The sequence below is a fragment of the Lacerta agilis genome, chromosome 7, assembly GCF_009819535.1.
Source record: "Lacerta agilis isolate rLacAgi1 chromosome 7, rLacAgi1.pri, whole genome shotgun sequence".
Lineage (NCBI taxonomy): Eukaryota > Metazoa > Chordata > Lepidosauria > Squamata > Lacertidae > Lacerta > Lacerta agilis.
Genome location: NC_046318.1, coordinates 85,975,105 through 86,253,058, shown reverse-complemented (window position 1 = coordinate 86,253,058; position 277,954 = coordinate 85,975,105). Strand labels below are relative to the sequence as shown.

At 53.9% G+C, this 277,954-nt stretch overlaps 7 protein-coding genes and 1 non-coding gene across 36 annotated transcripts in view; 4 read left to right on the top strand and 4 right to left on the bottom strand.

Annotated features, from left to right (window-relative positions):
* Positions 1 to 37,886, bottom strand: part of LOC117050373 (microtubule-actin cross-linking factor 1, isoforms 1/2/3/5-like) — a 39,158-nt gene extending 1,272 nt beyond the window's left edge. Inside the window, exons 1-36 of one of the 2 annotated variants that reach the window (XM_033156013.1) lie at positions 37,678 to 37,886; positions 33,562 to 33,633; positions 33,225 to 33,386; positions 30,363 to 30,529; positions 26,107 to 26,266; positions 24,662 to 24,746; positions 24,008 to 24,258; positions 23,523 to 23,642; positions 22,665 to 22,772; positions 22,005 to 22,223; positions 21,710 to 21,913; positions 20,580 to 20,799; positions 20,025 to 20,251; positions 19,638 to 19,760; positions 17,095 to 17,196; positions 16,505 to 16,606; positions 15,532 to 15,687; positions 15,038 to 15,193; positions 14,744 to 14,941; positions 14,258 to 14,386; positions 13,393 to 13,563; positions 12,367 to 12,522; positions 12,031 to 12,237; positions 11,725 to 11,844; positions 8,680 to 8,849; positions 7,843 to 8,002; positions 7,497 to 7,700; positions 6,451 to 6,576; positions 5,607 to 5,750; positions 4,854 to 5,042; positions 3,945 to 4,065; positions 3,440 to 3,609; positions 2,801 to 2,963; positions 1,781 to 1,935; positions 1,439 to 1,513; positions 934 to 1,051 (exon numbers count right to left, since the gene is read on the bottom strand). In XM_033156013.1, the coding sequence (XP_033011904.1) occupies positions 934 to 1,051; positions 1,439 to 1,513; positions 1,781 to 1,935; positions 2,801 to 2,963; positions 3,440 to 3,609; positions 3,945 to 4,065; positions 4,854 to 5,042; positions 5,607 to 5,750; positions 6,451 to 6,576; positions 7,497 to 7,700; positions 7,843 to 8,002; positions 8,680 to 8,849; positions 11,725 to 11,844; positions 12,031 to 12,237; positions 12,367 to 12,522; positions 13,393 to 13,563; positions 14,258 to 14,386; positions 14,744 to 14,941; positions 15,038 to 15,193; positions 15,532 to 15,687; positions 16,505 to 16,606; positions 17,095 to 17,196; positions 19,638 to 19,760; positions 20,025 to 20,251; positions 20,580 to 20,799; positions 21,710 to 21,913; positions 22,005 to 22,223; positions 22,665 to 22,772; positions 23,523 to 23,642; positions 24,008 to 24,258; positions 24,662 to 24,746; positions 26,107 to 26,266; positions 30,363 to 30,529; positions 33,225 to 33,386; positions 33,562 to 33,633; positions 37,678 to 37,683 (5,416 nt within the window). In that variant the 5' untranslated portion in view covers positions 37,684 to 37,886. The remainder of the gene's footprint in view (positions 1 to 933; positions 1,052 to 1,438; positions 1,514 to 1,780; positions 1,936 to 2,800; positions 2,964 to 3,439; positions 3,610 to 3,944; positions 4,066 to 4,853; positions 5,043 to 5,606; positions 5,751 to 6,450; positions 6,577 to 7,496; positions 7,701 to 7,842; positions 8,003 to 8,679; positions 8,850 to 11,724; positions 11,845 to 12,030; positions 12,238 to 12,366; positions 12,523 to 13,392; positions 13,564 to 14,257; positions 14,387 to 14,743; positions 14,942 to 15,037; positions 15,194 to 15,531; positions 15,688 to 16,504; positions 16,607 to 17,094; positions 17,197 to 19,637; positions 19,761 to 20,024; positions 20,252 to 20,579; positions 20,800 to 21,709; positions 21,914 to 22,004; positions 22,224 to 22,664; positions 22,773 to 23,522; positions 23,643 to 24,007; positions 24,259 to 24,661; positions 24,747 to 26,106; positions 26,267 to 30,362; positions 30,530 to 33,224; positions 33,387 to 33,561; positions 33,634 to 37,677) is intronic. The other variant, XM_033156014.1, reaches the window with a different exon arrangement.
* Positions 37,887 to 56,061: 18,175 nt separating this feature from the next.
* Positions 56,062 to 168,260, bottom strand: PLEC (plectin). Of its 25 annotated transcripts, XM_033155986.1 has the most exons (37): positions 168,075 to 168,260; positions 165,818 to 165,858; positions 165,214 to 165,315; positions 151,647 to 151,848; positions 90,949 to 91,010; positions 89,853 to 89,867; positions 89,200 to 89,289; positions 87,855 to 87,890; positions 86,703 to 86,780; positions 86,486 to 86,578; positions 84,224 to 84,390; positions 81,783 to 81,898; positions 81,511 to 81,617; positions 81,303 to 81,422; positions 80,110 to 80,205; positions 79,335 to 79,462; positions 78,742 to 78,835; positions 78,496 to 78,650; positions 77,764 to 78,073; positions 77,129 to 77,206; positions 75,826 to 75,987; positions 75,616 to 75,720; positions 75,178 to 75,273; positions 74,816 to 74,941; positions 73,712 to 73,864; positions 73,460 to 73,614; positions 72,750 to 72,876; positions 72,435 to 72,618; positions 71,745 to 71,902; positions 71,409 to 71,587; positions 70,368 to 70,506; positions 69,920 to 70,276; positions 69,552 to 69,635; positions 69,336 to 69,440; positions 68,427 to 68,525; positions 63,464 to 66,844; positions 56,062 to 62,593 (listed from the first exon to the last, which is right to left on the bottom strand). In XM_033155986.1, the coding sequence occupies exons 1-37, from the start codon at positions 168,220 to 168,222 to the stop codon at positions 56,234 to 56,236; spliced, it is 14,208 nt and encodes a 4,735-aa protein (XP_033011877.1). In that variant the 5' UTR covers positions 168,223 to 168,260; the 3' UTR covers positions 56,062 to 56,233. The 25 variants fall into 25 exon arrangements, with proteins under 25 accessions (XP_033011877.1, XP_033011879.1, XP_033011878.1 ...); XM_033155988.1 differs by lacking the exon at positions 87,855 to 87,890; XM_033155987.1 differs by lacking the exon at positions 89,853 to 89,867.
* On the bottom strand, positions 103,805 to 103,911 carry LOC117050521. Its single transcript, XR_004427094.1, has one exon. It is a non-coding gene; the product is annotated as a U6 spliceosomal RNA (small nuclear RNA).
* LOC117050404 (transmembrane protein 258) lies at positions 144,986 to 145,408 on the top strand. Its single transcript, XM_033156057.1, has one exon. The coding sequence runs from the start codon at positions 145,020 to 145,022 to the stop codon at positions 145,236 to 145,238; it is 219 nt and encodes a 72-aa protein (XP_033011948.1). The 5' UTR covers positions 144,986 to 145,019; the 3' UTR covers positions 145,239 to 145,408.
* Positions 168,261 to 179,041: 10,781 nt separating the features above from the next.
* On the bottom strand, positions 179,042 to 192,738 carry PARP10 (poly(ADP-ribose) polymerase family member 10). The gene is made up of 10 exons (XM_033156020.1): positions 192,574 to 192,738; positions 190,709 to 190,954; positions 190,336 to 190,581; positions 186,678 to 187,531; positions 184,947 to 185,159; positions 184,107 to 184,227; positions 182,688 to 183,602; positions 182,230 to 182,369; positions 180,911 to 181,085; positions 179,042 to 179,383 (listed from the first exon to the last, which is right to left on the bottom strand). Exons 1-10 carry the CDS (start codon positions 192,728 to 192,730, stop codon positions 179,082 to 179,084), a joined length of 3,369 nt encoding a protein of 1,122 aa, XP_033011911.1. The 5' UTR covers positions 192,731 to 192,738; the 3' UTR covers positions 179,042 to 179,081.
* A 3,285-nt stretch (positions 192,739 to 196,023) lies between these two features.
* Positions 196,024 to 224,047, top strand: GRINA (glutamate ionotropic receptor NMDA type subunit associated protein 1). Of its 2 annotated transcripts, XM_033156040.1 has the most exons (8): positions 196,024 to 196,082; positions 218,994 to 219,343; positions 219,637 to 219,696; positions 219,871 to 219,983; positions 221,205 to 221,405; positions 221,585 to 221,713; positions 222,210 to 222,353; positions 222,892 to 224,047. In XM_033156040.1, exons 2-8 carry the CDS (start codon positions 219,022 to 219,024, stop codon positions 223,039 to 223,041), a joined length of 1,119 nt encoding a protein of 372 aa, XP_033011931.1. In that variant the 5' UTR covers positions 196,024 to 196,082; positions 218,994 to 219,021; the 3' UTR covers positions 223,042 to 224,047. The 2 variants fall into 2 exon arrangements, with proteins under 2 accessions (XP_033011931.1, XP_033011932.1); XM_033156041.1 differs by lacking the exon at positions 219,637 to 219,696 and having other exon boundaries at positions 196,026 to 196,082.
* A 17,308-nt stretch (positions 224,048 to 241,355) lies between these two features.
* LOC117050399 (speriolin-like) lies at positions 241,356 to 250,230 on the top strand. Of its 2 annotated transcripts, XM_033156050.1 has the most exons (4): positions 241,356 to 241,598; positions 242,908 to 242,980; positions 245,056 to 245,189; positions 249,838 to 250,230. In XM_033156050.1, exons 2-4 carry the CDS (start codon positions 242,917 to 242,919, stop codon positions 250,165 to 250,167), a joined length of 528 nt encoding a protein of 175 aa, XP_033011941.1. In that variant the 5' UTR covers positions 241,356 to 241,598; positions 242,908 to 242,916; the 3' UTR covers positions 250,168 to 250,230. The 2 variants fall into 2 exon arrangements, with proteins under 2 accessions (XP_033011941.1, XP_033011940.1); XM_033156049.1 differs by lacking the exon at positions 242,908 to 242,980.
* A 5,659-nt stretch (positions 250,231 to 255,889) lies between these two features.
* On the top strand, positions 255,890 to 269,445 carry LOC117050402 (speriolin-like). Of its 2 annotated transcripts, none has more exons than XM_033156053.1 (3): positions 255,890 to 256,031; positions 266,243 to 266,382; positions 269,054 to 269,445. In XM_033156053.1, exons 1-3 carry the CDS (start codon positions 255,956 to 255,958, stop codon positions 269,381 to 269,383), a joined length of 546 nt encoding a protein of 181 aa, XP_033011944.1. In that variant the 5' UTR covers positions 255,890 to 255,955; the 3' UTR covers positions 269,384 to 269,445. The 2 variants fall into 2 exon arrangements, with proteins under 2 accessions (XP_033011944.1, XP_033011945.1); XM_033156054.1 differs by having other exon boundaries at positions 255,946 to 256,035.
* Positions 269,446 to 277,954: the final 8,509 nt, after the last annotated feature.

Genomic DNA, 277,954 nt, shown 5'->3' with positions numbered 1-277,954 from the left:
AGCCAAATCACAAATGCATGTTTTGGCAGACAAGCCCAGGGTGAGCACACAGAGGATTCTTGGACTTCCTAGAGAGGACCCTCTGTGTGGTCACTTCTTGCCTCCTCTGGGTGGAAATTCTGTAACAAAGGAGATAATCTTTTATACTTCCTGCTGCCTTTGAGTAGACTCTCTCTCCGTCATGCTTCCAAACTGACCAGATGTGTGTCTGGGGGCTCTGGGCACCCACAGCCTATATCAAAGGCAACTTTTGTATTTTGTACCTGAGAAGTTTTCTTTCCTGTATTGTATATGCTGCCTGCATTGAAATGTAAGTAAACCTTTGTTTATCTTACTAAAAAACGTGGTTCATTCTCTGCAACTGAGGTGAAGAGCGGGAGGCCAGGAGACCACAAATAAAAGGGATAAAAAGGGATTGCTTAGTAAGATGCCGAATTTATAAGTGTTTTATGTTGCTAAAAAGGCTTGGCAGCGCCCAGTGTGGTATAGTGGTTAAGAGCGGTAGTCTCGTAATCTGGTGAACCGGGTTCGCGTCTCCGCTCTTCCACATGCAGCTGCTGGGTGACCTTGGGCTAGTCACACTTCTCTGAAGTCTCTCAGCCCCACTCACCTCACAGAGGAAGGGGAAGGAGAATGTGAGCCGCTTTGAGACTCCTTCGGGTAGCGATAAAGCGGGATATCAAATCCAAACTCCACTCCACTCCTACTTTTTGTGTGTCGTCCACACAAATGGATTTACATTTTAATCAACACAATCTGTTTCCCACATACCTCCCCTGCCTCCTGCTGGCCCACAGAGGGAGCAGTGGGAAAAGCAGAGCCCCCTATCCCCCCCCCCCAACTGAGCCTGCCTAAAAGGCCCAGGAGGTGTCCTGGGGCAGCCTCTGCCCATGGAAGAAATGTCCCCCCCCCACGCCACCCCCAGCCCCTCACCTCTGCAAGGGTCGTTCTTCACCAGGAACTCATCCAGGGCGATCCAGCCTCCGCCCACACGCACCATCAGGGTGCTCCGCAGGATGCGGACCATGCGCAGCTGCTGTGACTCCCCAAACTGCAATTGGGGGGAGGGAGCAGTGAGCTAGAGGTGCTAGAGGAGAGAAAGCCCCCTCTCCTTGAAGGAGGGGTTGTGCCTGCCAGGGACACAAGAGACCCCTGGGGGGGGGGTTCCCTTCTGACAAGTGTTCCAGCTTTCTGCCCCACCATATCAACCCCGACCATCTGAGTCCCTCTGCCTGGCTGCTCCCAGGCCTGGCGTGACTTTGCTGAAGGGCTTCCTGGTGGGCGCCAACTCCTCTGGGCGATGGATTGAGCCACAGAACCCCAGGGGCCTTCTAGTCCAGCCCCCTGCAATGCACAGTTAGCCCCTCCTCTCCAGAAGCCTTGCAGGCCCCTGTCCAGGCCGGGTGGGGGGCGAGGGGGCTCCTGGCCAAGCACTTACTCTGTACCGGTTGGCACTGATCTGCTCCACCTGGAAACGCTTCTCACAGTTGCACTGAGCCACCTGCCTGTTCACCTGGAAAACAAATGGAAGCAGTGGGGGGGGGAGGGGGTCTTCTCAGAGAAGGAGGAGGTGAGGGTCAAGGGCTGGCTGGGGGGACAGGCCTAAGGGCAGGCCAAGTGGGGGGGGGTTTGCCTCTGCCTCCCTGGCCGGGGGACACCCAACCACCTGCCCTCTGGTAAGACTCCTCTTTGCAACGTCATCTGACAGTTGCATCTTCATGCTTTTTTGTAACTGAGTGGCGGGTGCTGCTTCCGAGGCCAGTATCTCTCTGGGCCGTACCTCGTCCTGGATCTGGTCCGCATCAGCTGCCCTGCGCAGGATGTCCCGACTGGGGTGCAGAGCACTCACAAACTCGTAGTAGTCAATGAAGCCATCCCTGTTCAGGTCAAAGATGCCGGCCACAGCGCTCATCTCCAGCGGGTTGGTGGGGAATTCTGGCGAGGGAAAGAGAGGGCGGGGCTGGGGGCTGGCCGGGCACTTGGGCCCCACTTGCCACACGGCGAGCCCCACAAACCAGGGAACTGAGCCTGGAATGTGGACGGCGGCACCGGGGGCTAAGGTAGGAGGTGGATCAGAAAGAGCAGCTGCTGCCAGAGAGGAGGGGTCTCCTCTCCACATCCCCCTACTAGTCCTGCCATGTCCCCAAGTGTGCCGAGTTGGGGGTCTGGCAAAGTGAATGGTCCCAAAGCAGCTGGGGGTCAGGAACCAGAGTCAGGTGAAGGTCAGCAATAAAAGCTACCAGTGCAGTTAACTCTTTATTCCAAGGAACCAAAACAGCTGAGGCCCAGTGATGCCAGCAAGTGTTCCCAGTAGGTCTTGCCTCAATAAGGCAGTTGCAAGGACTGAAGGCCCCCGCCTTGCCACAGCTGCCTAAGTCCCCTCCTCTCCAGGGTTTGTTTCAAGGAAGGGGAGACTGTGGCAGCTCTCCTCCTCTGCCCTTTCCATTTCTCTGCATGTTCTGGGAGACCAGCAGGGAGGGGAGCTGGTCGCAGCAGCAGGGAGAGACCGCCTGGACTCTTCAGCAGCCGGTCTCCCCTCTGTCTCCTGCCTCTGAGTCTGGACTGCCCTCTGCCACAGCCTCTTCCTGCTCACTCAACCCTGTTGCCTCTTCAGCTTCCAACGCCGCCTCCTCCTCCCAGTCTGCTCCCTCTGACCAGGCATCGTCGTCCCAACCAATCCCCGGGCTCTGAGCCTTCTTCCCCTCGCACCACTCCTCGGCATCCAGCCAGACCATGACACTGGGGAGGTGTTGCCCCCCACTCCTGCCCCTTCCCGGGCACCTGGCACTGCTGCACTCACTAGAGGAGAGGACGCTCTCGATGAACTCCTGCTGGGTGATGCGCCCATCCTGGTCCCGGTCAATGCCCCGGAAGATGTCCAGGATGCGAGATTTCATCTGGCTAATCCACTGCATGTACCGCTTTCGCCAGACCGAGAAGTCAAAGTGGGCAAACTCCTCCAGCTGAGAGAGAAAGATGGGGTTGCTGGGACGGGGCCAGGCTCCCCCTGCTTCCCAGCCATGCCATGCATCCATGGGAAGGAGGAGGGGGGGGCAGCAGCAGAGGATGGGCCTGGCTGCAGCTGGATCCAGTCCAAAGGGGCCCATCTCACACAGCTCCTGCTTCTTCCCACAGCAACCAACCAGCTTCCCCACACACACCACGAGGGACCCACAAGCAGCTGCCCAACCCAGGTGGGGTCAGGAGGGCGGGAGGTGGAGGCCTCTCACCCCGCAAGGGCTTAAGGTTCAAGGTGCCAGAGGAACTCCCTCATTTCTCCAGGGGTTCAGTCCTGCAGGAGCCCACCTCATTGGAGGGCATCCCTCAGACATCCGTCCTACTCAAGCCCCACCCTTGGCTGCTTCTTTCTCTCCCAGCCACGCAGAGCCGGGACCGTGGGCTCCCCACTGCCCCTCATTCCAGTGCCCCCACCCCTTACCTCTCGCTGGCGCTGCTGGGCATTCTGGAGCCGGTACTGGCGGTCGAGGGCCAAGAGCCACAGCTGCTGCCAGCGCTGCACCAGCTGGGCCAGGAGAGGGCTCTGGGGCGCCAGGTCCTCGAGGGGTACAGGCCGAGCCCTGGGAGAGAGCTTCCTGGCGCTGCGCCGCCCTGCAAGAGAGGAGGAGTGTGCCTGGCTGTGGAGCAGTGGGCAATGGAGGTGCTCAGAAGAGTCCCCACTCAGCCCCCAGCCCAGCCCCCAAATTCTCTTCCTCTCTCTCTTCCGTCACTAGAACTCAGTGGGGACGTCCAGTGGAGCTGAGTGTTGGAAGACTCAGGGCAGGTAAAAGGAAGGACTTATTCACACTGATCAGCGTCAAACTGTGGAACTCCATCCTGCAGGAAGCAGCAATGGTCACTAACGTGGATGCCTTTAAAAGAGCACTGGGCAATTTTGTGGAGGAGGCAGCATGCAAGCCTCTTGGCTTTGAGGGAGGGGCACTTACGGGAAGGCAGCTTGCGGGAGCCAGGGGCGACCCCCCCGGCCTCAGGGGCTGTCTTGCGCTTGCAGCTCTTGGTGACCCTCTCCACATCTGGCTGCTTGTGGGTCAGCTCCTCCATGAACACCTGGGGGGGGGAGAATGAGAGAGGGGAGGGAAAGGGCAGCTGCTCCTCCCTGCAAGGTGGGCCAAGGTGGGGCCACAGGGAAGCTGGTTCCACATGCAGCTGCCTCAGTTCTTTGTGTCTCACTCCTGCAGGAGTGGGGGTGGATGGTGGGAAAATCTACAGTCCAAATGACAATTACGTTTGCTAGATGCGCCTGTAAAGGGCTTAAGACTCACAGAGTTCTTGTATTCCTAGAGAAGACAGGTCTGTGTGACATCACACCCCCTACACTCTGTGGCAGGAAATGGGACAAAGGATTTCTGTCTTTTCTGCTTCCTCTTTGCCTCAGTCTCCCTCTTCCTTCAAGCCAGCGATGTGAGCATGCTCAGAGCCCACGCTCCCTTTTGGAAACTGATTTTGCATTTTGTACCTAAGACGTATTTTACCTGTGTCCTACTTTAAAGTATTTGCTGCCTGCATTGAAATGTAAGTAAACCTTTTTGTTTGTACTAAAATGTGTGGGTCATTCTTCGCAATGGAGACAGAGGGGAAAGGTAGACAGACCACAAATATATTGGGATAAAAGGTATAATCGACTAATTCCTAGCTTCCAGGAAGTGGCAAACGAGTTTTTACTCTGCCAAAAAAGGGCTTCACAGCCTGTTCACTCTCATACTTCTCACCCACACATGGGACAGGAGGTTTAAATTTTGATCTGCTGGTTTAATCATCATTCCATCTCCCTCAGGGATTCCCAGCCAGTGATGCCCACAGGCATCCAAGGCACAAAGTCAAGGTGGGCTAGTTACCCCGTGCTGGGCGCTGAGCTCCTCCAGCTGCTCCGCATCTTCTGGGAGGGGCTCCTCGTCCCGCAGGCTCAAGGCCTCCTCAGCGGCCGTGATCCAGTCCATGAGCCGCGCCACTTCCTCCCGCTCCGTGGCCAGAGAGGCCGCCTGCACCTGCAGCCGCTCCTCCTGCTGCTGGGCCCAGCTCAGCACCTGCAGGACACAGAGGGGCTGGCGCCAGGGGGTTACAGGGCAGGAGAGGTCTCCCTGCTCCTCTTGCCAGGAGGGGGACTGGCACTCAGCCTGGGCCTGCCTCCCTTAGCCTCACCTCTTCTCCCCTGCTGGTCCCACAAGAGTAGGAGGTGGCACAGCTCAAGCCAGGCCCCCTTTTAGGGAGGTTTTGAAGAGACACCCCTGCCCCTCCAACAGCTGGGACTGGTTGCATGTCCGTAGCACCAAGGCTGAGTGTGGAGGCTGCCATCCCTCCTCTACCCTTATCTCATTCAATCATTCATTGCTTTTGTCTCCCACCTTTTTCTCCCAGGAGCAGAAGGTGAAATACATGGTTCTCCCACCCCACCCCACATTTAATCCCCACAATGGCCCTGTGAGGTTGGTAAGGGTGAGAGAGGTATGAATTGTCCCCCAAGGTCACACCCAGTGACAGCTTAATGACCAAGTGGGAGAATTTGAACCCTGGTCTCTCCCAGGTCCTAGTCTGACATCACATTGGCTGGCACACCCCATCTGCCCTCGCCCTGCATGCGCCACCCTCACCTCCTCATAGCGACTCCTGGCGACGGTGACCCACGACCGGATGGTGATGACAGAGTCCGGGTGGGAGGTGCTGAGAATCTCATCCCCCAGGGAGCTGATGCACTCCAGCTGCAGTTGCTGACACTGGAGGCTCTGCCTCAGATCCTGCAAGCGGAGTGGAGGGGCACTCAGCGCCATCTAGCCAGGGGGTGGATGCACAGGCTCCTCCTCTGGGCACGGTGGGCCTGTTTCTGTGGGAGGCTCTGGAGCCAAATCACAGATTGAATAATGGCTGGATAGTCACAAACAGGGAACTCTATGCTGTCAACTCCTCTAAGCCTTTGTAGTGGGAAGGAGAACAATGGAAACTTCATCTTTGCTTCCTCCTGTCACTACACGTTCTTTTTCCTACCCGCAACGGGGGAAGACGTTTCTTTGCTCTCTCCATTTTGAACCAGACTAGTTTTTTGTTGCATTTAAGGATTATTGCCTGCCACATTTTCATCACTGTATTTGTAGAATCCTGGCAAGACTTTGATGTGAGTAAATGCAATTTCTTATTTATTAAACAGTCTGAGATTTCTTCGTTAAGAGGGAAACATAAAACAGGGAGAAAATAATCCAAATCTGCCTAAAGCATCCTTGGGTAACATAATTGTTCTAGAAGGTTATGCGGCCTTGTCCCAACAGCTTCTAGAGATAAACTGTGCACGGATAGTGCTGAAATAGATGTTGGCTTTCTCAAGAGGAAGGATTATTAGTAATAAATATCCCCTCCTATTCATCTAATTCCATCCAACAATCTCAAGGCCCAAGGAAAAGGGGTGGGGAAGGGGCTGCCTTCCCTCCCCCAAAGGCTGCCCACCTGGAGCTGGCTCTGGCACTCCTGCACAGCGGCCTCCTCTGACGGGAGGGCACCAAACTTGATGGACTTCTCCAGCTCAGTCAGGCAGCCCAGGAAGGAGTTCACTAGGGCATGGAACTCCTCGGCCTGGAAGGAACAAGAGGTTGGTGTCACAGCGGGGAGACCCATCTGGGCAGGGCTGGTGCAACCCACTCCTCCAGCCCCACCCAGCCACCATGCCTGCATGGTTTGTATCACTGCCAGAGGAGTGGGTGTCCCAGCAAAGGCAAGGGTGCATGGGGGTAGGTAGAGAAGCAACTGGGGAGCCATTGGGAGCAGCCAGAATGGTGACTGGCAGGGAAGGGTTCAGGGCGCTTTCCTTCCCCCCACTTTCCCAAAAGATCCAGGCCTGACCAGGGGGAGGACCCTGATGCTGCAGCTTCCTCCAGTCCCCCTCCAACAGTGGTTCCTCCCAAGCACTTTACATCCTGAGGGTCCTGAGCACCAATTCTCCCACAAAACCAATGTCCAGTTCATTCTCAACTGTAGCTTTGTTTTTCTCAAATTTCTGTGACAGCGTTTCTGCTTTATTTTGCCAACGAAAAACTCTTATCTGCCATGCAAGTGCCTACCAGCCTCTGAGACTCTGAGGATCCTGGCCCTCCCTGAGCTTTCAGCCATGGCTGGTCTGAATCAGGGGCCGGCCAGAGAGTGATTGGGCTGCTTGAGCAAGACTGAGCCCCAGGGAGGCAGAGACATCGCCTTACCCAGAATCCATTGCCAGGTCCCACAACGCCAAGCACTCCTCCCCCCCCCCCGCTCTTGAAAGGTGGCTAAGGGAGAGCAGCTCAGAGCAAACAGCCCACACCCTCCAGAGTAAGGGGGCTTGGTGTGGGCCCAGGTAACCTGCTCCTGACCTTGGGGAACAACCCAGCCCACGCCAAGCAGCCTGGGCCTGAGAGGAGAGACAGCAACCCAGGACCCACTTTGCCCATCTCCCGCCCACCTGCCATGGCTTCATGGCTCACCAAGGCCCCCCCTTGCCCCCCTCAGCTCGCCCCACTTGCCTGCCGCAGGGCAGCCTCCAGCCGGTCCTGCTTGGAGACGGAGAGCTGGCAGACGAGCTCCCAGCGGTGGCTGAGCTCTTCCACCTGGCTCTGGAGCCACTGGGAGTCTCCGGCGCCACCACTGCCGCCGCGCATCAGGTCCCGCAGGGAGCGCCTCAGCGCCTTGATGCAACTGGCTCTCTGGCCCAGCTCCTTCTGGAAGACCTGTGGGGGGAGGATGGGGCAGGCACATCCAGCAGCTGCACGCCCCAGGACACTGCAAGCCCACCACCCCACCAAGGGGGTCTAGGCACACCTGTGCCCCCAGCCCAAAGTGGATCAACTCCGCTGCAGACCCCCCACAGACCTTGTGCTTGTCCATGAGGGCACTGACCAGGTCCCTGTCCCCACCCACAGGGGTCTCCTCAGCCAGCTGGGGCTCAGCCCGGTACAGCCAGTCCATGAGGGTCTGCAGAGCATCTGTGAAGCGGCCTGAGAAGAGCAGACCTTCCTCCAGCTTGCGCTGCCTGAAAGAGAGAAAGGCGGCCCAAGGTCAAGGGGCCAGTGGGAAGGGGGTGGGCGGGGGGAGGCCCCCCTCACTGCTTTCCATGCAGAAGGCATCGGGTTTGATTTTCAAAGGGAGCAGCTCCACGTAGGGCTTGGAGAGACCCCAGCCTCAAAACCTGGAGAGCTATGGCGGCCTGCCAGCGCCAACCATACTGAGCTAGATGAACCAGTAATCTAACATGGGAGGTTTGATCAGCAGCCAAATCACAAATGCATGATGGCTGGAGATTCACAAAAAGGGGACTGTATGATGTCATAGCCTCTAAAGTTTGTGGTGGGAGAGGGAACAACAGAAAATTTAATCTTCCTGTCACAGCTCACTCTTCTTCTTACCTGCGATGGGGTAGGATGTCAGTAAGCTCTCCACCTCAGTGTACACATTTTGAATTGGACTGTGGACTTTTGTAACATAAGGATGATTGCTTGCCTGATTTTCATCACAGAATGCGTTGAACCCTGGCAAGACTTTTGATGTGAGTAAACCTTGTGTTTTCTTGTTTACTAAACCGTGTGATAGTGATTTCTTTGTTCAGAGGGAAACATAAAACAAGGAGAAGATAATCCAAGTCTGCCTAAAGCATCCTTGGACATCCAAATTGTTCCAAAGCCCCACCTCCGCACCCAACTGCACACCCACCTCTCAGCCGCCCGGCCACAGATGGCCTCCCACCGGCCCCTCAGCTCCCCCAGCATCTCCTCCAGGGTTTGGGTGTCGTCAGGCAGCAGGGCCTTCTCCCGGAGGAGGCGCCCACTCCGCAAGGTGGCCTCATAGACCGGGCGCTTGGCACGCAGTCCCTTCTGGAACTCCTGCAGGGTGGGGCAAGAGAGGGCAAAGGGCCCAGTCAGGAGAGCAGGGAGGGGCACAGAGCACACCCCTCCACGGAAAAGACCCCTTGTTGCTCCTGGAAATGCCAGTGGGAAGGAGAGTAGCTTCACGAGTGCACTCCTACGAGGTAGGCCACAACTGCTCCCAAGGACCGTTGGGGCCCAAGGTGGGTTTTGACATGAGTCGGGCCAGGCTCCCTTCCCGCTCCTGACTAGGCCTGGGCGATGTATCACTACAGACTGGGATGGTGGCTTCACTCAGCGGTGTATCTTGGGTGAAAGTGCCACCGCTCGATTCCCTCCAGTGGCTGCTGGTGGCAGAGGGCGCAATTCGGGTCAGTCGGGAGAAACCTCGGCTGCGAGGTTTCTCCATCGCTGTGGGGGAAGGGGGAGTCGCAACTGCGCTGCAACCCCCCAGAAAAACTCCAGGAAGGGCATCCTGGAGACGTGGGATCCGGCGGGCACCCAGTGCGCCTCCCCTACTCTCCGGTAAGCCCTAGTAAGGGCTGCCGAGAGCGAGCGGGGTAGAAGGCACGGGTGCTGTGGATCAAGCACTACCCCCGCAGCGAGATGTAGCAGCTGCTGACAGAAGGAGCGCTCAATTTCTCCAGAATTTGGACTGTATTTCGACTTTGTAAGTACTAATTTACTAAAAAGGATAAAGAACAATTAGGCTTGGGAAGGGACTTAAAAATGGAGGTCGGTCCCTGACAGTTGAAACAGAAAGAACAGTGCAACATTGTATCCGAGGCTGTTGTTAAAGTGTAAAAACAAAGAAGACTTCTGAAACTGTTCCCTCAAAAAAAAGGGGGGGTGGATTTTGGATTTATCTGGATTGAAATCTGTCTTTGAAAAAGCATTACTCTTTCTCTCCAGAGGTCTTGAAAGGTTTGGCAAGAACAAAGCAAAAATGGCTGCGGATGCAGCAAAATACAATTGTTTCAACTATAAAGTTGTTTTTTGACCTTGAATATGACTAAGGGAAAATGGTCGGTGGATTTTCAGGAAAAGACTTTGGAACTTTTGCAACAGATGGTAGAGAATGTGGAGCAGATGAAACAGGCTGTGAGATTTCCGAATTTAACTTTGCAGAACTGTGGACTGGAGATAAATATTGAAAGTATGGATGTGACAATACCAGTACTAATTGAGGACGAGAAAGTGGAAGAGGAAAAACCAGCCAGAGACTCCCTGCTAAAGAATGTTGATGTTGATGTTGATCCAAAAGGAATGTTTCAAAAAGAGGAAGATGATGGAAATGAAATAGACAATGGAAGCTTTATATTTCAGAAGAAAGAAGAAGAAGAAGAAGAAGAAGAAGAAGAAGAAGAAGAAGAAGAAGAAGAGTTTGGATTTGATATCCCGCTTTTCACTACCCTAAGGAGTCTCAAAGCGGCTAACATTCTCCTTTCCCTTCCTCCCCCACAACAAACACTCTGTGAGGTGAGTGGGGCTGAGAGACTTCAGAGAAGTGTGACTAGCCCAAGGTCACCCAGCAGCTGCATGTGGAGGAGCGGAGATGCGAACCCGGTTCCCCAGATTACGAGTCTGCCGCTCTTAACCACTACACCAAAGAAAAGAGGTGCAACCACTTTGGTTCATACTCTGTTATGAGAATGCCATGTGGAAGATTATTTTGCAAGAGACAAGATGAAAACAGAAGACAGCATGTTTTAACTTTTGGGTCCAGGTTTTTGGGAGGGTTAGAGTGGGTTAAAAAGGACATGTTTTTGATATTGTTCTCTCTATATGGTTTAGACGGCCGGACTTGGATGCTGGTGTAATGGAGAAATGTTAAGAATTATTAGCCAAAAATTTTGAGACCGGAGGGAGGGAAGAGGGTAGAAAAAAGAAAAATTTAGGTTTATAAAATTAGTTTGAATAGGAAAATTTGATAAGGGTTTTAGAAAGGTTCAGAAGTATTTAGAGGCTGAGGTTGAGTAAAAATTATTAGGAATTAAGTTTGATGTATGATTTTGTTTAAAAAGATAAGGGAAAAAATTATTGTGATGTAAAATTAGAATTGACTATGAATTTGAAAAACTGGTAATTAGGTTTGTTTATGAAATCAACAGGGCGGGATCTGAGGAAGTCAATCGACAATGAAATTGAGAAATGCAAGAATGTTTGGCCTAGGAGAAGGGCCAGGCTTAAGCAATGATTTCCTATATTTTAATTTGTTAAATTTGAAATGTATTAATATGTGCTCCTGTGAGAGGAGGGTTTGGATAATTGCTCCCTTTGGTGGGAGAGGGGGGAGTATGGAAAAATTTAACTGTCATGAAATGTGCTTAAAATTGTAAAAATCAATAAATTTTTGATAAAAAACAAAAAACAAATGCCTGATCCAGCAGACAATTATTGCGCTCTTGGTGTGGGGCAGCCATGATGCACAATGGGCACCCTGACCTAAATTTTGTGGCCACCCAGGTGGGGAGGAAGGGGAGAGGCAATGAGCGTCCGGCTGGGCAGCGAAGGGGGGGCAGCCCAACACCTGGGGGATCAAGCAGAGCTGGGGGGGGGGGCACAGCGATATGAGTGTGACTCGAAAGTGAGCCAAAAAGTCACAAAAAGGGGCAGAAGGTGGCAGGATGGGGGTAGAATAAGGTGTTTTCAGGCTTTTCCAATAATACTAAAAAATGGGTGTTCCAATTATATGAGATTTCATGCAAGTTCACAATGACCCAGAATGCAACCCCAGCACAGACGGCGAGCTGCCAGTAGTTGTGATTCCTGCATTGCAGGGGGTTGGACTAGATGACCCTTAGGGGTCGCTCCCAACTCTGTGATCAGGAAGATCCAGAGAAGCCTCCAAGACACACACACACACACACACACACACACACACACCGCTTACTTTGTGTTCCTCCAGGAGGCTCTTGATCTCTTCCTGGCTCAAGGCAGCATTGCTGGTCTCCTCCAGGTCAGGCTCCACCTCATCCAGCCAGTCCAGGAGCAGCTGCCAAGACTCGCTGAACTGAAGGCCAGAGCGGGGGGAGGGGGCTACGGTCAAGTCCCCCTCATGCACACACCCTCAGGAGCCCACCCTCCCACCCGCCTGCATCTCAGCAGCGTCAGGGCTGTGGCTTTTCCCCATGTGCCCACAACCGCCCCCCACACGAGAGAGGAGGCTCCCCAAAGGGCCCCCCCCCCCCCACCATACCTGCTTGGTGCGCTTGCGTGCCTCCTCTAGCTGGCCCCCCCTCTCGCCCACATGCTGTGCCACCTTGGCCAGCCGTTCCTTGGCGGTCAGCACCAGGCTGTGGATGAGGCCGCAGTCCTGCTTCCGGCTGAAGTCCTTCATGCGCCTGCCAACTGCCTCCAGGCCAGCCAGCTTCTCGCTCTGCGCCTGGGTCTCCTTGGCCAGGGCCTGCGGGAGGGAGAGGGGGAAAGTGGGGCAGCTGAGGCCCTTCGCCCAGAGGAGATGGTGCAGGTGCCTCCCACCCGGACTGCCCGCCACGGGGTCTCAGGCCACCGCAGCTGGGCAGCTCCAGCTCACCTTCTGCTCCTGGATTTGGCTGGTGACGGTTTCCAGGACATAGCTGGGTGGGGGCAGCCCCACCAGGGCCTCTTCTGTCCTCCCCACCCACTGCAGCAGCTCCTGGGCCGTGGAGTGGAACTCGGTGCTGACCGTCAGCCCTTCGCTGAGCTGCTCCTGGGGGCGAGGATTAGTTGCTTTCCGTAAGTTCTGCTCGACTCTATACTTTTACATGGTTTTTTGTGTATTGTGGCTTGCCGCTATCTACCTTAGGGATGGTGCGCCGTAGCTGTTGAGAGCGGGTTTCTGTTTAATTATTATTTGCTGCTATTTGGGGGAGTGAATGTAATTGTGTTCTAATGGATGCTGAATGTTACTTTATTTGATATACACTGTTTATTTTAAAGCCACATTTTTTATTATGACTTTCTTGCATTGGATCAGATTGTTACAGGACAAGTGATCTTTGTTGCATATTTTGTTGTTTTTTTCAGCTGGTAAACTGCCTCGTGTGTAGCAATGTATTATTTATCAAATTTCTATGCCACGCTTCAACCGAGGGTCACAGGGCAGTTTGCAATACAAAAACACAAAAATGCAACTACAGCAACAAACAAAAACAATACCCCGCCCGCAGTTCAAAAGGCCACAGACTGTTCAGTTAGAGACAGGCATGGGAGACTAGGAATGTTTTTGCCTGGCACCTAAAGATAGGCAATGAAGGTGCCAGGCGAGCCTCCCTGGGAGAGCATCCCACACGCGGGGGGCCACTGCCAAAAAGGCCCCTTCTCATGCTGCCACCCTCCAGACCTCAAGCAGAGGAACACACAAAGAGGGGCCTCAAAATGATGACTGCAGGGTCAGGATTGGCTCATGTGGGAAGAGGTGGTCCTTGAGGAACTGCGGTCTTGAGCCACTTAAAGCTTTAGAGGTCAAAACCAGCAAACTGAATTTGGTCCAATTTGAAAGGCAGCATACAAATTAAAAGAGGGTTGCAATGAAATCCAGGAGCCGACCAGCCCTGGGCCTCATCCCAGCACTACTCACCTTCCGCTCCTGCACCAGGCTGGCAACGCTGACCCACTTCTGCTCTAGGATGCTCAGGCTGTGCTCCATGCTGGAAGCCCGTGGAGGGTGGCTAGTGGCCAGCAGGCGCTGGAGCTGCTCCCGGACACTGTGGTATGTCTGCTGCTTGGACTCCATCTCTCGGCACAACTCCTGCCAGAAGGGAAGGGCAGATGTGAGGGGCTGGGCATGGGGGTGTGGGGTTGAGTATCTGCGGTGGCTCCTTTGCCTTCCTTCTGTCTCGGTGATTCAGGTGAAGCAGGAAGGAGGTGTCAAGTCTGGGTGGGGACTAAAAGGCCTTGCAAAGATGCTGCCAGTTAGTGCTGGCAGAAGTGAGCTGGATGGATCAGCAACCTGACTTTGCAGGAGGTATGAGGGTCCCCAAACACACACAGCCTATGTAGAAGCCAACTTTTGTATTATGAACCTAATAAGTTTTCTTATGCTGCCTGCATTGAAATGTAAGTAAACCTTTTTTGTCTATCTGACTAAAACATGTAATTCATTCTCTGCAACAGGGGTTAGGAGGAAGAGCAGGGCAGGAGACCACAAGTAAAAGGGATAAAAAGGTGCAACTGCCTTGTTCCTGTGAAATATATGTGTTTTACTCTGCTAAATAGGCTTTGCAGGCCACTTACTCTTTGTATTTCTCCCACACACCTGTAATAGGAGGTTTGTAATATACAGATTTAACTCTCAATCCATCTCCTACATAATGTTTGGTGTTTGGTTGTGTTTTTATATATGCTGTTAACCGTCCAGAGTGGCTGGGGAAACCCAGTCAGATAGGCAGAATATAAATAAATATAAATAAATATCAGTAGTAGTAGTAGCATTACAGACTCACCAGATGCGTTGCCAGCTTGTCCTTGGTGGTATCTGGGTGATCCCAGCCAGGCTTGGAGAAAAAGAGCTGGAGCTCCACGTGTTCCAGCCACCGGAGCAGCTCTGTGATCTCCAAGGTCAGATCCTGCACCTGCAGGCAGCAGAAGCCCCGAGCAAGCCAAGCTGAGCCCCTCAGATGGTGTTTCTCCCTCCACAGAGCCTGAGTCTTCCTTATTGGCAGAAGACTCCAAACCCCACTATGTGGCCCTTTGGAAAGGCAGAGTCCCAACAGGCCACTGATGGGCAGACTAGGGGTGGGTGGGTGGGTCTCCTTTCCCCTACGTCTCCCTTACTGGATTTGGGATGACACCCCCCCTGTAGAGGGTAGGTGATAGACCGCCATCACCACGTTTCCCCCCCAAAGCCCCCGTTCCTGGAGGGTGGGTGCAAAGACAGCTCTGGGCCGGACCAGAGGGGCTGCATCCCGCCCCCTGCCCTGCGGAACTACCTGGCTGAGGTTGTTCTCCAGCTCCAGCTGCCGGCTCTCCGTCTCGCTCAGGAGGAAGTCCCAGCGCTGGCCCAGCTGCTGGAGGCTGCCCTGGAGCCCCTCCACCGAGTCTCCTGCCCCAGAGAGCACCAGGGCCTCCCCGGCCTCTCTCACAGACTGGACGGTCCGGGTGCGAGAGATGACATCATTCCGCAGCACCTGCCCCGGGTGAAGAAGGCCTGCTCAGGGGGCTTCGCCTGGGAAGGTGCCACGGACCCCCGTTCCCTCCCTCGTTTCACCTGCCCCCCTCCTGACCTTGTGCTTTGCCAGCTCAATCTCACAGCTCTGCAGGTCCAGGCTGAGGGCAGTGGGGGTCTCCAGCTGCTCTGTGGTGCGAAGGAGCCACTGCAGGAGCTCCTCCAGCTGGTTCTGGAACTGACCCAGACCCAGGAGGGCGGCTTCCAGGCGATGCTGAGAAGGAGACGAGAGAGGGGCAGGACAGCCTCCATCAGGGGCAGAGGCTGGCCTGGGCTTGGCATAGGTTGCAGAGGGGAAAGAGCTACAGGTGGCTTGAGGAAGACAGCCAAGCTGCACACCAGAGAGAAAGGAAAGCCCCCCCCCCCCCCGCTGCCCACTATTCAATTTCTCAGACCCAGAACCAGAATACAGCCTGACCAAGCAAAGGGGCAACTCCACCCACAAGCCACAGGAGGTGTATCTCCTGAAAGGCTCTCTCAGGCCCTGGCGCAACACCCAACGGTCAGGGCCCCCCTAGTCCAGCCTTCACACTGGCCACCAGTCGTCCTCACCTGCCGCTTCACAATTTCCTCCTCCAGCCAGTTCCAGCGGTCGCGGAAGCTGCAGAGAGAGCTGGGCCCCCCCCTGATGTTGGCCCCCCTGGGGCTCACTGGGTGCCTCAGGCTTTCTACATCCACCTTGACCTGGTATAGCTCTCGCTTGAAATCCTGGGGGGGGGGGACAGAGCAATTTATTTATTTTTGCTCTCCTCCAGAGATCTCCATTTTGAACGGGACTATGAATATTTGTAACACTTAAGGCTTATTGCATGCCTGATTTTCACCACTGTATCTGATGAACCCTGGCAACGCGTTGATGTGAGTAAACATTGTATTTTCTTGTTTGCTTAACAGTCTGAGACTGGTTTCTTTGATAAGAGGGAAACGTAAAACAGGGAGATGATAATCCAAGTCTCCCTAAAGCATCCTTGTACATCATAATTGTTCTAGAAGGTGAGACAGCCTTGTCCTAATAGCTTCTAGAGATAAGTTGCACCTGGAAGGTGATTAATAATGCAGCTGAAATAGATATTTGCATTTTCACACAAGAAGAGGATGAGATGGTTGGACGGTGTTCTTGAAGCTACTAACATGAGTTTGGCCAAGCTGCGGGAGGCAGTGGGGGATAGGCGTGCCTGGCGTGCTCTGGTCCATGGGGTCACGAAGAGTCGGACACGACTGAATGACTGAACAACAACAACAACAACAACACTCATCTACATCCATTCAAGAGAACCATCCCAGGTGGTCCCATGGCACCTGCACAGCGCTTCTTCCGCAGCAGCATCAGGTGGGAAAGAGATGACTGGTCCAGGGATGGATTTTCCTTCTAGTCCTGAATCACTCTCTGGTTAAAAGGGGGAGCTCATGGAGTGCAGGGAGGGGTCCACTGCCTGCCCCACTGTACACCCTGCCCCATAGCTACAACCAAGAAGTCCAGAGCACACAGCCCACCCCTCCACTTCTTCTGAGCATCCCCTCTTACCTTGAGCTCTGAAAGCTGCAGCTTGATCAGGTCCAGGTCCCCCCCGACCAAAAACTCCTCTGCAATCCTCAACTCAGCCGCCTCCAGCCAGCTCAGGAGCCTCTAGGGAAGTGCGGAAAGGGGTGGGGGTCCCAAACTGGAATAAGGTCTGGCAGCTACAGCAGAGGCAGCAGTGTGTGTGTGTGAAAGTGCTCCAGGGCCAAGCAGAAGCTCCTCTGTGGGTGGCAGCACAATGGCTGAGTCACCCCCAGGACACCTGCCTGGGCCGGGGGGGGGGGGTGCTGCCTGCCAGAGACTGACTCTGGCTCAGTCTGTGGGAACAGCCCAGCCAGGGAGCCTGTTGACCTGACTCTTGACCCGGGGAGAAGCTTATGGGGTGAGGGCCAAAGCTTTTGCCACAAAGAAGGTATTTCAAAGATCAGCGGGGGGGCCAGGAATACTCTCCAGCTCACCCTCTGGCACGAAGAGGCTAAGGACCAACAGCCGCAGAAGCTCCCCATCAACCTCATTAAGGCTTTGGGTATTTTTGTCCCGGGGGTCCACCGCATGACCTGTCAGTGGGTGTGGGCCGAGTAAGAGACCCTCCTCACCTCCATGGTCTGCTGGTAGTTGAGTGAGGCCTGCAGCTGCTCCTCTAGGCGGGTCCGGCGTTCGCCCCACACCTTGCTCAGGCTGTTCCAAGAAGAGTAGAGCTGCACAGAGAGAGGAGTGAGAGAAATATGGGGGGGGGGGTTAAGCTGCAGGGTATTGGGAGGCCAGCCCCCGTAAGTTCTTTCACATTCGGTGGGCCAACATCACACACGGACCCCGTGCCAGGCTGGCACCCTGTGCCCAAATGCATCCCATAAACTGCTCCCACTTGTGTTTGTGTCCACTGTGTTTGCACCCCTGGGGCACAATATGCCCCCCATCCCCTGGGATTTGGTACAGAGGCGGCTGTAGATTTTACAGCCAAATGACAAATGCATGTTTTGGTAGACAAGCACAGGGTGAGTACACAGAGTTCTTAAACTTCCTAGAGAGGACCCACTGTGTGTGATGGGTTCTTTTGCCTCCTCTGGGTGGGAATTCCGTAACAAAGGAGTTAATTCCTTCCACTTCCCTCCACCTCTGAGGAGACTTTCTCTTTCTGCTAAGCAGACATGTGTCTGGGGGCTCCAGACACCCTTCTGTGAGACTATCATAGAATCATAGAGTTGGAAGAGACCACCAGGGCCATCCAGTCCAACCCCCTGCCAAGCAGGAAATACCATCAAAGCATTCCTGACAGATGGCTGTCAAGCCTCCTCTTAAAGACCTCCAAAGGAGGAGACTCCACCACACTCCTTGGCAGCAAATTCCACTGTCCATAGGCTCTCACTGTCAGGAAGTTCTTCCTAATGTTTAGGTGGAATCTTCTTTCTTGTAGTTTGAATCCATTGCCCCGTGTCCGCTTCTCTGGAGCAGCAGAAAACAACCTTTCACCCTCCTCTATATGACATCCTTTGATATATTTGAACATGGCTATCATATCACCCCTTAACCTTGGGCCCAGTCTTATTCAACATCTTCATCAATGACTTGGATGATGGGCTTGAGGGCATCCTGATCAAGTTTGCAGATGACACCAAATTAGGAGGGGTGGCTAATACCCCAGAGGACAGGATCACACTTCAAAATGACCTTAACAGATTAGAGAACTGGGCCAGAGCAAACAAGATGAATTTTAACAGGGAGAAATGCAAAGTACTACACTTGGGCAAAAAAAAAAATGAAAGGCACAAATACAGGATGGGTGACACCTGGCTTGAGAGCAGTACATGTGAAAAGGATCTAGGAGTCTTGGTAGACCACAAACTTGACATGAGTCAACAGTGTGATGCAGCAGCTAAAAAAGCCAATGCAATTCTGGGCTGCATCAATAGGAGTATAGCGTCTAGATCAAGGAAGGTAATAGTACCACTATATTCCGCTCTGGTCAGACCTCACCTGGAATACTGTGTCCAGTTCTGGGCACCACAGTTCAAGAAGGATACTGACAAGCTGGAACGTGTCCAGAAGAGGGCAACCAAAATGGTCAAAGGCTTGGAAACGATGCCTTATGAGGAACGGCTTAGGGAGCTGGGTATGTTTCCTGGTATTGATGTCAGGCTGACTGGGCGGTAATTGTTTGGGTCAACTTTCTTTTACAGGCAACTCCTCATTTACATGGGGGCTACGTTCCAAGGCACCACGCACTTACATGTGATTGCATATAATTGGAACACCCATCGGAACACCCACTGAAAAAGCCTGCAAACACCCCATTCCGCCCCTTTTTGTGACATTTTTTATGACGTTTGGGGATCACTTTTGGGTTCAGCGCAATGCACATATATGTGGTCATGCACATATTTGTGTAAATGGGGAGTTGCCTGTATTATAACTTGGAAGAGAAGTATTTTTCTGCATACTACTTTGCTGTATTTGCTGCCTGCATTGAAATGTAAGTAAAAAACATTCTAGTTACAGGTGGGTAGCCGTGTTGGTCTGCCATAGTCAAAACAAAATCGAAAATTCTTTCTAGTAGCACCTTAGAGACCAACTGAGTTTGTTCCTGGTATGAGCTTTCGTGTGCATGCACACTTCTTCAGATACACTCATTCTGTTTATCTTACTAAAAACACGTAGTTCATAACCTGCAATGGGGTTGAAGAGGGGAAGGACTGCAGACCATGAATAAAAGGGGATTCCTAATTCCTAAGTTTTAGTAAACTGTAAAACATATGACTGTTCTTACTTTGCTAAAAAGGCTTCAGAGCCCACTTACCTTTTGTATTTGTCCCACACATGTGGGATAGGAGATTTAAATTCTAATCTACAGATTTTATCCTCAATCCATCTCCTACAGTTGCCACCACATGTCCAGCTCAGCTTTGCTCTCTCATCCATCCAGGCTGCTCTTGGCAGCTCTTCTAGGATGCACAGGGTCAGTTCTTGCTGGAGGGAGCTGCCAGTCAGTGCATGCAACACAGAGGGAAATGGACCAGTGGGCTGGCTAAGGAAGAGGAAGCTTCCTATGTGCCTAGGCCAACACTGGGGAAATGGGGCTGCCCCCACACTACCTGTACCCTGTGGGGATTCCCTGCCTTAGATGGGCCCCTCCCCAGCTCACATCATCTAGGCTCTTGGTGACGTCTGGTTTGTCCAGATCTCCACAGGATGACATCAGCTCCATGCCCAGGACGCCCAAGGAGTCCAGCTCGCTCTGCAGGGAGTCGATCTCTTCTCGCAGGGCCTGGAGGGAGGAGGGGTAATGGGGTCAAGGTCCCACATCTGAAACCAGTCCCAGGAGGGCCTCCTCGCACACAGAAGCTGCCGCAGTGCAAAAGCTGAATCACTGCCGGTGGGAGCTGGGAGGCGGATGCAGGGCAAAGCCAAGGGGGCAGGTGGGCGGGGGCCACGGGGACCCCTCCCCTGTCTGCAGTTCCCAGGATCCCTCAGGGAGAAGGAGCCTGGTGGTGGCTGATGCACAGATGGTTGCTGAGCAATGTCCTGGTACCTGCATGGCCCCAAGCCTGGCCTGGATGGCCTTGGGGTCCGAGGCGGCCTCCTCTGGCTCCAGCACCACCTGCTGGATGTCTCCGAGGGTGGCAGAGAGGTCCGAGAAGCCCTGCCAGAAGCGGTCGGCCAGCACCAGCAGGCCCTGCAGCCAGTTCTCCCTCTCCTCGCTCTGCTCCCAAAGCGCCTTCCACTGTCTCAGCAGCTGCTCCACACGCTCCTGGATCCCTGTCCGCAGGAAGGGGGGAAGGCCAAAGGAGAGGGGTCCTGGGGGCGGCTCAGCAGGAAACCAGCCCCACCCCACCCCAAACAGGACAGGGACTCATGCCCTCTAGACCACCCAGATTTGTGACCCACGGGGATCCTGCCGTGCCCAGGGCAATGGCCTCTAAATGTGAGCAGTGGGTCTCTGGGGAGTAGGAAGGAGGAGACCCATAGGCTCTGGCTAGCCCCAAACCCCTCAAGACAGGCACAGTGGGGCCAGCTGCTTGGAAGAGGGGCTTCTGCGTCTTGAGTTCAGGGCTCCAGCTGGCGTTGGGGGAGGGGCCGTGCCTACCTCTGTTTCCGCTTGCCTGCATGGTGGCCAGCAATTCAGCCCCCTGCCCGCGGAGGGTCTCCAGAGCCACTCCCAGCTTCTCCAGCTCCGCCAGCCGGAGGCCGTTCTCCCGGATCTGCTCCCGGAGCCAGGCAGAGTCTCCCCGCACCGCAGGGGGGTCCCTCGTGCGGCTCTGCAGCCTCTCCAAGCTCTCCACCATCAGCTCCATCCGCTCAGACAGCTGCAAGCAGGGGCACAGCAGAGGGTTGGCCCAGGCCCACAGGCTGGCCTCCCCCTGACCCACCCAGAGTGGGTACTGGGCCCCCAAGTCTGGGCTGTACACAGCTGGAAGGGAGCCAGCAGCATCCAAGGCTCTGGAGAAACCGAGGCACGTGAGTTGGAGAGCCCCGCAGGAGTTGGAGCAACGCAGCACCTTCAGCCCCAGAGCACCTGTGGGTCTCCATGGGGGTCAAGAGAAGGCCTGTGGCCCTTATGGCTGAAAATGGGTCTGCCCTAAAGTCCCAACGGAAGCCATAGCATTGGCCTGCCTGTAGCAGCCCCAGCCAGCCTCTCTGGGGCTCATCCAGCCCAGACTAGAGATGCTGGTTGATGACATCTCCCTGCCATGAAGAGATGCCAGGCTGGCTCCCCCGTGGGGGGGGGGGGGTCCCTCCAAGCGCACCATGCAGGCAGAGGAAGGCGGTGAAGCCATCCAAGTCATCTCATGATTTGCCGCCCCAATAACTCACCAGTCCATTGACACTGGACTGAGATTGTGCCTAGTACATCTCACCCCATGGATTTGTTAGGGCATTCAGACTGGGACAGAGCAGGGTTCGAATCCTCCCACTTGGCCATGAAGCTGACTGGGTGGCCTTGGTTGAGTCTAGTTTGGTTTCAGCTTACACAACCCTGCAGGGCTTTTGTGGGGATAAAATGAAGAGGAGAACCATGTGCCCCACTGTGGACCCCTTGGGATGGAAAGGCAACAAACAAACAAACGAAAAACTTTCAGAACTCAATTTCCTGGGTCTGGCCGGAGATGAACGTTGCTGCTGTGTGAGGACAGAGGTGCCGGCCTGTCAGGGACAGCAGGGACTAAGTGACTGGCCCAGGTCTGTTCCCACCCCAGAGACCGTCTGGCTGCTCACCTGGCTGTATCGTGGGATGGCCTCCTCCAGCACAGCCGCTGCCTGGCGAACCCTTTCCCGGATGCTTCCGTACTGCTCCTCAGCCGCCTGCCAGCCCCGCTGGAAGGGGGCTGCCTCCTGTGGGCTGAGCTCAGCCAGCTGCCCCGACAGCCGTTGCAGCTTGGACATCAGGGGCTTGTGCTCTGCAATGGCCTCTCGGAGACCCTGTGCCGGGCCGGGAGAGAGAAGCGGTGAGGACAGAGGACCCTCGGCCCCCCCCACACCCCACACTCCAGCCTCCCCCGGCCCCCCTCACCTGCAGCAGCTCCTGGTGCTCCCGGAAGGCCTCGCAGCTGATGCCGTCGGGGGAGAACTGTCCCACTGCCCGCTGCGTCTCCTCCAGCCATGGGCACAGCTCCTCACGGGCCTCAGCGAACTGCGCCAGCAGAGACTGGGCACGCTCCAGGCGCAGGGTGCAGGCCAGGCTCTGGCGCAGGAGGTGCTCCGAGCGCTCCTGCAAGGGCCGGACCGAGGGCTGTGGGGCACACGAGGCATCAAAGGGGGTCAGATTGGACGACAGGGAGGGCAGCCCCACCAGTCCTTCTCAGATCAGGCTCTGCAGCCCTGTTGACAGGAGGGGAGGGGTGACAGGGACCTGCCAGCCTGAGGGTGCTGCTCTTGTGCCCCCGGGGGAAGGAAAAAAGGCCCCCACGTTCTCTCCACCCACCCCTGACCTAAGTGGACTTTGCAGGCCTCTTAGCCAGCCCTCTGTTTTTAAGCAAAGGGGCGAGTATCAAAAATTATTGGATTTTGGGTGCTCTAAAAGGATGCTCTGCAGGCAAACTGGAACCAACTCCCTTAATGGAATGGCGTTGGAAGGCCAGCAAAAGGGTTAGAGCCCCTCCACTGACACCCAGTGGCTGAAAGGGGTATTGCATGTCAAGAGAGCCTCCCCCCCCCACCCCACTGGCCTCACCTGGAGCTGCTGTTGCACTTCTGGGGGGCAGAGGCTGAGCAGTGGGTCAGCGATGGCCACCAGCCGTTCCACGAGGCCGTGGTGGTGCAAGATCTCCGCCGACAGGAGCTGGGAGGTGGGGAGCGTCACCATCAGGACTGGGCCTCCTGAGGCCCCTTTGCCAGGGCAGGTTTGCTCCTAGAGTGGCCCTGGGGAGAGCAAGCAGGGGGGTCCCTGGCCCCTGGCGCAGCTCCTGTGTGCAGGGCAGGCCTCTCCCTCCCCCTGCACCCCATGCTGCCCACTGCTGGTGAGACACCAAGCCCTGAGTGGCTGCTGCATGGGGGCGGAGGGCTTGGCTGTTAGACCCCTCCCCACCCCTGATTCTATAGTCAGCTGGGAACCACAGGGAGGAAGGGAAGGAGGGAGAGTCCAGGAGCAGGAGGAGGAGGAGGAGCCCAGTCCCTCCAGTGCCCCCCTGGCCTGCTCAGCTCCCAAGACCAGAGGCATTGTGGCAACACCATAATTCAGGGGGCTGGATGCGGCCCAATCGCCTTCTAAATCCGGCCCCCGGACAGTCCGGGAATCAGCATGTTTTTACATGAGTAGATTGTGTCCTTTTATTTAAAATGCATCTCTGGGTTATTTATGGGGCATAGGAATTCGTTCATATTTTTTTTCAAAATATAGTCCAGCCCCCCCACAAGGTCTGAGGGACAGTGGACCGGCCCCCTGCTGAAAAAGTTTGCTGCCCCTGCCATAGTTGCTGGCCTTGTGTAGAGGCACCTAAGGGTGCCCCTGCAGGACTGAGCTGCCCCAGGGCAGGGCTCCACCTGCGGCTCCCAGCCAACCCTCCCTCCCTCCCCTTCCCCAAACACCCACCTTCAGATTGGCCAGCTGCTGCTGGATGGCTTCCGCTTCCAGGTGCACCTGGCCCAGCTCCTCCAGGTGTGTGCTCAGGTGGGACACCTTGTCCATCTCGGAGCCCAACACCTGCTCAAACTGAGACAGAAGAGAGGGCCTTCGGGATGAGGGCACAGACAGACCACTCTGGGCAGGGACAGAGGGCAAGAAGACTCAAGGTGGTTCCCTTCTCTGCCCACAGTGGGGGTTTTCGCAGCCTAGAAGTCGCTGGGTGAGACATGTCCTTTTTCTTTTCCAGAAGTCCTTCTCCTCCTCCTCCAAGGAAGATCTGGCAGCTCAGCAGCAGAGAGTGAGAGGGCAAGTCAGGTGTCCCCTGGGGAAGCTCTCCTGGCCTGCCCCAAATACCCCGCCTTAAAGCAACAGGCCCTCTGTTTCTGTTGGGCAAGATGAGCCTTGGGGTCAACCCTGCAGTTCTAGGACTCCATCCCTGAAGTGCTCATTACCTTCTCTCTGTCTGTAGCACTGAGCTGGCGGGTCCCGTCATCGTCACCCCCCGGCTGGCCCCCCTGCGGCACCAGCTCCTTCTCTAAGCGCTCCAGCCAGAGGGCCAGATCCTCCTCGGTGGGGCCCAGCCGGCAGGAGGCCTCTAGGGTCTGCTCCAGGCGGTGCAGAATGGCAGCGTTGCTCTGGCCCACGAGGAGGAACCTCATCCGCAGGGAGTCCATCTTCTCCTGGGCCAGATGGGCTTCCTCTCCTGGGGGAGGACAGCAGCATCAGCTCATTCCCAGGAGCTCCAGCCCCAAGACCCCCCCCCCCAGAGAACCCAGGGCCCATTTCCAGGAACCTAATCCTGGAGGAGCCAAGACACCAGAGGAGCCATTGGGGCTGCTGGAGGAAAAGCGCTTCCTGCCCCAGGGCAGAGCAGGCCAAGAAGCTCGGCTGGTCTATTCTGATATCTGGCCTTTGATGCGGCCAGACTGGTGCGACCCACACTGGGAGGAGCACTGTTGGTGGGGGCCTTTCCTTCTGAAGCTGCCAGCCCCCCTCCAGCTGCCCTTGCCAGCCTGCCCTGCTTCCCCACAGGGTCATCTCTTGAGGGTGGGTGTTTCTGGGGAGCCCCAAAGTCACTGTCCCCCCTCCTGCTGTCCCCAACTTGCCTGCCACCATCTCCAGAAGCCGCTGCCCGTGCTCCAGAGCCCGTTCCAGGTCAGCCGTCTTGGACCGGATTTCCTCACAGATGTCCTGGAGGGAGACAGAAGCAGGCAGAATTGGTGCAAAGAGACCCCCCCTCCTTCACACGGAAACGCCCCCCTCCAGCTGAGGCGAAGAGGCGACTGAAGCAGCTCTGTGAGGTCTGGAGAGCCTCAGCTTCCAGGCCAGGATGGAGCACAACTCGCAGTGGGGCAGGTGGAAGGAGAGGGCTCAGGAACAGGGTGGGCATGAAGGGGGTGAGGAAGACACTCTTCCAGGGGTCAAGGGGGGGCTTCTGTCCCCCCTCACCACGCCTTCCTCCACCCCTCTTGCTGCTGCCCGGTTCCTTGCAGAAATGCTTCTGTGTCTGTTTGCAAAAGGGGAGTTTGTGGGTCTCCTTGAGACCTGGTCACTGACGTGCAGTCTGGGGGAAAGCCAGACCCCACTGCTTTGACGCAGACTGGCCTCCTTTTTGGATGATATAAATCTCCTCTCCGGACTCCTCATTGTGGCTGGGCTGTAGAGACACACCTTAAAATCTTGGTTGCAGGCTTTTGTTGTTGTTCAGTTGTTCAGTCGTGTCCGACTCTTTGTGACCCCATGGACCAGAGCACGCCAGGCACGCCTATCCTTCACTGCCTCCCGCAGTTTGGCCAAACTCATGTTGGTAGCTTCGAGAACACTGTCCAACCATCTCATCCTCTGTCGTCCCCTTCTCCTTGTGCCCTCCATCTTTCCCAACATCAGGGTCTTTTCTAGGGAGTCTTCTCTTCTGATGAGGTGGCCAAAGTACTGGAGCCTCAACTTCAGGATCTGTCCTTCTAGTGAGCACTCAGGGCTGATTTCTTTAAGAATGGATAGGTTTGATCTTCTTGGCTTCTCTATAATTTGTTTTTTATATTGAATATGCTTTGTGTATGGTTTGTGTAAACAGCCTCAGCCCAGTATACCAGAAGGAGTGTCTCAACCCCCATCGTTCTGCTTGGACACTGAGGTCTAGCTCTGAGGGGCTTCTGGCGGTTCCCTCCTTGCGAGAATTGAGGTTACAGGGAACGAGGCAGAGGGCCTTCTCGGTGGTGGCGCCCACCCTGTGGAACACCCTCCCATCAGATGTCAAGGAAATGAACAACTACCTGACTTTTAGAAGACATCTGAAGGCAGCCCTGTTTAGGGAAGTTTTTAAGGATTGGTGTTTTATCGCTTTATTATTATTATTATTATTATTATCATCATCATCATCATCATCATCATCATCATTGTTATTGTTATTAGTTTGTGTGGTTATGGGTTTGTCTGTCTATAGCTTTATGGTAAATCAATCAAAAAAAGAACCTGACTAGGATCTCCTTCCCTATGAGCCTCTTGTGGCTCTCGCTGAGGGCCGCCACCTCCCCCTCCCAGACCACCATACCTGGACTTGCTGGAGGGCTCCCTGTGCCTGGCTGAGGCTGCCGTTGGCTCTCCACAGCTCAGCCAGCTTCCGCTCCGTGGAGGCCAGCCAGTCCTGGAAAACATCGACAGACTCCTGGAAGGTGTGAGCTGCAGGAAGGATCTGCTCCAAGGAGCTGTGCCTGTTGGAAGAGAGTAGCAGCAGGGTTGGAAGTTTTTGACGGGCACAACCTCCAGCACCAGGCTCACCGGACCCAGGAAGACACACAGCCACTCAGCCCTGTGCAGAGGCTGCCTTTCAGCCACAACAGGCAGCAAGGAGCCATGAGGACTAGCGCCATGAAAAGGCAGGTCCAAGGCATATGGCAAGCAGTGGCCTGGCAAGTCTGGTGGATTGAGCTGCCTCTTCCTTGTGCTTCTGGCACCCAGAGAGCAGCTCACGGCAAGTGGCACAGAGAGAGGCAGCTTGTTGGAGCCACTTTGCAGAGAGAAAAGCTGCAGAAAGCCGCCGCCCCCCTCTGGGGAGGAGAAGGGAGCCAAATGCCTGGGCAGGAAGGGAACAGCAGTGTTCCCAGAAGGCCCCACAGGACACTTGGGGAAGATTTTTCTCCCCATACGGGCGTCCGTGGGGAGGCAGAAGCAGTGGCGTTCCTAGCCCCTTGGCTGCCCGGGGCGGGAAGCCAAGAGGCACCCCTGGGGGGCGGGGCATCGCGGCGTGTGCGTGCGTCATGACGTCATGACACACGCACGCACGGCGACGGCCTGGCATCCCGGGGGCGGGGCATCGCTGCGTGTGCGTCATGATGCACGCGCGGCGACGCCCCACCCCCGGGGTATGCCAGGCGGGGGCTTGGGGGCCTCGGTGGGCTGCAAAGAGCCCCGAAGCCGCTGCCATAGCGCAAAGGGGTGCCAGGCTGCGGCTTCGGGGCTCTTTGCAGCCCACCGAGGCTCCCGAAGCGGCGGCCCCGCCATCCCCGGGGGCGGGGCATCGCTGCGTGTGCGTCATGGCGCACGCACATGCGGCGACGCCCCCGCCCCCGAGGATGCTGGGCCGCTACTTCGGGAGCCTCGTCCGTGCAGCGCTGCTGCTCCCGGGGTGACGGAGGGAGCGGCGGCGCATGGGAGTGGTGGGAGGGGCCGCCGCTTGTCACCCCACGCGCCGCCGCTCCCTCCGTCACCCCGGGAGCAGCAGCACCGCACACACCCGCCTAGGGGCGGCACGAGGGGCGGCCCGCCCCCACTGCCCCCACCCTACGACGCCCCTGGGCAGAAGGTGCCAAGGACTTCTGAGATTTGGCTGAGGACAGGAAGGAAGAGCTCAGAGGTGAAGCTGCTTTGGATAAGAAGTTTAACTCCAGTCCGCTTCCCAGACAGAGAGGGGGGTGGGGTGGGGGCCTGAGCACCAGGGAAGAGCCCTCCCTCTCATCCATCTCTTTGCACAAGGAAGGGGTACTAGGCTTTGACTTCCAGCAAATGGTCCCCAGAGCTCCCTCATCCATTTGTCATGCAATTTTACACCCATATGGGGTGCATGTAGAGGAATGTGCCCCACACCAGGCTCACAAGACTCTCACAAGCAGGAAATCCTAGAGAGAAAAACTGAGGGCATGGTTAGCCCTTAGTTGACCTCAGAAACCCCTCTTGTCCCAAAGTAGGAAATCCTTTCTGAGCTTCCCCTCTGTGAAACTGTTACAGGTGGGTAGCCGTGTTGGTCTGCCATAGTCAAAACAAAATGAAATAAAAAATTATTTCCAGTAGCACCTTAGAGACCAACTAAGTTTGTTCTTGGTATGAGCTTTCGTGTGCATGCACACTTCTTCAGATACACTGAAACAGAAGTCACAAGACCCTTAAATATAGTGAGGGAGTGGGGAGGTCAGCTGATAGGTGTGGAAAACCTGTTGATGACTCTTAACGACTGCAATTGGTCTTGCAGGGAAAGGCAAGGGGTGAGATGTGAAACTGGTTTAACAAGTATTGATAAGTTTCCAAGCAAAGGAGCACATATCTTTGTGTGCGTGAAGCAGGTCTGTGTCAATGGATTCTGGAGTCAATGCTGGAAAACATGAACTCTGAGCAGGAACTGATTTACATATGCAACCCATTTTGTGATGTATCTGTGGTGTTTTGGGGGGTGGGCTTTCTGTAAAGGGGAGGCGGATACTTTCTGAGGTTTTAAAAGATGTTACACACCTTTGCTTCTCAACTCCCTTGCATTGGGGGGAGGGAGGGAGAGACTGTTTGCAAATGGACCAATAAAGAAAAGCCAACCTTGCGGATTTCCAGGAAAGGAAATGGCAGGTTGACTGTCTTTCTGTTTGCTCTCTGCTGACAGAAGATAATTATGTGGTGATGGATGATAATCAGAATGAAGTTCTGGCTATCAGATCCCTCTGCGATAAAGAGGGATTGAGGGAGTAACCGCAAATGCTCTGGTCAAGGCTGTTTTCTGATATTGGTGTTTGGGGACTGAGATGGGGGCTAAAATGAGTCAAGGTGAGTCGAGGAAACAACACTGCCCAAATGCCATGTAAGAACCCTTCATGGGTATAAGATCTGCACCCTCTCTTTGTAAAACATTTTTGGGACAAGATAATCTGTTAATTTAGAGAGATTTCACTGTCTGCTGATGAAATTTCACGACTGGAAAATTTGCAAGAGCTGCTTTCTGTCTTTAAGAAGAAGGGAAAGAAAACTGGTCAGTAAAGTGTCTAAAGCAGAGTGAAAAGCATGATTTATGGTTGGCAATAAAGATTAAACGAACAATGGAATTCCTCATGTGAAAAGTCTTTAATTCTTTTTCTTTTTTCCAAAATGAATGCTGCTGGGAAACTGAAAGTTTTCTCTGTGGGAAAATAATATTGTTGTGACTGTGATCTTAAGGTGGAAATCTTAAGGTAGAAACAGAACTTATAAAGAGGCTAAGTTGTTAATAACATGAAACGCATCCAGTGTGGCAAAGATACCTTTGGATATCCCAGTTACTGTTGGTATTGTTCAATAGTTGATGGCCAAACAATTAAAAATGATCAGATCAGCGTTTGATGAAAGGGGGAAAGAAATGAATCCGAGAGATATGAAGTGAAAAATGGAGATGGAGAATACCTATGAAAAGATGGCAGGACTGGATGATGATGAAACAAAATTGGAGAAAGCAGATGGTGAAATGGAAATGCCTTTTATACAAGGACTTGGAGGAGAAGGGAAGATAAAATGATCTGAATTTGGCATTGATGGAGCTCAGAAGGGAAAAAGCCTTCAGTCCTAGCTCTTCTTCAGTTCTAGCAGAGAGAAACCATTCTGAATACAATTTGGAGCGAATTCAGAGAATGATGCTACTAAATTAATAGTTCTCTCTGGAAAAAGGATAGGAAGAAAGGTAAATGGAAAATCCTAGAGGAGGAGAATGCTATGGTAAACACAACAGGAAATGGAAATTGAATATACTGAACTGGGCGTGAATTTAAGGATATGTAACAAGAAAAGAATTATTTCAGTATGTGATCCCAGTGGAGAGGCTTTATCAAGGGCAAGGATGGAATAATTTACTATTAATATGGAGTAATGTTGGTGGGAATTATTGGAGGTAAAGTTGATACTTAAAGAAAAAACGTAAGTTGATATTTACTACTACTAACAATAACTTGGGAATCCCTCTTTTTGGGGAAAAGGAAATGAATCATTTTTAAAAACCTGGACTTCAAAGAAATCTTGTTTAACTGAATGTTGTAATGTTATTTAATTTTATGTAACCAGCAGATGGAAAATCAGAACTCCTTGTTATCTTTCTTTATTGCTTTCTCTTTTTCCCTTTCCCTTTTCTTTTTTCTCTTTCCTTTCTTCTTTCTCTTTCCTTTCTTCTTCCTGCATCCTTCTCCCCCCCGCCCCCATAGCTGTTTTTGTTTCTGGTTTTAAAAAATTGCATTAGTTTTCTGTATCTTTCTGTATTATGAAAAGCTTTAATAAAAACCTTAATACAAAAAGGGAAAGCCAGCCTTGATTTCGACTATGCGGCCTTGCCTCTGTTTTTGTTCATTTCTCCGACTGACAAGGTGATGTGAGTGAGGGGAGAATTGCATCAATGCCCCCCTTTGTATAACACCTTGGATTGCCCCTGCTTTGCCCTTTCAAACTGCCCTCCCCATCAGACCCAGAACTGCTTTCCTGAACATCTCTCTCTCTTCCTTCAAATCTCTCCTCCAGGCTCACATTTTCTATGGTGCCTTTGGCACAACCCCTGAACAGCCACCAAGGGGCCCTCCTCCTCTAGGGACTCACCTGGCTTCTGCCGCCTGGATTAGCGCCTGCCACTTCTCCTGAAGGTTGGCAAGGCCTCCGTCCCTTCCGTGCCCGTCTGTGGTGCCAGGGGGCTCAGAGGGTGCCCGTCTCTCCTGCAGGAGGCCTTCCACATGGGACCTGCGCTCGTCCAGCAGGCGCCTTAGAAGCTGTTTGGGGTCAGAAGACGCAGAGGGTGATGCCAAGCTCCCCTCCTGGACACTCTCCAAGAGGCAAGGAAGGAGGAGAGGGAGGACAACCGAGTCTGGCACCGCCTTGGGTGCAGCAACACCCAACGCAGCTTCCTGGCAAAAGAAGCTGGCCTGCTCCACTCCGAGGGTCAGAAGGAACTTTTTCATTTAATAAGAACTCGGATCAGACCAAAGAAGACCCATGGAGCCAATTTCGTTTTGTTTCCAACAGCCCTTCTACATGGCCTGGTATTTAGGAGTAGACTGCCTCTGAACAGGAAGTTCCACCTGGCTTCCATGGGAAAGGCTGGTTCTGAGAAGAGATTCAGAGGCACCAGGGTGGTATATTTGGGGAAGAGGTTCTTGGCATCAGGAGCAGCGAGGGATAAAAGGCAGCAAGTGGAAAGAGGACGGAGAGACGTTTCTCTCCCTCTTGTGTAATACTTGACCTCAACGGGGTCACCCAATAAAACTGAATAGTGTGCAATTCAGGACGGACAAAAGAAAGTCCTCCTTCACACTCTGCACAGTAAAATGACTGAATCTGCTCCTTCAAGGTCCAATGATGGCATTAGAGGGCCCTAGCAGCTGACCCTGTGTGCCTTCTGGCATCCCTCTTTGGAGAACAGGTTTCCCCCTAACACTTATTTAATTCTGTCAATTATTTTGTGGTACAGCCCTTGTGCTTTTTAGTTAGCTCTTCCAACACTTTTAAGTGATAACTAATTATTAAATTGTACGTTCTAACCTCTCCAGCTTTATCACATAAGAAAAGTGGACCCCTCTCTCTGGCAGCTGCTGAGCTTTGCTTCTTGCAGTGAGAATACAGAGGGCAAGAGGGGTGCAGAGCCCCCCAGAAGACTTTGCCTGTGGGACCCCCTCCTCCTCTTTACAAGGCAGGCAGCGGCAGACCCCAAACTGGGCACAGGGACTGGGCAGCTCAGAGGCTGGTCATGCCATGCTGTCAAGTGTGGCTGCTCCCAGGATTGCCAAGTCAGATGTGGTAAGATGGTGCCTATTTCTCTGGAAGTGCCCAGGGAGGTGGACAGAGCCAGACACGCCTCCCTCTTCCCCAAACGCAGGGAAACAAGCTTCTACTTTTGCTGTTCATTTAACACAGAGAGACAAAGGCGTGTGGTCTACTTTCTATTCTCCCTCCACAGACCCAGAGGAAACTCTGAGGCCAATTTACAAAAGTGCCCTGCTTTTCACAGAGTCATAGAAATGCAGGATAGGAAGGGCCCCCCAAGGGTCCTCTATGCCAACCCCCAGAAACGCAGGGATCTTGGCTAAAGAATCCCTGACAGGAGGCCATCCAACCCCTGCTCAAAATTGTTACACCAGTGCCATCATAGCCACAACCCCCACCTTCACGTGCCACAGATTCACGTCCATAAAGGCATCTAGACGCATCTAATCCGCAAAGCACCACCCCCCACACACCACCCCCCAAACAATGCAGGGAACCCCCTAATAAACACCACACCTTGCAGAAATGTCAGATTTAAGGGGGCAAACTGTCATAACCCTCAATGTCAAAACTGATGCACCACAGCGCCCCCTCATGGCCAGGCTTAGGAAAGAGTAGGCAGTATCGCTTGTTTTATGAGTGGGACTGTTGGCTGGCCAATGTAACAACTTGCACAGCAGCATCAACTGACCCTGTTTGGCTAAGAAAATGAAATGCATTGTAAAAAGATATGTAAATGATTCATTCTGTTAAATAAACTTACTAAATCACACACTGCTGCCATAATCCCCGGAGAGTGAGATCGTTTAGGCAGGGACTGGACCCAGGAAGTGTCAAACAGGGTTTCTCCAAGACAATAACTGTCTCAGTGACAGAAACTGATAAGCTCCCTTGTGATGTTTGCCAGGCTGCCTGATGAATAGAAGGTGTCTCTTCTGCCAAGTCACCCAAACTGCCATTGGATTGGAACTTGCCAAAACTGAAATCTCAAGGCCAAATGTAAATTCTCACGCAGAATGTGCAAGACCTGTAATTCACAAAACGCCTGGGGGGACATGGTGTAATTTTGACCTGTTTGACCAGTTGTAACTCCTCCTAATTTTGTGATGCACCTTTGATGTTTTGTCCACGCTCCACTGGCATCTTAGGGGTGGGGTTGGTCACTGCTGGGAGAGCACCCTTTTGTTGGGGGGGGGGGAGTTCCTCCTTTCTTTGCTGTAAGAGAGGTTGAATCTCTGTCCCGACAAATAAACTATCCGAGGCACCAGACCTGCTTTGCTTTTGCTTTTTGCCTGCTTCTCTTCTCTCTCTTTTTCGTACGCTGACAGGGGAGCCAAGCATCCAGCAAAGTCCTGGGTTTCCCTGGGGTTTCCCCACAGAATTCAAGCAAGTGGCAACCAGGTTTTCTGCATGTTACTGTTTGCTCCGATTCAGGGGTTAAACGTGGGGAAAACAAACTGACAAACAAACAACCTCAGATCTGAGCCTAGAAAGTGAAGAATCAGGCAAGTGTGGATGAGCCTTCCGCCTTCTCCTTCAGGCTCAATTGTGCCCAGCTCCCTCCCTCCCTCCCTCCCTCCCTCCCTCCCTCCTCATGAGTCTGGGTTTCCAGGCCCATTATCATCTTGGGAACCCTCCTCGCTCCCCAAGGCCTGGCACCCCAAGGTGTGTGACAACACACATCCTGCCTGCGCAAGAGCTCACCTTTTGCTCCTGCAGCTGGGCCTTCACCACTTTGGCTTCAGAGGAAGGGGGCTTCTGGTTGGCCATGAGCTCCTCCATGTCGCTGACCCAAGTGAGAAGCTTCCTCAGAGTCACCTGGGCCTGCTCTGCGCCCCACACCTCTCCTAGGAAGGCAGCAGCTGCCTGGGGGGGGGAGGATGAGCTCAGTTAGCTCTGGAGCGAGCCCCAGTTCCAAAGCAAAAGCCTCCTGGGTCCTGGCACCTGGTGGGAGCATGACCCCACCCCACCTCCTCCTCATCCCCTCACCCTGCCCTAGAGCACGGCTGAGCAGGCTCTGCCTCCCTGCCCCGGCCCTTACCTTGCTGCTGTGGCTGCTCCACGGCTCCAGAGGGTCCCCCTGGCCAGCAGGCCAGCTCTGGCTGTTCTGGAGCTGCGGGAGAAAACCAGGCACAGGGCAGAGGTTTTGCACCCTCAAACTCAGGATGGAGGGAGGGGGGCTGCAGCAGCCTGCCCACTAACACACACACACACACACACACACACACACAGGAGCAGGAGGCTCAGCACAGCATGGGCATCCACTATCTCTGCTGCAGTGGGAAACCCCCAAACCCCCTTCCTTGCCCACTTGGCCCAGGTGGGAGGAGGAGTGGGCAGCTCTTCAGGGGAACCAGCACCACCACGTTTGCATGGGAAGGGGGGTCTCCCTCCACAGGAACTGCCTTGGTTGCCTGGCTCAGAGGGTGGCCTTCTGGATCCGCAGGGAAGGAGAGGAATCAGGCCTGGCAAATGCGTGGCGCCTGGGGTAGCTCTGCTGGGGCCCTGCCTGCGGAGGTGGATCCAGCCGCCTTCCTGCTGCTACAACAGACTGTCTTCCAGAGCCCCTACCCACCCAATGCCGCCCCCAGGCCAGGCACCCCAGGCAGCTTCTGACAACCTGAGCCTCCTCACCAAGAGCTTGGGAGAGGGCCCCAAACTGCATGTGCCTGGGGGGTGGGGGGTGGAGCAGAATAACAGGACAGTGGCATAGGAAGGGTGGGGCGTAGGGGGCGCTCTGCCCCGGGTTCCAGGGGAGGGGGGTGACACTCGCCGGCCCCTCCGCCACTGCCTGGCACTGGACGGGGCAGCCCCACGAGCCGCCACTCGCTCGCCGGCTCACTGCGGGAGCAGCAGTGCCAGCCCGGATGCATCCGGCCACTGAGCGAGAGGCAGCTCATGGGGCTGCCCGACCCGCCACTGGCTCGCAGCAGTGCTGGCCGGATCCACTACAAATGCCCGGAAATTCCGGGCATGCGCAGTGCACCCGACGCATCGTGACGCCCCGCCCCCAGGGCAGCGAAGAGGCTTCCTACACCGCTGGAACAGGGTGGCCAGAACCAATGCTGCCATCAGCTGGCCTTACTGCAGGGAGCAACATATTGGGCAGCAGAGCGACCGGATCCATCTCACCCCCACACTGAGCCGCTCATTTTCTACGATGGTAAAGAAAAGCTGTACATACATGATCTTATCTCCGTTATCCACACAACCACCTTGTAAGGCGGGCCAGCCTCATTCTATGAACGTAAGTCTGCATGATTAGGCCCCATCTAGCTCAGCATCCTGTTCTTGCAGTGGCCAACCAGATGCCCTGATGGGAAGCCAGCAAGCAGGATCTGAGTGCGAGAAACCTCTCTCCTCCAGCAACACGGATTCAGTAGCACTGGTGCCTCTCTGTGTGTCACAGATGCCCCCCCCCAAATTCCACCTGGGGCCAGAGTGGGATCCAGACTAGGGGCCTCCCAGTTTCCAGCCCACTTTCCCAGCCCCCCCCCCCCCGCAGTGCCAAAACGTGGAGTAGCAAAGGGAGTGAAAGCAATGCATGAGTATGTGGGGAGGAATAGGGGTGTCCTGGGCTCCCCCCGCCCTGTCTATTAACCTCTGGCAGGGCTCCTCCTGCGCACTCTGTGAGCACCTTGACCCGCCTGGTGATGATGGGCTCTTTGCTCTGGTCGCCCCCAGGGTACTCGGTCACCTCCACGATCTCAGTCACAACCGTCTCCGTCACCTCTGTCACCTCAGTCACCTCGGTGGTGGTGAGGGGCTTCCAGACCCAGCCGCTCCCATGTGCCAGCCCCCTGGGAGGACTCCAGGCAGCCCCCACAGCCGCTGCCGCCTCCAGCTGGGCCTTGAGGGGGTTGCTGCAGCTGAGAGCCCCCCCGTTTTGCACCTTGACGTCCATGTTGTTCTGCTTGGGGAGGGGGCTGCCCTGCTGGCTCTTGCTGGGGGCCCCCAGTGTTGCCACGCTCCAGCCATTCTCGATCACCCGGGGGCTGAGTGGAGGCTTCTCTGGGGGGGCCCCGTGGCCCCCTGCGTTGTTCCTCCTGGAGGGGCGCCCAGACGCCAGGCCCAGGTCCTTGAGGTAGGTGTCCTTCAGGAAGTCGTCCGGCTTCTGGCTTTTCTCCCCCAGGCAGCTGGGCCTGCCCCCCGCGTTGCCCATGGCCGGTGGCTGAGGAGACAGTGCTCAGAGCCCTTCCTGAAACAGAGGAGGAGGAGGAGGAGGAGGAGGAGGAGGAGGAGGAGGAGGAGGAGGAGGAGGAGCAAGAGAAGCCACCTTGCCTGCCCACGAGGGCACCCACAGCAGGCACCATGCCAATCATTTGGGGTTCCTTTTTCAGTCTGCAGAGCCACCCAGAAAGTCTTCCAGAATCTTCTTTCTCAGTTCTGCTCAATCTGTTGGCAAATTCCCATGTAGGAATAAGCCCCTCACCCATTCCCGTTCTCCAAGTATTTATTGAAGAATTAACCTTACAACTTATACAACTACAATTCTAAGGAAATTAAAGAAAAACTATGTACTGTACAGAGATTCATTCCTCCTCTATGCTCTCCAGCCATCTGGGCAGAGTAATGGCCAGACACACTATCTCTTTCACAGCCTGTCTAATAAAGTAGTCCGTTGCTAAGGAAACTCTGTTGCTAGGGAGAAAAGTTGTTGCTAGGGGCAAAAGTAGGCAAGCATCATTTCAAGTTTATTTTTAGACCCCGTTAAGAGCCAGGCCAGAAGTCCAAGCCCAGCAGCACCTCTGATACTGAAAGGAAGTGGGGACAATAGCTAGACCTCTCCCGTAGGATCAAATCCCACCAGAGGATTTTGGAAATACTTGCTTCAAACATTGTTGGGGTTGGAGTAGAGGACCCTTTGGGTCCCCTTCCAACTCTTCAGTTCTGTGATTCCACTACATTTACACCCAGACTTTCCTGCAAAGGAGCCCAGGGTATCAAATTTGCAAATGCTACAATACCACAAACAGATATTGCCTCCCTAATCTCTGGGAACCAGGAAACACTTGAGGGGATTAAGTGCTTATGTATTTGTATGAGCCCAGCCAGAAATTAAGCCCAGCATTTAGGAGGAGCCCAGAAGGTGTCAGCCACTCCTGGGCTTGCTGGGGAACAGGAACGTGGTCCTTGCTGGCGGGGAGCCCTCCTGCACCCTGGTGAGGGTCTCACGGAAGGTGGCTCCCACCCAAGGGGGTTGCACCCATTCCGCCTGCAGTCCTGCCCTCCTGGCTCAGGAGAGGCCTTGCCTCTGGGGTCCCAAAGAGAATAAAAGCCACAGGCCAGGAGGCTGAGCCTTAAGGGTGTTTGCCAAAAGCACCCAAGGGTGACTGGGGCTGAAACTCAGTCGCTCATATGGCCTGGGGTGGCAGGAGGCCCCAATGGAGGAGCTGCTCCACGGCAGCCGAGCCCTTAAGGGGGCCACTCTGAGCATCTCCTCTGTGGCACAGACCTCCCCAGAGCCTCCGCGGGTTGGGCAGGGCTAATGAGGGGGAAGCCAGCGAGACAGACGGGCCAGCAGCTGCTGCTAACGGCCGCCTTCTTGCTGGGACCCTCCGCTTAAACCTGGGCAAGCTGGAGCCCAGTGGAAGGAGAAGCCATCTGTCCTGACAAAACCCTCTGGAGGGGGACAGTCCAGGGACAAGCAGGGAGGCCGGGGGAGCCATCCATCAAGCGGCCCCAGACAGGTGGCTGCCCACAGCCCACCCATCACCCCCTGCCTGACAAGGCCATGCTGGGCCAGGAGGAGAGAGCGTCCTTGGCAGAGGTGCCACCTGGGGCCACCAGTCGCACACCTCCGGCCACCTGCCATTGGAGGAGCCCCCCCCCTCTGGCCATGCCAATGATGGGACCCCCTCTACCTGCTTCCTCCACTGGGGGAAAGGGGAGCAGAGTTGTGGGGGCTTGGTAGGACAAGGGGCAGGAGGGGGAGCCCACAGCTCCGCTCCCCCAAGCCTGCTCTTCTGCTGAGCCCACCCACCAGGTGCCACCAGCTCCTCACGTCCTCTGCCCTCCACCTTAAAAGCCCTGCTTCCACCATTTGGCCTCTTTCTGGCCTGGGCCCCAACTTTCCCGTCGTGTGTGAGTGGGGAGGGGCAAGAAGGGATGAGTGACAGGCTCTCAGGCTGCCCCGCCGCAGGGCTGGCGTGGTTACCTTCATGGCGTGGCACGAAAGCTCCCCGCAAGGCTGGCGGCAGGTCTGCCACGCGGTCGGTGGCGGGCCAAGGGCACGGCCGGCGGCTGCCTCCTCTTCTGCCTTCAGGGGCTCCTCGGCCGCTGCCCCCAGGACGGACGGAGAGGAGCCGTCGGAAGCCCCCGGTGGTGTGGGGACTTTGGCTGAAGTTCCATCTGGAGAGGAGAGCCGGGTGCTGCCGGTGTGTCTCGCCCGGGGTCCGGCGTGTCGGAGGCCTTCGCTAGAGCAGCTGCTGGAGGCCAGCTTGGTGGCGGACGCCCCGGCAGCGTGGAGCCCCCTTCGCCCCCTTCTCCCAGGGCTCTCCTGGTAGCTGTCACTCCAGGCCGGAGAAGAAGGATGGATGGGGGGGGAGGCCCTCCCAAGGAGAACTGGCACACGAGGAGGCAGAAGAAGGCACCTCCCAGGAAGCCCCGTGGATCTTGGCCCAGAACAGCCCACCAGCAGAAGCAGGTTGCCCTGGGGAAAGGGAGGCGAGCCCCTCTGGCTGCCTGGCTGCCGCAGAGACCCTCCCTCGCTGCCCCCCACCCTCTGCCCCGCTGACCCCCTCAGCACACTCAGGCTAATACAATAAGCCCTCTCGCATTAACTCTTTGCTCGCTGCAAGACAATTGCCGTTACTGGGGAAACGCAACAGGGCTCCCAACTATCCCGGGAGCCGGTGGGGGAGGGGGCAGGCGCCTTTGCCACGGAGGAGGAGGAAGAGGAGAGAGGAGCTTTTCCCAGAGGAACAGCCCCCCACCAGCAGGACCCCTCCCCCCCTCACTCAGGTCCAGCCACTGCCCTACCACAGCCCCAAGAGCCTGGGGGTGCTCAGGGGCCCAGGACAGCTGGTCCTCCGGGGGCCAACCTGGGACCCCTCCTGGCTTGTGGGCCTGAGGCTTGCTGCTTAACTCAGGGGCAAGTCAAGCAAAGTTGGGGGGAGAGAAAGAAGGAAGCCCCTCCATCCTCCAAAAGGAACCCCCTTCGCCTCAGAGGCCATCACTAGGCTGGCTTTGGAGCCCACAAGTGAAAGAGAAATTCTGTGTGAAACCCTCTGAAGAGCAGGAGGAAAGGGAGAGGTTGCTTCCGAGCTGGGGGTGGGGGGCTGTGGCTCTGACCTCCCCCGCGGTGCAGGTGGCATCAAAGCTCTGCTTCTGCCCTGGGTGCCAATGCCCCCCCATCCTGGAACCCGCTTTGGGGTGGAGGGAAGTCTCACTTCCCCCTTTCTGGTTGCCCCAGAGAGCCACAGGGAGGGAGGGAGGGTGGGTGCAGCAGGGGCTGGCATCATCACCCGGCATGCATGGGTGGGCAGCTGCCAGGCTCCTAGCGCTCTCATGGGGCCCACGGCTGGCATCTGCCCTGGGCCAGCTTTCCGTGTCCTCTATGGCACAGGGGCGGCTGGGTGTCGCTGCCGCTCTCATTCCCCACAAGGCTCTTGAGTGCCACTACTTTTGTGGGGGAGAAGTGTGGGATATTCAGATGGCAGGACTCCTGCCCACTCCACCAGCTTCTCCGAGGGCTGCACCGTGGCTGCGGCAGCTGCTGCCGCTGCTGCCCACCTCCACCAGGGAGGCCCACCTGTGGGCATGATGCCCCTTGGCCACCCATGGAAGTGGCTGCATGTGGTGCCCAGAGCCAGGGGAAGCGGAGGAGCAGGGATGCTGCGGGCACCTCCAAAGGAGCGTTGTTGGGTCTTGAGGGTCTCTCTGCACAGCCTCTCAGGTGCCCATGGCACAAGTCCCATCATGCCCAGAGGGTAAAGAACAAGCGCACACTTTGAAGGAAACGGGTCACTCTGCAAAGCAACTACCAGGCTGACGGGCCCTGGTTCTGTCCCCCCCCCCTCCACATTCTTGGTCTGGAATTCCCCCCCCCCCACCGCAATCAATATGACATACTGAAAGATACGCCAATAAAATGGCCCAAACAGGAGCCTCATTCAAGAGGCTGCCAGACCTTTTAAAAGCTGACCCAGAGCCCCCATTCGCCCCCTCCCAGACAGCTCAATCCCCCTCCCCCAGGCTGACCTGGCGCCCCCCTTGTGGCGCATCCAGAATGATTTGTGCTCAGGAGGGGAATCTCTGTGTCCTGAGACGGTTTGGCTTCTGCTGCGCTGCAGGGCAAGAGCGCCCCCTCCAGGCGGCAACGAGGAGAAGCAGCACAGCGCAAGCAACTCACAGCACGGAAAGGTCCATTTCCGCACGGCGGCTGCTTCCATGAAACGCTGCAAAATGCCCTTGCGAAAAGACACCCGCCTGGAGGGGCCACAGCAGCAATTGCAAAGGAGCTCAGTGCTGGGGAAACCCAGCCATAGCTGTCAACTTTTCCCTTTTTTAAAGGGAAATTCCCTTATTCCGAATAGGATTCCTCGCAAGAAAAGGGAAAAGTTGACAGCTATGAACCCAGCCAGATGGGAGGGGTATAATTATTAGATGATGATGATGGTGGTGGTGGTGATGTCCTGGAACTCTGTGCAGCTCACATGACTGATTCTGATCAAGGTAACATCTTCCAAGGACACTTCCCCGCCCCCCTCGCCAGGGAAGAAAGGGCCTCTTGCTAGCTCTGCAGATAAAACCAGAAGACAGAAGCAGCGCCCCCCCCCCCACAAAAAAGCGGTGCTCAAAGTGCCCACAGAGCAGCAGAGAGGAGTCCGCCTAGTCGTGGCTAGGGCAACCCAGTCAGATGGGTGGAGCACAAGTAGCAGTGGAAGACAGGAGTGCCTGGCTGCTCTGGTCCATGGGGTCACGAAGAGTTGGACACGACTAAACGACTAAACAACAAGAAAATAGTAGCAACAGACTCCGTCATTGGAGGTTTTAAAGCAGCTGTTGGCTGGGCACCTGTCCTGGAAGCTGTAGTTGAGATTCCTGCATTGCAGGGGGTGGGCTGGGTGACCCTGGGGGTCCCTTCCACCTCTATGATTCTATGATATTATTATCATAAAGGCCCTGCCTCTGTGTGCGTGCAGAGTGCATGGCACTGCATGGTTCAGCTGGTTAGAGCCTGGTGCTGATAATGCCAAGGTTGCCAGTTTGATCCCCGTAAGGGACAGCTGCATATTCCTGCCTTGCAGGGGGTTGGACTCTCCCAGCTCCATTTGGTTCTATAATTCTTTCTCCCTGGCCTGAGGGGTTTGGGGGTGCTGTGGGATGTGCCAGGGTCAGAGCCTGAGCTGAGGGTGGCCCTGCTCTCCCTGCTTGGACACACACACACACACACACACACACACACACACACACCCCGCCAGCCAGACCCCTCCCCTTTGGCAGAGAGGAGCCCCTAGCCCAGCCCCTTTGGCCACAGTCTGGCGCAGCCTCAGATCCTGGGAGCCGGGTGGTGGGCTCTCTCCGAGCCCCCCCTTTGTCCGGCATGAATGAGCCTTTCAGTTTGTGCCGTCAGGGGTGCGGAGGGAGCCCATGTGCCCAGCAGGAGCAGAACAAAAGGCAGCTGGGGGAAAACCCTTTCAGCAGCCTGGCAGCGGCTCAAGACGGAGGGCCTGGGCCTGCCTATGCGTGGGGTGTGTGTGCGCGCATGTGCAGCCAGGAGTGAACCGCCACACACTCCCGTTAACCCCTTGGACGCTGTGATGCTGCCCACACGGGGATACAAAAGGGGAGGCCAAAGGAAGGTGCCTGTGTGTTGCTGAGGCCTCTTTGCAAGGCCGGCGTGAGCCAGACTGTGTAAGGAAGGGTGAGGGCCTACAAGCGCCAGAGGGCATCATGTGCCACACGCCAAGTGGGAACACAGGCCAGGTCACGACATGAGCTCCACTCAATAAAACACTGGGGGCACGAAGTGACACATGGGCAGGTTCTCCCCCTGCCAAAAAATCCTACACTTGCAGTCCTCAGACACCTTGAGTTGCCCTTCCTTCAGTCGGCACAGGAATGTGAGCCACCAGGGCTGTGCCCTCCAGAGTCGGCACTTTGAACTTTCACCATGTTGGGCAGGACGAGGTGAGTCAGCCATGATCCAGCTCATTCCTGGCTGCAAAATGCACCTAAGCAGACGCCTCCTGTCCTTGCAGAAGGCAGGGGGGGCACCCAGTGGGGGGAGAGCTCATCGAGGAGATTCAGCATCTGGTTGGTCCCTGTGAGAACAGGAAGCTGGACTAGGTGGGCCTCTGGCCTGATCCTGGAGGCTCTTCTTAGGTTCTTAGGCATGTGACGGGGCAGAGGGGACGCCTTATGAAACTTAACTGCTGGGTGGTTCAGGTTTTCCAAATTTCCTTCTTTCCATGCAAGCTGGTATCTTGCCAAGAATGCAGAAGAGCAGGAATCTTTTGTAAGGTACTTTGCTGTGATTGGACATCCTATGCTCTTTTAAAATGGGGGGGGGGATTGCGAGGGGGCGGTTATTGGGTTGTTGTTTTTATTTTGATTATGTAGTTTGTGGTTTTATATTTTGATTTTTATTCTGTGAACCGCCCTGAGACCTCCAGGTATAGGGAGGTATATAAATACTACTACTAATAATAATATAATTGAGCAAGCTCAGCTCCTGGGAAGCTCAGCTCACCCAAACAAGAAAGCCTCAATAAAGCAGGAGCTGGTGCTGACTGGGGCAACCTAGAAGCTGTTGCCTCAAGATGAAGAGCCTGTTTTGGTGGGGCTGAAAAGCCTAGTCGTGCCCCCCCCTCCCTATTACCTCTGTGGCAGAGTCCCGCTCAGGGAGACCCGGCAGCCTCTTCTCCAGGGCATCCAGCCAGTGGCACAGGGAGAGCAGCTGCTGCCGCTTGTCTGAGCTGTGCTCCTTCCAGTCACCCCTCAGCCAGGCCCTGGGAGCAGAAACAGAGTCAGACCCCACCATGGCAAGGAGGCTGCCTCGCCTTCTGCCTAATGCCAAGTGGCCACAGGGGGCACTTGCAGCTGGGCCAATGCAGGGCTTCCTCTTCATCTCCTCCTCAATGCTCCATGGCACATAGCGGGCAAGGCACATAGCCCCCACCTCTGAGCAAGTGGCCAAGCTCAGCCTTGGGATATTCTGGCTGGCAGAAAAAGCCTGGGCAGTGTCCCACGTGCCACCCAGCACTCTGGCTGTGCCAAGCAGCCCCCTGGCCGAAAATATTATATATATTGATACGGTGCTTCTATCCCTTTGTGCCCACCTTTGACATGCCTCCCCAAGGAGGCCACTGGCTGAATCCATGTCCCAAAGAGGTCTGTCCCCGAAGCCTCCCTCGAGAATGACACCACTTCATTTATTTTCCTAAAGCGCCAGCCTGCTCACCCGGGAGTGTCTCCCTGTCTTCTTAATAAAGGTGTATGTGGCTGTCTCAGGGACTGTGTCCTCCCCTAAGCCTCAGGGGGATTCCAGGGAAAGCAAGTGGATAAGGTCACCCAGGCAACTCATTGCTGGGTCATGGCCCATGTGGGTATCCAATGTTGGATGATTCAAGACAGAGAAAAGGAAGTACTTCCTCACACGTTGCTGAGTTAACCTGTGGAACTCCCTTCCACAGGAGGCAGTGGTGGCCACCAAGCTGGATAGCTTTAAAAGAGGATGAGACAAATTCATGAAGGAGGAGGGGGCTGTCAATGGCTCCTAGCCTACCAGCTCTGCTTCCACCGTTGGGGCCAGCAATGCTTCTGAATCCCAGCTGCTGGATGCTGCTTGCAAGCTTCCCTTGGGAGCAACTGCATGGCCACTGGGAGAACAGGAGGCTGGCCTAGATGGGCCATTGGCCGGATCCTGCAGGCTGGCTCTTCTGAAGTTCTATCCCTTCTGGTCAGTGCAAGAGGGAAAGAGGAGCAGGGGACGGAGCACAGCCGGCCTTCTGCTCAAGACAGTGCTCTCTGGCTTCCTGGGGACACTTTAGGATGACCCTCCCATCAATCGGCTCAGTGGCTTTCCACAAATGGCTGCTTGAATGTTGGAGCAATCAGGGTCAACCTGTAAGCCCTACTTGTAAGGGAAGATTAAAGGAAAACATTTAACAGCCGGCAAAGGGGTTTTGAGGTGGACTCTGCATAGAGGCCAGCCGGAAAAAGCCTTTGCAGTGGATGGAAAAGGCAGGCTAACAAGGAGTACAAGTTGCAGAGGAACATAAGAAACCATCCAAGTTGGTGGCCATCACTGTGGCAGTGAGTTCCACAGCCAAACTCTGCACTGCTTAAAGAAGCTCTTCTTTTCCTCTGTCCTGTATCTCCGGCATCCAGCTTTCTTGGATGACCACCCAAGTGTTATGAAAGAGGGAGGGCAGTTTTTCTCGATCCCCACTTTCTCCAGGCCAGGACTAATTCTATATCCTTCTGACATGTTGCCTCTTACTCAACGTCTCTCTAAACTAAAAAGCACCTTTTCTCCAGAGAGCTCTCAGCGTCTCAGCTGGGGATGTGGGCCCTGAGGGTAGCTTTGTCCCCTATGGGGAAAAGGCTCTGCTTTGGCTTTGAGGCTGGAAACAGAAAGGGCGGCCAGGAGCCCCTTCCTTCCCCCTCGGCTGTTTGGCATGGAAGGACGCCAAGGGCAAGCTGGCAGGGCTCTAATCTGATGTAAAGGGCAGCTTCCACTTCATTGAAGGCATTCTAGGAGCAGGCTGGGGGTGCCCTCGACAGATGCCACAGCAGGCAGCTCATGGCACAACCCTAGCGCTTGCTGGAGCAGCACCAGCTTCACACTCACAAGCCCCAAGACGTCCACACCTGCTCAGCACATGGTCTCTCCCAGATTGCTGGTTACATCTGCCATGGATCCCTGGATTTAGACATGCCTGCCTCCTCTAGGCACCTGGTCGGCCTCTGTGAGAGCAGGGCGATGGAGTGGCTGGGCCTCTTTGGCTCTTCTGATGGGGAAGGGCCACAGCTCAGGGACAGAGCACCTGTCTGCATGCTGGAGACTCCAGGTTCCACCCCCAATGGCATCTCCAGGCAGGGCTGGGAATGCCCCACTCAGCCCTGCAGAGCAGCTCCCAATCGGTGCAGATGATGCTGAGTTACATAGACCAGAGGTCTGACTCAGGGCTCAGCCACACCTGCACTTGCCCCATGCCTACAAAGCACGGGTCCAAGTCTGTTCTGCTGCTTCTTCTGTACAGCTACCATCTCCAACACTCCCAAAACGCCTGTGTGGTGACTTGAGTCCCTTCCTGGAAAGCCACCTTACCCATAAAGCTCTTGGCTCACCTGGGCCTCAGCTTGAGCAGGTACAATGAAAGCAGCCACCTGTTGGCTCCCTGCTGCCTCTGCCATTCCCTACAGGGCCACATTTTAGAGGGAAGGGACCCACCCTCTTGCACTCTGACAAGCTCCACAGATACATCCAAGCCTGGCCCAAACGCTTTCCGTCTCCCAAATCTCAGTGGTGGACCCCTTCATACCTCTCTAATCCCTGTTCTGCATCTGGAGTTGGGGGGTCCGAGTTCCTTCCTGGGAGACCAGCAGGATCCACCGTAAAAAGCGTCTGCAGAAGAGGAGAAAACACCACAGGGAGATGGACATGGATTCGGTCGTGGTCAAATCTGAAGCAAAGGAGGCTTTGGGGGCAGCTCAAGCCAAGCAGACACTTGGAGCTACAGAGAAGGACTCATCCTGCTTAATGGTGGAAGGGAGCCAGCACAGCCCAGGGCTTCAAGGGCTTGCCTGTTCTCCTGCAGATTTCTGCCTCAGACTTCACCTCCAGACAATCCATGGAGAATGTCTCTGAAGTTGTGATTAGTTAAGGGCTCATTCACATTTCCTCTTTCCCTTGGGGAGAACCACTCTTTAGCGCCATTCGGAGCAAACATCAATTCGGGTTTTCTCTGGATTGACATTTGCTCCAATTTAAAGAGCAGGTTTTCCCTGGGAAAGGAGCATGGTGAGGAGAAAACCACTTGGACCTGAGCTTTCTAGGAACAGGAAGTGTGGGAGAGCCCACTGAGTTGTGCTTTCTGCATTGCAAAAGGTTGAGCTGGATGACCCTTTGGGTCCCTTCCAACTTACAGACCTGTAATTCTGTCAAAGAACGGGAAGCCAGCAATGTGGCAGCAACAGACCGTGCCTGCAGAAAGCAGCTGGAACAACATGTTGTTCATCATGTTTTACATTCAATCTTTCCTTTTAAAACTGATTTATAAAGAGGGTCTTCTGACAGCCATATCATTCTGTGTTCTGTCTGTCGGAGAGCGGCATTCTTCACCCACAAGGAAGTGGAAAGGCTCCTGAACCATGGCTGGCATTTTATTCACTTTGGTGCCAGGTAAAACCTTTCTTAAAAATTAATAATTCTCCAGGCTTTTAAAATAGTGTTGCTTCATCTACTTGATATTTTGTTTCATTGCCTCTCTGGTTTATATTTTAGTTCTTTATTTTGATATTGACATTTTGAATCTTCATGTATTCGTTCATGCCTGGAATCTGTATTTCGAGGAATATTTTCAAAAACACAGATTTACAACCGACCCTCCAACATCTGGGAAGCCTGGCTGCTTCTGACTAGGAAGGAAGACTTGTGCTCATGAGACTGCCAGGGCAGCTGTGCACAACCCCACTTTGAATTCAGTTTGCGACTGCAAAAGTTTTGGGGCATCAGACTTCTTCATTGCCAGTCAGTGCGTATCTCTTGTGACTTCCTGGTGAAAAGCGGTTAACTTTTCATGGCACTGCTGTTTCATTGCACCTGCTTTTGTTGCTCTATAGTTCCTCGGGACAGCAATGATGCTTTTGCATCACAGAGCAACTAGTAAAGCAGAAAAAAATCCACCATTCATGCACCATTCATGAAAGCTTTGGGCTGCTGTGGCTGGTGTTTCTTGCTCTCATTGGTGTATCCCAGTGGTTTTCTACAGAGCATTAAGTGAACATGTGTGGATCGAGGTCAAGCAGGGAACAGAGTGGGCATCCTTTGGGAGATGCAGCCTGTGGTTGCAACTTTGGATACATCCCTGGCACCTCAGCCATTGGTGTGGACATGGTGAGGAACATCTTCTCAGCTAGGTTAGAAACTGCTGGGATTATTTTGTTCTCCCTGGAAGCGTGTAGTTCCTCCATCTCTTCCCCCAGATCTTCAGTCAGCCAGCGGAAGCCATGGAGCCTTTGGGGTGATCCCTTGGGAAACCTCCCCTGGCCAGCCCCAGCCAAGCTGCCCCTCCTGATTTCACTTATTTATGTACATGGCCTGAGCACCCTCCTCCTCTGGCTGGCCTCGGGAGCCTTTCCAGGTGGTCCTTTCTGTGGAGTATTCATTCTGAATTGTTTGCAGGGAGCTTACTGGACACACTGCTTTGCTTACTGAAAAAGGTCCATTTTAAAAGAACGAGTTTGTTGCAAAACAGCACCCAATCCATTTCCATGCTGCAACCTGCCTTTGCCAGTATGTGGTTTAATCCCACCTGCAAAACTGTCTGGAGGTGGTCTGAGGCAAACATGAGGATTTCAAATGCTTCTTCGCTTTACCATATTCCTAAATTGGCCCCTATATGTTTCCTGTTTCCTTGACTGTATTTGTCTTGCAAGCTCTTTGAATTTGATAATGGGAAATGGCACATGATGAGACAGGAGGATCTGGCCTCCCAGAGAGACTAGGCAACCTTGCCACATGCTCTGGCATTCGTCTCCTGCTCGCATCTGCATCACAGGCAAATACATCAGTCCACTAGTGTGGCAGCAGTTTGGCACGCTTACCTCAGCTGAAACGGCACAGAGTCTTCTCCTTCCCACAGAATGGAAAGGCTAGTTTCTCCCCGAGCCTTGAAGCAGGGGGGACAATGGAGGCTCCTGAGCATGCTCCCCTCATTTACAGAATTGCTGGGGGGTCGATGATGTTCTCAGCACCCTCAACCCCTCGCAGCATCTCCAGGCAGGGCTGCAAAATATGCTGGGGAGATAGTCTGCATGAAGGCAATGCAAAGGCTTGTGATCTGGCTGGGGTGCATGTGTGGAAGGGCAGATGCTATGGGCTTGGGAAGGGGGCTCAGCAGGTGAGGACACCTTGCAGGGGGTCTGTCCTAATGCCTGGAAGCAGGGGGGGTCGGGAGAGCACCAAGGGTGGGTTTATTTTTGAATGATGGATTAACAGCAGAGCACACAGGACTTGCTCCACAGCCCAGACAAAGACCCTGGCTTGTTCCCACCTAACTTTGGAGGGAACTGCACCCCAAGAGGGCATTTTTAACAATCAGGAATGTATGTTAAAGAGGTGTGGGTCACACACACTACATTCCCCCCTTTGGCTAAAAGCCACAGTCAAACGTTTGGATTGAAACACACTTGTGAAGTTGGGAGTCAGAGGTTCTGACACATGACTTCGTTACAGAAGTCTTTAACGTTCCCCCAAGTTGGTGACTGTCTCCTGAGGGTCTCTGGATGCTTCTAGAGGCTCAGATCATTGTGAACAGTCCTGGGGCAATGGCTCTCCGTCCACTCCAGAGGACTGTCCATTAGATGCATCTTGAGATGGCTCCTCTGATTTCAGGATGCGCCTGGGACTCCCTCAGACGTCTCTTGGAAGTCCTTCCACCTTCATATAATCAGTGACGGAGGCAGGGGCCCATCCTTCTCTCGTTTGCACTTTAACCTGTACCATCTTGTCATGCCCCTTCCAGTATTTTTTGTGTGGTCTGGACTGTGCGTTCAGCCAGGCTGTTGGACTGAGAGTAGGCTGGGCTTGAGTGGTGTCACAATGATGCCCTATTCTCTGGCAAATGGAACATAGGCAGACACCACCTCCCTGGGAATCCCAAGGTGGGCAAAAAACTAATTTGCCACTATTGTGGCAACGAAACTGTCAGCAAAATGAAGAACTTTTGAGTGGTAATCTATTATCAACAGTGTCTGAGTTAAAAAATGTCTGCTACAACTGGTGAAGCATGTGGTCACTAATGGAGTCTTTCTCTGTACAGCCAAAAATGACTCTCTTGCCAAGTGTTCAGCAAGGCATCTGAGCAGGGGTCAGCAAACTTTTTCATCAGGGGGCTGGTCCGCTGTCCCTCAGACCTTGTGGGGGGCTGGACTGTATTTTGGAAAAAAAAAATGAACGAATTCCTATGCCCCACAAATAACCCAGAGATGCATTTTAAATAAAAGGACACATTCTACTCATGTAAAAACACACTGATTCATGGACCATCTGTGAGCTGGATTTAGAATGTGATTGGGCCAGATCCAGCCTCTGGGCCTTAGTTTGCCTACCCATGCATTTGAGAATGTGCTGGCTACAAACATCCCCTTGCCTTGGTGTAGACAATGTGCAGGCCATATCATGGGAGCTGCAGGAGCATGTGAAAAGGATCCAGGGGTCTTAGTAGACCACAAGCTTAATATGAGTGAACAGTGTGATGTAGTGGGGGGTTGGGGGAGCTCATGCTATTCTGTTAGTATTTGTACAGTGGAACCTCGGGTTTTGTACCGCCCTCCTTACGAACGCTTCGGGTTATGAGCTCCGCTAACCCAGAAGTAGGTGTTCCGGGTAGCAAACTTTGCCCCAGGATGCAAGTGGAAGTTGCGCAGCAGCAGCGGGAGGCCCCATTAGTGAAAGTGCGCCTCAGGCTAAGAACGGTTTCGGGTTAACAACGGACCTCCGGAATGAATTAAGTTTGTAAATACACTGTGCTGTATTTGTTAGAAAATGTATTTTACAAAGAATAAATTGTACTGGGGGAAAGGAAACCAACGTAATGTAATAATGCAATGCAACAGCTGCAAAATCTTGTGACTCCAATTAAGGTCACAGAAATGCTGAAGGATTGCCTTGTTGGTTTGTTAACTCCCTTTAAGAGTGAGCTTGTGGGTGTCAGGTAGTGATGGGGGGGGGGCGGGGAGTTGGAGGTTGGCTGGTTGTTTCACCATTTCGCTGTTGTTTTGCCGAGTGTGGAAACTTCAAGCAGACGCTACGTCCAGGAGTTTGTGAGGACAGACAAAGCAATGGACTGATAACTTATGCACTGCAATGAAGGAGTTTTGGAAGCAAGAAGTTTTTTAGAAGCAAGAAGACCCTCTCTTGGGCTCAAGGGAGAGGAATGCATTGTATTGGACTTGAAATGCATAAATAACGTTACTTATTAATGCACTCAATAGGCCAGGAAGTTTGGAAAACTCAGCAGTGGCCAGAGGATTGGAGAAGATCAGTCTACATCCCAATCCCAAAGAAGGGCAGTGCCAAAGAATGCTCCAAGTACCGCACAATTGCAGAGACACCACCTTGCCAACAAAGGTCCGTATAGTTAAAGCTATACTCTAGGTTTGTGCCCAAGGCCTGCCAAGTCCATTTCCACAAACTTGCAGGAAGGGGGCCAGCACGACGCTGCAGTTGTGGGGCTGCAGGAAAGGGGCAGCTTCCTTGCAAACGCCCTGGGTGTGATAGGTGCCCTCTGTGAGCCAAACTCCCAGGCGCCATTGCAAAGGGTCAGGGTGGGGAGAGAGAGGCAGCTGTGGGTCTCAGTCCAGCTGCACGGAAAGGGGGGTCTCTGTCCCTCACACCCCTGCTCACAAGCTCTGGTGCTCATCCTTCTGCTTCAGAGGACAGAGAATGGCACTCAGCAAGTGGACAGAGGTCTGCGCCTCTCTTCCCCCTCTGCTGCCCCCGCAGCGCAGTGGGCGATGCAGAGGGTGCCACCCCAGGGTGCTGCTGCCCTGAGGCAAAATGTGGCTCTTTGTGGCCCATCCACCTGGGCCTCATGGCTGCTGGAGAGAAGAGGGCGCCCCATTCCTCTGCCTCTGCACCCAAACCTCTGGAAATGGCAGCCAGGCTGAGGGAACCATTAAACGTGGCCATGGAGGGGAGGTGGCCTGAGGAGAGCTGGATGGAGGGACGGCAAGTTCGGCCTGGGAAGGTGTGAGGCAGTTGGGTGGCAGCAGAAAATGGCTGCCTGGGCAGGGAGGCTCCGCAGCCAAGGGAGCCACAGGCAGGAGGCCAGAGGAGAGAAGAAGCCCAGAGGAAACCCTGGTGGCTTATGGAGGCAGGAGGCCTTGAAACTTTAGATTAAGGAAGGAAGGGAAATTGTTATTTCTTGGTGGACAAGAATCTAAAATAATGGTGCATGTTAACTTGGAGGATCTGTGTTTTTGGGACATGCACTTTCGATCTTGTTCATAAATGATCCAGAGTTAGACTTGAGGTGGCCAACTTTCCTGATGACACTCAATTGTTCAGGGTTGATGAAAGAAAAAAGGTTTGGGAAGAATTCCAAAAGGACCTCTCCAAACGGCATGAATGGATGGTTCAATAGCAAATGCAATTTGTTTTAAGCACCTGCGAAAGGGTGCACAGAAGGGCTCCCAATCCTGGCTCCCCAGATATCTAAGTATCTGTGTGGCTCTGCATTGGCAGGTCCTGCTGACATTATACTGCTGCTGCACAAGTCCATGGTGTGACCACACTGGGAATACGGCGAGAAAGAGCTCAGAAAAGGGCAGCCAAGATGACTTGGGGTGGAAGCTGGTCCCCTTTTAGGAGAAATTACAACTGGTGGCGCTCTTTCGTTCAGAAGAGACAGGGCTTCCACCGTGTGTGTGGAATCCCGCAGTGTGGAGAACTTGAAATGAATGTGGTCAAGCAATGAGGCTGAAGGGCAGGAGCTTCAGGACAGAGAAAACAAAGCAGCTCTTCATCAAGGGCACAGTTAAACTGTGGAACTCATTGCTACAAGGTGGCCACCAACTTCAGACAGCTTTAAAAGAGGATTTGACAAATTAATGCAGCAGAAGACTCTAAATGGCTACAGGCCACAATGGCTACGTGCTCTGGTAATCACAAGGGCTGCACTCGGCTTGGAATTATGGGCTTCCCTCCAGGGCATCTAGTCTGACACTTCCCACAGTGCTGGCCTTAAATTTTAAAAATGGAGGGGGCAGCTCCCTGCCCATTCTGCACCCGTCACTCTTCACTTGGGCAGGATTTGGGCACTGGCGGAGGAAGAGGAGTGCAGGGGGAGCGCACTACCCCCTGCAGTGCGATCCCGGTGGGGTGCCATCACAGCTGCCCCCCTGCCCACGCTGGGTGCCATGCCCCCACAGGCAGCGCACCATGCCCCAGGGATGCACGCCAGCCCCCCCCGCTCTCCGCCCCCCCCCCCCCGGTGCCGGAGCATGAAGCTCCACCACTGGATATGGTCACAGCTTGGGGAAAAGGGTACTCCATGGGAAGATGGATGGGGCAGATTTGGCCCATGTCAGGTTCCCCTGCAGCTCCTGCCAGGAATGGGTGCCTGGTGAAAGAATCAGCAGACCCTTCCTGGATGGAGCATATTGCTACCCTTGCCTGGCTTCAGTACAGCACAAAACATTATGTGGCTTTGCATTTCTTAAACAGTGAATTGAAAGGACTTCCTTCTTCTTCCAAAAATGTCTCTTATTTGCTACGCTTTTCTAAGTTTGACCTTAGATGCCCACCCTTCTTCTTTCGTGAAATGACTTAGGTGCCCCTCTTGAAGACCCCCAAGTTAAGGTGGAATGGGCTTCTAGTACCCTAGCACAACCCTCAGGATGCCACCCACCTCTATGGGGTGGGCACAGCGCCAAGGATCCCTGCCAGCCTGAGTGCCCAGGAGCTGCCAGCTGCAGCGGAGCCTCCAAGCTCCTCGTTAAAACTGAAGAGGCCCGGCTGTGCTTCCAAACAGCTACATTAGTGTAGTTTGCTCAAGGGAAGGAAAACCTCTTTGCTTTCTCTTGCCTTTGGAAAGGGGCAATGTGAGGAGCCTGGCTCCTGGCCTGCTGCCATCTGCTCCAGAGGAGCTGGATAGAGCTGCCTTTTATATGCCCTGGGACAAAGAGCAAAACGGGAACAGACCCAGGGGGTGGGCAGGAGGGGAGGCAGGCCTGCCGCATTCTGAGCCTGCCGGCTCCAGCAACATTGACACGAATATTCAGGCTCCCAAAATCCCACTGAGACCCATCCTAGCCAGAGGCTGCTTCCAGCCTGATCTGTTCCCAGAATTAAACATACCTGCTTCATAATTCCCTTTCCCCCCAGAGTTTCAGGATTATTCATGCAGAGATGCTTGGTAACAGTTCATGAGCTTCTATGGATACTGATGGGATCTAGCTCTCAAAGTTAGGTGAACTAGAGGTCTTGGGAAGAGGGTGGGATGCCTTGTGACACCCTTGCGGGTTGCAGGCACCGTGGGGTGGGAGTCTCGGGCAAAGGGACCTTAGCAGCAGAGGCCACAACTCCTTCTGCATGGCTTGTAGCTCTGACCCTGGCGTGACTTTGAGATGGACTGCTTTGTTCCAGAGCACCAGGCTGCAAAGACGTGTTGTAAGGAAGGCATGGGACGCATCAGAGCCTCTTCTCCATACCCAACCAAGAGGTGAATTCACACCAGCGACTTCTCTGGGGTCACTTGCAGAGCAGCCCCTGACTCCAGGCCCACATGGGCAACTCGGTCAGTTACTCACTGGAGGTTTTAAGCTACTTCGGGAAGCTCTTGTGGAGAAGGCTCCTTGTGGAAGCACCGCAAAGACCCCACAGCCAACTCCCCCAGGCTGCGACCCACCCAAGGCCTTTGAAGCAAGGAGGGCAGGGAGTCTGGGGCGCTAGGGAGGGGCTCAGGGTCCTTGGAAGAGGAGGGAATTGTTGTGAACAAACCACACAGAAGCCGTTTCATAGAATCTTCTTTACTGCCCCCGGTGCAGAGGGCCTGATTCCATACTGCATGTTTTTACAAACACTTCATGGTATTTACAAGTCACGGTTTAGTGTTCTGCCTCCCGAAAAACAGAGATGAGCCTGAACGGTTTAGTCTGAGAAGAACAAGGGCCGCCTCCGCTGCTTTGAGCAGAAAGAGGCAGGAGGGGAGCCAGGGGAGCTGGGGGGGGGGTCCGAGGGAAGGAAGGGGGAGGGTGCCCCCAGCCTGTGCCAATGGCCGACACAGAATATGGATACAGACTTGCTCGAGTTAATACATCATGCAAAAGCAAGAAAAAAACCAACCAACTGGATAATGAGAGGATAATATAACATCAACAAATGCCAAGGAATGGGATGGCTTGATTCACATGGAGCAAATAAGGATGGGCTGGCGGAGGACCTTCCAATGCCGGGGGGGGGGGGGGCACAGCATCCTCTTGGCTTCTGCAGGCAGGAGTTGGGAAGGCTGCCCAAGGACACCCCCCCCACCCGCAGGGCTGTGGCTCCAGCAACAATCCTCCTCAGGACTGAGGCCACCTGTACTCTATTGCTCCTTTGCCATCTCTTATTGCTTTGAAAGGAGGGCAAAAACGCCCCTTGTGAGCCCAGGAAGAGCACCCCTGACAGAGGCAGAGGAAGACGTGCCCCTGACCCTACTTACGCTGGAGGGAGGCAGGAGGCATCAGGCAGGGCGGCTTTCCTACGGCCTCGCTCCCCTGCCCACAATCGCCCGGATGCCTTCCTCCAGAGCTCAGCAGAGCAGCTCTCAGCCTCGCCCCCCCCCCCAGGGGACCAGCTCATCTGCAATGGGCAGAGGACCACTCCAGCTTCGCCAGGCAGCTGTTCGCAGGCCGCCTAGGAGGGGGGCTCTCTGCGGCCGCTCCTGCCTCTCTACCCCTGCCCCCGTCTCACTGGCCCCTGACCGCCGGCCACAGCCCCTGCTAGCTGCTCCTCAGCGGCTGCAAAGGGAGGGGGGAAGGGTCTGCCTGGGTCCTCAGTGCTGTCCCACTTGCCCCAACACTGGGGGACGAGATCCGCGGCAACTGGGAAGGAAGTTGAAATGGACATCCAGCAACGCTAAATAAAGTGAAGAAAAAGAACAGGATGGGATGAGAGAGAAGAAGTCACACATGACAACGATGCCATCACATCAAGCCATGAAGCCACTGCCATGCTCAGCCCCGCTGGCTCCTCTGACCCCCGCCTGCCTGCCTGCCACTCCCTGCACACGACGGACCCTGAACGCCCTTCCAAGGAAGGAGAAGAGGCTGAGGCTGCCGGGCAGCGACCAGGGGAGGAGCAATAGGTTCAGGAGGAGAGAAACAGTGGGAAAGGGGGTGGGCTCTTCCCCAGAACGGGGCCACTGTCCTCATTCTCCAGATCCGTGGGGAGCACTCTTTGCACTTACGTATTCTATTTACAGGCTTCCCTGGGTCTCCCTCTCTGCAGCTCTGCCCGCCTTCCATGCAGCCCCCCCCCTCAGCCCCCGGAAGCCAGCGCAAGAAGCTCACAGCCCAAAGTGGAAGAAGCTTTCGAGCCCCGCAGTTACCTTTGTGGGCGAGAGCAGCGGAGGGAAGGCTGCTGCATCTGCGGCTGCGGCTGCCTCAGGGCCTCCTGCTGAGCTCCTCCAGGACTTGCTGACCTCAGAAAACCAGCTCAGGAGTTCTCCCAGTGACAGGGGGGCTTCTTTGGTGGGACTAGGAGAAAACATCTGAGAGAAAGAGCGCATGTTATTACGAAGGAACACAAAGCAGGTGGAAAGAAAAAGCACAAGGACGGTGCCCGTTTCAGGGGGCGGCTGCTTCCGTATGTGCCCCACCCTGCCACTTGCCCTCCATAAGAAGAAAAAGTGGGACTCTGAAAGCATAAGACCCAGGAGAAGACACAGCCTTGGTGGTACCCATGAGCATCCCCAGGGGAGACAGCCTCCCCGCAAGAGGCCAGGGGACAGACCTCGCTGAGCTGTTGCGGCATCAAGGGAGACCGTCCAGTTCTAACCTTTGCCTGTCCATGTTTTCGTACAGGGCACTTCCCAGATACACAGAACCAGACAGACAGACAGATGTGCAGAGGTCACAGCCAGCTAAGAGCAGCCCACAGCAGTGCAAAGCTCCCCGTGTGCTGAGCGCGGCAAGCAGAGCACCACAGAAAGCGCCAGGAAGGATCTGCAGGTTGGAGGCGTGGGCAGGGAGAAGGGGCGGGGCAGAGGAGGAGGCATGGAGAGAGGCAGGCAGGCCCATCCGCAAGGCGGCAGCAGGCGGCAGCGCCAGGGCACACTTACGGTCTGAGCGCAGAGTCCACGCAGCGGAGGGGAAGCCAGCCAGAGAGCAGCCGTGGTGGAGTGCAGACAGCAGTGGTCTTGGTCGTCCGGCCGAGGGCCCGTGAGAATGAGCAGTCCAGGCATGGCGTTGGAAGCTTGTGGCAACCGAGGGGGGCTCTGGGGTGCCCCTGGAGCACATGGGGCGGTGGGGGGGGGGCTCTCTTCTTTCCTGACTGGAGGCAGAGGGTGCAGCTTGCATAGGCAGGAGGTCGAGAGGCTCCTTGGCACGAGAGGGAGCTGGTGGGGCTCCGTGGAGGAAGTCGCTGGCTGGCAAGGAGAAGGACAGAGTGCAGCTTCTGCCCGAGGGGCGGCATCCACAGGTCCCTGCCTGGGGTTATTCTACTCTGCAGATGGTACAAAGAGAAACAAGCTCCCGGAGTGGCTAAACTGAGGGCGGGGGAAGGATGGCGGAGGGTGACGCAAACGCACTCTCTCTCTCTCTCTCTCTCTCAATATACAAATACTGTCAGAACAATCATATATATTAATATATTAGTCTAGTCTTTTTTGGTTAAACTTTAGGCACTGCTTTGGAAGGAGGTTGTGTTTTTAAACATTACAAAATAATAATAATAATAAAAACGAGAAGGTTAGCCAGCAGCTTTACCACATGCAGAGCAGAATAAATGCAAAAGTTATCTCAGGCTTTAAGGAGGCAGGGGGGCTGGGAGCACTTTAGGCCACGGGCATCTGCGGCTGCCCCTGCAGTCCGATGGATCTCCTGCCGCCTTCTCCTCCTCCCCAGCTGCTCACACTGTGGGGGGCCGAGATCCCACCAAGGCTGGGGGGGACATCTGTGGTGCTGCCGCCGCCGCTGCTTGGACCTGATGTGTATCTTCGGCCGTAGTTGGAAGAAGTGTAAGAGGAGGAAGAGAAGGCCATGGAGAAGCCGGAGCCCGTGGCGTCGAAGCTCCCTCGCCTGGAGCCTGACCGGGATCCCGTTCGTGAGCCAGATCGAGAGCCCGAGGTGGAGCCGGAGCCGCTGACATTGTAGGGGCTGTAATAGCCTTTGCTGGACTGGGAAGAGGCTTCCAGGAGACGCAGGCCGGTGCCCTCCTCCGTCATGCTCCTGTCCATGGCGTCCTTGTAGGAGATCTTGAGCTTGGTTTTGGGGCAGGTCAAGTACTTGGAATAGGTGTTCACGTCCCGCAGCTTCTGGGCCGTGCGGGCATCGATGGTGCCCTTCTGCAGTGCCTCGTCCAGGGGGACCCGGCCAGTCACCTCCGGCTCAATCAATCCTCCAGTCAGATACTGCACCTCCAGGAACCGCTGGCCGGCCTCGTAGTACAGCCAGCCCTTCTTCAGGGCTTGAGCAGCGGACATCTTGGTCTTGGTTCTGGGGTCCTCAAAGCCGTAGAAAGCCTTCTGGGCGAGGTTGATCCTGTCCACCATGATCTTGTCCACTAGGCCTTTGTTAACTGCATCGGCGACGGAGAACTTCTCCCCTGAGCTCGGGTCAATGATCCCCCCCGTGCAGGCCTGAGCCTCCAGCAGTCTCTGGCCAGTGATGTTGTCCACCAGGTTGCGGTGCATGGCCTCTGTGATAGAGACCTTCTCCAGGGTGTCTGTATCCAGGATGCCAGCCACTGGGCCACTCTCCTCCGCGGGATCACTCCAGGAGGTCAGCTGAGCTCTTCCATGGGCTGGGCTTATGGGGTAGGAAGAGGAGGAGCCGACAGAGGAAGATCTGGATCGGAACCCGCTCATGTTGCCAGACAACATGTCTGCAAACTCTGTGATGGACAAAGTGCCCGAGCGGTACTGGTCCAGGGCAGACTGGTCAATCAGCCCCTTCGCAATGGCGTCGTCGATGTCATACTGCCTCCCTGACCTCCGGTCAATGATCATGGATTTGACGACCCCGTCCGAGGAGGAAATGGTGATCTCTTCCCATTCGCACTCTTGCTCAGAGAGCTCCAAATAGGTCTGGTGGTCAATGAGGCCTTTGCGGTAGGCTTCGTACACAGACATCTCCTTCCCGGTCTCTGGGTCAACAATCACCACCCTGCGTTTGCGGACGGAGGACTTGGAGGAGGTCTTCCTCTCCCGCTTCTTCTCCTTCAAAGGCAGAAGGCAGAGCCCAGTCTCAGGGTCTGTCATGCACCTCTCCATCAGCTGCAGGTAGGTCAGGTTCTCCTCAGTGTTTGGGTCAAAGAACCCCTTTGTGTCATCGCTGGGATCCAGGAGGATCTCATTCATTTCCTCATCAAACAGGCCTCTCTTGTATGCCATTTCCACAGGCAGGCGATGGCTCTCCTCTGGATCAATAATGCCTCCTGTGGCAATCTGAGCTTCTAGCAAACGGATCCCGTGGTCTTTCAGGATCAGCCCTTTCTTCATGGCTTGGAAGAGGGAGATCATCTTGCCAGAGTAGGGGTCCTTGTAGCCTGTCACAGCCCTCTCTGCTGAAAGCAGCTTGTCCTTGAACTCGGGACCCACGATGCCCATGCGCACCGCCTCCTCCACAGTCAACTTGAGGCTCTTGATGGGGTCGATGACATACCCAGTAGCTGCCTGGGCTTCCAGCAGCTCAAAGGCTGTGCCGGGACGGATGATGCCTTTCTTCATGGCCTGGTACACGGACAGCCTCTCCTTGGAGGAGTCCACGTAGACGCCAGCAATGCAGCTGGTGCCCTCCAAGAACCTCTGCAGGTTTTTGGAGACTTCTTCCACAGAGGTTAAGCCCTCCTGGAGGCGCTGGGCGGTTGCTTCATCCATGACTTTGGAGCGCACCAGCTCTTCAACCGAGATCTGCTTCCTCAGGCCCCTGAAGGTCAGCTTCCGTGTGTCACAGAGGGGCAACAGGAGGCAGCCATTGTTCTCGTCCTTCCTGCATCGCTTGAGGAGCTGTGCATAGCTGAGCTTGTCGTCGGTGGAGGGATCCACATAGCTGCGGACCTCGCTGGGCTCAGACAGCTGGTCGTGCGTCTCCCTGTTTAAGTAGCCACGCTGAATGGCAATTTCTAAGGGCAGGTGGAAGCCCAGGTGTGGGTCTATTATGCCTCCAGTAGCCAACTGTGCATCAAGCAGCCTGAGGGCTTCTTCAGAAGGGATGAGATCCTTCTTCATGGCCTGGAAAAGAGAGATTTTCTGCTCGCTGTAGGGGTCGCGGTATCCGGTCACAGCTCTCTCGGCAGACAGGAGACGGTCGTGCATTTCTGGGCCCACAACCCCTTTCCTGACGGCCTCATCAACAGTCAACATGTCATTTTTGACGGGCTCAACAATGAAGCCAGTGGCAGCCTGAGCTTCCAGCAAGGGTCGAGCCACCTCTGGGCTGATCAGCCCTTTCTTCAGGGCCTGGTAGATGCTGATCTTCTGTTTGCTGGATGGAATGTAGATTCCAGCAACACAGCCAGAGCCGTACAGGTACCTCCAGATGGTCTCGATCTCCAGGATCTCACGGATGGTCTTGGAGCCCTGCTTCAGTGCATTGTATATTTCCAGGGAGATGATCCTGGCCTCATAGAGGTCCTCAGCAGTGATGCGGCGGCGGACATAGTCATAGGAGGTGAGGTCTTGCTGCCGGATGATCTCTGTCTTCTCAATGATCTCGATGATGATGATGATCATGCGCTCCTTCGTCACCTTGCCGGAGCGGAACTCATCCATCAGCCGATTGCGTTGCTCCTCGGGGATCAGGTCCGAGTTCATGATCTCCCACAAGGACATGGAGGAGCCAGCCATGTCTCCCACCGGAATGTCAACCTGGGTCTCCTCAAACACCTGCTTGGTCTCGGCCTCAGTGTACACCTGGGTTGTCTCCACCATGGTGGGTCTCTCAGGTTGCTTCAAGGGCAGCAAATAGAGGCCGGTCTCGGGGTCTTCAATACACCTCTCCTTCAGCTGCAGGTAAGTAAGATTCTCCTTGGTGTTGGGGTCAAAGAAGCCCTTGGTGTCATCTGTGGGGTCCAAGAGGGTTCGGTTCAGCGCTTCATCAAAGTAACCTCGCTTGTAAGCCACCTCCACGGGGACCCGGTGGCTATGCACGGGGTCGATGATGCCTCCGGTGGCAACCTGGGCCTCCAGCAGGCGGATGGCGTGTTCCCTGAGGATAAGCCCCTTCTTCATGGCCTCAAAGAGGGAGATGGTGTTCCCGGAGTAGGGGTCCTTGTACCCAGTCACAGCCTTCTCGGCGGACAGCAGTTTCTCATGGAGCTCTGGTCCCACAATGCCAGCCTTCACCGCCTCATTGACATACAGCTTCTGGTTCCTGACTGGGTCCACCATGAACCCTGTGGCTGCCTGGGCCTCCAGGAGGACAACTGCTGTGCTGGGAAGGAGCAGGTTCTTCTTCATGGCCTCATAGATGCCCAGCTTCTCCTTGGTTTCTTCCACATACACACCAGCAATGCAGTCGCTCCCTTGGAGGTACCTCTTCACATCCCCTGTCTCAGAGAGGTCCTTCACAGTCTTCTTCCCTTCCTTCAGCTGCTCGTACTGGGCCTTGCTGAGAATCTTGGACTCCCACAGCTCGCTGGCAGGCACGGGGGCACGCAAGCCACTGAAGGTCAGCTTCTCTTGCTTTTTGGTCTCTGTCTCTTCAATGATGGTGACAATTATTTTGATGACCCTCTCGATGGTGACTTTGCCGGATTTGAACTGCCGTATCAGCTCCCGCCTCTGCTCTTCAGTGAAATATTCAGAATGAATCAGCTCCCAGATTGTGACCGTCTTGCCCTTCAAGCTGCCAGCTGAGACTTCCACCACTGCCTTGCCAAAGGATTCCTTAGCCTGGCTATCGGAGTAGATCTCCTCCTGCTGAAGCCGGATGGCCTGGTCGGAGAGGGAGAGCAGGCGAAGGCCCGTCTGCTTGTCGATGTGGCATTTCCTCTGCAGCTGAGCGTAACTGACCTTCTCCTGGGCGTTGGGGTCATAGTACAGCTTGGCATCGTCGGCTGGAGCCGACAAAGTCTTGTGCATCTCTTCGCTGAAGTAGCCTCGCTTGCAAGCAACGTCAAGGGGGAGGCGGTGGCTGTTCACGGGGTCAATGATGCCCCCGGTGGCAAGCTGAGCGTCCAGCAGACGGACCCCTGTCTCTTTAGCAATGAGGCCTTTCTGCAGTGCTTGGAAGAGCGAGACCACCTGCCCCGTGTAAGGGTCCTTGTACCCTGTCACAGCCTTCTCTGCAGACAGCAGCTTCTCATGCAACTCAGGGCCAACAATTCCAGATTTGACGGCTTCGTCCACAGGGAGATACACATTCCTCACGGGGTCAATGATGTATCCACTTCCAGCCTGGGCTTCCAGGAGCATCAGGACCACCTCTGGCTTGAGGAGGTTTTTCTTCAAGGCATCATTGAGCAATAACTTCTGGCCCGATGTCTCTACCAAGATGCCTGCGATGGCGCTCGAGCCTTTCAGATACTTCTTGATGGCCTCATCGTTGGCGACATCCTTCACGGACTTCTTCCCCTGGTGCAACTGGTTGTAAAGATCCTTGTCAATGATTTTGCTCTCCAGCAGCTCGGCAGCTGGGACAGGCGCCCGGAGCCCATCGAAACAGAGCTGGCTCTTCTTCTCGCTCTCCTCCACCACCGTGATGACGAGCCGGATGATCTTCTCCACGGTGATCTTTCCAGTCTTGTACTGGCGCAGAAGGTCCCGCCTCTGCTCCTCAGTGAAATACTCAGAGTTGATGATTTCCCAGATGGTCACAGTCTTCCCCTTGAATTGGCCGAAGGGAGCGGACACCGTGGCTTTTCTGAAGACGTCTTTTGCCTCTTGGTCGGTGTAGACCAGCTCTCTTCCTTTGGCTGCTTTGTCTGTCAGCGGCAGCAAAGTGAGGCCGGTCTCCGGGTCGGTCACACATCTCTCCATCAGCTGCAAGTAAGTCAGGTTCTCCTGGGTGTTGGGGTCGAAGAAGCCTTTGGTGTCATCCGTGGGGTCAGAGAGGATCTTCTGCATCTCTTCATCGAAGAAGCCTCGCTTGTAGGCCACTTCCACGGGCAGGCGGTGACTATTGATGGGGTCAATGACGCCTCCTGTAGCAATCTGAGCCTCCAGGAGCCGGACTGCATGGTCTTTCACGATGAGATCCTTTGTCATGGCTTGGAAGAGGGAGATCTTTTCCCCCGTGTAGGGGTCTTTATAGCCGGTCACTGCTCTCTCAGCAGACAGCAGTTTATTGTGCAGTTCAGGCCCCACAACTCCCTCTTTCACAGCCTCATTGACGGACATCCGCTTGTTCTTGATGGGGTCGATGATGAAGCCAGAGGCAGCCTGCGCCTCCAGCAGGATGAGGGCTGTGCCTGGGCTGAGCAGCTGCTGCTTCATGGCCTGGTAGATGCTCACTTTCTCGTTGGTCGGCTTAACCAGCAGGCCAGCGATACTGTTGGTGCCTTGCAGGTACCTCCTAACGTCATCCCTCTTGGAGAGCTCCTCCACCGTCACCTTCCCTTTGGTCAACTTGTCCAGGTTCTTTCGGCTCAGGATGCCAGCCTCCAGCAGCTTCTTGGCAGGCACTTTCTGACGGATTCCATCGAAAGCCAGTTCTGGCTCACCATTCCGAGAGATGCCATCGACCATGTCTCGGCCGTTGGGCACAGCCTTCGACTGAGGTGCCTGCGTGGATGGGACAACAGCCTCCTGGGGAAGGTCGTCGGTCTGGATCATGATCTCCCTCGTCTGAGCCAGGGCCACCTGCTGCTCCTCCTGCAGCTTCTCCAGCTTCTCCCTCAGCTTCTGGTTTTCCTTCGCAAGGAGCTTCTCCTGCTGCTGCCGCTGCTTTTCCAGCTGCTGGAGCTCCTCCTGCTTCCGGCGGACATTCTCCTCGGCCTCCGCCTGCTTCTTCTTGGCCTCCTCCAGGGTGGCCGCCAGCTGCTTCTTCTCCTGCTCCATCTGCTTCTGCTGGCGCTCCTGCTCCGCTTTTAGGCCCTGAGCCTTGTTGACCTCGTCCTGGAAAAGCTTCTCCAGCTTGGCCTTCTCCTCCTCCACGAACCTCTCCTTCTGCAAGAGGATGTCCTTCTCTGACAGGAAAGTCTGCTGGAGGATCTGTGTCTCCTGGCGCAACTGCTCCTTCTGAGCCATCTGCATCTGGGGGAGGAGGGAGACAAAAGGGACGTCAGTTGCCTTATGCACGATGTGCGCACAGTGCGCAAAGAACAGTCAACAGTCAATGGATGCCGACACAGCAAGTTACGTTCAAAGCCAGCACTGAAGGGGGGGCACATGTTAAGGGTCAACCTGGCTGGCCCTGAGAGACAGCACATGAGGAAGTTAGGGAGTTACCACAATTTTCATGTGAGTAAACAAGTAGCACCTGCTTGTAATAAGACACTGTACCCCTTCCTTGGAAAGTGGGACCAGGACGTGCTGGAGCAAATGGTACCTTCTCTGGGTTAAGCGAGTCTTGTGCATGGCTGGCCTCCAGCTGCTCTTGGGCCCCAGCCCAGACAATGGCCAGGAATTGGGGTGGGAAGCTGTAGTCCAGGGGTGCTGGGTGGGCCACCACTGGCCCCGGCAGTTTCCCAGAGGAAAGCAGACATGGGAGTTGCACAAAGGCAGCCGTTTCCCTTTCGACAGACCTCTCCATGAAGGAACCTTAGTTCAACTGTTCTGAGGAACGACACCAGAACCCCTGCCCTTCTCTGCACAACATCCAGAATTTGGCTACCACTCCTCTCTCCCACCCGCCTTTAACTCATAGATGGTCTCGGGTGCAACAGAAGGAGGGGGCAGAGTGGATTGTATCTAGACTGCATTTTCATAAAAGGCAGCAAACAGCACGCAACCCTCTAACCAGATGTACAAAAGCCTGCGTAAAAATGTGATCCCCCCACCTGCACTCTGAAGTGGTACAGCCTGCCCTGCCCCAGGGTTGCTGAGTGGGTGGAGCTTCCATGTGCCTTCCTGCTAGTGGGGGAGCCCTGGGGGTGGGGCCTGTGGGCACAAGGAAAGGGGTACCTCCTCCGCCTGCTGCTGCAGCTGCTCCGCCTCGCGCTTCAGCCTCTCCTTCTCCTGCTCCAGCTCCGCAATGGCCTTCCGCAGCGCCTCGGCGTCCTGGTCGCTCTTCTGCCTCTGGATCTCCAGCGTCTGCACCAGCGTCACCTTCTCCTGGGTGGCCAGCTCCGTGTTGTGCAGCTTGCGGCTGATCTCCTCCGCCTGCTTCTTGAAGCGCTTGGCCTCCTCCTCGGCCTTTGCCTGCGCCAGACTCAGCTCCGTCACCTGCACCTTGAGGCGCTCGGCGTCGGCCGTGATCTCCAGCTGCCGGCGTCGCTCCGCCTCCAGGGTCTTCTGGAAGCCCTCAGCCTCCTCGGCCAGCTGCATCTGCATCTGCTCCTTGTCCTCCTGCAGCTTCTTGGCCTGCTCCTGGGCCAGCTCCTTCTGCTTCTGCAGCATCTCCGCCTCGGCCTTCAGCCGCGTGGCCTCCTGCACCGCCTGCATCTTCTCCTTCAGGATCTTCTCTGCCAGCGCCCGCTGCTGCGCCAGGTCCTCCTCCGCCAGCTTGCGCATGCGCGCAGCCTCCTGCGCCTCCACGCTCAGCCGGGCGGCCTCCTCTGCCACCTGCTTCATCTTCTCCGCCTCCTCTGCCAGGAACTTCTGGGTGTTGTCCTTGTCCTTCATGATGAGTATCTTGTTCTCCTCCTCGATGCGCAGCTTCAGCTTGAGCAGCTCCTCCATCTGGATCTTCACCTTGAACAGCTCCTCCTCCACCTGCGCCTTCTGCTTCATGGCCTCCGTCACCTCGTTCTTCAGCCGCTGCTGCTCCTCCTCCAGGATGTTCTTCTGGTGGTCCGTCTCCTCCAGCCGAAGCTTGACCTTGGTCAGCTCCTGCTCCACCTGGGCCTTCTGCCGCAGTGTCTGCTCCGCAAACTTCTTGTGCTTCTCCATCTCAGCGTCCGCCAGCTGCTTCTGCTTGAGTGCCGCCTGCTCCGCCTGGGCCCTCCTGGCCGCCTCCAGCTCAGCCTCCTTCCGGAGCTTCTCCGCATCCTCCTGGGCCTTGGCCTTGGCTTGGGCCTCCTCCTCCGCCCGCTGCTTCATGTGCTCTGCTTCCTCCACCAGCTGCCGGGACAAGGCTGCATCCTGCTCCGCCTTGACCCGTGCAAACTCTGCTTCCTCAGCTGCCTTCTTGGCCCTCAGAGCCTCCTCTCTCAGCTTGTCCAAGATGCTCTGCTCCTGCTGTCTGCTCTGCAGCAGCTCCTGCTCCTTCTGCTGCACGGCGGCCAAGTGGGCCTTCTCTTCTGCCGCAATCCTTTTCTGGGCAGCCTCCTGGGCCAGCTGGATCTGCCTCTCAGACTCCTTCTCCGCCAGCTCCTTCTGCCTCTTGGCCTCCTCCACCTTCGCCTTCAGCCGCTCCACCTCCTCCAGGGCTGTCTTGCGCTGGCGGGCTGCATCCTGCTCGGCAGCCAGGATCTGCTTGACCTTGGCTTCAGCCTCCCGACGGCGGCTCTCTTCCTCCAGGGCCAGCTGCCGCAGCCTCTCAGCCTCATTCTCGGCCTGCTCCTTGCTGCGCTGGATCTCCTCAGCGTTCTGCTTGATCTTGCCCAGCTCCAGCTCCAGGTCCGTCTTCCCCACAGAGGCCTTCTCAAAGTTGATCTTGAGGATGCGGATCTCCTCCTCAATGATGCGCCTCTGCTTCAGCGTCTCATCCACGATGGTCCTCTGCCTCTCCAGCTCACCCTCAGAGGACTTCTTCAGCTGCGTGATCTTCTCCTCAATGTCCTGCTTGTGCTGGGTGGCCTGCTCCTCCAGCAGCCTCCGCTGGTAGGCCTCGTCCTCAGCCAGCCGCCGCAGCCGCTCATTCTCGGCCTCCTTCTCCTTCAGGGCGATCTCGGCCTCCGCCTTCAGCCGCGAGGCATCATTGATGGCTGCCAGCTTCTCCTTGAGGATTCGCTCGGCCTCTGCCCGCTGCCGGCCTGCCTCCTCCTCCGCCAGCTGCCGCTGCCGCTTGGCCTCCTCCGAGAGGGCACGCAGCCGGGCTGCCTCCTCCGCCAGCTCCCGCAGCTTGTTGGCCTCGGCCTCCAGGATCTGCTTGGACTTTTCGCTGGTCGAGCGGGTCTCCTCTTCCGCTTTGGTCTTGCTCCGCAGCAGCAGCTCCATCTCAGCCCGCAGCTTGGCCAGCTCCTCCTCCAGCTCCTTGCGCTTCTGGATGGCTTCGCTCACCTCGTTCTTGAGGCGGAAGAGCTCCTCCTCCAGCAGCAGCCGGTGCTGCTCCCCGTTCTCCATCTCGGCCTTCAAGCGGATGACCTCCTGCTCCGCCAGGAACTTCTGCTGGGCGGTGCCCTCAGCCAGCCTTCGCTGCTTCTCCAGCTCCTCCTCGGCCAGCTCCTTCTGGCGCAGGGCGGACTCCTCGGCCTTCGATCGCTTCCGGGCCTCACGCTCTGCGTCCTCCTTCTGCTTCTCAGCCTCTTCCTGTGCCAGGGCCTTCTTGTGGGCCACCTCCTCGGCCTGGAGCCGCAGGCGCAACGCCTCATTGGCCTTCTGGCGCCACTTCTCCACCTCCTTCTCGGCCTCCTCGCGAGACGCCTCCGCATCCAGCTGCAGCTTCTTCAGCCTCTCGGCCTCCTCCTGCAGGTGGGTGACCGTGATGTGCTCCTGCTGGAGGGACATCTCCAGCTGCGCTGTCTTCTCGGCGAAGGAGAGGCGCCGGCTCTGCAGGTCTGCCGCAGCGCTCTTCTGCGCCATCTCCTGGGCCACGTGCACCTGCCGCTCCTTCTCCAGCTCGGCCTGCTTCATTCTGCGCTCGGCCTCCTCCGCCTGCAGGCGCAGCTTCTGCAGGTCCTCCAGGGCCTTCTGCTTCTCACGGGCCGCCTGCTGCTCGGCCTGCACCTTGCGCTTCAGCTCGTCCTCCGCCTCCTTCTTCTTCTGGGCCTCATCCTTGACCTGCTTGCGCAGGCGCTCGGCCTCCTCCTGGGCCAGCCTCTTCTGGCGCTCGGCCTCCTCGGCGCTGTCCCGCAGCGCCTGCAGCTCTCCCTCCGCAGCCGCCTTCTGCTTCTCGGTGGAGTGCAGCTGCAGGCGGATGATGTGGATCTCCTCCTCCACCTTCCTGCGGTTGATCTCGGCCTCCTCGATCACCTTGAGCTTGGACTGGATCTGCGCATCCGAGCTGAGCTTCATCTGCTTCAGCTCCTGCTGGATGGTTTGCTGCTGCTGCACGGCGTCCACAGCCACCAGCTCCCTCCGGCTGACCTCCTCCTGCATGCGCCGCTGCAGCTCGTGGGCCTCCCTCTCGGCCTGCGCCTTGGCCTGGGCATGGGCATCCGCCAGCTGCTTCTGCTTCTCCAGCTGCGCCTCCACCTCGGCCAGGCGCTTCCGCTCCTCCTCCTTCAGCTTCTCTGCGGTTTTCTGCGGGGGGGGGGGGAGGTGGCAGAGAGAAGGAAGGGGGGAGAGAAAGAAAGATCACACAAGAGAGAGATTGGAGCAGGGGGTGAGCAAGAGGGGCAGGGGTGGGGGGCATGGTGTGACGGCGGTGGTGGCTCTTCCCAGGAGGCTGCGGGAAGACGTGTGGCAGTCGGAAGAAGCTGGCGCACACGTCTCTCACTTAGTACAACAGACAAGAAAGCAGGGAAGACCCACAAACCAAGGATGATGGATGGATGGATGGATGGATGGATGGATGGATGAAGAGACGGACGCAAGACGACGGCAAAGACACACACAACGGAAAACAAAATGGCTGCAGGACGAAGAGAGCAGTTGGCACACCTCCACCATGCCCACCAGGCAGCGAGAAGCAAGATGCCCTCCAGGCAGAGACTCCCCCCATGGACAGCCCAAACTGTGGCAACAGGGAAGACCCATCTGCTCAGCAAAGGTGGGGAGCAGGAGCCAGCCCAACGTGGGGTGTGAGGCGAGGAAGGACGCGGCGAGAAGGTAGAAAGCCCCACGGCCCCCGGGCGGCCCCCTGCAGGCTCACAAAGGCTGCCAATTTCATTGCCAGGTCCCAGGCCTGCCCTCCAGATCCCCCAAGGAACACCTGCAGGGGGGGGGGGCAGGGGAGAAGTGAAGAACGCTTCACCGGGTGGAAAGCCCAGGAGTGCACTCCCTTGCTCCGGGAGGGAGGGGAGGAGAAAATGGAGCATGCACAGAGCACACCATAGAGACAGAAGCCCCGAATTCTCAGCCCCAGGAAGTGCCAAGAGGCCAGCAACTCCTGGCTGGAGAACGCAGGCGGTGGCAGGAATGGCAGATGATCGCAGCAGGGCAGTGGTGATGGCAACCCCCTCTCCATTCTCCTGGCTGCCTCCAGACGGTGGGCAGGACTAGGACCCCCCATCCCACTCCAAAAAACCTCTCCTTCTCAGTTGCATCTGAATTTCTGTCCTTCCTTCTCAACCTACTAAGAACCACAAAGAGTTCGGCCCACAGGAGGGAGTTGCAGGAGGGAGGGGGGAAGGGAGAAGCAAGGTGTGCGCAGGGAACAGGGTCCATGTGAGGGGGGTGTCAGCATGCGCACAGTGGAGTACCTGATGCAGAAAAGGCCTGGATCCTCCTGGTTTTTAACCCTCCATTAGATTCCCAACCAATACAAACATCCCCCAAGACAAAGCACTGGCAAAGCGGCTCGACTTCCAGAGGGCAGAAATCAAGAGTTAGAAAGGTTACAGAGGAGCATTTCAGAGCAGAAGAGGACAGGACAGGACAGGACAGGAGAACCGGGCGGGAAGGAGCCCCGGCCAAAGAAGCAGGTGCAGCTGTACTAAGTGTGTATCTGGGAAGTGCCTCTGGCAGACAGGACAGGCCCAGCAGAGGAGCCCCCCCCCCCCGGTGGGTTAGGGGGCCTCGCGGTCCAGCGTTAGTCATGCGGAAGAGGCAGTCAGGCAAGAGGGATGCTCTGGCCCAGGATGGACCGCGAGGGGGGGGGCAGGGGGAGAAGGATGCAGCCAAGGCATGCTGCCCCCCCTCCTCCCACAGGCTGCGCACTCACCTCCTCCTGCTCCAGCCGCCGAAGCGTCTCGGTGATGAACTTGATGTACTGGCTGCTCAGCGTGGTCAGCTCACTGTAGCGCGTCCGCAGGTCCACGTACTGAGAGACCACAAAGCGGCAAGGTGAGACTACAGCCCCCAAGGCCTTCCCCAAGGCCCCTGACTGGACTCGGCCAGAGGGAGCCACATCAGAAGGCCTCTCCTGCTGCTGCTCCCCAGGGACTGGCATTTGGAGACAAAACATGGCTAGTTGTCACCCAGGAGCTTCTCCTCCTCTGTGACTTTTCTCTTTCCAAAGCCATCCAAACTGACAGCCATCACTGCACATCCTGGTGCAGTGAGTTCCACAGTTATAAATATGCACTGAGCAAAGGAGCCTTTTTTTCCTTTTGTCTGTTCTGGATCTCCTGCCAATTCTTTGAACAATACAAGGCAGAGTGAGAAAGACATCTCTCTAAAGGCAAATGTCTAGCACATGGTCAGAAGCCCATTTCCACTCATCCATCCTCAGAGATCTCAAGGGCTGTCACATGGAGGACGAAGCAAGCCTGTTTTCTCCTGCTCTGGCTTCAAGTTACAAGAAAGGAGATTCCAACAAAACATCAGGGAAAACTTTCTGGCATCAAGAGCTGTTTGACAGTGGGGCGGTCTCCCTTGGGGAAGTTGTGGACTCTCCTTCTTTGGAGGTTTTTAAGCAGAGCTTGGCTGGCCATCTCTCATGGATGCTTTAGCTGAGATTCCTGCATTGCAGGGGGTTGGACTAGAGCACCCTTGGGGTCCCCTCCAACTCTATGATTCTATGGCGGGGAAACTCAATCTGCCTTGGTGGCATATCTCCACTGTGCCTGCTGCCCAGGATGGCTCCAGGGTCCCTCTCCCCCCAGCCCCCACCCAAGGGTGCCCCTCTCACCTCCTGGATGATGCTGTCTGAGACCGACTGAACTTTCGGCTTCTTGGCTGGAGAAGCCACTGGCTCCACCTGCGCCTTGTAGGTCACCAGCTGAAGCTCATAATCCTTGTAAGAAGGGGGGGGGAAGGGGCAAAGGCAGGATCAGCACCTGGAAACCCCAACTCCCCTCCTCCATTTGCACGGGACCACGGCCCCTGCGACGCCTGGCTGCCTCACCTTGATGGCATCAATGTATTGCTTGGCAAAGCGCTGGCACTCCTCCACCTTCTCCCGGTTGCGCTCACATTCCTCCAGGAGTTTCTAGGGAAACAAAAGACAGCTGTCGGTGACCCCGCAGGGACGGGATGGGCAGGGAAGGGAAGAGCATCGCCTCCACGCAGCCAGCCATGGTCAGCTGAAATGCTCTGGGCTGATGAAGGGCCACTGCCATGCCAACCCGTGTCCTTATAGATCAGGCGAGGGGATTCTGTGGAGTGGGGAGCTGCGCTTAGGCTGGTGGGAAAGAGACTTGAGGAGCTGGAGCTGCAGGCTCAGGGCAGGGCGGGGGGCAGGAGCGGCAGAGCCAAACCCCACGGCCGCCTCACCTTCTCCTGCAGCAGCTGCTCCTGCACGGCCTTGCTGCTGGTGATGGGAATGGCCTGGAGGCTCTCCTGGCGCTGCCGGGCATCCTGGATCCACTGGATGAGGCCCTCGTAGCTCTCGCGGTAGTAGCGCAGCTGGCGCCCCAGCTGGTCCAGCTCTCTCTGGCGCAGGTCAATCTGGGCCAGGATGGCCTGCCAGCGCTCCAGCAGCTGCTGCACCCGCTCCCGGTAGCGGTCCAGGTCAATGTCCCTCTCGCTGTGGCCCTGCACCATCCGCTCGTTCACCTCGCTGGCCTTGCCCAGGTCGGCCTCCAGGGTGCTGAAGATGGGCTGGTGCCCTTCCACCTGCCCACGCAGCCTCTGCGGAGGAAGACGCAAAGGGTCAGTCCTCCTCGCAACCTCTTGGCCAGGCCCCCTCCCATCTCCCCACCCTCCTGGCCCAAGCAGGCACCTTCAGCTCTGTCTTGGTGGCCTCCAGGGCCTTGAGGTCAGAGGGCACCGCTTGCACGTCCTTCAACTGCTCCTCGTACTTGCGGACCAGCTCCTCTGCCCCCTGCGTGCTGCGGATCACCAGGTTGATGGTCTTTAGCCTGTGGGGCAAGAAGAGGGGAGCCTGAGGTTTGCATCAGAAGGGCCTCCCCTTTGCTCCAGACACCCGATGGCAGCGTGCAATAGTTGTGACGTGGGTGGTCGCTTAACCATAATAGTAATTTTATTATTTGCACCCCAGCCACTCTGGGCGGCTTCCAGCAAATATAAAAGCAGAATAAAACACCCAACATTAAAAAAAAAACGTCCCTCTACAGGGCTGCCTTCAGATGTTGCATTTATTTGTGATGCAAATGAATGGCTGGATGAGAGAATTTTATGGGTTTGGCACAAAAGAAGGCAGCGCTGCGTCAATTCAAAACAGCAAGAGAGCAAAACCCAGCCGGAGTGGCAAAGCCACGCAAAAAGGCCTGGAGCAGGAAAAAGTGATTTGCCTGGCACCAAAATGACCTTCAGGCAGGTGCTGAGATGCCGCAAGGGGGGTTACTACTGAGAAGGCACCTCCTAGGCACCTGCCATCACTCACCTGGTGAGGGCACCCACAGAAAGGCTAGGGGGAATGGCGAGGTCAAGGACCAGGTGGGCCATGAGGATGAGGCAACCCGCTTCCCCTGCAGAAGAAGAGCCAAGAGGCTCTCACCCTCCTCCCCCCCCCCCCACAGATATGCCTTCCTCGCGGGTTCATCTCCCAAATGTTCTCATGGGTTGGGCGAACACAGACCAAGACCAGTGAAAGAGCCGATGGAAGAAATGAGATGCTGGAGAGAGGACACCAAGCAGCCCCATCGTCCGGGCAGCAGGTGCTGCTCTTGGGGGCAGAGAAGAGCCCCCGCCAGACCCAAGGGAAGAGGGCAGCAAAGGCCTTGGGAAGCGGAAGCAGCTCCTGGTGACTCCCGGCTGACCAGATGGGCGGACAGAGTCCCAGGGTGAGAGGAGGACCTACTTTTCCAGGTAGATGCTGGAGAGGCTGTACACCTGGTCCATCTTCTGCAGGGTGATGTCCAGCTCCGAGTGGAGGGTGGGGGCGGAGCTGGCCTGCTCTGGTTGAGCCAACACCTCCTCCGTCTTGGCGCTCACTTTGCCCAGGTTCTTCTTGATGCCCTCCAGTTCCAGGTGGATTTGCTAGAGGGAGAAGAAATGCAGAGGAGGGAGCAGAATGAAGCCCGCAGTGAAGCCACAAAGTGGGGCAGGCTCGGTACTGGCGGTAGCAGCGTCAGACTTGGCAGCAGCTGCTTTCCTGCCAGAGTAGGAAGGGATGCATGTGGGGGGGGGGCAGTACCTGCTGGTCACTGATGCGCTGGGCACACTCCTTGGCAGGGTCCTTGTCCAGCGGAGAGCGGATCTTGTGGATGGTGCGGGACTCGCAGCCCTCCAGCTGCAGGCGGATGTCCTTCAGCTGCGAGATGAAGTTCCTGCAGAGAGACTCCTCCTGCTCCCCTGCGGCACCCAAACAAACCAAGCCCAGGTGAGTGGAAGAGCAGGCAGCCACAACTTCCGCTGTGGGGAAGGGGCGCAGCTGAAGGGGGCAAAGGGAGAGAGAGGGGTCTCCTGGGCCAGGCCTCCAAAGCCAGCCTGTGGGAGGAAAGGGGGCTGGCTGGGGTCCAGCTGGGCAGGGATGGAAGGAGGGTTTGAGAAACACCCTCCGCCCACAGCACCACAGGCAATTGTAGACTTGGAACAAACAGAAAGCAAGACGGAGGCAGCCCCCCAGGAACCTGGAGCTTGGAAGATAGTGGGCTCTCCTGCATTGGGGCTTTTAAAGCAGTGGTTGGTTGGTTGGATGGCTGCCTATCTCTAGCTGTGACTCCTGCATTGCAGGGATTGGACTGGCTGCCCCTTGGGGTCTCTTCCTCCTCTACAACTCTGATTCTAGGACTCTGGGGACCCAGGAGATTTGTTTGGCTGCAGATGCCAGAGTGGGCCTCCCCCCATGGAAGAGCCACGGGGCCCCTTTCCCGGGGCACCTCACCTTTCTCCAGGCCGCGCAGCAGCACCTCGTACTTCTGGGTGCAGAGGGTGTATTCGCGCTCCACGTGCAGCCGGTCGTCCGGCAGGAAGTTCTGGGAGTCCTGGCTGTTGCGCAGGAACTCCTGGTAGTGGGTCTCCAGGCTGCGCAAGGTCTTCCGGTAATCCTCAGGGGGCATCGTCCGGAACTGGGGGAGGGGAGAGGCCAGGTCAGGAGGGGGCCCTTCCCTCCCCCCTCGAGCCCAGCTTGCCGGTCCCCCCACCCCACCCCTCCCTCCCTCCCTCCCACCCAAGAGCTTCCTTAGCACCCGGTCCTCACAATGAGCAGCGACCACGACTGGATCTGCTGGATGTCCCTCTGCAGGTACTGCCAGGAGAGGAGGCTCCGCATGTCAATGTGCAACTGGTGCCAGAAGGTCAGCAGGCTCTGGTGGCTGCCCTCCAACCTGCAGGGGAAAGAGGAGAAGGAGGCTGCAGACCCGCCTCGGGGGGGGGGGTTGTTGGGAGTTCCCCAGGGTCACCCGCGACCTGCCCCAAAGAGAGAGCAGGGTGGGCAGAGAGGCAAAGTGCCCTCATGCCACCCCCAGAGCCCAAAGAGCAGTACAGCAGCTCTCCTCCTCAACTGGGGCCAGGGGGGAGGGCAGGGGCACTGGGGGGGGTGTCTTGGGTGGCCACTAGCTCTAATGGCTCTGCTTTGCCCTCCAGAGTCGCAGGCAGCAGTGCTTCTGCGCCCGCTTGCTGGAAACTGCAGGAGGGGGCTCCTCATGTGCCCACATCCTGCTTGTGGGTTTCCCATTCAGGCATCTGCTTGGCCACTGTGAGAAGAGGAGGCTGGGTTGGAGGGGGCCCCGTGGGCCTGATCTAGCTCTTTTGATGTTCGCGTGAGTTTGCGGCAGTGGGAGCTTCAGCAATATCTCTCGGCTGATATGATCCGAGGTTTTAATCACGGTTTCTGATCTGCTACCCACACCCTCAAGGAGAAAAGAAAGCAAGGGGGTTGTGGCAAGGGGGGGGGAGATGCTGACAGACCTGCTGACGGCCTCCAGGGCCTCCTTGTTGGGTGGGGGCACCAGGAAGCAGATGGATGGCACAATGGCCTCGCTCCCGGCCACATTGAGCACCTTCCACTTGTACGGCTGGGCGTTGCTGAGGAGGGTGCAGGAATCGCCCTTGTGCACCGTGATCTGGGGAGGGGGGAGGAAGTGAGCAGCCTCCAAAGATGCATCCCAGACCCAGTTCACCCCCCCCACCCGGTTTCCAGACACGTGACCCCCCCCTCACCTCCATCTGCTTATAGTCACAGACGGCCTGGAGAGGCAGTCGTCCCTTGAGGGCCGTGCTGGGGCTGCGTGGCTTCAGCTGGACAATGGCCTTGGCTCGCTTGGCCAGTCCAGCCAGCTGACCCTGGTACTCAGCCAGGTGCTCCTTCTCCTCCTGGCATGGGGGCACAAAGAGAGGTGGCAGGAGAGGAAGAGAGTTAGACTCATAGGAGAGGAGAGCTGGAAGAGACCCATAGAGCCCCCTAATGTCTGCAGGGTATGGGGGGTGTTACCGGAATTTATGTAAAGGTTGAAAGGAGGGTTCACCCCACCGGCAGACATCATACAAACCCCCCCCAACTACCAAAATCAACACAATCACTCCTGCAAATGTCCCCACAAAACACTTCATCGCAGTTTCCCCCATCTCTATTCAAAGGGCTTCAGCTGCACATTACCAAATGCAACAATTCACTGATAAATGTATCTATGTAAAGCGCAATGGGAAAACTTTAGAAAGTCATAAAAAATTGCTCCAGTATGGATTTGCGCCATTCCACTGTTCAGGAAAGGAATGGCTAGCGGGGGGGGTGGGTCTGGGATGTGGGCAGCCATAATCCCTCGAGCCTGAGACCACGTACTCAGCAGCCTCCTTGCCTGGGAGAATATCCCTGGCATCCTGGCAAATGGGTGCCAGACAGGTAGACATCGCACAGACAAGAGCAGACCCTCCTGACCGGGAATACCAGGGAATTCCTACTGTATCACTCGATGGGTGTATGGTGGTGGGCAAGGAGGGTTGGTGGGGAACCTGATGAACCAGTTTCTGCCAGAAAACCCCTCCCTGTTTGTGACATATGTATGATGTATCTATGACGTGTGCATGATGCTTCACCAAAGGTGTTGATAGGAAAAAGGGAAAACTTATGAAAGAGGAAGCCTCCCTTTTTTCGGGGCTTCTTCCATGCCTGTTGCAACAGTCTTGAATAAAGACCAGGCCTACAGGCTGCTGTTTTGCTTCTATACTCCTGGCTGGTGTCTTTGTTTGGCTATCCAAGTGAGCCCAGGAAATTTCCTTTAACAGTGCAAATGCATGCAGGGTGGGGGGTCCAGGGGCCGGACTCACGAGGGAGTCCTGCAGCAAGTCCTCCAGGCGCGTCACGGTGATGGAGCGGTCGCAGACAAACTTCTTCCGCATGGTCTCCTGGGTCTTGCGCAGGAATTCCTCGGCCTCCTTCACGTCAGAGAAGAACTTGGGGAGAGACAGAGGAAGAGGCCGGTGAGGAGATGCCCAGCTGTGTCTGGCAGGAAAGCTACCCAGAGCTGCCCCCCTCCTCCCCAGGAACAATTTGAGCCCAAAAGCATCCGGAGGAGGGCAGCTGGCTGGCTGCAGGGGAGAAGCGGAGCAGCCCAGCCTCAGAGGCCAGCAATGCTCCTTGCCCCAGGAGGGGCGGGAGTCCTGCCCGGCCAGCCCCCTGCCCAAGATACCTGGAAGTAGGCGGTGTTCTCCTTCAGGTGGGCCTCAATGCAACAGCACAGCTGGAGCATCCAGCTCCACTGGGTCTGCAGGGCAGCCTGGAAGGCCTGGAAAAGAGTGGGGGGGGGGGAGAAGCTCAGCCCCGGGGCAGGACCTGGGGGCACCCATGGAAGCTGCTCCCTCCCCCAAGCAAGAGGCAGCAAAGTGGGGTGGGGCACACCCACCCAGCTCAGCTCCCCTGTGTCTTGTGAGACACTGGGGGGGGGGGTTGTGTGACAAGAGCCCCCCTGGAGAGATAATGCCAGGGTATGGCTGCCCGCCGAGGCCTCATGAGACCCACGTGGCAGAGGCAGCCACGGCTGTCACGAGCTGCAGCCATCATGGGACCCACTGGCAAGCCTCACTCCCTGCCGGGGCCCGATCCTGCCTGGCTGCTTGCCCAGCCCCACCTCCACGGTCTGCTTGCCCGGGTGCTCCTCCCTCAGCAGCCGGTCTCCCGTGCTCTGGATCTCCTTGATCTTCCTCTCCCGCTGCTCCAGCTCCCGCATCAAGCCCTGGGGGGTGGGGCAGAAAAGGCACAGTCAGCAGGCAAAGGGCGGGCAGGGGGGTCTCGGCAGCCCCCCAAACCACCTCCCACCCCCGAGAGGGCGGGGCCTTACGGAGTAGCTCTCCTTCTTGGCGGCCATGTTGCTGTTGCGCTCGCTCCAGTCGTAGTTGACCTCCTCTTCCTCCTTCTCGTTCAGCCACATCAGCTCCTTGGTGGCAGCTGCTACAAACGCCTGGAGGCTCTCAAGGTGGCGCAGGCGGGCCTTGGAGGAGTTCTGCAAGGGCACAGCCGGGGACAGGGTCAGGCGCCCGGCCTCCCTCTGCATGCGCACAGGGGCACCCTGTCCTCCTCCTCCTCCCTCTGGGGACCCAGCACCGCAAGGGGGCAGCCTGCCCTCACCACCCCGTCCTCCAGGCTGGGAAGGACTTTGGGGTTCCGTTAAGAAAAACCGGGAGGGGAGAAGGGGCCAACACCAAGGAGCGTCTCAAGGCTGGGCTGTGCAAAGCAGAGAAAGGATTTGCCCTCTTTCCTTCATTTGCCTGGGTTCTCCTGCCCACAAGCCCCATTTGGCTTCTCTTCTGAGTGCCAAGACACCCACATTTTGGAGGACAGGCACACACAAGGAATCGTGTCTATTATTATTATTATTATTATTATTATTATTATTATTAAGCAAATGTATATACTGCACTTCATCCAAAGACCACAGGGCAGTTGACAACATCAAAATGCAAAATGCACAATAATTTTTTAAAAAATTAACCCCCCTCCCAACAATTTAAAAGGCCATGGGCTACTTATTTAGCCAAAGGCCTGGGAGGAAGAAGAAGAAGAAGAAGAAGAAGAAGAAGAAGAAGAAGAAGAAGAAGAAGAAGAAGAAGAGGAGGAGGAGGAGGAGGAGTTTGGATTTGATATCCCGCTTTATCGCTACCAGAAGGAGTCTCACAGCAGCTCACATTCTCCTTTCCCTTCCTCCCCCACTCTGTGAGGCGAGTGGGGCTGAGAGACTTCAGAGAAGTGTGACTAGCCCAAGGTCACCCAGCAGCTGCATGTGGAGGAGCAGAGACGCGAACCCGGTTCACCAGATTACGAGTCCACCGCTCTTAACCACTACACCACACTGGCTCTCACACTGGGAGAAGAGGAATGTCTTTGCCTGGTGTCTAAAGATATGCAATGAAGGTGCCTGGCAAGCATCCCTGGGGAGAGCGTCCCACAAGCGGGGAGCCACCGCAGAAAAGCCCCTTTTGTACTGCCCTCCAGATCTCTTGTGGAAGAGGCACCTGAAGAAAAGCCTCAGATGATGATCATGCACAGGGTCCAGGAGGAGACAGGAGATCCTGTTCATGCCCTGGAGAGACCTGGATCCACCACCACCACCCCACCTTCCTGCCCTCAGTCCACATGCTCCTCACCAGCAGCTTGGCATACTGCAAGTCCAGCTTGTTCAGGCAGTCCCGGTAGGCACTTCGTGGGCCGGGGGAGAGCTGGGCCTGGGGGGGGGGGGCAAGAAGGAAGGAAGAAAAAGGCTGAGAGTTCCAGGACAGGCAGCAAACACATGGCAGACACAAGGGCAGGCGCATAGCACCACCCCACAACCTCTCTCCCCTTTGCCGAGGGGGGGCAGGGGGGGCAATGTAGAGGGAGCTGCCTCTGCCTGGTACCTTGGCAAGCCCACCAAGTAGGGGGAGGCATGTGGGAGCTATTTGGCATCTCATTAGACACCCCTGCCTCCAAGGTAGAGGCGGGGGGGGGGGGAGGCCGAGAGCAGTGGAACTGAGCTTACAGTCCTGGTGACCAAAAGGGGAAAACCCACATTTCAGATGACCTCCTACCCCCAAAAAACCTTTCCGAGGGACAATTATGGTGGGTGCCATAATATTATTCCTGTTAGCAAAAGGCAACGGGGTCAGGGTCCCATTTCTGCACCACCAAGGCTGCGATTCTTGCACTGCAGGGGGTTGGACTAGAAGACCCTTGGGGGTCCCTTTCAACTCTAAGGCCAGGCAGTGCCGCAGGAAGGGCAGCTGGCAACGGGGGGGGCGCTCACCTCATCCGCTCTTGCCCTCTCGATCTTGGCGCGGAACTCCTCGATGGACTGGTGGAGTCCGCGGTGGCTGCCCAGCTGAGACTCCACGGTGGGCAGGTCCACGCCCCACTCGGCCGTGCTGAGGCGCCGCTGGTTGTCCTCCACCCAGGCCAGCAGGTCGTGCAGGTAGCGCAGGGTGACGTCGTCCAGCTCCTGGCGCGGGCGCTGCGTGACGGGCACCGTGACCTGGGCGATGGGGGCCGACCCAGACTTCAGGCGCAGGTTGTACTCTGTGCGGATAGCAACCAGGCGCTCGTGCAGGCGGTAGACCCTGCGGGAGGAAGAGGGTGGTGAGCAGGGGCAGCGGGGGAGTCGCTTGTGGGCGCACATGCATGCACATGGCGGGGGCAGGGGGCACCTCCAGGCAGCAGCAGCAGCAGCAGCAGCAGCAGCAATGGGGTGCATTCAGTGCACAGTGGACTAGATGCTGGGTGTAAGTTGCCACAAGGGGGCGCTAAGCACCTGCCTTTCCATTCTGGGGAGAGGACCCCCTACTCATGCCAGACACCCCTCAGCACATCACCCACCCCCCCGCCTGAGGAGCATTCACCCTGCACTACCACCTGCTGCCATCAGGCACAGGGGGGCGCTCTTGGCTTGTGCGGAGGAGCAGCCCAGGCAAGCATGGAGTGAGCAGAGGCACGTGGGGGCCACGGGAAGCCCCGCGGGGGCCGGAGCAGCAGCACTGCTGACCTGCGGTACATCTGCTCTCCTTGCGGGTGGCGCCCGTCCTTCAGTGCCTGCACGTCGTTGAAGAGCAGGCGGATCATGGCGTCAGCCTTGTCCAGGTCCCGCTCAATCTCCGCCGACTTCTGGGGCGCCTTCCCCGCAGCCAGCAGGCGGATGTCCTGGGGGAGAAGAGGAAGCAGCTCACCAAGCAGCCCTGCAGAGCAGACTGCCCCACGGCCCTGGGCCCAAACGGCAGCAAGACCGTCTCACCGACTGCAGGAGGGTGTCCGCCTGGTTGAGGTGCTCCTCGCAGAGACCCGACTCCATCTGCAGTTTGCTGATAATGCGCTGCAGCCGCTCCAACCTGGGAGGAGGGAAAGGCGACAGGTCAGTGCAGATGCCTCCCGGCGGCCCTTCCAGCAGCCGATCCACTTGCACCCCCTACCTCCGGGCATCTCCAGCCAGCCTCCCCCAACCCCACCCTCCCAGCAAAAGCAGAGCCCCGGGGCCCACCAGCAGCTGTTGCTGATGCTGCTCCCGGCTGCCTCCCCGGCCTGACTCTGCGGTTCAAGCTGTGCCGTTGTTTCCTGAAGAGCTCAGCGCAGATGAGTCACCAACCGTGTGTTTCCCATTAAAGCTGGGCTGGGCTGGCAGCCGGTTGGGGCGGAGGGGGGAGAGGGAGGGAGGGAGGGAGGGAGACACCCAGCCGGACTCTCACACTCCCTCCCCACCACCACCACCACCAAGGAAGGAAGGAGGGAGTGGCCCCGTCGCTCTGTGCCTCCACCCCACAGGCAGGCAGGCAGGCAGGCAGGCAGACTCAGCCCAAGGGCCCAACTACACAGCTGCCCCGGCTGCCTCACCTCTCGAACTCGGAGCGCAAAAGCTTCTCCCGCTCCAGGATGGCCACATGCAGCTTGCCCCACTCCTTCTCCACGTCCAGCGGGTGGTAGCCAGGAGGCACCTTCAGCTGCCCAGACTGGACAGACGGCTGCTCCAGGGCAAAAGGAACGAGGAGAAAACAGTCACAGAAAAGGCAAATCAGCTGGGCGCCCTGCACTGCAGGGGGCTGGACTAGATGACACATGGGGTCCCTTTCTACAATTCTATGATCCTATGAGTCCAAAGGGGCCCATATCCGTGTGGGGTGTGCTCTGTCTTTGCACCTCTTCTTTCTGGCTCAAGGGGGGCTTCAAGGCTTGCCCAAGACTCCAGGCCAGGAGGGGCTTGGACCCTGTGCCCACATTCCTAGGCTGACCTCCCCTGCTGCCCGTTGGCAGCCAGACACCGCCTGGTCCAGAGCCAGGATTGCTCCACCTCCTCCAGGCCCAGAGAGAGACACTGGCCAGGGTTGAACTTGGGGCCTTCTGCATGCCAGGCAGCTGTTCTGTCGCTGTGCTTGGGGCCCTCCCCCCCCCTGGGCTTCAGAGTCTGCAAAATGCCAGGGAGGAGGACTGGCCTCTGAAGACCTAGAACCGTCCCACCCCACTGCCTAAACAGGCCACCCTTTAAAGGAGTAACCAGCCATGAAAGGACATAGGCCAGATCGCAATGCGGCCCCCACCCAGTGCTACCCCACACTTTTCCCCAAGCCTGCCCCATAGCAAGATGGGGCGGGGAGAGAAGAGCCGCTCTCACCTCCAGAGACTGGTAGATAGCCTTGGAGCGGTTCTTGTCGGCTTCCTTGGCGGGCAACTCCGACTCCTTGAACTTCAGGAACTGGCGCCACAGGATCTGGGGTGGGGGGAGGAAACTGGGGTCAGCGGGGGGGAGGGCAGAGCGCAGGACTCTCCAGGCTTGTGGGCAAAGGCTGGCACTGCCCCTCTCCAGCACAGGAAATATAATTAGGGGTGGGTCCGTCCCTTGGGGTCCCCTTAGCTCCCTAGCGCCCACACTGACTGGAGGCAAAGGCTGAACCTGGGAACTCTTGCCTGTCCATCAAGGGCCGCCTCTGCCACTGAGGGCCGCCTCTTCCCCACAATCCTTCTGTTCTGCTTTTCTAGTGGCGCCTTACTTGCAGCTCCTGCCTTGCAGGGGGTTGGCCTAGATGACCCCTGGGAGTCCCTTCCAACTCTACAGTCCTACGATTCTATGGCAGCCCAGGGCCAGAGAGGAATCCGGATACTGTTGGGAGGTGCTCAGCCTGGCCCCCTGGAGCCAGTTTGGTGTAGTGGTTAAGAGCGGCAGACTCGTAATCTGGGGAACCGGGTTCGTGTCTGCACTCCTCCACATGCAGCTGCTGGGTGACCTTGGGCTAGTCACACTTCTTTGAAGTCTCTCAGCCCCACTCACCTCACAGAGTGTTTGTTGTGGGGGAGGAAGGGAAAGGAGAATGTTAGCCGCTTTGAGACTCCTTCGGGTAGTAAAAAGCGGGATATCAAATCCAAACTCTTCTTCTTCTTCTCTGCCAGAGCAGCCCGTAAACTCCCGCTCCTGGGCCTCCTTCCCCTGGGCACCCTGCCTGGGCACGCCTGCCCTAACGCTGGCAGCCGCGAGGATCCTCTCATGACCAAGGAGGAGGGAGTGCACTGCCTGCCCTTTCATCCCGTGCCAGCCAGCCGCCAGGGAAGGAGGAAGGGAGCCGAGGATGGGAGGCACTGGCCCTGCCCGGACTCAGGAGACGCAGCCTGCTCCTGCAGCCCCTCTGGAGGGACAGGCTTGGAAGCAGGCAACTGGGGCATGGACAAAGGGGGAAAGGTCGGGGGGCACCCTGCCAGGGAAAGCAAGGTTGCAGGGGCAGAGCAGGGGCCAAGCACAGTGGGGGGCTCAGGCAGGCCCAGTCTTGGTGGGAGAGGTGGGCTAGGGCCAAGATGGGGGGGTGGATCTCTCACCTCGATCTCTTCAAAGCTGGAGGGGAACTTGCGCTCCTCGAAGACCACTGTGTGGTGTCGGATCCATTGCAGGAGCAGCGTCACCACCTCGTAGTACTCTTGCCAGCGCAGCTGCAGCTCCTGGAGGGGTGAGAGGGAGATGTCAGAGGAGGGTCCCAACCCCAAGCCCTCTTCTACACCCCCCCCCCGCAAAATGCCCCCCACTCACATTGGCCTTGACGCCATCCACCACGTCGGGCACGCGAGGCATGGCATCGTAGAGAGAGGAGACGTAGGTGATGATGGACTTCTCGTCAGGCTGAGGCACGTCGACGTCTGCAAGTGGGTAGGAGAGCGGCCGTCAGCCCCCAAACGCCCCCAGAGGGCCACGCTGTGCCCACTTGGCCACCCACACAGGCGCCCACTCCCCTTGAGTTGCCACTCCTGCGGGGCAGGGGGTGGGGCTGGATGACCCTTGGGGTTCCCTCCACCTCTACGCACCTTCCGGGTCCAGCAGCCGTGTCACTCCCAGCTCGTGGTCGGCCACGGAGAAGGCCTGCTCCAGGTTCTCCACGTTGGTCTGGCGATACACTTTGTTCATGTCAATCAGCATCGGCCTGTCGGGGGGAGACGCAGAGGGAGAGGAGAGGGTTCTGAGCTGCAACTCCCAAATTGCAGGGGGCACCAGGTGGCCCTTCCAACTCTTTCTAGGGGTTTCAACTTTTGGGGGGCTAGCAGCACATTTGGAAATCTAAGGAACAATGATGGGCACCAAAGCATACCCATTTTGACAGAAGGAAAACTGGCAGCACTCAGGACTGCCCATCCCTAACAGGCAAAACACCCATAATCCACAAAATATTGAAAAAAGGCAGGGAGTTATCTATCTGACTGGGGAGAGCAGGGGGGCCTCTGGTGGCATCCCAGAGGTCGGAGAAAGAAGGCTGAAGAAGTCCCACAGGAAAACAAGCATTTGGCCTCCTGGGGTGTACATTTCTCCCTCTATGCTTGTGCCCAGCAGAAAACCCAAGGGAATCCCCAAAGGTAGGGGTGTTCAGGGTGGGGGCATGCTGGATTTAGAAGCCTGGCCCAGCCCCCTCCCCACAAACTGCAGCAACGGGGGGGGGGGGGACAGAAGATGCCTTTAGATGCCTTTGCCCCGCTCAGAAGCATCTCCTGGCAGCAAGCAGTGGCAGGCAAGCGCTGGCAAGAAGCAGGAGCCCAGCCCAAGGCAGGATCACACCTGGCTGCAGCCTTCCAGGTAAGCCCCAACAATCCCAGCCAGGTGGCAAGGAGCAGGAGCCGCCACACGCCAGGCGCTAGAGCACAGCAAAAACTTCCCGCGGTGCTTGGGGAAGTGAGCCAAGCCACGGGGCAAATGGGAGGGCAAAACAAAGATCCTCCACCCCCCCTGCAGAGACGCTGCTCCTTCCCAGCCCCGGATGTGACCAACGGTAGAAAGCCCAGCTACGCAATCCCATGGGAAGGACCCCCCCATCACAATTAGGAGAAGAGGTGGGGGAAGGGACTTCCAGAGTCAGGGTGGGACTGAACACAGACCGCCTCCCTGAAGCTGGCTAAGAACCCCCCAACTGACACCCCCCATACACAGTTACAGGAAGGAGAGGGAGGGAGGGGGAAGCTCAGGGGAACATGGGGGGGGTGAGGAGACCCTCCTACATTTCCTGCAGCCGCAGCGTGGAATGGACGGAGTACAGGGAGCCGCTGACGTTACGGCCTCCTGCCAGCGCCCATCCTTCTTCGCCAGTCCCGTTGGAACGCGGCAGCGTCTGTGCCCGCAGCCCAGAGTCCACGCTGGGCACCTCCTCACAGACCATCACCACCCGCTCCTCCTTGGCCCGCAGGGATCCAGACCCCACCAGGCCCCGGTGCCTGGCCTGGCGCCTGCCACGCAAATGCCCGCTCATGCCCACGCGCTCAGAGGAGAGAGCAGCAAAGGCGCCTGCTGCCTCTGGCCCCACTGCACTCCCTGCTCCGAATGGAGCGCGCCGGCAGGGTGGGCCGGATCCCTGCCCTGCTCCCAGCCACGTGTGGGAAGGTGGGGCAGGCTGGCGCCAGGCTCAGACTTGTTGCAGGTTTGCAGCGTCAGGGAGGCAGGAATCTGCCATTGCCATCCGGCCCACCCCCAGGACTGCTCTCCCAACAACCTTCTCCCTGAAGGACCCACCCTCTTCCAGGCTGGGGCTGGCGAGGGGGAGAGATGTTCCCCACAATTCTTGGGGACCCGGAGTGGGGGGAGAAGGGGAGCACAGAAGGTGCAGAAGGACAGCAGCCCCCCCCCAGCCCCGCCTGTGCCTGGCGGGTGCCAGCACTTCTCCCCTGCTCCAGGCCGCTTCTGAGCAAACAAGCCCAGCCAAGTGGGTGCAGGCAGCTCTCAAGGGGTGGGGAGAGGAAGGCGGGGGGCAGGAGGGAGAGATGGAAGGGGATCCCCCAGCAGGGCAGAGCAGGGGCTGCAGTCCCCACAAGCAACGCCTGCGCTGCTCTGCTGGTGAGACAAGGGCTCACCCACAGGGAGAAGCAGCAGAGGGTGCCATTCCGCCCCTGGCAGACCAGAGTCAGGCCGGCTGAGACTAGGAAAAAGGCATGCTGGCCCCCTCCCCCTCCTTCAAGCACCTTTCTGAAGAGAAGGGAAATTTGGGGGAGTAGGAAATGTGGGGCGTGTGGGGATTGCTTTCCCTTTCCTCCACCGCCTCCCCAGATTTCCTTCCCCATTTCATCCCCCTGACCCCCCCCACTTCACAGCATCTCACTTCCCAGTCTTCTCCGTCCCTCCACCAAACCACAAACCCGCAGGGTCTCCGGCTGTGCTGCGTGTGAGTCATTGCACAAACAGCATTGAGACATTCGGCGTATATCTTACTTTCCTTGCATCCAGATTTGTGTTTGATTAACACTCCCCCCTCCTGCAGACCCCCCCTTACTTGTGGCGGTGGATGATGGCGTTGAAGAGGCGCCCGTCGCGCCAGTTGGTGGTGAAGTTGTCGCAGCGCAGGCCCTGGTAGCCCTCGACCATCCGCTGGGACCACAGCAGCAGCTTCTCCTTGGCGGTCATGTCCTCCGACTGGCCGCTCACCTGGATGTCTGAGATCTGCAGGCGAGGGAAGCCGAGGGGTGAGCTGGGCGGGCACAGATGGGGGGTACCCAGGGCCAGCATCGTTCTGCAGCAAAAACCCACGGCAGCCCCACTGCCCATTCCAAGGGGGCTGAGGAGGAGGAATGGATATGTATGTTCTGCAACCTGGGCAGGGGCATCAGTCGCCCAGGAGAGCCAAACGGGGCAGAGGGAGGATGGGCACCTTCTCCCCTGGGCATCCTGCCTGCCGTCTGAGCCAGAAGGGCCTGAGGGAGGGCAGAGGGCTGCTCCTGGGCTCCAATCCTGCTTGTGGTTTCTGCATTGGGGCATCTGGTTGGCCCCTGTGGGGACGGGGGCTGGACTAGAGGGGCCCCCTCGGGTCTCATCCAGCAGGCTCTGCTGATGTCCTGCTGTGGTTGGATCAAGGCAGCATCCCTGTCAGATGCCCCCAAAGGAAGCGTGTGCAGAGAGGGGTGCCCACTGGGTCCCCCAAGGGGCACGTGCCTCCCTCCCTTCTCCCCACGCCACCCCTCTTCTCTGGGGCACAAGCCAAGGTGGTTGCATCAGCGTCTAGCGGTGGAAAATCTGTGTGTCCTGGAGCAATGGGTGAGTCAGGCCCGGCCAGCCACAGACTCCTCTCCTGCTGCAACCACAGCCCACAGCGGCCACACCCGGAGTGCTCCTCCCCAGCAGCACCTCAGGGTGCCCCTCTTCCCCTCCCCCCCACGAGGCTCCACAAGATGGTGGGTGGGTCTCCTCTCCTATGCACCCTCACTCTGCATAAAAGAATGGGGGGGAGGGGGGAGAGGAAAGGAGGCAGAGAGGGAGGGGGGCTTTCCAGCAGAGCCCTCCATTGCATGGTGCCCCCAGGCAAAGCCTCTCCTATCCTCCCAACCAATTGGTTGGTTGTTTTGCTGCAGTCACTCCTCATCTTTGCTTCCAAGAAGCTCAAGGTGGCAGAGCCCGGTTCTCCCCCTGCTCATTTAATCCCCACAACAACCCTGAGAAGGAGGCTGAGAGGCAGTGACTGGCCCAAGGTCACCCCGCCATCTGCGTCACTGAGTGGGGACTCAAGCGCCGCTCTCCCGGGTCCTTGTCTAGCCCTCTAACCACTGCACCCCACTGCCCCTTGTCTTAAAATGCTGGTGCATCTTCCGTCTCATGAGGGGACCCAGCCCATGAGGTGGAGCAGCTCCCCGAGCCATGGGGGGCTTGGCCACAACTCAGCCAGGACTCTGCGCTCAAGCTGAATGTTACTGACTTGTTGGACTGTGTTGTCTGAGATCTGGATGGCTAACAAGCCAAGAGACGGGAGCTGTGGGAGGGGGGGGGATTCTGCAACTTCCCTTCCCCCCAGAAGACCCTCCCTGGCATGGAATGAAATCCCTGCCCACCTTCTCCTGGGGAAGATTATTGTGATTTCAAGGAGAAAGTGATCTGACATGGTCATCTCTTCCTGGCTCTGGTTATCTAGGTTTTATTACTTTACCTATCCCTTGTAAAAAAAAAAAAGTCTTTGATGTGTGGCAAATGACACTGGTCAGTAAAAGCCTTTGATGTGTGACCTGGCTTCTTGTCTTGGATGTAGAATAGCTCCTAGCCGAATCTGCGCTGGCCCTAACAGGGCACGGCATCTATAAAATATCTAGTTTTTGAGCTTGGCAGTGAGAAGCTGTGCACGGACTCATGGCCAGAGGGTTGTGCAAAGGAAGAGTCTCTCAGGGGGTCACTTTGCCACTTTTTCAAGCTTCCCAGTGGCAGATTGAAGTGCTGCTTGGTAATTTATATTTTACTTGCTGTTCAGAATAAAAACTGTAATCTTCTCACCCACTTGCGTTTGTATTGCTTCTGAATCTAATTTTACAAGAACCATCTTGCATTTGACAAGTAAGTGTTGTGTTTTTATTGTGTTTGTATTTTGTATTTGTAATTGTTGTTTATTGTGAAAATTAATAAAATCTTTATTAAAAAAGGGTGCCCACTGGCAGGCTCAGGGGCCACCACAGGGCAGGCCAGCTCTGGCATAGCTGTGCCTAGGCCCATTTCCCATGCCAGGGCTCAGCGTCGTCATCCCCCCCCCCCCCGAGAGCAGCCTTCCCTCCCCACTCACCTGGAAGTGGAGGATGATGGTCCAGATGAGGCCCAGAGTCAGCTTGGGGTTTCCGTCCGCAATGTCATCGTTCCGGATATTGACCAGCTTCACCTGGGAAATGGCACATCCCCGCAATTATAAGGGGGGCTCCAGCCACCCCGACCCCTCAAGGCAGACCAGGCCGGACTCCCTCCCTCCCTGACCACCAGCCCCTTCACCAGGCCCCGGGTCTCACCTGCCGGTGCTTCAGGTAATCCAGGGCAATCTGCACATTCTGGAGCTTGTGGAACCGCATCCGGCCCTTTTCCCGGGGCTGCAGGAGGAGGGGGAAGGTCAGTGTCTCTGCCCTGCCAGGCTCCATTTCTGGGCACAGTGACCCCCCCCAAAAAAACTGCCCTGGTCCGCCTCCCCAGCAGAGGATCCCAGCACAGCAGGAGGAAAGAGGGGGGAGGCCAGCCCCAAAATCCTTCCTGCCAGACACAAGTCAGAGAACAATGTCCAGGAAATGCTCTCCTTCCATGCCCCCCTCCCACACAGGCTGCTTCCTCCCTGCCGGACACCTTCAGGCAGCGGCCAGTGTAAAGGCTTCTGTCATCCGCCTCTCCCCCCCCCCTTCCTGGCCTGCTTCCTGCACCACACACTGGCCCATCTGAGGAACCCCTTACCCATGCCCAGCTATGGGGCTGGCACAAGGAGAAGAGGCAGGGTGTAAATACAGAGAACCCCTCTTCCCTCTTTGCAAGCACAGACCACCACCCCTCCGGCCAAGGCCCGGCTGAAGCCAAACCTGGGGGGCTGGGGAATGGCTTGCTGGGATCTTCATTGGCCCACCCCCCCCTCCCATTTAGCACCCTGATGCCCATAACCTGGTGGGTTCTGGGGCTCCCCTCTGCCTCCTCCATGGGCACAAAGGGAGGCTAACTCCTTCAATAGCCACATGGCTGGAGGCAGTGGGACAAATTCCCCCCCCCCCCACTAGCTAGCCATGGGCAGAGGCACCAACTTTCGAGGGAGAATTGGGGGGGGGCACCACCGTGCGTGTGATGTCAGGGTGTTGGGAGGAGCCAGGAGCAGAGATGAATGGGGGGAGCAGCATGGTTTCAATGGCCAACAGCTCTTCCTCCACCCCTTTTGAACAATGGGGAGCCCCCAAAATATTGAGGCCCCCAAAAGAGCTGAGCCCCTGGGAGGTGGCACCTCTGGCCGTGGGCCAGGCAGAGCTCGCCTTGGGAGAGACAGGAGCAACATCACTTCCGCACCAGCAAGTGGGAGGTGGGGGGGGTCTCCTTGGCACCCAACCCAGCAGCTCAACCCAGGCCAGGCGTGCGGGTGGCGGGTGCAATGCCATGCAGGAAGCGACGGGGGCGGGCGGAGCAGAACCACTCACCAACCGCAAGTTCCGGATCACGTCGCGCTCTCTGGGCTACGGGGCGGCGGCAGGTGGCAGCCGAGCAAAGAGGGGGGCAGAGGCCAAAGGGCAGCGGTCAGAAGGCAGAGTCGCGCCCGGAGGAGAGACAAACAGAGCGGGCAGCAGAGAGACAGAAAGAGAGAGAGAGAGAGAGAGAGAGAGAGAGAGAGAGAGAGAGAGACCCCCGTGCAGCGCACAAGAGTTACGGTGTTAGAGCGCATAGACAGAGGGGGGAGGCAGGGGGGGCAACCGAAGACAAGAGCAGCAGGTGAGCGGCTGTTATTCCCAGGAGGGGCAGGCACCCAGCATTGCGCTGCAAAGTTCCTGGGGCGAAATGTGGGCGACGCCTCCTAAAACTAACTCTCTGGACCTCTTGTTGTTAGGCGATGCTTGTGGAAGGTGGGGTGGGTGCTCTGAACCCCAAAGGGAGCCTGGGTGGGTCTTTTCCCCCCCCCCCACATCCCTCCAAGGGCCCCCCGGGGCTCTCTGCCTGCCTGTGCCCCACACTTCCTGCCACTCGCCAAGGCTTCCCTAGGGCAACCTTCCTGCCTGCAAGTGGGGCACAGACAGACTGTGGGCAGAGGACTGGAAGATTGGGGGGCGGTATTTAGGAGACCACTGCAAGCAGATGAAAACACCAGCAGGATTCTAATAACACTTGTAATGTAACAATTACTATGGACAATATGGAGAGATATAAAATATGGATTATGAAATAAGATGCAGCTGAAAATGTTGCCCATAGGACCCAGGGAGGGGATGGAGGGTAGTCTGGAGATTCCAAAAATACTCTAAATATGGGTGTGTATTTGGTATTGTTGTATCTTTACATTTGTAAATTCAAATACAAGTTATATTTTTTTAAAGGAAGATGGGGGGGAGCAGCTGGGCAAGAGCAAAGCAGCACCCTCCCTGCCCCCCCCCATGCTTCTCTCGTTTTTTAAAGAAAGAGCTGGACTCTCAGACTCAGGTGGGCTGCAAAATGGAGTTGGCAGGCACAGACCACTGGATGGGGGTGGGACATTCCTCCCCCAAAAAGTCTGCCTGGCAGCTGGCAACTCCAGGCTCAGCAGGGAGATGGATCCCGGGGGGGGGGGGGTCTGAGAGGGGGAGTCCCAAGCAGGAGGGCAGTGGGAAGGGAGGGGATGGGAAGCAGGCAGGAGAGGAGGGGTCTAAGACACTCCAGGGGAAGGCAGCAGTAGCTGGGGTGCAGTGCAGCATGGGGAGGTCTGGGGGGGTCTTGTTGACGAGACTTCCTTTCCTGCTGTAGGGGGGGTACAGGGGGAGCTGCCAGTCCCCCCGGGGGGAGGAGGTTTCTACGTACCAGTGTGTCTCCCGAGAGCACCTCCAGGAGGGAGATGAGGTTGTGCCCATCGCGGAGGTCTTCGTAGAGGTCGTTGATGTGGCGCTGGGCCTGGAAGGGGCAAAGAGAGTTAGGAGCAGCAAGGGGGAGCCAGCCAGCCCCCCTCCCACCCATTTACCACCAGCAAGCAAAGGGCAAGGCGGGGCGCCTGAAACTACCCTCCCCCCAACCTCTCTAGGGATCCCAGGCCCCAACCACACAGGGTGCACTGATCCCATCCCACCCCCATCCTGAAAGGAGCCCCCACCCTCAGGCCTGGCCAACCTTAGCACGTTTGACCCAAAAGGGATCCCCTCTCCACTCTTAGGGACAGTCGGCAGGTGCCTCCGAGTGGATCCCTAGTTCTGCAGACCCTCCTGGCAGCAGCCACCACCTGGGGGGATCACAGTGCAGGGGGGGGCTGCAGTTCAGTGGCAGAGAAGATATGGAAGCTCCCCCCACCACCACCAACTGGGGAAATGGGGAAAAACCCCTGAAAGGCCAGGGAGTCACCGGCCAGTGGCCTGACTCTTCCCGAGGCACTTTTGGGTGTTCGGTTGGACAGAGCAGAAGGAAATGAGGAGAGAAAGGACGAGAGAGCAAGACAGAGCCCTGGGCAGCTCCTGGGCACCTACCTCTGCTCGCCAGTGCTGTTGCCAGGAAGGAGGAGGAAGAAGAGGAGGAGGAGGAGGAGGAGGAGGAGAGAGGAGGCAGGAAGAGAGAGAAAAAGGTTAGGAAGCAGAGGAAACAGTCCCAGAGAGAGTGGGGGGGGGGGCACAACATGCCAAGGGATGGAACCTGCATGGTGCCAGGCACTGGTGGGCTCACACTGGCCATCCCAGCCCTTGCCCCCACCAGGCCTGGCAGAGGCACCACATGGGCAGGTTTCTACCTCTCATGAGGCTGCTGGTGGTGGAGAGAAGAGGGAGACCTGGTGAATGCATTCAGCTTTTACTCAGAGGAGACCCATTGAAACTGATGGTCAGCTTAGCTGAGCTGGTTAGAGCATGTTGCTGATATTGCCAAGGTTTCAAAGCAAACGAATCCACGGCTCCCTTGGGGGGGGCTGCGGAGGGGGCACTCAGAGGAGCTCCGGCCATTGAAGCTACTACCAGCGGGGTTGGCAACAGGCAGGGTAAGCAAAGGGGTCCCTTCAGGGGATGGTGCTGCCCCCCAGGTGCCACTGGCTGGCAAGACACTGGAGGGTCTGGGTGTTGGGGGAGGACAGCCCCCCAAGTGACTGTGATCCCTGCATTGCAGGGGGCTGGACTAGATGAGCCTTGGGGTCCCTCCCAGTTTGACAATCCTACAGTTCTGTGGGCGCCTCTGGCAACAGGAGTCACAGGACTGGGCGGGGGGGGGCAGACCACACCCCACAATCACACAGATAATAGACCCATTCAGAAGTGAAGTGGGTTGGGGGGTGTTCTTTCCACCACAGGGGAAGGAAATGTGGGGTGTGTCAGATCCAGAATGGCATGGTTGTCTGCCAGGGGAGTGGGGGAGGGAAGAGAAAGAGACAACCTTCAACCAGCCCCCCCCCCCGTGTCCTTGGCAAAGCTGGGTCTTTGCCCACTAAAAGCCCACCCCAGCCAGAGTGTCCTGAGATTTATTTAGTTGGAATATATTTTTCTCTCGCTTTGCAGCCCTGAGAGGCTCTCAGCCATCTCCCTGGGATTTATTTTTCAGTGGTGAGGGGGGGGGTGCAGGGGAAGGTGTCACCACCCTTACCTTGATAAGGTGTTTGTTGACCCATTTGGTGAAGGTTTTCTTCTGGACCCGATCCCGTTCATCTGCAAGAGAGGAGAGGCGGACATGAGTCGAGGGGCTGCAGGGAGCCTGGCGGGGGCAGCTCAGAGAGAGTTTGGGGGCAGCCCCCACCTCCAGGAAGGAAATTGCGGCAGCAGTCATAGCCAGAATCACCACCAGGCCCCGGGAGGTGATTCACCCAATGCAACAGGAAGGAAATGCAAGAGTGACTCAGGCACCCGGTGCCAGCCCCTTGCACCATCACCCTTAGCAGGCCTGGCACAAAAGCCAAGGCCACCAGCAAGAGAGAAAGAGGCCCCACCTGGCCCCTCCCACAAAGGGGGAGGGCACTCAGGGCTGCAGCTGAGCCCTGGCACCCTTGCCCCCCCCCATGTCCATTTTGTGGCTGGCCTGCCTGCCACCAGCGCAGGTCTCCCCACCACACTCACAGAGGAAGCTGCCCTCCCCTGAGTCACTCAGACTATCAGGTCCATAGTTCAGGGTCATCTGCACCCCTGACTCCCAAACCTTTGGGATCCACTGCCCCCTCAGTCCCATAAGCTCATGCCCAGTGCGCCCAACCCTGCCCCATAAAAAGCATTATTCGGAACAGAAGTTTGCATGACCCGCAAAGGAAGATAATAACACAATAAAATGCAAAGCGGTTGCACGTGTTTTCAAAATCCAATTAAGACTAATTAATGCAACAAAACTGATGAACTTTATCCAGTGATACCAGCTTTCCAAAGTCTGACAGTTGTCCTGCGCTTGCTCTGTCCCTTTCGCCACCACAGCCCCTCCTCCTCCAGCCAGCTGCACCGGGAGCCCCAGTCTGAGGGGCTTTGCTAGGCCACTGTGGGCCAGAGTCCTTCCCTCTTGCCCTAGGGACGCCTCCAAACCAGCACCCCACAAGGGCATGTGACCCAGAGACATTTTCGGGGGTCTCAGTGAAGTGACCAGCAGGTTCACCTCCTGTGGGTCTGGCTATAATCCCTGTCCAGAGACACCCAAGTCCATGGCTAGGGCCACATCTGTGGGCCACAGGAAGCCCAAAGAGGCCACAGCAATCAGGATGAGTGTGCCCCCCCCCAGTGACAACAATGGGGGCACCATTGAGGGAGAAAGGAATCCAGCTGCACAGGTGGAAACGGGAGAGAGCACCCCCAAAAAACCCCACCCTCCTGGAAAGACCCTGTCCTTTAAGAGGTAGCAGAAAGAGGCCTGGCTCCTCTGCCCAACTTGGTGTGAGCAGTCTGCCTCAACCCCACGGCACCCTCTGACAGGGGTTGGACTAGATGACCCCTGAGGTCCCTTGCCAATCCACAGTTCTATGACTCTAAGACAGGAGGCAGGATTCCCTGGGGAGGTGGGGGTGGGTCTTGCCAGGGAACAGGACGCCACTTGGGCCAACAATCTAGCCAAGTGGTCACTGGGTGCCCCTCTCTGTCCCCAGGGAACCCCTCAGCCATCCCCTGGCGCCTGGGCTGGGAGCCCTGGCTCAGCCCCCATGTGACCGGTTGCCATGGCTTCCGGGCCAGACCAGGGGCTCAGCTTGTTGTGTCTCGCTCCCTTCCTCCTCCTCCTCCTCCTCCTCCTCTGGCTCCTGCAGGCTGGGATTTGCCCAGCAGAAGCAGAGCAGCCAGGAGCCCAGGAAGCGCAAGGAAGGCCTGCCCCTCCCCACCCTGACAGGGAATGTGCAGGGAGTGCCCGGCAAGCAACCCACCCCAAGGCCTCATGTGCTGCCCCCCACTCCTGGCTGGCAACCCATGGCCTGCCTTTGCCCCACGGCTGCGCAAGGAAGCCCCGACTACACAGAAGGGGTGGCAGCTCTCCTCGAATATATATATACACACCTGGATTTTAGGGGGCTGAGAATCAACAGGCGCAAATCTGCAGAGGGGCGGAAAGCCTAACCTGTTGAATTTCTGCCTGTTAAAGGCACAGGACCCCCACTAAAAGGTGGCAAGCCCACCCAAGCCTGACAGCAAAAAAGCGGCCACAGCCCCTACTCAAGGTGGGCACACACAGGTGCTACTGGAAAGAATTTTCTATTTTGTTTCCACACACAACACAGCCACCTCAGGAGACCCAGCTGTGCCAAGCTTAGGGGGCCCCCAACACCGAGAACCTCAGAAAAAGCAGCCAACTGACTGAGATCAGAGGCCGAGCCCAGGGAACCTCACCAGCACCCCTGGACCCCAAGACCCAGACCCGCTGCCAACGTCCTCACGCTGCCCTACCACGCGGTGCATATGCAGAAACACACAAACACACAGCCTTGCACAAACACACAGCCTGGCAGCAGCCACAACCCTTCCTGGATCTTCATCCTAGCCAGAGCCTCCCACTTCCCATAGCACAGGCCCCGCTGTGCCCAGAGGGAGGGTGGAAGGAAGGAAGGAAGGAAGGAAGGAAGCTGTGGGGAAATGCAAAATGCCCCATCCATCGCCATCTCTGTCCCAGGTGGGGCACCATTAACCCCTAAAGCACACCCACCCAGTACCTTTCTTGCCCTCAGATGCCCTGAGGACCGCCTTGTACAGGTTCTCCTCCGAGTTGCTCTTGTCCGCCAGCCCTGGGGAGGTGGGGGGCCCATCGGCTGCCTCTCGGCTGCGCAACCTCTGCCGGGACATGGTGGGGGCAGCGGCTGTGGGCACAGGCTCCGGGCACAAGGCGCTGAACCAAACAGACTCGGCTCCTGGCAGCATCTAGATGCTGCCGCCAGCAACTGCCTGAGCCCTGCCCCAGCCGGGATGGGCCCTCAGCGCCTCCCCTGAGCCCTGCCCACTACTCTCTCCGAGGGAGGGAACTGGGCTTCCCCTGCTCTGCTCTGCTCTGCCCTGCCCAGCCCAGCCGGCAGGAAACCTCAGCTCTGCCCAGAGGGCTTCCTGCAAACTTAACCGCTTCCTGGCCAGTCTGCATCAGAGGCCTGGATTAAGAGCTCCCCTTGCACCCAGGGGATCAGGTCCCCTCTGCTCCAGTCCTAGTTGTGCTTCCACAATCAACACAGAGGGGAAACACAGAGCTCCTGTTTCCACCCAGAGTATACCCAAAGGAAGAGCTTCTTCCACCCCTTTCATTCTTATGGTCCCTTTTAAGACTCCCAGCCAGCTCCGCTCCCTGATCCAATGCAGGCAGGCCATCAAAATCACAGAACTGTAGAGTTGGAAGGGAGCCCAGGGGCCATCTAGTCCAACCCCCTGCAATGCCAGAATCACAGCTAAATAATCCAGGCCAGGTGGTCATCCCATCCAGTTTTGAAAGCCTCCAATGAAGGAAAGTCCAGCACCACTCAAGGTTGTCTGTTCCACTGAAGGCAGGAGTGGGGGGAAAGGGTCGTGGTGGGCAGTGTGTAGTGGTCTGGGTTCGAATAGCCACTCACTGGGTAGCCTTGGGGAAAACCCTTCTCTCTGGCTAGCCTACCTCACAGGGTTGGTGTGGAGATAAAATGAGATGCTGCCCCCAGTGAATTGCAGAAAGGGCACCACGTGGGCCGGCCAGAGCCTGGGGTGGGGCCAGGTCTTCCTAGCACCCAGGGAAGAAGGTTGCTGCCAGCAGTCTCAGAGGAAGAAGGCAGGGCTCCCAATGCCCATGAGGCAATAGGGGGCAGCCCAACCTTCAGTGGCAGCCATCCTGACAGGCCCAGAGTTCTCCTCCGGCTGGAAGCGTGCGCACAGCATTGGAGCTTGCCCGGGTGGAAGGCACCAGGCTGGCACGAGGCTGGGCTGTGACTCACCCTGCTAGCAGGGCAACGCCCAACTAATGGCCACAGGGCTGCAGGAGTGTTCGTGCGCCAACCCTCCCAAGGGCCCCCCTGTCAGGTGTGGGCAGGGAGGAGGAGGGTGCAGGGCTAAACCTTGCAGAAGGTGCAAGGGAAGGAGAAGGAACCCCATGCACACCTCAGGGGTCGGGGGGCGCACCTTCATCCTCCTGTTCCTATGGCTTCCCAGTGGCTCCTCAGATTCCCCCCCCCTTGAGGGAAGAGTCTGGAGAAGGCCACTGGGTGCCACCCCACCCCACCCCACCTCACCAACGGTGCAGCTGGGAGCAGAGAGACACCCAGGGCAAAGTCTGCAGCGGCTGCTGCTCCAGTGGCTGTTCCCCCCACCCCCACCCCACAGCCCCAGGAGCACATTCCAGGGCAGCCAGGCCCAGGCCCCGCCTGGCTCCCCAGAAGCAGAACTGGGCTGGGTCCCAGCACACCAGAGGAATGTGCAGCACAACAGTTTCGAAACCACAGAGAAGTTCCAGCTGCTGCTGCTGCCGCAGCCGACACATCTGGGCCAGCGGCCTGCACTCTGACGCCAGAGGACATGGGGGTGCTGCTCACATCCTGCCCTGGTGCCAAGGCCCACACTGAGTCACACCACCAGCAGCAGCAGCACCCCATAGGCAGGGGACACAGTGGCTAAGGAATTGGGGTGGAAGAGAGAAAGGCTCTCCTGGGGGGCAAAAGAGGAAACAGGCAGGAGGCAGTTAGCTGTTTGCGCTCCTCCTCCCTGCGGTTCTCTCCACCCCACAGCCACCCCTCCCTGGGCAAACAAGGCCTTGGGGAGAGCTGGGAACAGGGCCCAGCCCCAAACTCCAACACCACAGGGCACCAGCTCCTCCATCAGGACATTTTGCCCCCCTCCTTCACTCTCAAACAGGACCCAGGGCAGCCTCCCCCCCCACACACACACGTGTGGCACATGGAGAAATCAGGGAACTTTTGGCTCAAGGCCTTCATCCCATTTGGACCAGCACTGGGGCAGGGCTCTCCAGGAAGCTTCCGTAGAAGAGCATCAGAGTGCAAATGCAGGAATCACAGATAAAAAATGTACGGTAACCTTTGGTAACCTTTGCTTAGAAGCCTCCAAGGAAGGAGAGTCCGGCCTGCAGCAGCCTCTCCCCCTCAGGAGCCCAGTCCCTTTCTGCCCCTGGAGCTGCCTTGCAGAGACAGCCTTATCTTAAAGCCACTGTGCCCTGAGGGAGCAGATTCCAGGGGGTTGACTATGCGCCTTCCAGGTGAGCTGACGCCAGGGTGACTCAGGGCTCCAGGTGAGAGCATCCCTTGCCGGATCCTTCCGGTGCTGAGCAGTTGCCGCACTTGTGGGGCAAATCTTTGCACGCAGCAGCCTTGCCCCGCAGCCAGCTCAGCCTCTACAGCCAGGTCCCTCTAAAAAAGAGGCTTGGGAGCAGGGCCTGACTGGGAGGGACGACCCTCCGGCCTGCATCTCATCATCGCTTCGCACTAGTTGCATCCACCTCCCGGAGGGCCTGCACAGGTGAGCCAGCCCTGGCACAGCAGCAGGTACCTGCCCCAAGGAGCTTACATTCCAAACAGAAAGAATGGCGCTCCCTCCCCCTTGCCTCTCCATCCTCTGCTCCCTCATGTGTGTTTTGGATTGCAAGCTCCTCGGGGCAGGAAGTATGCAAAGTGCTGACTGTACCGGCTGCATTTCTTTCTGAAACCAAGTTCCTAGTGCTGAGGAGGTCCACACCCAGCCATGAGCAGAAACTGAGGAATTTATGCAGATTTGCCAAAGGACTGGGATGCTGTTGGCAGGGATCCCTCTCCCACCGGCAGGGCAGGACGGGCTCCTCCGTCCTTCCCCTTTGCTGCCAGGTGAGCCTGCCAAGGGCGGGAGGGGCTCCCTCCTCCCCAGCCCACAGAAGCCTGACCAGAACATTTTCCAGGCAGGACACCAGGCCGGCCGCTGCTTCCTCTGGGCTTCGTGCCCTCCAGAGTGAAAGTGGGATGGGGAAACTTTGATTCACAGTCTTCTAATGCAGCCTTGTAATTAAAAACGGCTCCCAGGAGCCGAGCCCCACCCCCACCCCTGTCCAGACAGAGATCACCCCAAAGGCATGGAGGTCTTGCGAGAGAAGGAGCGGCATTTGCCTCAAGGAGCTCAAGAATGGCCGGTTTGTTTTGCTGTTTGCTACATTTTGAAAAACAATAAACACGCTCGCATATAGAGATGTATTTTAAGGCTCCTCTGCCTCCCACCCGCGTGGCAAGGGCCCCTTAGGAGGTGCCAATCCAGGCACAGAGATGGGGCAGCCCCGCGGGAGGCGAGAAGCACCCCTGGCGGCTCCCGCTGAGGAGACTCTAGTCAACCGCGCTTCCTCCACGCGCTCCCTGGGCTCTGGCCGGTAGCGGCGCTGGCAAAGGGCTCTGAAGGGTCGGGAGCGCGCACTCAGCCAGGACTCCCTCTCTTGCAAGGGAGCACGCGTGCGCGGGCTGGTTGCTACGGGGACGGGAGGCGGAGACAGCTCGTTCCGCGCCCCCTTTAACCCTCGGCTCCCCGCGGCTGAAGACGAGGAGGACCGAGGCTGGACGGCGCGGACCCTTGGCAGGAGGGAGGGGTGCAGCTGCTGCCTGGCAGTGCCCGTCTCCCACCGCTCGCTCGCTCGCTCGCTGCCACGCACCCACCTACCTACGCAGCAGAGCTGGCTGTAGAGAAGGCGCTGGCGGTAGCGCTCGGGGGCGCTGAGCCACTCCGAGGCGCCCAGTAGCACCTCCCGCTTGTAGGCGAAGTAGGCGCTCACTGACGGCTCCGCGCTCCCGCCGAGGGTGCTGCTGCTGCTGCTGCTACGGGAAGCCATGGCGACGCGCTCTGGCTCCCTCCCGTCCTGCCGGCTCGACGGCTCCGGCAGCAGGAAGCGCCCCGCCCCGCGCCCGCCCCTCGCCACCAGGCCCGGCTGCCAGAGATGCGCACCGCCGACGGCCCAGGCCGAGCCCCGCTCCCGGGGGCCAGGAGAGCGGGCACGACGGCCGGAGCCGCTCCCGGCAGGCTATGGACTGGAGGCTGCCTGTTCTCCAGGCGAAGGAAGGCACAGGGTGGGACTGGGAAGGGGGAGCCCAGAGGCCGTCTAGTCTAACCCTAACCTCGATCTAGGCCACTGCGCACAGAGACAAACGCCCCCAGGCGCACACGGCAGGCGCGCGCTCTGCCAGCAGCAGACCACCACTGCCGTGGGATGTGCAGAACTAATACAGGCTCTGGGAAAGGGCGCGCCTGTTCCAGTGCTGTTTTCAGTGTGCATTTGATACCTGACTTCCTCTAGTAATCATCGTCATAGAATCGCAGAGTTGGGAGGAACCACAGGGGTCATCTAGTCCAACCCCTCGCAAGGCAGGAAACGTTTGTGCCCAACGTGGGGCTCAAACCCACGACCCTGAGATTAAGCGTCTCACGCTCTACTGACCGAGCTATCCCAAGCCAGTCCCGTTCAAATAATTTTATGCTCTTAACTTTGCAGCATTAAATGTGTATTCGACACTTTATCTTCGTCTGTAAGGTCTTGTTGTGAAATTATTAAAATAATATCTTAGTTTCCTGTTAATTGTGCTGCTTTGCAGGTATACTTTCTATTTGCTTTCCTTCTGTAACGTTTTGTTCGATGTTTCCACGCAGCTTGTAAACCGCTTTGAGGTTTGCCGCCAACTTAAAAACACAAAGCTATACAGAAACGAAACTAACAATAACGAAATAATCATTAACCAGCCGCCTTCCGCAGACTGACAGGAAATGCCAGGCGGGCACCAACACCAGCCCTCGGAGGATGCAGACGAGCCGACAACCGCCACCAGAGCCACCCTCGGGGGCGCAGCGAGAAGGCTCCCGGTAGCGGCAGCTTCGGCACTCTGGGCGCTGCGGGACTCGAGCCAGCCGGTCCCCGAGGGAGCGAGCGAGGGAAGCCCCGCTGGCCGCCGAGGGAGAGCCCGGCAGGGACTCCGCACGTCGCCCTCTCGTCACCAGCGCCTTGGCCGGGCGCCTGGCGAGGGAGCCGGCGACGCCCAAGGCTCCCTCCCTCCCTCCCTCTCTCCGCTCCGCGGTCAGCCAGTCCCACCGAAGTCCCATCCAGAGGCCTCTGCTCCTTATCCAGCTCTCCAGAGTCAGGCAGGGTGCGCGAGGGGGCCGGGGCTGGGCAACCTCTAGCGCCCCCCGTGGGGTCTCGCTCCTGCCCACGAGCGGGAGCCCCCGGGACACGGTAGGGGGCCGTGCCCCGACTAACCCTGCGCAAGGAAAGGCCTGCCAGCCTGGCTATCGGGCCTCGCTCCCCCCGCGTGACCCCCGGCTCCCACGTGCGCGTCTGCGCGGGACAGATAAGGCCGCGCGCGGCTGCAAAAGGGCGCGATAAGCGCAGCGGGGGGGGGGGGCAGAGAGGGGGTGCTTTTTACCCTGCAGGCATCCCGGGAGGGCAGCTGCGGCCCCCAGGGGGCGCCCTGAGCCCTGAGTCACGCTGGGAAATTCTCGGGGCCAGCCTAGTTCCCAGGGTCTGGGCGGGGTAGGGGGCAGCAGCAGGATTCCGCGGCTCCCGCTTTCCTCCCCACGGAGCAGAGGGACAATTGAGTCACTTGGCATCATCAGAACCAGATTCCTGCACCAGAACAGCATCCGCCCCCCGCCCCCCGCCCCCCTTTCTGGCACAACAGGGCGGGAAGCTGGAAAAAATGAATAAGGACTTTGGAGGTGGGGGGTGTGTGTGTGCTGCAGAAGGCGTCTGGGACAGGAAGAGCACGCAGGCGGGATACCCGCTCACCAAAGCAGCGCCACACACCGCCCCGCCAACGCCCACTCTCTGCACATGCTCAGAGGTGCCCTTTCATGCTGCACACGTACGATGCGGCACTGACTGTGCCAGCCTTGAGGTCTGACTTCCTTCGCCCGCTCCCCGACAAAAAAAATCCCCCTCAAAGAGAGAAAAAGACATGGGGGGCAAGAGATGGCTGCTGCTCCTGGAACTGCGTAGAAAAAGCTGGAACCCCCTCCTAGCACAAAGGACGTGAGCAGAGCCCACGCAGCAGCACAAGCACAGGGGACACGGCTGCCCACTCTGCTCCCACCCCACAGGGCTTGCAAGAGAGGCTCTCCGGGTGAGAGACCCACAAGCAGAGGGTCTCATCATTATCCCCTAGGTGGCCGCTAGGGGGCTCCACAGCCCCTCCAGCCAGGACGCCCCACAATCCCACAGGCCTCTTACTCATATCATCTGCCAGCGTCGGTTGTTTGTGCCCTTGTTTTTATTCTCGTTTTTAATGTTTGTTTGCTGTAAGTCACCTGGAGTACACCTTGGCAAGGGAATTCCACTAATAAATATTATTAATAATGCCATGTCACCAGCCTAGAGAAAAGTGGGTCGTCGTCGTCCCCGTGGGGTCAGAGAGCACAAGGGAGCAAAGCACCAGCCTCAGGACCAACGAATATCAGAATATGGGCCCCACTCAGCCCCTGGGAGAAGGGGATGCTGGACTAGAAGGGCCTTTGGCAGGTCTTGCCAGTCGCCCGTGGGAAACCAGCAAGCAGGAATCCCCTCCGTGGGTCCCAGCAACTGGGATGCTAGCATTGCTGCCTCTGAAGAGTGGAGGGCAGGACAGAGCCATCAGGGCATATAAATAGCCATCACAGCCCTCTCTAGGTATTTGTCTCATCCTCTTTTAAGGCCATCCCAGTGGGGGGCCATCCCTACCTCCTGGGGGAGCAAATTCCACACTTTTTAACTCTTCACTGATTCTCCCCACACTCAGCTTCACTGAAAGCCCACAAGTCCCCAGGTATTTGCAGAGGGAGAGTGGACTCCCGGAGACTGTGAAGTGCCCCCACTGCCTGGCCTGATGCCACTCCTTCTCCCCACCCCCCACCCTGCCTCTTCCCCACCTGCACTTCCCCACAACAGTCTGGTCTGCGGTCTGGTGAGGGAGAAACAGCCCCATTAGCAGCAGCCACAGTAACCAGGCCTCTTATTTGGTTTCCAGGATAAACAGCCTCCCTCGGTGCTCACCAGCTTGCAGACAGAAGCTGCGCCATCTAAAAATAGACCCAAGCCAGAACTGGGTGGGGCAGCCCCTCCCAGATTGCCTTGCCCCACAGGGCCCCCACCAGCACAGGGGCCAGGCACACCCTGGAAAGCCAGCAGCTCTGTCCGGAGTCCAGAGGTGACCTCCACGGCAGCTAAGAATCTGGACACACCCTGGAAGCTGATGTGTCCTGGCAGGTGTGACCTTGATGGGCTGGGGGGAGGGCAGCGGCAGCCCCCCTCCCCAGCAGGCCTGGCAAGGGGCCAAGGACAGCCACATAGGGAGGCAGGCAGGCAGGCAGGCAGGTGGCAAACAGCAAAAAGCGGAAGGTTTCTGCCCAGAAACAGGCTGCAACCCAACAGGGATTAGCCGAATCAGCAGGGAGCAGCCGGAGAGGAAAATCTCTGTCAGATAGCTCAGCTGCAACCCCACCTGACAGCAGGAGGAGCTGGAAGTCCCTCTACCTCTGCCTGCCTATTCCACACACACACACACACCCCAAAAAACCCATCAGCACTGGTCAGAGTCCATGTCAATTCTGCACTGTGTAGAACATTCAGCACAGACCGCCAGCAGGCTGAGCTTTGGGGCAGCAGTGGTCAGGAACCCCGAGGCACCCCTCCCCCCACACCTCCCCAGGCATGCCAGCTTCATTGCCCAAACTGTCCTTTGCCCACCACCTGCCCCAAAAACCCCATTCCCTCCCCTGCTCTGTCAGCTCCTGATCCACCAAAATGATCAGGGGTCTGAATCAGAAATACAGAGAAGGGCCCTAAACACTCTGGGCACCTCTCTCCCTCTGCACACACGGAGACACAAACCCCTAAAGTGCTGTAAGTAGATGCCACCACGTATTTAAGTCCATGGAACAACACCACCACAAAACACACACTTTAGTATGTAGTATTTAACTTAAACAACCATGGGCGTCAATTCACTGGCGGGGAAAGCTTGCAGTGGGTGTTGGGGCCCAGGTGATTTCCCCCCCCCCCACTCAGGGCTGTTGCTTGCAACAACTTACAGTCCTCGGGCAAGGAAAGGCTCCAGCTCACCCACGAGGAGGCCTGGGCAGAGAGGACTCTGTGAGCCATTGCCCTGGAGGTCAAAGGCAAAAGGTTAGACAAGCGCAGGAGCCGCCTTGGTCCAGAGAGAGGGGTCCCCCACTTTGTGGGAGCCTGACAGCACCCCACTCGCCACTGGCACAGCAGCTTCCATGGGGAGGAAGGCAACAATTCGGTCTTCGTATTCTAGCGAAAAGGCAAGTAAGAGGTAGAACTCTATAAAATTATGCACAACGTGAAGAGAGAGGATGGAGACAGGGTTTTCTCCCTCTCTCACAGCAACAGAACTTGTGTTCAGGTTTATACAGTTCCACCAGAGCTTGTGGGCTTCCAGGGAAGCTGAATGTTGGAGGGTTCAGGGCAAATGAAAGAAAGTCCTTCACGCAGCACCAAAGGAAGGACAAGGGAAGGCGGCCGCGATGGCCACCAACCGAGGTGGCTTTAAAAGAGAACTGGGCTAGTTCATGCAGGAAAAGGCTCCTGGCCGCAGTGACTATGCTCTCCCCCTCCACCCTTGGGAGAGCAGCTGCCAGGAATCAGGAGAGAGGGCTGTTGCTGCTGCCCCCCCCCCATGCTGCTGGTGGGTTTATTATTACAACTAGTAGCAGTAGTAGTAAAAGTACAGGACCCTTGTCAGAGGAGACTATGGGGTTGCAGTGCTCATCTCGCTTTCAGGCCGAGGGAGCTGGCGTTTGTCCACAGACAGCTTTCCAGGTCATGTGGCCAGCATGACTAAACTGTTTCTAGCACAACAGAACACAATGACGGAAACCAGAGCACACGGAAACACCATTTACCTTCCTGTCACAGCGGTACCTATTTTTCTACTTGCACTGGCGTGCTTTTGAACTGCTAGGTTGGCTGGAGCTGGGACAGAGCAATGGGAACTCACTCCGTCTTGGGGATTTGAACCACCAACCTTCCAATCACCAAGCCCAAGAGGCTCAGTAGTTTAGACCACAGCGCCACCTGCTCCCCTAGTAATAGTAGCAGTAGCACCCCACCCATCTGACTAGGTTGCCCCAGCCACACTGGGCGGTTTCCAACACACATAAAAACATAATAAAACATTAAAAGGCTTCCCTATTCAGGGCTGCCTTCAGATGTCTTCTAAAAGTTATATAGTTTCTCCTCTCTCCTTGACATCTGAAGGGAGGGTGTTCCACTGGGAGGGTGCCACTACTGAGAATGCCCTCTGCCTGGTTCCCTGTAGCTTTGATTCTCGCAGTGAGGGAACCGCCAGAAGGCCCTCAGAGCTGGACCGCCATGTCTGGGCTGGACGATGCGGGTGGAGATGCTCCTTCAGGTCTACAGGGCCATTGGGGCATTTGATTGGCCACTGTGAGAACAGGATGCTGCGTGGGTTTTTGGCCTGATGCAGGAGCTCAGCTCTTCTGCCAGGCCAGCCAGGGACTGTTTCCTTGAGCACTGAACCACAACAACTGATGCAGCAAAATAGTACATATATAAAGAGAAGCCTAGCCCTGCCATTCTGCCCCCATCCAAATCACAGTGTTGTGCCTCCCCACCAGGGTGGATAAAAATCAATGATTTTTTTAAAATAAAAATTAAAAAAAATCATTTATTTATTTATATCAGATTTTTTTTTAAATTTAAATTGGATTTTTAAAATAAAACGCTTTTGGAGGGATAACCTTTCTAAAGAGTTTTCTATTTAAGTTACATTATAGTCCAAAGGCTATTCATCAGGAAATAAGGATTTGTTTTAAGCTTTTCATGTGTGCTAAAACTCAGTCTAAGTTTTTTTTTAATTGTTTAACCACATCAGTTAACAAACATGGATACAGATGCTATAATGTTATTGTTTTAGTTAAATAAATGATTTATATTGTTATTAAGGAAATAATTATTTTTCTCCTTCCAATAAAGTATAGCAGAAAAGTTGTCCAAATATAAAGTTACCGGTAACTTATTAAACCTCACAATAATTTCATCATTATCATCAATGTATTTCTTTTTTTCCTTTTTAAAAAATAGGGAACGCTTCACGAATTTGCATGTCGTCCTTGCGCAGGGGCCAAGCTAATCTTCTCTGTATCGTTCCAATTTTAGTATATGTGCAGCCGAAGCAAGCACCAGTCAATGTATTTCTAACAGTATAACCAAATCAGGAATTTTTGATACACAGTAACTGTAAAAACTACTCTGAAAATGTATTATTCCAAAAGTGAAACCTTCATCTGGTTCCCCACCCTGCCAGCCTCGCCAGTGGGTTCCCAACCGCCACCTGCAGTTTCAAAGCAAGGAAGCTCCAATTTCACTGTGCACTATTACCAGACTGCGGTTTCCTGATCACTTGATGTGTGTTTTGGGGGGAGGAGGTTGCCATGGCAATGGGGGGAAGGCCCCACCCACACTGGTGCCCGGAATGAGTGGCAGAGTGGCAGAGATTCCGAGAAAACCACCAGCTCAACTTCTGACAGAAGGGGCAGAGGAGAAACAGGAGCTGTGGGCAGCCCTAACAGGAACCTCCTCATTGGTGTCACAAAAGTCAGGACGTCACCAGCAGCAGCAGGACCCATTGGGGGGGGGGGCGCCAAGGCCTGCGCAAGACATGAGACCTGCCGAAGTTAAGACAAGAAAGGGGGTCTCCCATGTGCAATATTTGTTGGTTTATTAAAGTATAGCAGCCTCTTGCAAAACAGCAGCGCGTTGTACAGAAACCACAAAAAACCTTTAAAAGCAGGCATAGAACCACCATGAAAATGACACAATTTTCCTGAGCTGAAAACCCTGTGGCACCCTAAGCCCGAGCTTAAGGGTGGGCTTGGGTTCTGCATCACCAAGGAAAGACGCACTCTGCACATGCTCAGCCACTGAGAGCCAAGCCCAGGCATTTGGCTGGGCACAGCACTTCATGCCAAATGGCACCACAGCACTGGGAGGGGAAGGGCAGCTGTGAAATCTGAGCTGAATGCAGCATGACTGGGCAGCATGGAGGGCTGCGATGGGCCCAAGAGAAGCAGGGAAGGCAGTGGTGGGCCTCTCTCCAGCTCCCGCACTCTGGGAAACAGCTGGGGACATCACCAGCAGCAGCTGGGGGGGGGCTGCAGAGCCCAGCAAGGATGCCAGCTCAAAAGGCTGGCTGGCACATGATCCCCGTGAGAAGGACGGGGTGGGGGAGAGAGCACCCGGTGGTGACACTGCAATGCACACAAAGAGCACCCAGCAACTCCAGCCTTTAGCTGGGGGGGGGACACAGCAAGCATAGACACCTTTGCCCCAGAGACCCTGCAGGACAACAGAGGAGCTCTCAAGGCCAGGAGCACAGCCCCTTCTCCCTCCTGCCCCAAAGCTCAGCCAGAGAAGCAACCTGGCTCCTCCCCCCCCCCTTTGAAAACATGCTCAGAGGCTGCCACCTGTGCTGTCTGGCACAGCCCCACCCAAGCTGAGGCACAGGTGCTGCTAAGAGGCTGGCATCAAAGGGAGAGGGCTGCTGGTGCCCCAAGGAACGTGTGCCAGAGAGGTGGGGCTGGCATGCTTTTATAGGAGCCAGGATGCCACTTTGCTTGCCAGTTCTCTGTTCCCTGGGACCCTCAAGGGGAGGGTGTGCTGTGCTGCTAGAAGGAATAACAAGGTGCTGCTGCCACCCCACGGGGTTTGCTAAAGGCCAAAAAAAGACATTACGCATGTGGAGCCCTGAGCAGCTGGCAGGAGAGGGTTAAACTCTCCATCATTATCCCCCCCACTTTCCCACTGAAAATCAACCCTTCCCAAAGTGCTTTCACTACCAGAGACAAACTGTGCCATTTACATGCACTCCCCTGCTCCCCCAACAAAGAGCTCTGGTGCCCAGTGCCCCCCACATTTGTGTGGGATGGACACAGAAGTGCCAAACGCCACATTCCTTCATCTGAAAGGTCACAGGCGCATGTGAGATGTGAGGGCGGCATCCTAGGGTGGCCCCAGAAGTGAGATCTGGGGGTCTGACAGACAGACACTGCCCCCCTTGCAGGCATTGCCAGGACAGAAGATCAGGCAGCGTCCCAAACAGGAATGTTTGGCCCAAACAGATTCTGCCTCCCCAATGCCCCCCATGGTCAAATGGCATCAGAAGTGGTACTTCAAAATATTCCAGGGGAGGCAATCATGTCATCAACCAGGAACATCACTTTCACTATCCAGAAATTAACCTCCTCCTTTCCTGTGCTTCCAACTGAAATTCAATCCTACTGATCTTTAGGCAAAGCTTTGCTGCTCCCATTTAAAAGCCAGAGAAGCAGCAGCAACAACAACAGCTGCCACCCTCCTTCCTGGGGGGACACCTGTTCATTCTCTCCCCCCCATACCTGCAACTAAACATGCCCTTTGTCCCACTCCTCTTGCCCCCCACCCAAGTGGGCAGCTGCTGCTGAAACATGCAGTGAAGCCCCCCCCCCGTCATTCCTTGTGGGTTCTGGCAGACCCCCAAGGGCAATGGAGACAACCTTGCAGGGTCAGCGCCCAGAGAGCAGCAACAGAGACCCTCTCCAGCCCCACAAGCAGCTGGCCAAGTGCTGTGCCTGCATTCCCCCCATCTCATGGGGGGGGGGGTATTGCCTTGGCAGAGGTAATTCCAGAGTCCAGGGGGAGTAAGGAGAGGCTGCAGGACACAGTTTGACGTCACTGATCTCAGAAGGGAACTAATTCCGAAGACTTTATTCTGCTACCATCTAGAAGATGCTCCAGGCAGTGTGCAAGAGTCACTGAGAAAAGCCACTCCGGCTTGGGTGGTATCCAGTGGGGCAGTTTGAGAGACCAGTTGGTGGAGCCCCAAAAAGAGGTGAGTGTAGCTACTCTCACTGAGAAGGAAGACTCTGTGAGACTCCCACCCCCCTGGAGGGCCAGTGGCAAGCTGAGTAATGGGCTTCCTAGCCAGGCGGGCTGCGCTGCACCAGGTCAGCAGCAGGAGGCGCCCGCTCCCCCCTCTCCTCACAACAGTCTTGTAAGGTAGGTCGCCTTGAGCGAGGCCCCAGACCAAGGTCAGCCAGCGGCTTTTAGGCAGCGAAGGGACCCAAAGAGCTTTCAACCTGAAGGCGCCACCCAAAAGGCGCCAAGCAAGGGTCCATGGAATCGTAGACCACGGAGGGTCACCTAGTCCAACCCCCTGCAATGCAGGAATCTTCTGCCCAACGTGGGGCTCCGACCCACAACTCTGAGATCCAGAGTCCCCCGCTCTACCGACCGAATTATCCCTCCGTCGCACAAGACGCCACCAACTAACAACCGACGGAGCGGCGCTCCTGCCAGAGGCCGGCTTCTCCGCACGCGGGCGCGCCTTCTAGCCACGCAGGGGTTAATGGGCCCGCGCCCACGTGTCAGTGTTTGGTTGCCGGGGGGGAGGGGAAACTCGGTCGCCTCGCCCCGCCCCTCGGCGCCCGCCTGCCTGTCCTCGGGGCCCCAGCGCCGCCCGCGCGCCCTCTCGCCACTCACCCTCCTCGCCGGGGCTCCCCGCGCGGCGCCGGTACCAGACAAGAGCTAGCGTGAGCGCGTGGCCGGCCACCACCAGCGACGGAAAGAGGTTGCCGCCGCCGGGATCCATGGCGGAGGGCGCGGGCGACGCCGAGAAGGGCACGGAGGTGCTCCGACGGCAGCAGCAGCCGCTACGCCGAGTCCCTGGCGCTGAGCGAGCGGCCGCCCCGCCCGAGGCGCCAGCGCAGGATCCTCCTCCTCCTGGGGAAGCCCGCAGGCCCGCCCCCCTCGGCCTGCCGCCCGCACTGCGGAGCCGCCGGAGCCCGGCCTAGCCCGGCGCAGCCTCGACGGCGCGAGCGGCCCCGCCGCTGTCCCTACGCCTACGCAGGCAACGCTCAAGGTTACCCGCTTGCCTTGACCACTCCCTTCGTCCTCGCCAGGGCAGAGCCCAGCGCCTTGGCACGCCCTCCCCCTCCGCTTAGCTCTGCCCCTTCGATCCAACCATTAGGCATCGAAGCCACAAGACTGAGGGAGGCAAGGAAGAAGAATCGCGGGTTTCGCTCGTGCCAGGCCTGATGCCCAACCCTCTCAAGTGCGCTTCTCATTCCCCGGAGCCAAGCGGGAGGGCGAACGCGGCGCTGCCCCGGGTGGGCAGAGCAAATTACACCCCCCCCAATCAATCACGGCCGGCAGCGGCCAAGTTTTTTTTTATAACTGCCAGGAGCTCGCCTGGCCGGCGCCAGAGCCTCCCCGCTCTGCCGTCCGAGGCCCCCGGCTTACCCGGCACGATCTTCATGGGGCAGCCTCTTTCCTGGAGGGCAACCCCCGGCCGCGCAAGAGGAGCAGCGACAGGACGCGGCAGCGGCAGCCCCCGAGTGAGGGTCCGGAGCTGCGGGCTTCACGACACCGCCAGCCCCCGCGGCTCCCCCGTGGCCATTGGGGAGGGGGCAGTGGCGCAGGCGGGCCTATAAATAGCCCGGCGACGTCGAGGACGGGCCTTGTCACGGCTCTCGAGTTAGAACATTACACCGGAGCGAGGAGGAGGAGCCAGGCTGCGCTTGGCCAGGGACCCCACAGCGCAGCTGCCCCCTCCCCGGCGCGGCAGCCACCTGCGCGCGCCCCCTCGAACAAAGGAGCCGCCTGGTGCGCCTGCCTGCGCCGGGCCTCCGCCACAGTTTCTCCTCCTGCCTGACCCTCACTCTAAGGGCGAGGGGTGCTCTCCGCAAGCATCTTCGTACAGTGGGGTTGGTAGAGGGCTTCCACCCCCCAACCCAGGGCCTGTGCCGCTCACGGGCAGAAATCCTCTCCCTGGAACCAGTGGCAAAGCTGTTTAGGAGGAATTGGCGGATAAGGAGCAGAGGGCTGAGGATTAGAATGTCAGGTTTGGTGGTGACGGGGTATGCTCAGTACCCACTTCAAAGGCCCTTCGTGTCACGAGTGGCGCCCCCACCCATCGCCCTCCAGCAGGGCTTGGTCTTTGCGCCAGGAGAGGACGCTCCGTCCGGCCTCTCCCAGGGGAGAATTCCAGGTCAGGGCATCGAAGCAACGGGAGGCAAGACCCGCTTCCAACAGCCTTGAAAGGCAAGGAGGGGCCGCTTGGAAAGGGAAAAGGTTGCACCATCGCGTCGTAAAAATGCTATAAATGTATCTGCGGGGCTGGCATGTAACCTTTGCTGCCCTTCAGCAGCACCCCACAGCCAGAGGGGGTAATCCTGACGCCACAGGGTAGTCAAGCACCTGAGTCCACCCTCGAGGTTGTTCTGATGAAGGGGAGAGATGAGCTGCCCACGAAGGTTCTGCTCTATGTGAAAGAATCCAGTCCATTACTTGAGAACAATGAAGGCAGCCGCATTGCAAGCTCAGTAAAAGAGGTGGGGGAGGGGGGAGGGGGGGTCAGGAAGACCATCCAAGGGTAGTTCGTCATTCATTGGAATCAAAGGGCAAGTGGAAGATTCGTAAGCTGTTCATTCCAACCCTTTGCCAGCCCCAGGGCACCCCCCAAGGCTGGTGGGTGTCCAGCCTCTGTGCTCCAGTGAGGAAGAGTCCACCAGCTCCCTAGGTAGTTGAGACAAAAGAAGAGTCTGCAGGATCAGGCCAATGGCCCCTCTAGTCCAGCATCCTGTTCTCACAGTGCTCAACAAGATGCCAAACTGTGAAGCCTGCAAGCTGGACCTGAGCACAACAGGCAGCAGCCCCCTGCTCACCTGAGATTCCCAGCACAAGTTGCCTTCTCTTCCATCCCTGAAAGCTCAAGAAGTTCTGGGGAAACCTTTCCTCTCCCTCTTGTCACTTAGATCTAGTCTCTCCTTGCCCTCAGGGACTTAGAAAATGAGCCTGGACCCTCCTCTCTGAACCAGCCCTTCAAACAGCTATTGAGCCCCCCACCCCACCCCACCCCCAGGTTTCTCTGCCCAAAGCTAGATGCACATTAATTCCTTCAACATTTCCTTTCAAGTTAAATTACATTTTTCTCTCTCCTTTCCTTTGAGGAGCCTCATGTGTGCCTGTCAAATGTAAACGATCCTCTTCACACCTTTCATTTCTGGCATGGATCTAAAGTGTTTGCCTGGAGTCCTAGCTGCTAGCTGCTTCTCCTGCAATCTTGATTTGGGGGGGGGGAGAGGGGTACATCTGCACCCCCTTTGCTGGCAGTGGGCCTTACTTCCAAGTAAACATAAATGAACAGGATTAGGTTGCAATCCACAAACAAGTTCTGTGATTGGCTAGACATTTTGGCCTAATGACTTTCTACTCAGAGTAGGACCTCAGTCAAAAGTACCAGCACTCTCTATAAGTACCAGAGGCTGGAGTCTGCACAGACGGGTCTCCAGAAGTGGGCAAACCTTCATCAGGATGCAAAGGAGGCCTAATACACAAAATTAAAAACTAACAAATCACCAGGTCCAGATGAAATGAGGAAGCATAGAGTAGAACAAGCCTTGCTAAAGAGCCAGCATGGCTTCTGGAAGGACATGTCCTGTCTCACAAACCTATTAGAGTTCTTAGAGTGTGTCAACAAACATCAACATACGTACTTGGGACTTTCAAAAAGCTTTCAGCTGAGGAGATATCCTCTTGTGGATCAGGTGCATGCACACGAAAGCTCATACCAAGAACAAACTCAGTTGGTCTCTAAGGTGCTACTGGAAAGAATTTCCTATTTTGTTTCCTATTTTGTTTCGACTATGGCAGACCAACACGGCTACCCACCTGTAATAATAATCTAAAGTCATTAAAACAAAGGCCCTCCAAACTGAGTAAACGGGTAGTAAAATGGCCAATGCAATTCAATATGAATAAGTGTATTGGCGCAAAAAACCCTTCTTTTCACTTAATATGCTCATGTGATGTGAAGTGGCCATGACTGACCATTAGTGTGAAGACTTTGACCCGGGAGCAGCTGCCAATATTACCATGCTATTGAAGAAATCTATGGTGCAACTGCATTTGGAATACTGTCTACAGTTCTGGTTGCATTACCTCAAAAAGGACACTGCAGAAGTGGATAAGGAAAAGTTTTTCTCCCTCTCTCATAACACTAATGAAGCTGATTGTTGAGAGCCACAGGCGACTAACATGACAAGCTCCAGGGTGCACTCAGCCTGGCTCTCTCCAGAGGTCCCATTCAGGCTCTCTTGCCTTGCATGTTTAGAACACATCAGCAGACTATGGTAAGGTTGAAACCAGGCCCAGGTGAGAGAGTCGCCATATAGCATTTTAAAGTAACCCACCTTAGCCTGAAGGTAAGAGAAGAAAGTGAGAACTCCCCCGTGCATGCCAGGAGGAGACCCAGGTATGTAACTGAAGCTCCACCACTCCTTATTGCTGTTAGTAGTATTACTGCTGCTGCTACTTTGAGAGCCCACCTTTTCTTCAAGTCACTCAAGGTGTCTTGGGTGCTTCTCGCTCACCCCAATGCAGAAGGTCCTGGGTTCAGACCCCAGCAGCATCTCCAGGCAGGCCTGGGACAGATTCTCATCTGAAAATCCTGGAAAACGGCTGCCAGTCAGTGTTGACAATACTGAATGATTAGGTGCAAGGCAGTTGTCTATGTTCCTATGGCGTGGATCTGAACCCAGGTCTCCCAGACCCTGGGCTAACTTTCTGACCCCACCACCCTGGCTCTTAGCCAGCTTCACAGGAAAACTGAAAACAACACTGCCAAGCAATTAAGTCCAGGCGCAGGGCCAAGCACTTGTGGATCAAAGGAGAGGGAGGTCTGGGGGTCGAGACCCCATACCTGTTGCCCTGGAGAGCAGCTGATGATTGGACTTGGCAGGGGTGGGCTAGACTGTTAGGAATCAGCAAGGACACTTTGTGGCTGGATAAAGGACTTTAGTAGCAACAATCTCATTGCAGCAAGTTCCACAGAACTAAGTAGAAAAATCCTCCCCTGGTTATGTTAGGGAGAGGCTGCCTGGTTGTTTTCATTTGCTCAACAGGGGCCAATACATGTCGCTCCACTGCAAGAGCAGCTCCTCTCTGAAACCTTCCTCAGCCCCCAGCTCCCCCCTCCCTTGCTACTGCCAGGGTCTCCAGGGGCAGCCAATGGGGTCCTCCTGCCGGGTGGGGAATTGCCCTGGTCCAGCTCCTGGACAACCAACCTAGAGTTGCCCAGGAAGCTGCTACAGGGAATTGGAGACCAAACTACCAACAATTGTACACACAGCTTGCAGTCACCCAAACCAGTCTTGCCTCCGTGGCTGCAAGGGGCACCCTATGCTCTCGTAACATCTGCCAGTGGGGCAGCCCCTGAAGCCCTTCCCCAGCAGATGAATGGCAGGCAGGGAACATTTACATCTGTTCACCCCCTGCAGCGCCCGCGGAGGGAAACCGCAGAGGCCTCAAATCAGGGCCGAGTTTGGAAGAAGCAGCTGCAGAAGGAAGCCAGATGGGGCGGAGGGAGGGGTGCGCCACGCCCTAAAGGAGCAGGAAGAGGCTGACTCTCGACAGGGGGGAACACTCCACCCCCCCTCTCCTGTTCCCGCCCAATTGTGGCTGCAGGGTCCTTCTCCAAAGCATGGCCTGTCCCAAGCCCTTCCTTGGAGCTCCTCCCAGGCATATAATGCCCCCCCCTGCATACACCTGCCCCTCCCAAGGAAGACGCAAGGCATTATCTCCTTCCTTATGTTCCTTCACAGAACTGATGCCAGCTGTTGGCAGCTGGGGAAAAGTGAGGTGGCCTGGAAGAGAAGTCCCTTAGGGCCACCCAGAGGCTGGGAGCTGGGGCTCTTTTCCAGGGAGCAGAGGGGTTTGCCTTGGGGGGTGGGAGTTGTTCCTCGGCTGGGTCCATGCAGACCATCTCCCTCGAGAGCTAGCCCAGCAGACTCTGGAGCCCCTCCTGAACACAACAGAGAGGCACTCAGGGCTCCATCCTGTGCCAAGAGGATGCCTGTGGCACCTGGGTTCTAGGTGAGAAGACCCGACATTGGATGTTCTGCCTTGCAGCTCAGAAGGCGGCAGCACTTCCTGTCCTCCTCCAGCTGCCTCTTTTCCAGAGACCTGCGTCTCAGTCAAGCGGCTCCAGGCGCCAACTTCCCCCTCCCCTCTTTCCCCCCACCCAAATGCCCTACCTTGCCCCTGCTGGATCAGGTCTTCCATAAAGTAGCGGCCATCCTCCCAGTCCAAGGCTGGAGCTGCCATCCTGCTGCTGCTGCTGCTGCTGCTGGGAGAGTGCAGAGCGCACCTTCCCTTCCCGCCAGATCCTGCCTCCCCGCCCCAGCCAGGACAAGCCCGTGCAGAGCCCCACAGCAGTCGCAGCCGCGGAAGCCCCTCTTTGCCCGCCCCAGCAGCAGCAGCAGCAGCAGCCACACCCCACAGGCCTCGCCTGCCCGCTCGCTCCAACTCCCTCCAGCTCCCCAAATGCGCTCCAGCTGCCCTCCGGGAGCAGCTTGGATTCCTGCGGGGGAGCCTTTGGCTTTGCCTGGGAAAGGGAACTCAAGAGGCAGATGTTGGGACGAGGAGGGGGCAAGGGGGGCACGCAGACTCCTGCAGGAACTGGTGGCCAAAAGAAGCTGGCAGGTCTCTGCTCTGGGGAGGGGGTTTTGTGCGCAGTCCCATTCGGCCCTCCTTCTCCCTCCCACTGCACAGTCTCGCCGCCGCTTTGCACCAGGGAAAAGCAGCCACAGGAGGTGCCCACCCAGGCCTGTGCTGCAGAAGAGCCCCCCCCCCACCTCCCGCTTCCTTGATTCTGACTCCCCCAGGCAAAGGGGACTGGCAGGGGGCGGGCTTATTGAAGCAAGTTGTCTAGCAATGGCAGAAATCCACCTGGGGGTCCCCACTACAGCGCCACGAAAATAGCTGCTGGGGGGGGGGGGCGGGTGGTGTTCCGGCCTCCCTCTCTCCCAGAACCAAAGCAACCAAACTCTCCCGGGAGGGCCGGGAGGGTGGAGAGGAGGAGCCGCCGGTGACTCACGCTGCTGGAATACGAGGCGGGAGCGCGACGCATTTCCTTCCGCGCGCAACGGAAAGTTGGAGCCCCCACATGACCGGCGGGGGGCGGCTGATGCCCGGCCCCTCCGCCTCCTCGCAGCGGCAAAGGCAGGGCCGACACGTTGCAGCATTGCCCGCCCGGCAAGCGAGTGGCCAGCTGGGGTGGGGAGGGTCGCCAGCAGGAGAGTCCTGCGCGCCTGGTGCGGGGCCGTTGCGGGCATGGGGGGATATTATTGCAGAAACGCTTTTCCTTCCCGCAAACTCCTCACGAGGAGTGCCCCCCAGAGACCTCCCCACCCCAGCTGAAACCAGCAGCCGGGAGGCCCAGGATGGGCGGGGCAGCGCGCGGAGCGACGTGGAGGGCGGGATGCCGTTGAGCCAAGTCTCACCCACGCCCTGGGCACAAATGGGCACTCCCCACCCCATCACGCGCAGAGACCCCCAACCCACCCACCCACCCAACCTGCTCTATCCAGCGCAGGGGCCGCGGGCAGAAGCAGCCTGGCCAGTACAGGCGAACGCATCTGCTGCCCCCTTGCCCTCACGCTCGTGCCCCCTTGCCCCCGCATCCAAACCGCCAAGATACCTTCGTCCGACTTGCCCCCTTTCCTCCGGCGCCCCCTGCGCCGCTTCTTCCGGGGCTCTTCCCCCGCAGCGGGGTCCATGGGGCAGCCCAGGGGCCCCGCTCTGACCTTGGCAAGCAGAAAGACGAGGCGCCGCCACCGGGAGTGGCCGCGAAGAAACGGCTAAGGATAGCCCGGCGCAGCAGCTGCTGTCCACCTGTCACCACGGCAGCGCCCCCTCCCTCAGGCAGGCACGCCAGATCTCTGGACTTACCCCCCCCCACCCGACACGCACACAGGGCAGGGGGCCTCCTGCCCGCAGCTCATACCCACGTGGCACAGAAGCCGGCGGCAAAAGGGCGCCCCAGAAACCGCGGACTCCCCAACTTCCAGCTGAGCCTGGGGCAAAGGCCTCCCCTTCGCTGCTGCCGCCTTCCGCACCCCACCCCCTTTCTTCTAGCGCATCCCAGGCACGTGGAAGCGCAGGAGGGGGTCGCGTTACTGGGCCAACACCAATGAATGGATGAAAGAATGAATGGAGAAGCCCGCCCTTTTGTAGCCTCTGACCCCATTTTTTGCAGGGGATGTGGGACAAATGATCTGGACACCCCCAAGTTCTTCTCCTCCCGAGCCCACAATTACAGAACAACACAAGCAGACCAAGGATCAAGAAACCACCCAAGGGTGCTAGCTAAAAGGTAAGAAGGGAAACATCCCAGAGCTTTTGGCCCAAAAACTGCACCTACCCCCCCCACCTCCCAGACATCATGCCCAATTCCTGACACACCCACCTCCCCCCACCTGGCTTGGGCACTCACCCACCACCTCTGCCCTCACGCAGCTGCAGCTCACTTCCCCCAAAGCAGCTCCTGCCCCATAGCTCCCAGGCCTCCCCCACGTGGAGGGCATCTGACCTTCAGCAGGAGGGGCAGCAGAGGCCACCTGTGGCACTGCCCTGGCGGCAACCAGCTCCACATGCCCAGCAGGCTGCTCCTTCCGGCGGTACTCCTGGCGTGAGGCCTCCTGGGGCTTCGGGGGGCAGGCCAGCGGGCCTGGCACGGTCTGGGTGCGAGGCGGGCGCGGGGCGGGCCTTGCCATGGCCACGGGCCGGCGGACCCGCTGCAAGGTGGCGGGCACAATCTCTGGCGGCAGGCGCAGGTACTGGCGCAGGTGCACAATGCCCTCGTCCGTCAGGTACCAGTAGCAGTGGCGCCAGGCAAAGCTCTCACGCACCAGGCCGCGGGCATGCAGGGAGCCCATGGCCCGCTGGACTTGCAGGTGGGTGATACCCGGCAGCTGGGGGTGGTAGCTGTGGGGGCGCCGGTCCTTCTGGGCCACCATGACCCCATCGCGGAAGAGCAGCTCGTAGATGGAGCGCAGCTGGTCCAAGGGCATCAGCATGCCAGCCACCATGGCAGCGGCAGCAGAGGAGGCGGCCTAGCCTGGCTCTCCAAAGGGGCAGAAGAGTGTCTGTCTGGCCGGCTGGCTGCCTTCAACAGGAAGGAAGGAGGAAAGGATCCGACCGGCCTCCCTCCCCAGGAACCTCAGCCTGGCAAGCTCACAGAAGGCAGCTGAAGCTCCCTCCGAACTCCTCCTTCCTCCCCCAGCAGCTGAGAGCGGGAGGGGGAAGAGCACATGCCGGCTCACTCCACCACTACAACCTCTGCGCCTGCCTTGGAGCTCCCCCACCCACTGGGGGTGGGCACTGCCAGGCCTGACTCAGCAGGGGAGGGAGGGAGGGGAGCAGGGCTGGTCATGCGGAGCCCCAGGGAGCAGCTCTGAGCGCAAGCAGGAGCCGCCAGTGCTGTCATCAAAGTTTCCTTCAAGTTGGCAGCCAGAGGGGTGGGGTGGGGGCGCATTCCCTGCCCACAGGGCTCCCCCTGGCCAAGCGGAAAAACCACTCCAACCAGACGGGGCGGGGCGGGGCGGGGGGGGGAGGCCAGACTGGGAACAGAGGAGGGCAGCTGCGGTGGCAGAAGTGGGGGAAGAACAGCTGGGACTCCTTCTGCCCCATGGTGGACACTTCCTGACTGAGAAAGGCAGGGTGGCCAGAGAATGCACAGCCCAGCAGGGTTAACCCATCACACACGGGGCACCCAAGTAGGCAGAAGAGATCCTTGCCAACATGCTCCCCAATTCCCAGGAGTGAAAACTGAGGCACAGGAAAGCTCAACCAATGGGGGGGGAGAGAGAGTTATGCACTGTTTGTTTGATCATTTTTCAAAAAATCTCAAAGTGGTTTATGGATAGAATAAAACAATGACGTTATCAAGTAGCAACTTCTAAAACATTCAAAAACAGATTGAAAACATACACCAACATTCTATGTATCTGGGGACGTTTGCTGAAACAAGAATGGTTTTAGCAGGCACCGAAAAGACTATAGTGAAGGTGCCTGTCTGATGTCAATAGGCAGGGAGTTCCAAAGTGCATATGATGTCATGTTAAATGATCAGTTTCTTACGAATGTGGAATTGGCATCACCTGTAGCAGTGCCAGTTCTCCTGATTCAAGTGATCAAGTGGGCATATATGGAGTTAAGGTGGTATTACAGGTAAATTGGCCCCAAGCTGTTAGTAACACTTTGAACCTAGCCAGGTGGCAAATCACCTATAATATTACCTATAATCTCACTAGAGCTGGGCAAAAAGGCTTTGCCCCTCAGCTGCCCACTCTCCTCACTCCCCTGGGGCTATTTCTGGTACAAGACATGGAAGCTATTTCTATGACTGAATGAGGCTTGCAATGCCCTCCCCCCTGCCTCCAATTATAGCATCAGGTCCACCAGGATGTATCAGGCCCTCCCCAACACACACACTAACTGCACCCCCTCCCCAATTCAAAGCCTGCCTGGCTCCTTCTGTTCCTCATGAGCCACCTCAGCACCCAACTCCCTCTCCTTGTTGACAAGCTAGAACATGTGCAGAGGAGGGGGACCAAGATGATCAAGGGGCTGGAAACCAAACCTGATGAGGAATGGTTGAAGGAGCTGGGTCTTTTTAGCCTGGAGAGACGACTGAGAGGCGACATGAGAGCCATCTTCAAATATCTCAAGGGCTGTCACATGGAAGAGGGAACATGCTTGTTTTCTCCTGCTCTGGATGGTAGGACTCGAAACTATGGCTTCAAGTGACAAGAAAGGAGATTCCTACTAAACATTAGGAAGAACTTTCTGACAGTAAGAGCTGTTCGTCACTGGACCGGTCACCCTGCAGATGTTGGGGATTATTCTTCCTTGGAGGTTTTTAAGCAGAGGTTGGATGGCCAATTGTCATAGACATAGCTTTAGCTGGGATTCCTGCATTTCAGGGGGTTGAACAAGATGACTCTTGGGGATCCCTTCCAACTCTACAGTTCTAAGATTTCTCCGCAGGGGGCCCAGAGGATCTCCCCCTAGATCAGTGTTTTTCAACCACTGTTCCGTGGCACACTAGTGTGCCGCGAGATGTTGCCTGGTGTGCCGTGGGAAAAATTAAAAAATTCAAGATAATTACTTTATATATAGTCAATATAGGCACAGAGTTAAATTTTTTAACATTTTCTAATGGTGGTGTGCCTCGTGATTTTTTTCATGAAACAAGTGTGCCTTTGCCCAAAAAAGGTTGAAAAACACTGCCCTAGATAGTCCTTCCCCCCAAGAGCTCAGGGTGATAAGTGCAGGCGGCGGAGCTCATGTCGCCCTCCCCCTTCCTTGTGCCCCCTCACTTTCCCAAGGACTCCAGGAATAAACCTTAGAGCCATCTGCACTTCAAGGATTAACCTGGGAACAAAGCCCCCCACCCAGAAACAGGACCTGCCACCCAGCAAGTGAGCTTTGCTTGGAACTGCGTGAAAAATGAAAGGCAGCCCAGCTCTGTTTCAGGCGGGAGGCTGGGCTGGATTTGCCCAGGGCCACACCTGGCGTCCAGGGCACACCTTAGATCTCATCTCCACACAGACACACTCAACACACAGACGCACACATCCTTCTCAATGCCAACGCAGGGCTGGTGCAACCCCCCAACACAGGTTCCCAGCCCATCCCTCCATCCAGTTGGCACCCATTCCCCCCCCCCCCACATCACTGGGTGAGGATGGTATGACACCAGGAAAAGCCAGCTCCTTTCCCAGGCTCTCCTGCCCTGCCCCCCCAACCAGGGCAGGTTCCTGAGCTACCAGCCAAGGTCAATATTTGTCCAGGATTTGCCTCTGGCTGCTGCGCTTCCCCCAAGACACACGGAAGGAACCCCACCCAAGGCATGCAAAGCAGGTGCTGACTGCCCTCTGGTGATGAGAGAGAACCTACTGCAGACATCCTCGCCCTCATCAGGGGACGAGGGAAAGCACTCTGCATATGCTCAGGGGGCACACCCATGTTTTCAACGCAAGCGCTGCAGTGCTGTCTTCTGGCTCTGGGGCCGAGTCCTGCAGCTCTCTTGCCTTTTGGCCCCAGGAGCTTGAGACAGGGCACAGGGCTGGGGGGGGCAGGGTGTAAAGGGAGTAAGAACCCAGATCTGGTCTGTAAGGAGCCTCCCTCTCCCTCTTCCTGCTTCTCAGCAGCCCTGGAGAGAATCATCAGCCTGACTGGGTGGAGGGCTGCAAAGCTCCCTTGGATAAGGAGTGCTGCTGCTCCCCCCCCACACACACACACACCCCAGAGCTTACCTGCCCCCCAGCAGGAGATGCCTGTTATTCGGTGTCCACACCTGCACCCAGAGCGGCCCCCTATACTCCAAATGGGAACCCCAGAGAAACAGGCAAGAGGCAGCAGCGGCAGCCAGGCCTCAACCAGAGCAGTGCCAGTGCCCTCCCGGAGGGGGCGCCAGCAGCTCAGACTGGGCAGACAAAGAGCCTCCTGCCATCAGCCCCCAACCCCTTTGGCCTCTGGCCCAGAAGCCAGGCAGGAAACAGGCTGCATTGTTCCAAGGAGCTAATCATTAGCCAGAAACGTCTTGGGGGGCTGGCCAGGGAGCAGCAGGGGCTGGCCAGGGAGCGCCTGAGAAAGGGAGGGAGAGAACCTGGGAAGAATCCGCCAAAGTCCAAGGGGCCAGGGAGGGGGGCACCAAGGAAGCAGAAGCAGACACCCATGGGGTGCTTCCAACTCCCTGCCCCACCTGAGCCACACATGCAGAGACTCAAACCCAGGGGGAGGAGCCACACCAGCCAGAGCCAACTGGGAACCTGCTCTGGGCAGGAGGAAATGGCTCCAGCAAGTGAGCCAAGCAGCAGGAGGCCAAGTGAATTATCACTGTAGAGTTGGAAGGGACCCCAGGGGTCATCTAGTCCAACTCTCTGCAGCGAAGGACTCACTACTAAATTATGGTGGAAGCTTCCTTATGGCGGTTCATTTATTCATTTAAAATCATGCACGCATCCTGCAGAGCAGGGTACAGTCAGACACCAGCAGATATTATGGCAGAAGAGAGCCAGACTGAAGAGCAGCTCACATAACTGGCACCCAGTCAGGCAAGGAGCCTCAGCCAGGCCCAAGAGAAAGACAAACAGGATTTCTCAATGAAAACATGGACTGACCCATCTGCAGCAGAAGATTCCAGGCGAGGGGGGCTTGCTTGAGAAGGGAAAGGTCTAAGGCAAAGGGGTGGTGAGAATGCACTTGGGATACTGCTTGCCCCACCCAGAATCAGAAAAAAATGGTGCCAGGAAAATGGTGTAACCCCCCCCCCCAGGGTGCACCCTGAACACCCCCTCCTGTGGGGCCTCCTGAGGTATGCATAGAGGATTAGGAAAAGGATCAGAGGCTCTGAGGAACTTGGCCCCACACCACCAACACCCAGGCCCCAAGAAGGGCGGCCTTCTCCCCCCCCCCCAGCACCTCCCCTGAGAAACATGTTGCACCTCCTCCTACCATTGCTGGGGAGCGCTTAGGAAAGGGCAGCTGTGAAAGTGGGGAGCAGGGAAGAAGCACAGGCAGGGAGAAAGGGGAGAGAAGTTCCTCCCTCTCTCATCATAAGACTTGAACACGTGGGCCCCTGTCGTAAACAAAATCTGCCCTTGGTAGGAGAAAATAACAGAGGCCAACCAGAGAATATTGAGAAGCAAAGCAGCTAGAAAGCCTGATCTTTATTAAAGCTGTTGCAACAGGGTGCTCCCCTCACACACAGAAGTTTGGAGGAGGACCCAGAACAAAGGTGTGCCTGCCCTTATCTATAGTCATTTTGAAATTCCCTGCCCTGGAGCTCAAGACCACCCCTCCATACATCATACATACACCACAGAAGGGGTGTAACCCAAGACCCCCCCCCCCAGATACATCATACCTACATCACAGAAAAGGCGGTCTACAATAGAAATTTTAATGTTGTTGTTTTTCCTGTCTGCCAGGTAATCTGATAATGCCTTATCGGAAACAAAATAAAAATTAAAAAATTCCTTCCAGTAGCAATAAGCAGATACCAGGTACCAGTACTGTTTCCTCTGACTATCCAATACAGTGGACGCTCAGGTTGCGAAAGTGATCCGTGTGAGAGGCACGTTTGCAACCCACAACAATGTGTGTGCATGCGTGGGTTGTGATTTGATGCATCTGCGCAAAGAGTGATTTAGCGCTTTTGTGCATGCGTGAGCGCCGAAACCCAGAAGTAACCTGTTCCGGTACTTCCAGGTTCGGCGAGGTGCGCAACCCAAAAATGTGCAACCTGAAGCGGCCGTAACCCAAGGTATGACTGTACAGAAAACTGTAGAAACTTCAAAAAAATTCCAAAATTCAACGGTTTGACGGATATCCTTGGTTCCAAGGGCTAATGACTCCTCTGGAAGAGGGGAATCCAGGGCTCCCCCTGACTCCATAATCCCTTATGGATAAGGCCACATATTCCTTCCCACTCCACAAGGTGAAGAGGTAAAAGGTTAAAAGGTGTCGGAAACGGGGTTATTGACAGGGTGGGTGACGAGCTCATGTTTCTACGGGCCAAACACTCCTACTTTGTGACATATTTCTGATGTATTGATGATGCTGTTGAAAAACGTATTATGGGAAATGGGGAGAGGTCTTAAAAGTTCACACAACCCCATGTTTGGGGTTCCTACTCTTTGTTGCAACAAATGAAGGTCAGGTCTACTGACCACTGATTTGCTTCTTTAGCTTGGCTGGAGACTCCTTCTTTTGCTGACCAGAGGGACTCACAGGGAGTGGCACCCTGACAAGCTGGGCAGCAAAGTAAATCCACAACCAAGGATTTTTCTTTTATCTCAACTTTTTGTTGTCTGAAATTCAGATTGTGGGATAAAATATAACTGATAGAATTCTACAGGATGTGGTATTAGTGTGTGAAAACAGCCAAGATCCAGGGATCCCCAGACAGGCAGCTCTAGATGGGGGAGAAGTCAGGCTCCCCCATGTTCCCCAACTGCCCTGCAAAGCACTCCCCCTCCTCCAGTGATGGGGGGGGGGGCAAGAGGCAGCAAGGCATCTGCTCAGAGAGGTCCTGGGGATCGCTGGTTTCACAGGCTTCCTCCACCGACAGGCGCAGCTCCCACCCCCACCCCTCTCAACACACACCAAAATATGTCACTGCTGCAGCTGCAGGAAAGCGCAGCGTCAGCAAAGCTCAGTGGCTGAAACCAAGTCAGCCAGTGACAGGCAGGCGCCCGGATCTCTGCCTCCAGCCAGTCCCGCCTGCCAGGGAGACACACGGACGGACGCACACACAAGTCAAAGCGCCACTGGACATCAGGCCATGGCAACCACAAGCAGCTCTCCAACAATTTGCACCCAGGATTCAGAGGAGGAGCCAACTGTGCAGTTTATGAAAACTGAAATCAAACCCCCAAAGGAGCTTGGTGGGGGGCAAATTAACACAGATATGCCACGGGGGGGTGGACCCCCCCAAAAAATATGCTTTGTTCTCTCAAACCAAATCATCACGCCTGGTGCTGTTTGGAGTGCAGTTCAGGGGGAAGGACAGGCAGAGCATAAGGTCAAATGCCACCCCACCCCCCAGCTTCTCTGCTCCCTGAAGGCCCCTTGAAGAGCACAGGTGTGGGGTGTCCTGAGAGGGAGATGGGGCACCAGAGATGTCATGGGGCCTCTTGGAGCACCCACTGTCCTCCCCACAGGTTGAGCCTCGCAGCTTAGTGCAGAGGGAGACATCTCCTCCTCCTTCTCTTCTGCCCCACACCATGGGGGAAAGTCTCTGCAGAAGATGGGCAGGATAGAGGCTCTGACCCCCCTCCTTACCCCAACCACCATCACTGCCCAAAGTGGGGCTGCCCAGGGATCTCCGCTCTGAGCCAGGGAACAAAGAGGTGGCTGTTTGCAAGGGGAGACTGGCAGGCTGTGCCAAGCAAGGAGGGCCTGGAGGGGGCAGGGGCCGGATTAATAATCAGGCCGGGGAGGAGGGGCAGTTTGTTCTCATGGTAAATCAGGCAGGCTGGCACAAAGGCACCTCTGCAGTGCCTTGGCAGCCCAAGTGGCACACACGCAAACCATGGGCACCCTGGCAATGTACACGGGATCTGCCAAACTGGGCCCCTCCCAGCCCACTCTGCAAGGCACAAGCCCCCGCCTGATCCCGAGAGACCAAGGGCAGCCCGAGGGTGCCCACCTCTGTGCTGCACAGCAGCACAGCCCCCAGGCAGCCCTTCCCTCCTACAAGCAGGCCAAGGCAGACTGCAATGCCCCCCAACTGTTCCCAATGGGGCTGCTCTGTAGTAAAACCAGTCTAACTGGGCAGAAGGTGCCTCCTCTGAATATGGAAGATCCATCAAAGCTGGGAAGATGGTGAAGGGCACTGACTTAGGGGCATGTTTGACTGCCACTTGCTGCATTGGGGAGAGAGGGGATGTGCCATGTTGCTGTGCCTATTCTTACTATTTTTATATTATTGAATCATAGAATTGTAGAGTTGGAAGGGTCCCCAGGGGTCATCAAGCCCAACCCCCTGCAATGCAGGAATTATATATAAAATGTATGTTGTGAGCTGCCCTGAGGTGTGTGGATGACAGGCAGTATACAAATTTAATAACTAAATAGAAGAGCCTCACTATGGACTAGTGTGCCACAAAGGCTGCCAGGATTCAGTGAGCACTACTCAGGGCTGGGTGTCCTCCTGAACTCTCACCTGAGCCTCCCACCCACAAGGCACCCTGGAAGATGCCTCTCCCCCCCCCACTGCTCTCCCTGGATTTCGTCCTCAGCTGCCAACACTGCCCCCCCCCCGCCACCCCCAGGGCCTGGGCTGGTGTGTTGCTGTTAAACGAAGTCTCAAGCAGAGCCAGGCCCCCCACTACACACACCCCATGGCATTTCAGGGGCTGTGGGGCAGAAGGCAATGTGTCTAGGGCAGGCCCTAGTTGGGGAGGGGACTCAGCTCAAGCAACAGCAGCTCAGGGCAGGCACCTCGACTCTCACCTCACCCACTCTCGACAGGCCCAGGGGAGGGAGTTCCCCACCCCACCCTGACCCCATCAACCAGCAGAGGAAACAAGCTGGGTGCCCCCCTGCCACCTCCTCTGCCACCTGAAAACGGAATAATAGAATAGAATCATAGAGTTGGGAGGGACCACAAGGATCACCTAGTCCAGCTTCCTGTGCAAGGCAGGAATCTTTCATCCAACGTGGGACTTGAACTCATGGCCCTGAGATTAAGAGTCTCAGGCTCTGCCAATTGAGCTGTCTCTCATAGCTTACTCATTGCAGGAGCCAACTCCTGGGGCAGAGGGGACCAGCACCTAAAGTTGATGACACTGCCATTCAAATGGGTGTGTGCACCACATATTGTGATCGATTAGATGGGACAGGGCTTATCTGCTCCCCCCCCCCCCCACAATATTTTATTCAAGTTGGAATCCAGCCAGTTGCTACGCCAGGGACCCTGGCACCCCACCAGATATGAAGAGTCTTCTCTGGAGCCACGTCTCACCTGAGTGGCACAGTGGCAAGATAGCCCCACTGACGCTTTGCAGGATCAGACCCATGTGGGGACATCTAGCCCAGGTGGCTGGACACAATCAGGGCAGAAGGCAGCATCCGGCAGAGGGGGATAAACTGCCCCAGAACCCCTGGAGCAGAGACTCCGCACAACCACCAGGCGGGTGGCTCTCTGCTGACTCTTCTTCCTGTGTGTACTTTGCAAAGCTCCACTCCGAGGTGAAGGGTTGGATCCAACCCTCGCCTGGAGATCACTGTGCCTCTCAGCTGCTCCCCTACCCAAAGCAAACACTCCAGCCTGGCCTTCACAGCTCTCTGCACATGGCCTTGTGCCTCTTATCTTGCCACCCTTTTGCAGATTCCCCAACACAGGTTTCGCTGCCTGCAGGTCTCCGATGCAATCAGACAGCTCAGTCCGCTCTCCCTTACTGCCCCTGATTTGGGGGGGGGGGCAGATACCACCCCCGCCCTCTTTTCCTTTCTTCCTCTACCCCTCCCCCGCAGCTCATGCTTCCAGAAAACCCCTCGGCCTCCTGTGACAGAAAGGAAGGCTGAGAAACTCAGCAGAGCAACGCCTTCACTCCCTTCCTGCCCCATGTCGAGTTTCAGACTGTAGGCTCCTTGGGGCAGAGATCTGCTTCCTGCAAAGCCACAAGCGGAGGGGATATTTCCCAGCCCCACCGGGAGACGCTGTCGGGGACTGGGCGGAGGGGCTGGCCGCGAGACCTGCTGCAGGAGCGACTCCCCACCCAGAATCCAGGGCGTCTCTAACCTGAATGCAACCCTACGAAAAGGGTTCCCCGCGCCAAGCTCCAGCTGAGCAGCGGCGGCGGCGGCCGAGGAAACTCGACCAGGGGCTTCCCTCCGAACGGGGGGCTGGGGGAGGCCCGGAGTCGCAACCCAGCCCGCACCGGAAGGGCGGCAGCCCCACAGAGAGCGGAGGAGCCGCGGGGTTCCCGGGAGCGAGCTGGGCGGGGAAAGAGTCAAAGGTCATCGCCGGTGGCCGGAGCCCCGAAGGCCTCCCGGATCCATCTCGAGGGCGCCCCCGCTGCACCGAGCGCCCCTCGACGGGACGAGCCCCCGGAGGGGAGGTGCTGCGCCGCAGCCGAGGGATGGGGGGCGGCGGCCTGCCCCACCCAGGCGCGCGCCCCGGACCCCTCCGTCCCGCTGCAGTCCTAGCAGGGACCGCCCCGCTTCTGGCCCGCCCTGCGCCCTCTCTCCCGCAGCGCAGCGCAGGCAAGCGGCCGTCGGTCGGGTACCTTTGAGCGAGCTGATCTCGTGCTGGATGGAGCGCGCCGAGTCCATGGCGGCGGCGCTGTCGGGGCGTCCTGCTCGGCGGGCGCTGGTCGGGGCTCTGTCGGCGGAGGGGGCCGGGCCCACCGGCGGCGTGGCAGCCAATCAGCGTGCGGGGCTCCGCCGGTCCCGTCCAGCAGCGAGCGGGAAGCCGCGCGGTCCTGCCGCGGCCACTGCGGCACTTTTGAGGGGGGGGGAGGCGCGTCGCGCAGGTCCCGCCCCCGCGGCCAGCGATGCCAGCCCCGCCCCTCGCCCCGCACGTGCGCCCCGGCTGCACTCAGCCGATCCTCACCTCTACACACACTTTAGTGACACCCTCCCCAAATAAACCCAAGTCCGCGGCAGCCGGACGCAGCTTTTGCAAAGAACCGCGGCCTCGAGACTTGGAGGCCTTGAGCGGCGGCTGCAGCAACCCAGATTGGGGGGGGGGGGGAGGCTGCAGCACCAGGCGTCCTTGGCAAGGCAAGAGCGGCTCCGCTGCAGCACACCAGCGGGGGCTCCTTCTGCCAAAGCCCCTCCCTCCGTGGGACGCAGGTAGAGTGCGCCTCGACAGGGAACTTTCACGTGCTGGCACGTCTAAGCGCTGCCTCACCTAGTGCTGGGGTGAAGAATAAATGGCACAAGAAGGGCAAGTCGTAAACCCTGCAGACCGCGGGGGGGGGGGCGCCTCACACATCCAAAATATGTTGCTCCCAGACTTGGGGAGTGCTTGGGGAGCCTTCAATGTGGGTTCCGCAGGGCTCAATCCTATCCCCCATGTTCTTTAACATCAATATGAAACCGCTGGGTAGGGTTATCCAGAGGTTCGGAGCATGTTGTGAGCAGGATGCTGGTGACACTCAGCTCTATTTCTCCTTTACATCTGCAGGTGAGGCAGTGGAAGTGCTGGACCACTGTCTTGCCTCGGTAATGGGCTGGATGAGAGCCAACAAACTGAGGCTCAATCCAGATAAGACGGAGGCACTGTTAGTGGGTGGTTCCCTAGAACAAATGGGTGGGAAGTCGCCTGCTCTTGATGGGGTTACGCTTCCCCTGAAGAAGCAGTTTCGTAGCTTGGGGGTACTCCTGGATCCTTTGCTGTCGCTCAAGGCTCAGGTGGCCTCAGTGGCCTGGAGTGCACCCCAACAGCTTCGGCTGGTGGCCCAGCTACACCCCTATCTGGACAGGGATAGCCTAACTACTGTTGTCTAAACTCTGGTAACCTCAAGGTTAGATTACTGCAATGCGTTATACGTAGGGCTGCCCCTGAAGACGGTTTGGAAACTTCAGCTGGTGCAAAATTCAGCGGCCAGGTTGCTCACTGGAGCAAGACGGTTTGAGCATATTACACCTGGTCCAACTGGCTACCAATTAGTTTCCGAGCCCAATTCAATAATGAAGGGCAGTAATAATAATAATAATAATAATAATAATAATAATAATAATAATAATAGAAGTAGAGCACAGCATGAGAGGGGTGTGTCCTGCACCCTCCAGAAGGGGTAGGGTGAGGCCCACGGCTGGCACAGGAACACCAAGTCAACAGACAGCTGGGGCTATTGGACCCTGGGAGGGAGGGAGGTAGGATCCTGACCCTGCAAAGCACTCCTGTTTCTCCCGCTGCTGCTTGACGGGAGGCAGCTCTAACAGGCTGTTGGAAGAACTCTGCTGGATCAGGGCCATGGCCCACCTCACCCAACATCTGGCTTCCACAGAAGGCACCCAGATGCTTGTGGGAAACCAGGGAGCAGAACATGAGCCCAAGAGCTCCCTCCTCTCCCGTGGGATCCAGCAATGGATCTCAGAAGCATCTCTGCCTCCAACGGTGGAGGCAGAGGGGAGCCATCATGGCTGGTAGCCAAGAGCCTCCTTTTCCATGAATCTGTCTATGCCTTGTCCACAGGGAGGACGAGGGTGGAGGACTGAAGTCACGGGTACCGGAAGCGTGGCCTTCGTGATCAAGAGGAGTGTGGCAGAGGTCAAGTGGAATCTCTCTCTCCCTGCCCCCCATCTATGCAGGTCATAGAGTTGGAAGGGACCCCGTGGGTCATCCAGTCCAACCCCCTGCAATGCAGGAATCTCAGCTAAAGCATCCCTGACAGAGGGCCAGCCAACCTCTGCTTGAAAACCTCCAAGGAAGGAGATCTTCTGAGGGAGTCCATTCCGCTGTCAAACAGCTCTTACTGTCAATAAAGTTCTTCCTGGTCTTCAGTCGGAATGTCCTTTCTTGCAACTTGAAGCCATTGTCTGCCCCCACATCACTCTGCACATCCCACCGTCAGCCTGGTGCCAGGGGATGCCCAGTGGGCACAGAGGTGGCCTGGGCTCTTCATGGCAGAAACGCCAGCTGAGATGTGCATGCCCCAAAATTAAAAAAAATAAAACTAGCTCCTGCCTCTGTGTCAAATGTGCAGAATTCCTGGTTACACTGTGGGGCTTGGGAATGGAAATGGGGGAGGGGGGCAGAGGAAGTGACTCAGCACCAGCAGCTGTGCTTCCCATGCCAGCAGCAGCCAGCACAGGGTCATAGAGGGCACTTTTGGTGTGGTTTCACAACGCAAAGCAACAGCCCACAAGCCTAGGGGGACAGGCAGCAGGCAGCACCTGGTGTGCCGATGTTCCCAGCTCCACAAGGTTGCTATTTGTGTAAAAGGAAAAGGGGGAGAGCACAAGGCCTGGCGCCAACCCCAACCGCAGGTGGCAAAGCAGCCTCCAGCCTCAGATCTCCTCCCCTGAGCCAGAGTGGTTCATCCCCAGCCCTGGAACCGGAGATCTGCAACTAGCAGCTTCTCCCACCCCAGCCCCATTTAGAGGCCCAGGGGGACCCAGACTTGGGGTGAGGTGCCCCTCATGTTGCAAATGAAGGCCTGCCTGAGTGATGAGGTTCTGAGGAAATAAGAAAACGTTTCTTTACGCTACAGGGGCTGCGAGAACTCTAACTGCCAAAACTGGGGGGGAAAGAAATGATACCGACAAAAAAAGAATGGCAAGATAAATTATTGGATTATATAGGATTGGCTAGTATTTAGGGGTCAGCCCAAACAAAAATTTCAAAAAGATTGGGGGAAATATAGAGATTACCTTAAAAAGCAGTGCCCTCAGATTAATACTTGGACTTGTTTTGATTAACCTCTGCAAATAAATTATAGTGTAAAAGCTAAAAATGGGAAGAAAAAGGGGTAAAAATGAAATAAGGAAGAAACAGTGTGATGAGGTTCTGTGGAACTTCCGCATTCAGAGGCAATCTACCTTCTGGCCAGCAGCTGCTGAGACCATCAACAGAAGAGAGCTAACAAAGAATGTCCTATTTTGGGTGAAGGTGCAAGGCAAGAAGACTCCAGGGTGTCCAGGGCAGGCTGAACGGGGGGGGGGGGGAGGCACCACCCAAGATCGGGGCTCCCTCCACACCTCTCAGAGCATGAAATGATAGGAATGAAATTTCACAGGGATCCCCCCCCCCAATGGCCTGCTGTGGCCACCCAGGGACTGCAGTCCAAGCACCCCAGAACCATCTAGGACAGGCTTCCTCAAACACGGCCCTCCAGATGATTTTGGCCTACAACTCCCATGATCCCTAGCTAGCAGGACCAGGGATCAGGGTTGATGGGAATTGTAGTCTCAAAACATCTGGAGGGCTGAGTTTGAGGAAGCCTGAATTCTAGGAGGCAGCAGGGGGAATCTCAGAACTAGGTTCTGCAAGATCACACCCTCCAGAACTTGCTTGCAGGAGGAGATGGCCAGAGAGCCCCCTGGACTGTTTTGCCAGCCACTGGGTCCCAGGCTGCTCTGTACCAGCCCCAAGGTAGAGGGGGGAGGCAGAACATACACCGAGTTGGCTCTGATCTTTTAATACTTCAGAAACTGTACAGAATGCAACAGAAGTGGCAATCTGAAGCAGGCAGCTCAGAAGTATCAGCTCCTTCTGGCGTCTCTCCTGGAGGAAAGGAAAGGAACGAGGCTGGGAGTCCTGCCTGGGACGCAGAGAAGGCTGCTCAGTCATGCCTCTTGGAAGGGAGAGGAACCTATAGGGCCCTCCTCCCTAGAAAACTCTGGTCACCTTTCTGTCCACTATCAGAGAACATAAGGAGAGCCTGCTGGATCAGGCCAATGGCCCATCTAGTCCTGTTCTCACAGTGGCCAACTAGATGCCCCAATGGGAGACTCCCAAGCAGGACTCTCCCCTCCTGTGTCTTCCAGCAACTGGGGTTTGGAAGCACTGCTGCCTCCCCATGGGGCCCATTGTGTAACACGACCCACAGAACCAGTTACAGGTGGGTAGCCGTGTTGGTCTGCCATAGTCAAAACAAAATCAAAAATTCTTTCCAGTAGCACCTTAGAGACCAACTGAGTTTGTTCTTGGTATGAGCTTTCGTGTGTATCTGAAGAAGTGTGCATGCACACGAAAGCTCATACCAAGAACAAACTCAGTTGGTCTCTAAGGTGCTACTGGAAAGAATTTTTGATTTTGTTACGACCCACAGAAAGCAGAGTCTGCACCGGGAGCAGATCCCCCAGGATCTGGGGGCTTCCTGAAAACCCCTGCTTTCTATTTATTCTTTCTATGGTCGGTTTCTAGTCCTTATGGCAGAGCAGACAGCTTTAAAATGTGTGGGAAGTTGTAACTCTTGAAACCCCAGAAACTGGAGCAGGAGGAGGAGGAGGAGGGAAGCTGACTAAGGTCCCCTGGGGTCTGGCAATATGGGCATGAGTGAGACACTGCCGCCTGCCTCCTTGCAAGACCTGTGCTGACTCGCTCTCCACGCTTCTCAGTCCAAGGCGGGGGGGGGGGAGTTTCTTTTCTTTCAAACTGGCGACTTCTGCAAGCCAAGCCAAGCCTGGGATGAGGCTCCAGCGTGTCTCCTTCTCCCTCACCAGCATTAGCAGAAGCAGAATTTTGCAAGCAGTAGAAAAGGGCAGAATAAATTATGCCTCCCCCTCAGAACCCATTTGGGGAATTTCATTGAATAAAGGTGAAAGGAATGCCTAATGAACACGGTGGGAGACAAGGCAGCGGCACAGAATTTGAGGGGTTACTTTGAGCCTAGGAACCCCCCTGCTTGGATCAGGCTGAAGGGAGCACCCCTGAATCAGCACCTCCTTCCTACAGGGGCCAAGCAGACGCCTCTTCTGGAAGCCCACAAGGAAGCAGCACCTGAGGGCACCAGCCGTGCTCTCCTGCCCTGTCCTTTCCAACAAACGGGCATTCAGAAGCATTCCCTCCTCCAACTGTGGAGCAGAACCATCAGAGTCAGGAGCAGTGCTATTTTTCTAGAAAAAGAGGTGCCAGAACTCATCTTGAACGCCTCCCTTGTTCTCCTACAATGGCAATGGTGCCCACCGGAGCAATGCCAGAACCAAGTTCTGGTGAGTTCCAGCTTTTAAAAAGCCCTGGTCAGGAGGCACTGAGAGCCTCCATGAATTTCTCCAATCCTTTTTTAAAACCAACCTGAGTTTGTGTCCATCACTACATCTTGTGGGAGGGAGTTCCACAGTTTAACCATGCACTGCATGCAGAGCTTACTTTCTGCTTCACTGCATGGCCCCGTTGGGTTCTAATATTATCCAAGAGAGGGAGAGAAGCTTCTTCCTATCTGCTTTCTCCACAGCTTGCATAATTTTAATGCACCCCCATTCTTTATTCACCGTTTTTCTAAACAAAAAAGGCCCAAAGCTTTCCTCCTAGGTGAGTTGCTCCAGCCACCTTTTGGTCAATTTGGCAGCCCTGGTCTGAGCCTTTTCCAGCTCTGTGGGCTCCCTTTTAAGGCAAGGCAAGCAGAACTGCCCATGGCGCTCCAAGTTGGGCCACAGATCTGCATAAAGGGATGTTGATTCTGTGCAGCCAGCAGAGCTCCCACTGAGCCCGCCCACACACACACACACACACACACACACACACCCCGCAACACACTCCATTGCTCCTGGGCCAGGCGCCCTCCTCCAAGCAGGCAGAGGAAGGTGCAGGGGGGCACCCAGAGGTCTGGGCCCCCTGCATGGCCACTTGGCTGGGGCAGGGCAGAGCTGCCTGGCTCCATCTCTCAGCTTGCAGCAATGGGGGGGGGGTGTTTACCATTTGGAGGAACTCCACAGCCCATGCTCTATCCTTGCCCACCCCCCACGTGAGTCTGAACCAGCAGGAACATAAAGGGGGTCCCCCTAGGCAGAGTACCCTGTCCTTTGTACCATGCAGCTGCTACAGGAATGGCCACCAGGCCACTTGCCAGAATCGGCCACAGCAGCAATTCCAGCCGCACTGCAGCCTTGCAGGGCCATAAATCCTGGTGCACCAGCAAGGAGGATGAGTCTCGCCAGCCAGCCAGCCAGCCAGCCAGCCCTCTGGCATCTCCTGAGTCTTGTGCTTGGGGGCCTGGCTCTCGCTAGTATCTCCACGTTCCTGCATTGCTCCTCACCCCACCCACTGGCCTTTCCACGCCATCTCTGAACAGGGCCAGTGACCCTCAGCTGCCGCCGCCCCCTCCTCCACCACAAGACAGGCAGGAGCTACACTGGCCCCCAGGCAGGCACAGGTAGCTGCTCCTCCTGCTCCAGCAGGTGCTCTCCCCAGGCCAGAAGGAGCAAGGCAGGGATGGGCCGCGTGACTCACAGAAGCCCCAGCTGAGTGCAGCAGACGGCCAGGATTGGAACGCCCTCATACAAATCTATGGCGGGACCATATTTGGAATATAGTGGGTGCAGTATTTTGTTCGCCTCACCTCAAAATGGATATTGCAGAGTGGGCAAAGGTTCAGAAAAGGGTCACTGAAATGATGGGGGGGGAGGGACGGAGCAACTCTCCTCTGAAGAAAAGCTGCAGAATTGGGGACTGTTTACTTTAGAAAAAAGGCAAGTTAGAGGCAGCAAGAGAGAATTTTATAAGAGGATGCATGACCTGGAGAAAACAGAAAGAGAGAAGTTTGTCTCCTTCTCCCACGTGACACCAATTAAGTCCTTCTTCACACAGTGCAGTTAACCTGTGGAACTCCCTCCCACAGGAGGCAGTGATGGCACCAACCTGGATGGCTTTCAAAGAGGATTGGATAGATTCATGGAGGAGGGTGGGGCTTGTTATCAGTGGCTTTTAGCCAGGATGGCTGTGTTTGCCCTCACTGCTGAAAAGCCGCAGGAGGGGAGAGTGTCCTTGGGCTTGAATTCTGCCTGTGGATTCCCACAGGCAATTGTTTGGCCTCTGTCAGGGCTTCTGCTGCAGCATGTTCTGGGGAGGCAGAGGATGCTAAGCCACCCCCCCCCCTCATGTTCCCCACCCACAGGAAAGCATACCTGGCTCATTTATCAGATGTTCAGACCACCTTTTATCCCATAGTATCCCAGGGCAGCGTTCAAAAAGCAAAGTCAAACCAGACCACATAAGTAGCTGGCATCTGTCTGTCTCAGGAGACAACGGAAGAGTGTGCCTTAGGGGTGAATTCAACCGTTGGCAAGTTCAGCGCCTGCTTCTGCACTGTGCAAAAACTAATTAAAACCAGGACACACCACCAGCACCAGAACAAGTAAATAGTAGCAGACATGTTGTTTTTAAAATGCCCAGATCTAGGCTGACAGGTCTTCCATAAACATCTGCATGAAACCATCCAGGTTTTGACACTCTGGCCTTTAGGAGCCCAGCCCCCCACCCATGCTGGACTCTGGAAATATTACTGCAGGGCCTCCCCACACCCTCCCAAACTCTCGCTTGTAGGAACTGCCTTGCATGCAAAGAAACAGGTGACACAGCTCTGGTTACGCCTGCAAAGGGAGGGGCATGGCAATTGCGGGGAGGGGGTTGTGGAAGAATTTCTCAAGAAGCAACAGACACTCAGCAGTTCCCCCCCCCCCACCTCAAAAGTGAGCTCTGCAGCTACCAGCAACACCCCTTTGAAACACTCAGTGCAATGGCCCACATTGGTCAATACAGCCTCCTTACTTTAATCTTGGAACAACAACACATAACAGGGGTAGACCTAGGCTGGCATCACCCACAAGTTGCTGCCAGATTGGCGGGGGGGGGGGGATGGCAGGGAAGATACAACTCCCAAATGGAGAAGAGGCTGGTGGGGACTGAACTTTCCCTGCCACTTTCAAGTCACGCTTCCTGCATTGCTAGGGGTTGGACTAGATGACCCTCGGGATTATTTTCAACTCTGCAAGTCTAGGATTCCACCTGGTGGGAGGAACATGCGCAGACAGCTGTTGTCTCGTGGCCACAGAGCCACAACGCAAGGCCACACACGCTTCTGCCTTGCACAAGATGGGGAGGCAGCAGGGCTTCTCCACCTAGTCCTACCTGGAAATGTGCCGCCCCGCCCCCTGAAATCATAGTGGGGGCAGCAGCCAGTGGCTGAAGCAAGCCACACTCAGCTCTTCAGGGGGCTAAGAGAGCCTGGACTCCCAAGGTGGTTTGGGGGGAAGCCAGAGCCGTGCAGGGACTGGAGGAGAGGAAGCCTGGTTCAGCTGCAGGGACAGGGACCAGGCAGCAGAGGCCCAGCCGTCTCTCACAAAGGCACCCCAAAGCCAGAGTGGGCTAGAGCAGCCTCTGCCCACCTGGCACCTTCCTGAGTCTTTGGACCAACCACAAACCCCACCAGCTGAACAGGTTGAGAGTGAGGGGAATCGTAGCCCAAAGCCTCTGAAAGGCACCAGGTGGGGGAAGACTGGGCAGCAGTGCCAGGCCAAGGGGACCCAGGGTCCGCTCCCCACTCAGCATCATCCAGGAGGTCATAGAACTGTGGCGTTGGAAGGCCCCGCCCCCAGGGTCATCCATTCCGTGAATCCCTGACAGGTGGCTGTCCAACCTCTGCTTAGAAACCTCAAAGGAAGGGGGAGAGTTCCACTTTCAAATAGCTCTCACAGTCAGAAAGTTCTTCCTTAATGTTCCTACTCTGCCATACTGACTGCTGCGAGGATTTAAAAAAGGGGGGAAAGGAAACTGCAATGGAATAAATAAACTGCAGATTTCACGGGTTCCCAAATGAGCCCCCAATTCCCAGCCCTGAGAGCTGAACTGGCCACAGCCCCGCCCACCTGCTGTCAGTCAGGAAAAGGGGAGGGCAGACTGCCTGTCCTTTGAAGGGCAGCTGAGAAGCATGGAGGCAGCTCCATGGGACTCCTGGGGGGGGACAGGGTACCCCCACTCCCTGCCCCTGCCCATCATCCCTGATAGAAATCAAGGAAGACTCTGGCAACAAGGGCAGTCTATCCAGGTGGGGGGGGGATGCAGAGGAAGGTGGGCCAGAGTAAAGGGAGGAGGGCCCCCAGGAAGCTGTTAAATAGCTCCCAGGTCACTCTCCCACCACAAGCAGACAATTATCTCCCTTTGAGAGGGGACACACTCCCCCCCCCCCAGCAACCGCTGCCCAGCATCCTGTCCAGGGGAACCACTGCCCACCCCAGGATTCACATGTTCTGCAATCAGAAAATGTCTGGAAATTGGTGGAGGGGGGCCAATGCCAAAGACTGACAGAGAAGCTGCTCTCCGGGGTAATAAATAAATCAGTGCAGGCAGAGTGCCTTTGCCTAAGTGGCCACAACCAGCCTGAGCTGAAAGGGGAGGGGTTCAGGTCAAAGGGCAACAGCATCCCCCCTCCCCAAAGTGGGAGCTTATGTGAAGAGATGTGCATTGGGAATTGAGCATAGAGCATCTCCAGTTAAAAGGGTTGCTGCTTTCTCAGCTCTCAGGGGGCCAAAAAATGTGCCCTGGCTAGTTTGACGCCCACAAGGTGTTGTCCTTGGCCCAGGAAGGCAGAGCAGGTGAGGGGGGGGCTCTCCTCCCCAGCTCTGCTCAGTCACTGGCAGAACCCAGGAGGGGGAGGCAAAGGAAGCGGCCCCAGGCGAAGTCCACCCATTGCTCCATCTGGTTCAGTATTGTCCCCACTAACTGGCAGCAGCTTTCCAGGATTTCAGATTTTGTGCATAAAACTTCCAAGGAGAGAAGGGGGCGAGGGTGGCACCTAGAGTGAGCCCCCATCCTTGGCACACACAGCCCAGCACCTGCTCCCCAAGGGGCAACCCTGGTCCGCTTTTCCCTGTCAATGCACAGCACCTTGTGGGATGTGGGGCCCTTCCTCAGGACTCCGCCCCACACCCTGCCAACTTCTGCACCCCACACAGAACAGCCCCAGACCCCAAAGCCTCGCCCCTTAATCGACAGCAACTGCAGAGGGAGGGAGGCAGGCAGACCCTCAGCGCAGCTTCTCCTCGGAGGGACGGAACTTGGAGCGACCCGGTCAGTTGCAGCTTCTGCTTCCAATATGGTCCATTTTTATTCCCTTTTCGCTTCACCAAAAGCAAAACCTTCCCGCAAACAGAAGCGAGCCTGCCCTGCTGTTCTAAATAGCAACGCGCTTCTCGCGTTTTATCCGATTTAAAAGGACAGGAAAGCGGAATATCGACATGTTAATTGATTTTACTAATTGGCCCTGCGGCCCCAAAGCCTGCCTTGCCCACTTCAGCGCGCGGGGGATTTCTCTGCTAACGGAGCGCATTAATGGAGCCCCGAAGGGAAAGGGCGGCAGGGCGGCGGCAGCGCCTGAGCCGGGGCTCGGCCAGGACCCTTCCTCTCCCGCGTCGCCCCAGCAGCGCCCCGGGGTCTCGCCTGCCTGCCTGCCTGTCCGGCTCCCCTTCGTGCGCCAAGCACCCAAAGACGGCGCGGCCTCACTCCTCGGCGTCCGGGGCTGCGCAACAGGTCCGGCCCGACGCAAACTTATGCCCTATTAAGGGAAGGCGGCCGCGCGCAGCGCCCATCCGACGCCGGCGAGGCAGGCACCGGGAGCTCCCTGGGCCGCCCGCCCGCCCGCCCGCCCGCGCCACGTGGGGCGCACCACCCGCCGCCGGGCCGCCTGCCTACCTTTGTATTTCTCGCGCACGTCCTCGTAGGCTTGGATGAAGTCCTTCTCCTCGGGGTTGGGGGGCAGCAGGCTGAGGTTGAAAGTGGCCATGGCGCGGGGCGGACTGGCTGGGGAGGGGGCCGCGCCCGGCCTGCCTGCCTGCCTGCCTCTCCGGGGGCGGGGAAGGCGCGACGAGGAGGGAGGCGGCCCGGCCGGGGAGCCAAGCCCTGCAAGGACATTCCAGCTGCCTGCCGGGCCCGACCCTTTAAAGGCACAGCCGCCCACGCCGACCAACCCCGGCCGGGGCGGAGGAGCGACGGGGCGGGCCGGCCGGACTGACTGCGGAGCACCTGCCACCTCTGACCTCGGGGCCAGGCCTTCGGAAGGCGGCGACACAGGGAGACTTCCAGACTCCTCGGAAAAGCCTAGCCCAAGAGGGACGGGGGAGGCCACGGGGAGATCCCAGCTACCCTGGTCTCCTGTCCACCCGGTGCCCTCGGGGGTCTCTTCCGGGAAGCCCCCCCCAACCCCGGAGAGGCCCCAGTAGGGCCTGAGCACAACTGCCGCTGCTCTCCCCACCTGCAGCTCCCAACAGCTGGCCCTCGGACAGTGAAGGGAGGCAGTGGCCATTGTGGCTAGTCGCCTGCAATAACTTGGTCCTCCAGGAATTTGCCTCGTTCCCTTTTAAAGCCTCAGCCATGCCACCTCTAGCGGGAGAGCGTTCCATAGGGCGCAGGGTCAGGCCAAAAGGGCCCATCTAGTCCAGCATCCTATTTTCACAGTGGCGCTAAATCAACAAGCAGCACCAGAGAGCAAGGGCCCCCCCCTCTTCCTCCTCCTGGCTACATCCACAGCCCTTGGTCTCCTCCATGAATGTGTCAAAACCTCTTTCTAAGGCATCCAGATGGGTGGCCTCTCCATCACTGCCACCAGAGGTGGGGGGGTGGGGTGGCCCTGCCTTGTTTCTTCCTTCTGTGGCTTGTATGGGGCGGGTCTGTGCCAGGGGGACCCTGAAACCCCAAAGAGCAGAAGGTAGAAGGGGACCCAGACCTAAAGACTCTCTGACTGGCTGCAGAAGGGTTTCCAGGGCAAGAGTCCTCCTATGGATTTCTCCTCCATGTCCCCCACAAGTCTCCCCCCCCCCCAGTTCTGCCTGAGCCTCTGGCCCAGTCATCTTCTTCTCTTGGTAGCATGAGTGTAACTCGAGCGGGTTGGGCAGGCAGGCTCCCCCTCCCACAAAGCCCAGCAGAACAGACAGAGGCAGAGAGACGGGGCCATGTGTTGTTTTATTGCGCCAGCCCGCCTGCCCCACCCCCTGCAAGCTATGAGGCCAACAGGTATTTATAAAGCACCCTCTCTGACTCCAACAGGTTCCAGGGATTTTTCCAGCAGAGTTCTTTCTCTCCCACCCCCCCACCCCACCCCACTCCGCAATGGCCAATTATCCCTCGTCTTCCCCCAGCTGGCACATGTGCCCCACCACTGACGTCAGCGGCAACAAAATAGCCCCATGGCTGCACCAAAAGTCCTGGGAAGAGTCCACGGATGGGGGGGGGAGTGAGAACCCCAGTGGGATTATTTGTGCTGCAGAACTCAGAGTGCCCCAGAAGTATGCGCTATGAAGTCAATGTGCCCTCTTAGGGAATGACAATTGCCTCGTGTTCCTAAGCCTGCAGGACAGAGCACCTTGGCACCGGAAAGTGCGGCCAGGGAGCCAGCGGGTTTGGGGCAAAGCAGGGGGCACAATTCAGCTGGGGAGGAGGGCCACCCAGGGCATTAATTGAGGCAGGACTCGGAGGACCAGCTGGCATAGGCAGGGCTGCCCACCCACTCATCCTGCTCCCCACCTGGGTTTGCGTTTGGGGGTCCTCCTCACCCAGTTTGCCAAGGTCTCCTGTATGATGGGGAGAGAGGAAAGGTCAAAAGTTGGGCTTGCTCCTGCCGGTGTTGAGGGCCAGCCTGAGCCCCCTGCTCCAGCCCCAGAAGTCATGCTCATACTTCTCAAGCAGCCCACGGAGGGAAGGAGTTGGCCCCCTGGCAGTGTGCCAGGAGCTGCTGTGACTCACCCCTGGGGCAGAAGGGAGTGGTGTCAGGTGGACTCTGTGCAGGCTGTGGCCATACCAGGCTGATCACTGGCCTTTGACGGGAGCAGGCGTGCCAGGGAACTCCCCTGGGGTGCCCCGCCTGGGTTACCCAATGCAGCGCCACAGAGGGCACCTCTTGGTACGTTCCATCTGGAGGGGCCAAGAGGGAGCCCCTGCCGCTGGTCTGAGCCAGCTGCTGGTGGCCTGAGGACAGCCAGCAAATGGGTTGCTTAGGCCAGGGAAGACCCCATAAAAGCTCCTTGCCAGCCGCCAACTGCTTGGCTCGGCTGCTCCTGCTGTGAACAAGCAAAGGCAACCTGGCCGGCCCTTTGGAAGCAGCCCCAGCAAGAACTGAAAGAGGCACCTCTGGGCTGGAGGGAACCCAAAGGCCATCCAATCCAGCCCCTCCCCACCCCCATTCCCAAGACAGAAGATTCAGAAGAGAGAAGAGGAAGGACTTCTGCATGCAGTGCAGAGTTAAACTGTGGAACTCCCTCCCACAGGAGGCTACCAGCCTAGATGGATTTATAAGAGGATTAGACAAATTCGTGGCAAAGGGGGCCATGGAGGGCTCCCAGGAAGGTTTCCCACAGGCCTCTGGACGACCACTGTGAGAACAGGAGGCTGGGCTAGATGGGCCATTAGCCTGATCCAGCAGGCTCTTGTCATGTTCACATGATCCTTTTTACGCACAAGAACCGGCCTGGGGGGGGGTGTGCCAGCGCCTTAATGCAGGGTGACAGCTAGAGGTAATTCAGGGCGCACCCTCTTTCTTACCTATCGTGAAGTCAGGCTAGGCTCAGGGTGTTGGGGTCACCATCCGTGGTCCCTCCTAACCAGCAAAGGGGGACACACACACACAAACAGCACCCCAGAGGCCTCTGCCCAGATGACTCATGCTAGTAAGCCAGGCCGCGTGCCAGATTCCTTTTCCAAGCATTGTCGCTTCCCAGCTCTTCCCAGTGTCCCTTGTGGGTTAACCCCGTGGGAGCTGAGCTGCATCCCACACATCCAACCATCACGAGAACGAACGGCAACTTAGTTCACAGAAAAACCTAGTTACGACTAAGGCAAAGGAGAGTCCACATTCTCCTAAGGGTGTGTTGACTCTTATGTTTGCAGGAAGCGCACCCCAAGGGCAGAATTGGACCACGACATTTCCCTGGACCTTGGTAGGAAGGAGCTCCATGTGGCAGAATTCACACACACACACCTCCCTCAGAGGAAAGAGGCTCAAAAGTGCTTAATGGTGCCTGGATCGTTGCCCTCTAGTTTTCATGCCCCCAGCTTGGGATGAGAAGAAAAAGGAGCTCTCTTTGGTTGCCAGGATACGTCCTTCCATGGGAAGAGCAGCTGCCTTCTGAGAGCTGAGGGGCCTCCTGACATCGCATTCCCCCCTTCACCGGATTCCTAGAGCCAGGGGCAAACATTTCAGCCACAAGGTCACAAACTCTGCTTTGCCAGGCTAGCCTGGATCCCCGCTGGGAAGAGGAGGAGGAGAGCAGGGACTTGGGTCCACTTCCACGCTGGCTGTGCCTGTCAGGAAACTCTGGACTCCACAGGCCAGCGATCAAAGGGCTCCTAGGTATGAATAATGACCCCCACCTGCATTCCAGAGCAGGGATCGCCTGCCTCTGAACCTTTGGCAGGAGGAGGAAGGGAGGAGATGCAAACTTGCCAGACAAGAGGGCTTTGCAGGCAGTGATCTAGGGGTCAAGCACATTCCTCTTCCAGGACGGGAATCCCACAGCCCTTCCAGCTCCTCTTGGAATCACAGAATTGTTGAGTTGGAAGGAATGCCAGGGGTCATCTAGTCCAACCCGCAGCAATGCAAGAACCACAGTTAAAGTGTCCCTGACAGGGGCAGGGGCTTGGTCGGTCCCTTAAACATCCTTCCCCACCAGGTGCATTTTGCCCCACCTTCTTTGGGGCACTCCTATTCCTGGTGACAGGTCTTCTTGCAGACAGGGCAGCATTTCACAATACAGCCAGGTGTCGAGCTGAGGGGCTGCACCTGGGCGATCCAAAGTCCCTTCATTTCCCTGAAAACAGGGCTGGGCCTTTCAGGGCTGCTCCTTCACCACCCCAGGGATGGCTGGAGGGAGGAAACTGGCTCTCTTGCTTGGTAATCAGCCTCTACTCATAGTGCAAGAGCAGGATGATGCCCCTCCAAGCTGGCCCCCAGCCTCTGCCCAAGATTGCTTAAGGCAGGTGAGTGACCTGTGGGGGGGGGAAGGGCAAAGTGTCTGTCCAGGGAGGGTGATGTCATCTCCCCAGGTGGGTGCTATTGATCCTCTGCACACCAAAGAAATAAGCTTTTCAGGGAGAGAAACCCACTAAACAAGCCCAGCAAAGAGGGAGGCCACACCTCTGTCCAGGCGAAGGGTTAAGCAGCCACAGCCCTGGGACAGCAGCTACCCAAAATAAACACAACTGAGGCTTTTGAGTCCTCCGGAATCCCCCCCCCCCCTCAGGCTGGATGGAAGCAAAGCAGGAGTATCTCAGAATGGCAGAGTTGGAAGGGATCCTCAAGGGTCATCTAGTCCAGCCCCCTGCAATGCAGGAATCGCAGTTGAATAATCCCTGACAGATGGCCACCCAACCTCTGCCAGAAAAACCTCCAAGGAAGGAGAGTCCACCGCCTTCATTGCTGAGCAGCTCTCATTCACCAGGAGCAGAGAGAGAGTCGCCCACAGCTTCCTCTCTTGAGCTGCCCCAGGGGAGTTTAAGAAGGTCCCCTGGGACTCAGATGTTTCTCAAATCTGGGGGACCATAGCAAGTCCGTTGCAGAATAGGAGGCATCTCCCAAGCTCCCCATGGCCTGCCTGCCAGAACTGCAAGGGGAAGTCAGAAGATCTCTTGGATAAGATGAGGAAAATAGACACATTTTTGCGCCCTCAAGGGGTGTCCACGCATCACTAGTGAAAGAGAGACGGGACCAACGTTGCTTTCAAAGCAGTGACTTGAACACACACAAATGGGGAGTTCCTTGTACAGTCAAACCTCGGTTGTTGAACATAATCCGTTATGGAAGTCCGTTTGGCTTCCAAAATGTTCAACAACCAAGACGCGGGTTCCAATTTGCTGCAGAAGCTTCCTGCACTCAGCAGAAGCCGCGTCGGACGTTCGGCTTCTGAAAAACGGAACATTTACTTCCAGGTTTTGGGTGTTCAGGAGTCGAAACATTCCAAAACGGAGGCGTTCGGGATCTGAGGTTTGACCGTACATAAAGTATGAGCTTTGTTTAGTACTGCTGGGCCATGAACCAGCACCAGGGGGAGGGGGTGCTTCTCCCCATCACCCACTGTGCCCTTCGGAGACGCACCTGCCTTTGCCACCTGATCCAAAGCTCCACCAAAATAGCTGGAGAATGAGGAGCCCTGCCAGGCATTGGGCAGGGGGCACGGCGGGCGGGGGAGAAGACCCTCTCCAAGGACAACGGGGGCCGGGAAGCAAAGGGAGCCTTTCTTGGCCACTGCCCAACCCCCCTTGTCTGCCTCACCCCACTCCGTCTGAGACCACTGAGCAATGCTGCCCTCCTTTCTGGTAGTTCAGTGGATGCTGGAAACTGAACCCGGTACCTTCTGCAGGCAAAGCAGGTGCTCTCTGGCCCCATCCCAAAAAAGATTCCCGATGGGAGCTTCTCATAGAGCTGCTCTGGCTGCCCATCTGATACCCAACCGGGTTCAAAGTCCTGTTAATTTACAACGCCCTGAGGAACTTGGGTCCAGGGCAACTCAGGAATCGCCTGAACCCTTCTGATCCAGCTCAATCACTGAATGAAGCTCACCTTACAACATCTGCCTCACTGACCGGGTCCTGTGGAACTCCCTGCCAATGGAGATTCAGCAGGCGCCTTCTGTGCCAACTTTTAAAAGCCTGCTGAAAACTTTACTCTTCCATCAGGCCTAAGCAGGAAGTTAATACATCCCTTCCACAATTGTCTACTGATGTTTGTTTTTAATTCTTTTGCTTTGAACTTGCTCCTAAGTTTTTCTTATTTTACTGTGTGGCTTCATATTATTGTAAACCACTGTGATAGAAATGATGCCGTGGTATGGAAATGTTTTTTTATATATATAAATAAAGAGTCGCACCCCTTCCACTCCCCCTGGCAGGTAGCCAGACCTCTTTCCCCATGAGCAAATGCCCACAGCCAAGGAAAGGCTCCCATGTGATGAGTGTGCATGCCAGAGAACTCCTCCAGAGAAGACCATCTCACCTGCAGCCCAGGAGACGCTCCGCAGCCTCCATGCGCTGGCATCAAGGCAGCCAAAGCCGGGAACCTGAGACAGGTGAAGCCAAGGACACAGAGGGGGAGCCCAGAGCGGGCAGGACTGGCACTCTGCTCCCTCAGGCATCCCTGGCATGCCACCCAGGCCCAATTCCTTCAGCATTCAGAAGTGGCACCTGGGCAAAGCGCCAGAAGGGGCACAAGGACAGGCAGAGGAAACAAAGTGCCCTCAAGCCTGTGGCTGGCGCCTGGAGGGAAGGGGCACCCATAGAGAAGCTGCGAGGGAAAGGGGCGTCTCTATGGGATTAAGAGCTCAGCCTCAATGGAAAGAACGGCAGCCCCAGGGGCTAAGTGTCCCCCTCAGAGCAGAAGGAAAAGACTTAGGGGGCAAGCCAGTGGGAGAAGAATCAGGGAACTGGGAGAGCCCAAGGGTGCCCCCCACCCTCCACAAGGCCAGGGCAGGCCCCAGCCCTCAACCAGCCAGTGCAAGTCAGAGCACACCATAGGGCTGTAACTCATCAGCAAAAAAACCTGCTTTACATGCAGAAGATCCTGGGTTCAATCCTTCACGCCTCGTACCTGACAGACCACCTCTCCCCACAGAAACTGACCCTGCGCGTGTCATTGGAGGCCCTTCTCTAGGTGCCCCCTGCCGGAGAGGTCCAGAGGGTAGCAACACGAGAACAGGCCTTTTTGCGGTGGCTCCCCACCTGTGGTTTGCTCTCCCCAGGGAGACTCGCCTGGTGCCATCGTCACATGTCTTTGGGCGCCAAGCAAAACATTCCTCTTTACCCTTTGGCCGTTAAAGAGTCTACTGTATTTTAAATGGGGGGGGACCGTTATCGCAATTATTATATTATTAGGCTGTGTATTATTCTTTATTATTATGCTACGCAAATTAAGTTCTTAATGTTGCACACTGTCTATCCCGGACTGAGCAAGTGAGCCAGGCCAGGAGGTGGTGGACTCTCCATCTGTGGAGGATGGGTGGGGTATAAATATATTATTATTATTATTATTATTATTATTATTATTAGCAGTGGTTGGGTGGCCATCTGTCATGCATCCTTTAGCTGAGATTCCTGCATTGCAGGGGGCTGGACTAGATGACCCTCGGACTCCCTCCCAACTGCCATTCTGTGGTTCTGTGGTTCAAATCCCTACTCAGCCATGAAGCTCACTGGGTGACCTTGGGCCAGGAGCTGCTTCTCGGCCTAACCTACCTCACAGGGTTAAAAATATGGAGGGGAGAACTATGCACATTACCTTGAGAGCCTTGGAGGAAAAGGTGGGATCATGGAATCATGCAACAAGTAAATAAATAAATGGGCTCTCCGTGGGTCCAGTGCCAGGCCTTGTCCCCCCTCCTGTTGGGCTGAGGGAGGTGCAGAGAAGCTGGACTGGACACTGCCCAGCCTGAGATCAGGGCGCAGAAATGGCAGGTGGGGAGGACCCAGCCGGGAGGAAGAAGAGGGGGACACCGTGGCCCCCGCTCTCTGCCCAGGCAGCTCCTGAGTCTCTGCTTGGCTCCTCCCAAAGAAGGAGCTTGGGGGGGGCGAAGGGACCTGTATTGCAGGGCCCCCTGCTGGAGGCTGCTCTCACTGCAGGGCAGGACCAAGGCAAGGGGCATAGCTGCCCATACAGCCGCTGCTGCAACACACACAGCCCCTCCCAGCAGGAGACTAGGCAAGAGGGGCCCAGGTCCCCATGGTCCCACCCAGCATAGGCGAGAAACAGTCGCCCCACTAAGGACAGAGAGAGACTGATGGGTGAATCTGTCTCTTTCAGGCCCTCTCCGTATCTTGCCCTTCTGCTCTTCAGTTCTCCAGGCCACTTTGCAAATTATTATTTTCTAAAATCTTCATGAAGATCATGTGAATGTCTCCCAATATACAATGCAGTTTTCCCTAATAAGCAGCTTTCTGCACACAAGGTTATGCACACTTTATCCCAGTACAGTTGTACCTTGGTTCTTGAACTCAATCTGTTCCGGGAGTCCCTTCGACTCCCAAAACCATTCAAAAACCAAGACACAGCTTCCGATTGGCTGCAGGAGCTTCCTGCACTCAATAGGAAGCCACGTCAGACATTCGGCTTCTGAAAAACGTTTGAAAACCAGAACACTTACTTGCGGGCTTTTGGTGTTTGGGAGCCAAAACGTCCAAGTATCAAGGTGTTCGAGAACCAAGGTACAGCTGTATATGCAGAACTGCAGTTACTGACGGCTAAGAAACTGCCCTGGGGTCCTCTAGTCCTTGCCTTGCTTGGAAAAGTGGGAATTAGGCTGGGCCAGGGATATATTGGGGAAGGGAGTCAGTTGACATTGACTTGGATTTCTCTCCCCCATCCTCCTTACCTGTGGCCAAAGGGAGGGCAGGTGACTCTCAAGGTGGGGGAGGGGGACCAGGAAAGTGACCTTGAGCTGCTGGAAAGGCAGGACACAAAGTAGACCCAAGGGTGTCCTTCCGCCACCTGTGAGGAGAAGCCACGGGAAGCACCCGACAGAGCCATGGAGCTGGAAACATGAGCAGATACACCAGCCCGGTTAACCCGGCTGTGTTTCCACACCTCACAGTTGTCCTGCTGGCCATCGGCATGTTCTTCACCGCCTGGTTCTTTGTATATGAAGTGACCTCGACCAAGTACACCCGGGACATATACAAGGAACTGCTCATCTCTCTGGTTGCTTCACTCTTTATGGGCTTTGGAGTACTCTTCTTACTGCTATGGGTTGGAATCTAGGTGTAACAAAAAGTCAGGAGCTTTCTCAGGTTCCAGCAGCCTTACTGAAGCTCTTTTTTATTTTTGTACATAATGTAGCTCTTTGCAGCTTGGGCCTGCATAATATTGATATATGGTAATAGCCCAGAGTCACAACATCAGACCAATAAAGCTGACTCTGTGATGAGCTGGGGGGGGGGGCAAAGCAGACCCAAGGAGAGTGACCCAGAGGTGCTGAATGGAGCAGGCAGAGGGCCAACCAGACACCCTGCTGGCTATGGCAGGTGGTGGCTGGGTGTGCCCCTCCCTCTGCCAACAGGAAAGGAGCACAAGGGTAGGGGGTCTGGGGTCTCTCATTCTCCCGCCAACAAGCCTCAGGGGCTAAAATCAGCAACTGGCTCTACCAAAAAGAAATCCCTTTACAGCACATCACAGAAATGGCCAAAGGGCTCTGGAGGCCAAAATCCAAGACCTCCAACCCACCAATCCTTGGACTGCTCCTGTGAGGCCAGCTGCAAGGAGTTCTAGGTTTGGGGGAAAGGTCTTTCTGTTTGCCCAAGGCTTGCAGCTTTTAGTTTTTCAGTTTTGCATTTGCTTCCGAGTTTCATTGTTTTCCATCTGCAAATTGTTTGGTTCTTCCTATCTTTGGCTTCTTTTAATATTGCTTTTGTTGTTCTTGTGAAATTGTTAAATTGGAAGCCTCCTTGTAGATTCATGAAACCGAAAAGCAAAACAGATTATTTATTTTTAAGCTGAATATAATAACTAGAGAGAGCAGGTGCCAGCCAGCTGCTTAGCAGGAAGGTGCCAGTCAAAAGGAGATGGCCAGGATGCTCTGCAAGGCGCCAAGGTCTTGTCCGCATTAGAGCATCATTTAGCTGCTATTCCACACACCCCACCCCATTCAAATTAGATGCAGAGCAATCCACACCTGCACATATTTGAATCTGTATATGAGGAGCAACTTCCTCTTCCCTCTTCCCTTTAGTATCTGACGGGTTGTGCATGCGCACAGATAGCGGAGCATGAGCCTTGCTTTTTAAAATAAAATTTCCCACCCAAGAAGTCTGCAAAAGCACAGAGCCAGCCGATTGTAATTTACTTGTGCAAGATTTGTGTGCACCTGAGTGATCCAAAAATATCTGCACACACACACACACACACACACACACACACACAAACGATGTGAATATATATATATAAATGGCTGAGCTCCTGAAGTGCTCTTACTAGCAAACTGGGAATGGGAGAGAATGAAAGCAACGATAAATTCTCAGCAAACACTTTTCAGAACGCTGCCCAGTATATCGGGTGTATAAATTTTCAATGTGGTTTCCTTCTGCAGTTTTCCGGTTTTGATCTGGGGGATCAAACAAAAAAGAATATTCCCTCCTTCCAGAGCACAGCTGGAAATAGTTAAGAGCACAGCTGGAGACGTCATGGGGAAGCAGCAGGCATGGAAAGTGGAGTAGCAGAACCACCCACCAGAAACACTGAAACAAATTGCTTGTGACCCCAAGCAGAGAGGTCTGGAGCCCAATCCCCCCCCCCACGACTTGCTGCATCTTCCCCATACTGCAAGCATGCAGAACCTCGGGCCCTCCAGACGGTACCCAACTAGAGCAAGTATGGCCGACAGCCAGGGCTGATGGGAGTTGTTGGCCTCTGACTGTCTTGAGAGACAATGGAGTGCGCCTCCGGGGGTGAAGTCCAACCACTGTGTTAGCAGCACTGAAGTGACTTCCCTGGGGTGCATGGTCCTGGGCTGCCCAGACGACAAGACCGCCCCCCTCTCGGCATCACTGATGGGGGGGGGCAAAGGAAAGCAGAGCAAGACTTTGGCACCAACTTGGCTGCAGGAGTTGCCCAAAGGAGGCGTACAAAGCAGGCACCATCCAACTGCCTTAGGGACTCCCCCTGTGGATTTCTGTTGGGTTTACTCCTGAGTCTTTTCTTCTCCCAAAGAGATCCCGCAAGGCAGTGGTGGTTTAGGACCAGTTTTCCTCCTCCTAGGTGGGCTTCCTTCCCAGGTGGATGAGCCCCACCTGCCCCTCACTTCCCTCTTTAGTACATGCAGAAACTGCCTTCATGACCACTGGACCCCCTCGTGGTCTTGTTCATGGGAGACGTAGTTCAGCAACATCCCTACTCCTGCCGTATTGGGTAAACCCAAATTTCCAGGGGGGGGAAAGCACTAAGCCTGGTGTTGTTTGGCAGTAACATCATGTGAAGGACACAAATTAAACTGGGACACATGCAGCTGCAAATGCACAGTGAGGACCAGCCCCAGTCGAGCCCCACAAAGTCACAAAGCACTGCATGCCTATGAGGCCGGCGGCTAAAAGCAGTTTTGCAGTCCACCACAGGTCTTCCCTGCAGGCACAGCAGCATGGATTCCACATCCATTCAGAGCCCTCCCCAGGGATTTCCCGAGACGCGCCAACCCAGACCAGGTGCCTCCCCAAGTCTTCCACCTGCTGATGACTCTATGCCCCTTAAAAAAAAAAAAAAGAAATATACCTCCAGCCACATTTTCTCTGTGCTCCTGAACAACTCATGACAACAGCACAAGGAATCTTTCTGCGTGAAGTGAGGTCTCTTTCTCTCAGAAAAAGGGGTTTGGGGATCCCCTGTGCTAACATCCTAGCTTGTTCTACTTGTAATGCTTGTTTTTCCATCTCTGAAACGAAATTGCCTGAAGCCTAAACTAGAATGCATTTTTGATGTTTCTGGATTTGTTTTGTTTTAATTAACTTGGGTTTAGGTTCTGTTTGTTCCTGAACATTTACGCCCCTTGTTTCAGGTCACTCCTGCAGCTGCCTTGGGGATTCCCAAGATCTGGCCCTTCCTGCCTGCATCTTGGGGAGGAAAAACAAGGGCAGCCCGTTCAACGCGAAGCCCCAGCGCACTTGGAACGTGTGCGTGGCTCTGGCGGATAAGCCCTGGCCTTTGGCTGGCTCCCCTCACATAGGTGGCAAATACTGGTTGAACAGCTTTCATGTTTACAGAATCGTAGCTCAGCTTTGTGCAAAAGCTTATTGTGGCCCAGAAACATACCTGGAGCCAGGTGAGGAGGAGGAGGAGGACAGAAACCAGTTAAGGTGCAGAAGGGAACTTCCCAGCTCTTGATTGTGAAGCTGAACTTGGCAGGCTGGTCTGTGGCCAAGTTTGGTGGAGGGGCTGCCCTGACACTCTGGCTCACCTGCTCAGAATGGGCCACACTATCAGAATGAAAATTTACTCATGCCACACTGATTATTTTCTTTTCTTTTTACTGCAATACATTGGAAAACAAAAAGAAACAACTCCTGCCACTGCTCGATTTATAACACAGAACACAACTGCTTTATAGTATGACTAATTGACATCCAGAAAATATGAAACAATGCAGCTACATAGGAACATGAATCGTTCCAAAATATAATATTGGTTGTTCTTGAATCTTCCTGCCACACTCGCCCTCCTCTCTTGCCACACCCTTAGAGAACCACTGGCTCAGGTGCATCAGAGTCCCAGATGGTGGAATCTCCCGCCTGAGGGAGACGTACCCCTTTCTGTCACACAACAAACAAGCCTCTGGGGGGCACCGGGTTGGGGAGAACTCGCCTGGCCTTCAGCCAGGCAAGTTTGATTTGTTTGTATGCAACAACTGTCTGCCCAGTCCAAGGGGTCTAACCATCCAGTTACAAAATGATAAAACACCACAATGTTGTTTGTTTTTTAAAGCTCCAGCAAACAATAAAAAGCAGCAGACCCTTCACCTGTGATCCCTGCACTGCAGGGGGTTGGACTAGATGACCCTTGGGGTCCCTTCCAACTCTGCAATTCTAATGGCTCCAGACCCCTTTGCCTGCCCCTATGTGCCCCCCTTCTCTCCCAATGGCAATATAAGAGCAGAGAACAAACAGGATCTTCAAATAGGATTAGCTGTTTTCCAGCAAATGTGTGGCTGCTGCATTTGGACCTTTTTGCAGTTTCCAGAGGCATTCAAGGGCTGCCCCATGGAGAGGAGATTACAGGAGTCTAGTCTGAAAGTACTTGAGGCAGCATAACACCTGCTTGGGGTGTGTGTGTGTGTGTGTGTGTGTGTGTCTTCAGCAAGATCAATTCTTGCGCCTATCCTGCTTCCAGCTTTTTAGACTGGACTTCCTAGCAGAGAAAGATAAGGGGCCAGGCTTACTGGGGGTGGGGTGGGGTGGGTAGCAGGGTGCTGCCATGGCCTGGCCTGCAAACTGAGCTGGGACCCCTCGGTCATCTCCAGGCTCTGTCGCTTGGCACTGGGCTTCTTCCATGACCCTAAGAAGGGCCTCAAGTGAGAGGGGGGGTTGTCATCAAATAAGCTTTACTCCGAGTAGGCCCACTGAAATGAACAAACATGACCAATCTCAATAGGTCTACTCTGAGCAAAGCTTCCCTAGGAGGCGAGGCTCAACTCATGGCCTCTGGGATGTTTTATTGCCTATTATTGTCCCTAATAATGCTCTGCTAATGACATTTCATCCTCAGCCAGGCAGAAGAGCTTCCTGCATTTCAGGCCCAGGAGGAAACAGAGGAAGGGATATCCCCCACCCCAACCTGTCCTGCAACCCCCACCCCCCGCTTGCATTTACTAGGTGGTAATTTTCTGAAGCACCAAGTTTTGGGTATACAAAAAGGTTATTTATACAGCGAGTGTTTTCTCCCAACTTCAGAAGAATGGAGGCCTCTTGAAAGAGAAAGGAGATTCAGTGCTTCAAGTCCCCGTCCCGTCCCCCCAACACACCTTGGGCTGGGGAGCTGGGACTGTGAGGAGGAAGGTCTTTCACCCTTGCCAGGGAGGTCAGAGCAGCAGGGAAAGCAGGTCAGTGCCAGGGAGGCCCCACCCCACCGCCCTGCTTCTGACCATAACTGGCCTGCAGGCTTCTTGGCCCCCAGCACACCTTCCCCCCAGGCAGAAGGCAGCTCCCCCTGTGCCAGAGGATAATTCCACAAAATAAGCAGACCGTGGGGAGGACAGTTAAACGCAGCAGCTGCAACTGTTGATGACACAGCGAATGCAAAAAAATAACGGCTCATTAGAAATGTCCCAACTCAGTTGTAGCAGAAGCTGTTAAGGAGGAGGAAACACACAGCAGGTTAAGAGGCGTTTTCGGAAAATCTCTGGGTCCCTTGCCAAAAACTCCTGAGCAAACCTGGCAGTCACAGGTTGAGAGGGCAGAACCATCCCTCCCCCCATCTATCTGTTTGTATTTATTAAACTTCCACATATATATCTCAATGTACAATTGACAATAAAAGCAACTCAAAATCCACAGGAGAAACGCAATGCAATGTGACCTCCCGCCGGCCCTTCTCTCGATACAAGGTCACCCATCAAGGCAACCAAGGCCGATTCAGTTCCAACCCTGATCGGAACCCAGATCAAAATGAGTCAAGGAGGTCTGTTTCCTCCGCAAATATCTGCGTTTGTGCCCCACAACCATCTCGAGTGCTTTGCCCCCAAAGGGGGTATTTGCAACTGGGTGGGAGTTGCTAAGACCATCGGGTGGAGGGTGGGTTTCCCCCGAGGAGGGGCACGCTACCACCTCCTTCAGGGCAGCAGGCACCCCACCCCTCTCAACTAAATCAATATATGAGAATATGCAGGAATGGTGGGAAAATTCAAGGCACCAGGGAAGGGAAGACGTTGAATGTTTTTATTAAAAGTAAGATATTAATGGTGGAAATACATTTTTGAACGCGAATGTGATTTTGGAAATGGTAATAATGAAAAATATAAATAAATTTTCAAAAATAGAAAGAGAGGTTCTCGAACCCTTGACCCTCCATCACACCCAGCAGCAACCAGGCCAGCTTGCATCAGCCAGGAAGGGCAACAGTCAAGAGGGCACCTTGCTGGGCACAGACTCACAAGCAACCTCTCAAGGTTGGCAAAAACGGACCCCACAAACCGTGTCTGGATGGAGCAATGGAAACCTCCCCAGGAGCTGCATCAAACGTGGCATCCATTTCCCTACGGAGGCAACCAACTTTGCCCCCAAAGTGCCCCGTGAGGAATTCCCAAGGGGTCTCTGAGGTGCCCCCCAGGCTCCCTCCACCAACATGGATCTCAACCACCTACGAACCATCCTGGAGAGCTCTGCTGGGCAATTACTCAAGAGACGTGACGCAAGCCCTCGACACAACATCCAGCCCAGACTCAGCTGCAGCAGAAGACCCCAAGGCACCCCAGGCAAGTGGCCCCCGGGGTGCCCCCTGGATGCCCAACACACGGCGCCACAACACGCCGCAAGGAGCGGCAGAACCAGGGATGGTGGCTCACAGAAGCTCCTGGTGCCCTCGCCAGGGTCAACTCAGAGAGCCGCTCAGCCTCAGGGCCCCAATCCAGCAACATCCCCTGATCTGGGCCTCCCAGCCTCAGCCCAAGAGGAGGCCACCAGCCCTCTCTACCTGCAATGCGGATGACCGCTCTCTCCGCAGGGTCCAGGACCGTCCCGTTGCCGGACGACGCCTTGGTCCTCTTGGTCCGCTGGTGCTTGGGGAGGTTCCAGGGCAGGGTGTCCCCCGGACTAGGAGAGCCCCCGCTGCTGCCGCTGGAGCTCTCCTCCGCCATCTTCGGCTTCTCCTTCCGGCGGGAAGAAGACATCACCTCCTGCAAGGCCGGGAGGAGCAGGGTCAGAGATGCTGAGACTGGGAGCAGCCAGGCCCCCCTCTGGGCCCTCCATTCTGCAGGACTGGGGGTCCCCGTGGCCAGAGCTTGTCCTGCAGGGAGGGCCTAGGAGCCCCCACCCCACCCTCAGTGTGGAGCAGCTCTGCCGCCCAGACGAGGGCAGGGAGGGAGCAGACCCCACCCCACCCTCTGAGGATCTGCCTGTGGAGCCAGGCAGCTCAAGCCAGCCAGCCAAGCCGCATCCTGCAGGAGGGAGGGGAGCAAAGTCCTCATCCCAAGGGGGTCACTTGGCAACCTGGCTGGAGGAAGGGGGAATTACTGGCCAACCTAAGAAGCCTCCATCCAAAGACCCCCAGTGGAAGCCAAGCCGTCAGCCTCAACTCCCTGCTGCCTGTCCTGGCTCCCAGAAGACCAGCTAACACCATCCTGCCCCACCACTTGGGGGTCACGATCCTCCAGGATAATCCTGGCGATCACCCAGAATCCCCCTGGCCTGAGAAGACATGTGACACCAGAGGGCCAATCCCGTGCTATGACCAGCTATGAAAGCTCTGCTTTTTTGTGTTCCCAAGCAGCTGGCCTTTGGTACCCGAGGGGAGGCTGGGGGGTGTCTGCATTCCTGGTGGGGTTCCAAGTTAGGGGGAAGTGCCTGGAGGTTGGGGGGGTGGGTGGGAGGGAGAACTGTCTAGACCCAGCCAGACTTTCACCAGGTTTAAGGAGAAGTACTTGCCCCCTTCATGGATCACTGCCTTGTCGTGGCGAAGGGGCTTGAATTACTCAGGCAAGCTATGGACAGGTCAAGATGGACAGGTCATAGCGAAGAGTTTGGACCAAACGTGATCCACCTGGAGAAGGAACTGGCAAGCCACTCCAGTATCCCTGCCAAGAAAACTCCATGGACAAAGACAACAGGCATATAAAAGATATGACGCTGGAAGATGAGCCCCTCAGGTCGGAAGGCGTCCAACTTGCTACTGGGGAAGAGCGGAGGACAAGTACAAGTAGATCCAGAGCTGATGAAGCGGCTGGGCCAAAGCCGAAAGGACGCTCAGTTGCGGATATGCCTGGAAGCGAAAGGAAAGTCCAATGCTGTAAAGAAAAGTATTGCATAGGAACCTGGAATGTAAGAACCATGAACCTTGGTAAGCTGGATGTGGTAAAAAGTGAGATGGCAAGAATAAACATTGACATCCTAGGCATCAGTGAACTAAAATGGACAGGAATGGGCGAATTCAGTTCGGATGACTATCATATCTACTACTGTGGGCAGGAATCCCGTAAAAGAAATGGAGTGGCCCTCATAGTCAACAAAAGAGTGGCGAAAGCTGTACTGGGATGCAACTTCAAAAATGATAGAATGATCTCGATACGAATCCAAGGCAGTCCTTTTAACATCACAGTAATCCAAGTTTATGCACCAACTACCAGTGCTGAAGAAACCGAAATTGATCAATTCTATGAAGACTTACAACACCTTATAGAAATGACACCAAAGAAGGATGTTCTTCTCATTATAGGGGATTGGAATGCTAAAGTAGGAAGTCAAGAGATAAAAGGAACAACTGGCAAGTTTGGCCTTGGAGATCAAAATGAAGCAGGGCAAAGGCTAATAGAGTTCTGTCAAGAGAACAAGCTGGTCATCACAAACACTCTTTTCCAACAACACAAGAGACGACTCTACACATGGACATCACCAGATGGGCAACATCGAAATCAGATTGATTATATTCTCTGCAGCCAAAGATGGAGAAGCTCTATACACTCAGCAAAAACAAGACCTGGAGCTGACTGTGGCTCAGATCATCAGCTTCTTATAGCAAAATTCCAGCTTAAACTGAAGAAAGTAGGAAAAACCACTGGGCCAGTAAGATTCAATCTAAATCAAATTCCTTATGAATACACAGTTGAAGTGAAGAACAGGTTCAAGGATTTAGATTTGATGGATAGAGTACCTGAAGAACTGTGGATGGAGGCTCGTAACATTATACAGGAGACAGCAACGAAAACCATCCCAATGAAAAAGAAATGCAAGAAAGCAAAGTGGCTGACCAATGAGGCCTTACAAATAGCGGGGGAGAGAAGACAAGCAAAATGCGAAGGAGATCGTGAAAGATACAGGAAATTGAATGCAGATTTCCAAAGAATAGCAAGGAGAGACAAGAGGGCCTTTCTAAACGAGCAATGCAAAGAAATAGAGGAAAATAACAGAATGGGAAAAACCAGAGATTTATTCAAGAAAATTGGAGATATGAAAGGAACATTTCGTACAAAGATTAACACAATTAAGGACAAAAGTGGAAAGGACCTAACAGAAGCAGAAGACATCAAGAAGAGGTGGCAAGAATACACAGAGGAATTATACCAGAAAGATATGGAGGTCTCATACACCCCAGGAAATGTGGTTGCTGACCTTGAGCCAGACATCCTGGAGAGTGAAGTCAAATGGGCCTTAGAAAGCCTTGCTAACAACAAGGCCAGTGGAAGTGATGATATTCCAGCTGAACTATTTAAAATTTTAAAAGAGGATGCTGTTAAGGTGCTGCACTCAATATGCCAGCAAGTTTGGAAAACTCAGCAGTGGCCAGAGGATTGGAGAAGATCAGTCTACATCCCAATCCCAAAGAAGGGCAGTGCCAAAGAATGCTCCAACTACCGCACAATTGCACTCATTTCACACGCTAGCAAGGTTATGCTTAAAATTCTACAAGGCAGGCTTAAGCAGTATGTGGACCGAGAACTCCCAGAAGTGCAAGCTGGATTTCGAAGGGGCAGAGGAACCAGAGACCAAATTGCAAACATGCGCTGGATTATGGAGAAAGCCAGAGAGTTCCAGAAAAACATCTACTTCTGCTTCATTGATTATGCAAAAGCATTTGACTGTGTCGACCACAGCAAACTATGGCAAGTTCTTAAAGAAATGGGAGTGCCGGATCACCTCATTTGCCTCCTGAGAAATCTCTATGTGGGACAAGAAGCTACAGTTAGAACTGGATATGGAACAACTGATTGGTTCAAAATTGGGAAAGGAGTACGACAAGGCTGTATATTGTCTCCCTGCTTATTTAACTTATATGCAGAATACATCATGCGAAAGGCTGGACTGGATGAATCCCCAACCGGAATTAAGATTGCCGGAAAAAATATCAACAACCTCAGATATGCTGATGATACAACCTTGATGGCAGAAAGTGAGGAAGAATTAAAGAGCCTTTTAATGAGGGTGAAAGAGGAGAGCGCAAAATATGGTCTGAAGCTCAACATCAAAAAAACTAAGATCATGGCCACTGGTCCCATCACCTCCTGGCAAATAGAAGGGGAAGAAATGGAGGCAGTGAGAGATTTCACTTTCTTGGGTTCCATGATCACTGCAGATGGTGACAGCAGTCACGAAATCAGAAGACGCCTGCTTCTTGGGAGAAAAGCAATGACAAACCTAGACAGCATCTTAAAAAGCAAAGACATCACCTTGCCGACAAAGGTCCGTATAGTTAAAGCTATGGTTTTCCCAGTAGTAATGTACGGAAGTGAGAGCTGGACCATCAAGAAGGCTGATCGCCGTAGAATTGATGCTTTTGAACTATGGTGCTGGAGGAGACTCTTGAGAGTCCCGTGGACTGCAAGAAGATCAAACCTATCCATTCTCAAAGAAATCAGCCCTGAGTACTCACTAGAAGGACAGATCCTGAAGTTGAGGCTCCAGTACTTTGGCCACCTCATGAGAAGAGAAGACTCCCTAGAAAAGACCCTGATGTTGGGAAAGATGGAGGGCACAAGGAGAAGGGGACGACAGAGGATGAGATGGTTGGACAGTGTTCTTGAAGCTACTAACATGAGTTTGGCCAAACTGCGAGAGGCAGTGAAGGATAGGCGTGCCTGGCGTACTCTGGTCCATGGGGTCACGAAGAGTCGGACACGACTGAACGACTGAACAACAACAACAACTTGCCCCAAACAGGGACGCGGGTGGCGCCGTGGGTTAAACCACAGAGCCTAGGGCTTGCTGATCAGAAGGTCGGCGGTTCGAATCCCCACGACAGGGTGAGCTCCCGTTGCTTGGTCCCAGCTCCTGCCCACCTAGCGGTTTGAAAGCACGTCAAAGTGCAAGTAGATAAATAGGTACCGCTCCGGCGGGAAGGTACACAGCGTTTCCATGCGCTGCTCTGGTTCGCCAGAAGCGGCTTAGTCATGCTGGCCACATGACCCGGAAGCTGTACACCGGCTCCCTCGGCCAGATGAGCGCCGCAGCCCCAGAGTTGGAAACGACTGGACCTAATGGTCAGGGGTCCCTTTACCTTTACCTTACTTGCCCCAAACAGCCGCCTGGGGACTATGAGGATTCAGAGCTGGGCCACCCAAGGCACTAACCACTGAACAACACTGCCAAAGGCTGAGCTGCTGGGAGGAAGCCCTGCCAAGGCCTGGCCTGCTGCACCCCCACCCCCAGCCTTGCACCATGAGATGAGGAGTTCTGTGCTGCAATTCCTGGGGCTCACCTGGGCACCATGGGGGGCCAGAAGCAAAAGCCCCCACGCAGAATGCAGCAGTGGAGGGAGGTGGGCCCCCACCCCCACCTTTTTTCTTTTCTTTCTTTTTTATTTTTTAAAAAAATATTTATTGAATTTTATAACAATTAATGATACAAATCTCATTCATCATGTTATTTACAATTAAACCCCCACCGTTTTTCAAATGTTCTGTATGACCCTCCTAACTAGAGGCAAAAGTTGCTCCAGGGCCAGAGATTGTCCCCTGAAACATCCCCAGGTATCTTAAGCAAGCCAGCCAAGCCACACATTCCGGAAGAGGAGGGGAGAAAGGCAGACATTTTTAAGCCCTTCCTTACCAGGAAGAGAAATGATAATTAGTCAGGCCTCCCTCAGGCATTAACCAAACCCTTTCCGCTCCCCAGTCTTTCCTCCCTATCTCATAAGAGAGATAAAACTGAAACCACAACTCTCTCTATAATAAACGAGAACTCATGGACCTCCAGGGAAGGTGAGCCTTGGGAGAGTCATGGCCCAGAAAAGAAAGCAGCATCAAGTAACTTAAACTGTGGAACTCCCTGCCGCAGGAGGCAGCAATAGCCACCAACCCAGATGCCTTAAAAGATTTATGGAGGGGAGGGCTGTCTCTGGCTCCCAGCCAGGAGGGAGGCTCTGCTTCTGCAGTTGCAGCCAGCCCTGCCTCCGAAGGCTGGGAAAGGCAGCTGAGCAGAGGAGGCTGTTGCGCTCCTGCCCAGCTGCGTGTGAGCTTCTTCCCATCTGGGCATCTGAGCTGCCCCTGTGAGAACTGGGTGCTGGGCTCCGTGGCACCCGGCCTCATCCAGCAGGTGCTCTTCTTCTCTGCTTATTATTCCTTTTGCCCACCTTGAGTGGGGCAGGGGGAAGCCCTCTCTCTTTCCCAACCCAAGAGCAAAGCAGCTGAGAAACACCCACCCAAGACCCCATCTTGAGCAGGAGAGCCCCACGCCCCCTACACACATGCACACACACACACACCCTTTGCACATAGACACTGGCACCCATGCATTCACAGGCGCTCTCCCCCTTCGGAGCGCTCCCACATGCATCCTTCCCCGGCACACCCACCCATTCCCTGGTACAGGCTGGCCTGTGTGTGTGTGCGTGCGTGCGTGTACGCCTCTATGGTCCTGCCACACAGCAAGGGGTTAGACTACAGCCCCTGGGGGACCCAAACTCTGGCTGCTGCAGGAGCACTTTGCTCTCCACCACCTGCCCCACTAGAGCTAGGAGTCCAGCCCCCCATGCCTCTCCCCTCGGCAGGCCACACTCCATGCTGACTCACCCCTTGCTCTGGGGAAGGGGGCACACAGGTCCCAGAGTCGCTGGAGGACAGCTACTGCTAGCTGGGTCCCGTTTTGGTCCAATGAAGGGGCACAGGCAGGACCTGGCCGAGAGATGGGCAGAGACCCCTGGCTCAGGGCTGGAGCATCCTCAGTGACAGCCCTTCCAGGTCAGGGTGGGGGGAAGACCCTGCCTGAAACCCCCCCTGTGGGTCCACTGCTGCTGCCCGTCAGTGTGGGGGCAGTTGTGGCTGACTGTGCCCAACCCTAACCCTTCTGTCCCCAGGAGCCCAAGAGGCTCCCCACATGTCCTGGTGGAGAGGGGGGGGGAGGCAGGGAGCCCTGGAGCCCACACCCCATTCCAGGGAAAGCGTGGCTAAGCAAGGCCAGCCCTCTGGACCCTGTGAGACTCATCTCAGCAGCCAATTCCAGCCCCCTGAGGCCCTCCTTCCCACCCTGGCACATCATGCACCCCCTCTCAGGTGCACCCCCTCCGCCCACAATTGCCTCTTGCACTGGAGAGCCTGACGTCAGGCTGCCTCTGCCAGGATGAAGTGGGGGGAGGGTGATTTAGCATCCTCAAGGGCGGCTGAGGGGCCGAAGTGACGGTGCCAGCTTTGCCTGCTACTTGGCACTTCGTGGTTGCCATGGACACAGCTTCCTGGGCACCAATAGGAAGCTGGGGGGGGGGGACAAACACCAGCCCAGGTGAAATCAGGAGGCGGCCCCCCCGCCCCACGCATCCCCTCCTGCACAGGGGCTTCTCTGCGCCCAAAAGGCCTCCCTCCCCAAAGGGCTCAGCAAACTGCCCCCTTCCTGGCCAACCTTTCCCCTGTGGATCCCACAGCCCCACTCACCCTTTCTCTGGGTCGCAAGAAGCTGCACGCTGCCCTAGAGAAGGGCTGAAGGAAGGCAGGAAGAAGGCTGGCTGTGAGCAGGAGGCTCCAGATCCCAGCTGGACTGCTTGGCCTCAGGGCCAGGAACCAGCCCAGCAGGCCAGAGCCCAGGCCCAGCTCCCCTAACCGGTTCCTGCCCCTCAGGGCCTGGCTTCTCCACCTTCTTCTCCCCACCCCACAACTGCAGCACCCCCCCTGAGGCCTGGGAAGAAACCGCAGGGTGGGGGGGGGGGTCCAGGTTGCCCTAGCCCTCCCCCTGCCCAAGGAAGGGGCTCTGCCTGGAGAATGCACAGCACCCCCATGGCTTCTCTCTCTCCTCCTTTGCTTTGCCCACACGGGAGTGCCCCGAGTCTGCAGAGGGCGCTCAGCCCTGCCCCACTCTGCTCTCTGGGGCATCTGCTGCAGGACAGGCCGGGCCAGCAGAGAACACAGACCACCTCCCCACAACACCCACAGACAGGGCATAGTGGAAGCAGCGGCAGAAGCCGACCAGGGGAGGCAACATCCTGGCACCCCATGGCCCCTGAGCCTGGCACTCTCCTGCCGCATCTTAGGAAGGAAGGATGGAAGGCAAGCAGGCAGACCCCCACCCCACCCCACGACCACTCACCGTCTCCGGGTGCGTGGGTGCGTCCTGCCCCTCTCCTGCCCACGAAGCATGTCTGCCTACCTTGCCAAGGCAGCCAGGAGAGCTGGCAGGGCATGGGCAGGGAGCGGCTGGCAGGCGGCCGGCGGCATGGGGAAGGGGCGATCCTGGCGGGGGCTCAGCGCCCGGCAGGCGTCACCAGGAGCCCGGCAGAAGCACCGGCAGCGATAAGTTGGGCTCGCCTTAGCAACATGCAGCCGTTTTTTGCAGCGCAGGCTCCGCCTCCTGCTCTGCTGAGCACTGCAGCTCCTGCAGGGTGTGTGTGCCCGTGTGTGTGTGTGTGTGCATGCGTGTGCGCGTGTGCGTGCGCGACAGAGCCGGCGAGTGTCTATCTCGCCTCCGCACCCGCCCAGCGCCGAGCTGCCGGGCCGGCTGAATTATTAACCAGGGCACAGGCTGGCAGCAAAACAGAGCCCATTCAGACCCGGACAATGGACGGAGCCCATCCGGCCGCCCCGCTGCCAGCCTCACAAACACAGAGGGCCCTGGCTGCCTGACCCACGCCTGGGCCTGCCAAGCAGGAGGGCACAGCGTCCTTCCCTCCTCTCCTGCCCACCCCAGGGCAATTATCCTGCCCCGCAGGCCTCCCCACTGGGACCCCATCTCCCCACGGTGGGGCACGCAAGGGCGAGGCAAGGAATTCTGCAGAAACGAGCAGGAACCTTGCGTCTCTGCCAGGCAGCTCTCTGACCTCGGCTGGTCTGACCCACAAGCACCGGGATATCCGGGGAGAAATAAAATAAATAGAGCGCGCACTGAAACGGGATGGGGGAGGGGAATATCTAGAGCCCCCTCTTGCCCCCTCCACCTTCAGCCCCCGCTCATCCCGCGTGAGGATGTGGTTAAAGGAAAGTAACGGCAGCCCTGAGGGTGGGCCACGGAAAATAAAAGGAAGTTGGGGGGGGGTTGCGCACCCCGCTTCCTCTGCCCTTGAGGAGCCCCACTCAGATCACACCACGCGGCTTCATTTGCACCCCAAACACCGCTCCCACCCCAGGTAAGCACGCAAGCCCCCCCCCCTCCCACGGCCATCCTGCTGTCCTGATTCCCCTTTTGCCTACCCTCCCACTGTGGGGCTGGGGACTGATGCACAGAGGACCCCCATCCTAGCTGCTATGCCCCGCTCTGAAATCGAGGAACTGTGGAGTTGCTCCTCTGGGGGACGGGAGAGAGGTTGCTCGGGGGCCAAGCGGGGCGTGGGACGGTGAGAGAAGCCCCAGCCTCCACAGCACCCCATACAAACACACTCCACTGCTGCCCCCAAATGAATCCGGGTCATAGCTGTCAACTTTTCCCTTTTCTTGCGAGGAATCCTATTCAGAATAAGGGAATTTCCCTTAAAAAGGGGAGAAAGTTGAGAGCTATGGTCCGGGTCTCCTTCCGCCAGGCGGAGACTGCAGGCAACTGGGAGCCCCACCCTCGTTCCCCACAAGCCCAAGGAAACTCCGAGCCCCACCCAGGAGTAGCTCTGGCGCAGGCAAGGAGGCGCCGCTGGTCTCTGTCCCCCCAGCAATGCTCAAAACGGAGCCTCGCCTCTCCTCCAGCGCGGACTTTCTGCGGGTTGGAGAGACCGTCCGCTTGACTCTGTTCTTCATGGGTAACATGGGGAGATTGGGGAGGGGGGCATCACCATGCTAGTGACATTTGTGTTTTCCAAAGCCCCATTCACCCCCCGGGACACAATATGCCACGTAGGCCGGGGAGCGGGGCTTCTCTGCGAAGTGGCCCCTTCCCTTCTTGGTGGAGGGGGGTGCCCAAAAGGAAAGGAGGGCAACCCAGAGGGCAAGAAGGCGCAGGACCCCATGCCGAGGCAGCTCCAGACCACCAGCCCCCGGCTTTTTAAGAGCTGCACAACAGTCAGGCATTCAACTGGTGCAGCCTCCAAAAGCCAGGAGACACACTGATGGGGAAGCAGCTGCTTAGTGCCTGCCTGTCGCACCCCAGCTAAAAGTTAAGGAGCCCCCCCCCCGCCACCCTGGAGCAAGAAATAAAAGTGACTGAAGAGGCTATGGCCACCGGCCACCAGGTCTTGGGCCTCTGCTTGTGAGCTGCTGGTTCAGGCCGTGCTGTGGTCCTTCGTGGGCACTCCACAAGCAGGTGGCAGGGAGTCCCTCAGTACTCAGGTCATAAAGCAAGCCCTGAAGCCTAGAGATGGGCAGAGGTCTTGGAAGGAGGCACTTTATCCTAGTCCCACCTGGAGATGCCACTGGGGGGGGGGGTTGAACCTGGGTCGTCCTGCATGCCAAGCAGATGCTCTGCAACTCGGCTAGCTACACCCCTTCCTTAGTTGTGGTCCTTCTAAGGGCTGGGAAGCCCAGAGGCAGGCAGGGGTCCTGATTCTGGCACAAAAAGGGCCCCATGCAGACAGGCAAGAGCTGGCCCTGGGAGCAGAGGAGCCCACCCCACTGGAAGAAGATGGCACACACAGCTCCCCCCACCCACAGCCCCCAATGCGCTACCTACAGGCCTCCTGAAGCAGCAGCAGGAAGAGGGTGGCAGGCAGAGGCGGGTGAAGATCGGCTGCATGCGAACCCCCAGGATGGAGCCAGGGCCCCCAAGTGGCTCTTCGTGGGCAGTGTGGGTCTTGCTGAACACAGCAAGCAGCCCAGGCTTAAATGGCAGGGGGCAGCGGGGGCGGAGGAGGAGGAGAGGAGAGGCCTCTTCCTCCTCTGCCTGCCTGCCTGCCCACCCACCCGCGTGGTGCCTTGTCGATCTGGCACAGAGAACAAGGCCAGGCTGTCCGGAGCCACAGCAGCCCCACCCACGGCCCTGGGGCAGGCGCTCAGCAAGGCTTCTTCCTGGCGGACATTGTTTCATAGAACCAGAGAAGGGTAGAGCTGGACGGGACCCCTGGCGGTCATCTAGTCCAACCCTCTGCAAGGCAGGAATCGCAAGGGGAGCATCCCTGACGGATGGCCACGCAACCTCTGCCCGTCCCCAGATCAGGGGAGGGGCAGATGCACAGCAGAAGATTCAAGCGGAGGGAAGGAGCCGGGGAGGGGCCATCAGGAGGGGCAGGGGGTGGGCAAGAGCACCCAGGTCCCAGGTTCAATCCCCAGCAGCATCTCACCTACATTGTGGGGGTTGGACTAGATGACCCTCGATTCCCTTCCACCTACAGTTCTAGTTACAGGTGGGTAGCCGTGTTGGTCTGCCATAGTCAAAACAAAATCGAAAATTCTTTCTAGTAGCACCTTAGAGACCAACTGAGTTAGTTGCTGGTAGTTGCTGGTATGAGCTTTCGTGTGCATGCACACTTCTTCAGATACACTGAAACAGAAGTCACCAGATCCTTAAATATAGTGGGGGAGTGGGGAGGGGTATTACTCAGAAGGGTGGTGGGAATGGGTGATAGGCTGATAAGTGTGGAAAACCTGATGACGACTCTAAACGGCTGCAATTAGTCTTGCAGGGGAAGACAAGGGGTGAGATGGCTAAGGATAGCTTTGTTATGTATAATGAGATAAGAATCCAATGTCTTTGTTCAAACCAGGTTTCTCCATGGTTTTAAGTTTGGTGATTAGTTGCAATTCAGCCACTTCTCTTTCCAGTCTATTTCTGAAATTTCTGAGTAATACCCCTCCCCACTCCCCCACTATATTTAAGGATCTGGTGACTTCTGTTTCAGTGTATCTGAAGAAGTGTGCATGCACACGAAAGCTCATACCAGCAACTAACTCAGTTGGTCTCTAAGGTGCTACTAGAAAGAATTTTCGATTTTGTTTTACCTACAGTTCTGTGATTCTATTGTCTCTGAGTCAGGCTGGGAATGTCCCCTGCCTAAGACCCTGGAGAGCCATTTCTGCAGACAAAACTGAGCAAGGCGGACCAATGGCAGCTTTCAGGCCCCCTGCCTGAAACCCTGGGCTAGACAGACCAGTGGTCTGACTCTGTGTAAGGCACCTTCTTCCTGCACTCCAGGGACAGAGACGGAGAAGGGCTGTTGGGAGCTGGCAGCACCCACAGACGAATCCATGAAAGGATGAGTCCTAGACAGGTGTCATCCTGCAGCACTCACTGCCACAAGGTGACTCCAGGGACTCAACTACATTAGTAAAGAATTTGGATGCGCTATAAACATGCAACACCAGATGTCGCCAGAGAGCAGGAAATTTTTATACCCGTTTTTATATAGGGGTTTGTCTGTTTGTTTGTTGTTATAACCATCTAATTTCTGACTTATTTATAGCGGGGGGGGGGGTTCCCCTGTGTGTAGATCCACATCAGGAACTGTGCACATTGACCTACAGAGTTTCACAACTGGCCCAGCCGAGGCCCAGAGGAGGGAGTTGAAGTGTTCAGGCTCAATGTGGCGCATGTGGGCACCTGGGCACAGTGTGATACGCCTTCAAACATCCTCCTTGGCATTTGCCAAGCCCTCTGTCCCTCCCAGGTGTTGTTTTTTTTAATTATTATAGAAGGTGGCTTTCAGATTATTCACATTTATTTGTTTGGTTAGGGGGGGAGTTGCCTGTTTCGTTTGTTTGCTTTGAGTTGTGTTTTATTCGTTAGTGAATATTGGGAGACATTTTGCCTCTTGTGTTTTTCTGGAGGGGAATTCTGAGCAACAGATTCCCTTCTTTGAAATGAGAATTTTGCAGTATCCATGACAGTTGCATAGATTTCCAAATATGTCCAGAAAATTTTGGGGACCCCTCTGGTTTGCTCTGGTGCCCAGTTCTGCCCCCCCCTTGGCCTCTTGCCTCTCCACGGTTCGTAAACTCCCTGGGAGAGACAGGGGTAGCCTCCCTCTCCCTTGGCACAGGTTGGAAAAGTGCTACATGCATCCTTCCTTCACCCTCCGGTCATTGATTGATTGATTGATTGATTGATTGCATTTGCCCAGAAGCTCAAGGTGGCATATGCATGGTTCTCCCCCTCCTCATTGAATCTGCAGAACAACAACCCTGTGAGGTAGAGCAAGCCAAGAGGCCCAAGGTGGGCTTCATGACTGAGTGGGGAGGATTTGAACCCGGGTCTCTCCCAGCTCCCAGCCCAACATGCCAACCATTGCACCACCCCTGGCTCTCAAACAGGGTTTTGGAAGGGCTCATCCTGCAAGCCTCCCCGCATCACACACCTCATCTTCAGAAATTGAATCTTTTGCAATAGGAAGGCCAGTGGGAGAGGCCTCTGGGGACAGAGCCAGGGTCTTCGGCCCCTGGGCTACCTTTGCAACCCAAACATTTGAATCCCAAATGTACAAAGTGGTTTGCAAATAACATTCAGCAATAAGTAAGATATCCACCTAGTCCCATCACCTCCTGGCAAATATAAGGGGAAGAAATGGAGGAGACTCTTGAGAGTCCCATGGACTGCAAGAAGATCAAACCTATCCATTCTCAAAGAAATCAGCCCTGAGTGCTCACTAGAAGGACAGATCCTGAAGTTGAGGCTCCAGTACTTTGGCCACCTCATGAGAAGAGAAGACTCCCTAGAAAAGACCCTGATGTTGGTAAAGATGGAGGGCACAAGGAGAAGGGGACGACAGAGGATGAGATGGTTGGACAGTGTTCTCGAAGCTACTAACATGAGTTTGGCCAAACTACGAGAGGCAGTGAAGGATAGGCGTGCCTGGCGTGCTCTGGTCCATGGGGTCACGAAGAGTCGGACACGACTGAACGACTGAACAACAACAACAAAAAAGATATCCACCCACAATAAATTAAGTCCTTGAACTGGGTCAACGTAAAACACACCTCTTCCTTCTCCTCCGGGGAAAGAAGCAAGTCAAGGTGCCCATTCTGGGGATCCTGGCCTGTGGCGAAAGGATCTGGCCAGGAGAAGCACCCTAGGGAGTTCATGGTGGTGGCGGCAGCAGCAGCAGAGGCTCCTCAGAGTAGCCACCCAGCACCTCCCATGCCAGGTGCAAGGCGGGTGCAGAGATCACCCTGTGCTGGAGCGGGGGGGGGCAGCTGAGCTGGGCCTCAGCAGCAGGTGCAAAGCGGGGAGAGGCACCCTCTAAGCTTCCACCTAGCTGGGCACACCCTGATCGTCCTCACCTGCTGCCTTGTTGCTGCCAGGGGTGCAGAGTCTGGCCCAGAGGGTGCCGCCTGCTCCTTCCTCTGACTGGGTGGAGGTTTTCCCTTCTTCTTCCGGCGCTTCTGGGGGTGGGAGACAAAAAGAGGGAGGTCTGGGACGGTGCACCCCCAGCCCTTCAGTGCCCCCAGGGGGGCAGAGGCCGGAAGGGGCGCAGGGTGGCTGTGTGCCAGCCTGCCGTGGATGTCTTTCTCTTCTTCCTCCTCCTCCTCCTTCCACAACCAAGAGCCTTCTGTTCTCGCTGGCATGGTGAGGAGGCGAAGTGAGTGCCCTTGTCAAGTGCCCAGACAATGGGGGCCTTGAGGGCTCCCTGCCTGCCCCCTATCACGTGAAGGAGGACCCGAGATGCTTCAGGGAAGGTTTGGGGCTGGCAGGCAAAAGGAGAGGCCACTAGCCGACAGGGCCAGTGTGGAGGCCGGAAGGCAAGATTATGATGATCTTGCTGGGTAAGGTGTGAAGCCCAGGGGTCTGCATGAGAGGCGGCAAAGCCTGGGGGTCAGGGGAGCCCCAGCAGGGAGCTATAGGGTGGGCTGGGGGAGCGCAAAACAGACCCAGGCCTGGACTCACCTCGGAGGTTGTCTGGGACCTGGTTCCTCCCAGCTGCTGACCTGGAGCAATGGGGAGAGAGAGTGGGGGGCAGAGAGTTAAAGGCTAGCAGCGGAGAGAAGAGAGAACACCCCCACTCCAAGCCAGAGGGCAGGATGGAAGCCAGAGCCGGCTGGATCAGGCCCATGGCCCATCAAGCCCAGCATCCTGTTCTCACAGTGGCCATGCAGTTGCCCTTTATGGGGAGTGGGCAAGCAGGATGGGAGCCCAGATGCTGCAGTTTCCGGCAACTGAGATTCAGAGGCAACGCTGCCTCCAGCTGTGAAGGAAGAGGAAGGGGCTCAGGACTGACACCCCTTTCAGGTGGATCTTTCCTTGGCTCCTTGTCTTGGCTTTGTGGCTGTTGCCCTGCGCACAGTTGACAGGAGCAAACACAGAAAAAGGAGATGAACATGGTGCTACTTGATTATCCACCGGACAAAGCAAGCCACAGCCTATGGAACAGAACGCCACAGGAAATCAGCTGCCACCTCAGGAAGGCCTCAGAAATGGGGCCAAGGCGGTTGCTCTTCTGGATTCCACTCCAGAATACTATCTCCAAAACCTACATGACCTTGTTTGCTCCTGTGTTTTACCATAAACCACCCCGGACGTCTTTGATAAAGGGCAGTAGAAATTGCCTAGAGGGTCCATCTAATCCGGCATCCTGTTCCCACAGTGGCCAACCAGATGCCCCAACAGGGAACCCCCAATGGGGATCAGAGTCAGTGCAGCAACAACTCTCCCCACTTGGGATTCCCAGAAACTGGCATTGCCTCCAGCTGTTGTGGGTAGTAGCCAGGCGAGCAGAGTGGGGACCAACATGGGGGGGTGGGGTGGAGAGCCATGTCTGCCAGGACGCAGGGGTGCCTGCCAGGACACTCTGGCAATCATGGCAGGGGGTGCAGCAGGCAAAAATCACCCTCCAAACCTCCTGCCCCCTGCCTGAGAGCAGTGGGGGATGGTGGCCCCCTGCCTTGAAATATTGAGGGGGCTGAAGCCTCATCTGCCCCCTATCGCCAGCCCCCCTACTAGTAGCCTTCAGTAGCCCTCTCCTCCATGAATTTGTCTCATAATCCTTTAGCGCACCGTTAAACTATGGAACTCACTCCCACTTGAGCGCTTGTGCTTGAATCCTGCTTGCATCTGTGAGAACAGGAGGCTAGACAAGGTGGGCCATTGGCCTGATCCAGCTGGCTCTTGTGATGTTCTTATGGGTCCATAGAGCTATTCCCCACAACCCCAAGGTCTCGTTCCTAGTCGATCACCCCCCCTTCAGAGCCCATGAGAGTATTTGGGAAGTGAATTCCCACGTGCCTCACTTTACACTTTCTTGCATGGACTCACATTTGGTGTTTGGACGCCCCTTCTGTCTCTGGGTTGCTCTGCAGCAACATCAAGTTTTGACCTTGGATGAACTAACCCCAAATTCCTTCCAAATTGCAATGGTGGGGGGGGGGCAGGGGGGAGGAACTAAGACAAGCCCTTCCGCATCCGGTCCAGGCCAGAGGTCCATTGGGCGCAGCCTCGCGTTCCCACAGGGGCCTCCCTGAGAAGCCGCTTCTCTGCCTCTCGCTCATCGGAAATAATCTGAAACCAGCGCTGCATGCTTTAAGCCAGCAAATAATGGGAAGGAGCCACGGCCCTCATTTCCCTGATGGAGAGACACTGGCAAAAGGTCAAAGGAAGGAGAAGATTGCTGCATTAGCTGGGGCATTATGGGACGGCAGCGTGGTCCAATGAGGTGAGCTCCGTCTCACTGAAAGGCTGTGGCTAAGACACGTCTGTGAAATGGGCGCAACAGCGATGCTACACCTTTGAGATGCTGAGAGACCAGCGCAGGGAGTCAAGCCCTTTGGAGTCAGGAAGGACTCGAGGAAAACAGGGGCAAAATACTCCAGAAGGCAGAGGGAGTGTGCCCCATATTGCTCACCTCCCAGTTCTCTTTGAAGGGAGGTGAAGAAATGCATCGCATCCAAGTATTATGATAAGTAATTCCCATCCAAGTATTATGATAAATCAATAAGTAAAACTGCAACAGAAACCCCAAGAAATGGGCTCAATGGCCCCACAGCCCTTTGCCTCCTGCTGCCCCTCCATCTGCCCCCCTGCAAGCGAGAGGAGGGGGTCAGGCCCAGAGCATCTCCCTCCCTCCTGCAGCCCATTGGAAGGGCTCCCCTGCCTGGGAAGGATGCCCTGCTTGCTGGGGGGGGGCTGGAGGGGTGGCCCCGGCACCTACCTGCCCAGAGGCTGGGGGGCGGCCGGCCCCGCAGGGAGCAGAGCAGGAAGAGAGCCCAGACTCCGAGGGAGCCCAGCACCAGGGAAGCTACCCAGGCGACTCGCAGCCAGGCAGGATCGCTCAGTGCCCACGGGCTCAGGGAGGCCATACTCAGCCCGGCTGTGCCACGCCAGCCGCTGCCTTTGGTGCGAGAGGGAGGGAGGAAGGAAGGAGGGTGTGCCGGCAGCAGCAGCGGCCCCGTTAACCCTCACCGGCCTGTCCGCAGCCCAGATGGGTTCCAGATGTGCACAGCCCCGTCCGCTGCCTCCCTCCCCACAACTGGGCCGCTCCTGGTGAGTCAGACGGGCAGGGCGAGCTCTTAACCCTCAGTGGGAACGGCCGGGGCTCTGGGGGATGGGCCCTGCCAGGGCTGACGGGGCCAGGAGTCCTGAGGGGGCACAGAGGAGCCCCTTCTCCTCCCCACACCCCTGGAAGTGGAGGACACCAACTTCAGGGCTTTGTGCTGTCAATCAAAGGTCTTTCAACAAGGAGGAAAGCGGGTCTCTGGCCCCAGGCCTGGCTTATTGCCCCCTTCCCTAGTTGCTCCAATGCCCCACTCCCCCAGCAGGGGGCTCTGGGAGAAAGAGCCTGGGAGTGTCAGAGCCCCCCCCCCCTCCGGGGCAAGACTTTCAGCCTCCAGCTGAGTGCCAAGGAGGCATTTTGTGCTCCTTTGGAGGTGGAGAGGCCACCTTTCAAGGATGCTTTAGTTGCAGTTCCCGCATGGCTGGGGGTTGGACTAGATGACCCCTGGGATCCCTTCCAGCTCTACAGTTCTGTGATTCTATGATTTATTCTGATCCTCCTCCTCCTCCTCCTCCCTCTCTTTTCAGCTGCCTCTAGATTCAGCTTTTTAAACTAAAGCAACGTGTATTTTTGGAAACGAAGGGTGGGCTGACTCATGTTGCCTGTGACGCTCAGTTCTGCCTTCCCCAAGAAAGAGGGGCAGCCCCAGTCCCCAGGGAGGCGCCTGTGGCTTCCCCTGGAAGCAGGTCCCGGAGGCAGGAGGGGCTGCAGGGCCAGCCCCCCCCCAAGGGAAGGGCAGCCTTTGCCACATGGGATCATGCACATACAAACATCAAAAGAGCCTGCTGGATCAGGCCAAATGGGCCCCACCGAGTGCAGCCTCCTGTTCTCACAGTGGCCTGCCAGAAGCACCAACAGGAACTCATGCGCAGGATCCGAGCACAAGACAGAGCAGCCGCAACTGGGATTCAGAAGCATGGCTGCCTCCAGCTGTTGGAAGCGGAGCAGAGCCATCAGGGCTGGCAACCATCCTTGGTACCATGAAAGGAGACGGTGGCATTTGGGGATCAGCACAGCCTCTCTGCATAGAGAAAAACAGCCTGTCAAGGAAAATGCTCAGCTCAAGTTCCCTTCTGGACATTTCTGCATGTAGGATTCGCCACCCGCCTTTTGAGGGCTCCAACTTGACAGTGCAAACTGGGTTCTGCAGCACACCAATTAATAATAAATAAATAAATAAATAAATAAATAAATAATCCTGTACCCCACCCAGCCTCTCTAAACAGGTTGTGTCTATTTGCTTCGCAGGGAGCCCAGGGCCCCCAAAGTGGGTCCAAAAGAAAAGGCTTCCCTTTTTTCATGTTTGAAGTTTTATTCTGTTTTTAGTCCTCTGCTGGGAGGTGTCCAGAGTGGCTGGGGAAACCCAGCCAGATGGGCGGTGTATAAATAATAAAATTATTATTCTTCTAGGCTCCCCCCCCCCATGAACCACTTCCCAGTTCACCAAAGACATTTGGACCCCTGAGCCAGGACTCCTCCTGGACAACTGAGGCAGGGCAACCAAGATCTCTAGCTGGAGGGCAGCATCCCCTCCCCTGGCTGGAAGCAGCTGCCCTGGGGGGAAAGGAGTCCAGCAACAGCAAGCAGGAAGCCCAGTTTCACCAGCTGTGCTGCTCCCCCCCCCACCTGCAGGCCATCAGTGCCACCTACCCTGGGAGGAGAGGAGTCGAGATGCAAGGCTATCTTCTTGGGAGTTTGCTAGCACCCAGATTTGAACTGTGAGGTGCCTTACAGCAGGAGAATCATCTGCTTGGGAGTGGGAGTCATCGTGTAGCAAATTACGAGGGCCTGCCTTCTCCTCCCTCCCAACCCCTTTTCCTTTTGTGCTGTGTCTTTTAGACTGTAGGCATAAGGGGGGCAGGGGTGGGACTGCCTTTTTACCGATCTCGGGGGCTGCTCTGGGAGCCCTTTTCTCTCTTTTTTGCTGAAAAGTGGGATAGGGATTGCTTCAATAAATAAAATTTCAAAAATACCTTCAGCTGGGGATGTCACAACGTGAAAAACAGCACCAGAGGCTGTTATGCAATCTCTCTGGTGACGCAGAAGTCTTTCGGGGGAAATTAGGAAGGAGAATGGAACAGGCATCTGAACTAACAGCCAGCCTTGCTCTGCTGAGCTCCTCTCTCTTCTGCCTGGACTGGAGAGAACCTCCAGAGCTTTGCTGGAACCAGGGATGGTCTGGCCAGGAGCCAGAGTGAGCGGACAGTCTCACGCAGCACATGGGAAGTGTGGGGAGGGCAGAGGGGCCCCCAGCCCCCATTCATTCCCTCTCAGCTCACCAGCCCCTGCCCTCTGCTGCAGGACAGGCAGGCCTGGGTGGGGCACACAGCCGGCCTTGCAAAGTGCCCTGCCTCACTCACAGTTGTGTTGGTGTCTCTACAAGGACTGTGGGGAGGGAGGTGGGGGGGGGGTTGCCTTCAAAGGTCTTCCTCCAAAGTGGGTCCAGCTAGCGCAGCCTCTTCTGGGAAGCTCCAAGCAGAACCAGAGTGCAACAGGTCGACCTTTCCTTGTGATTCCCAGGATCCGGTATTGAGAGGCCTCATGCGACTGCCCTTGTGTCTCTTGGCTAGGGAGAGCCTCATCGACCGTTAATTTAGGACATGCTGGCACCAGCCCCGTTGGCAGACCCGTTCTGTGCTCCAAATATGTCTGCAAAGGTGATGTGAAGGCTGGCAACGTCCACCCCACTGTGTGGAAACCCCTTCCAGACAACCGCAGCGCCTAGTCAGGTCCTGCATCCACAGTAGTGACCAGAGGATGAATGGCTGCTGGGGAGGAGAACAGAGAGAATAAAGGCCCCCTGGCATCTGCAGCAGCACAACTGGATGCCTTTGTCTGCCCCGGCTGCAACAAAACATGTCTCTCCTGCACCGGTCTCTACAGACCCAGCAACCTTCCAGCAGTTTGATTTCACCCCCAAAGGCGTCTCCTCCGCTGTTTCCCAAAACAGACAGATACCAATCAACTTTTTAAATGCCACCTAAGTCTGTGGTCATCTCTGCCTCCTTCCTGCAGGAGCATAAAGTCCTTTTCTTTGATCTGTACAACAGATCTGTCCCCACGAAGTTCTAGTGCTGTGAGAGAGGGAGAAAAACTTGTCTCCCTCCACTTTCTCCAGGCCAGGCAGAGTTTGAAACTTCTGCCTCTAACACCACTTTCCTCTAAACTAAAAAGTCTCAAGTGCTGCAACTTTTCTTCATAGAAAGTGCTGCTCCAAAACCCTGGAACATTTTGGCTGCCCTTTTCTGAACCTTTTCCAATTCTTCAATATCAGAACTACATGCAGTGTTCCAAATGCACTGTAGATTTGTATCGCAACATTACCATGATACGGGCAGTTTTGTTTCGGATCCTTGCAAAGAATTGGGCTTTCCTTTGAGGGCCACCTGCTCCTGGTCCTCAGCCCCCCAACCCAGCCCTGGTTAGATGGGGCAGCCGGCTGCTTGGCGAGAGAAGCCCCCACCCTGCTGGGCTCCCAAGGAGGGGTGGGGAAGAAAGGCTGGAGGGCCCGAGGAGGGAGAGGCGGGGCCCACGTGGTTGGGGGCGTGAAAGGTCCCCTGGTGGGCACTGCAGCTGCCTAGCTTCTGAAAAAAGCTAGGGTACCAAACTGAGGGAGGGGCTGATTATATTCCCCTGTGACGCAGTGATTGGCGGTTCGAGCGCACCCACCCAGGGACGGCTGTCGGCAGGCTCCCTGCATCGCCGGGGGTTGGACTAGATGACCCGCGGGGTCCCTTCCAACTCTACAGTTCTCCGAGTCTGGGATGCTTTGCTACTTTCCCCCAACAGGCTCCCGCCCCGCCCTTCGCCCGTGGGTGGGGCGGGCGCTGCTGGGAAAGTACCGGGGTGGGGGGGGGCGCGCCATATTCGGAAAGCGAAAGTGAGCCTGGCCTCCCGCGACGACGGGGGCGGCTGCTGCTGCCACCTAGAGGTCGATCCAGGAAGCGCAGCAGCCTGCCTGGAGGAGCCGCCTCCGGCCCTGGAGTGGCCCGCCTGGCCCCCGCTCTGCCCCCAGGGCGGGGAGGGGGCAAAAGGGAGCGATTGGAGGAGGATCGCGGCTGGGGGTGGGAGCTTTCTCGGATGGGAGGGGCCTTGGGGTGCCCAGCAGCCTGATGCCCGCTGGTGGTGCGCCAGGGCGCGCCCACCCTGGATGGGCAAGCCTGGGGCGACGTGGGCCGAGGAGCCTCGCTGCGGGGGGAAGGGGAGGCGGAGCGGGGCTTCGAGGGCGCGCCCTTGGCGAAGGGAGGCGGGGAGCCCCGGAGCTGCGCTGCCAGAGCCAGGCGCTTTGGAAAGAGAGTCAAAGAGCCCTCCGCGAAACGTGGCTTTGCAGCGAAGCCCCTTCTCACCACGGATGGGGGGCTGCCTGTCTTGGGTAGTGGCGTGGGCCGCGAGGGCCATTTGCACCTGCGGGAGGTGAGAGAGACCCCACCCCCTTCATGCGTCCCATTTTAGTCCAGTCTCTTGCACGCTGGGGGGGCTGGCTGCGCTGCCTGGACACCTCCGTGAGTTTCTTGGGTGGGAAGTGAGATAAAGATGTACAGTACTTGCAATGAAGCAGCCCAGAAGCTCCAGCCACGAGGAACCGCAATGGACAGGTGTGCAAAGGCACCGCCCCTCTTTGCATCTGCTCCCCGTTTGCCTCCGGCCCCATATCAAGGCTTCGGACCTTTCAAGCAGCGGCTGGGGAGAATTCAGCCCGTCCACGATGGCTGGACTGCAAGCCCCATGACCCCAGACCATTGGGCATGCTGGCTGCGGGGGTCCAGGAACGTCTGGAGGACCCCACCCCACTTGGAAGCTTTCCGGGGCAGGGCTCTCTTTCTGCCCCTCCTCCACATCCAGGGCCCAAAGGCCAGGAGAGGCACAAGGCCTTCGCTCAGGCAGCCCCTCCTAAGAAAGAGGCAGGGGGCCTTTGGAAAAAAGAAAAGAGGGTTGCTGTTGTTTTTATGGCAGAAAGCCTTCAGCTTACTGGAATCAAAAGGAGGCAATTCTTAAATTTCTTTTCTGGCCCTTACACTGCAACGCTTTGCAGATTATTGTCACTGATTTATATTCTGACTGCGGACGAAGAGGGTTGAACATTTTCGCAGTAGCGAAGGCCTGGTGTCCCTGCAGAGGAAGCTCTCCCTGGAGGGAGATGGGCATGGACTGAAAGTGTGCCCAAGGGGGGGGGGGCTGCCTCCACTTCTATTACCTTTTGCACAGGTCTTTGTTGTGCTCCCCACCTTCTGTTCCCTCCTGCTTGGAGTAAGTCGGCAGCCACTACGTTTGTGAGTAGCAGTGCCCCCACCCACCCACCCAGAGCCCCCTGCACTCAAGAGGCGTGCTCAGGGGTTCGCATGGTTGGCCCCTGCCAAGGGCACAAGGGAGTCGAGGTATGTCTGTTTACGGTTGAGGAGCCTCTCCTTGACCCCATCCGGTCAAGATTACTTTGGTGTCTTTCAGGCTCAGAACCAGGGGAAGTGGTTTCACAGAGTCCCCACTGAGGGGGCTGCCCTTGCTCCTGGAGACAACCACTAGCCCCCTTTTGGGTGTTCCACTCTGGGGAGCAGCTCAGCTGTTGGGGGGCATTTCAGAGGAGCCAAGTTCATCTGGGGCGAAGGATGAGCACTGCTCCCCCTGAACCCCCCCCCCTGTTTTGGACATGCTGTGCTTGGGGGGTGGGGGTGGGGAGAGGCCTTTCCACCCAAGACTTGGGGCTCCATCAGAGGCCAAGTTGTTAACAAGGTTCCATTGTCCTTTCTTCCTATAAGAAGTTGGCCTGTGGAGCTGCCTGGCAAGAAAGTGAAACCATATTGGCTTAGGTGCTTCTCCTCCCCCCCCCCCCGAGTGCCCAGCCGCTGCCAGATGGCTCAGGAAGGAGCTTGGCCCCTGGGGACCCTGAGCAAGTGGCCCCCTCGTGGTCTCTGCAAGGCCACAGCAGAACAGACCAGCCAGCCCCAAAGCCCAAGCCTGGCTGGACTGAGTGTGAGCATTTCCGCCATGTGGGGAGAAAAGTGTCCCAACTGGGTTGGTACCTTATTCTGCAGATACTCAAGTCAAGGGCAAAATAGTGGTTGGAGGTATAAGGGTCAGTTGCAAAATCCTGGCGCTGAATATTCAGCAACAGAAGTGGACATTTTTGCCAAGCTCTAGACACAGGTGGCCTCTGTGGTCTAAACCACTGAGCCTAGGGCTTGCCGATCAGAAGGTCGGCGGTTCGAATCCCCACAACGGGGTGAGCTCCCTCCCGTTGCTTGGTCCCAGCTCCTGCCCACCTAGCAGTTCGAAAGCACATCAAAGTGCAAGTAGATCAATACCTTCTGGCGGGAAGGTAAACGGCATTTCCATGCGCTGCTCTGGTTCGCCAGAAGCGGTGGCTTAGTCATGCTGGCCACATGACCCGGAAGCAGTATGCCGACTCCCTCGGCCAATAAAGCGAGATGAACGCCGCAACCCCAGAGTCGTCCGCGACTGGACGTAATGGTCAGGGGTCCCTTTATCTTTACCTCTGCTTTTTGCCTCCTATGAAGGCTACCACCACCCAGTGGCCTGGCAGGGAGCAAGAGCCCCATTGAGCCAGGGCCACCCCTGACCTTGCCTGGCACAAGTTCTGCTACAGCACAGGGTGGGGGCACACTCCTTGCCTCCCCCCAAAGCAGCACTACCAGCCCTGGCTGGCTGAGGAAGGGCTGCAGCAGGCAAACGGTTAAGATCCAGGCTCCCGGCCGGCCGCTCCCTCCTCTGCCATGGAAAAAGTGCCTCAAACAAACCCTTTTCATTACATGAAAAGCAGCTTCTGCTCCCAAACCGCAGCCCTGGCACCGCCCCATAGTGACCCCTTTGATCTGGTGGGGCTGCAGCTTCCAGGGAACAGGAGGAGGGGGCAGGACCCCACAGGGAGGGAGAAACGGGCCCTTATCCGCACCCCACGTGCATTTAATTGGAGGGAGAGGCAGCTGAAGCATTTTTTGCAGGGGGAGCGTTGCACTCAAGCTCAAGTGCCGCCCAAGAGGCCTTTGGCCCGACTCCACACAAGAGAAACACCAGCACATTTCGGAGGCTTTGGCCCACCATCATGGGTCTCCCCCTCCCCAAAAGTTTGTGGTGCCCCTTGCCCACCTGGGGTGGCCCTCTCCTCTCCCCACAGCACCCCAAAATAGCCACAGGTCGCCCTGCGCTGTTGTTTTGCAACACCATCACTAAGCTGGCAAGGGTGTGTGTGTGAAGCGGCTGTTTCTGTTCCTCATAAACACCTGGGAAATGCTTCCTTTGCACTGCGGGCAACAGTGCCCCCTCCCACAAGACTTTCTCCACCTTGCAAATCCCATTGCGGTACTTCCAAGGCTCAGGTCCATTTTCTCCAGAGAGGAAAAAGACCTCAAAACATCTGATCTGTCAGAGCAGCACACAAACACAGAGACTTTCACCAACACAGTTGTTTTTCTCCTGCTTGGAACATTCTGCCCCCCCCCCCAATGTTCCCCAAGTATAATGAGCAATCGGTGAAGAATGGGCCCCAGGGAGCTGGCGCTTCCTGAAGCAACCACACAAAGGTCCGGAAATGCCTCTTGTGCAGGAACTGCCAGCTTCCCTGCCAACGCCCCCCCCCACCCTGCCCCACCCCACCTCTCTGGCATCAACTGGCCAAGGTGGGCGCAACAAGAGCACCCCCTGGTGGTGTGCAAAGGAACTGGAAACTCCTGCTAACCAGAGAAGCCAGTGCTGCGTGGAAAGTGCCCAGTTCAGCTCTGCATTTGGCCATGATAAAGAAGTAAAGAAGTTGGAGTTCTTGATTGAAGCTCACACCAAAATGGTAGGAGGGCAAGAACTCAGGCCACAGAAGTGAAATAATACTGGACAGCAGTTCAAATGATACGATTGTTTCAAAAAAATTATTTATTTGGATTTATTTATAGAAGTTTATACGTCAGATGAAGTATATACACCAGGACAGATCTTTGATCTACCAGTACACGTTGACTCGATCTGCTGAACAATTTTCAAAACAGGGCCCTGTCCTGGTGTATATACAATCGTATCATTCGAACTGCTATGCAGTATATGAGTTCCTGCCCTTCTACCATTTCGTGTCAGTTCAGCTCTGCAGCACCGGGAGGGAGGAGCCCCCAGCCCCACGGCCTCTCCCTCCAGCTTTCGGGAAACAAGTGCTGCCCCAGGCTCAGGAGGAGAGCCTGCTGGATCAGGCCCATGGCCCATCCAGTCTAGCATCCTCTTCTCGCGGGGACTAAGCAGATGCCCATTACGGGGAGCCTGCAAGCAGGATTCGAACACAAGAGCCCCCTCTCATCCTGTGGCTTCTAATCTCCCTCTAAAACCATCCAAGTTGGTGGCCATCAATTGTCTCCCGGGAGGGCAAGTTCCCTAGTTTGCGTTCTTCTGTTCACACTCTGCAGTGTGGCCTCTGCTTTGGTGGCCTCTGTCTGAAGCCAAGCACAGCCAGGGCTGCGTTGGGCTAAAGAAGGAACAGGAGGACCCCCTTCCTTCCCTGGTCAGATTATGCTCCCGGAAACCAAAACTGATGAGGAACAGTTGAGGGAGTTGGGGATGTTTAGCCTGAAGAAGAGGAGAGGGAGCAAGCTTGTTTTCTTTTGTTCTGGAGGGAAGGACTCGAACTCATGGCTTCAAAGTACAGTGGCACCTCGGCTTAAGAACTTACTTTGTTCTGGAGGTCCGTGCTTAACCTGCAACTGTTCTTAATCTGAAGCACCACTTTAGCTAATGGGGTCTCCTGCTGCTGCCACTGCCACATGATTTCTGTTCTTATCCTGAAGCAAAGTTCTTAACCCGAGGTACTATTTCTGGGTTAGCGGAGTCTGTAACCTGAAGCGTCTGTAACCTGAGGTGCCACTGTACAAGAAAAGAGATCCTGACTAAACGTTTGAAAGGACTTTCTGAGGGCAAGAGCTGTTCAGCAGTGGAAGCCTCTCTCAGGAATCATAGAATCCTAGAGTTGGAAGAGACCCCAAGGGCCATCCAGTCCAGCCCCCTGCCAAGCAGGAAACACCATCAAAGCATTCCTGACAGATGGCTGTCAAGCCTCCGCTTAAAGACCTCCAAAGAAGGAGACTCCACCACACTCCTTGGTAGCAAATTCCACTGTCGAACAGCTCTCACTGTCAGGAAGTTCTTCCTAATGTTTAGGTGGAATCTTCTTTCTTGTAGTTTGAATCCATTGCCCCGTGTCCGCTTCTCTGGAGCAGCAGAAAACAACCTTTCTCCCTCCTCTATATGACATCCTTTGATATATTTGAACATGGCTATCATATCACCCCTTAACCTTCTCTTCGCCAGGCTAAACATACCCAGCTCCCTAAGCCGTTCCTCATAAGGCATCGTTTCCAGGCCTTGGACCATTTTGGTTGCCCTCCTCTGGACACGTTCCAGCTTGTCAGTATCCTTCTTGAACTGTGGTGCCCAGAACTGGACACAGTATTCCAGGTGAGGTCTGACCAGAGCGGAATACAGTGGTACTATTACTTCCCTTGATCTCGATGCTATACTCCTATTGATGCAGCCCAGAATTGCATTGGCTTTTTTAGCTGCTGCATCACACTGTTGACTCATGTCAAGTTTATGGTCTACCAAGACTCCTAGATCCTTTTCACATGTACTGCTCTCAAGCCAGGTGTCACCCATCCTGTATTTGTGCCTTTCATTTCTTTTGCCCCAGTGTAGTACTTTACATTTCTCCCTGTTAAAATTCATCTTGTTTGCTTTGGCCCAGTTGTCTAATCTGTTAAGGTCATTTTGAAGTGTGATCCTGTCCTCTGGGGTATTAGCCACCCCTCCCAATTTGGTGTCATCTGCAAACTTGATCAGGATGCCCTCAAGCCCATCATCCAAGTCATTGATAAAGATGTTGAATAAGAATGGGTGGAGGTGGTGGACTCTCCTTCCTTGGAGGTTTCTAAACAGAGATGGGTTGGCCATCCGTCAGGGACAATCGAGCTGCAATTCCTGCACTGCAGAGGGTTGGACTAGATGGCCCTTGGGGTCCCTTTGAGCTCTACAGTTTTCCGATTCCTCTCCCCTCCAGGCTATTCACAGGCTACAGGAGGGAGGGAAGCCAGATTCAAAGGCTGGAACAAGAAGCTAAGAAGAGAGGACATGCGCCAACGTGCCGAAGTTGTCTGCAGACGCTGGGCTTCTTGGGGGACAAAGGCAGAGAGGCAACCCGTCTCCACTGCCCCCCATCCCCACCCAAGCTGGCCCTTGTCTGGCCACTGCAGGATCCTGCCAAGAACCTGCAGAGCCTGAGACTCTCCCAGCCAGGCTGGTCTCTGCTGCTCTTGCCAAGCCAAGGAGCAAAGGAAGGGGGGGCAGAGGGGGCACCCCCCAAGCAAGACAGGCCCTGCTTTGACTTTTCCTTGTGCGCCTTTTAATGCATGGCTTCTCCATCCTTCAAACCACCCCCAAAGTGATGCCCCAAGTAGGCGGCAGCAGAATCAGCAGCCCCCCTCCCCCCCCCCCAAAAAGAGGTAATTTGTTGAAACCAGGGTCCGTAGGAAATCCAGTCTGAACCAAGGCTGGTGCCCAGTGGAGACGCCAGGAAGGCCCAGATCAGACAATCTGGCCAAGGGCATCCTTGCCCACCCCCCTTGCTCAGTTTCGCCCGGCAGCCCTGGGGGAGAGGGGAACAGCAGCCCTCGCAGCCCCCCCCCCTCAGGGCTGCTTGGACCAGCGGCAGGTGATGAGGTGCTGAGGATAAGCCTGAGTGTCATTGAAGATGACAAAGATGGCTGGGTTGCGGAGGTTGTCCACGGTGCTGTCGTAGCGCCGCGGCACGGCTTCCCCTTCCCGCAGGGGCGGCGCCCGCATGCCCGGGTTGCCCAGCGCATAGTCCCCAGTCAGCGTCTGCGTCACAAAGATGTACTTGTTGCCATCGCTGCTGGAGGGGGAGTACATCTCCTGCACGGAGACGACAGCCTTCACGGCAAAGTAGACCCCGTGGCCGTAGCGTGTGGCTGGAGGGAAAAAGAGGAAGGAAGAGGGGGCTCGGGTCAGGGCCGGCTGAGGAGGAAATGGGGTGCATGTGCTCTGTGGAACCCCTGACTCTTCCCGAGGTCTCCCCCAGCCCCAAATCACCTCCTGCGATCCTGCCTAACCCCTGCAAGGCTTGGGGAGTTACAGAGCAGCAGGCACATGACCTGCAGTTCCTCATGTGTCCACCTGGGGGCTCTGCTCAGAACACCCAGGGCTGCCTCAATACTCCAAGGAGGGACAAGCCTTGCTGTTTTCCAAAGCATGGCTGGTGAAGAAATCTCACCTTAAGAACATGAGCAGAGCCTGCTGGGTCAGGCCAAGAGTCACCAGGATAGTCCTGTTCTCACAGGGGCCCACCAGATGCCCCTTACAGGAAACCGGATCCGAGCACAAGAGGAACTTTTCCCTCCTGCAGTTCCCAGCAAGCATTGCTGCCTCCAGCCTTGGAGACAAAGCATATCCATCCTGGCTAGTAGCCATTGCTAGCCCTCTCCTCCCTGAATCTGTCAAATCCTCTTGCAATGCCAAACTTCAAAAGCTAATCCTTCCCTCTGTTTATTATATACTTAGTTTATTTCTTACATTTATAGACTACGTTTTCTCTACCAAGGATCTCAAGGTGGTTTGAATGGTTCTTCTTCTTCTCCCCATCTCATCCTCACAACAACCCTGCAAGGTCGGTTAGGCTAAGAGATGGTGACTGGCCCAAGGTCACCCAGGGAGCTTCATGGCTGAGTCGGGATTGGAACTCTGCTCTCCCAGGTCCTAGTCCAGGCATCAGCAAACTTTTTTTGGAGGGGGCTGGTTCACCGTCCCCCAGACCTTCTGGCGGGCCAGCCTGCACGCTCACACACCCAGCGGAGGGGGCTTCTCTCTCTCCCTCTCTCCCCCAGCCCCTCCCCTCCCCCTGCCTCCCTATGGTGCTGCCGGAGCAAGGGCTGGCTGGCTCCGGAGAGGCGCTGCCCAAAATGGCGCTCAGCCAGCTCAGCCCTGCCCCCTCCTCCTCTACGCAGGGCGGGAAGAAGCCAGGAGGGAGGGAGGAGGCGCCATGGTGTGTGAGAGGGAGGGGGGAAATGGCCCCCCAAAAAATGGTGGTGCAGGAAAAAAAATGAACAAAGGAATCCACATGATCCACGGAACATCTGTGGGCCGGATCCTGAGGGCAATTGGGCCGGATCCAGCCCACGGACTATAGTTTGCTGACCCCTGTCCTAGTCCGACACTCTAGACAAGGTGTCCATTTCCAGGCAGGAGCAAGTTCCCAGGGACGTCCGAATGAGAGCAGAGAATCATAGAATTGATTGGAAGGGTCCATGGGGGTCAACTAGTCCAACCCCCTGCAATGCAGGAATCTTTTGCCCCCCGCCCATGACTCTCAGATTCTTTTGCCCAATGTTGGGGCCCAAACCCTCAGATCTGGGCTGGGGCCCCGGCGGTGGCCCTCCTGGGTGCTGCCGGCTCCCTCTCCAGGCACCCCAAATACAGCCCCTTCCCACCCCGTGGCTCACCGTTCTTTCCGCAGAAGCTGCGGTTGAAGCCGTGCAGGCAGATCTCGCGGCTGGACTCCTCTGTGGTGCCGTGGAAGAGGAGGCGCTCCACGTCCCGGCGCCCACAAACGTTCAGCAGGGCCACCTTCTTCAGCTGGTACTGCTGGTAGAGAAGAGGGTGCAGCAGCTTCTCCACCTGCCGGGCACGGAAGGAAAAGGAGGGGCCATGAAGGCAGAGGCGGCAGCAGAGGCAGCGGTGGTGCAGTGGTTAGAGTGCCGGACGAGGACCCAGGCCAGACCTCAGCCACGAAGCTCACGATTTGCGTCAGGCTTCGGAGAAACGCAGCCATTCTCGGAGGAAAGGTGTTCCCAATTAAGCTTCCCTCCTACTCCCCCCCCCAAGTCATCTCCGTCACTGCCCCCTTCTTGCAACCTGATCTCGCAACCACTGAGCCTTCCGCTCTCCTTGCCCTTGGAGATATAGACTGGACACTCTCAGTCTGTTCTCTCTCTCTTCCTGTTCTGCTTCTCCTAGCTGTTCCCCACTCAGCTCTTCCCAGCTGTTGTTCTCCGAACTATGTCCCTCTGCAAACCAATTCTCTAAATCTATGCTGCTCCACTGTTCCTGGGCAGCTTCAGGATCCTGGTCAGAAGCAGGGGGGGGGGAGGTTCCCACCGTTCCTCATCAGAGCTGTAATCCTCAGTTGGGTCTCTGACAATTTGTGACCCTGCACCAACTCACTGCTCCCGGTCTACTTGCTAGTTAAGGCATCATGAACACCCAGAAAAGATTCGAGAGGTGGGTCAAACAACCGTGTCAGCCCCCACTGGTGTATCCAATTCTGGGTAGCAAATTTTAAGGAGGACGCTGACAAGCTAGAATGTGTGCAGTGGAGGGCAACCAAGATGATCAAGGATCTGGAAAGAGGCCTGATGAGGAACGGTTGAAGGAGCTGGGGATGTTTAGCCTGGAGAAGAGGAGACTTTGAGGAGATAAGAGCCATCTTCAAATGTCTCAGGGGCTGTCACAGGGAAGAGGGAACATGCTTATCTGGATGGTAGGACTCGAACCCATGGCTTAAGTTGACAAGAAAGGAGATTCCCACTAAACATACAGAAAAACTTTCTTGACAGCAAGACCTGTTCAGCAGACTCCCACGAGAGACTCTCCTTCCTTGGAGGTTTCAAAGCAGAGCTTGGATGGGCATTTGTCGGGTCAAGCTTCTTGCCAGTCTAATTCCAGCGGAGGCACATGAGTGCCCATGGGTGCCACGCTGGCTCCCCTTGCTCCACAGCATCATGCCCCCGGCTGTGCCAGACCAGTGCCCCCCCCCCAATACCTTGACGATGCGGATCTTGTTGTGCATATCCTCCAGGGTGTCGTAGAAATGGCGCACCGTCTCTCGGAACTCCTCTGTTCCCTCCACAAGCTGCACCAGCTTCGCCTCCCCATCGTCCAGCCCCACAGGGCCAGAAGGACCTGCAGAGGGGGGCACTGCCCGTCAGGAGGAGGGTGTGGGCTCGGAGGGGCCCCCTGCCCACGCCATGGCCCCTCCCCACTCACTATATTTAAGGATCTGGTGACTTCTGTTTCAGTGTATCTGAAGAAGTGTGCATGCACACGAAAGCTCATACCAGGAACAAACTCAGTTGGTCTCTAAGGTGCTACTGGAAAGAATTTTCGATTTTGTTTTGACTATGGCAGACCAACACGGCTACCCACCTGTAACTTGGGCCAAGAGGCAGCCCATACAGCCCTGGAGGGGAAGGCCACACCTGAAGGGGTGGCAGAGCCTACCTGGGAGGCGGCCAATGGGCACAGTGCGGGCACTGCCCAGGTTGTACTCCTCCATGCGCTCAAAGTCGATAGCGAAGGGGCGCCCGTCAAAGAAGACGTCCAGGTGCTTGAGCCCCCGACCCCACGCCTGTTCCAGAAGGGCGCTGGCCTGTGCAGAGTATGGAGTAGAGGACCCCTGGGGGTCCCAGTGCACCCAGCAGGCGTTGCCAGGGTCCCCCGCAGCCTCTGTGCGCAGCAGCCGGGTGAGCAGCAGCGCCAGGTCCCGCGTGGCGGCCACGGGGTAGTCGGCAAAGCCTCGCACCACGGCCACGTCCCCATCCAGCGAGATCCGCACGGCGTGCTTGCGCTCTAGGTGGGCCAGGTAGGCGAGGCAGGGGGGCGCCAGGGAGCGCAGAGCAGCGTGGGGCACGATCTCCTCCCGCACCTGGGCCCGCAGGGCAGCCTGCAGCTCCTGGGCCAGGGGGGCCGCGTCCTCCTCTGCCCCCAGGAAGACGGCCACCTGGGCCGAGTCGGCCACCTGCCTCGCATCCTCCAGGGAGATGTTGAGGGCCGAGAGGAAGGTGGCGTCAGCGCTGGGCTCCTGCTCCTGCGCCCAGCTGGTGAGGGAGAGCTCCACGGCCCGGCGCAGCTCCTCCTCCTCCTGCCGGGCGCTGTCCATCGACTGCTGGATGGCCAGAAGTAGCTGTGCCTCCTCTTCCTCCTCGGCTGCGCTGCTCCGCAGGGCCAGGGGTCCTTCCTCCAGCGCCCCCTCCTCCTCCTCCTCGGCATCAGTGCCCTCCGCCCTGGCAGCTGCAGGGGCCGTCTCTGCCCCCTGCTCAGGGGCTGTGTACAGGTCCTCCTGCTCTTCCTCCTCCACCGTGATGTTCTCCAAGGACCTGGGGGGCTGGAGGGCAGCCAACAGACTCTTGATCTCTTCTGCGGAGGGAGAGGAGGCCGTCAAGGGCCAGAACGTGGGCGGGGAGGGGGGCTCACTCGGAAATGGGCTGCCCTCGCAAGCACACCCACGCTCCCCCCCCCAGCTAGAGGGGCTCCCCAGGCCGGCTCCTCTGTACGGGGCCTTCGAGGGAGAAGGCAAGGAGACACCCCCCCATCTCAGAATCGTAGTAGAGTTGGAAAGGGTCCTCAGGGCCAGTCCAACCCCCTGCAATGCAGGAATCTGAATATTAATAGTAATTTTATGATTTATTCCTCTGGGTCTCTGTATCTCTGGCACCCCCAGATGCGCCGGGGGGGGGGGACGACATGAGCCTCTGCTGGCAGGCAGCTCTGGAGGGCCATGGGGGTGGGGGGAAGGGACGTCTCTCAGGGGCAAGAAAGGGCAGGAAGCTCAACCCCCCTCCATCACGCCAGCCCCACAGCACCTCTCTCCTCTCCATAGTCGCAAGAGCAGGCAGGCAGGAGAGGAGTGCAGGATCTTACCCAGGTTGGCGTCACTCTTCTCACCAGCTGCGCCCACCGGGGCTCCCAGCCGCTCCTGCCCATGCGGGGAATCTCGCGGGCAGCTCACTGCCAGCGGCTCCTGAGACATCTCCAGTTCGTGCTGGGGAGAAATTGGGGGAAGGAAAGTCAGAGGCATTCGCAGAGCCAAGCAGGGTCCGGTCTGATTTCAGAGTGGATGGGGGGCACATGTTGAGATTCCTGCACTGGAATACATGACCCACGGGGGGGGGGCCTTCCAACTCTACCATTCTATGATTCTATGCACCGTACCAGAAAATAAAAGGCACATAGCATATAATAATAACAATAATTTTGTTATTTATACCCCAGCCATGGAAGTAAAGTAAACCATGAAAGTATAAAAGAAAAGTGAACAGGTCCTGGAAACCCACCTTGAATATATTTTCACCCCTAGGGAAAATTATTCTTGTTGTTTGTTAAATTTATACCCCACTTTACATCCAAAATTCACAGGGCAGTTTAAAACGTAGGAACATAAAGTGCATAATGTAATAAAACAAAAACAAAAAAATTCTGCCCCCCCCCCCAGGTGTGTTTAGAAGGCCACAAATACAACCGAAGGCCTGGGGAAAGAGGGATACAGTAGTTTTTTCTGGTGCCTAAAGATACGTAGTGGAGACACCAGGTGAGCCTCCCCAAGGAGTCCCATAAAAGGGGAGTCACTGCAGAAAAGGCCCCCCCACTAAGCCCCTTGGCCTTCACATTCCCGGGGGGGGGGGTCTCCTTCCCGCTTTCCTCCGGAGCTCCCTTTTTCCAGGGCATCCTGCCCCCCCCCCGAAAAAGTGCACCTGAACCCACCTGCGTCTCTGGGGGGCTCCAGCGGACCCTCTCCAGGCCGATGGTGCAACGGAAGCGCCTCTCCAGTTCCTGCACCGCCTCCTGGCCCCGTTTCTCCTGCAAGAAGCGGCTGATGCCCGGCAGCTCCAGCGTCACCGTCTGGGTGTGGATGGCGCTGAGCAGACTCTGCAGGAGCTCAGCTGCCGCCTGGCAGGCTCTGGCCTCCCCACTCAGCTGCACGGCAGGAGGAGATCAGAAGCCACTTACGACATTTGCATTCCACAAAGGTCCAGCTCAAAGCAACTTGCAAGAATCACAACAGCGTTACAGAACAACAAGCGTGGCAATCGCTGGGCAGTTCAGTCACGTCTTGCACAGGGGCCACGTTCCAGGAGTGGCACACATATGAAAAAACACATACACTGGAACCTTGGTTCTCAAACTTAATCCATTCCAGAAGTCCGTTTGACTCCCAAAACCGTTCGAAAACCTAGGCGCAGCTTCCAATTGGCTGCAGGAGCTTCCTGCACTCAACAGGAAGCCACGTCAGACGTTTGGCTTCCAAAAAACGTTTGAAAACCGGACCACTTACTTCCAGGTTTTTGGCATTCGAGAACCAAGGTACAACTATACTCAAATTGCATCTTTGGGGGGAAAACAAAACCCAGGCATGAGTTGCAAAAAAGAGCTTTAAATATCTCTGTCTTGCTGGCCACTCAACACGTTGGCTCTGGAAAACTAGGGGTGCTGGCACAAGTTCTTCCAGGATCTCCGAAGCCCTGCAAGATCTTCTGAAGGCAGCTCAGAATTGGTGTGCCCAAACAGCTTTGCCCCCTCCCCAAGCAAGGCAGAGAGAGCTTAGAAGCTGTTCCTGCACCAGGTTTTTCCAGCGCAAAAAGAGCTTCTAAGCTCACATTTTATTTGCAGGATCTCAACCAGGTACGTTTGAAATCACACAGATTAGGATGCAATGATACTGGAGTCTCAAAAACGAGCAAAAAAACTCATCAAAAGCATTAATACAATTCAGGAGTCAGAGTGATTCAGAATAATTGGAAGGAGCTTTTGAGTGGCAGGTGACATCCTCTCTCTGGGAAGCAGAAGACACATCACCTTTCCTGCCAGGGGCTCCCCCAAGGCGGCGTTCAGCATTCTCCCCCTCCCCATTTTATCCCCACAGCAGCTCTGTGGGTCTGTGACAGGCTCAAGGCCACCCAGCCAGCATCATGGGTGTAGGGGGAGGGGAACGTGGCCCCCTGCATCCAGCCCCACTTCCAGCCCCGTTCCCAGGAAGCCACGCAGCAGCCAGACAGGACAAGGGCAGATTGGCACCCAGCCCTCGGGGGCTCAGAAGCACCCCCCCCCGAGGCAGCCGGCCAGGCATACACCTGTCTCACAGACTGCACCCCGCCCCCCAGGCTACAGAGCCCTCCAGCCCCAATGATCTGGGGCAGAGTGGGCTGCAGAAAACCAGATGTAGGAGGAGGGGACCAGCCCCTCCTGGAAATCAAACCCTGATCTGGCTGGGGGGCCCAGAGAAGGGAGGGGCGGTGGGAGGAAGGTGTCCCGTCCCCACAATAGACATCCTGGGGCAGGGGGAATTGAAAAGAGAGGAGGGGGGCCATGGGGCCCACAATGACGTGGCTGCTGCAATTCCTTCTTGGGGGTCCCTCCCCGCTCTGCAGCTCTATGGCTCCGGGGCTCCACCTTGCTGGGGACGGGGAGCAGGATGCCTGCAGGCCCTCTCCTTACCCGCAAGCCTGTGACGTCGTCTCCTTCCAGGGGCAGGAGGGTGACGCTGCCCATGCCCTCCATCACGTCCTGGTAGTACTTTTGCAGGTAGCGCAGGGCGCCCGGCTCCATGGCCACCAGGCTCTCGTCGGGCATGCTCTCCTGCAGGAAGGCCGCCAGCCGGGCCCGGTTCTCCGCCTCCATCCCAGCCAGGGTCAGGCCCTCCAGCTGCTCCCCGCCCTCGTCCAGGCGCACCAGGCAGCAGGGAAGAGCCTCCTGCAGCTGTGCCCAGCGGGGGGAGGCCAGGGCTGGCAGGTGCCTCTCCGACAAGGGCAGGGCGAAGTGGCCCAGGGAGGAGCCCAGCAGCTCGGTGGCCAGGCGGGCCGTCTCGGGCCTCAGGGCCGCCACCAGCACCTCGTCCGCAGCAGGGAGGAAGCAGGCGCCCAGCCCCCGCTTGGCCAGCATCTCCGCCAGGTGACTCCGCACATCCTCCCGCCGAAGGAAGTCCAGGACCCAGGCAGAGAAGGGCAGGCGCTCGGGGGTCACGTTCTGCAGGACCCCCTGGACGTGCTCCAGCAGCCGCTTCTGGCGCAGTGGGTCGCCCCCCGAGACGCGCAGGCCGGCTTCGTCCGGGGCGATCACGCATTCCGGGGCAGGGGTGCTCAGCTCCCGGAGGACCAGGTCCACCTGCAGCAGCTGCCGGGGAAAGGCTTCCGGGAGGGGAAGGAGGGCGAAGGGGGTCCCCGTGTCCCCCGGAGGGGCTCCGTCCACCCCAGCCCCTTCTTGCTCGGGGGGCTCCAGGAAGTCGTAGTGGGGGGAGACAGCCAAGCTGCCGTCCTGGAGGCGGTGGGTCTTCTGCAGCACTTTCTCCACCACTGCAAGGGAAGAGGGAGAGGAGAGCCGGGTGAAGGAAGGAGAAGTGCCATCACCACGACTGCGGGGGAGCTCCCAATACTGAGCCACAGACTCACAGAAGGGTAGAGTTGGAAGGGGTTCCGAGGGTCATCCAGCCCCACCCCCTGCAATGCAGGAACCGAGGCTAAAGTATCCCTGGCAGGTGGCCTTCGCAGCTTGGAAAGAAAGGGGTCCGGAGATGCAGAGATTGAGGGTACATTTTATCAAATGCGGTGGACTTGTAAAAGGGTAAAAGTTTTGGGAAATGATATATAATGAATTGGGGGGATAATTCAGAGGGAAATTCCCAGGTGCCAGAAAAGACTATTTATGTATACTACTACTGCAGCCCATGTTTTGTTAGCCCAAAAATGGAAAAGGAGTGAGGTCCCAACCAAAGAAGAATGGCAACTTAAGCTGACAGAATATGCACAGCTGGCAGATTTAACATACAGGTATAGAATATGAACTATTAAAAATTTTAAAAGATGATGCTGTTAAGGTGCTACACTCAATATGCCAGCAAGTTTGGAAAACTCAGCAGTGGCCAGAGGATTGGAGAAGATCAGTCTACATCCCAATCCCAAAGAAGGGCAGTGCCAAAGAATGCTCCAACTACCGCACAATTGCACTCATTTCACACGCTAACAAGATTATGCTTAAAATTCTACAAGGCAGGCTTAAGCAGTATGTGGACCGAGAACTCCCAGAAGTGCAAGCTGGATTTCGAAGGGGCAGAGGAACCAGAGACCAAATTGCAAACATGCGCTAGATTATGGAGAAAGCCAGAGAGTTCCAGAAAAACGTCTACTTCTGCTTCATTGACTATGCAAAAGCCTTTGACTGTGTCGACCACAGCAAACTATGGCAAGTTCTTAAAGAAATGGGAGTGCCGGATCACCTCATTTGTCTCCTGAGAAATCTCTATGTGGGACAAGAAGCTACAGTTAGAACTGGATATGGAACAACTGATTGGTTCAAAATTGGGAAAGGAGTACGACAAGGCTGTATATTGTCTCCCTGCTTATTTAACTTATATGCAGAATTCATCATGCGAAAGGCTGGACTGGATGAATCCCAAACCGGAATTAAGATTGCCGGAAAAAATATCAACAACCTCAGATATGCTGATGATGGCAGAAAGTGAGGAGGAATTAAAGAACCTTTTAATGAGGGTGAAAGAGGAGAGCACAAAATATGGTCTCAAGCTCAACATCAAAAAACTAAGATCATGGCCACTGGTCCCATCACCTCCTGGCAAATAGAAGGGGAAGAAATGGAGGCAGTGAGAGATTTCACTTTCTTGGGTTCCATGATCACTGCAGGTGGTGACAGCAGTCACGAAATTAGAAGACGCCTGCTTCTTGGGAGGAAAGCAATGACAAACCTAGACAGCATCTTAAAAAGCAGAGACATCACCTTGCCGACAAAGGTCCGTATAGTTAAAGCTATGGTTTTCCCAGTAGTAATGTACGGAAGTGAGAGCTGGATCATAAAGAAGGCTGATCGCTGAAGAATTGATGCTTTTGAATTATGGTGCTGGAGGAGACTCTTGAGAGTCCCATGGACTGCAAAGAGATCAAACCTATCCATTCTCAAAGAAATCAGCCCTGAGTGCTCACTAGAAGGACAGATCCTGAAGTTGAGGCTCCAGTACTTTGGCCACCTCATGAGAAGAGAAGAATCCCTAGAAAAGACCCTGATGTTGGGAAAGATGGAGGGCACAAGGAGAAGGGGATGACAAAGGATGAGATAGTTGGACAGTATTCTCGAAGCTACTAACATGAGTTTGGCCAAACTGCGAGAGGCAGTGAAGGATAGGCGTGCCTGGCGTGCTCTGGTCCATGGGGTCACGAAGAGTCGGACACGACTGAACGACTGAACAACAACAAATAGAATATGAGAACAAGAAGAACGTACATCTAAAGACGACTGGAAAATGTTTGCTGAATATATGGGTGAAAATTACATTCATTTAAAACTGCTGGTAGCATGAAGATAAATTCAACAGTGTAAATAAGTTTTGATGGATGTAACAATGGATTACTGAATGGTTTAGTTCATGTAAAATATGCAGGGATGTGGGATATGCAAAATGAGCCACGGAAAGAGAAGGGAAGTCACTGATTTAAGATTGTTTAAACGTATATTTTGAAATGTAAATCAGAAAATTTAATAATAATTATATGTATGAAAAAAGACAAAAAAAGGGATCTGGTATTGCAAACACCGGACCAAACAGTAGCAATGTTGATGAACCTGCCTGGCATGCGTGAAGCCTGGGGGACAGCTGCCCCCATTGCTCTCCCTCCAAAGAGTCTGTCAGAAGAGGCACCCAAAGGTCACCCTGGACTCACAGGCACCCACAAGGGGTGTGGGCACAGATCAATGCTGCCTTAAACCAGCCTGAGAACATACGCAACAGGATCAGGCCTGTTCTCCAACCAAGCGGAAGTTTGCTAGCAGGACCAGAGTGCTGCAGCAGCAGCAGCAGCAGCAGCACTCCCCAGAAAGTGGAATGCAGAGGCTGACCGTGGAGATGGGACCGCCAGAGGACCAGTCCCCCCCCCTTGCAGTCAAGGTCAGCCACCTCCTGCAGGGAGACAGCGCAGGAGGGACACCAGAAGGACTAAGCTGACGAGTCCCATCAGGTCAGGCTGCCTGAATTTTTAACACTGCCCCCCCACCCACTCAGGTTCACGGAAGATGCCAGCAACACCCCCCCCCCGCCACCCCGGCCTTCCTGGAAGAAATGCTTCTGCAGAGTTCCAGGCTCACCCCTTACCTGCTGGGTTCTGGAAGGAGATGACAGCCACCGTGGCCCCCCGAAGCAGCCTCACAGCCCGCACTGGCCCCCCACCGCTGCGCTTGCTCTCAAAGTACAGCTCCAGCAGGTCCTGACTGAGGGGGCTGTGGCCGGGGCCCTCCCCACGCTGCACCAGCACGCTGTCCGTCTGCTCCACCCAGTCCAGCGCCAGGTGGGCTCCGTCCAGCGGCCGACTCTGCACATGCTCTGCCAAGGCCAGGAACTCTGCCAGGAAGAGAGGGAGAGGAGACCGAGTGAAGGGAAAGAAGCAGAGAGAAAGAGGAGCCCCCCAAGAGGCACAGAGCTCCCCTGAGGAAGTCAGAAGGGAAGCAGAAGCCTCCCCCCCCCGTACCTGCGTTGCTGAACGGACTGGGCAGCTGCACCAGGGCCTGGTCCCCCCTGTGGCTGCGGAAGACGGAGTAGACACCGCTCTCACAGTTCAACATCCTCTCCACGTAAAGCTCCACCAGGTCCCGGCTGGTCTGGGGGTTCAGGCCCTGCAGGACCACCTTCCCATAATCCCGAGGAGCAGCCGGGTGCACCGTCAGGTGGGCGTCCTGCAGCTGGTGGTCCGTTCTGGAGAGGACCCGCTGGGCGTCTGGATGGAGAGCGCAGGAGGCCAGAAGGTCACCTTGCAAGCCGGGAACCGACAGAAGAGAAAGCACCAACCCAGCAGCCCAGGACCTCCATCCCCAGGGGCCCAGAGGCTGGAGCGTCAGCAACAGGCAGGGCAAACCTGTTTCTCCCAGGTGCTGCAGGGCCCCCTTCACCCCTAGACAGCATGGCCAACCGCCAGGGTTGGTGGGAATTGCATTGGCACCTGGAGGGCACCACAGGTTCCCTGCTCACTCCGGTTTGCAGCAACACCAGCGCAGCAGAGCACCCCTAGATTATCTGAACTCTCAGATCGTATACCAAGGGCCAGGCACCTCACTCCTGCTTCCCATGGAACAGCAGGCTGAACTAGATGGGCCTGATCCAGCTGCAGGGCTCTTCTGGTGTGTAAAGGCCTGCTTCCAGCTCCCCTTCCGGAAGGGGAGCTGCCCTCCTGCTTCCCCCTTCCCTCCCCATGACCACTGTGAGGTCCAGCTCTGGCGGTTCCCTCATTGCAAGAAGTGAGGTTACAGGGAACCAGGCAGAGGGCCTTCTTGGTGGTGGCGCCCGCCCTGTGAAACGCCCTTCCATCAGATGTCAAGGAAATAAACAACTATCTGACTTTTAGAAGACACCTGAAGGGAAGTTTTTAATGTTTAAATTTAAATTTTGTTTTTATTGTTCTGTTGGGAGCCAGCTAGTGGGGCTGCGGAAGCCCAGCCAGATGGGGGGCGGGGTATAAATAATAAATTGATGATGGTGATGATGATGAGACAGTCGCCTTTCTCCAGTAGTAAGGCTGATAACAAGTGCTCCCTCCGCCTCTTTTGTGCAATACAAATTTTATTCCATGTTCACAGACCACACAAATTTCTCTGGCGTGGCTGTGGGAGACAATCACTGTCTACAAAATGGGTATCTGAAGAAGTGCGCGTGAACACGGAAGCTCATACCAATGACAAACTTAGTTGGTCTCTAAGGCCAGTAACGTGAGATGAGCGCCACAACCCCAGAGTCGGACACGACTGGACCTACCGGTAATGGTCAGGGATCCCTTTACCTTTAAGGTGCTACTGGAAGGATTTTTTTTATTTTGTTTCGACTATGGCAGACCAACAAGGACACCTACCTGTAACTATACAAAACGTGAGCAACAGTCTCCAAGGAGAGGAACCGCAAAGGATGGAAGGAGTCTCCTGCCAGCCAGCCAAGACTCCGCATCTCCGGGTTTCCCTTTCCATTTCCTGGGACGCACTTGGTCAAGAGCAGGCAGCCCCCGCCCCCCCTGCCAGGCCAGGCCACCCTCACTCTGAAACCCCCCCCCCCCGCTGATGTGCCAGGGGGCTCCTACTTTCACCAGTAAAGGGGGAGGGACGAGGGAGCTGCAAAACACCCCAGACCTTTTTCCCCAAAGAAGAAAGTTGTTTTGGTGCACTTTGGTCTGTTTGCAACTGTTGTAAGAATTTATAAAGGGTTCGATTCCGGGTGGGATCCTGAACCTCGGCAGGACGTTATTTTGAAACCCCTTCCTGCGCAGCGGGCAGGAGCCTCCTGGGAAGACGCCGCTTTGCCGCGGGAGGAGCCTCCTGGACGGCTCCCCTGCCCCCGGGGATGCCGACTCACCCTCGGCGCTTTCGAAGGTGAGCGTGGCGCGGGCGCCCCTCCGGCGGCACCTCTGCACGGCGCCCCCGCCCGAGCGGCGCCGGTTCTCGAAGTAGAGCACCAGCAGCTCGTCCGCCACGTCGCCGGGGACCCCGCGCACCTCCACGGCCGCCGCCATCGCGCGCGCCACCCAAGCGCCTCCCGGGAAGCGAAAGCGAAAGCGCCTCGGCGGGCGCAGGAAGGGGCGGGGACGCGCGCGCGCGCCCCTGAGCCCCTCCGCCCCTCAACGGCCACGCGCAGCCCCGACGGCCCCGCAGGGCTCGGCGCCCGGGCTGAGCTCCCTGCGCCCGCTGCGCCGGCCAAGAGCCGCCCGTCCCGGCGAGGGAGCTTCTCCGGCCGAGCTGCGCGCCGTGGGCATCCCCGCAGCTGTCGGGGGGGCGGCGGACTACAACGCCCACAAGCCTTTGCGGCACCTTCCCGCCTCCATTGCCTGGAGGCTGCCGCTTCGGGGGCGGACCCAGGGCCCAGAAGCATGTGGGGAGGGCAGGGCGCCACCCGTCTCTCCGTCGAGGCGCAAAGATCCTCCCCGCGAAGGGGGGCAAACAAAAAACCCCAGCGGCCATCCAGATGTGGCTGGAGCCCCCAACATCTGGAAGGACCCTTCCCGGCAGTGCGCGCGCGCTCTCGCCTTCTCTCTCTCCGGCGCCGACACTCGGGATCCCACTGCGCGCCGGCTCTCCGTCCCCTTTAGAGATGCTCGTGGCGCGCAGCTTGAGCGAGGAGGGTCTGCTGCCCTGCCCTAGTGCGGGGACTGAATGCATGGGGACTAGACCGAGGGGGGGGGTGCTGTCAAGAGGGAGTCAGTCCCCTTTATTTATTTCGTTTCCATACCACCTCTAACTCCCAGGGAGCTCAAGGTGGTCTGCATGGTTCTCCTCCTCCCCGTTTCATCCTCACAACCACCCTGTGGGGCAGGTTAGGCTGTCCATGAGGGAAAAGCCTCTGCACTGGAACTTAGAATCATAGAATCACAGAACTGTGAGGCTGGGAAGGGACACTGACCGCCATCTAGTTCAAATGTATTGGGAAGCGACAGAAAGAAAAACCAGGAGTCTGCCTCAGGGTTCTGTCCTCTCCTCCATGCTTTTCAACATCTACATGCAGCCGCTGGGAGATCATCAGGGGGTTTGGGCTGGGTGTTCATCAGTATGCGGATGATACCCAGCTCTACCTCTCTTTCAAAATCAGAACCAGTGAAGGCCGTGAAGGTCCTGTGTGAGTGCCTGGAGGCGGTTGGAGGATGGATGGCGGCTAACAGATTCAGGTTGAATCCTGACAAGACAGAAGTACTGTTTTTGGGGGACAGGAGGAGGGCAAGTGTGCAGGACTCCCTGGTCCTGAATGGGGTAACTGTGCCCCTGAAGGACCAGATGCGCAGCCTGGGAGTAATTTTGGACTCTCAGCTGTCCATAGGGGTGCAGGTTAATTCTGTGTCCAGGGTGGCTGTCTACCAGCTCCATCTGGTACGCAGGCTGAGACCCTACCTGCCCGCGGACTGTCTCACCAAAGTGGTGCATGCTCTAGTTATCTCCTGCTTAGACTATTGCAATGCGCTCTACGTGGGGCTACCTTTGAAGGTGACCCGGAAACTGCAATTAATCCAGAATGCGGCAGCTAGACTGGTGACTGGGAGTGGCCCCCGAGACCATATAAAACCTTGAAAGATCTACATTGGCTCCCAGTACATTTCCAAGCGCAATTCAAAGTGTTGGTGCTGACCTTTAAAGCCCTAAACAGCCTCGGTCCAGTATACCTGAAGGAGCATCTCCACCCCCATCATTCAGCCCGGACACGGAGATCCAGCGCTGAGGGCCTTCTGGCGGTTCCCTCACTGCGAGAAGCAAAGCTACAGGGAACCAGGCAGAGGGCCTTCTCGGTAGTGGCGCCCGCCCTGTGGAACGCCCTCCCACCAGATGTCAACAAGAAAAACAACTACCAGACGTTTAGATCACATCTGAAGGCAGCCCTGTTTAGGGAGGCTTTTAATGTTGAATAGATTATTGCATTTTAATGTTCTGTTGGAAGCCGCCCAGAGTGGCTGGGGAAACCCAGCCAGATGGGCGGGGTATAAATAAATTATTATTATTATTAAATGTTTGACGTTTTATCGTGTTTTTAATATTCTGTTGGGAGCCACCCAGAGTGGCTGGGGAAACCCAGCCAGATGGGTGGGGTATAAAATATAAATTTATTATTATTATTATTTTCCAAAAGTGTGCTGATGACATCCCTGAACTGGACCAGAGAGGCATCGCTTGGGGTCAGATGAAGAAGTGTGCATGCACACGAAAGCTCATACCAAGAACAACCTTAGTTGGTCTCTAAGGTGCTACTGGAAAGAATTTTTTATTTTATTTTGTTTCAAATAAATAGGTACCTTCTCTTTGAAGACGGGAGGTTCAGTGTCTTATAAATTATTATAAATAATTATTACAAATTGCTATAAATTATTACAAATTGCAAGCCATCCCTGCACTTGAAACTTCAGCCCCGGATGCGCGCGCAGGCTGCAGGCTGAGGCTTCACGCACGGAACGTGAGAACGCGCTCCCTTCGGCTCATTCACGTCGACCAGATTTTCCCACGCAACCCTTTTCGAATTGGTGACTCTAGCTGTCAGTCCGAGCCCCAGAATCTGATTGGTCCGACTGCCTTCCTTCTTCCCCTCCCTTTCATTGGTTGACTCCGTCGCTTCAACCGCTCTAATCCCACCTCAAAATTTACTTTAGCTAGGCTTCGTTGGGAGCGGCTGATTCGTCAGACGCCTCGTCCCTCAACCTGCCCAGTCCAATCAGCGCACATGTTTATTTGTTGGGACAATGTTTTTCCCGCGGAGGTGATCCCGCGCTAAAAGCAGCGCGCCCTCTGGCGGCGAAAACGGCTTCGGATGGGAAGCAGCTCGGGGCAGAGCCCTGCTTGGGTGGCCGCCCCGAAATGCGCCCGGCGTCCGTCCCCCCATGATGATTGATGGTAGTGGGTTGGGGTCCCCCCTTAGCTGCCCTGGGTTTCCAGTGGGGCAGGACTGGTGATCCAGCTGCCCCCTCGGACGCCGCGCGCAGGGAAAGCGCTGCTGCTGCGCTCCTGTCCAACAGACGGAGGGGCGTCCATTGGGGCGCTTCGGTGCCCCCCCCCCACCACCACCACCGTGAGCGCAGCTTAGGTTGGTCGAGAAGCCTTTGGGTTGGATCCATCGGCCGCTGGGCTCCTGGCGCAACCTGCCTTCAAGGTGCGCTTTCCCTTGCCCGGAATCCAGAGCTTCAGCAAGTCTCTCCGAGAGGGTGCGTGCGGGTCTCTTTCTGGTCGGGCTGTGCTGCTGCGCCTCCTCCACCCCCCTGCTGTATTTGACTCCTGGCCACGCCCCTCCACCTGACGCTCCGCCCCCTGGAGGAAAGCCCCCACCTGCGCAGCGCCGCCATCCCTTGACGCCGAGCTGCGCTGGGCGAGCCACGGAGCTGCGCCGAAGCCCGTCAGGTGAGCCCGGCGGCGGCGGGGGGGGGGGGGCGAACAAGGGGCTCCCGGGCCCGCGGGGTCGTGACGGGAGGGGGGCGAAGTCCGGTTCCCAGCAGCGCTGCGGGGGGGACGGGGACTGCGTGGTCCTCGGAAACAGCGGGATCCTAAACCGCGCGGGGGGGGGGGAAGAGGTGATGCTTCCGCCGGGGGAGGGACGCCTTGGTGCGCCACAGCGGGCGGGGGCCCCGTCGCGTCACCTGGTCGCCCCCCCTCCCAATTCCGGCAATGGGGTCCTGGTGGTGGTGTTTTGTCGGGCGGGGGCCGTCGAGCTGTCCCGCGGCGTCCGGGGCTGCAAGGCGAGGCCGGCCGGTGTCCAGCCTCCTTTTCGGGGGGGGGGCGGCCGGTAGGGGGCTCAGCCCCTCTGGCTCTCCCCGGAGGCCTGCAATGCGGTGGGGCGGGAGGGGGGTCCGGGGCGTGGCACGGCATCCCCCCCCCCCTTCCCGGCTTCGGAGAGCAGCGCAGGCACCGGCAGCCCCGCGCGCGGCCCGCGCAGGTGACTCTGTCTGGAGAGGCTCCGTCGGCGCGGAGGGAAGGATGGATGGAGCCGGAGAGAAAGGAGGAAGGGGCGCGGATAGGAGAGGCGGGCGGAGGCCGGTGGAGATTTTAATTTATCCCGTCCTCCTATTAAAAGAAATTCCAGCCTCTAAGGTAGCCTCGGGAGGCTGTTTGGGAAAACCCAGCGCGGCCTGAGCAGCATCAGAGCAGAAGCAGTGCCCCCCCCCCTCAAAAAATACGGGATTAAATCATAAATGAAACCTGGCCCAAATGAAATGCTGCCCGTGGGGCCTGGGCAGGTGGTCCTAGTGCAGTGGTGGGCCGGGCAGTTTTGCTGCCTTCAGTATTGAAGACTTTCTGGCATAGGAGCCAACTCCTAGGGACAGAGGTCCCTTGCCCCCCCCCCATAAAATATTTGAAAAGCTTCCCCCCAGTTGATGGGCATTGACAGTCAAATGGTTTGCATGACCCATTCCTTGTGATTGATTAGGTGGGACTGAATTTACCTGCCTCCCCCCCCATATTTTTTCAAGTTAGCCCCCCTGCTCTCTGCCTTTTCCTTTTGTTTGTTCAGAGTGGAGTGATTTGTAAATTTCTTTAATATCTTTGGGAAGAGGCTTTTTCTTGTCTTTTTAGAAGGCGGTTGGAGGGGAGGGGGGTCATGGCATAAACCCCAGGCTGTGGGGGGTGGGAGGAAGAAGCCAGAAGGAAAAAGAAGTCGTTTGGTTCCTGTTGGTTCTTAGTCTATATATCCTTGATCTGCCGCTCTGTCCCCCTGGACAGCTGACAGCTTTGAAGAAGGCAGGACACAGGCAGGCAAAAGAGTCTGATTCAACGGGGTGGTGAATCTCTCTCCCCCCCACACACACACACACCGCACTGGCTGACCCCCTCCTGTGGTTTTGCAGCTGGCTTGGCCTTGCGGGAGTCACACTCAGCCTTGCCTCACCACATGGGTTTGGTGTGAGAGAGGAGAGTTGACTGGCATGGTTGCCTTCAGATGTGTCGGACCACAGCTCCCATTTGCGCCAGGGAGCTTGGCCTCACGGGGAGGGCAGGTGTCATTCACAACATCTGCTGGAGAGTACCAGTGTGCTACAACCAGGGTGGGTGATTGGGCACAGCCCAGTTCCTCCTTGGTGCTTGACCAGGGCGCTGTGGTCCCACAAGTGGGCAGGCAGAATTAGAGCCCCTGTGCTCAGTGCCTGGGCCTTGGCGCATGGCACATGTCCTCCATGTAGCTGGGGGAGCCTGACGTGTGTCCCAAATGCAGCAGCTGCCTCTTGTCAGCGCTGGCTGGGTGGGAGCAAAGGGTCCTGGCCTGCCAAGTTGGCTAGTGGGGAAGTGGCACAGAACCACAATGCGCTGCGAGGGGTTGCAAGGCCCCACGGTTCAGCAGTGAGCTGGGGTCTGCAAAATGCTTTGGCCCTTCCAGTCTCCTTTGCAGCCGGCAGAAATAAGCTCCAGCCCAGCCCTCACCGCTGGTCCAGGGCCCAGATGACTTGGGTACGTGCGGCGGTGGCCCCTGGGTGCCCTGATGGGGCCGGGCAGGGCTGCTGCTGCTGCACCAGAAAGTTGCCTTGCTCAGTGTTTGGGAAGAGGAGGCTGCTGCCCCCTCCCAGCTGCTGGGCCTTCCCCTAGGAGGAGGAAGGGGCACCCGTGCTGCCGCTGGGGGGTGGCCGAGCAGCCCACCCTAATGGAAGCTGAGTGTGGTGCCAAGTCTGCCTTTCAAAGAGTTGTAGAGTTGGGACCCCAAGTGTGTCGCCCAGAGCAGCTGAAGCTCCTTGGCAAGTTTGCTGGTCCCCCAGAGCAAAGGATCCCAAGGGAGCGAGGCCACATTTTATGGGGTCAGTCTGTGTTTCTGAAGCTGGGAGAGAGGTTTCAGACTTCTTCAGGCACAACAAGTGTCCAAGGCTCACCATGCAAGACAGAGAGCGAGGGCTGAGTCTTCTACATTTGACCATTTTCGGTCTGCCTTGCGTCACCCAGGTGCACAAAGCATGAGGGGAGGGGAAGAATCTCCTTGCCAGGTAGAGCAACCATTTCATCAATGAGAGCGCAGCATCCGACCATTGGCTCAGACTTCTCAAGCCGCCCCTCCAGGCCAGAAATGAGACAAGGGGGAGCCTTTTGCTCCAGATTTTGCTGCATTTCTGGGGGGGGGGGTGTTTGACCAGGACAGTGAGATAGAAGGGAGATGGGAGGACGGCATTGGGATCCAGATGGGTAGAGAGTGGAGCGTGTCTGGTGGAAGGAGGGATTGGGGCCTTCAGTGTCTGGGACAAAGGGAAAGCAGCTTGATCTTGTGGAGAAACAGGTGCCTTGGGGCCAGTTGGTTTAATGGCCTCTTGGTTATCTGTCAGCTTTTAACACTTGGAAGCGGCTTTGCATGTGTGCTTTATTTTTAAAAAAGAAGGAGAGCAGAATATGAACGGAACACATTCCTTGCCAGCGCGATGCTCTTCGCCACAGATACAGCGAGGGGCTGTTGCTCTCCAGATGGCAGGAGAGAATTCTGGGATGTTCTCCTGTGACGACACTGAACATGCTGCTCGCTCGAGGGTGGGGAATGTCTTCTTGCGCATGGATCGCTCGGGGGGGGGGGGAGCGGAGCCACACGCTCAGTGTGCTAAGTGGGGCTGCTTTTCTTGCACGGCGTCAGTGCACAACCCCGCAAAATGCGTAGAGAGAGGCCGTTGGCATATATTAAAGCGCGCATAAAACGTTCCGTCTCAGGGGAGTGAGGGAAGCTCCTTGGCCTTGGAGGGCCAGAGAATCTATTGAGTTGGATGTGGAGGTGCTTCTGAGGCAGGCATCCCTAACCTTCAGCCCTCCAGATGTTTTGGACTACATTTCCCATCATCCCTGACCACTGGTCCTGTTAGATCAAAACAGGGCAAAACATCTGGAGGGCCGCAGGTTGGGGGTGCCTGTTCTAAGGGGAGGATGCCTGGCCGGCTGGCCTGTATTCTGGTTTGGTTTCTTTCTAGGTGATTAGGCTGGATTTTGGGTTTCTCTTGGCCGGTTTCCACAGTGCAGGACGTCACATAACACATTTCTGAATTGGCTCTCTGTGTTTGTCATCTTGGTCTCAAAGCACATTTTGCAGAGTGCAAGACACAGAGAGTTGTGAGGTGAAATCATGGCGGGAGAAGGGTTGGGTTTTGAGAACCCCCCTTTTCCTCCCTCACCCCCTGAGTTCTCCAGAACCCTGCACTTGAAGGGGGGCTTCTGGGGCCACAGAAAGGGGGTCTCCCCACCCGTATGACTTGAGCCTTCAGCTGCTGTGTGAGGCTGGCATGGGAGAAGGTACAGAGTGGGGCTCCTGCCCCTTGGAGCATCCATGTGTGGGTCACCCTGTTCCGCTGACGGGGCTGTTCCTGCAGAAGAGCTCCTTTGGCTCTCCTTGGTCCCTTTGTGGGTTTGTGTGTGTGTTGCCAGGCCTCTCTCCTGGACTGGCCCTGCAGTCTCCCGCTGGCCAGGCTGCTGCTTTCTCAGGCTGCAGGCGGCACACCCCAAGAATTGGTCTTCAACTGCCCGTCTCTTCAGTGACCCTTGAATCCCAGGCCCTAATGAAAAGCAGCAGGACTGGGTCGGGCTTGGAGAGAAAGGCCGCTCTCCGCAGGCCCAGCAGAGGAGGGGACCCGCTCCAGCCCCTGGCAGAGATGCGCAGGCAGGACCCAAGAGCCGCCGGGGGGGGGCGCTGGGTGGGTGGGGGGACATCTAGCCGGACCCGGGAACTTCGCTGCTAGAGCTTCCCTTGGCGATAGCTTATCCACCTTTGCAGAAAGGACCCCCACCCCCAGAATTGGTTGCCTTGTCCCCTGCCGCAAGCCTCATCTTTAAAAAGAGGGGGCAGCTGATGTTGTTTTTGCTCTTTGTAAGAGGGGAGGGGGCCCTTGGGGTTTCTGTCGTTTTGGTGATGCAGAAAGATCCAAGTTCCCTGCAGAGGTTCCCTCGAGCCTGGCCTTCGCTGCCCCCCCCTCATGGTGGCTGATTCAGCCCGGGGCATCTCGGTGCCCCCTCCACACAGTGGGTGGGCCGAGCGAAGGGATTAGGGTCGCTGAGGCCAGAAATAGGCCCAGCTGGGAATTAGGGCGCCTTAAGCTGAAAGCGGATTACGAGCTGGGGGGGGAGGAGGGGACGGCGTAGCCCCCACCCCACCCCGTCCTCAGGTGGCGCTGCCACCCGTAGGGGTCTCTGTGTGCCCTGCGCGGATGTGGAGCCTGGTGACGTGACAGGATGTCACTGGGATGCTTGGCCTTTGGGAGGGGGCGCCTCTCCCTCCACAGCCTCCCTGGAGGGGGGTCTTTGGCTGGCCTCCTTCCAGGCGAATGCTCTGCCGTCCCGCTTGGGCTTGGCGTCTCTGCTGGAGGGGCTTCTTGGCTGGCTGGCACTGCAAGTGGCACCAACAAGGGCTCCTTCCTCCCCCCCCCCCCGCAGTTCCCAGTCTGCCATCATCCATTCTTAGGGAGTCTAGAGCAGCACCCTCTCTGGGGATGGGGAAAGGAAACCTCTTTGGGTGGTGCCTAGGGGGCTGCTTGGGGGTCCCTCTTGGGCCAGGGAGCAGGGGCATAATTATTGGCCAGCTGCAGCCCCCCCCCAAGCCTCCCCCCTCCCCTAGTGCAGCCAGACAACCTGCACCACCCTGGCCTTGTTTCAGTTCTCTGGGGAAGCATTGGAGGAGCCCAAGTTTCCTTTTCTACGAACAGCTGCCTGGTCCTCTCCCAGTTGCTGACAGAATGGGAGCATCAAGTGTTGGGAATGGGGACTAAGGCGAGGGGGCCTGAGGGGGGGGGCAAAAATGCTGCTTTCCTCCCTTCCCTCTTGCAGCTCCTGGCTAAGTGGCACAACCAAGCTTTCCCCATAGCTGGGGACAGCAAAAGTGGCATAGCATGTCTCTTGCTGCTGGCACATCCTGGCATCTTCTCTGTGCACCCCCACCAGCCCTCCTGCTTGGTCTGAAGGGGGGAGGGAGCAACACCCCCCCCCCCCATTTGCTAGGGCTTTATCGTGGACTGCTGCTGCTATCTGGGGTTCTTGAGCAAGAGATTCCATGCAGAATTCCTCCTCCGCTTATCTGTTTGCCCTTCCTGATTATCTGGGGTCTGCTCTGCCTTGCATCTCGTGAGGGGTCTTGTTTCTGGGAAGGTGCCTCCCCCTTTCATTTCCTTCAGTCCATGCTTCAGGGCCAGCTTCCCTGCCAAGGCTCAAGCTGCTTCCGTCAGCTGCCTCTTCTTGCTGCCCAGTCGTTGCTGCTCCATTGCCAGCTGCGAGGAGGAGTGCTGCAGTGGCCTTTTCATACTGCGGGGAGTGCTGGGCTCTGCCTGCTACATTCTGCTCACACAAGCAGGCAAGTTACATCTGCTGCAGGGGGGGGCTCTTTGCACCCCAGCACACATTGTGGGGGTTCATTTTACAACCCTGCTTTAATTTTTAAAATATATATATATTGACATGTTTTCCCCTGCCTTTTTAAATGAGAGGTGCAGCACTGTTGAATCAAAAGAACAGAACTGGAATCGTAGGAGGTGCCCCCCACCAATGTTGCAATGGACCTGTGCTGAGCTGCGGTGGGTTCAGTCTGCATCAAAGGCATTGCTAAGGACATCTAGCCTGGCAGATCTGTGCTCCTCACCAGTTCTTCTGACAAGTTCCTGCAGTCTGGGAAAGTCCAAAATAGTTATGGGGAAAGCACAAGTTGAGCATGACAGTGATAAGTGGACATCCCATAAAAAGTGAGCAAACAGTGTCACACTCAATGCTGATTGTGAAAGAGCCCAGAAGTGTCCCGTGGTGGGCGCAATTCGCCCATTTCCTAACAGCTGTCTTGGTCTTGCGAAACAAAAGTCAGGGTCCAAGAGACAATCTGGCCCCTGTCAGTCTATCCAGGGAAACAGCCTTCTCCTCTAATCTAAATAACCTGAATTACTCAAGCACTTGAGATTTACTGTTTGGGGCCAATAAACCATTTCTTGGGCTTTTTCTTGTTGCATATACAGTAGTTCAGATTGTGCTCATCAAAGGCAGAAGAGCGCTGCTGCCTCCTCAAAGGACACCCAACCCAGACTGTGTGACCCTCCCCCCCTCCTCCTTGCAAACTCTGCGCTCTCAGCCAGGCATGGCCATGTTTGCACATTGCAAGAAGTCAGGGTGGCTGTGCCCACTTGGGAGCAAGGGGGGGGTCCTTTCTACCTGGCCACTCTTCCCCAGATGTGAGGGGAAGAAGCAAAGCACAAAGCCACAATTTATTTAATTTATATGCCACCTTTCCTTGCCCCTTTTATTTTCACAACAACCCTGTGAGGTAGACTAGGCTGAGAGACTAGACTGACTCATGTTCACCCAGTCAGCTTCATGGCTGAGTGGTGATTTGAACCTTGATCTCCCCAGTTCTTGCCTGTGACACTTCCGTAAAACTGTTTCTGCTAATACACCACTACTTGGAGAACCGAGGGCCAAATCAGGGATCCTGGCTTCTCCCTAACAAGCCAGGGCTTACAAGGCAGCAACAAGACACTGTCTGAGGCCGGCTGGTGATTTAGACTTCCTGGGGAGAACAAAGGCACAGGAAGCCAAGGTTCATTGCACTTCCTGGTTTGTTGCCCAGCCCTGGTGAGAAGCGAAGCAGGAGGACGTAGCAGATGCCCCCGTGTGCTGCTCTTTCCCGGTGAGCTGGCAACCCTGGCAGCTTTTCTCAGTTGCTGGAACGAGAGGCTGAACCTTCACACTCTGCTTGCAAATTGTGCACCTTGAATCTGCGATGTCTTTGGGATTATTTGAAATCCTCCCTTTCTCTGCGGATGGAGCAAAAACCAGAGTGAGCTTTGTGTCCTGATCCTGGGCATCGTTACTCAGAGGGAAGTCCTGTTGATTTCAGGAGGACTTTGCTCCAAGGAGGTGGACACTGGCCGTCTCCACCCTGAGCAGCTGCTTAAAGCAGGCTCTGGACTTTGTGCCGGTGGGGCTGCCAGGATCCTGCAGGAGCACCTGCAAGTGCCTGTTCTGGCAAGGCGTTGAGGCCCAAGCGTAAAGAGGGTGCCCTCTCTCATATGCTTCTTGTCTGTCGCTGCCAGTAAGGGATGGGGTCCTGCTGCTACTTTGGCAAGATGGTCAACCCCCCCCTGCCCCCATTATCATCTTGAGGGGAGTAGATGCTGGATCCCCTGAGGAGATGGGGGAGTTCAGAGGTGAGCAGAGAGTGTGTGCGGCAGCAAGAGGAGAGCAGCTTCCCTGGAGAGAAGGCGGCTTTGCCATGCTCAGCTGGGATTCTGCAGAGGTGGCAGCGGGGAGAGGACTGTTGCGGCTGTCATTTGACCCCACAGGGGGAAGGGAGAGGCACATGTTGTTGATCCAGGCTGCTTGGCGAAGAAGAGAAAGGGAGCCTTTCGCTCAGAGCTCATGTGAGCAGCTGGGCTGAAGCACAGGGCTCCACCTGTGTGGCAGAGGCGTGGCTGGTGGTGGGCTCAGCTTGGAGATCCAGGACAGGCACATGGTGGTCCCCAGAAGCGAGAGCTTCCTGGCAGGGATGTGAGAAGATGCTCCCCATGTTACAAGTGGGGAAGCAGGAGTGTTTTTTGCTCTGCAGCTCCTGCCCCCGTAGGAATGTCTGGCCTGCTACACACAGGGCTGGTGGTGTTGCTTGTTCTTTGAGAACATTTGCCAGCTGGGCAGGACGGGCAAGCCCTGGATAAATTGAGGGAGGGCAGGGAGCAGGTGCCAGCCCAGTGGTGGGTCATGGGGGGGAGGGCAAGAGGGGTCTGGTTCTGGGAATTGGAGGGGGAATGCCCAGCCCCCCCCCTTGCTCCTTGTTTCCTGTAGGTAGGCAGGCTGCCCTCTGGCCCTGCTTTCCATCCTGCGGGGCCAAGGGGTGGGGTGGGAACCGGGAGCAGATGGGGGTTCTTCTTCCCCATAAGGATCACCTTGGCAGCTAAGGAGGCTGCTGTCTTACTCCCAAGGTGAGGGCTGGCCTCAGAGGCCTCTTGTGTCACGAGGAGCCGTCCAGGCCTTGAGGCTGCCAGAGGACTGCGGTCAGATGATTAACTGGAGGGAGCTGATGGGCCTCTCACTTGCCAGCGTAAAACCAATGTGGAGCAGCTTCTGGTGCATTTGCAGGCTCAGGCTGAGAAACTCTCTGCAGCTTGAGATCAGGAGGACCCCTTGCACCCCCTGATCCCACCCCAGTCTTTAAAGTATTTATCAGAAGGCCCCTCCAGGCTCTTCCTCCTCCTAGTCAACGCACCTTCAGAAGTGAGGAGGGCAGTGCTTGAAATAGTGGTCCCTTGGTTCAGATATCTTAGTGCGTGGGGGGGGGGGTAGGGGTGCCTTGGAAGGGAAGGGCCCTAATAATGCCTTGGGGCGCTCTTCCCACTGTGGCTCAGCTGGTGCCCAGACTCTGGACTTGAGGCACAAGGCTAACATGTGTCTTGTCCTCTTGTGAGCATTTAATTGGGTCACTCCGTGATCTTTGGCTCCTAGCTGCTCTCTTCCCGCTGTGTTTCATGGATTGCCTGCCTGCTTTTGTTGACTGCCTTCTTTGCTGGTTCACACATAGTGCCAAGCCACGGTTTAGCAGACCAAGAACCTGCCACTGCAAGTTGCTTCTTTCCCCCAAGTTTGTTCTGTTTACAGCTGCTCTTGCCCTGTGTCAAGGAAAAGTGTTGGGCTGGCACATGACATCAAGCCACAGTTGACAGAAGCCATGGTTGTAAACCGACAACAAACCATGCTTAAGCCACTGGGCAGGGTTTGGGTGATCAAGCAAACCATAGGTGAAATGAACCATGGCTGGCATCATCTGCAAACAAAGCTTGTTTTGAATCTGTCATGGTTCATCACCTTGAAAACTCCTTAAGAGCTGGGAGATGGGATGTGCATTTTTGCATACATTTAGGACCATCCTGAACCTGATGGGGGGGGGGATCTTCATGCTAGACTGTGTGGCTCTCAGGCAGCCGCCAAGACACGGTGGAGTCCTTCTTTTCTTCACTTACACAGGGACCCGAGAGTATCTGGTGAAAGATCGCATTAGGTTCCAGTTAAACGGCTCAGATTTCCTCCAACGCGCTGCCTTAGCCAGAGTGGAGTAACACACCCTGAGCGGGGAGAGGCAGGAGGACATTTGACCCCTGGGATCACCAGCAGGATTAGGCCAGCCTTGCCTGGTGACCTTGAACCGTTCTGGTATCCCTCCTTGGTGTCATTGCCACACCTGGGCCCTGGCACCCTGTGGGCAAAAGGCCGACTCAGAGCGGAACAGAAATCAGCCCTGCCCTGCCCTTTGAACTGGGAATCTGGCCCTTTACTGAATCGAGGCTGCTCCCATTCCCTCCCCCCCCCCCCCCGTCTCTGATCCAAGGTAGACAAGATGTTAACTGCCTGGCATCCGAGTTTGGAAAGTCAGAATGGGGCATAGCAAATGGGGTGGGGGGCATTTAACCCTCCCTTCTGGTGGGGGGGCAGTTTCTGATAGGGAGTGGCTTTCTTTGGGAGGAAATGCTGAAGTCTAGTGGCCCCGATCCTAATTCTCTCTCTCCTGTTTCCCCCCCCCCCACCACCACATTATTTTAAACACCAAAACTAAGCTTCCTCATTGAATGCCAGTCCCAGCCTGGCTATCTATGCTGCATTCCTGTGTGTGGAGGAGCTGATCTTTCTGCGATGACTCTGATGCTCTTATGAGTCACCTGCTGCTCTGGAGTAACTAAAACTATTAGTACTAATCGGTAGTTCAGTTCTCTCCCTCCCTCCTTTTCATTTTGCACCATGAAGAGGAAGGGAAGGAGGGGCTGGTCACTTCTGTCTCTTCCACCCAGCAGTCCTTCTCTCCCCGCCCCTTAGGGTGCTGCCCTGTTGCAGTTCCTATGGGAGCCCATCTCTAGGGAGAGACAATGGCCTTGTGGGGAGGAGGGGACGGCCGAGTGACCTTGCAGCCTCGGGAGTGGTTATCTGATGCCCAGGCAGGCTTGCAACAGTCCAGAGGGGCCCAGAATGACAGCTTGGAAGGAGGGGAGCATTGCTGCTGGATGAAGAGGACTGTCCAGACCACATCTATCTCTCAAGGAGGAGATGAGGAACTGCCCAGGGGATCTGTTTGGGGTACCGTGGAGGCACGAGGATACGTCCTTAGGGATCCCTGGATTGCCCCCTGGCCAAGCTCATTTTTGGGAAAGCTGGCAGGACTTTAATTCAGAAAGTATGTTGGGAAGAGTTTAGAACAGGGGTTGGCAACCTAAGGCCCATGGGCCACAAGCAGCCCATGGGGGTCATTTAACCGGCCCACAAGCCACCCCCAAACTGAGCTGCCCGCTCGGCGAGTCCCTGCACACTGCGCTAAACCAGCGCAGCGTGGTGCGGGGTCTCGCTTCCGCAGAGACGCAGATGCTGGAAATCACGGGCGCAGGCACAATCTAGCCCACAGAGGGATCTCTGCTGGAGTGAACCGGCCCAGGTGAGGTAAACTTTGCCGACCCCTGGTTTAGAAGGAAAAGGGCAACAAGGAGGAGCAGCACCCTCTCTTTCCACCTGGGTGTTGGGGACATTTGACTTTTAGAGGGGAAAGAAGAAAACAGCTGCCACCCTCTGAAACGGGAGGTGTGCTGCTGTGGTGGAACAAGCGTAGAGGGCCTCTCGTGGATCCGAAGTGGGTCAAAGAGCAGGAATAAATGGACAGCCCTCCAAATAGGGAGTTGTAGAACGCGGAGTCTCCCAAGGATCAGTCTTGGGACCTGTGCTTTTTAACCGTTCATGAGCAGTTAGCGGGGAGCAGTGGGGTTGCCAGGTTTGCAGATTGTTCAGGGTTGCTAGAACAAAAAGAGATTGTGAGGAACTTCCAAAGGAAGCCTCTCTCCAAACGGAGTGAGTGGGTGGCAAATGGCAAATGCCGTTCAGTGTCAGCAAGTGTAAACTGATGCACATCAGGGCAAAAAATAAATCTGAATTCCACATAAATGTTCCTGGGGTGTGAACTGGCAGGGATCATTGAAATTGCAAGGAAAACTGCCGATATTGTAATGCCGATATACAAATCTATGGTGTGACTGCTTATGGAATACTTTGTACAGTTTGGGTCGGCTCCCATCCAAAGGGATATCGTAGAGTGGGAAAAGGTTCAGGAAAGTCCAATCGAAGCAGATGGAGTCCCCATGGAGAAAAGCTGCAGCACCAGGAAAGAAAAGCAACATGATAGAAGTTTGTAATACTTGTGGAAAGTGGGTAGAGAAATGTTTCCCCCCCTCTCTCACCTAATACCAGAACTCATAGACGTCCAGTGAAACTGAATGTTGGAAAATTGAGAACCAATACAATAAAGTCCTTCTTCATGCACTTTATAATTAAATGATGGCACTTGATCAGTGTTAGAAACTCAGATACTGTATATAAGCTAGGTGCCAAAATGGTTCTTTAAACCAAGGTTAGAGTCGCCAAAACAGAATGTCTAATTGCCATTTTTGGGCAAGACCATAGTCTTATTTTTCAATGGATGGAATGACTGTGATTGATTCTCAGTTAAACATCTAGCTAGTTCAAATGACAACCCTGAGCTCAGTTAAGAACTTTGAGAACTTAAAGAAGAAAAGTCACTTGGCCCAGGGACAGTCAACTTATGTTGTTGTTGTTCAGTCGTTCAGTCATGTCTGACTCTTCGTGACCCCATGGACCAGAGCACGCCAGGCACGCCTATCCTTCACTGCCTCTCGCAGTTTGGCCAAACTCATGCTAGTTGCTTCGAGAACACTGTCCAACCATCTCATCCTCTGTCGTCCCCTTCTCCTTGTGCCCTCCATCTTTCCCAACATCAGGGTCTTTTCCAGGGAGTCTTCTCTTCTCATGAGGTGGCCAAAGTACTGGAGCCTCAACTTCAGGATCTGCCCTTCCAGTGAGCACTCAGGGCTGATTTCTTTAAGGATGGATATGTTTGATCTTCTTGCAGTCCATAGGACTCTCAAGAGTCTCCTCCAGCACCATAATTCAACTTATACACTGGCCTATTCCTACCTCTTTTTCTTAATGGTGACCATTCATAACATACTGGTAAGAATCTTCTTCACAACTGTGAGCAGGGCAGGGGGGTGGGGGGTGGGGTAATTGAAGACAAGCAAAAATAATTAGCTATAACTTTGTTCACTGCTCCTGCTCAGGCTGCACAGAAAAAGCATTTTGGTTCCTGAAATTCATTTTGATTCTGCAGATAAAATATAACGGATAGAATTCTACAGGATGGGGTATTAGTGTGTGAAAACAGTTGAGATCCAAGGATCCCCCGCCATGCGCCTCCAGATGGTGAAGATGTCAGGTGCCACAACACAAAAGGAAAAATGTTGAGGGAAGAGGGAAACAAGAAAACTCGGGACACTGCCTTCTTACTGCTAGAGTGTTCTTAAGGTCTTGGCGATTCCCAAGAAAAATCCATAGTGACCCTCCCTTGCCGGAAATGACTATTGTGGCTGTAAGCCGTTGACCATAGAATGGGGGGTCATTGTCTTCTGCGGCCTAGCTGGACTCTGTAGGTTCACAGGGCTGCAGCTGACAGCATTGCTCCAGGGCAGATGGCCTTCCTCACAGGGGAAGTTGAACTTGACGGCCTCCATGGGGGAAAAGAGGAGCCCTGTCCAACTGGGGAGGGCAGCAGCAGGAACAGGAGGGGCAGCTGCTCACCGTCTGCCGCAGCTGCTGCTGTTCCTCCAACTGAGACAAGGACATGGTCCTAACAAACTTGGCGCATGTGCAAAAAGAAAGTAAAATCTGGTCACATTTAACCTCGAAAGAAGAAACTAAAATGAGGAAATCAGTTGCAAAGAGTTATTCTTCTTCCTGCTGCCAATTATAGTAGAGTTTATCAGCTGTGAGTGTCTGCAAGTTATTCCAGTCCTATGGCTGTTCTCCTCTGGTCAGCCACTGCAGGCCGGAAACAGGAAGTGTGCGGGGCTTTCCTCGTTTCCTTGCTCAGCCTCCCCCAACCTGGTCCCCTCCAGGTGTGGGTCTGCAATTCCCGTCACCCCCCAGCCAGTGTGGCTGAAGGGAGTTGGGAGTCCAGCTTCGTCTGCGTGGCCAAAGTGCTCCACGTAATACGTTTTCTCTGCAGCCTCTCCAAATGGTTCAGCAACTGCAGGCACTTCCAGAGACAGGAGACGTGAGAAGCCAGAGATGATGCTGGCCAGCCGGGTGTAGGCAAGAGATGTTGAGGTTCAGCTGTACTGGGATGGGGTGTCCTCTGAGGAGCAGCTGGGGCCCCCAGGAGGTGCCTGAAGAATATTCTTGAATTGCCCATGACAACTCCTTAGAGGGCAAGTCTGCACCAGAGCTGCTCATCTCCAGGAACAATTACTCTGTGGTTACTTGTTCTTGTGAATGTGTGGGGAAGACAGAGGGTTGTATAAAGTCTTTGCACTGGAAGTAAGTGGGGCATTTCCCCTTGATAGCCTTCTGATGAGGCAGCGGATGGTGTTCTAAAGAGGTCCAGAAGCAGCCTGAAAAAAGGAGGACAGGGTGCAACCCCACCCCCCGCTCCTGGAAATAACCTTTGGGCAATTGCAGGTCTACTTTTTCGCAAGGCATAAAGATATGGGGACCCCCCCCCCACCGATTGTGTTCTCTCTTTGCATGGAGTCTGGACTTGAATGAGTGAAGGAGAAGGTGCCCCGGGGTGGAGAGCTTGGTGTTTGGGGATTCTTCTTTGGCGCTGAACTGCAGGCGCCAGTGGCTGCGATCCTGGGGGTCTCAGGCAAGGAGAAGTGTGTGAAAGCAGAATCTCCAGGCCCTGAACCGCAGAGCCAAAGGAGGGCTCCTGGGAGTGGTTGGGCACAGGGATACCAAAGAAAAGACAATGGAGAGATCAGGTCTCCTGTTTTATTAAAGAAAGGGGTAGACTCACAGCAAGTCTCCCAGCCTTTGCAGATGCAGGATGGACACCACAGCAAGGAGACCTCGGCTTGTCCGCACCCTAGAAAATGTTCACACATTCTTTATACACAAAGCAGCATCTGTCCCTCTGCCTAGGACTCCCCGTTGCTTCACCTGCCCACTGGAGGGCAGAAGCGGCAAAAGCCAAATCTTACCATTAGTGCCCCTTTCTGGGCTTGGTGGTGCTGTGGGTTAAACCACAGAGCCTAGGGCTTGTTGATAAGAAGGTCGGCAGTTCGAATCCCCACAATGGGGTGAGCTCCCGTTGCTTGGTCCCAGCTCCTGCCCACTTAGCAGTTCAAAAGTGTGGGAATGTTGAGGGATGTGGGAGAGGATATATTGTTTTAGATATCCTATCCCAACTTGCGTTTACAAGCTCGATAATATCAGCAGAGCTAACATTCCCTTTTTACTTCATATGCGCAGCAGATAGTTTGCATAGACTCGCTAGAGTCTTAAAAATATTGTCCTGGTGTCTTCCCCTTTTTATCCCTCTTTCAATAAGACACTTCACAGTGTTTGGTAAAGTGTATAACGTTTACTTACAAGTAATCATCATCTAGTCACATAAGGATCCTAGAGGCAGGCTTAAAAGTTACTAAATAACATACATATGGTGACTTTCTCCTTTTGAGAGAAAGTCCCTCTTTATACTTTTGGCCTAGTGCCAACGGTGCATTTTAATAATGCTACTTTTAAACTGTCTTAGAGATTAACACAACTGACCAGCGACATAGAGACTCGGCATACACACTACAGTTGGAAGCTCCCAACTGTAGAGTTCACCCCCAACTGTAGAGTTCCATATAAGGAAGTTGGGTTTGACTGCCCCTGTCCTTTTACATCCCACATACCCCTTCTCAGGCAAATTCAACTTTATTCAACCACCCAGAGTCCCAGCTTGACTCGTATATTCTGGAAACTCTCTCTAGGCAAGGGTTTTGTCAGGATGTCCGCAGCCATCTCATTGGTGCAGCAGTACGACAGTTCCACAAGTCCATCCTGAACTGCCTGACGTATATAATGGTACCTCACACCTATATGTTTTGTCCTGGCAAGAAACTTTTCACTCTGTGTCAGTTTTATGCAACTCTGATTGTCCTCCAGCAAACTGACAGCTTGCTTTCTCACCAAACCAAAGTCCTTGATGAGTTCATCGAGCCAGGCAATCTCTCGGCACGCTTCCGATGCAGAAATATATTCAGCTTCTGTGGAAGATAATGCTACACAGTTCTGTTTATAACTGCCCCATACAACAGGTCCATCCCCAAACATAAAAACATAACCACTTGTTGATTTATAGTCAGCATTATCCCCAGCCCAATCAGCATCAGTGTACCCAATTAACTTAGGATTTCTGACAGCTGGTAGCCTTAATTTACAATTCAATGTACCCTTCAAATATCTGACCACCCTCTTAACACCAGCCCAATCATGCTCAGTGGGAGAACTCACTTTCCTACTAAGAATCCCCACTGCATTGGCTATGTCAGGTCTACATGTGGTAACTAAATACAAAAGTTTACCAATTACCGACCTATATTCACTGTTATCTGGCAACAGCTTCGAATCCTGCTGATTCTTCAGAAAGTCTGTGGCCATGGGCGTTGCAACTGGGTTTGCGTCTTGCATCTGCATGCATTCAATCAGTTCATTTATTTTCTGTCGCTGGCTGAGAAGGAACGATCCGTCTTCCTCTCTTTCCACCTGGATTCCTAGGTAGTACTTGACATCTCCTAGTTCTTTGACTCCCACCTCTTTGCTGAGGTGTTTCACAATCTGCACATATTCTCTGTTATTTGATGTCGCGATAATCAAGTCATCAACAAAAGCCAAAATATATGAGAATTGTCCATTACCTGACTTACTGTACAAGCATTTGTCAGCGTTTCCTTGCTTGTAGCCAAGTTGCGTTAACATTTTGTGCAATTTCTGGTTCCAGGCTCTAGCAGCCTGTCTCAAACCATACAGTCCCTTCTGCAACTTGCACACTAAATGTTCCTCATGTGGTTTCACAAAACCTTTGGGTTGTCTCATATAAATTTCCTCGGAAATCTGTCCATGCAAAAACGCAGTGGCAATATCGATGTGCTTTACATTCAGCTGCTTGGATGCTGCAATGCTTAAAAGCATTCTCACACTACTGTATCTTACAGTTGGTGCAAACGTTTCATCATAATCTTCACCATATTTCTGTGAAAATCCTTGTGCCACAAGTCTAGCTTTGTAGCGTTGAACTTCCCCTTCTGACCCCTTCTTAATCTTGAAAACCCATTTACAGCCAATGGCTTTCTTACCCGGAGGTAGTTCCGTGAGGGTCCAAGTCTTGTTTTGATGCAATGCATCCATTTCGTCCTGCGTGGCTTTCCTCCAGAGATTAGCTTCCTTAGGTGGCATTTTCTGTATCTCTTCCCATGTGGAAGGTTCCTGTGGAGATGCCGATCCTGCAAAATAGGACAGCCGTGGTGCTGGAACACCCCTGTTGGTTCTGGATGAGCGTCTGATCTCTGGTTCTGGAACCGCATCAACATCCTCATCCTCCTCCAATGGTGGCATGTCTAAGTCGTCCTCTTCATCTCTGAAGCCAGTAGGAATTTGATCCTCTACGTGTTCTGATACATTCCCTGTAGGGGGTGCTATGACATTAGAACGCAGATTAGCACTTCTTGGGGTTTCAGAAGGAAAGTCAATAAGTTCTTGAGTCCATTCTGACTCCTTGGAATAGTCAATAACTGTATTCTTTGTGTTAACCATCGCATGCTCATCAAAATAAATTGCATGATGCGCACTGGTTTTACCACTTTGTAAGTCCATTACTCTGTAGCCTTTCCCTCCAGATGCATATCCAACAAAGACACCTGCTTGTGCTCTGGAGTCTAGCTTCTGTCTGTGTTTTCTGGGCCCGCTAACCCTTTGTGGGAATGTTGAGGGATGTGGGAGAGGATATATTGTTTTAGATATCCTATCCCAACTTGCGTTTACAAGCTCGATAATATCAGCAGAGCTAACATTCCCTTTTTACTTCATATGCGCAGCAGATAGTTTGCATAGACTCGCTAGAGTCTTAAAAATATTGTCCTGGTGTCTTCCCCTTTTTATCCCTCTTTCAATAAGACACTTCACAGTGTTTGGTAAAGTGTATAACGTTTACTTACAAGTAATCATCATCTAGTCACATAAGGATCCTAGAGGCAGGCTTAAAAGTTACTAAATAACATACATATGGTGACTTTCTCCTTTTGAGAGAAAGTCCCTCTTTATACTTTTGGCCTAGTGCCAACGGTGCATTTTAATAATGCTACTTTTAAACTGTCTTAGAGATTAACACAACTGACCAGCGACATAGAGACTCGGCATACACACTACAGTTGGAAGCTCCCAACTGTAGAGTTCACCCCCAACTGTAGAGTTCCATATAAGGAAGTTGGGTTTGACTGCCCCTGTCCTTTTACATCCCACAAAAAGCACATCAAATGTGCAAGTAGATAAATAGGCACCGCTCCGGTGGGAAGGTAAATAGCGTTTCCGTGCGCTGCTCTGGTTCACCAGAAGCAGCTTTGTCATGCTGGCCACATGACCCAGAAGCTGTACGTCATCTCCCTCGGCCAGTAACACGAGATGAGAGCCGCAACCTGAGTCGGACACAACTGGACCTAATGGTCAGGGGTCCCTTTACCTTTACCTGGGCTCAGGGCCCAGCACCACAAAGCCCACAGATAAGGAGAGCATCAAAGCCAGCCAATTAGCCTATATCAAAGCAAGCAAATATAAGCATATATGAGCTCCTTGCTACAACCAGTACCAGTTAATTGTGGGGTTATCTTGACTAAGCTTTCCAGAACAGCTCACCTTTGGTTCAACACGCTAGGTGAGGCCCATCTTGTCCAGCCTCCTGTTCCCACACTGGCCAAACAGATGCCTGTGGGAAACGCACAGGTCAGATTCAAACATGAGCCCTCTCCCCTCTTGCGGCTTCCAGGAACTGCTATTTGGAAGCATAGACTGTTCCCAACTGCAGAGGCAGAGCAGAGCTATCCTGGCTAGTAGTCATTGATGGCCTCCTTTGCCCAATCCTCTTTGGGAGCCATCTAACGTGGTGGCCATCCCTGCCTCCTGGGGGAAGGAGTTCCACAGTTTAACTCAGTGCTGTGAAGAAGGACTTTCTTTGGCCTGTCCAGAATCTTCCAAGATGCCACGGCTGGTTCAGGACACAGATATTGGAGGGCAGGGGGTGCAAAGTGGAATTCCTTATTCAGGCTCCTGCTTCTGCACGACTGTAAGGAGCAGGCAGCGGGGGGGGGGGGGGCTCCAGGCCCAGAAGAGTTTCCTCCAGCCGTCTTGCGCTGATGACTTCAACACACCCTGTTTTGATGAGCTTCACATCCTCCCCTTTGTCTCCCCTTCCTGTGCTCCTCTGAGAGCCCCCCCCCCCGGGACGCAGAGGGGTCCGGAGCCTGCAAGAGCACTTTGGGCCTGAGCCACCAGGAAGGAAGGCTGGCGAGAACGAAGGGGGGGGGGCTGTTGGTGGCTGCTATGGCAACAGAGGCAGGAAGAGAACCTGGCCTCCTTGGCGGCAGTTGGGCGCTGCTCCTGCCGCCAGCCGGGGAGGGTGTGGCCTTGGTCCTGGCCTGCTGGCCGCTCTCTGCATGTGCCAGGCGGGCAGCAGGAGGGCTTGGCTGCCGGAGCATTGTAGGCAAAGCTGCTGCCGGGTGGGGTGGGGTGGGGGGAGCAGGGCCTTTGTGGAAGCAGGGGGTGGGCCAACGTGGCAGAAGAGCCCCTCCCTCCAATCACCTTCTGCTTGGTGGTTAAGAGCCTGGGCACAGAGCCCAAAGATCCTCTTGGCCCCAGGTTGCAAACGCTCAGCTATGGAGTTGGGCTGGGCAAGGGGTTCTTGGATGCCCCTCAGCCAGGTAGCCCAGAGGCAGGCAGGCTGGTTATGCTGCGAGGGTAGCAATGCTTGGCCAGGAGAAGGCTGCTCCCCAGGAAGCTGAGCAGTGGCCAGGCAGAGGCAGCGCCTTCTCCTCCTGCCGCTTGGCATCTTGAGAAGCCTCCTGGAGGGCAGGTGTGGGGCTGGAGCCAGGGGCACAGGGGCTGACACAGCTAGCTGGGGGCCCGGCTGGCCTGGGGGATCACTTTGGAGTTGATCTCTCCCCTTGGCGTCCTGCTTTTCTTCCAGGGAGCTCAAAGCAGCCTGCGTGGTCTCCCCTCCCCAAGTTCCCTTCAGCAAACCTGCAAGGTAGGCGAGGGAGGGTGACCTGGGCCTTGCCAGCCCTGCTCCTGCGCTCTGACCCCATGCCAGTTGCTTCACTTCAATCCGTTGTTCTCTGCTTCTCAGCAGATTCTAAGGGCTGCCTTGGGAGATCAGCCCCTCCCTGGAGACCCTCTTCCTCCTCCCCTCGCAAGGAGATCCGGGAGCAGAGCAGAAGCAGGAGGAGGACCCACTGCTCCTGCCACACCTTGTTTGAACCGCCGCTTCCTTGCAACTTTGGGAGACCAAATCCAGAGGGCAGATGAAGACCCAAGTGTGGGTCACGCCAGCACCCCTGTTTTATTCTTGTCTTGGGGGAGGGTTGGTTAAAAAGAGGACAGCAGAGAAGTGGGTGGGAAGGGGTGCAGCAGGTATGAACTGGGATGCCGTGCTGCTGCTCATGGCTTTTCAGTCTTCCTCCCATGGCAGGGTGGGGGTCCTGCAGGGGTGTTCTGCCTTGGATGCCTGGGGGGGAGGGGCTGTGTGTTGCCAGTGCCACCCTGCCCTCTCCCCCTCCCCATTTACTTATAAGCTATGAAGAAGTGAGCGGGGGGGGGAGTTACTTATTTATTGCATTTTTATCTGACCTTTTCTCCAAGGAGCTCAAGGTGGGATACCGTTCTCTTCATTTAAACCCCACAACAACCCTGTGAGGCAGGTTAGGCTGAGAGGCAGGGACTGGCCCAAGTTCACTCAGTAAGCTTCATGGCCTAGTAGGAGGACTTGAACCCGGGTCTCTCCCAGGCGCTAGCCTGACACCGGCTCAACTTTGCATCCCCTCTGAGGAATGGGGCAAACCCTCCATGTTTTTATTGAAGAGATCTGGAGGCGGCACTGCACAGGGAAGTCTTGAATGTTTGAGGTTTTTAATATTTTGTTGGGAGCCGCCCAGAGTGACTGGGGCAACCCAGTCTGATGTGTGGCATATAAAGAACAAAAATATCCTCATTATTATTACTCTTTTACTTCCAACTGGCAAATGGGATTGCCTCCAGCTGCCTCTTGACCTGCTATATCCTGATAGATATTTCCACTTCTGTTGAGTGTGAAGCACTTGTGCTTCTCCTTCCCAGTTGGGGGGGGCCCTTTCCCCAAAGGGGTCCCTTGGACGCTGCCCCTCTTCTCTCCCCCTGACTTCACATTCCTGCATGCTGCCCATAGAGGTTTCCTCACCCTCCAATCCTCCCATTCAGTTTATGAACAGTTCTTACCTGAAGCCCATTCCCCCAATGGCCAGCTGTTTACAGCACAGTTTGGGAACTGCTTTTCTTCTTCAAATTGAAACGTGTCCCCTCTGCCCCCCCCCCCCCGAAACTTTACAGCGCGCCAACACACACACTCGCCTCGAATAATCTATTTTAAAAGGAGCATATGAAAAAGTTAGGACAGCAGATAGAAAGTTTGCAGGGGGATGTGTAATAAAATCAAAACTGCCAGGCCAAAGGACTGTGTGAGTAAAATGGTCTAATGGATGACTAAATGTCCCTGAGGAGAAGGCTTGGCAGATTTCCTGGGGCAGGCAGTTCCACAGGTGCGGTGCTGAAAAAGCCACCATGCACCTTCTTGGCCAGAGCACCTCGGGTGGGCATGTGGTGGCGAAGGCGCCAGTCACATCTCGGCTGCATTGCTGCAGGCTCCCTTGGGAGGAGCCTGGATGCTTCAGGCAGTGCATAATTCTGCCACCAGGATGTTGGCCTGAGCTGGGGCTGGGAGGTTGTGACTTCCTTATTGCTCTGTCCCCAACCATGCCAGGTGAGCTTTGGAACTGCCTCCTTCCCCACCCTCTGGCAGGCTTCTGGCCTGACAAGCTGTTCCCTTTTCCAAGGGAGCTGAGGGGGCTTTTTATGGTTGTTTTGCTGCTGCTTTCCCTGGTCTCTGTAAGTGCTTCTTCATGGCTCCTTGTGGTGCTTTGCTGGTTGCTTGTTAGCCATCCTGGGGAGAAGAGAGTTTGAAATAGAAACAAATCAGATCTGAGCAGACAGGATCTTGTGGGAGAGTTATGTCCCCTGGTTCTGTGCAGCCAGCACTTTGAACTGAACCCAGAAATGAACCGGATGCCAGTGAACCTGATACTTGGAGAGGAATTCGCTGTATGCTCTAAAAATCTGTATGACTTTGGAAGAACCATGCAAAAGTAGGTTTGATGCCAGGGGTGGAGCCTTGTAGCATCTCAGACATTTCTGGCCCTTCGGTATCCCTGTTCAAAGTGCTGGTGCTGAGTGCCAGGTTATCAGAACGGCTGCCTGCCACACCACCCTGCCCACCTGCTCAGATCAATGCTGGAGGCCCTGTGTGTTGCCCCCCCCCCAATGACATGCATTAGAGACAGTGCCTTTTCAGCAGTGGCCTCTCGCTTAAGGATGTTCAGTTTCTCCCTTCAGTTGCAGTGTTTTAGGTGGCATTGAAGCCCCGCCTGTGCTGAGTGGCTTTGAATGGTTGCACTTGATGAACGATGTAGTTCTGGAAAGGTTTCTAATAGGGCTGGTCTGTATTTCACTGGATTGATGGGCTGGTGGGGTTTTGTATTTTACAGCTGTAGTTAACTGGTATTATTTCTGATGGACAGAGCTGTTCGGCTCCAGAACAAACTCCCTGGGAAGGTGATGGACTCTTTTTCCTTGGAGGTTTTTGAGGCTGGATGGCCACCTGTCAAGGGTGTTTTAGTTGAGATTCCTGCATGGCAGAGGGTTGGACTAGATGACCCTTGGGGTCCCATGCAGCTCTATAATTAAACAATTCTGTGATAGAGACCAAGCTTTCTTCATCTCCTTGAGAAGCCTTGATCCAGAGGCAGCTTTTCCATCTATAAGTAGCAATAGCAGCCGTCCGTACGCTTGAGAAAGGATGGGTGGTGTCTGGTCAGATGTCAAAGTCCTGAGCTGGATTTTGTGGTCAGGGGCTGCGTCTTGGAAGGGGGTGGGCACTGCTCAGAACCTTGTCCCCCCCCCTGGCTTTAATTTCCCCAAGTCTTTTCTGCCCTCTCTCCTCTCTCACACACCCCAGTCCTTGTAAAGAAATCGCACCAAATGATGTGAAAGACGGGCTCTTAAATTGTGGGGATATATGTGAACTACCGATTAGTACTAATAGTTTGTTTTGCACAGTAAGAGACTTCTGGGTGGAAGGGGAGGGCGTTCTCCCTGACCCCCGCTGAATCTTGGCTGGGGAGGATGGTCTCCCTCGGCAATGCTTGAAGTTGCCAACCTTGCTCTCTCTCCCCTCTGCAGGCGTGAAGTGGTGGGAGACTCGGCCGAGATGTCGCATGAGAAGAGCTTCCTGGTGTCTGGAGACCCCTTCCCTGGGCAGCAGCCGCCTGCCCCACCTGGCTATGCCCAGCCGCCCTACCCAGTGGCTCCCTACCCGCAGCCCCAGCCGGTGGCATACGGCCAGCCCGGATACCCGCAGGGCACCTACCCGGTTGCAGCACCCTACCCACAAGCGGCACCCTACCCTCAAGCACCCTACCCCCAGGCGCCCTACCCGCAGGGGCCCTACCCGCAGGGGCCCTACCCACAGGGGCCCTACCCACAGGGGCCCTACGGCCAGCCGCATCCAGGAATCGCTGTCGACCCAGACTGTAAGTAGCCCACTTGCCTGCCCTGCTGCAATGGTTGGGGGTGGGAAGGGGGGCTGTTGGGTCTCTGCTGGGATGGCAGAAGGACTGCTCCCGTGAGCCAGGGGGCGGAGGGCCTCTCTCGAGACCACCTGGCCCTTGCACGTGGTGAGCACTCTCCCACCTTGTGGCTGCTTCTGTGGGGAGCTGGGCTGCCCGTGAGGAGCCTGAGCAGCGTTCCCTGGGGGGCGCTGCTCTGTGGCCCCCCTCCTCAGTCTCCTCTCCTCTTCTCTTGCTGCACTTGTGCCCCCCCCTAGCTGGAGCGAGACGCCCTGTTTATGTGGTACGGAAAGGAGGCACCGCAGAGTCTAGGATTGGTGAGCGCCCCCGCCCCCCATCACCACTGCCACGGGCTGGGTGAGGGGGCCAGGAGGAGGCAGCCAGAGAAGGAGGAGCTGCTGCTCCTCCCTCTGGAATCTGTAGGGAGAGCTGCCTGGTGCGGGGCAGGGGGGAGCCTCTGCCTGACTGGCTGCCCTGCTTCTTGCCCTCAGCGCCCAGGCACGGCAACTACCATGAGGACGGGCCGCCCTCCTACTACGACAACCCGGATTTCCCCCCCACCAACTGGGAGGACAAGACCATCCGCCAGGCCTTCATTCGCAAGGTGAGTCAGGCTGTGCCTGCGCAGGGGCTGTGGGGCTCCTGCCCTTCTCCCTCCCTCCCTCCCTGCTTCTGCCTCTGGCCCTGGCAATGGGGTGCAGTCCAGTCGAAGTGTGGGAGGAAGCCCTGGAAGTGCTGTGGCTGCTGGTGGTGGTGGAGGAGGAGGAGAGGGGCTGGCAGGGCGCAGACCCTCATTGGCAGGGAAGGGTCGGACGCCCGAGAAGCTGGGGCTGATCATGATCGGGGTTTCTTTGCATGCCACTTTCCCCTAGTTAAAACTGCAGTCAAGGCAGCTCACAACATGAAGAGAGTCACATAATTCCAAAAACAGAACAATAATAGGCAATGAATAAAAGCATATCACAACCTACACAGCCAAAACAAGTCATTATTGTTGACATCTACACCTTTGGGGGTGGTGTCACTCCGTTGGAGAGACCGATATGGGAGAGACATGTTTTGTTGCATCTAGGGCAGAGGAAGGCATCTGGTTGTGCTGCTGCAAATGCCTTGGGGCCTTTCTTCTCCCAGCGGCCATTCCTCCTCTGGTCATTGCTGTGGACGCAGGACCTGGCTGTCTCCAGGCACTGCAGTCGTCTGCAAGGGATTCTCACAGGGCGGAGTTGATGATGTTGCCAGCCTTCATTTGACACACAAGCTCTAAAACTAATACCAAAAATGGAAAATGAGCGAGGCTGGAGAAAATTGGAAAACGTTTGTTAAATATATGGGAAATAATTGTGTACAGCTGAAAACGCTGGCAGCATTAAGATAAATTCAACAGTGTAAATAGGTTTTGATGGATGGACTAATGGAATACTGAATAGTATAGTTTTATTAAAATATGCAGGGATTCGAGATATGTAAAATGAACAGTGGAAAGAGAAGAAGAGAAGTCATTGATATCTTAATGCTGTGTATTTTAAATTGTAAAACAGAAAATTTAATAACAAATTACACCCACCCACCCCAGAAATGAATATCGATAACAACAAAATTAGCATCTCCACTATTAAATCTCGACACCAGCAGAAGCCCCTGAGCAATGACCGCAGGTGGTCCATGCAGTCCAGCTTCCTGCCTCCCACAAGGGGCATGGAGGCACTCTGAAGCAGCTGCTGCCAGGGGTGGCGCCCACCATGTTTTGGGCTTGAGCGCTGCCTGCTCTGCCCCCTTGAGTGGCTCTCGCTGCCGGTGACGGAGGCGGCTTTTGTCCCCCCTGCAGGTGTTCCTGGTGCTGACCATCCAGCTGTCCGTGACCTTCGCCTTCGTGGCCATCTTCACCTTCGTGAAGGGCGTAAAGGGCTTCGTGCGGAAGAACGTCTGGACCTACTACGTCTCCTACGTCTTTTTCTTCATCTCCCTCATCGTCCTCAGCTGCTGTGGGGAGTTCCGGCGCCAGCACCCCTGGAACCTCGTGGCCCTGGTAAGCGGGGCAGCGGGCAGGGGGTGCGTGGCCTCAGGGGGCGGCTGCTGCTGCTGCCGCCATCGGTTGAATTCTTCAGCAGAGATGGCTGCCCCCTTGGCCACTTGACTCAGAGGTGGGGCATATGGGGCCTGGATTGAGGCTCACTGCTGAAGGCACATGCCTCTCCTCCTCCTCAGTCCATCCTGACCCTGAGCCTCTCCTACATGGTGGGCATGATTGCCAGCTTCTACGACACAGACGCCGTCATCATGGCTGTGGGCATCACGACTATCGTCTGCTTCACTGTCGTGATCTTCTCCTTGCAGGTTGGTGTGTCTGCTCTGCCCCCCTTCCCTTGGGGGGGGGGCAAGAGGCATTGTTTCTCCCAGTGTGGGCAGCTGGGTTGCCCAGAAAGGCACCTTGGGCTGTTGGGTTGGCATCCTGCCTTTGGAGGGGGGCTGTGAGGCCAAAGAGGCCTTTGCTCTTCTGGATTTTGGGTGGGTGGGTGGGTATGGCAGAATTGGCACCCAATACATTTCAGGCAGTGATGGCTGTGCAGGGACTCCTTTCCTGGTGCTCTGCTTTGCTCCCCACATCTTTTGACCCAATGGCTGCTTGATGCAGAATACGACCCAGCACAGCAGAATGAAGTGCCACAGGTCAGGCAGCTGGTCTCTGGCAGAGTGTGGTGGTTCTCCTGCTTGCCACCCTTGCCTAGGCCCACGAAGAGATGGCGTTGGGGGCCCTGGCATGTGGGGCAGGGGGCCTGGGCTGTGGGGTGCTGCCTGACCCCTGTCCCGGGGCTCCTCTCCTCCTTTGCAGACCAAGTATGACTTCACCTCGTGCCGAGGGGTGCTGATCGTCTGCCTGGTGGTCCTGTTCATCTTCGCCATCCTTTGCATCTTCATCCGGAACCGTATCCTGCAGATTGTCTATGCCTCCCTGGGAGCCCTCCTCTTCACCTGCGTAAGTCTCCCCGCGGGTGCTGGCCCCGAGATCCATCGGCCGGGCAGAAGGGCGCCTCTGAGCCCCCTCCCTGTTCAGCCCAGGAGCTGGTGTGATCAATAGCAAATCTCTGTTCACAAGGCCTTCTGTACAAAAGACAGCCCCCCCCCCAGATTTAGAGGAGAGCTTTTTAGCTGTTGCAGTTGTCAAATAACAGGTAGTCAGAGCCTGTTGCTGATCTGCTGCTGGCCACCCACCCAGAGATCTGCCAGCAGATCCTGATCTCCCCAGCCCTAAGTCAGAGTCCCTGCAGAGCCCCTCCCTCTCCACCCCCCTGTGCTGGTGGAAAGAGACCTGCCCAGCCCCCTCCTTCCTTCTTAGGATGCTGAGGGTCTGAAGGCAGCTGAGACACCATCCCAGGCCCAGCAGTCGAATGGGTGGGGGTTCCAGAGGAAGCAGGCTGGGGGGCCTGGGGTCCAGGTGGGGCGTGTTGGGGCACAGTCCCCTTTGGCTCTCCTGGGGGTTCTAATGACCCACGTGACCTGCTTTCTCCTTGCAGTTCCTGGCCATGGACACCCAGATGATAATAGGGAACAAGCAGCTGGCCATCAGCCCGGAGGAATACATCTTTGCGGCCCTCAACCTTTACACGGACATTATCAACATTTTCCTCTACATCCTGGCCATCATTGGGCGTGCCAAGGAGTAGGCCGCCCTCTGACCCCTTCAGGGGCTAGTTCCTTCCAAGCCCTGTCTTTTGTTGTGGTTCTCCTCCTTTTCATTCCCACCCCGTGGGGTCTCCCCCGCCCCGTGGGGTCTCCCCCGCCCCGGTTTTTGTTGTGTTCCTGGCCGTTCCTTGAGTTTGAGTTCTTCGCCTCTCCCCCTCCCTGTCTTGTGCTTTTCTGGGGAAGGATACCTGAAAAGAAGGGGGGTGCAAGGTAGCCAATGGGCCACCCCACCCCCGACCGGGGAGGCAGCTCTCAACATGCTGGAAAAGTAGGGCTCCTCTGCCCTGCGTCTCCCTTGGGCTGTGCAGAGTTTGGAAGAGGATGTAAATATGCTGTGCTTGTCTCTTTTGTATTTTGGTCTAGAAATGTTAATTTAATTTTGAGGAATGTCCTTGTCTTGGGCATGCCACTCAGTCGCTTCTTCCCATGGGTACAGGGCTGTTCTGGGGCTCTGGCTACATGCAAACCTTCCCCTGCCTCTTGGCTGGGAGCGAGGTCCCCCACCCCAGAATGATGCTGATACGGGTGCCGCCTCCTGTCCTGCCCAGGCTGCCTCCCACATTGCTGGGCTCTCCTGTTCCAGCCACTGTGGGGGCCGAGTGCCTGGATGATGCCCATGTCCCGTTTTTACAAATATCGTCCAGAAAAGTAGGGGTGGCTTCTCCCTTCTAGCTCGGGGGGCAGAGACTGCTCAGCTGCCTTTTCTCAGGCTCCCCTTGGGGCGTGCGGGGAACAGCCTTCCTGGCTCCTGGCCCTCAAACACTTTGCTTTTCTACAGAGCTGTGAAGTCTCCTGGCCCTTTTTGTCTGGGGACCCTGTACCACATCCTTCCTTCTCCCCCCTCCCTGCCCCCCGCAATCTGGCTGGCTTTAGGGAGGCCCTGCACTACTGCATGCTGAGCAGCCACTACTGTGCCCCCAGGGCCAGCCTCTGCACTAAACTGTAAAAAAAAATAGGGTGTCCTAATAAAAGTGAGAATGTACCAGATCTCGATAGTCCTCAGTTCTGTCTTTGGGGCCGGAGGGGAAAGGTTCTTTCCAGCGCTGTGGGGTGTGTGTGTGGGGGGGGGGGGAATGCTGCATGGCCAACCATCCCTGCAAGGAGGATGCAAAGACCAGGAGCCTCTAGAGTCCTGGGCCTGGATTGGGACTAAATCTCTGAGGCAGAACCTCTGCTGTATATTGATGGGCTGCAATGAGCACAGGAATGCACACATCCTGCAGCTGTTGGCATGCTGACAGGCACCGGCGGCTGCTTAGGGAAGCCAGCTCAGAGTTACTTGAGATGTGATGTGGCGTGTCCAGGTTAATACAGCAAGCAAGTTTTGAAGCTGCAGCTCCGTAAAACAGGTGTGGTGTGCTTGTAACAAAGAGCTGCAACTCCCAGCACTCCTTGGAGGAAGCAGTGGCAGTTCACGTTTGGGCCCCTGCAGAGAGGGCTGCCTTTCTCAAGGGCTCTGCTCCCCTTCTTTGCGTTCCAGCATGTTTCCCCCATGTCAGCTTGGAATGCTTGCATTGCCCCCCCCCCCGGCCAATTTTCTTGTATGGGTTATCACTGGCACCATCTTTTTCGCCAAATGAGAAGAAGCTAAGACTGTCATCCTCAAACACCAGCAAAAGATTTCTCGGTAGCTGGACATACAGACCTATAGTTTTACTTCCGTTTTTAAGCCCTGTTCTAGTATTGGCTGAAAGATTAAACAGATTTTTTAAGAATATATATTGATTAGGCAGGATTTATGAAAAACCACAGGTTAAACATCAAATATCCAGAAACCTTAAAAAAAAAAAATCTCTAAAGTGAGAAGCCAGAAAGCATTTGATAGAATGGAACATACTTATTTCAGGTCCGGCAAAATCTAGAACTAGTGTCAAATCTTATTACATTTGAAGGGAGAAAATGACCATTTAAGGATTAACTTGGGTGCAGGCAATATAGCATTAGTATTTTTAAAATTCCAAGTGGTGGACACGAGTAAGGAACTTTGAAATTATCCAAGATGGCAAAGAGTTAATCAAACACTACCATTCTAAATGAATGCAACAAATATTTTATTGCCTAGATTGGAAAATTTGAATTTCTCCTGGGCTGGAAGGCTAGTTATAAAAATGAGCAAAATGCCACAGAACTTTATTTTATTATTAAATATTGCACTTAGCAATTTCTTACTTAAGAAATTGCAATTTTATTTACTTTCCGGGGGGGGGGGAAGCATAGGGCAACCTAAAAGACCCTTTACCAAAACTGATTAGTAGGAAGATTTGCATTCCCAAATGTAAAGTGTTAAATTACTATTTGTTAAATTGCTACATGTTGGGGCATTATAAGCACATAGTTTGAAAACTATTGCCACACAAAACAAATACCTTTATCAACTAAAATTGCCTGATAGTAGGAAGGGGAATGCTCTTGCAATAATAGTAGGATAGTAGGAAAGCTCTTGCAATAATTAAATTCAAATCCCATTACTAGAGTCATTTGTAAGATTTGGAAAAAGTTTAGGAACAACTTAATCCCAGGCTCCCTGCTTCTTGCAGCAGTTAGTTGATATGAAATTCTGGGAAAGAGAAATGACTAAATTAAGGTCTGTGGTGGAGGGTTAATATATTAAAAACATATTATTTATTAGATTTATATACCGCCCTGCACCCGAAGGTCTTGGAAGGGGGGGTCACCATCTGATTGATTGGGAATAACTGACTTTTATGCAAAACTTACAGATAAGGCATAACACATCAAGACTGCAGAGATGGCATGAATTCTTGAGTTATTGATCTCAAATATTTATTGATTTATCCATCCATCCACCCATTTTCCCATAAGTCCTTGACTGGGTTACAACCATTTAAAATACACCACTGAAACAGTTTTGAAAACCTTACAGATACAAAACAAAATAAAAAAACTGCAATCACAAAAAATGGTTGGTTAATTATGTGAATAATCAGAGAATTAATCCTCATGATGTAATTAAATCCATTTCAGTCCACCTTTCGCCCTGGTTATGGGACCGAGACGGCTTCAGTCGCCCTAACAGATGATCTCCATAGACAGCTGGATCGAGGCAGGTCAGGACTGCTGATTCTTTTAGTTTTGTCAGCAGCCTTCGATATGGTTGATCACAAACTTTTGGACTTTTGTTATAACATTGCCTAATTACTCACACTTATTATCTTATCTTAATCCTTATCATCTTCTAACTTAATCATCTATCTTCTACTCTACAGCCTATCATATCCTCAGGTTATATCTAACTTTCAGTCATACAATGCTCTTTTAAATACAGTTTAAAATCAGTCTGACCCTTACGTTTCCCTCCCCTTATAGTTTTGATTTATGGGCTACTACTAAAATGAGACTGCATTTTAAATTGTATTTTAACCTGTATTTTAATTAACTGTTTTTCTTTCTTTTACATTTTATTGTAATTTTATTGGTGTTAATTGGTGTTAGCCGCACTAAGCCCGGTTCTGGCTGGGGAGGGCGGGGTATAAATAATAATAATAATAATAATAATAATTATTATTATTATTATTATCAAAGCTAAAATGGGAAATAATCAAATTTATTGTATACCAACAGAAAAATGGAAAAATTATTCACTGCAAAACTCTGGGCAGTGAATTTGAAAGTTGCTGTGTTTTTTTTTTAAACAAAGCTTTAAATGGCATGTAGCGCACAAGCGCCAGAAAAAAGAAAGAAAGATGACTTGTTCCTTTGTACGAATTATTTGTGACAGGCTGCTCTGGTGGTGGTGGTATGGGGGAAAGATGTTGAAAATTTCCACCTTTTGTCATCTGTTCCCCCCCCCCCCGGATTTGTCCGCATGTTGTGATTGTGCAAAGAAAATAAATAAATGCTCACTCCAAATTAGCAAAACAACAACAACAACAAAGCTTTAACCAGATGGTATCTGACACCACTTGGATTAAGTTATAGCCAATACTCCGTGATCAATTGCAGAAAGGAAGGCATCTGAAACTCCTTATTTCATGTCATGTGAGTCTGCCCAATGCTTCAAGAACGTTTTTGAGCGTCTGTGTTGACAGAGAAATGGAATATTCTCTGAAAGAATCTACTCAGATGTCTAGTTATTTATCTGATAGTACAAATTTAATGTAAAGGTGTATATTTCTATTTTTTTATAACATAACTGTTAACCTTGAGTCCCCATGAGCTCACCACAAACTCTATTTATTACTGATTGCTCATGTTTAATTATTCTAAAATATATTAGCTCACTGGAAATCAATATACTTCTATTTATGTCTATGTTTCTGTCACTGTAAAATACTAATAAAATTGCTGGCACACGTGTGAGTGTTGGAGAAGGATGCTGGGCGTGGTCCTGACTTGGTTGTGGTGGCACTTGCTGTTCCCCATGGAGGCCACACAGGGGCAGCAGGTGCCGCATTCCATGGGAGTTGGGTCTGTTCAGCAAAGGGGGTTGAGCTCAACTGGCCGTCCAGTTTGTATCTACATTTGGAATGTAGTGCATCTGCCATCTATTGTAGAGCTGAAAATGTGCAGAAAAAGACAATGAAAATGGACAAGTGGCTTTATTTTATTCCACAACATTTATACACACATTGATTACAAAAAAAAAACAATAACCTTCAAAGTGGTTGTCGTTGTTAACTCATACCCTGCCCAAGTCACTCTGGGCGGTTTTCAACAGGGCAAGACGTCAAACATTAAAAGCTTCCTGAAACCCGGCTGCCTTCAGATGTCTACGAAAAGTCATATGATTGTTTATCTGTTGGACTTCTTCCGGGAGGGCATTCCAAAGGGTGGGTGCCACCACTGAGAAGGCTCTCTGGCTGGTTCCCTGTAACCTCACTTCTCGCAATGAGGGAACTGCCAGAAGGCCCTCGGAGCTGGATCTCAGGGTCCGGGCTGGATGATGGAGGTGACCTCCAGGTATACAGGGCCAAAGCTGGTCAACAGGGCACAGGGAATTTCCTGGGCGATGGCGATGCCCACCCTGCTTTTCTATTGCAGCTTGTCTGCCTGCCCGCCTCTTCTCCCCTCCCCCGCAGGGCTCCTTAGAGCTCCAGCACACTCAGGGCTGCTTGCATCACAATTGCCGCCCGTGTCATCCCTAGCACCAGGCTACCTGGGCTGCCCGCTTGCCTGCCTGGCTAGCAGTGGCAAGGAGAGGGGATCTCATGGCAGCTTGAACACCTGGATGGCACCCTGACACTCTTCTGGGGCACTCCCAGGCAGCTCACTATCCCTGCACCCAGGCATCTCGCAGGGGATGGCCATCTTCGCTCGCTATGATGACTTAAAAAAGGAGATTGATGCCCTTGTGGCAGAAAATGAAGAGCTGAAGCACCTCATACAGATGCTCAAGGAGAACCAAGAGCTTAAGTCTATCCTCCGGAACCAGTACAACGAAACCAACTTGATCCCCAAGTTTGAATCTACCCGGATTGATGCCGCAATCCGAGGTAGCGTAAGTGCTACAGTTGGTAGGGGACCGGGGGGGGGGGGGACTCTTACTCTGGAGAGCAGCTGGGGGGGGGGGTTCAGGCCTTAGGGGACAAGGAGGAGCCCCAGAAGGTTGTCTGCAGAGGCGCACAACCCAAGGAGCAGGACTGCTTCTGGGATGTGGAAGAGGGGAGAGCACGGAATGTTTTCCCAAAACAAGGGTTAGCACCCCATCTCAAACAATTAGTGAAAGTTGATAAAAACAAACAAACAAACAGAAGTTTATGTGGGAAGATTGGCAGCTAAAGGGATTGTGAGTTTGGGGAAATGTATTTATAAATTTTATTTCTAGTCTGCTCTTCCCCCGGGGGAAGCCGAGTAAACAATTAACAATAAAAATGTAAAGCAAAGTGAATTAATCACCACCATAAAACTAACAATAATCAAATAAAACAGGCACCAGAAGCAAAAATAAAGCATCCATTAGGCACTCCACCCCTTCCCCAAAAGTGGGGGACCAATTGTAGGGGAAGGCTGCACCCCAGAAGGGAGACAACTCCACAGCTGGGGGGCTGCTGGGGACGTTGCTTCTGGCCACTGCACCGAACCCCCTTCCTAGGAGAGCTTCATATGCAGACCTTAACTCACAGGCAGGCTGACCTAGGAGGGGGCCTGCTTTCAGACACGTGGATCCCAAATCACTAAGGGCTTCACAGGCTTGCGGCTGGGGACTCTGACTCATCTTAACCTGCTTGTTCAACCCCACAGATCCGATACCCAACAATGCCTTCCAGGAAAGCAACAGCTGGGAGCAAGGCCGCTTCGCCCCCAACACCAACTTCAGGGTGACTGTACGGCGAAGGCTTCCAGGCGACAATCCTCCTCCACCCTTTCCTCCAGGGGGTGGAGCGTTGATGAGAAGACCCCCTCCTGTCCCACAGATGTCCATGCCCCTCAACCCGGCGGACAGAGCAGCAGGCATGCAGGTTGTCCGGTTTGCTCCCCTTCCTGACAGCACAATAGGTGAGAGCGCGTCTCGTCTCCAGGGACATGGCTAGTGGGTGGAGGCAGAGCTGGTGGCACGGGGTGAGTGTGTGCATGTGTGCTAGGATGGGCCCTCTGCATGGCACCAGCAGCTCAAGTGGCTACTTGAGGTGGGAATCTTTTTAAGGGCACCAATGAAGCAGCATGCCATGCAAGACTCTCTTGCTGGGTTGCCATTCTGGTACTGAGCATGGTCCACGGGGTGCTGGGTCTCAGCTGTGCAGGTAATCATCAAAATACGCTTTACTGTACTAGCCAAAGGCCACAACGAAACCATACAAATACTGTCAGGAAAAGAAATATCTATTTAGCTATATATAGAAAGCAGAGCCACTGCCTGAACCATCAAGATCATAACATGCAGGTGCTTGTGTAGATTGGGGACTGCACAGTTTCCTATTTAGGCCTCTGAATCCCCCTTACAGTTCACTGCAATTTTGTCCAGGTTTTTCTTCCTGATCTTTATTGCCCGCAGCACAAAGAGGGCCACATTATAAGTCATTGGATCATTAGCATCCCTGATCAGCCAGAGACCCCTCTCTGCCAGGGAAAGACAGCTTTCCTGGACAAAGGATTTAGAAAGCGTCGCCTAGGTTCTGAGTACAGTGGTACCTCGCTAGACGAATGCCTCGCTAGACGAAAGGCATTCACTAACGAAAGGCTGACTCGCAAGACGAATTTCCCTATGGGCTTGCCTTGCAAGACGAAAAATTTTCGCGATTCCCCCCCCCCCCCCGTCAAACTGCTCTTCCCCCGTTGGTGCTTTGCAAGACGAAATTTTCACTAGACGACAGCACTCTCAGAACGAATTAATTTCGTCTTGCGAGGCACCACTGTATAGTGGGCACTGGAATAAATCATGCTGGATGTCCTCCACCTGCAGTTGCCCAAATACAACATCTATCTGCATACAGAACCCTATTATAACACCTGTCCAGGGCAGCAGATGGCATTCCTTGGAAACGCAACTCATTAAAGGCATATCCTAATGAATCTGGTGGAAGTTGAGACAGGGAGTTGGCTCTAAAACACAATGTTTTTAAGAGTGAAAACCATGGGGAGCATTGGGAAGATTTGATCACTTGTAATCCCATTGAGATTCTGTCCAGATCAAGGGAAGCTGGTGGCCATGAAGCAGCTGGGCATTTTCTTGGGCATGCCCACATTTCCACATGAAGCAGTGTTACAAGATGTGTGTCTGAACCTACATGTGTGTTCAGCACTCATGTGTATTCCTACACTCACCACTAAGAGGTTTAGGACCTTTTGTAGAGTTACAATGTGTGTTTGTGGTGAATATGTGTTTGTTATGAATATGCACTCACCCTTACCCTCATGCCCACTGACGAGAGGAATGAAGCAAGGTTGGTTTGTTACATGAAATGAGAGAGAGCATACGAATGATGCTTCAGGCAGGAAAGTCACCATATGAGCACGTGCACACCTTCGTCTAAAGAGAGAGGGGGCAGGACATTTGTCATAGGCCTCACACTAGAAGTAAAGCAGGAAAGCGAAGGAAGCAACGCACAGGGTGCGGCTGGTCCCTGAGAGCATGGAGTGACAAGGGGATCCATGCCGGAGCCTGTGAGAACTAACCAGGCCTTGAAAACCTGGGGTTTAAGTATGGTTTCGAGCCACTTTTATGTTATGGAGAGGGGAGGAGGTCTTTGGGATGAGTAATTCCTACAATACCTATATTCTATTGTTCTGTTGCTTCTTTCTTATTAAGTTCCGGCCTGTTTCCTAATTTGTTTACTTAATTGGGAGTTGAAGGGCTATGGCCCTAGTGAAAAATAAGTAACCGGCTACCTTTGTTTCTTGAGCTCTAACTTTATGTATCAGTGTCTACGTGGAAACTTTTCACAGGTGATGTAAATGAAATTTTGCTGGTAACACCAGATTGCTGTGCTGATCTTTACATAAAATCTTAGGAGATCTGAAAGCCTTCTGGGGCATTAGAGATAAGAACTAGATCAGCATCAGGGAAGTTCACTGAGGGTATTCTGTATTTCATATCAAGTTTATGCCAACTGTGCTGATATCAGGGTCTACATGAATAAACCATAGGAGAAGTTCAGATTGGCTCACAGCATTTCAGCAGCACCTGGGAGAAGGTGCAGGAACACATAGGAACTCCTTCTCTAGAGAAGCTACACTGGCCTCCTTGTCCTGCTGGCAAAAAACTGTTGCACCTTTGAGCTCCAACAGTTTTTGAGAACTGACTTCTTTTAATGAGACAGATGGTGCTATGCTGCTTTCGTTGTGATTGTCTGTATGTTTCTAATGGGAATGATTTGGCAGGGATGTAATGACACTTGTAATGTGGAATTATTTATGGTAATTATGGTTATATAATAGATAGATAATGGTAAAAGATGCAGCAAATTAAAACTTAAACATGGAACTCATGGAGGCAGGGAAGGAGGTCTGAAAGTTCAAAAGAACTTTGTATTGTAATGTTTGATATTGTTATGTTTTATATGTATAAAATTATCAAAAAACCCAATAAAAAATAGTTAACCGCTATCTTGGAATAATTCCATGTTGATCTGTAAGAGTAAATAGGTTGGCAAGTGGTAATGCACACCATTCTGCATGCTTTTTCAAAATCTCAAACAGAAATCCCATCAGAGCCGGGGACCTTGGCAAGTTTTAGTTCTGTGATTAGTTCTATAATTTCATCCAAGCTTACCAGTGGCCAATTGGGTATATTTGAGGGAACAAGCTCGTCAGCATTAGATAGAAGACAAAGTGAATCATCAATTTTTTTTAAAGGAATTCACCTAGGTTTAAGTGGGGGATAGCATATACATTTAGAAAGGAATTGGTGTTCAGATGGCCAGAAGTTACTTGCCAGGATTTATGATGGTTCATTTTTATTGCATTTATTAAATGTGTCCATTTATTCTGATAGTATATTTTCTTTTTCTTAGCAATGAGATCATTATATAGCTTCCTACATATTAAATAGTTTTTTAAAATTTGTTATATCTCCTTTTTGTGAAGGTCCCTAAATGAAATTCTGAGTAATATTTTCTCTGTATAGCATTCCTAGTCAAACCATGGAGAAGGATTAGGGAGGGCCGCAAATGCAGGCTTAGCTATTGTACTGCAGTGGTCTATTAATTGAGGATAAGATGATACTGCTACCTTAATAAAGTGTGAGTTGATAAGGGTTGCCCTCAGGTGTAACATTCTATCCAAGTCCTAACCCTGAATTACTGGCATGACTGGAGGTCCGATCTCTTAGGAGGCAGCCATATCTCACAGCAGGAAACTGGAAGTCAACCACCTAATATTTTCCAAAACGCTATAGATGGTTTGCTCTGAATGACTGGCTTTGAGATTTTATTTGCTGGTCTGCACTGTAAAGTCAAAAGTAAATGGAAATTGCCACTTTCTGTACGAGATCCAATAGAGAAGTTAATATTGGAACATAAATATGAAGAACATAGGATGCGGGTGGCCCTGTGGTCCAAACCACAGAGCCTCGAGCTTGCAGATTGTAAGGTTGCCAGTTTGAATCCCTGCGACGGAGTGAGCGCCCGTTGCTGTGCCAGCTCCCGCCAACGTAACAGTTCAAAAGCATACCAGTGCAAGTAGATGAATAGGTACCGCTGCGGAGGAAAGGTAAACAGCGTTTCCGTGTGCTCTGGCACTCGTCACAGTCCTCCGTGCACGAGTAGTGATTTAGTCATGCTGGCCACATGACCCGAGAAACTGTCTGTGGACAAACACTGGCTCCCTTGGCCTGAAAGCGAGATTAGCGCCGCAACCCCATAGTTGTCTTTACCTTTACCTTTTTTATACAAAGAACACACACAGTAATCAACTACACTAAGACCCCTTGACGAAATGAAAGTAAACTCAGCAACAGCAGCAAAATTATTGAGTCCATTTAAGATAACAGTGTTCTGGGTAATACAGAATTTCGTAAGTCTGAACCTACTCTATTGGTTAATCTATCCTTAGAAGAGCAAGGGATAGACAACAGGGTAGATACATTCCATTCCTTCAAAACCCAACTGGGATACAATATTTTGGTTGTCAGCTCCAATTCGCACATTAAAACCGCCCATAATAATAAACTGAGCAGATGGGGGGAGGGATGTTAAAGAAAGCATAAAACCTGACACCTTGTACCAACTGGCAGTTAGAATCATCTCATTATCTGAGGGAGGGAGGTAAACATTTATCAAAATTACCAATTTGTTCTGGATTATGCCCATATTTATTAGGAAAGCTTGGGCTAGAGGAGGATGTGCTAATAAGAATTGTTTCATATGGCAAACTGAATTTACGGTAATTAATATTAAAAGGCCAGCTTGTGGCGACCTTTACAGAATTGTCTGTAGGCAGGTAGTTTGAATGAAGAGAACCCAGCAGTGTTTACCTCAGTCACTAACCAAGTTTCTTGGAATAAAATACAGTTGAAACCATTGAGATATTCAATGAGCCAATAAAGGCTGAATGCATGTGGGCATGAAAGACTATTGGGAAAATTGTAATTAGCTATTGGTTATTGTTAAAGTTCTAAATGTGTGGGCAATATTAGAACAGTCTGTAATACCATATGACAGCTGAGCTACTTGTCCTGTATGCTGTGCGGTATACACAGATATATGCAGGTACACATACACACATATAAGCCATGAAAATACACAGATATACGCAGGTACACATACATATAAGCCATGAAAATCAGTGGATGAGAGAAATAAAGTTCTTTCTCTGTAGGTAAAATCACTTTTCATGTTTCTGTAAGTACATTCTATACCTTCTGTTACTCACTTTTTATAGGACAAAGAGTGGGAATTCCACAGGGGGAAACACCTACTGTGGAAGGGCCCAGAAAGTGTGACAACAGCCCTTTGCTCTCACTGCAATAAGCCACTTTAACCCATTTGGACTGGTTACAGCATTAAGTGGGGTCAGGGTCAGCACACCCATGAGGCAAGTTGAGACAACTGCCTCAGGTGGCAGGATCCACTGGGACAGCAGATCACGATCTTTCTTCCCTGTTGTTTTTGATGCAGATCTCCCCTCACCCCTTCTTCTCTGTTGGGGAGGTGGGCACCATTTGGGGGTCTGCCTCAGGTGGCAAAATGTTGGGCTGCCCCTATGTGGGGTGGTGGGAAGGACCTTTGCAATTTCACCAGCTGGGCTGGGGCTTGGTCCTCATCTACGTTCTCCTAATAGGGTCACAGAATCATAGGGTCATTTTTTATTATTCTCATTTTAATGTTGTCCCATGTCTGACATTGTCAACTGAATTGTATTTAATAAGAGGCAAGCTCTTTGGGACATTTGGAGATCATATGTCTCGCCCACCCAGATGTTTAAGGGAGTGTGTGGCATTACCATTCCCCGCTGTTACACTGCTGATTTAATTATGATGGGGGTTTTTTTTTCCAAATACAATGAGCCATCTTTGCCCATCCTTTACCATCACCTTTCTCGTTCACCAAAGCAGTATGCTGCCGTCAAAGCATTTGCTCTGTCCAAATACTGTGCTGATGGGTAGGTGAATCCGCTATTACCTCCTGTTGGCATTTCCCTGCTACCTCTTTGTTTTATGCTGAGAAGTCTGAAAACAGAAAGAGCAAAGGAAAGGCATAAAGACTTGATTGAAGGTGGAAGCATTCAGCAAATGTTTCTGAAGGCCTAATGAACCCAATCCAGGCTTCGGGAAAGTGTTAGGGTTCAGCTCTTATTTATTCATTACTTTTCTTTATTAAATTTCTATGCCACTATTCATTTGAACAGCAGTTCACAGAATAAAACAAAAAAATACATTAAAAAACCTTCAGAAACCTTCCCTGGATTCAGAAAACCTAACTATCAGCCAGTTGCTAATCTCCCTTCCCTGGGCAAGGTTCTGCAGCGAGTGGTCGCAGACCAGTTCCAGGCGGTTTGGGAAGAAACTGATTTTTTTGGATCCATTTCAATCAGGGTTTAGGCCTGGTTTTGGCACAGAAACTGCTTTGGTCCCCTTGTATGATGACCTCAGTTGAGAGAGACAAGGAAATTGTCCCTGTTAATGCTTCTCGACATCTCAGCGGCTTTCAATACCATCAACCATGGTATCCTTCTGGAGAGACTCTCCAAACTAGGGGTGGGTGATACCACTTTGCGGTGGTTCTAGTCCTACTTAGATGGTAGTTTCCAAAGGGTGTTACTTGGGGAATGCTTTTCAGCTCCGTGGAACTTTCAATGTGGGTTCCGCAGGGCTCAATCCTATCCCCCATGTTCTTTAACATCAATATGAAACCGCTTGGTATTGGACTTCCGCTGAAGTGCCATTCCGTTCAGTTGGGAGCTCTCTCAGCTCCAAAGGGGCTCCGGTGTTTTCGGGCTAGGAGTTACCGCAACCGCGCTGCGGGCTCCATTAAAACTTCAGGAGGAGCGTCCTGAAGACCTGGGATCCAGCGGGTACAAGAAGCGCCATCCTTGCTCTTGAGCAGACCTAGTAAGGTCTGTTCAAGCGAGCGGGGCTCCGGTGCAGTACTGAGGATCTACCACTTTCCCGACTACACGAAGCAGCAGCTGCTGGCGGTTTATGAGCGTTTTGCTTTTCCTCAATTTGGATTTAAAAGAAGGACTCTGTAAGTACTGAGTGTAATTCGTTTCTAAAATTTATTGAAATTTGGCTTACGGAGAGAGATTAAAAGAGGAAGTCCGTCTCTCTCTGACAGCGGCAAGATCAAAGTAACAACTAAAAACTGCAGCCGCGAAAGACTTGCTTTTAAGTGGATCGCTGATTTTGCAAACCGTAGAAAACCCTGTTTGGGGGTAAGACTGAGTATTATGATTTATTTCTTCCTGTGGATTATAAAATTAAAAGAAGATACCGCTAACCCTCTGGGTAAAGGAGTTCGGGTCAGACAGTGAATGACGGCCATTGGGCTGGACTGTAATGCGTATTAGGAAAGTTACTGAGACCCCACCATTTCCTGTTTTTCAAACCTCACGGTGTCCTTGAAGCCGAGATAATGGAAGACACAACACTGACAGCTTTCCAGCAGAGGGTGTTAGCAGAGTGTGAATTGCTTCAACAGAAATGTGAAGCTCTCGAGCAGAGGGTTACAGAAAAGTTTGCCCAGATTGGAACTGTTTTTGCAAATAATGTTATGAATTTACTGGATGAAAAGGTTGCAGAACTGTGTAAAATTACTGAAGAAGAGGTGGACTACAAGGATGTTCAATTAGGAAAACAAGAAGGGCTCTTTAAGCGTGAGAGGCTTGGAGCCCAGGGACTGGACAGATTAGAGAGCTCTTGGAGTGAGAGACCAAGAGTTCAAGGACAGTAACAAAGGAAAATGCAACATGTAACAGTGAATGAAGAAGAGATACTTTATGGCTATTTCAGAGTAGTTGCCCACCAATAAGAAAGATACAACCCGGAATAGAAGAAGATACAACTAAGAATGTCAAGTCCAGAATTGGGCATGATGGAAACAACAAAAGAAGATGAAGGAGCTGGAAAGAGATGATTTTGTGGGGGGGGAGAGAGTTCTGTGGGGGATGGGAAGGGAAAAGGGAAAGGTTAGAATGGTTAGGAAAGGTATGGGGTGAAGGTAGATTTTTTTAAAAGGGGAAATAATAATAGCTGACCAGGAAACTCCGAAACCAGAGGGGGGGAAATGGTGTAAGAGAACCGGAAGAAATGTATAATAATTTGAAAGGATGTGATTAATAAATATTAGAAATTGGAATCAGAAGATATATAGGCTACAGTAATCAGAAGTTAAGTTAAGAGAGGATATAAGAAGTTGGAGTTGTGTAATGTTTATTTTATTAAGAAAAATATCTTAGGTATATGATGATTATGATTTGTAAGATTAAGATTAGTTGTGAGAAGGAAGATTTTACAATGTTACAAAGTTACTAAAGAAGATTAGAAATAAACGCAGAAGAGAGGATGTGAGGAAGTCCCAAAATAATGTTTTGAAAGAGGATAAGGATAGCTAAGTAAGTGTGTGTAAGTTTTCTTTTTTGTATTGTTTTGTAGTTTTGTTTTTGTAGTGTGTGTTGTATTTTGTGTGTTTTTATTGTTAAAATTCAACAAATTTTTATGAAAAAAAAGAAAGAAACCGCTGGGTAGGGTTATCCAGAGGTTCGGAGCATGTTGTCAGCAGGATGCTGATGACACTCAGCTCTATTTCTCCTTTACATCTGCAGGTGAGGCAGTGGAAGTGCTGGACCACTGTCTTGCCTCGGTAATGGACTGGATGAGAGCCAACAAACTGAGGCTCAATCCAGATAAGACGGAGGCACTGTTAGTGGGTGGTTCCCTAGAACAAATGGGTGGGAAGTCCCCTGCTCTTGATGGGATTACGCTTCCCCTGAAGAAGCAGGTTCGTAGCTTGGGGGTACTCCTGGATCCTTTGCTGTCGCTCAAGGCTCAGGTGGCCTCAGTGGCCTGGAGTGCACCCCAACAGCTTCGGCTGGTGGCCCAGCTACACCCCTATCTGGACAGGGATAGCCTAACTACTGTTGTCTAAGCTCTGGTAACCTCAAGGTTAGATTACTGCAATGCGTTATACGTAGGGCTGCCCCTGAAGATGGTTTGGAAACTTCAGCTGGTGCAAAAATTCAGTGGCCAGGTTGCTCACTGGAACAAGATGGTTTGAGCATATTACACCAATCCTGGTCTGACTGCACTGGCTACTGATTAGTTTCCGAGCTCAATTCAAAGTGCTGGTTTTTACCTATAAAGCCTTAAATGGCTCAGGAGCACAATATCTCAAGGACCGCCTCTTTCCATATGAACCTACCCGGACCCTGAGATCATCTTCTGAGGCCCTCCATCATGTGCCTCCTCCTCAAGAGGTCAGGAGGGTGGCAACATGAGAATGGGTTTTCTCTGCAGTGGCTCCCTGTCTATGGAATGCTCTCCCCAGGGAAGTTCGCCTGGCACCTTGATTATACAACTTTAGGTGCCAGGCAAAAACATTCTTTTTAACCAGACCTTTGGTTGACCCTTTAAAATGTGGCTTTTTGTCGAGAGGGTGTTACTGGATTATTGTTGCACATTCAGGTGGTGAGCAAACCCTCCATCATGGGCAGGCAAATTAAGGCCCAGGGGCCAGATCTGGCCCAATCGCCTTCTATATCCGGCCCGCAGACGGTCCGGGAATCAGCATGTTTTTACATGAGTAGAAAGTGTCCTTTTATTTAAAATGCATCTCTGGGTTATTTGTGGGGCATAGGAATTTGTTCATTTCCCCCCCAAAAAATATAGTCTGGCCCCCCACAAGGTCTGAGGGACAGTGGACTGGCCCCCTGCTGAAAAAGTTTGCTGACCCCTGCCCATGTTCCAGAATGTAGCAAAGATGATGCAGATCATTGGATTCTTCCCTGTAGCTGCCTTCAGTCTCAGCATTTGGCATTGACAGTTTACTAAAGAGGACCATGAGCCAGACTTCCTCCACCTGGTGCCCTCCAGATGTTTTTGATTGCAATTCTCACCTGCCACTAACCAGCATCAGCCGTGCGATGCTGGGTCAGATGGGAGATATGGTCCACAACAGCTGGAGTGCAGAGGTAACTGAAACTGAAACAAAAGCGCCAGAATTGCTGTCATCCAGCCACCATAAATACCTTTAAAGAGAACAAAGCAAAGAGAAAACAGAGCCAAAACCTTCCAAAAAAATGCAGACAATCTCTGTGACCATGAAACTCGGGGCTTCCCTTGTTGTGATGCCACTAGTGGCTTCTGAGAGTTAGGGATGTGATGCTCTGTGAGGTCAGTGTGACCCCGACGCTCAGCAGAGCCTCTCTCTCTTCTTTGCAGCTAATGCCGCTTTATATCCAGCCCATCAGAGTCTTGCCACGTCCTCCTCTCAAAGTCCTAAAGGCTATTGCTATGAGTGCTCCTCTCCGGTGCATCCACACCATCCACAGACTTCCTCCTCCCAAAGTCCCAAAGGCTATTGCTATGAGTGCTCCTCTCCGGTGCATCCACACCATCCACAGACTTCCTCCTCCCAAAGTCCCAAAGGCTATTGCTATGAGTGCTCCTCTCCGGTGCATCCACACCATCCACAGACCTCCTCAACAACTTTCTCTGACCCCAGTAACACAAGCCTTGAGGGTGGCACGTTGCACACAGTGGTAGACCCCACACTCTGGTCCTGGCCCAGCTCCATGTCCCCTGGGGATGATACAGTCTTCTATCCTCCAGCCCCTCCGAGATATGCAAGGACACAAACAGTAGACATCACCACTGTCCAGCCCACCTCTGGGGTCTCCTATTCTCCAAATGCCAACCAAACAAGAGAAATTGAATCAACTTGGTCCTGGCCCAGCTCCATGTCCCCTGGGGATGATTCAGTCTTCTATCCTCCAGGCCGCCCCAAAGTTGCCAGGACACAAACAGTAGACATCACCACTGTCCAGCCCACCTCTGGGGTCTCCTATTCTCCAAATGCCAACCAAACAAGAGAAATTGAATCAACTTGGTCCTGGCCCAGCTCCATGTCCCCTGGGGATGATTCAGTCTTCTATCCTCCAGGCCGCCCCAAAGTTGCCAGGACACAAACAGTAGACATCACCACTGTCCAGCCCAGCTCTGGGGTCTCCTATTCTCCAAATGCCAACCAAACAAGAGAAATGGAATCAACTTGGTCCTGGCCCAGCTCCATGTCCCCTGGGGATGATTCAGTCTTCTATCCTCCAGGCCGCCCCAAAGTTGCCAGGACACAAACAGTAGACATCACCACTGTCCAGCCCAGCTCTGGGGTCTCCTATTCTCCAAATGCCAACCAAACAAGAGAAATGGAATCAACTTGGTCCTGGCCCAGCTCCATGTCCCCTGGGGATGATTCAGTCTTCTATCCTCCAGGCCGTCCCAAAGTTGCCAGGACACAAACAGTAGACATCACCACACTCCAGCCCAGCTCTGGGGTCTCCTATTCTCCAAATGCCAACCAAACAAGAGAAATGGAATCAACTTGGTCCTGGCCCAGCTCCATGTCCCCTGGGGATGATTCAGTCTTCTATCCTCCAGGCCGCCCCAAAGTTGCCAGGACACAAACAGTAGACATCACCACTGTCCAGCCCAGCTCTGGGGTCTCCTATTCTCCAAATGCCAACCAAACAAGAGAAATGGAATCAACTTGGTCCTGGCCCAGCTCCATGTCCCCTGGGGATGATTCAGTCTTCTATCCTCCAGCCCCTCCGAGATTTGCCAGGACACAAACAGTAGACATCACCACTGTCCAGCCCAGCTCTGGGGTCCCCAACTCTCAGAATGCCACCCAGAATGCCTCTCTCAATGCTGCTCAGGATGCTTCTCAAAATGCCTTGCAGAATGCTCCTGTCCCAGTGCTAAATCTCTCAAGCCAAGGCCCTCTAAACAGTGCTGATGTTGCTCAGCGCTGGTGGGAGTCTCGGCCCTTCACCCCTCCAAGTGCAGCACTCAATGCCTACGTATGCCAAGTGTGGCCTGCCATAAGCATGCCAGCACTGCAGCAGGCGCTGGCGCTGGGGCAAGCAATGCAGCAGGCACAAATCCTGACTCCAAGGAATGAGAGGCTATTGGGAGGGGTAAAGGAACTAAGGCACGCCCAAGGAATGACACAGCGACGGGCAATGGAGCGGGAGCAGATGCAGCCCAGGGAGTGGGCACAGGCACCCGTAATGACCCAGGCACCAAGACTGACACGGCAGCAGGCATTCGAGAGGGCACAGGCACAGCAATGGGCGAAGATCTGGGGAGAGATGGAGCAAACAGCACGTCGACAGGAAATGGAGCGGGCACACTGGGCCCAGGCTCAGGCTCAGGCCCAGGCCCAGGCCCAGGTAATGACCCAAGCACTTGCACAGCCTATAATCCTGAGAAGCCCAGCCCCTTTCATACTGCAATCCCCACTTCTTGGTAGGGCAGCCATGCCACCCCCTTCTCAACTACCCTCTCCCGAAGCCATGCCACCAACCCACCTTCCTGCTAATCCACTCCAAGCCCCACAGAAATATCCTGATGCGAAGCCAAGGGAGCGCAGAGCCTCCATTAAGCAAGAGACTGACATGAAGACCAGCAGCGAAGCCAAAGGAAAAGGTGAGAGGGACCAGAATGGAGCTGGGGCAGGCAGGCAGGCAGGGTGGAGCAGAGCAGAGCTATGTGGTGGGGGTACAATTCACAAGGAACTGCCATTAGCCCTAGAGCCAGCAACAAGCAGCAGCATGGGCAGCCCAGGCCAGCACCATGAGTGCTGCTATTTGCAACCCCAAAGAGCTTATGAGGGCAGTGCCCTGCCCTGGACGAGATCCAGAAGCCCAAGGGAGAGGGGGAAATCCTCTGTGGTCAGAGGCAGGCCATGATCTGCCCCTAGATGGCTGAGGGATGACCAGGAAACTCTGGTGTAAGCAGGCTATATGTGGGCACTAGTCAAGGCCCATTTGCCAGAAGCTGAAGTTATCATGGGATCATGAATAATCACAGCGGGCAACTGAAGGTCAACATCAGCAACTGGCCAGGCTCCTTCTCTTTTTCTATGAGATTTTTATTAAAGTTTTTCATAATACAATAAAATAGCGGCTACAAAAAATACAAATAGAGTTGATAGAATATGAAGTCCTCTCCTAAAAGTAATTTTTAGCCCTTACCACACACACAGGGTAGTAACTCCTCCCATCTCTCACTTCTCACCCTGGGAGACCAACATTTCCCTGTTTCTCACCCAAAGCCCTCCATCAACCATTTACCACTCCCATTCGTATATAATCTCTGGACCTTAATAAAGGTCCCAGACATAGGACTCCAAGAAAAAAACAAAAATAAGAAAAACAAAAAAGAGAGACAAAAAAGAAAGGAAGGAAGGAACAATAAGAGAGAAAAGAGAAAGAGAGAGATAAAAAATAAAAGACAAAGACAAAATAAAAATAAAAAGTACGGTATTTAACACATTTAGCCCATGCTAACATCCATTTTCTGCACTTTCTGTTAAACAATATTTCTTTTAAGTTAAGGTGTCTCGTGTCTCAGAATCATTCATTTTGTTTCCTCACTAAAAGTCCAAGAGGAGTTCCCTAATTGTTATTATTGGCTAATGCCAACTATATTTTTCTTTTCTATTAACTTTACTTCCATTAATTTCCACCACAATTACTCTATACTGAGTGACAGCAAATTCTTCTTTCCATTCATGTCCATTTTAAAATCTCTCCATTGTTATCACATATTGGATTAAATTCCATTTCCTGTTGCATTTCCATTTCCTGTTATATTTACAATACTATCCTGATCTCCTCTCCTCTAGAAACTTTCATTTCCCCCCAGTCTTTTCCCAGAGAGAATACCATAAAATTGGCAGCATCATTCTCTGAATTTGCTCCAAATCATATGCAAAATACTTTCTTTCTGCTAGAACTGAAGAATGGCCAGGACTGAAGTTTTCCCCAAAGCTTTCCCCACCTCAGCTCCATCAATGCCAAATCCAGGTAATTCCCCATTTGTGATTTTATCTCCTCCTCCTCCAAATTCTTGTATGGAATGCATTTCATTTCAGCATCTGCTTTCTTCAATTTAGCTATTTCATCATCCAGTCCTGCCAGCTTTTCATTGATTTGGTCTGAAGCTTCTAGGTATTCTTCATTTTCATTTTCCATTTCATATCTCTTTGATTCATTTTCTCTCTACCTTTCTTTTCCACTGATTGATTCCAATCATTTTTAATTGTTCAGCCATCAACTGTTGAACAATACCAACAGTCACTGGGAGATCTAAAGTTACCTTTGCCATACTGGATGCTTTTGATGCTTTGGATATTATTAGCAACTCTACATTAATATTTCCACCTTAGAACCACAGCCACAACATGTCTTATAGGAAATTCTTTCCCACAACTGGAAATGACCGCTTTACTTTCAGAAATATAAAAAGGCTTAGATTTTTCACACAAGGGTTTCCCTTGTCTGTTTAATCTTTATTGTCAACCTTAAATCAGGCTTTTAGCTTTGCCTTAAGACACTTTAACAACCAGTTTTCCTTTCTGTTCTTCATAACAACAGAAAGAGGTACTTAAAAATTTTGTAAATTTTCACCAGCAGCATAGAGGGATCTCTCCAAGTTAGTTTTCCTTGTCCCAGAAGTGTTTAAGAAAGAGAGTGTGCTGGTCTTTCTACCTATAAAACATGCTTAAGTGACATTTGGGCACAATGTTGACTCCTCACCTTGCCAGCTCATTTTAACTCCTGTCCAAGCCGCCAGGCACAGACAACATAAAACAACCTCATCAAAGCATTTCAGGTTGCTCCCAGATCACCCTTATTCTCCTGAGTGACTACTGTATTGGCCCGAATATAAGCCGCACCCACAAATAAGCTGCACCTTTAAAATTCATTGGGGGGGGTAGACCTGAAAAGTTACAATTGCTACAATCGCAAATTACTATTCAATGGCTACAATTCCCCAGGCACTCACATCCGAAAATGGCAAATGTATAAGAAAATCCTATGGGTACTAGAGACGAACCGCAAGCTGGCAAATCGGAAATAAAACATTTCTTTGTTCCATTTTACTATATGTCTGTTTCAGCAGCAAGATCATAAAAGCCTATTTTTGTAAGATCACGTATTTAAGCTGCACTTTTTCACGGTTGGAATTGGGGGGGGGGAGAGAGAGTGGCTTATTTTGGGGCCAATACAGTAATAGTCAGTCTGACTACTATCAATCACCACATAATTATCTTCTGTCAGCAAAGAGCTAACAGACTGCCAAACTGCTATTCCTCTCCCCGGAAGTTATCAGCAGCTGGCCACAGACAGGCTTATACAGACCTATGTGCCTAGTAGCAACTGTAAATATTGCACCCTATGCCTGAAAGCTGCCTTAATGCACCTTCCTTTGCCACAAAATGCGTGCCACTGGGGGCCAGCTGACACATCAGCAGAAACACTCTTACTTTAAAAAAAATGCTTAAATTAACCAGTTTTAGTTTGAAGAAGGAACCACCCATGCAACTCCAATCCAGAATGGACTCACACCGTGGTTGCCTGCTGATTTCTTCCCCTCTCCCGTGTCCTGTTAGCTCCCAAAGGTGCTGGTGGCTGCAGACAGCCCCATGATCCTGCCTAGAATGAACAGCTGTCCTTCGGAACACCGTTAGCTTACAGACTTCTTTTCCCTCTCACCTGTTGCATCGAATGCGCTGTGCTTGGGCAAAAAACAAAAATAGCAGAATGATAAAAGCCGTTCACCTTTGTATTTTATTTTATTTATAAGGATGCATACAATTTTAAGCATAGTGCAGGACAAGACCCTTAACATATTCACAGGAGGGGTGTTGGTGCAGAGTTCACAAAGAGACAAGACAGGCTGGCTTTAGTACATGGAACAGTGCAAACAGGGGGGAAGGGGGGACTCCACTCTGGTCAGCAAAATGTGGCCTGGGCTGCTAGCTGTGAGGCAATAGGCTGGCAGGGGAGAATAGACAGCTTGACCAAGGGGAGTGGGCACTTTGCGGGTGGTAGAGGGCCAGGGAGACCCTCCTCTCTGACAGGAAATGTCTTTGCAGAAACCAGCAAGCAAGAGCGCATCGTTGGCGAGATCGCATTCCAACTGGACCGCAGGATTCTCTCCAGCATCTTTCCTGACCGCGTGCGCCTCTACGGTTTCACCGTCCGCAACATCCCTGAGAAAGTCGCGCAGGTGAGGGGAAATTCCACTTACTGCCTCTGGCCCTAGCCCTGGCATGGCAGCTTAGAGAGAGAGAGAGCAAGTAGAGCTTTCCCACATGAATTGTGGAACCCAAACTCTGGGTTCCCCCCAAGGGACCAGTCATTCAGGCCAGCTAGGAATGGATGTCAGTGGGTTAGTTCAAGCATTTGAACTTGGTTCCCAAACTTAATCCGTTCCGGAAGTCAGTTCCAAAACCAAAGCATTCTAAAACCAAGGCGTGCTTTCCCATAGAAAGTAACGCAAAATGGATTAATCCATTCCAAACCTTTAAAAACAAGCCCTAAAATAGCAATTCAACATGAATTTTACTATCTAACGAGACCATTGATCCATAAAATGAAGCAATAATCAATGTACTGTAATATAAATAAGACAATATTACAGATGATAAAAATTAAAATTACTGTACTTTTTTTCTTACGTGTACTAATGATAGTCATTGTTTGGATGGGAGGCTTTTATCCATTTCTGCAGTCACAGAACCAATCAATCAGTAGCTGAACTGGGTTCCACACAGTCACAAAAACGAAGTCACTGGCCAGTCCCATAAAACGAAGAACAAGTCACGGTCAAAAAAATGAAAAAGCCACACAAACAAAAATGCAAAAAATTTAGCAAAAACAAAAGCTCCAAATATCACCTCTGAGTTGTGCGGGTGCTCAAGACTCAACAAGAAGCCTCTAATTAGCAGCGGGGGGCTCAATTTACAAACAGAACACACTCAACAGGAAGTGGAACATGTTCAGCTTCCAAGGCAAAGTTCACAAACCGGAACACCTACTTCCAGGTTTGTAGTGTTCTGTTTCCAAGTTGTTCATAAACTAAGCTTGTCCCACATAGAGATTTCTTAGGAGACAGATGAGGTGATGAGGCACTCCCATTTCTTTAAGAACTTGCCATAGTTTGCTGTGGTCATCACAGTCAAATGCTTTTGCGTAGTCAATGAAGTAGAAGTAAATGTTTTTCTGGAACTCTCTAGCTTTCTCCATAATCCAGCGCATGTTCGCAATTTGGTCTCTGGTTCCTCTGCCCCTTCGAAATCCAGCTTGCACTTCTGGGAGTTCTCGGTCCACTTACTGCTTAAGCCTGCCTTGTAGAATTTTAAGCATAACCTTGCTAGCGTGTGAAATGAACCCAATTGTGCAGTATTTGGAACATTCTTTGGCACTACCCTTCTTTGGGATTGGGATATAGACTAATCTTCTGGCCACTGCTGAGTTTTCCAAACTTGCTTTCTAAGGCGCATTTGACTTCACTTTCCAGGATGTCTGGCTCAAGGTCAGCAACCACACTACCTGGGGTGTACGTGACTTCCATATCTTTCTGGTATAATTCCTCTGTGTATTCTTGCCACCTCTTCTTGATTTCTTCTGCCTCTGTTATGTCCTTTCCACTTTTGTCCTTTATTATGGTAATCTTTGTACGAAATGTTCCTTTCATATCTCCAATTTTCTTGAACAGATCTCTGGTTTTTCCCATTCTGTTGTTTCCCTCTATTTCCTTGCAATGCTCATTTAAGGAGGCCCTCTTGTCTCTCCTTGCTTTTTTTTTTTTTTTGAAATCTGCATTCAATTTCCTGTATCTTTCACTATCTCCCTCGCATTTTGCTTGCCTTCTCTCCCCCGATATTTGTAAGGCCTCATTGGACAGCCACTTTGCTTTCTTGCATTTCCTTTTCATTGGGATGGTTTTTGTTGCTGCCTCCTGTATAATGTTACGGGCCTCCATCCATAGTTCTTCAGGCACTCTGTCCACCAAATCTAAATCCTTAAACCTGTTCCTCACTTCCACTGTGTATTCATAAGGGATTTGATTTAGATTGTATCTTACTGGCCCAGTGGTTTCCCCTACTTTCTTCAGTTTAAGCTGGAATTTTGCTATAAGAAGCTGATGATCTGAGCCACAGTCAGCTCCAGGTATTGTTTTTGCTGACTGTATAGAGTTTCTCCATCTTTGGCTGCAGAGAATATAATCAATCTGATTTCGATGTTGCCCATCTGGTGATGTCCATGTGTAGAGTCATCTCTTGTGTTGTTGGAAAAGAGTGTTTGTGATGACCAGCTTGTTCTCTTGACAGAACTCTATTAGCCTTTGCCCTGCTTCATTTTGAACTCCAAGGCCAAACTTGCCAGTTGTTCCTTTTATCTCTTGACTCCCTACTTTAGCATTCCAATCCCCTATAATGAGAAGAACATCCGTCTTTGGTGTCATTTCTAGAAGGTGTTGTAAGTATTCACAGAATTGGTCAATTTTAATTTCTTCAAAAACTCAATGGACAAAAACAACAGGCATATAAAAGTTTAAAAAATAAATAGTGTTAAAGTCATGTGGAGTTTGGTTCCAAGTCTGCAATGTTGATTCCTTCCTTCCTCTGGCGATCACTCGTAGCCGAATAAGATTGTCTTCCATAAACATGGTTTTAACAATGAGTCCGTAAGTGACTGACGAAGCAAATTCTGGATCCACATGTCCTTCCACAGTAGTGTAGCTGGGGAAACAAAAATCAATACAAATCTGAGGTTCTGCCCCCCCCCAAAGCCCTACAAAAATATTGGTTATGCCCATGTCCTCTATATATCAGGGGTGTGGTGGGTGGCTCAGATCCTTTCTGCAAAATAATAATAATAATAATAATAATAATAATAATAATAATAATAATAATTTTATTTATACCCCGCCCTTCCCAGCCAGAAAACCGGGCTCAGGGTGGCTAACATCAATTAAAATCACAGCAAGAAACATAAAAACAATCAATTTAAAATAACAGATTAAAATACAAATTTAAAAATTCAATTAAAACTGCAGGTCTCAATTTCAAAATATCCCACCAATAAAAGATGAAGCATAAATATTAAACAGAAACCAACCCAAAGGCCAGGTGGAACAGCTCCGTCTTGCAGGCCCTGCGGAAAGATGCCAAATCCCGCAGGGCCCTGGTCTCTTGTGATAGGCTGTTCCACCAAGTCGGGGCCAATATTGAGAAGGCCCTGGCCCTAGTTGAGGCCAACCTGACGTCTTTGTTGCTCGGGACCTCCAAAAGATTATTATTTGAGGACCTTAAGGTCCTACATGGGACATACCAGGAGAGGCGGTCCCTTAAATACGAGGGTCCTAAACCGCATAGGGTTGTGAATGAAATAAGTTAAGGTTACGCTCTGTTCTAAGAATGTATTAGAAAGGTTATAAAGGATATTCTGGGTACATTCGTAAGTGGTTTTTCTTTTGTTTCTTCCTTTTCTTTTTTGTTGTTTCTTTTTGTGTTATCTCTCATCTTAAGTTTTATTTTTAAGAGGACAAGAAGTAGCAGAAATATAAAGTATAACATTGAATGTATATAAACTTTATTATTCTGTTTGTTCAAAAAATGCATAATAAGCTCTTTATGTTCATTGTTAAGTTTTGCAATAAAGTTTAAAAAAAAAAGAGTACCAAGGCGTTTGAGAACCAAGGTACCACTGTACTGCTTAGCTACAATAGTCTCTAAGCAGTTTACAAAGATGCAACACAAAATAAAAATCAACTATGATAAAATCAAACTATGGTTAAAATGCCTGCTGGAATAACAAAGCCTTCTGTAGGCGCTGGAAGTTCAGTAGCTGTAATGGAGTGCCAAAAACATCCTCCCCTTCTGACTCTTGCCATTAACTAATTGGTGAGCCAGCAAGCAACGCCTTGCTATTATCCTGGGTTGACTGGCCGGTGTCTTGCACATGCCAAGTCCTATTTCAGAAGGAAATCATAGTTGCAAAAAGCCTATTGTGGTTTTATCAGCTAGCTGTTTTAACACATAAAAAGTATATTTTAAATTTTGTATAGAATATAATGGCTGGAGTTTGAGGGGTTGTACCCTACTACATTTTACTCAAAACAGACTACCGGTAATTTAATTAATCTGTTAGTTATGTCCATTAATTTCAATGGGTCTACTCTGTGTAGGACAAACATGGGCGACAACCCTGAGACTATTAATAGCCCAGCACTGCATGGAAAGAAGTCCCACAACGGAGCCTCTGGCATTTCTGGTCAAACAATCTCAGGCAGCAGCTGATGGTGGTTGGGTGGGGCTTGGAGAGCGACTGCCAGTCAGAGTAAACACCATCAGGGCTGGACAGACCCAAGGGTCTGCATCAGGCCGAAGCAGTTTCTTCTGGACTCCATATGGTATCAAGGGGTTTCTGCGGCTTCTGTCTATTGGGATGGGTTTCTATTACTTTCACTGGGTGCTCAAATAATTATCTATACACTGGTACCTCTGGTTACAAACTTAATTCGTTCCGGAGGTCCATTCTTAACCTGAAACTGTTCTTAACCTGAGGTACCACTTTAGCTAATGGGGCCTCCCGCCGCTGCCGCCGCACGATTTCTGTTCTGATCCTGGGGGCAAAGTTCTTAACTTGAGGTACTACTTCCGGGTTAGCGGAGTCTGTAACCCAAAGTGTTTGCAACCCGAGGTGTTTGTAACCCGAGGTACCACTGTATCACCATCAGTAGTATTTGCATTTATCAGTTACTTTATATAAAAAAGAAAAAAAGTCTCAAACCACTTGAAAAGTGAACACAATGTGCCTTAATGCTGCTCTTCTCTCTCTCTCTGTTCGTCTCCCTCTCTCTCCGCAAGAGTGGAGCTGACCCCTTCCTGCAGCTGACAACAGAGCAGGCTTCAACCATCATGGAGCGCTACAACCACATCATGGACCGCCTGAAGCAGCTGGGCTATGACCCAAGCGTCCACCCTACCCTGACGGAGCACATTGTCAACACTTTTGGCATCCTCCGGGATCGGCCAGACATGACAGGCGCAGAGGCAACCGCCTACAATGACATACAGTATCTGCAGGAGGTGGTCAAGAATGCCACCCCTCCAGAAATGTACAACAACTGCATGCTGCTCCTCAACTGCCTCCATCAACTGTCTCAGGATGACGGGAAGCCCTTATTCATATGGTGAACATCCCACTCCCCCCACTGTACGCACTGTATCACTGCAAACACAATAAACCATCTGAAAATGTCTAGTGAGTCTTCTTGTATAACCCGCAGACAATTTGTGCCTCCTTGTCCAGTTTCATGATTTGGGAGTGGGCCAGTCTGGTGTTCGGCCCCCTTGTGGCCCTCAGCTGGCCTTCTTCAGAACTGCATTAATTGCCAGCAATAAAGAGCAAGGGGTGGTCATGATTAGAAACATACTGAAATTCATTGTTACAGGAGGATATTCAAAGGGTAAAAGGTTGGCATGAAGGCAGGGTTTACTTTATGGGAAATGGTCTGCTTGAGTGATGACGGATCTGGTAAGCCATGATCGTTTCATAAGCAATAACTATTTCCATAAGTCATAATTACAACAAGACTTGCTACTGAAATGTTACAATGCTCTGTAGTGATGTATTATTCTGTACTCTGTATTCTGTATTCTAATACTGGTATTAATAGCTGGTTAGTAAAAAAATAAGTTTTCACCAAACTGGTCTTAGAAATGCTGGTGTTAAATAAATAAGTAACTTCTCTGTGCGTTCTGCTTCAACATTTGTCTGAAGGTGGCAGCTGGGCCTGGAAACTAAATGTCAAAAAGCAAAACAAAGTCTATGGCAATTTCAAAGGACAGTGAATTCTCAGGTAGGGCTTCAACTGTCAGAGGCGACTTCTTTGCCAAGCCTGCCCTCCACCAAAGTGCAGCAGCAGCACCCTTCTCCTCCCTGGCCATTCTCTCTCTCCCCGTTGATCGAGTGCTTTTGGCAAATTTCTCACTGCACAAAGTATGTTGTTTTTAATCTCTAAGGTTAGGCCAGAAGGGTGCAGTGGCTCACACAGGGCACCATAGCAGCAAAAGGAGCCTCTCGGTGCTATGTTCATTTCTGAATTTTCTGATTGTTTGCGGGGGTGGGGGCAGATAGTCTTTCACTCAGACACTGACATCTCTAGTGGTTGAAGTGTCCTGTCAGAGGCCTGCAGGCAGCAACAGAGTGCTGAGCTTCTAAGACATTGGTTGCTGCACCAAGATCGTGGCTGCTTGTTGCTAAATCCTTGAACTAGCAGCCGGGCTTTTCTTTGCTGAGGGGCTCCACCTGGAGACTGAATGCTTTTCAATTGGGAAAATGGTGTGGAGGGGAAGCATGTAAATGGGGAGGCTCTTACTGGGGCTCTTTGCCCCTGGCAAAGAAGAGCATTCAGTCATGGGAGTCTTCCCACCCACCCAAGCTTGAAGTGAGAGTGCAGGATGTGGGTTGACTGTTGACAACAAAGCTTGGCCTGCAGGCTCAGGATTATGTTTCAACTTCCTTGGTTTCTGAAGTTTTGCAGTTAAATTACAAACTGGATAAAGGGCTCCCTTCACAGACTTTTGCCTTACTGAAAAGCAAAGCTGTGAGCTTAAAGGGGAGCCAGCTGCACTATCTGCCATCCCTCTGAGACACCTGTTTGCTTCTTCAACAATATTAGAGGTAGGGGGTGCTGCTCTATTGCAGGAAGGCTGGTTTCGTAGACATGGGGCTGCTGCAAAGCAAAGTGAGGGTCCCAAAGCTTTGGCAGGGAGCTCTCACGAAGTTTCCTTCCTGCACCCATAACCAAAGCACCTTCTAGGAATGCCTCAAAGACAGGTAATGGACTGATAAAGATTAAAAATCAAAACAAGTCTGTATTAAGGTAGCATCTCAACAGCTTTGTATCTTTGTAACTCACTAAAGCAGTTAGAAGCTGAGCTGAGAAACAACAAGATAGTAGCTGGTGTAAACCTTAACAGAAGCAAAGCAGAGATAGAGGTGCTATGTATCGGTCATTTACCAAAACTTACCAAAAGTTAAATATAAAAGACAAAAAATAGCTGACCATATAAAAAAATAGATCAGCAATTGATGTCCACGAGGTTAGGAGGGTGACAGCATGAGAACAGGCCTTTTCTGCAGTGGCTCCCTGCATGTGGAATGCCCTCTCCCGGGAGGATCGCCTGACGCCTTCACTACATACCTTCAGGTGCCAAGCGAAAATATTCCTCTTCTATTTCTTTGGCTAAATCAGGGGTGTCCAAACGTTTTTCAAAGAGGGCCAGATTTGATGAGGTGAAAGCCAACCAAAGCTGTTGAGCTTTTTTTAGGATTGAAGTTGTTGATGCAGGTGGGGTGTGGCGGTGAAATGAGATGACTGCTGTGGTCTCTGATGTCCACTGGAGGGCACTAGATTTTTTTGCACAAAATCACATGTTTACCTGGGAAAGGTGTGCTATTTGTACAATTTAATTACATATGATCACTCCCTTATGGCCATGGAACGTTGTGTCCAAATTTGAACGAAATCGGTCAAGCGGTTATGGAGAAAGGCGATCGGTAACAAACATCCAACTTTTACGATTTTATATATATAGATACAAAGATATTAATCCTTTTGTTATATTTTATTCCATTATAAGTTTTGCATGTTATTGTCTCATGACTTTGTTTTTAAACTGGGAATTTGTCTAAAAGTCATGGTATTTGAACATTTGCATTGTATTAATGGTAAGCAGTTATCCATCTTTGTAAAAATATTTCAAATAATACAACTGCTTTTCTTTCCACACATCTATATTATAGAGTGTATATTTATTTTTGAAAACTGGGTAGAAGTGTAATGGAACAATGGGTGAGAAGCCTGCCACCAGGACTTTGCCCATTTTGTCCAAATCTTGAAAGTTGTAAGAGTGAATGAATTTGTAAGCCAAGTTAAGGTATTACTTTCATAAAGACACCATCTATTTCCAAGTTCTCAAATGTGCTCAACTGAGCTCATTTACTGCCAGACAGGTCTATCATGTTGATGAGTGGATGTGTGTAGTATTAGTCCTCTGAGAGCAAACATTTTTTAAATGCTAGCATGTCTGATTGAAATATTAAGTTTTATTTGCCATTTGGACCTATGGGTTGATGGAATCCAAACCGGAAACATTTGAAGTAAAAATAAAAATTTTGGAACATGAATCATTTTGGTCGCAGCCAGTGGGTCCATAATAGAAAATTTCCTCTTGTTCCAGCATCATATGTTCATATTTACTGTTTTTCCATACTTTGCTATAATTTGTTTATCATAAGTATCTGGAGCTATTTCTAGCTATTGGGATTTGTAATATTTTAAAGGTTTCCTAAAGCTGTGGGGGAGTATGAAAGAACTTTACTTCCAGTTACTGAAAATTTAACTTAAGTCCAGAGTCATTAAGAAGGTATCCAATTCTATGCTCAATAACATTAACATGGAACAGTGCCCAAACCTGTGTCTAGAAATGTGGCACAAATGGAAGTCTGAGGAGCCCTTGCCCACACAGAGAGAGGGCCAGGATCCTATAAGGGCATCTTGGGAAATGGCTGCAGGCAGAAGGAGCAGCCTGTAGGAGCCAAAGAGGATGGTCTTGTGATAGAAACAGGGGTGTGGGATAAAGTAGTGTGAGGTGGCCTCAGAACACCAAACTTGAAATTGTTATTGCCAGGCAAATTGTCTAAACTGGATCATGAAATGGTGACCCTGATATCAAGTCAAGATCAGGGGGAAAGCCAGTTACTGCCAAATGAATGTACAGAGATTTCTACACCTAAAGAGTGGTCTAAGTATTGTGAAAACAGCTTTTCAAATAAGGGATGGCTTGTTGAGAATTTGGGATAAGGATACCAGTAGTATTTGCCTACCCATATCCAGCTTTCAGCAAGATTACTGATCCTGGAGTGCTTGAAATATGCCCTCCTTGTTTCAACACATGAATATTCTTTCCTTCCTTCTTGGAGAGGAGCCTGGGCTTCTTTCTCTGTGGGTGGGGCTTTCCCCTACTTCGAGAATGGTTCCTTCTTTGGGACAGAGCCCTCATGGGTGCCTCCAGCACCAAGCCATGGCCACCATCAAAGATGTGCTAGGAGTGGGAGGGAAGAAGAGCTGGGAAACTTCTGAGGGATCTCGGTGTGTCTCTGGCAGCCAAACCAACCAACATCTCTCTCTCTCTCTCTCCCCCCCCCCCTTTCTGCACAGATGGTGGCACAAGTCCCCTCTACCTCCAGGATGGTGCAGTTGGGCAGCCCAACCGGCCTCGGCAACGTGGATTCTGCTTTCAGTGCCCCATTCCTTGGCACCCCCACAAGCCCCTGCTGGCCCTGCCAGCCCCGCCCACCCCTTCCTCCAGCCTTGCTCCCCTCGTTACCCAGACTGCATCTTCCCAGGCAAACATTGGCCTTGGCAACCAGAGCCGGCCTTTGGCCCTACCCCCTCCCATCATCATTGTGCCCTTCTACAGCCCGCCCCCTGGCCACAGCGTCACCGGTGATGCCTCCTCCTCCACCGTCACCTCTGCAGCTTCCAACAAGTCCTTCTATGCACTCAATGCCACTGATGACACCTCCTCCGCTGCTTCCTACCAGGCACCAGGCTACCAGAGCCTGCCCTTGCCCCCCGCCCCCGCCCCCATCCACCAACCCAACTACAGTCTGCCCCTTGGCCACCAGCTCCCTTATGGCCCCCTCCCATCTTCCCCCACTATCACCTCTGGTGCTTTCTATCAGTCCATGCAGGGTGAGCCGCTGAGTTTTGGTTCTGGCCAACAGAGCGGGCCCCCATCTCCCATCTTCTATGCGGTCAATGCCAATGACGACACCTCCTCCTTCCCTGCTGCTTCCTACCAGGCACCGGGCTACCAGAGCCTGCCTCTGCCCCAGCCCCCTGCCCCCTTCCACCAGCCCAACTACAGCCTGCCCCTCGGCCACAAGTTCCCTTATGGCCCCCTCCCATCTTCCCCCACTATCACCTCTGGTGCCTTCTATCAGTCCATCCAGGGTGAGCCACTGAGTTTTGGTTCTGGCCAACCGAGCGGGCCCCCATCTCCCATCTTCTATGCAGTCAATGCCAATGACGACACCTCCTTCCCCGCTGCTTCCTACCAGGCACCGGGCCACCAGAGCCTGCCCGTGCCCCTGCCCTCCACACCCAGCCCCTTCCACCAGTCCAACTACAGCCTGCCCATCAGCAACCAGCTTGGCTACGAACCCCTCCCTTCCTCTCCTCCTCCCTACCAGTCCATCCAGGGTGAGCCACTGAGCATTGGTTCTGCCTACCAGAGCCAGCACCAATCCCCCATCTACTATGCAGTCAATGTCGCTGATGATTCTTCCTACCCGTCTGCTGGGCGACAGGTGACAGGCCACCAGAGCCTACCCTTGCCTCCTGCCACCTTCCACCAGCCCAACTACAGCCTGCCTCTCGGCAACAGGCCCATGTATGAGTCACTCCCCGTCGCTCCCGCCACTTCCTACCAGCCTGGCTCTGCTGATGGCCAGCTCTGGTGGGATACGTACGCACCAGTCCATGATGAGTCAACCATGGGTAGCGTCTTGTCCAGACGAGAACTCTTCACAAACTCCCAGCGAACCCCACTCAGTGCAGCACCCTTCTATGACCATAACACGGATGAGTCTGCTTTCCATCGGCCTGTCAGGCCCAGGCCTCCCCCCCTCCAAATTCCCCCACCTGACCTTATATCTCACATGCCTTACCCAATCTCTCCCATGATTTACCAATCCTCTCCCCTGCCTTACCCAACCTTTCATGCTCGAAGGTTGGGTACCAACTTCTTTTATCCCTCCCCTTTCCAAATGCTAATGTTCTTCCCAGACCTGTATCGAAAGGTGTATGAGATCCCGCCCCTGGCCCAAGACCCACTCGCTGAGCAGCAAAGCCCAGCAGCCTCTTCTCAAAGCCCAGCAGTAGCATCTCAGGTCTTCAACCAGAGCCAGCCAATGGTTGTGAGGCCAAAGGAGCGCCGAGGTGCCGACAGGCAAGCCACCTCCCTGAGCAGCACCAAGTCAGGCAGAGGTGGGTGAGTGTGTATATGTGTTTCTGTTGTGTAAGCAATGTGTGATGTTTCCGGGCCCTGACTGGGCATGGTGAGCTGATCTTCTCACAGATGGTCACTTTCCATTGATAGCTCTACCACAGGCAGACACCATCAAGCCCAAAGAGCTGAAGAGTTACAGTGCAATTGAACTCAGGCAGAGTTAGGACATTTCCTACATAGCTGTCAGGCGTGGGGGAATCTTTCCTCCCCTAGTAGCATAAAAGAGCAAGGAAGAAACAAAAAAGTTCATATTTATGGTTTTATTCAGTCATTGTGGTGCAAGGCAAAGAATCCAGTCCTTAACTCCATAGTGACATTACTCACTCTGAGCTCCTCCTTTCCCCAGCAACAGCCCTTGGCTCTATGGGGGGCCTCAGGAGTCAAATGTCTCTGAACCCTTTGCTCTTGAACTCTAAATGAGCGACAGGTACATGGGGATGGTGGCTCTTCTATGCTTTCTAAGGACATTTCTGCTGTCAGCACTACCCCTCTACCCCTCCTTCTAATGCCTCATAACTAAGCTGCTCTGCTGTAATTCAATCCTGTCTCACTCTTCTCTTGAAACTAGTGGAGAAGGGGAGATGATTGCCACCATTCCTCCTCCGAGCCCTCCTCTTCAGTCTAGTCCCTGACACCACCCCCTCTACAGAGCCCTCCTCCTCTTTCCCTCCACCCCTTCGGTTTTGGTCTGCTGGGGTGACTTCTATAAAACTCCCTTTGCAAGTCTGGAGCATGAACATGTTCTGCATATTCCCATGATCTTTCTTCTGGCCCATACCCTCTTCATGCAATCAAGTATTGCAACCTTCAAACTTCAAACTTTTCCTCTCTTTCTACCATGACTGGAGGTGGAAGTGTTTGTCTAGCTGCTTGGTAAGGGTGTGCAGGCACCACTGGCAATGACAAGGATCTATGGAATAGAGGGTAGAACTTCATTGATACCAGCAACCTGAGCCTGAAACTCACAGGATTGATCTATTCTATCACTTCAAATGGACCCCCTCTCTGGCAGTCCAGTTTTCTATATCTACCTTTCTGGAGTAAATCACGTGTTGACAACCACACCTGATCTCCCACCTTGATTTCACTACCTGGCTGTCTATGCACATTGGCTGATTTCTTATATGCCTCCTTAGTACAGTCCAAACCAGGGGCATCTTTCCTGTTTGGCTGAACAACAGGGGTGTCCAACAGCAGGAGTCCGGGAACAGCTGCTCCGCGTGCTGCTCGTGTTGGGGCTGTGAGCTAGGTGCTGCTGCTGAAGCAGCTGGCTCCAGGTGCCCGGCCTGGCCTTGTTCTGCTGCCGCCCCTCCTCCTTCGTGCTTGCAGGGGGCATGTTATTGCCCCCTGCATCACAGGATGCAGGCAGGCGCTGAGGCTGCCGTGGCGCTTCCTCTGCCCTCCACCAACTGGGAGTCTCCTCGGGGGAGGAGTCACCACGCGGAAAGCCCCAGAAAGCAGTGTCTGGCACTAGCCACAAGCAGGGAGAGATGGGAAGGAGGCAGGTGAGCAAACAAGTGGAGGGGGTAGGGAAGGAGAGAAGCAAAAGCTCCCTCAACTCAGGACCCAAACCCTGGAACCGACAGGATTAAAAAAAGGGATCCCCTGTTTGCTCCTGATTTTGCTCCACCCCCCATCACATTTGTCCTATTTCTGCTGCTGGGGCGAAAGCCTCTATTCCAGGGGTAGGCAACGGAAGGCCCATGGGCCGGATGTGGCCCAATTGCCTTCTCAATCTGGCCCACGGATGGTCTGGGAATCAGCATGTTTTTACATGAATAGAATGTGTTCTTTTATTTAAAACTAGCTGACCCAGCCACGCGTTGCTGTGGCTGATTTGGTGAAACGTAAAGGAAAGATACAGTATAAAAGAGAAAGCATATACTTCCCCACACCTTCTCTCATGGGTGTACCCAGGGGGGGCAACTGCCCCCCCTAGAAGCAAAAAAATTTAAATGGTTATTGGCAGCCTAAAAAGAAACAAAAGAACGACTGGTCTTTCTCCCTCTCCCAAAATCTCAATAACAATTGAGCTCTTACAAGAGCCAAAGCACAGCTAGCCACTCTGTGTGTGTGTGTGTGTGTGTGTGTGTGTGTGTGTGTGTGTGTTGCGCCGGCTGTTTCCCTCTCCCTCATGCCGACAAAGAGCTGGCGTGCCTATCAGAGATCGTGCTGGCAAGTTTCTGAATTTGCCGGGAATCATCGTTGCAAGGGAGCTTGGGAAACTGAGCTCCCTTGCATGGTGAGTAGTTCCTTTGCAAGGGCTGAGAATCCTGGGAAACTGAGTATTTCAGCCATTTGGGGCTTTCTGTTGGGGGGGAAGTTTTTCTGTTTTTTGAAGCTGTTTTTGTTTGCTGTTTACATAATGTGGTCAGTAAGCAAATAATTCAGGATTTAGTGAGCTCTTGCTTTCCAGTGCTACTGCTTAGAAAATTAATTAAAAGGAATAAATATTGTTTTAAATAATCATTGTGCATTTTATGTTAACAAAGAGGGTAATTGAGCCATTGGTGCTTCAGCTTGTCCCAGGTTCCTTTTGTGGGGCAGGTTCCAGCCTCCATTGGGGGTGGCATTGTTTTGCAGCAAGGTTTGATTTCTATGTGGTTTGCCTGTGCAGTTGCCGGGGAATACAGCTTTTGTTTTAAGTTCAGTTCTGAGGTTTGCTACTGCATTTGCTTTTAGCTTTTTGGTTTACTTTGGAGGTAGTGTGGTGTGGGTACAGTTGTTTGGGCGCCATATGTGAAATCGAAGGCCTAGTACGCATCAACTGGCTCCTCAGATCTGTGTAAACTAGTTAGCTGAGTCGGTTTTCCTTGTCTGGGTGTTTTGTACCTCAAAGGTTGTCACACTTTACAAAGCAGGCAGTCTTCTGTCTTGCTGAGTTAGTTTTAAAATCAATTATTTCAGAAGGTCTAGTCCCTAAAAAAAGCTCAACAACCAAAAGTGAACCAAACCCCTAAAAAAGGGGCATTCTTCATCCCCAAAAAGGTCAACAACTTTGAGCTGACCCCAGTCTCTTGGGAGTTGGCCACCCCTAGTATAAGACATGTAACTAGAATAATTTTTTAAAAAAAAATTCAAGCAAATAATTGTAATAACTACCGTAATAAAGCACTGCTATAATTATATATAATTTTCCTAAAATTTTGGTTTCATTTGCCTTTCCGTGCTGAAATGTCACAACCTGAATGACCATGGCTTGCCCCCCCCCCCTTAGTTTTGATCCTGGGTACGCCCCTGCCTTCTCTGGTTGAAGTTCAGCCTGCCTGCTCTCTCTCTCGCTCTCTCCCCCCCCCCCCCATTTTCAGCTTCCTCCACACAACTAATTATTACTGGTATTCGAGTTTGAGGTGCTTTTCCCCGCTTGTCTCCATGGCCCAGCTTTACGGTCTTGTGACCCTCCCCGATCTCAGCACTACAACGCCTGACCTTCTGCGTCCTACGTGCTCTTTGGCTGGGGAATCCTCCTTCCCTCCAGGGCTCCCTGTGTGTCTTGGTGAGCCTAGGGACCCTCCCAACCTCCCCCCCCCCCCGTGTCACAGACGGGAGGGAGGCATTTCGCTCCCCTCCCCCCAGCAACCCCCCCACACCCCGCTTGTCTCCATGGCCCAGCTTTACAGTCTCGTGACCCTCCTGGATCCTAGCACCACCACGCCTGGCCTTCTGCCTCCCATGTGCTCTATTTGGCTGGGGAATCGTCTCCAGGGCTCCGTATGCATCTTGGTGAGCCTGGGGACCCGCCCAACCCCCCCCCCATGTCACCGACCTGGGGGGGAGGCGTATTGCTCCCCTCCCCCCAGCAACCCTCCAGTGGTTGCCCTCTACCCCTCCCTCCACTTCTCCATCCACTCACAGATGTCTGCAGGTTGCCGACCATTGACTATGGTGCTTTGTAGGAGGAGGAGATGTAGGGGGAGGGTGGTGGTGACGTAGGAGGAGCAGGAGGAGGGGCCGGAGGCAGGTGGGGTGTGGCAGTGAAATGAGATGACTGCTGTGGTCTCTGATGTCCACTGGAGGGCACTAGATTTTTTTGCACAAAATCACATGTTTACCTGGGAAAGGTGTGCTATTTGTACAATGTAATTACATATGATCACTCCCATATGGCCATGGAACGTTGTGTCCAAATTTGAACGAAATCAGTCAAGCGTTATGGAGAAAGGCGATCGATAACAAACATCCAACTTTTACGATTTTATATATGTAGATGCATTTCTGGGGCCTCCCTGGTGTTTTTACATGAGTAGAATGTGTGCTTTTATTTAAAATGCATCTCTGGGTTATTTGTGGGACATAGGAATTTGTTCAGATATTTTTTCAAAATATAGTCTGGCCCACCACATGGTCTGAGGGATGGTGGACCGGCCCACAGCTGAAAAAGGTTGCAGACCCCTGCTCTATTCCCTGCGTCTGCGGCTGCTCGGATTCGGATTGCTTGGGGTTCCAGCACCAGGATAAATAGGAAGGGAGACAGTGGGCATCCTTGTTTTATGCCTCTTTGGTTTGTTATGTTATTTGAGTCCATATTATTGATTCTGCATTTTGCTGAGGCTTGGAAGTATATTTGTTTGATGGTTTGTAGGAAGTTGGGGCCAAATTTCATGCTAGTTAGTACTGCTGATAGGTATTTCCATTCTAGGCAATCAAAAGCTTTGAGGATGTCTAGGGACACAAATTTTTATATGTCTGTTGTCTTTGTCCATGGAGTTTTCTTGGCAGGGATACTGGAGTAGCTCCTTCTCCAGTGGAACAAGTCCAGTGGAAGTGATGATATTCCAGCTGAATTTTAAAGGATGATGCTGTTAAGGTGCTACACTCAATAGGCCAGCAAGTTTGGAAAACTCAGCAGTGGCCAGAGGACTGGAGAGGATCAGTCTACATCCCAATCCCAAAGAAGGGCAGTGCCAAAGAATGCTCCAACTACCACACAATTGCGCTCATTTCACACGCTAACAAGGTTATGCTTAAAATTCTACAAGGCAGGCTTAAGCAGTATGTGGACCGAGAACTCCCAGAAGTGCAAACTGGATTTCGAAGGGGCAGAGGAACCAGAGACCAAATTGCAAACATATGCTGGATTATGAAGAAAGCTAGAGAGTTCCAGAAAAACATCTACTTCTGCTTCATTGACTACGCAAAAGCCTTTGACTGTGTCGACCACAGCAAACTATGGCAAGTTCTTAAAGAAATGGGAGTGCCAGATCACCTCATTTGTCTCCTGAGAAATCTCTATGTGGGACAAGAAGCTACAGTTACAACTGGATATGGAATAACTGATTGGTTCAAAATTGGGAAAGGAGTACAACAAGGCTGTATATTGTCTCCCTGCTTATTTAACTTATATGCAGAATTCATCATGCGAAAGGCTGGACTGGATGAATCCCAAACTGGAAGTAAGATTGCCGGAAGAAATATCAACAACCTCAGATATGCTGATGACACAACCTTGATGGCAGAAAGTGAGGAGGAATTAAAGAACCTTTTAATGAGGGTGAAAGAGGAGAGCGCAAAATATGGTCTGAAGCTCAACATCAAAAAAACTAAGATCATGGCCACTGGTCCCATCACCTCCTGGCAAATAGAAGGGGAAGAAATGGAGGCAGTGAGAGATTTCACTTTCTTGGGTTCCATGATCACTGCAGATGGTGACAGCAGTCACGAAATTAGAAGACGCCTGCTTCTTGGGAGAAAAGCAATGACAAACCTAGACAGCATCTTAAAAAGCAAAGACATCACCTTGCCGACAAAGGTCCGTATAGTTAAAGCTATGGTTTTCCCAGTAGTAATGTACGGAAGTGAGAGCTGGATCATAAAGAAGACTGATCGCTGAAGAATTGATGCTTTTGAATTATGGTGCTGGAGGAGACTCTTGAGAGTCCCATGGACTGCAAAAAGATCAAACTTATCCATCCTTAAAGAAATCAGCCCTGAGTGCTCACTGGAAGGACAGATCCTAAAGTTGAGGCTCCAGTACTTTGGCCACCTCATGAGAAGAGAAGACTCCCTGGAAAAGACCCTGATGTTGGGAAAGATGGAGGGCACAAGAAGGGGACGAGAGGATGAGATGGTTGGACAGTGTTCTTGAAGCGACTGGCATGAGTTTGGCCAAACTGCGGGAGGCAGTGGAGGATAGGGGTGCCTGGCGTGCTCTGGTCCATGGGGTCACAAAGAGTCAGACACGACTGAACGACTGAACAACAACAACAACAAAGGGACATAATTGTCAATGGGAGTTTAGTTGCCTTGCTGTGTTCGATTAGGTTCAGTAGTTTCCTGATGGGGTCTGTAATGTTGCAACCAGGGACAAAGCCAGTCTGGTCTGGGGCTATTAACTTGGATAAGAATTTTTTCAGGCGGTTGGCCAAGATTGATGTGAATATTTTGTAGTCTTGGTTTATTAATGTGATTGGGCGGTATGATTCTACTTTGAGGCTGTCTTTTAATGGTTTTGGGATGGAGACTATTTTGGAGAGGGTTCAGGTTTTGGGAATGAGTCCTCCTTTCATGATGTCATTAAACAGGCGTGTCATGTAGGGCATCAGGGGTTCTTTGAATTTCTTATAGAATTCTGCTGTGAAGCCATCTGGGCCGGGAGCTTTGTGTGGTTTTAAGTTTTTGGGGATTGTGTCTATTTCCTCTGGGGTGATGGGACTGTCCATGAATTCTTGTTCCTCGTTAGTTAGAGTGGGTATGTTCATCTCTGCTAGGAATTCTCTGATTTCCTTCTCAGGTGGGTTATGGGAGGTGTATAGGTTGGAGTAGAATTTTGCAAATTCTGCAGTTATTTCTTTGGGGGGAAATATCGTGTTGCCATCTTTTTTGGTGATGCAGTGTATTCTTGCTTTGAGTGTTTTTTCACGACATCTATTTGCTAATAGTCTGGAGTTTTTTCCTCCATATTCATAGAAGCGCTGTTTTAAGTATAGAATGTTGATCATTGTTTTGTGTTTTGTTGATTTCTAGGGAGTCTATTTCTCTTATTTTTTGTTCTATAAGTTGAATGAATTTTTTAGATCCTGTTTGTTTGTAGTTGTTCTAAGTTGTTGATTTTAGAGGAGGTTTGTTTTTTAAGGAGTGCTTTCTCTTTTATGCAAGCTCCTCTGGTAACCGCTTTCATTGCGTCCCATAAGAGGGGTGTTTTTATATTGTCTACATTGTTTTCCTTGAAGTAGTTTTGGAGGGTTTTTGTGAGACTCTCTCTAATTTGTTTGTTTGAAGTTAGGGTGGGACTGAAGGACCATGGTGGGGTGGTTTGTGTTTCTTCTATTTTAATAGTGACTTCTACTGGGGCGTGATCTGTGATTTTGATGTTGCCTATGTTTTTTGATTCCACTAAAGGGATCAGACCCTGTGTGAGCAGGATGCTGTCCAGTCTGGAAAGTGTACCATGGCGTCCGGATTGGAATATGTGGCTGGTATCTCTTGGGCTTTGTTCACTCCAGATGTTTTTTAACATTTTCAGTAGCTTGTAAGAGTCCCTAGTTGTTTGGGGGGGTTGAGGAAGGTTGTCCATGAGGTTGTGGGGTGAGTGTTTTTTAGGGATATACCTTTCATATTTAGGTTGAGGTCGCCTCCTAGGATTGCTTCCCCTTCAGATAAGGAGAGGAACTTGTTTAGTGTCTTCTGGAAGAATTCTAGTTGTTTCAGGTTTGGGGCGTATATAGAGCCGATTGTTAGTTTGATTTTGCCATCTAGTGTCCCTTTAACGAATATGAATCTGCCTTTTTTATCCTTTAGGACTGTTGTGGCTTTGAAGTTCAGGTCTCTACTAAGTACCACAGCTACCCGCCCCCCGGGCTTTTCCTGAGCCATTTGCCACCCATTGTTGACTGAAGCGGGGGTCGCTCAGGAGTGTGCTCCCTTTGGGTGGGTTGTGTATTTCTTGTAGGAAGGTGATGTGTGGTTTCATGCTGTTTATGTATGAGGTGATGTGTTTTCTTCTTATGGGGTTTCCCAACCCCCTCACATTAAGTGTAATTGCCTTTAAGTTAGCCATCTAGTTTCCCTATTATGTTGGATGATTCCTTGCCAACCCGTCCGGGTTGTCTTGTCTCTCGCCTCATGTTGTTTGGTGAACCAGTGGGATTGCACTGACTTAGGGTGTGGTGGGTGGGGGGCTAGTGGGGTTGGAGTTAGATTTGGGTTAAAGAGTAGGGGGTAGGTTGTGGGGGTTTCCTGTATATATTCATATAGGTGTTTGTTTGGGGTATTTTGGACCCTTGGGCGATTAGCCGGTTGGTCCTGGGTCTCAGCTGGTGTGGATGGCCGTGTTCAGGGACAGGCCATTCCCTTTGTCGTTTACAATAGGGGGTGTCCAGTGAGATGGTGTGAGGCATCTTTGTGACGCCAGTGTCATGTGTAAGGTTCAGAAGCAATGTTGCCAGTGTAACTAGCAACATCGTCAGTGTGTTGGGGTGGGGGTATGTGTATTGGTACGCTCTATTGCCACCATTGTGTTGGTTAGGTATCAGCTTTTTGCCTGATTGTGGGTTGTGTTATGAAGGTTGAAGGAATTGTTTTCTTTAGTGAAGAGTGGGGGGCGGTGCTGAAGGTGTGGGCTGTTGGGTGGTGTAGAGTATGGTTGAGATTGTCTGGGCTGGTACTGGGGTGTGGTTTTCTGTGGGGGTTTGGTGTTGGGGGGATTAAAGCTGCTATTTGATAGTAAATGAGTGTGTTACTGAGATAAACCTGTTTGGTTCAGCAAGGAACTAAAATGATTTGTCATAGTGCTTTATTTTTCCTGTCAGTGTTAACTGATTTGTGAGCATGCTTGGAATTTTTAAAAAGCATGAGTGATGTTCCCTGCAAACAAACAAGCATTGCAGCATTAATTCAGATATGTTTGTCATTATTTTTTTGTAGTGGATTTCAAATTTTAATTATTTTAAAATATGTTCACACATTGTTTTAAAGTCTCCCTTATTAAAACAAAGAATTAAGGTGTTAGGAGAACCTTAGAATGTGAGGGAAAACTATACCATACAATGTACTGCAGCGGTAGGCAACCTAAGGCCTGTGGGCCGAAAGTGGCCCAATTGCCTTCTCAATCCGGCCCATGGACGATCTGGGAATCAGCATGTTTTTACATTAGCATAATGTTTCCTTTTATTTAAAATGCATCTCTGGGTTATTTGTGGGGCCTGCTTGGTGTTATTACATGAATAGAATGTTTCCTTTTATTTAAAATGCATTTCTGGGTTATTTGTGGGGCATAGGAATTCGTTCATTTATTTTTTTTCCAAAATATAGTCTGGCCCACCACATGGTCTGAGGGACTGTGCATCAGCCCACGGCTGAAAAAGGTTGCTGACTCCTGTTGTAGAGGGTCACAATGCTGGAGTCATGCATGTCTTGTGGCACAGATCCTGCATCCCAACACTTCAAGAGGAAGTAGTGGAGGTGCAGCATGAGGGAGGACATGAGGCCAGCTTTTAGCTGTCAAATGCTGTGTCAACGACCATGTTTTCCCACAAGTACAGTTCTTAATAGTGCTCCGCCCAATGCTTCATCTGCTTTCACAATATATCAATATATGATTTCATAATATCTTGGATCCATATACAAAAGGTCAATTATGGTTTAAGGAGGGTTTTTTATTTGCGTTTGTCTGTCTCAAGAGACAATGGAGTGCATCTCCGGGGGTTTAAGGAGTGTTACATAACTTTTTGGGTGCCTTTGGTTATGACTTCATTTCAAGCAGAATGTCAAATTATATTAATGATTATATGAGTGAAAATAAAATATAAGGTTGAACAGTGTCTTGGCATGTTACATTCCAATAATCAACAAACTATTTTTCAATAAATATTGTTTAGTGTACTTCATTTGATATCTCTTTCATAATATGCAAGTTTTGTCAACAGGGCTAAACCCTATATTCTTTTGTGCCATTGGAGGATGTCAACCAGCGTATCTACAAACACACACATATCACGTTTCTCTATCCAGGCAAGTCAGAGGCACCTCAAGGACACATCCTGCACAGGCAAAAGCACTCAAGGAGGGCACGGAGGAGGTCCAGTGAGGGTGCAGTATGGGAACAGTCCTAGTGGGGCCGCCCTGGCCCTAAGGCTTCCCTGAGCAAATGTAGTGCTTCGTTGGGTGTCCCCCTCAAGGAGGAGATGGGAGATCTGCTGCCTACTGCGGTATCCTGCTGGACTGACTGGAAATCCCCCCTTGGTCCTTACAGATCCCAAACTGATAAACATGGAGCGCATCGTTGGAGAGATTGCCTTCCAGCTGGATCGCAGGATCCTCTCCAGCATCTTCCCTGATCGGGTCCGCCTCTACGGTTTCACTGTCAGCAGCATCCCTGAGAAAATCCAGCAGGTGAGGGGAGATTCCCCTGCCCCCCCACTCCCCAGTCCTAGCCCTGCTGTGGTGTGTTGACAGGGTGCATGTTGATTGAAGAAGATGGAGGGACAGCAACCCTGAAAGCTGCAGCCCAGAGATGGGAAGATGCAGGCCTAGGGGCTAAACATGGCCCTTGAGGCCTTTGTTTGGCCCTCCAGGACTTTCCCAAGGCCACATTCCTCTGGCCCTGCTTTGCCCTTGTCCTGGCTCCTACCCAACACCTAGAGGAGAGAAAGACACCTTTATCCAGGCAAGTAATGGTACAGTCTCGGCAGCAAACACCGTACTCAAGCATCGCAGTTCAGGAATTTAGGAGCAAGCCAAGGAGTTCAGGACGCTCGCTCACAAGATTCCCTTGTCGTGCGGGAATATCGAGACTGCAAGAGTGCACTCCATCAGAGTGGGCGAGTCTGCTCCATCTGCAAAGGCAATGTCTGCTTCTAGGCAACAAAGCTACACCCTCCAGCTCAGGATCCTGGTCTGTCACTGACAACAATTGTTGCTCTGCCCACTTTTGCCTCTGGCTCTGCCCACCACTGACGTGCATCCCAAAGAATGTAACCTAGAAAGGGATGTGGCCCTCAAGCTAATAAGTTTCCCCTATTGCAACTCCTTGTTCTTTTCATTAATGCCTTTTTGTATATTATTCTATCTGCATTTCTCTGGTTGGAGAATGGGTTCAGAAACTCCAGCTGGCACAGAATGTTGCAATCAGATTGCTGATGGGAGCTTCTTGTCAAGAACGTGGTTGCAGAGGATGGCAACCAAGATGATCAAGGGTCTGAAACCAAGCCTTATAAGGAACAGTTGAAGGAGCTGGGTATGTTCAGCCTGGAAAAGAGGAAACGGAGAGGAGATGTGATAGCCAGCTTCACCTATCTCAAGGACTGTCACATGGAATATGGAGCAAGCTTGTTTTCTTCTGATCTAGAGGGTAGGACCTGAACCAGTGGATTCACGTTATAAGAAAGGAGATTAACACTAAACATCAGGAAGAGCTTTCTGACAGTAAGAGCTGTTCAAAATCGAACGGTCTCCCTTGGGAGGTTGTGGACTCTCCTTCCTTGAAGGTTTATAAGCAGAGGTTGGATGGCCACTCGTCTTGAATGCTTTAGTTGAGATTCCTGCATTGCAGAGAATTGGACTAGATGACCCTTACAGTGCCTTCCAACTCTACGATTCTATGAACATGTGACACCATTGTTAAAACAGCTGTACTGATGTCCCATCTACTACTGAGCCAAGTTCAAGGTGGTATTAATTTACAAAGCCCTGAACAACTTAGGTCCAGGATACCTCAGGGATTTCCTGAACCCTTATATCCCAGCTTGATCACTGACATCATCTACAGGAATGTCATTGGTTGTTCCCTAAGTTGGTGATGGCTCACTTGACAATGAGAAACCAAGTCTTTAGTGCCATAAACCCAGTCAATAAAGATTCAGCAAAAGCCTGCCAAAAACTTTTCTATTCCGCAAGGCCTATGCAGGCAGATCAGACTGTATCTTTCCACAATGGTTACCTGATGCTTGTTTTTAACCTTTTTACACTTTTAGTGTATGGTTTTCTATATTTTTAATGTTGTAAACTGCTATGATATATTTTTATGATTGAGTAGTGTGTAAATATTTTTATAAATACATAAGCTGTGTCGCAATATCCAGAGGAGCGTGAATCTCAAAGGGTAGCTGTGTTTTACTTCACTGTTTCAAGAAATGCAATTAAAGAACTTCATGTTAAAAGACAAAATGAACCAAATATCTCTCCACCCCCACCCCCGTCCTTCATTTGCAGTGGTGTCAAGTTTATGTACTCCTTTTTCCTTTGGTGCAAAACAATAAAGAGAAGTCAGCCTCCATATCCATGTATTGCTAGGGAGTTTCAGGGAGCTTCTGAACAGCTGTGCTTTTTGCCATTTTCAAGTGGCAAAGAAAAGAACAGGAAGCAGCCCCCACCCCTCAAGGGGAGGAAGCTGCATAGCTCCAGCTGCACAAACTCAGGGCAAATTTCATGATTTCTCTGACCCCTCCCTTTCCGGCATTCAACCTTTTAAATGAACTACCTATATTTGGCTCCTTTGCCTATGTAGCTCACTTGGCATTGCTCCAGACTACACAGCTCAATTCCTAAAATGATTTTAGTGAATCACTTTCTCATAAATAAATTGATTAATATGATGTCTTTTTTTTCCTTTTTGATTAAGCTTAAGGGTAATTTTTGGTTTACATAAGGCCTTAGTGATGTCTGTGTTAAATGCAGTAGCCATTGGCACCCGAGAGATGGATGAAGGAAACATAAATGTAGCTGTCTATTCAGCTGTCTATTCGCAACATGTGGCTACAACTTTCTCTGACTTTGGGGTTTGAACTGTCAAACTGACTGGCTGGGGTTGATGGGGGGGGGGGTAGCAGCTCCAAACCAAAGGAGGGTGCCACCTTGGGGGTGGGGAACTGGCACTGGCCATAGAGAATAATCAAAGATGCCTCCCCACCACCACCTTCTGAAGATGCCAGGAGCAGCAGGAGTTTTTTTCCATTTGACCCTCCTGGCTGCATAAACCTGCAACTCCATAAAGGCGGCTGGGGAGGCTCGGCTTCTCTCGAGGGCTCAGAAACCCTCTTTTCTAACGCTGCTTCTCTCCCCACAGGCAGCCAATGACTCCCTGTCTCCAATGTCAGCAGATGAGCGCCAATCCCTGGGGGAGCGCTACGACACCATCATGAATATGCTGAAACCAAAGGGCTACGACCCAAACTTCCACTCCAGGTTCACGGAGCACATTGTCAACACCTACGGGATCCTGAGGGAGCGCCCAGACATGGCAGGCCCTGAAGGAGATGTCTACAACAACCCGAGCTACCTGCGGCAAGTGATTGAGCAGATCGTGCCTCCGGAGAAGATGACGGACTGCCTGACCCTGCTGGACTGCCTCAGCTTCATGGCGTCCACAGACGGGAAGCCCTTGTTCATCTGGTGACCGTCCGCCTGTCTCCCTCCTGGGGTGCCATCCCACTGCAGCCACAATAAACCACCTGGAAACACCTGGCAAAGCGTATCGTGCAAAGTCCATCCCGCGGGGGGCAGGGTCCTGTCCTTCCGTCACCATTCCGAGGGTCCCTCAGGGTCTTCGACAAACGGACCCCAAACCCCACAGTCCTAGGATGGTGGAAAGCTGCCTCAGGCCCAGAAGTCCAAAACAAAATGGCAGCTGGCTGAAACAATGCCATTCAGTCGGCCGCTGGTGCTGTATCTCCTTTAGAGGATGTCCGAAGGCAGCCCTGTACAGTCATACCTCGGTTGCGATCGCTGTGGGTTGCGTTCGTCGCGGGTTACAAATGTGCTGAACCCAGAAATAACAGAACGGGCTACTTCCGAGTTCAGCGGTTCGCGCATGCGCACGTCAAATGATGTCACGCGCATGCGCAGAAGCGCCAAATCGCGGCCCGTGCAGACGCAGTTTGCGTACTTTTCAGGTTGCAAACGGGGCTCCGGAACGGATCCCGTTCGCAACCAGAGGTACCACTGTATATGGAAGCTTTGTGTGAGGTTTTATTGTGTTTTTATATATGTTGGAAGCTGCCCAGAGTGGCTGAGGAAACCCAGTCCGATGGGGGGGGGCCCTACAAATAATACATTATTATTGTAGGCCCCCCCCCATCAGACTGGGTTTCCCCAGCCACTCTGGGCAGTTTCCAACATATTGTATTTTTCCGTTTATAAGACCAGGTTTCCGCCCTGAAATATAATGTCAAAAATGTGGGGGTGTCTTATACACGGAGGCCATCTCCCCCCCCCCCATTTTCTTATATTGGAGGCCCCCAAAATGCATGGGGGCGTCTTATAGATGGAAAAAATATGGTGTATAAAAACACAATCAATGAGCCGATTGAAAGGTGAGGAGCTCATTAATTAATTGGCTTAAATCAATTCGGCAAAGTGGGGGGGATAAGGAGGAAGTCTTCTCCCCTTCTTGGATACCTTTCTGCATGGCGGGCATTACGAGTAAACCGTTGGGAGAAAGTTCTCAAGCTATAATCCAGCCAAAACGTTTTATTTCCTACTTGTTGTACCTTGCTAGGAAAGTTTACTCTTCAGCTCAATCTGGAACCTGAACCTGACCTACTTTTAAATATCACGAAGGCCTCCTTTCATGCGGTCTTCCCCGGCTCCTATTTCCGGAGAGGAGCCCGAGGCAAAGGCCTCAGCCTGGTCGGGGCTCCTTCTGGCCAAAGAGGCCTCGGGGCTCCCCCCCCCCAGCAGGCTGCCCCCTCACTTTTTCTAAACCACCCTTCGGAAAACAGTGAAAATACAATATACAACTCGAAAGAACCCATCTTGAATCGCAGACAACCATTAAAAAGTCCTCAAAACTTACGCCTCCAGCGTCCCGAGAAGAGCCTCGTCCTCCGGAAAGGGAGCCGAGAAGGCGCCAGGCGCACCTCTGTGGGATGGGAGCCCCATAGCTTTTTTGGGGGGGGGTCCTTGTTGCAGCAGGGGCATCTCAGCTGCCCTCCCCCCCCCCATGCCAGGCCCGGTTCTGGGGACCTTCTGTGGGGGGCCCACCTGTTTGGGCTGCCCCCATGAACCCCCTCACAGACCCACTGAGTCAGGTTCTCAAGGGGCGTCTGGGGGGTGAAATCTGAGGGGAGAGACTTGGGGGCGCAGTACCAGCAGCTTTTCCTCCTTCTTCAGACTGCCCCATCTGCCATGGGGGGCTCTGGGGAAAGGCCGCCTGAGGGGGTCCTTGCAGGGCGGGGGGGGGGTGTCCCGAAAGGCAAATAAAGGATGTCGGCTGCCTCTAAGAGGCGAGCGGGTTTTCCCCTCAGAAAGCGCCGGCCTCGCTCTCCAGGGGAAACGGGAGCTTCGTCAAGAGAGATGCGGGCAGCAAAATGGGGGGCGCTTCCCTCTTCAGGCGCCCCCATCCACAAATCCCCACAGGTCCCGGGGCAAGGAGCTGCCCCCCAAACGCGCACCCCACACATCCCCTCAGAGAGGCCCGAGAAAAAGGCGCCAAGGCAGGAGGCGGGAAAAGGCGGCGCCATTTCACCAGAGAAGCGGGGGAAGGAGGAGGTAGCTCTTTCTTTTCTTTTCTTTTCTTTTCTTTTCTTTTCTTTTCTTTTCTTTTCTTTTCTTTTCTTTCTTTGAAAGGGCTGAAGGCGGACTACAGATTAGGCGGGGGGAGCACAAAGGGAGGGAAATAATAAAAAGTCATACTTTTATATACAGAGAGAACCTTCCTCCACAAAAAAAGCAATGAAAACAGACGCGGATAGAATTTTCTATATATATCTATATCAGGACCACCTTCGTCCATGAAAAAAATAACAATTAAAAAAAAGTTAAACATTGATAGATTATTATTTTTTATTCATCTTTATTGCATTTTTGAAATTTACAAAAAAAAAATAGATTAATCCTAAACCACATATACTGTACTGAGAAGAAAAGAAAGTAAAAAATACATAAAAGAAAAATATAGATATATAAAAGAAATTAAAGAAATTTAAAAGATAAAGATATTTTTCAAATACACAAAATTACTTAATGAGCACAAACCATGATTTGAATATTCTATACACAAAATTCCTAGAAAGAAGTTACCTTCATATTCTTTTCCCCCCTTCCTTACAGTCACTTTCTATTCCACTAAGCTGGTTTGTGTCCCTTATACCGGTATGTTTATTGACTTCCCTCTATCTCTTTGTGGCTTCAACACAACTATTACATTTCAATATTCTGTATTCAATTATCAAGAAAATTCCCTTTTATCTGTGAATTTAATCTAGGCACAGCCAAGTGTTATTGGAACCATATTTTGTCCGGTAATTTTTAAAGCAATCCCATTCTTTTTTAACCTTGTCGCCTGAGTGATTTCTTATTAACTGTCATTTTGGCAAGTTGGAGGTATTCACACAACTTCAACTGCTATTCATCTTTTGTTGGCATTAACAATATTTGTTGGTGTTATTCCAATATTTTCCTATTAAAATTCTGGCTGCTGTCTTTGCGTAAAGAATTAAAGCCACCAGAATGCCTATATTACGTAAATCCAATTGAAAAAACACGTAAACAGGATAGGCTGTATGATAAAAATTGCAAAGTTATTTACTAGAAACTACTTCTCAGAAATTAGATACAGCTTCTCATTGTGTCAAAATCAACATCATGACATAATATATTAAAATGTAGCTTATTCAGTTGACAACCAAGTCCAGTATGTACAAAATACAAATCCTATTTTATCAGTGCCGTAATACATTCATTTCTAATTTCTTCCATCATCTCTTGTATTTTTCTGTCTGATGTATTCCTTAGAAGAGTGACATGAAATAATTTTCTAAGTATCTAATGAAGATGATAAAGTTGGTAGACAAAAGAAACTGGCACTGGTAGATGCTGACACAGACAGACAAGACAAGGATTCCTGGATATTCCCCTGTTTCGTCCAAAGGAGCTTCATCAGCTTTGCGTAGTTCTAAATCATATAAACATAGACACTTTGTAATATAATAGCTACACAAATTCCAAAGAAACATACAAGGATATAATAAATGCCCATACTGGTGCTGTATATAACAGCTACATGGAACTTATTCATAATAGGTTCTCAGTCGAGGTAAACCAGTAAGTCTGAGTACAATATAAGGGGGGGGGGGACACTAAGGCAGGCTTCCTCAACCTCGGCCATCCAGATGTTTTGAGACTACAATTCCCATCATCCCTGACCACTGGTCCTTCTAGCTAGGGATCATGGGAGTTGTAGGCCAAAGACATCTGGAGGGCCGAGGTTGAGGAAGCCTGAACTAAGGCAACAGGTGCAGATAATTCATGTTCATTCACTCTTAAAAGAACATTGCTCAGTGACATGCCATAAACAGTAAAATGTTACAACAGGCATACTATATGATCGTAAAGGTTTGTCCAATATATAAGTAAAGAAAACAGCCATAATCTAATTCCGTGTTTCACCCTGAAGGATGAAGTGTATTCAATAGACCTACTTTCTTTTTGTTGCAGAACCCTCCTTGCTTGATCTAGAGGTCCATGGTAAGCCCAAAGAACAAAAAAAAATAAATCCTCTTCAGTGTGTGATTCTTGAAGAAAGTGTCATGCCAAAGGTGCTTCTACATTTTTGTTGCTAATTCTAGAGCGATGCTCTGATATCCTGATCCTGATTGGTCTTATGGTTTGCCCAACAGACAGCAAGCCACAAGGACACTTAATTACATAAACAACCCATGCTGTGGCACACATGGCAAATGATTGTATAGGAAAAGCCTTCACTTTTAGCGAATTCTTTTACTTGTAATGCAATCCTACATGTGGTGCAGTGTCCACACTTGAAAAAACCTCGTGGGGCTGCTGTCAAGGTCTGCTGTGTAGATGCGTGTTTTAAGTCAGTATGTACTAACATATCCCTAAGCGATTTAGTACGTAAAGAATTAAAACACACACACTCTCTACATATATACATATACAGTGGTACCTCGGATTACAGATGCTTCAGGTTACAGATGCTTCAGGTTACAGACTCCGCTAACCCAGAAATAGTACCTCGGGTTAAGAACTTTGCTTCAGGATGAGAACAGAAATCGTGTGGCGGCAGCGGGAGGCCCCATCAGCTAAAGTGGTACCTTAAGTTAAGAACAGTTTCAGGTTAAGAACGGACCTCCAGAACAAATTAAGTTCTTAACCAGAGGTACCAGTGTGTGTGTGTGTGAACGACGTTTTTTATTTTGTATTTTTAAGCTGTGAGCCGCCCTGGGATCTAGGGCTGTAGGCCGGTCTACAAATTAAATAAAGACATAAATGGAGAGTTTCCCTCTTTTTCCACAGACCCCCCCCCCCCACTAAACCTGGTTGGTGCCAGGGGGTGGGGTGCACCTACTAGCAATTAATTAATGGTTGTCATGGTGGTTATTCTTCATGTCATTTCTACAATGGTTTGTGTTTTTACGGGGGGAAACCTCAAAACAGCCTGCCACCTACATTAAAATGTCGAGAGGAATATACAGACATCCAAAGTGGCATAATCAATCACTTCCGGCGAGGGCGCCATTGCCGGTGGTCGGGGGTTGTCTCGGCTGCGAGACGACCCCGATTTCCCCGGGGGCTAGGAGCTCCGCATCTGCGCAGCGGGCTCCGGCAAGCCGCGGGAAAAGCGTCCCGCGGTTTGGGCTCTCCAGCTGGCCCCATTGCGCTGACCCATTCTCGGGGGTCCCTTGTAAAAGGGACGCCCGAGTGAATGGGCAACGGCGTGGGGCTGTGGAGGTTTGCCCCAGCCGGGGAAACCAAGCGGCGGCCGGCGGCGGCAGATGAGCGCCCCGTTCTTTCTATTTGGAGCCTGAAATGAAGAACCCCGTAAGCTGTAAGTACGGAGTTAATTGGACTTTAAAGTTGATCGATTTGGCTTTTGGGGAGAAACATAAAAAAGGAAGCCCGTTTTCTCTCCCTGTCAACAAGAAGAAAGTAACACAGTATCTGGCTGTTGCTACTTGTGGCTGATATAAATGTATCTGAGGATTTCTGCTTAACTTGTGAAGAGTAACCCCTGTCAGGGGAGGACTGAGATTTTTGAGGTATTTCCTCTCAAAGTCTGTGGATTATAAAGTGGAAATTTTTTTTGCACTCTGATCAGGGGGAAATGGCGGCTGTAATTTGAGATTTCATGATGGAAAAGTACTGAACTTTGTTATTTCCTGCCTACTTCTGCCTTTGCGGTTTCGCTTTTAAAAATGCCTCCAGACCCAGAAATGATGTTAGGAAGAATCCTTTTGAAACTAGAACTGTTGGAACAGAATGTCACTGAAAGTTTTTCTGAGATTGGAACTGCTTTGGAGAACATTGCCAAGGAACTTAAAGAAAAAAATTAAAGAGCGATCCCTAGGGATTTCATCTGAAGTGGAAAAGAATCAACTCCAAGAAGAAGAAAAGCCCGGTCGACGTGGGAGGTCTAGGGCTGGACAATGTGACGTTATAACGGTTTTTTGGGGTGAGAGCCTAGAAAATCTGGAACAACACTGTTGGGAATTACAATCACAATTTGATTTGATGACTGAACTGGAGAAGCTTGGTGGTGGTGCATTACTTCCTTCGAAGAGTTTGGTAAAGAAGCTTTGGGACAATGCTCTGGTGTTTGGATATCAAGGGAAAGATGACATTCTGGATTATGGTTTTGGGAAAAATTGGGGGAAGTCTGGTGGTTGATTAAGGAGGGTGGAGAGAAAATGGCAAGAAGGGGGGTAGGGTGAAAGAATATATATGATTAATCAGGCAGGCCTACCACGGTACCCCGATGTCAGAGAGTAAACAATTTGAAAGAGAAGAAATATTTAGACTTTTTTAGGAATGGTGTTGGATTAATATTTTAAGGTATGAATTAAGCAACAGTTTTATTGAAATTAGAGTTAGATAAGGACATAAGAAGTTAAGATTTGCATTAAGATGTTATATTTTGATATTTAGAAGTTAAAAGACATAAGATGTTAAGATGAAGATTATGAATATTGGTGAAAGAATTGTTAAAATAGGTAGAATAGTTACTAAAGTAAATTAGAACTGAACGCAGAAGAGAGAACGGGGGAAGTCCCCCAAAGTAGACTTGGAAATAAGATTATGATTAAATAGTTGGAGTGTTGGTGTTTCTGTGAGGTATGTATTTGCTTTTTGTTTTTATTTCATTGATGTAGTTTGTAGTTTTTGTTTTGTTTTGTTGTTGACATTATTTGCTATTTCTTTGTTGTTTTGAATGTTCTTTGTTATTGATGTGGAAACCCAATAAATTTTTGTTACAAAAAACAAAGTGGCATAATCAGCAGGAAACTAGAATGTTTTCTTCGATTTCAGAATAAGACGAAGGTCCGGTATAGAACACACATTTAACGCAGCGAAATGAACAAAAAGAAATGATCTTAAACATTTCAGAATAAAACATTGCAAAAGGAAGTTAAATATAGAATGCATATTTAAAAAAGCATAACTATAATATAAATATAAAAAAAATAAATTTAAGAAACCACAGAAAGAGGAGGAAGAAAGTTGAGTCTTGAAATGTTAAAATGATTGTAAACTTATTGAAATGTATAAAATTGAAAATCATAAGTAAAATAAGAAGAACACCAAGGCTATGAAATGCAACAAAGAGGAAGGTTGGCATCTGCCCACCTTCCCAAGAGTCATGTCTGGCCTTAAAAGAGGAAACTTCTGCCCAAATAGGGTTGCTGAAAACCACAACAGGCAGATATCCTGCAGGAATTTATGTCACAGGTCAGGAAGGGGATCAAAAAAATGCCAGCATGGTTAATGTGCAGAGTCAAAGCAAGCAGACCTCCCTTTGGAAAACACAAACAAGGACAAGAAGATGAACACACACAAAATGCAAATGGAGCGGTTATAAAAGAAGAATAAGAATTTGAGGAGTATATCGATAAATACATGAAGACCAACAATTTAAAATTTTTAAGACTTACTGATAAATTTCCCTGTCAGCCATAAATAAATATACAGAAATAGTAGTAGTAGAATTATAGAGTTAAAAGGGACTTGAGGGTCCTCTAGTCCAACCCCCTGCAATGCAGGAATCTTAGCTATAGCATCCATGACTGCTGGCCTTCCAACGTCTGCTTAAAAACTTCCAATGAAGAATAATATTTATTTATTTTTAACTAGTAGACCCGGCCACGCGTTGCTGTGTCTTATTTTGTGGAAACAGCCCTGAGACTTCCCCATCACCTGTTGTCTTTTCCTCTCCCGTTCCCCCCTCTCTGTCCTCTCTCGTCACAGACTCTCTTTAGTTTGTGTGCAGCTTCCCTCTGACGACCCCCCTCCCTCCCTCTCCTCTCTCCTGCTGGGCTGCCTGACCCCCCCCCCTCACTGGAAGGAGACCCCGTTTTCGCTTCCCTCCCCGCAGTTTCTCCATTTGAAATGCTGCCTGCCTCTGGTAAAAATGCTAGCTTCGTCCCCCGTGCACATGACCCCACTTTTGCCTACCAAACTTGGGTTGGTTCTCCAGAACCAGCAATGGTGTCCAACATGCTTTCAGCTTTGCTACGTTCCCCTCCCAGTTTCTGGGCTGTTAGCAGAGAAATTTTAGCTATTTCAGTCATTCACGTAGCAGGAAGATGGTCTGTGTGTAAAGGAGCTGCAGCAATAAATCTCTCAGGAGCCGGCTTCTTCCTTATGTAGAAGTTTTATCATTTACAGCAAAAACGACACGGGAGAAAGGGAAGGCATGGCTAACTCCCAGCAGAGCAGAACAGAAAGAGAAAGCGTCCCAAACGCTGACTCACAGAAAAACAGCACGTCATGTGATCAGAGCAGTTTTAACCCTGTAAGCTCTGAAATATATCACAGCCTGTGGTCTTTGACGTCCACTGGAGGGCGCTGGTTTTTTGCACAAATTCAGGATTTACCTGGGAAAGGTGTGATATTTTTGCAATCTAGGTACCTAAGAACCTTCCCATATGGCCAAGGAATGTTGTGTCCAAATTTGAAGGCAATCGGTCAAGTGGTTACGGAGCATTGTGGCTACATCAAACGACCCATCTTG

Bases quoted from the DNA above. Each gene is read 5' to 3' on its own strand.
- PARP10 (XM_033156020.1), bottom strand. From the start codon at position 192,730: ATGGCGGCGGCCGTGGAGGTGCGCGGGGTCCCCGGCGACGTGGCGGAC. The intron at 183,603-184,106 runs GTAAGATCCTGC...CTCCCTCCGCAG, and splicing joins GAAGAGTGACGCCAACCTGG to AAGAGATCAAGAGTCTGTTG. The intron at 182,370-182,687 runs GTAGGCTCTGCC...CCCCCTCTGCAG, and splicing joins GCCCATTGGCCGCCTCCCAG to GTCCTTCTGGCCCTGTGGGG.
- LOC117050399 (XM_033156049.1), top strand. From the start codon at position 241,430: ATGCCACCCCCTTCTCAACTACCCTCTCCCGAAGCCATGCCACCAACC. The intron at 241,599-245,055 runs GTGAGAGGGACC...ATGTCTTTGCAG, and splicing joins CAGCGAAGCCAAAGGAAAAG to AAACCAGCAAGCAAGAGCGC. The intron at 245,190-249,837 runs GTGAGGGGAAAT...TCTCTCCGCAAG, and splicing joins TCCCTGAGAAAGTCGCGCAG to AGTGGAGCTGACCCCTTCCT.
- LOC117050402 (XM_033156053.1), top strand. From the start codon at position 255,956: ATGGTTGTGAGGCCAAAGGAGCGCCGAGGTGCCGACAGGCAAGCCACC. The intron at 256,032-266,242 runs GTGGGTGAGTGT...TGGTCCTTACAG, and splicing joins CAGCACCAAGTCAGGCAGAG to ATCCCAAACTGATAAACATG. The intron at 266,383-269,053 runs GTGAGGGGAGAT...CTCTCCCCACAG, and splicing joins TCCCTGAGAAAATCCAGCAG to GCAGCCAATGACTCCCTGTC.
- LOC117050404 (XM_033156057.1), top strand. From the start codon at position 145,020: ATGAGCAGATACACCAGCCCGGTTAACCCGGCTGTGTTTCCACACCTC.
- PLEC (XM_033155986.1), bottom strand. From the start codon at position 168,222: ATGGCCTCCCTGAGCCCGTGGGCACTGAGCGATCCTGCCTGGCTGCGA. The intron at 78,651-78,741 runs GTGAGACGGTCT...CTTCTCCCCCAG, and splicing joins CGGACACCCTCCTGCAGTCG to GACATCCGCCTGCTGGCTGC. The intron at 70,277-70,367 runs GTGCCTGCTTGG...CTTCCTCCGCAG, and splicing joins CCACCAAGACAGAGCTGAAG to AGGCTGCGTGGGCAGGTGGA.
- GRINA (XM_033156040.1), top strand. From the start codon at position 219,022: ATGTCGCATGAGAAGAGCTTCCTGGTGTCTGGAGACCCCTTCCCTGGG. The intron at 221,714-222,209 runs GTTGGTGTGTCT...CCTCCTTTGCAG, and splicing joins TCGTGATCTTCTCCTTGCAG to ACCAAGTATGACTTCACCTC. The intron at 222,354-222,891 runs GTAAGTCTCCCC...TTCTCCTTGCAG, and splicing joins GAGCCCTCCTCTTCACCTGC to TTCCTGGCCATGGACACCCA.